This window comes from Oryctolagus cuniculus, chromosome 4, assembly GCF_051225735.1.
Source record: "Oryctolagus cuniculus isolate XC-2025 breed Fujian yellow rabbit chromosome 4, ASM5122573v1, whole genome shotgun sequence".
NCBI lineage: Eukaryota > Metazoa > Chordata > Mammalia > Lagomorpha > Leporidae > Oryctolagus > Oryctolagus cuniculus.
Genome location: NC_142870.1, coordinates 1,430,021 through 1,710,149, shown reverse-complemented (window position 1 = coordinate 1,710,149; position 280,129 = coordinate 1,430,021). Strand labels below are relative to the sequence as shown.

The 280,129-nt window shown below is 57.8% G+C and overlaps 3 protein-coding genes and 1 pseudogene across 24 annotated transcripts in view; 3 read left to right on the top strand and 1 right to left on the bottom strand.

Moving 5' to 3' along the window:
• The window catches only part of ITGB2 (integrin subunit beta 2), a 23,989-nt gene extending 3,961 nt beyond the window's left edge, over positions 1–20,028 (bottom strand). Inside the window, exons 1-11 of one of the 2 annotated variants that reach the window (XM_051839974.3) lie at positions 19,958–20,028; positions 11,931–11,991; positions 11,199–11,287; positions 8,651–8,831; positions 7,607–7,777; positions 6,625–6,866; positions 5,602–5,757; positions 4,774–4,869; positions 3,147–3,236; positions 2,185–2,322; positions 1,178–1,365 (exon numbers count right to left, since the gene is read on the bottom strand). In XM_051839974.3, coding sequence (XP_051695934.2) covers positions 1,178–1,365; positions 2,185–2,322; positions 3,147–3,236; positions 4,774–4,869; positions 5,602–5,757; positions 6,625–6,866; positions 7,607–7,777; positions 8,651–8,831; positions 11,199–11,287; positions 11,931–11,988 — 1,409 coding nt within the window. In that variant the 5' untranslated portion in view covers positions 11,989–11,991; positions 19,958–20,028. Of the gene's footprint in view, positions 1–1,177; positions 1,366–2,184; positions 2,323–3,146; positions 3,237–4,773; positions 4,870–5,601; positions 5,758–6,624; positions 6,867–7,606; positions 7,778–8,650; positions 8,832–11,198; positions 11,288–11,930; positions 11,992–13,960; positions 14,172–19,957 lie in introns of those variants that run through there. The other variant, XM_051839977.3, reaches the window with a different exon arrangement.
• A 14,171-nt stretch (positions 20,029–34,199) lies between these two features.
• On the top strand, positions 34,200–38,587 carry LOC138845450 (developmental pluripotency-associated protein 4 pseudogene; annotated as a pseudogene).
• An 11,771-nt stretch (positions 38,588–50,358) lies between these two features.
• SLX9 (SLX9 ribosome biogenesis factor) lies at positions 50,359–81,601 on the top strand. Its single transcript, XM_051839988.3, has 6 exons — positions 50,359–50,622; positions 51,227–51,335; positions 65,092–65,160; positions 71,871–72,018; positions 77,069–77,137; positions 80,061–81,601. Exons 1-6 carry the CDS (start codon positions 50,485–50,487, stop codon positions 80,182–80,184), a joined length of 657 nt encoding a protein of 218 aa, XP_051695948.1. The 5' UTR covers positions 50,359–50,484; the 3' UTR covers positions 80,185–81,601.
• A 63,324-nt stretch (positions 81,602–144,925) lies between these two features.
• On the top strand, positions 144,926–257,751 carry ADARB1 (adenosine deaminase RNA specific B1). Of its 21 annotated transcripts, XR_011387667.2 has the most exons (12): positions 146,524–146,545; positions 196,837–196,961; positions 215,910–215,984; positions 219,978–220,912; positions 223,374–223,488; positions 225,821–225,989; positions 226,562–226,707; positions 227,976–228,144; positions 234,422–234,603; positions 235,000–235,090; positions 253,930–254,108; positions 254,771–257,751. XR_011387667.2 is itself a non-coding variant. In XM_051839964.3 (11 exons), the coding sequence occupies exons 3-11, from the start codon at positions 215,957–215,959 to the stop codon at positions 255,196–255,198; spliced, it is 2,310 nt and encodes a 769-aa protein (XP_051695924.2). In that variant the 5' UTR covers positions 144,926–145,098; positions 196,837–196,961; positions 215,910–215,956; the 3' UTR covers positions 255,199–257,751. The 21 variants fall into 21 exon arrangements, 16 of the variants coding, with proteins under 16 accessions (XP_051695924.2, XP_051695929.1, XP_051695921.2 ...); XM_051839964.3 differs by lacking the exons at positions 146,524–146,545; positions 235,000–235,090 and adding an exon at positions 144,926–145,098 and having other exon boundaries at positions 226,559–226,707; positions 253,930–254,064; XM_051839969.3 differs by lacking the exons at positions 146,524–146,545; positions 235,000–235,090 and adding an exon at positions 144,926–145,098 and having other exon boundaries at positions 226,559–226,707.
• Positions 257,752–280,129: the final 22,378 nt, after the last annotated feature.

The window sequence follows — 280,129 nt, the reverse complement described above, 5'->3', positions numbered from 1 at the left end:
CTGCCCTGGGGCAGCACTGCAGCCGTGTCACAGCCCCCCCCCCCAGCCCTGACTGCGAGGTTGAGAGGATGTGGGGGCAGGGACGGCAGAGGCAGGCGGCCACTGAGGCAGGCCCAGGGCAGTCTCAGAGACACCACTGCTGCAGCGCTGCTGGGGGGAGGTGTGGGGACGGTGGGGGCCGGGTGAGGGTGAGGGACAGAGCAGCCCAATGGGGCAGAGACCGGGCGAGCAGTCAGAGGGGAGACAGCAGTCGTGCGACAGGGGGTTGGCCCAGCAGCAGGCCCGGCGGCTGTGGCTCTGGCCCCTTCTGCAGGCCTGAGCGGGCGTGAGGGTGCCTGTGTAGCCTGGCAAGGTGCGGTGTGGGCCGAGGGAGAGGTCCTGGGGTGGGCCAGTCCTCCGGGCACGGAGCCGGGCAGGAGGACACTCCCAACCCCTGCACCGAGGATGGCACTCCGCCGCCCTGCTGTCTGCTCCTGGCCTCTCCAGGTGTGGCAGGTGAAGCTGTCCAAGGGGTGTGGGCTCAGCTTGGCCACCCTGGGGGCCCCAGGGGCTGAATGAGACAGGTGTAGCTGGACACGTGCCTCTCGGTCGTCACCGCTGCCGTGGGGATGTGTAGGAGCCCAGCAAACACCCACCCTGGGATGCCTGCAGGCGTGGCCCTGCTCAGGACCCGAGCGTGGAGAGGGAGGAAGAGTGGCCATGGCGACAGAGGGTGTGGCTTTTTGACCCTCAGGGGGTCAAGGCCAGGTGCTCAGCCCACCCATGTAAGCCTGGGCCCACTGTGCCCACCCCCTACCCCCCAAGTGGGGTGTCACGCCCCGTAGTGCCCCAGCACTCTGGCCTGCTACTCCTGGGTTCCCCAAGTCAGAGAGAATGGGTTGTGGGGGAGGGACACAGAGGCTGGATGGAGAAAGTGACCAGTGCAAGGCCACAGCCACCCCTGAGGTTCCTTGTGCCTTGCTATGGGTCCTGCCTATGGTGAAAGGGTGTCCCTGCCGGCCCTGCCTTGGGCCCCCGCGCCCAGAGAATGCGGAGCGTGGTCAGCATTGCCTGCCGACGGCCTGGCTCGGGGGTCAGAGGAGAGGGCGTGGGGGGTGCTGTGCGTGGAAGCCCAAGTTTTCCTTCTGCGGGTGGAGCCGCCAGGCGGGCTGCGTGCCGAGGGTCCCGCTCCCCTCACCTGCAGACGCCGCACTCCATGGAGCCCTTGCCCCCGCACAGGCCACGCTCCTGGCTCTGGTCCCGGCACCGGCACTCACACAGGGGGAGGACCCGCACCGTCACCGTGTCGGTGAAGCCCAGGGCCCGGATGACAAACGACTTCTCCTGGATGCACTCGGAGGCCGTGACCTTCACCTGGAAGGTGACCTGCAGGGGGAGGGGCAGGGCTCAGGCCGGGCATGGGGGGGTGGGGGTGTCCTGACCCTGTTCCCGCCCCCGGCCAAGCTGGGCCCTGGGGGCACAAGCTTGCCCAGGGTGGGGGCGGAAGTGGATCCTGCAGGGAGGAGCAGGGTGAGAGGGCGGGGGCGAGCTGGAGCCAGGCTCTGTGCTGGCAGACACAGCAAGGCCAGCACCAAGGACCTCCGGTGCCTGACTGGGGACGGTGTCTTTGGAACACTCGCCATCACACAGGCAGGGAGAGGCATCTGGAGCCACTGTGTGGGGACAACTTGTCCACAGAGCTCGTCCCTAAGCCCAGCGGGTGAAGACGCTGGACAGGGAGTTAGATTCCGACCCCAAGCGCAGGGGTGAATCGCAGCCTGAGAGCACCGGGGCCCCACCCCCAGGCGGCAGTGCCGGCCCCTCGGCCCCGGGGGTGGCACAGAGAGCAGAAGCAGCCAGAGCAAGTCCGAGAAGTTCTGGGCAGAAACTCGTTTGCGACCCGCGAGTAACACTGTGAGTGTTACTTCACAGCGACAGAGAAACTGAGTGACAAAATTAAACCTAAAATACCGGGGCCATAACTCGAGGCCTGTCGCCGGTCACTGTGTGGTCCACGCCTTTGTGTTTTTCTCAGAAAACAAAATGAAGCAAGCAAAGAAAAACCAGGCAAACCCTGGCAACTGCGGCTGTGAGCGCCCGTGTCTGCCCCACCGCTGTCGGCTCCGAGCCTGGCTGAGGGGCGCGTGCCACACCCTTGCACAAGGAGTGCCTGGCCCGCTCAGCCACAGCCCCTTGCCTGCTCACCGGGACGTTGATCTGCACGTCGTCACAGTCCCCTCTGCGCTGGCCCAGGAGCGTCCCCTTACTGCAGAAGGAGTCGTAGGTGACCCTCAGGGAGTCAGGCAGGGCGCTGTGCTCCAGGAAGACCCGGGACGACAGTTTCTGCGGCAGAGGGCGAGGGCGGCACGCTGGGGTGAGCTGTCCCCTCCCGCCCCCTGCACCAGTGAGCACGCTCTGAGAGCTCTGCAAGGCGCCCTGGGCATGGCCTGGCTGCCCACTCCACCGTCCCGCCCAGCTACAGGAGCCCAACGCGGACCCAGGCCCTGAGCCCCACCAGAGCTCCTCCCTCCCCACAGAGCCCCTAGTGCCCAGCGCAGGACGGGGCTGGATGGCCTGGAGTGATCACCGCACGTGCTGCCGGGGGGGTGAGCTGATGACAGTGGCATCACCCGTGCCCTCCACCTAAAGACCCAACCCCGCCAAGCAGCGCCTGGAGCACAGGGCCCCTGCTCGGGGCTTGGGGGATCCCGAGAGGCCATGAGAAGCAAAGGGGGTCCCCTCAGGGGCCTAAGTTAATGCAGCAGCAGCGGTGTTTAGAGGTGCTCCTGGCTGAGCCCTGCCGAGCCCTCAGGACACCTGGCCTGGCACAGGGCTCCTGGGATGGACTGCAGATCCAGGTGGTCCCGTGTCCACCAGGGACCATGGCCCCCAAAGGGGCAGCCCCGCTGCAGCCGGCCAGGTTGGGGGCGGCAGAGATGAGGCCCAAGGCAGAGGGTCTACAGCCTGTGTTTCTGGGGGCGCCCAGCGGGGGTTTGGGGCAGCACCATCGATGAGTGGGCAGGGAGCTGCCTGTGGGCCGTGGCTGGGCCAGTGCGTGCCGAGGCTGACGGATCCCCGAGGGAGGCCAGGGGCGCTCCCCCCACAACCCCTGTGCTGCCTGCAGGAGAACGGACAGGCTGGCCAGACACCAGGGGCGGCGGACTCACGCTGTAGGCGTCCTTGATGAGCTGTACCACGTTGCTGGAGTCCTCAGACAGCTCCCCGACGGCCGACTTGGGGATGATCTCCGTGAGTTTCTGTCGGGCAAGGAGAGCGGGGGCCGCCGTCAGCACCCCGCCGTGGGAGCCTTGAGCACCCTCAGCTGTTGGCTCCCGGGAAGAAGGAAGTCCACACTGCCTGGCTCTCGGACTTCCTGGGGGGTTTTCAGCTGGGGACGACGCCGGACTGGGCAGCCATGCGTGTCCACCTCCGCTGGAGCCCTCTCACCCCCGGGAGGGAGGACAGGCGGATAGCCCCAGCTCAGGGTGACCATCAGGAAGTGATAAGTTCTGAGGGTTTGTGGGATTCGATTTGAGTGGCGATTGTGTTACCCAGCCCTGTGACAATCAGCTCGCAGGCCAGTCCAGCTGGCCCCACATATGGGCCCCAGGCCAGACCTCTCTCCACACCTGCCGTGCTGCACCAAAGAAGGTATAATTGCTTCGTCTGCCCAAAGCACTGAACTGGTGGTCGGCCACTTCCCAGCCCCGAGTAGGGTGCGCTGCCCTCCACGGAGCTCACGAGGACACAGCCCAACCTCCCCTGGCCTCCACTGCCTACTCCCAATGTCTCGGCCATGGACCCCCTGAACCTTGTCCACAGAGGATAATTTGGCGCTTGGGGCAGCCGCTCTGAACTCAGAGCGGTGAGCTCCGCAGTCCCCTCCATAGGCACCCTGGCCTCACCCTCAGGCAGAGACCAGTGCCCCTCACGGATGAGGACCGGCCTGGGGGAGGGGCGGCTAGCAGTGCTGGCATCCCATATGTGAGTGCTGGTTTAAGTCCTAGCTGCTGTTTCAGGTCCAGCTCCCAGACAACGCACCTGGGAGGCACCAGGTGATGGACCAAGTCCTTGGGCCTCTGCTCCCCATGTGGGAGACCCTAATGGAGCTCCTGGCTCCTGGCTTCAGCCTGGCCCAGCCCTGGCTGCCATTTGAGGAGTGAACCAGAAGATGGAAGACCTCTCTCTCTCTCTCTCTTCCTGCCCGTCCCCCCCATCATTCTGCCTTTCAAGGCCTGGGCTGCTGGTTGTAGCATCAGGGACTTGAGGTGCAGGGCAGGGCCCGCTGACTCGGGGGAAGGGTCACTGGACTTCAAGAAGCAAGAGCTCCACATCGCCCGTGAGTCGCCGTCCGGCCCCGGGACCACGCGCTGCGCCAGCTCCGAGTGCCGCGGGCGCCCTCCGGGCAGGGAGCAGCAGTGCTGCCTTCTCTGTGGGCAGACTTCCGTCATGGGGGTTCTCGCAGCAGGCCTGGGCCGCCCACGGCCTGCACATGGCCAGGAAGGACTCGGCCCTGGGAGGCCACCTCAGAGCTGGGCACGCCTGCGGGCAGCGGGGGAGGAGCGGCGTCCCCTGGAGGAGTCGGCCGCGTGCCCGCTGTCAGCTCACTGCTGGGAGTTGCGAGCTGTCCACACTCCAAGGGGTGGAGCTGGTCTCTCCTGGCCGCCCGCCTGACACAGCCGCTGAGACCACCCAGAGCCGTGAGAGCGGGGCCACTGGCCCGGGAGTGCGGACCCCGGAGACCCTGCCCCCGCAGCCGCGAGCCGGCTCGGCCAGGCCTCCCCGCCCCCGCACCTCGTAGGTCTTCACCATCTTCTTGGTCACAGCGAAGATGGGCTGGATGTTGTTCTCGGCCAGCTTGTGCGCCAGCTGCCCCACCGACGGGTAGTCCTGCGGGAGACCGCAGCTCACGTCGCCGGGGCCTGCGACGAGCCCCTGGCAGGGGGTGGCCCTTGGGCTGGCGGTCACTGCCCTGGACGGGGGACACCGCACCCTCTCGGCCACAGAGCCTCAGCTGGAGTGAGGATTTGCTGCATAACAGGCTCACCCCACCCAGAGTCAGCCCCGTTCCCCTCCCCTGTAGCCCAGTGTAGGGGACCCTGCCTGTCCCTCCCCTGTGACCCTGCCTGGGTGACCCCGCCCCGTCCCCTCCTGTGTGACCCTGCCCTGTCTCCTCTCCTGTGCCCCCCCCCCCACATGGGTGACCCTGCCCCCTCCCCTCCTGTGTGACCCTGCCCTGTCTCCTCTCCTGTGCCCCCCCATGGGTGACCCTGCCTCATCCCCTCCTGTGTGACTCCGCCCCGTCCCCTCCCGTGTGACCCTGCCTGGGTGACCCCGCCCCCTCCCCTCCTGTGTGACCCTGCCCTGTCTCCTCTCCTGTGCCCCCCCACATGGGTGACCCTGCCCCCTCCCCTCCTGTGTGACTCTGCCCTGTCTCCTCTCCTGTGCCCCCCCACATGGGTGACCCTGCCCCCTCCCCTCCTGTGTGACTCCGCCCTGTCCCCTCCCGTGTGACCCTGGCTGGGTGACCCCGCCCCGTCCCCTGCTCTCTGCAGGCCCTGTGCCCCCCTCCCCGTGGCTGGGCTGGGGGAGGGGTGGGGAAGGGAGGGAAGGGGGGCTCACGAATTCGTTGCTGCGCCGGTACATGTTTCCCTCCAGGTGGCATTGGCCGTCATTGGGGGTCAGGATGGCGCCCAGCTTCCCATCACCAGCAAAGTGGAAGCCGTCGTCGGTGGCATACACCAGCAGCCGCGTGACATTGCGCCAGCCGATTTCCTCCTGAGAGGGACAGGGCCTGGGTTACCTGCCTCAGGTTCCCAGCAGGGCAGCTGGGGAGGGGCGGGGCAGCCTCAGGACTGGCTCGGTGCCTGCTCCCCTCCTGGGAGCAGTGGCCAGCGCCAGGAGGAGCCTCGAGAAGCCCCTGGGAGTACTCGAGGCGTGGCAGGGGGCTGGAGGCCAGATTTAAATTGAGACAGAGGCGTTACCGAGCCCAGGCAGCTCAGACCTGGAGCAGATGCTGGGGAGAGGACGGCCGAGAACCTCCAGGCCACACTCACGGCTCCCAAGTACGAAAGCCCGGGCCCGGGAGGCCACGCGTGGAGCCGAGTCCCTGAGGGGACAGACAGCCCTGGAAGGAGTCGCATGGCAGCACGCGTGGGTAGCCGTGACCCTGCACGGGGGTGGACAGCGTGTCCAGGGCACACTGGGGACTGGGAGTGTGTCATGCTAGGAAGTGGGCGGTGCCCCAGGGAAACTGGGCCGGAGAACCATGGCCCTGGGACACAGCGGCAGGGACCTGTGTGCAAAGGCCTGGAAGGGGCTGGGTCTACCCGGGTGACCCCCAGGCCTGGGCTGCCAGCGGCCTGCTCCACGCACGGTCACATTAGGGTTTCAGAAGCTGTGTCCGAGCTCTGAGTGACCACGGAGGCTGCGGTGCTTCTCAGGGCCCTGCCTCCCTCCCTACCCGTCCTGCCCATGGGGCTGGGGGCTGATGGGGCCTGTGGGGGTCGCCCCCCATGCCTAGGCTGGCAGTGCCATGGGCTCAAGGCCCCAGTCGACCCTCCAGCCTGTGCCAGTGGCCCTGCAGCCCCTGGGGGACGCCCAAGTTGGGGGCCTCTGGAGATGGAGCAGGGGCAGCAGCCTCACCGGGCACACGGCGACCTGCATCATGGCGTCCAGCCCGCCCTCGGGGGCGTCCAGGTTCCCGGAGATCAGCTGCTTGCCAACCTCGGTCCGGAACTGCTCGGAGTTGCTGGTCAGCTTCAGCACGTGCCGGAAGGCAAAGGGCGCCTGGCACTCCTTCTCCTTGTTGGGACAGGGGTTCCTCAGCTTCTCGGGGTGCGTGTTGACGAAGGGCAGCACCGTCTTGTCCACGAAGGACCCGAAGCCTGAGGGGGCGGGCACGAGACCGGGAGGCTGCCGGCTAGCCAGTCTGTGGCACCGTGCGGGACGGGCGGGTGCTTGTGGCTGTGTGTGCCACTGTGCACGTGAGTGGGTGTGAGTGTGTGCTGTGCAGATGTGTGGCACGAGTGTGTGCTTGTGGCTGTGTGTGCCACCGTGTACATGAGTGGGTGTGAGTGTGTGAATGTGTCTTGTGTGCACATGTGGTCTTGTACACATAGGACTATGACCGTGCATCCTGACATACAGAGAGCCCAGCAGAGGCAGCACTGTTCCCAGGAGCGGCTGAGGAGGGGTGAGCAGCCCCACCCCTTAACCACCCCGACACCTGGGACTCGCGCTGTGTATACACGTCAGTGCCAGCCAAGCACCAAGACGCCGGCCCGGCAGAGTCTGCCTGGTGCCCTCTGGTGCTGGGATGACGGTGCTGTCCCCACGCCCCTGAACGTGCCTGATCTCACCTGTCTTTAGTTCTTAATAACCAGCACAGTGGGGCTTTGACCTCTTAAATGTGACAAAAATCAGGTGAGAAGGAAGAAGAGGATGAGGGAGTAGGGGCTGGACTGAATCCATAGTCTCGGGGGCTAGTGACCAGCCCCGTCCCTGGGGACACAGACCCAGGCCTGGCTCGGCAGATGCCCCAAGGGGCGCCTGTGCGTGGAGCCTGCTGTCTCCTGCCCTGGGGACCAGAGGGTGCAGGTGCCGTCCGGACTGGGGAGGGCCTCACCGACACGGCCGGACTCGGTGATCTCGTTGAGGGCGCGGAGCAGGTCTCCGCCCAGCTTCTTGACGTTGATGAGGTCGTCGAGCATGGAGTAGGAGAGGTCCATCAGGTAGTACAGGTCAATGGGGTAGCCCTTGGCCCGCCGGAACGTCACGTTGAACGCAGCCGCCTGGCCTGTCCGCGGACGGGGGCGTGAGCGGCACGCCTGGATCCCCCCATCCCCACCCTCCTCACCCTCACCTGTCACTGTGGCCGGGCAGCGGGGCTCACACACACACACACACACACACACACACACGTCTGCTCCAGCACAGCTGCCTCCCCAGGCCAGTCTCTGAGCACCCCAGGGGCTGTGTTCTGAAGCTGTCCATTTGGGCAACTCTGGTTTCAGCGTCACGCGGGACAGCCCTGGACGCGTGCTCCCACGGGGCAGGGGGGTGACGCAGCTGGAGGCCCTGGCCTCCAGGACCGCCCCTTTTCCTTATAAGGAAGGGCCTCAGTGATTCACCAGAGTAACGGGAAGCGGGGTGTGCAGGTGAAGCCCCAGGTCTCACCCCCACAGGCAGGACGACAGAGGCAGAGTGGCTGAGGCATGGCGGTGGGAGGGCAGCCTGTTTGGCCACGAGGAAGCCACTGCTGCCCACCCCAGGCAGCGTCTCACGCAGGGCAGACCCAGGGCCCGAGGGAGGGAGTAGCACTGCCGCACCGTGGAGTGGGCGGGGCTGGGTCCTCTCCAGCTGGCACTCAGATGAGGCCACACCCCCAGGCCACACCCCCAGCAACGGACCCAGCTCAGCTGCCCCTGCCTCAGACCCATGGAGATGGGTGCCAAGAGGCGTCTCATTTCTTAAACAGAAAACAGTCCCTTGGCTTTCTTGGCTGCGCGACTTATCAGAGCCTTGACTCTGCCCAGGGCACCTGCAGCTCAGACTTTGGCCATCGGGTGTTCAGCAGCCTTGGGCCTCACCTGGCCCACCTCCTTGCCCAGCCTGGACACTCCCGGCTGGCTGGCCCTGACACCCGGGGCAGGGTAATCTCCAGACCCACCTGGTCTCAGGAACAGCGTCACTCTCTGTGGGGACAGCTGCTTCCGGCCCCCGTCCAGCTCCTCCTGGGGCTCGGCCAGGCTCCTGGGGTCCACGATGTTGTCCAGCTCACAGCCCTTTGCCCGCAGCTGATCCCGGGTGTCGCAGCGGATGGAGTCGGGCTCCCCCGGCGCTGTGAAGTTCTGGGGAGGGGCAGGCGGGAGGCTGCAGGAGGTTGCTGGTCCTGGGGGCCTAGGCCCCTCCTTGTCAACACCCAAGACCCCGGAGGGAAGAGAGGGTGGGCACCTTTCCCCATAGGAGTCCAGACCAAACCCAGCGGGGAACCCCAGCACACAGCTCCCGCAATTCAGAAACAAGCTTGGGGGTCCCGGGTTCAGGGCACTTTCCTCCTGGCCACGTTGTCCCTGCAGAAGTCCCCTAGACTCTGACCGGCAGGTCCGGGCACCGGGCCCTGGAATGAGCAGATGAACGCCGCCCAGAAGGAGCCATGGGTGAGGGACAGCAGCAGATGGGCCAGGCCGGGATGCCACATCCTAGTACGCTTTTGGTACCCTCGTGGCTTCAGGAGCCACACTCACATGGTCAAGAAATGAAGGAAACCAGCGAGAATATTGGCAAAGACATCTGAAGTGTAGTCCCCACGGGAACACAGGAACCGTCCGTGTGAAAGGCCCAGGGCTGCACGGGGAGGGTCACCAGCCTGGCTAAGGACAGCTGGGCTTGGGCCACCTTCCTCAGTGGCGAGGACAGAGGCACCGCCCATGCACAGCTCCTGCACAGGTTGGTGGTGACTCTCCCCCCACCAACCCCCGAGGGAAGGAGCAGGTGGGCTGGGTGGGGTGGCAGCCTGGCTTCTCTCAGAGAGGAAGCAGACCCTGGGAGATCTCTGGCCCCAGGGCCAGGGCAGAGGGGTACAGGGCCGGCCTGGAGCATCTTGTTATCCCAGAAAACAAGGAAGAGCTAAAAACATGACAGACACCTGTCCACGGGACACAGGCCAGCTCAGGGGATTCCCGATGTCCACGGGACACAGGCCAGCTCAGGGGGGTTCCTGGTATCCAAGGACACAGGGCCAGATCGGGGGGCTGCCAGTGGCCAGAGGGAAGCAGTGAGGGCACCATGATGAAGAATGAGAGGCAGGACTGCAAGCCGCTGGTCACACTCAGCGCTGAGCCTGTGGGCCCACCCAGACGCACGGGACGTGGTCAGGAGGGGGCCAGCGCCTTCTTGACCTGAGAGGCAGTTGAGGAGCCTGTGTCCCCTGGGGCAGGCCGGGCCTGTGGGTGGTGCTGGGTGGGGGAAGCAGGTTTGCAGCCTCGGGGGTCTCCCCAGCGACGTCACCCTCAGAGCCTGGCAGCCCCGTGGGTGCTCCCCATCCCAAGTGTGGGGACAGAGGCTGAGTGTGCCGTCCCAGCGTGGAGCTCCTGCTAGGGTGCAGCCGGACGAGACGCTGGAGGGACAGAGCCAACCAGGGCCACTCGGCAGCACCCACACCGCCAAGGGCGCAGGGGACAGTGGTGACCGAGGAGCCCTCCCGACAGTCGGGAGGTCTGCGTGCACAGTGCGTGACCCGGGGTTACATCAGCCTGGACAAAGCCTGCTGAGGTGGCTGGCGGCCTCCGACCAAGGCAAAATCTCCTGATTTTGATACATGTGGTTATCAAATGTAAACACGCGTGTTTATCAAACCGCATGGGTGAGGTTTGCACCTGAAGTCTTGCTCGCCAGGCCCTGGCCTCATGCCTGCATACCACACTCAGTGGTTGGGAAATGTATGCGTGTGTGCATGTATGTGCATCGCGCACGTGCATGTATATGCATTGTGATCATGTGTGCACGCATACACATGCATGTATGAACATATAGGCCCGCACGTGTGTGCACATGTGTGTGAATGCACGTGTGTGTATATGAGCACGTGCCCGTGTCTCCACATGGGCCTGCACGGTCAGAGCCTTGGCAACCCTGAGGAAGATGGTGTGAGCAGGATCCAGTGCCCCTCCAGGGAGGGGGATACTGTCAGGATCTGGGGTCCCCCCGGGAGGAGCCCTCTGCTCCAGGGGCTGGGTGCACCCGGGGCTGTGGCTCGGGGAGGCCGCCCCCTGCTGTCTTCCCCTGTGCCTGGGTATCTTCTTCAGGGGGAGTCGCCTGAGAAACACAGGAAACGCTGAGGGACGGGGCTAAGGCCCCACGTGGGCACCCTCTGCGATCCCCCGCAGTGTCCTTCCCTCCCTGGGCACTGGGGCTGCCCCCGGAGCTCTCTGGGGTCTCTGGGCGTGGCTCACTCTCTGCAGGTGGCCGCCTGAGTGTCCGGGAGGCCCCTGAGTGGCTCATGCCAGGCTTGGGGGCGGCTGCAGCGCCGTCCGTCTCTGCCTCTCCCAAACAATCCTCGCAGCCCTGGGCTGCTCCTGCTCCCCTGCGGACATGGGTGGGGGGCGCCCTCCTGGAACTCAGGTTTCAGAGGCTGGGGAAGGGCCCTGCCCAGGGGACGGGACGACTGCTCAGCCATGAGGAATCCCCGGTGGCCACGGCAGCCACGCAGCTCTTACCAGCTTCTGGCACCAGGCACAGCCAGGCCCCGACTGGATGCAGTCCCGGCAGTTGCTGACCTTGTACTTGGTGCACTCCTGCGAAAGGACTGAGGGAACAGATAGGCAGTGAGGGTTCGCCGGGGGACAGAGAACACAGGTGAGGGTGACCTGGGGGACAGGCAGGCCGGTGAGGGTGCCCCAGGGGACAGAGAACACAGGTGAGGGTGACCTGGGGGACAGGCAGGCCGGTGAGGGTGCCCCGGGGGACAGAGAACACAGGTGAGGGTGACCTGGGGGACAGGCAGGCCGGTGAGGGTGCCCCGGGGGACAGAGAACACAGGTGAGGGTGACCTGGGGGACAGGCAGGCCGGTGAGGGTGCCCCGGGGGACAGAGAACACAGGTGAGGGTGACCTGGGGGACAGGCAGGCCGGTGAGGGTGCCCCGGGGGACAGAGAACACAGGTGAGGGTGACCTGGGGGACAGGCAGGCTGGTGAGGGTGCCCCGGGGGACAGAGAACACAGGTGAGGGTGACCTGGAGGACAGACAGGCCGGTGAGGGTGCCCAGCCCCACCCTGGCAGAGCCACGTGGAGGCAAGTGGAGGAGGAGGGTCAGAGAGGCCACGAGGGGTGGGGCGAGGCGAGACCAGTGTCTGCAGCCCCAGGGGGTCCGCGTCAGCCCCCAGCCTGAGATGACCGGGAGCGTCCACGCAGGCCAAGGCAAACCCTGGTCTTCCCCGGCAGAACTCACCAGACCCCAGGGAGAGCAGCCCCGCCAGGGCAAGCAGCAGGGGGCGCCAGCCCAGCATGTCCTGTGGGGAGAAGGGGTGCCGGGGTCTTGGTGACAGGGCCTCAGCTCAGACACTGGGGGCTGACCACCCCCAGAGCCCCTCCCTGCTGACCTGGGGCCTGAGAATCAGGTAGGGCACACAGGTGAGTCCCTGTGCAGGGGTGAGACAGTGGGCTGCACCCCTGCTCAGGTGATCAGGGTCCAGGAACAGCCGACAGAGGACCCTATCACTCACCATACACTGTACACACCACACTCAGTACATACATACACATCCACACACTTGTGCAAAAGCACACACATGCATGCATGTCACAAACATATGCATATATGTACACAGTGGGGTGCCCCACTCTGCTGAGGGCAGAGCCGTGCCTGGTGCGCCCCCATCCTTGGTGATGGGCACTGGGTTGGGAACGGGGCTCAGCAGGTGGCAGGGCTGGGTGAGCAAGGCCGGGCAGTGCCTGGGGCAGGACCCTCCCGCCCTCCCCTGGAAGTGCGCAGAGTAGCCTGGGGCAGGCTTCTGCGGGGGTCCCTGGGTGGGGAGGGCCCCCTGGTCCGGCGCCCTGGGAGCGTGGGCCCTGCAGCTGGCTGTGGCTTTGTCTGCCGGCAGCAGGGAGAGGGTGCCCCAGCAGGCAGGAAGAGGCACCCAGCCCAGGACTGAGTGTCATCACACCACCCCCAGCCGCACAAGGTGGGGCTCTGAGGCTGTGGAGCCTGCTCCCCCTTGCTGCCTTCACAGAGGGGCCGGCAGGGTCACAGGGGGCTCAGGGCTCCGTGGGCACAGAGCCCAGCCCAGGCCCATCTGTGCTGTGGCCAGTGGGTCCTGCCATCACCCTCGCTCCCGAATCCCCGTGGGCCCCACAGCTCAGAGGCCCTGCCCAGCCGGTGTTCTGTCTGTCTGGAGGTGGCTGCTCCCACCCCCGCCCCATACATCCAGAAAGATGACCAGCCGGCGCCGCGGCTCACTAGGCTAATCCTCCGCCTGGGGCGCTGGCATCCCGGGTTCTAGTCCTGGTCGGGGCGCCGGATTCTGTCCCGGTTGCCCCTCTTCCAGGCCAGCTCTCTGCTGTGGCCAGGGAGTGCAGTGGAGGATGGCCCAGGTCTTTGTGCCCTGCACCCCATGGGAGACCAGGAGAAGCACCTGGCTCCTGGCTTCAGATCAGCGCGGTGCGCTGGCTGCAATGCACTGGCTGCAGCGGCCACTTGGGGGGGGGGGTGAACCAATGGCAAAAGGAAGACCTTTCTCTCTTTCTCTCTCTCTCTCTCTCTCTCTCTCTCTCTCTCTCTCTCTCACTGTCTAACTCTGCCTGTCAAAAAACAAACAAACAAACAAACAGAAAGATGGCCACCAGGGCCAGAGACGTCAGAACAAATCCCTGATCCTTCCCGCGAGGGCAAATGCAGAACCTGTGCCCTGGCTGGCTTCCCGGGTGCAGCAGTGGGCGGAAGAGGAGGTTTGGGTTCCCATGGAGCCCGCCCGGCCCCGGGAACCCCCCGTGTCTCTCTCTAGCCCTGCGGCAGGGCTCAGGCCGAGGCAGCGGGAGCTGCTCCCGCCCGTCCATCCAGATCCCACGGTCACCCCCTTGGCTGACGTGGAGGCCCCGCATCTCTTCCTGGGACCTGGACGCCGCTCTCCCCCCACCCCCCGGGCACAGGGTCCAGTGGGCCTCAAGACAGCCACTCCTTCCGCGACGGGGGCTGCTCCAGGGGAGGGTAGGGAGCAGCCCCTCCCAGGGGTCCCCATCACGCTCATGGCCCCGCGGGGGGAGCCGACACCACCACCACTTTGCACTATGGATACGGGCTGGGCACCCCCTCCCCCCGCCACCGCACCCCTGAAACTCCGGGAACCCCCTGGAATCTCTGTGTGGGGGAACTGAGGCCTCTGAGCATAGCTGGACGCCGACCTGGGCGCCGGCTGCACCTGTGCACCCCAGGCCAGCCCAGCTGGGTTCCAGCAAGACCCACACAGACCACAGTGCTCTGACCTTGACCACAGGAAGCTGAGCGGTGGGGAGCTGTTCCCTCTCCTCTCGTGCAGCCCCTCACTGGAGCACCAAGTGGGCACCGCCATGCATCACCTGGCCCTGGCCCTGTCCAGGCTCGGGGCTCAGGGGCTGCTGGCAGGCACCGGGCCCCGCCCCTGCTCCCTCAGCGGAGCCCAGACGAACGGTGCCTCGGAGACCTCACAGGGCGATGGACGAGAGCCAGGCTCCGGGAGGGACATGGGGCTTGGGGGTGGGGGAGGGCTGAGCTCCAGCCCTGGCACCAGCCCTCCCGCTGCGTGAGAACACAGAGAGAGGGAAGCAGCACGCCCCTCCCAGCAGCCGGCACCGGCCTCAGAGGCTCGGGCCCCTCTGCCACTCTGCCTTGGTTTCCTCTGTGGCAGGAGGGGACCGCAGGACCGGCGCCTGCTGCGCAGAGAGCACGCATCTGTGGGGCAGCATCAGTGCTGGCACACAGGCCCCCGCTGGGGGATAGGGGTGCAGGAAAACGGGGAGGCCCTGAGCCAGAGGCAGGCCCCAGACTCAGGCACCAAACCCCCAGTGAGGCCCCCCATCTCCCAGCACCTGGGGTCAGAGTCGCTCTTGACCTCGGCTTGCTCACCAGGGAAGTCCCTGCCTGGCACAGACTCAGGACGGGCCGTGTCCCCAGGTCCCCTCGCGGCAGCACCTGGGTCGCCCTTGCCTGGAACAGCATGGGGGCCGAGTGCTGACCCCTCTCACGGCCGGCAAGGACTGTGGTGTTGGAGGGAACACAGAACACATATGTTCACGGGAGAAGCAGGACACATAGAAGAGAGCAAAGAGGAAACACAGAGAGATCGGAAATTGCAGGCCGAGAGCAGCGCAGGGCGTGGGTGCGGGGACGGCTCCCTGTGGGGAGGAGGTTTGCAAAGTTGCAAAACCCTCCGGGGCCTCTTGGGGAACCGAGGCCCCCAGGCGCACCGGAGCTTTGCATCAGAGCTGACCCTGACTGCCCCAGGGCAGAGACGCCAGGGCGCAGCCACTGCGGCAGCGGTGCCTGTGGGGAGGAAGCCAGAGCCCCCACTCACCGGGAGCACAGGGCTCACAGGGCTCAGGGCAGCCTCCGGCCCCCAGAGCAGGCGCTTCCTGGGAGTGGGAGGTGGGCAGCAACTGCAGTCTGAAGCCGGAGTCGGGATGCAGCAGCGTTCCGCCGGTCATGGGTGCTCCAGACAGAGCCGGGGACAAAGGGCAGTGCACAAGCACGCAGAGGCCGGAGGCCTGGGCGCGCTCGGCCGACTGCTCCCGGAACCTCCACCCCCGGGCCCAGGGCGCGCAGTCGTGCTGTTGGCTCTGCTGTCGGGGAAGTCCAGCGGCAGAAGGTACCAGGGCCCCCGTTTCTGGCCAAGTGGGGTAACATGAGACCCCTCCCCTCATTACATAGACCTAATTATACATTTAAAACACTCCACTAGGAGATGCCACGTTCTCCATCCAAGACAGGGAAAAGCTTCGTGCCTGCCGAGGCCCCGGCGCCCCGGCTGTGGCCTGGGAAGCGGGGAGAGGCTGCCATTGTCTCGGGGACCACGCAGAGGAGGGACTGCGAGAGCAGACAGCTCGCACAGAAGCGGTGTAGAGGAACAACTTGTGCCTTGTGCCAAGGGGGCAGTCATCTCTAAGGAGAGCTAAGGCGGCACACACCCACGGGAGAAGCCCAGGGCTTCAAACCAGTGATGGCCCAAAGCAGAAACATAGCCTGTCACTCAGACGTGGAGATGTCAGCTTGCTGAGGCCACGTGTGCCACCTGTGACCAGCCACACAGCCACAGGCCTTGTGTGGCCACCCCATGGAAAAGTCTCACCCAGTGGAATCCTATGCAGGGGTGAACAGTGGCTCAGGCCAGCTCGACCTCATAGTGGCAGGTGAGTGGATGGACACCTGCCTTCCCAGCAGAGAGCAGGCGGGCAGCAGGGCCTGCACGTGCTGGGCCAGCTCAGAGGTGGCCTGGCCATGCCTGGCTCTGCCCTCCAGGGTTGGCTTTTTCACCTCAGGCTCACTCACTGGAGTGGACTGTACCCCGTCCCATCAGCAGCCAGCCCTGCCTCGGGAGAAGGTTTGGAGACTGGGGCTGGCTGTAGGGGGCTCTGGCCTGGCCTGAGCTGCGCTGGCCCCCACACGTGCAGGAAGACGGGACAAGGATCTGGTTCTGGGACATGGGCAGGTGCAGCCAGACGAGAACTCCCTCCAGGCCAGCTGCATGCAAGGCCCACGTGTCAAGACTGGGCCTGGGCCCAGCGACCGCTGTGAGTGACAGCAGTCAGTGAACGGGTCTCCCGGAGCACAGGGCCCGACCAGGACGGGGAGTATACCTCCTGTAAAGCGGGTCTCACCCACAGCCTCCAAGCCTCAGGCCCAGGGTGGGAGAGAGGGCAGCGCTCCCAGTTCAGGACAGCTTGGCCCAGGGAAACAGAGAGTGGATGCAGTTCGCACCCGGGCGTCACCTGAGACCGCCCAGAGCCTGGGAGGGGGCACCCCAAGATGGGGCTCCTCAGTGGTCTGGCTGTGCCCACAGCAGGGACATGTGTGCCACTCAACCCTCTGCAGCGGCTGGCACCCCATCCGCAAGTGGGGGCTGGACACCGGGCCCTGGCCCCGGGCAGAACCGTGGCTCCTGCACAGCCTCAGGGACAGGTGCCCAGGGAGGCAGGGCCCTGTCACCCGGGGCCGCCCGGCTCCAGGCTGCCCACCCAGGCTATCACCTGTGCGTCCCGCCAGGGCCTAGCCAGGTTCCGCCCCGGGAAGTGAGCTCTGAGCTTTGTCTTTGCTTATGGGGCAACTGGGCCATACACAACGGGCCAGCCTGCCCCTCACTCTTCACAGATGGGGACATTGCGTCCCAGGAGGCCTGGCCAACTACGCCTTCCAGATGGGGTGCAGGTAGACCCATGGATGGCACAGCTTCCTGTCCGGGGGTCTCTGCCTCCATGAAATGTCCGGGTGACAACTGCAGTGTGTCCCTCCCCCCAGCCCCGAATGCTGGCGTCTTCCACGTAAACGACACCTGCGAGGTGGGGCCACCAGCCGGGAGAGCCAGGGGTGCTGGTTGTCTGGGCAGGGCCAGCTCAGGCAGGATGAAAGGGGGAGTGGGAGCTAGCCCCAGACTGCAGGGTCCCTGGGATCCTTTCAACCCTCCCCCACCTGCCAGAGACCTTGGGACGGCCCCCAGAGGCCTGGTCATGGGTGAGGTGAGGCGGGGGCGCTGAGCCCGGGCTGTGGGGGGCAGCATCACACGTAGCACCTGCTCACAAAATAGCACCACCCACTGGGCCAGAGCAGTGACGGCTGCCTCCAGGGGACTGCACTGCACACACACCACACAGACACACACATCACACAGCACACACATCACACACACCACACAGGCACACATCACATACACCAGACACACACACATCACACAGACACACACATCACACACACCACACACAGGCACATATCACATACACCAGACACACACACATCACACAGACACACACATCACACACACCACACACAGGCACACATCACATACACCAGACACACACACATCACACAGACAGCACACATCACACACACCACACACAGGCACATATCACATACACCAGACACACGCACATCACACAGACACACACATCACACAGACACACACATCACACACACCACACACAGGCACACATCACATACACCAGACACACACACATCACACAGACACACACACCACACAGATAGGCACACATCACACACACACCACACAGACAGCACACATCACACAGATACACACATCACACACACCACACAGACAGCACACATCACACAGATACACACATCACACACACCACACAGACACACACATCACACAGCACACACATCACACACACCACACAGGCACACATCACATACACCAGACACACACACATCACACAGACAGCACACATCACACAGACACACACACCACACAGATAGGCACACATCACACACACACCACACAGACAGCACACGTCACACAGATACACACATCACACATACCACACAGACAGCACACATCACACAGATACACACATCACACACACCACCCACAAGCACACATCACACACACCATACAGATAGCACACATCACACAGACACACATACATCACACACACCACACACAGGCACACATCACATACACCAGACACACACACATCACACAGACAACACACATCATGCAAACACACACATCACACACACCACACACAGGCACACATCACATACACCAGACACACACACATCACACAGACAGCACACATCACACAGACACACACATCACACACCACACAAGGCACACATCACATACACCAGACACACACACATCACACAGACAGCACACATCACACAGACACACACATCACATACCACACAAGGCACACATCACATACACCAGACACACACACATCACACAGACAACACACATCACACAGACACATACATAACACACACCACACAGCCAGGCACATATTACACACACCACACACAGGCACACAACACATACACCGGAAACACACACATCACACAGACACACACACCACACAGACAGGCACACATCACACACACACCACACAGACAGCACACATCACACAGACACACACATCACACACACCACACAGACAACACAAATCACACACACCACACACAGGCACACATCACATGCACAACACAGACAGCACACATCACACAGACACACACATCACACACACACAGGCACACATCACATACACCAGACACACACACATCACACAGAAACACACACATCACACATACCACACACAGGCACATATCACACACCACACACAGCCAGGCACATATCACACACACCACACACATCACACACACCACACACAGGCACACATCACATACACCAGACACACACACATCACACAGACACACAGCCAGGCACATATCACACACACCACACAGACAGCACACATCTCACAGACACATACACATCGCACACACCACACAGACAGCACACATCACACAGACACACACACATAACACGCACCACATAGACAGTACACATCACATGCACCACACAGCACACATCACATGCACCACACAGACAGGCACACATCACATACACCAGACACACACACATCACATAGACACACAGCCAGGCACATATCACACACACCACACAGATAGCACACATCACACAGACACACACATATAACACGCACCACACAGACAGCACACATCACACAGACACATACACATCACACACACCACACAGACAGCACACATCACACATACCAGACACACACACATCACCCACACCATACATGACACACACATATCACAAGACACACACCATACCACAGACCCCACATATACCACACAGAAATGCACATACGTGCCATAACACACACCACACAGACACACACATCACACACACCACAGACCACACTTACAACACACACACCACACGGACACACACACACGCCACAGCTGGTGGTGGGGACACGCAGACAGCAGGGCGCTGACTCTGGCTGGGAGAGGCGGCGCAGCCGCTAGGGGGAAAGGCCTCAGGCCCCAGTGCTGATGGCCACACCCTTACCCAGCATCCCCCAGCCTGGGGGGCTTGCAAACCCTCTGCCTGAGCCTCCCCCTGGTGTGCTGGGCCTCGGGGCCCCCGTATCCTTGGGGCCCCTGACCTTCACCCTGGAACCGGAGGCCCTGGCACGTGCTCCCATGTGCTCCCCGGCCGGTGCTCCCTGTGGCTCTGCCCCTCCTCTCGCTGGGTCTTGGAGAAAGGGGTGCCCAGAGCAGACGGCTGGGACCCCCTGCTGCTGGTCAGCCCCGGCCAGGGCCACAGACACGGCCGCCGGGGCCACTCCAGGTCCTAGAGGGGCTTCCTTTGGGAAAGAGAGCAGCTGCCCCGGGACGAAGCCAGGGATGGGGTACTCCCCTCTTCCAGCCCCCCTGACACGGAGGGGCCCTGCACTCACCCTCGGCTCCGTGCGTCCCGGCAGGGCTGGAGGTGGCTTCGCCGGCCGTTCAGCAGGCTGGCTCTGTGGTCGGGGCTGGGACACAGCGGCCCCACCGTGAGGTCTGCGCTTCCTGTTCTCAGCCAGTTCCTCCGAGGGGGCGGGGTGACGTGTGGCGGGTTGCCCCACATGGGGCCGACGGGGTGCGCTCCTGTGGGCAGTGGGGACGGGGCCAATGGCGGCACCGGGGGACTCCCAGCCTGTCAAGGAGGGCAGTGGGCAGGAGCTGGGTCCGTGGATTTACACATGAGCCCTGAGCCTGGGAGACTGAGCCACTCGGACAGGAGACCCCAAGCAGGCCCAAGCAAGGTGCCAGGGTCCAGGCAGTGGCTCAGGGGGCCAGGAGAACTGGAAGCAGCAGCGGGCATGTGACGGCATCCACCCAGCATGGAGGCCAAGCAGGGCACAGCGCACAGGCGGGGAGATGTGCCGCAGACAGCCCGCCAGGACCCAGGCTCTGGGAGGGGGAGGGGCAGGGCCCGGCCCAGGTGGAGCAGAGGAGGCCCCAGGCTCTCTGCCGCTGCCAGCAGAGGCAGACGGGAAAGCACCAAGCCCAAGAGAAGTCAAGCGAAGAAGCAGGCAAGAAGCATCACACGTGTCACACGCCTGTCCCGGGGCCTGGTGGGCTGCAGAGCACGGGTCCAGGGTGCCCTCAGGTGGGAAACAGGATGTCAGGGGGTGGGGGCAGTTAACACATCCCCGTGGGAGCACTGGGGTGGGAGTGGGTGCGGCCTGGCTCCGTCGCCTGATTCCAGCTTCCTACCACGCAGATGCTGGGAGGCAGCAGCGATGGTTCAAGCTCTCGGGTCCTGCCTCCCACACAAGGGAGGCCCGGTGGAGATCCCGCTCCCGGCGTCAAGCCTGGCCCGGCCCCAGCTCAGCCCTGGCAGCAGCAGGTATTTAGGGAGTGAACCCATCTCTCTCTGTCTCTCAACAAGTAAAAAAAATAAAACTGTTTTAAAATAATATAAATAGGAAAAATACATCTGAAAATAGAAAAAATAATTTTTTTAAATTCAAGGGATGCAGAACACACAGGAAATGTGAGAAGCACAGTGGGATGCTGGGACAGCGTCAGAGGCTCTGGAGGGGTCACAGGTCCTGTGGGTGGGCTTTGGGCTCCCTCTTCAAATCAGTAAATTCTTGCTCTTTATAAAAATAAAGAGCAAACAAGCTGCAACATCATGTTCTCTGCTGCGACCGTCTCCTCCTCATAGATTATTCTAGAAAATGGCAGAGAAGGGGGACAGGGTGTGGGCGTCACCCTCAGTCCCGCCCACCGACAGCCAGGCCTCCGCTGGACAGCACTGGCTGCTCATCTCGAGACCCTGAGAGCCCACGCCTTGCCACGGGTCGGTCACCTCGATGGAATAACAACACAGGGAGAGCGTGTTAGTACTCTCTCTCTCTCTCTCTCTCTCTTTTTTTTAAAGATTTATTTATTTATTAGAAAGGCAGAGTGACGGAGATCTTCCATCTGCTGGTTCACTCCCCAAGCCAAAGCCCGGAGCCAGAACTCAATCTGGGGTGCCCATGTGGGCGGCAGGGGCCTGAGCACGTGGCCATCGCCTGCTTTCTCCAGATGCATCAGCAGGAGGCTGGATTGGAGCAGCCAGGACTCAGATCGGGATCTGGCGCCACAAGCTGGGCTTGGCCTGCTGTGTGACGATGCTGGCGGCATCACCGTCCTGCACTTGAATCAGATCAGGCCTTCGGACCCAGCTAAGAGCTCGCTGGGCCCAGGATGCGATCAACAAAACCCAGGCTGGAGAACCCCCCACTCCCTCCGAGCCTGCCAAGACTGGAGGCGGAGGGAGGACCCCACCCACTAGGAGATTGAGAGACACATCAACCAATCGCAGTGCGTGGACTGTGGGCGCCATCGGCGAGACTCCTTTTGGGTGTGTGCCTTTGAGAGCCTCCCTGCCTGTGCAGACGACACGGCGTGACGGTCAGGGTCTGCTTCCAGGGCGGGGGCGAGAGGCCAGCGAGACAGCGGACGCTGGTGACGGCTGACACTGGTGGCAGGGACACGTTTATTCTCCACAGCAAACTTTTAAGAAATCTCTTACAGGAAGTGTCAGGTGGCTCAGTGGGTGGAGTTTCAGTCTCGCAAGATGGAAAGTTCTGGAGCCAGATGGCGGTGAAGGTTGCACAACAGCTCGAATCTTGCCGCACCGAGACAAACGCCCTGAGTCACCGTGGCCCGGGCGTCTCGGGTTCTGCACGTTCTGTCGCGATTAGAAGGAAAGCAAGTTCTCTCCCGGGGAAACTGTAAGAGAACAGACCAACGGCTGACGCTGATGGAACGGAGGTGCCGGTTCTGAAGGCTGGCGGACGCCAGCCGGTAAAGCCTGCAGGAGCAGCCCCCCACAGACAGGCTGCCCTGGACAGGGAGAGACGCAGCCCACGAGGACGACAGTGGTCACACATCCGCACAAACACAGTGAGCATCTCTGACTCCGAGCACCGCGCCGATCCGAGCCGTGGCAAGTGTGGGGACCGCCACCTGCCCTCTCTGGCCTGTGCACGCCGATGCTGAGACCCGGGCGACAACCACAAGCAGGTCTGAATATGTTTAATGGTGCAGGCCAAACTCACAGACACAAAGTGACAAAACCAGAGACTGACCGGGTAGCAGTTACAGCAAATGCCCAGCACCTGCGTGGAGCAGCTGGGACTCGAACCGGTGACCACAAGCGCCGAGGCTTACCCCGCTGCAGCAGTGCCGGCCCCAGGAGCTCGAGCTTGCAATGTCCTCTAGCACAGTAGGGTGACAATGGCTGATGACAATGACGTCAGACGTAGCCTGGATTTCCAGGTTCCCATACAGAGCGGCGCTGTGGGAGGCAGTGATGTGCCCGCTCCCCTGACTGACAGTGACCAGCACACACACGCTGGAACGTCACGCTGTCTCAGCAAGATGTGCCGTTGCTGTGTCCAGTTAAAACACACGCCGAGGGCCACAGCACGTGACTCCCAGAGCGGAATCCACAGACTCAGAGCCCCGCGGGCAGCCTGCCGGCACCCCTGAAGACAGAGAAGACGGGGGACCTGGGAGACAGGTGCAGCGGGCTTCAGTGTGCTTCCTGTAAACTTTCATCTGTTAAAAATCAAGGAGAAGGGGCCGGCGCTGTGATGCTGCGTGTTAAAGGCCTGACCTGCAGTGCCAGCATCCCATATGGGTGCAGGTTAGAATCCCGGCTGCTCCGCTTCCAAGGCACTGGTTGAATTTAACACGAAATGTTAGCTGTGGGCACAGTGGGTGACGACCAGTGACCCAGAATTGCTGCAAGGCTGCCGACCCTCCTGCTTCACGGGGCAACGCTGGGGTCAGCTCCCGGGTTCCTGCCCATGGCACGAGGCCACAGGGACATGTGGGGGCAGCCGATATCAGATACTGACCCCAAGCTGGGCGCGGGAGGTGCGCGCCAGGGAGCTGGGCAGCTTTCTAGTCCCATTTCCGTGAAGCCCGCGGCGAGGCGCTGCAGCGGGACGAGGGAGCCGACCCTGGCGAGGACCGTTTCCTGCACATCAGCCAAGCGGTGTCCCTGCCACTTCACCAGCCCCCACAGCACCACGGGCTGGTTCAGGGGATGGCCTGTCAGCCACCGACCATGGTGCAGGGCAGAGGGAGAGGGGATCCCCCGAAGTTCAAGCCAGGCAAGGGGGCCTGGGGTCAGCAGGTGAGAAGGGACTCGAGGCCGGGTAGGGCTGCTCGTGCTCTGCTCCTGTCCTGGACGCTTGTCCTGTGTGCCCCAGCCCCAGTCCACCCCTCACTGCCCCCACAACACACAGCCAGAGAGCACAGGTGATGGGTGGGATTCTGGAATGTTCCACCAAGGAGCCTGCGTACATCAGGGGGTGGAACTTAAAAATCGAGGATTTCAATGAAGAGAAAGTATGAGGGGTGGCGTCCAGGCTCACTTGGCAGGCTGACTGGCGGGGAGCTGGGCTCCGATGCTTAACTCGAGGGAAGGGCAGAGGTGCGGGGGGAGATCTGTGGGTCCAAGCAGCCCCCCGTGGAGAATCAGGAGGCAGAACAAGGCACCAACCCAGGGCCGCACCTGTGCCCCGAGAACCTCGCGGGGAGGCTGCTCTCTGAGCCAGCCCTAGTCTCTGCCCCCCACCCCCGCCCCACTGCCTGCCTGTAGACTCTCCCCTCACCCACCCTTCCTCCCCCGCTCTCCCAGCATGCCTCTCTTCTTCTTAACTTCTTCCTCCAGTGACTTCCCTCTGCAGTCTTGATTCGGCTCCCACCTCCTCTGGGGGCAGGGGGAGGAGGGGACAGAGCAGGAAATGGTGTGGGCACCGTGGTGACTTTCAGAGCTTCCTCACTTGGGCCCCCACAAACCCACATAAACGGGCAGGCAGCGGGGGCCTGGCCGGATACAATGCAGGTTCACGGCGGGGAGGGGGCGGCACGGCCAGGTGTGTGCAGGAGGGAGGCTGTGCCCAACCCCGCCAGTGTCGGGTGGCACCCGGCTGCGTCCTGCCAGCCTGGCTCCCCACGACGCCTATGCCTGCACCAGCTCTTCTCTTCCTCTTGTGGCTCCCTCGCCTTGCAGGAGGGAGCAGAAGAAGTAGCGTCACTGCTTCCGTCACTCGCCCAGAGGGAGAAGTCGGAGCACCCTGGGGGGCTGCCGGACCCCTGCTCTCTGAGGGTCAGCTCAGCAGCAGGCGGCCCCTGCAGGGCTGGAGAGAAAGCAAGCCCGGGCTCTCAGCAGGATCGCCGCAGGAGAAACCCAGAGAGCTGCCCGGGAAGACAGCGCAGGGTGTGGCCCCTGCCCCACAGTGACAGGGGTCACATGGCTCCGGGCGTAGCCCTGTGGGAGTGGCAGCGGGCAGAGCAGGGCTCTCATCAGCCCTGCCAGGAAGGCCACGATGCCCTCCCGGACCACGCAGACCGGATGCCCCACCACAAAGGCCACGCTGACCGCGTCACTCCTCCTCTTGTGGCACTGAACACACTGCTCACTTGTGCTCACGAGTGCCCAGAGCCAGCCGGGGCGTGGTCGGATGAGCGTCCTGCACAGGCCGAGCTGCCTCATCCACGGCCTCCACAGGGAGCAGGCGCGGGGCGTGGAGGCTGCCCAGGGCCAGAGCCGGGGCGCCGTCCTTGTCTGGGCCTCGGTGGGGAGGACCCCACCAGGGGCCGGCACAGCTCGGGGGGCTCAGGAGGACTGCGAATGGAGCTTCCCACACCGCAGCTAAGAGTTTTCATTTTTAACTCGGAGGGCCTACAGCTGACCTTAGGGGGAAGTTTTGTCCCACGCAGCTTTCTGTTTCTGCCTGGCAACTTCTGAGCCTGGAGAACCACTGAGTTTCGCGGCACTGGTCTCATTGCAGGCAATGGCTAAGAGCCAAATTCTTTCCCCTTGACAAGGGGCGTGCACCAGCATTTGGGCTGCTCTGGGCTGAGAGGAGGGAGCTGAGCGAGGCGGAGGCATCGGGCATGGGAGGGTTGGGGTTTGGATGACAACGGGACCCCCCCACCCCTCCCAGGACCCAGGCTATGACCAAGTCTAACGGCTTCCCATGTTGTCCCAAATGCCTCTCATCCACCCACGCATCCCTGCCCCGAGGCATCCAAGCCAGGCACCAACTCCATGCCCCGTTCACACCTGCTGTGTCCCTAACTGGGAGGGGCTGTCCCTGTGGGGGCGCCTGAGTGTCGCTTAACCCACAGTTGTGTCCTGCTGAGGACCAAGGCCGGGGCCATTCCCTGGCTGCGTGGCCGTGGCTCCCTCAGCCTCCATGGGCCGACGTCCCCTCCTCACAGTGAGGATGGCGCTCCCTGTGCTTCGGGTGCTGGGAGCAAGGGACAGGCTGGGGACTGGGATAGGACACCGCAGGGAGCCTGGCACACAGGAAGTGCTCCGTCACTGTCAGCCACGGCGGAAAAGCGGCAGCAGATGGCCCGAGTGTGTGGGTTCCCATGACTAACAAGGAGGACCCGGATGGAGGTCCAGGCTCCTGGTTTCACTCTGGCCCAGCCCACACTGTTGTAGCTATATAGGGAGTGAACCAGCAGATGGAAGATCTCTCTATATAACTCTGCCTTGAAAATAAATAAAATAGATGCCAGTGCTGTGGCACAGCGGGTTAAAGCCCTGGCCTGAAGTGCCGGCATCCCATATGGGCGCTGGTTCTAGTCCCGGCTGCTCCTCTTCCGATCCAGCTCTCTGCTGTGGCCTGGGACAGTGGTGGAGGATGGCCCAGGTCCTTGGGCCCCCGCACCCACGTGGGAGACCTGGAGGAAGCTCCTGGTTCCTGGCTTCAGATCAGCGCAGCTCCAGCCGTTGTGGTCCACTGGGGAGCGAACGAGTAGATGGAAGACCTCTCTCTCTGTCTCTACCTCTCTCTATGTAACTCTGTGTTTCAAATAAATAAAATAAATCTTTTAAAAAAAGAAAATAAATAAAAGAAATATAGACCTTGATTTTTTTAATTTTATTTGAAATGCAGAGTTACAGAGACAGAGAGAGATACAAGAAGGTAGGGAGGGAGGGGGGGGGAGAGAGAGAGAGAGAGTGAGAGAGAGAGAGAGAGACTTTCCACCTGCTGGTTCACTCCCCAAATGGCTGCAACAGCCAGGGCTGGACCAGGCTGAAGCCAGGAGCCTGAAGCTCCACTCAAGTCTCCCATGTGGGTGCAGGGGCCCAAGCATATGGGCCATCCTCCACTGCTTTCCCAGGTCATTAGCAGGGAGCTGGATTGGAAATGGAGCAGCCAGCGTCTTGAATAGGCGCCCATATAGATGCCAGTGTGTCACAGGCAGTGGTTTAACCCACTGTGCCACAACACTGGCCCCAAGACCACTGATTCTCCAGAGAGGAAGGGACTCAGGTTAGTGGGGAAGGTGTATAGGGGAGGGGCTGCACATAGGAACAGGGAGGGGGACAAAAAAGGTGGGAACAGAGGCCGAGGCCCTTCGTGCTGACGCCAAGTCCTCCACGAATGTCTCTCTCTCCACAACCTTCTCTCTCGGCCTCCCCGGCCATCCACAACCTTCTCTCTCGGCCTCCCCGGCCATCCACAACCTTCTCTCTCGGCCTCCCCGGCCATCCACAACCTTCTCTCTCGGCCTCTCCGGCCAGCCTCAGTTCCTCCCCGTCCTGGAAACCTTGCCTCCGCTTCCTGGGGGCCTCCGTGTCTGCTGCCCCATGTGCTGCTCGGTCTGGGTCTCGTGCCGGCCTGTTCTGGGGAAGGAAGTGTCCAGAGTGACCTCACAGGCTCCCGGGAAGCCTTCCTCTGTGTTTCCAAAGGGGCCATGGGAGGGGCTGGGTGGCGAGCTGTGCTGCTTGCATGCAGGCGCGGAAGGCCGGGCTGCTGTCCAGCGCATCCCCTGGGCAGGCAGCTACTCCGCCCGAGGTCAGCTCCCCACGCCGCTTTTTCCCTTGTGAAATGAATGTGACAGATGAAGTGTCACTGTCTCAACCGGAAACATGGGGTGGGGGTGGGAGTTGGGGCTCAGCCCCACTGGTGGAGGAAGTGGAGGTGAGGATTTCCTCCTGGGGCCATGCTGGCCACAGGCTGGCCAAAGAAGGTGAGGCTGAGGTTGAGTGGCTTGAAGGGGGAGAGGGGGCATTTCCTCTAAACGGGGCGTGACCGTTGCTGGAGTGGGCTGGGCCGACGGGGCCCGGTGGGCACGAGGGCCCCCACCGTTTCATGACCTGTTAGCAGCAAAGAAAATCCTCATGCGGAGGCTGCAGGCCCGGGAGAAGCCTGAGCTGAAAGGTGGGCGGGGCACTGCTTAGCGTGTCTGCAGGAAACCCAGAGGGGCCATGCTTCGGTTTTCTGCATTGTCCATGTGGGCTACAGATTTCATAATTAGACAAAGATCTGATTTTAAATTGACTTTATCGGACCTCAAAACCACACAGCAGGGAAGTCGCCAGGAGCCGGCTTCCTGTCCAGCTCAGGCCGGGGTAAGAAGCAGAAGCCAAGAACCAGGTGTGGCTGCAGAGCAGCTGGGAGAGCGTGCCCTGTGGGCTGGCCATGGCTGGGTCTCCCAGCCCAACACCAGGCCCTTGTGCAAACCATGCCTTGTGCAACCTCTTCCCTCACCCCGTCCTTTGCACAGCGCGCGCCACTTCCTGCGACCAGATCACAGCATGAGTCGTGCGCGTTATTTTTGCTCCAGGAGTTTGCAGCAGCGGGGACTTGACAGCCCCGTCGTTTGCATCTGAACTTCTTGCCAGGGGACAGGCGGGGCCGCCCGACCACCCCCAGGTCACTGTGGGCAGAAGTGACAGGTTAGGGGGAATGACTGCTCTGCCTTGCCGAGCGGAAGGCCTGCGTGCCGATTCCGGGAAATTCATTCAATTATGGGGATGCTCAGGTGGCGGCGGCAGCACAAACGCTTGGTTTCTAACTCCAGACTCCTCAGTGCAGGGTCAAAGGCAGGAGTCCCTGGCGCCACCCTCTCGAAGGCATCCTGCCTGGTTCCTGGGACCAGGGTGTGGCCACCGGGGAGGAGCTGATGGATGCAGGTTCAGAGCCAGGCGGACCGCGGGGACTTCTCCAGAGCCTGGCCCAGCCAGCCCGGCGCTGCCCCCAAGATCGCCCCGAAGGAAGTCCTGAGCCCCTGCGGGCACTGCCCCGGCACTGCTCTGAGCGAGGCTGTCAGGACGGCCATGAGCCCGGGCCGCAGCCAGATGCACCTGCTCCTATCGCGTCTGCTCCTTCCGATAACCTCCGGGGTTTGAGATCCGCCGGTGGACCTGGCGCTTCCCGGGGCGGCTGCAGAGCGCACAGGCTCTGCAGGGAAATGCAGAAGCAAAGCGGAGGAAGGGTGATCGCGGAGCACTGGCATCCCAGGATGACCCAGAAGGAGCTAGGGCCGAACACGCGGCCAAGTGGGCCAGGTGGGAGCCAGGAATCATGCTCACGGGGGGTGGGGGGTGGGGAGGGCGCTGGGAATACAGCAGTTACAACTGGCGATGCTTCCCTCCTGCTTCTTCCCGCACAGGGGAGAGAGGAACTCCCACGGGGAAGTGCCCCACCCCTTCCAGGACTGGGCACTATTCTTTGCTGTGAGGAGTTGTGGCTTAGCTGAAATCTGCAACCTGCAACACCAGCATCCAGTAAGGATGCCGGTTCAAGTCCCGGTTTTCCACTTCTGATTCAGCTCCCTGCTAATGCACCTGGGAAAGCAGCAGACGACGGCCCAAGTACTTGGGCCCCTGCACCCATGTGGGAGACCCAGATGATGTTCCTGGTTCCTGGCTCAGGCCTGGACCAGCCCTAGCCTTTGCAGCCACTTGGGTAGTGAACTGGCAGATGGAAGATCTGTGTCTCTCACTCTGCCTTTCAAATAAAGAAATACATACTTCAATTTTTTTTTTTTTTGCTCATCCCTCAGCCTCCCCACGTAATCCACTTTTCCACCAAGGAAAACACTACGCTCTGGATATTTTCTCTGCAAGGAAGCCCCCCCCCCCATCCTCTGTGTGTGCCTTTCTCCTGCTTATCCAGCTCAGGCCAAACCAATGTTCTGGTGGGAAGATGGCAGAGCTGGAGAGTGGGGTCCTCTGCAGTTAGGATGAAAGCGCAGGGAGCCCGTGTGTGGTGGAATGAGAAGGTGAGAAGGTCATGCCAAGATGGCCACTGACAACAGAAACTGCCTGGCAACAGGTCGTGATTGCATGGCTTCGGAAACCACATGACAACAGAGCCTGACTGACAACAGGCTGTGATTGGATGGCTTTGGAAACTGCCTGGCAACAGGCTGTGATTGGTTAGGGCATAGACTGCCCCTTGACCAGATTGGCTGCCTTGGCTATATAAGTATAAGCAGCTGTAGCAACCAAAATAAGCGAGTCTGCAGGATGCTCGCCTCTGGCCTGCTTTCACCCGATTCCCGGGGTCTGTGCGGTGACTCCGCGCCTCTTGCCCCCACCACGCTCCTCCTTTCAGAACGAATCCTCTCAGAAAAAATCAACCTCAACACCCGTGTAGTCTGCAGGGGCACCATGGAGATGTGACCGCGCCCCTGCCATCTGGCTGCACAAGGAGGCGGGTACGGGCAAGCGTTTGGCACAGTGTTCGGAGACCTGCATCCCAGTGCAGGGCCAGGTTCCTCCTGGCTCTGCTGATGCTGACACACACCCTGGGAGCAGCAGTGATGTCTCAAGGATTGTGGCCAACCAGCCTGGAGTTCAAGGCTGCTGGCTTCAGCCTGGCTTGGCCAACCCCCCGTCACTTCACCTGCAAAGTGAACCAAGATGGGAGATCTCCACCAGTGTCTCAGCCTTTCAGAAAATAAAGTACAATTAATACGGTTAAGATCCCTGATATCAAACACAAAGAAAGGAGAGGAAATAGTTTTTCCTGTCTTTCCTTTACAGACACAGTCTGAGTAGGGGAACACTGGGAATTGGCTGTGAGGGCTGTGACTCCTGTGAGGGCTGTGACTCCTGTGAGAGCTGTGACTCCTGTGGGGCTGTTAGGGCTGTGACTCCTGTGAGGCTGTGAGGGCTGTGACTCCTGTGAGGGCTGTTAGAGCTGTGACTCCTGTGAGGCTGTGAGGGCTGTGACTCCTGTGAGGGCTGTTAGAGCTGTGACTCCTGTGAGGCTGTGAGGGCTGTGACTCCTGTGAGGGCTGTGACTCCTGTGAGAGCTGTGACTCCTGTGGGGCTGTGAGGGCTGTGACTCCTGTGGGGCTGTGACTCCTGTGGGGCTGTGAGGGCTGTGACTCCTGTGAGAGCTGTGACTCCTGTGGGGCTGTGACTCCTGTGGGGCTGTGAGGGCTGTGGGGCTGTGAGGGCTGTGACTCCTGTGAGGGCTGTGACTCCTGTGAGAGCTGTGACTCCTGTGAGGGCTGTGAGGGCTGTGACTCCTGTGAGGGCTGTGACTCCTGTGAGGGCTGTGAGGGCTGTGACTCCTGTGAGAGCTGTGACTCCTGTGAGGGCTGTGACTCCTGTGAGGGCTGTGAGAGCTGTGACTCCTGTGGGGCTGTGACTCCTGTGAGAGCTGTGACTCCTGTGGGGCTGTGAGAGCTGTGACTCCTGTGAGGCTGTGAGGGCTGTGACTCCTGTGAGGGCTGTGACTCCTGTGAGAGCTGTGACTCCTGTGGGGCTGTGAGGGCTGTGACTCCTGTGAGGGCTGTGACTCCTGTAAGGCCTGGACTCCTGTGAGGGCTGTGAGAGCTGTGACTCCTGTGGGGCTGTGACTCCTGTGAGAGCTGTGACTCCTGTGGGGCTGTGAGAGCTGTGACTCCTGTGGGGCTGTGAGGGCTGTGAGGGCTGTGACTCCTGTGAGAGCTGTGACTCCTGTGGGGCTGTGAGAGCTGTGACTCCTGTGGGGCTGTGACTCCTGTGAGAGCTGTGACTCCTGTGGGGCTGTGAGAGCTGTGACTCCTGTGGGGCTGTGACTCCTGTGAGGGCTGTGACTCCTGTGAGGTTGTGAGAGCTGTGACTCCTGTGGGGCTGTGAGGGCTGTGACTCCTGTGAGGGCTGTGACTCCTGTGAGGGCTGTGACTCCTGTGAGAGCTGTGACTCCTGTGAGGGCTGCGACTCCTGTGAGGCTGTGAGGGCTGTGACTCCTGTGAGGGCTGTGACTCCTGTGAGGTTGTGAGAGCTGTGACTCCTGTGAGGCTGTGAGGGCTGTGAGGGCTGTGAGAGCTGTGACTCCTGTGAGAGCTGTGACTCCTGTGGGGCTGTGAGAGCTGTGACTCCTGTGGGGCTGTGACTCCTGTGAGAGCTGTGACTCCTGTGGGGCTGTGAGAGCTGTGACTCCTGTGGGGCTGTGACTCCTGTGAGGGCTGTGACTCCTGTGAGGTTGTGAGAGCTGTGACTCCTGTGAGGCTGTGAGGGCTGTGACTCCTGTGAGAGCTGTGAGAGCTGTGACTCCTGTGAGGGCTGTGACTCCTGTGAGAGCTGTGACTCCTGTGGGGCTGTGAGAGCTGTGACTCCTGTGAGGCTGTGAGGGCTGTGAGGGCTGTGAGAGCTGTGACTCCTGTGAGAGCTGTGACTCCTGTGGGGCTGTGAGAGCTGTGACTCCTGTGGGGCTGTGACTCCTGTGAGAGCTGTGACTCCTGTGGGGCTGTGAGAGCTGTGACTCCTGTGGGGCTGTGACTCCTGTGAGGGCTGTGACTCCTGTGAGGTTGTGAGAGCTGTGACTCCTGTGGGGCTGTGAGGGCTGTGACTCCTGTGAGGGCTGTGACTCCTGTGAGGGCTGTGACTCCTGTGAGAGCTGTGACTCCTGTGAGGGCTGCGACTCCTGTGAGGCTGTGAGGGCTGTGACTCCTGTGAGGGCTGTGACTCCTGTGGGGCTGTGACTCCTGTGAGAGCTGTGACTCCTGTGAGGGCTGTGACTCCTGTGAGAGCTGTGACTCCTGTGAGGGCTGTGACTCCTGTGAGAGCTGTGACTCCTGTGAGGGCTGTGAGGGCTGTGACTCCTGTGAGGGCTGTGAGAGCTGTGACTCCTGTGAGGGCTGTGACTCCTGTGAGGGCTGTGACTCCTGTGAGGGCTGTGACTCCTGTGGGGCTGTGAGGGCTGTGACTCCTGTGAGAGCTGTGACTCCTGTGAGGCTGTGACTCCTGTGAGAGCTGTGACTCCTGTGGGGCTGTGAGGGCTGTGACTCCTGTGAGGCTGTGAGGGCTGTGACTCCTGTGGGGCTGTGAGGGCTGTGACTCCTGTGGGGCTGTGACTCCTGTGAGAGCTGTGACTCCTGTGAGGGCTGTGAGGGCTGTGACTCCTGTGAGGGCTGTGACTCCTGTGAGGGCTGTGAGAGCTGTGACTCCTGTGAGGGCTGTGAGGGCTGTGACTCCTCTGAGAGCTGTGACTCCTGTGGGGCTGTGAGGGCTGTGACTCCTGTGGGGCTGTGACTCCTGTGAGAGCTGTGACTCCTGTGAGGGCTGTGACTCCTGTGAGGGCTGTGACTCCTGTGGGGCTGTGAGGGCTGTGACTCCTGTGAGAGCTGTGACTCCTGTGGGGCTGTGAGGGCTGTGACTCCTGTGGGGCTGTGAGGGCTGTGACTCCTGTGGGGCTGTGAGGGCTGTGACTCCTGTGAGGGCTGTGACTCCTGTGGGGCTGTGAGGGCTGTGACTCCTGTGGGGCTGTGAGGGCTGTGACTCCTGTGGGGCTGTGAGGGCTGTGACTTCTGTGAGTCTGTGAGCTCTCACTCCCGTGAGGCTGTGATGGTTGTCACTCCTGTGAGGCTGTCTCTGCAGGTCAATGGGTTCCCCTATAGTCCTTGGGAAAAGCTCCTTTCTCCTTGTTTCCTCTTTTCTATGGTTTGTCACAGGATGAAACCCCTGTGGTTCTTCTTTCTTCTTGTTTCATGCTTAGCTTTGTGAGCAGGGAAAATGCTCATTTCTAAGAGACAGGTGTGGCGTCCAGGTCTAAGGCTTGCAGGAGGTGTCAGGGATGGGATATGTCTTTTTCTGACTGTGACAGATTTCCCAGGTCCCAGTACATGAGAGGCCATCACCCCAGTCCCCTTGTCCTGTTAACAAGGAGGGGCCTTTCTTTCTTAAACTCTCTCTGGGAGAGATGTGGATCTTGAGGGTCCCCAGAGTAATTTTCCTCGTTAAATACAATGTGCATACAACTTCTTCCTGGGTTTACAAGTCAGATATGCTCATGTTTTCTCTACTAGATGCTCAAAGCTATAAAATTATAAATCAACCTAAGAATAAAATGTGCAATAAACTTCATTATGTTTATCAAACACAGCATGAAGAAAAAAAGTGCGGCTAGTGTTGTGGTGTAGCGGGTTAAGCTGCTGCCTGCAATGCCAGCATCCTGTATAAGCTAAGTCTTGGTCGCTCCACTTGCAATCCAGCTCCCGACAAATTGCCTGGGAAAACAGTGGAGAACAGCCTGAGCACTTTGGTCCCCAGCACCCATGTGGGAGACCTGGATGGAGTTCCTAGTTCCTGGCTTCATCCTGGCCTAGCTTTGGCTGTTGCATCTAACTGGGGAAGAACCAGCAGAGAGGAGATTTCTCTTTCTGTCTCTCAAATAAGTATGTTTTAAATAAACAAAAAATTTAGAAATAGACTCCAAAATTTTTTTGGTCCTTGAAATCTTAAAGTTATCTTCAAGTAAAGTTATACTAATTTAAGTTATAGGTATTCACTGAATAAAAAACTGAAAGTAATCATCTTTAAAGAGAATTTTTATTTATTTGAAAGGCAGAGTCACAAAGGAGAGAGAGGGAGAGAGAGGGAGAGGGAGAGGGAGAGGGAGAGGGAGAGGGAGAGGGAGAGGGAGAGGGAGAGGGAGAGGGAGAGGGAGAGGGAGAGAGGGATATCTTCCACCCATGAGTTCATTCTCCAGTTGGCTGCAACAGGTCTGGGCCAGGCTGAAGCCAGGAGTCTGGAATCCATCCAGGTGTCCCACATGGGCGGCAGGGGCCCAAGCCCTTGGGTCATCTTTGCTGATTTCCCAGGCACATCAGCAGAAACTGGATTGGAAGCAGAGAGCTGGGATTTGTACACGTGCCTATATGGAACGCCAGTTTCTGAGGCAGGGGCTAAGCCACTGTGCCACAAGGCTGGCCCCTGAAACAATATTACACCTAAATTTAATTCATCTACTTTGGCTTCTTAATTGTTGCAGAGAAACAAAGAATAATTTTCTATTTCAATAAACATATCAATTAAAATTATATTATGCAAAAGAACGTATGTATATAATTAGAAGATGGTGTATTCATAATATCTTCCAATCTACTGTGGGATGTTGACACATAACAGACAATTCACAATTTTATACTTTCTAGTTTTCTCTGTAAAAGAAGGCTTGCTAATCATTAAAATGTACAATTAATACATACAAATGAAATGACTTTGCATACACAGCATGGGAGAGAAATGGGATGTACTTTGTGCATGAATAGTAGGCAAAGAATGTACTATGTGTGTTATTTTTTAAATTCATTTTAGTTCAGGCCAGCGCTGTGGCGTAGCATGTTAAGCCTCTGCCTGTAGTGCCGGCATCCCATATGGGTTCTGGTTCAAGTCCCAGCTGCTCCAATTCCAATCCAGCTCCCAGCTCCTGGGAAAGCAGCAGCAGATGAGCCAAGTGCTTGGGCCCCTGCACTCACATGGGAGACCCGGAAGAAATTCTTAGCTCTTGGCTTCAACCTGGCCCAGCCCCGGCTGTTGCAGCAATTTGGGGAGTGAACCAGAGGATGGAGGATATCTCTCTGTCTCTCTCCTCTCTCTCTCTGCATTTCTGCCTTTTAAATAAATAAATAAATCCTAAAAAAAACTTCGTTGAAAACATGTATTTAAAATCATTTTAGAGACACACACACAGGGTTGGGGTGGTAGAACACCTCCTATACACTGCTTCACTCCCCCAGTGCCTTCCGAGGGTGGGGGCAGTAGGCCAGGTCTCGTGGGCAGGTGGCAAGAACGCAGTCGCTGCGCCCTCACTGCTGCCTCCCAGGGCCTGCATTGGCAGGAAGGTGGAGCCAGCAGCCAGGAGGGGCCCCACCCACCCTGATGGAGGATGCAGGCATGTAACCAGGAAACGTAATGTCCACTGCCTTGTATTTTTTTTAAGGGAAAACAAGGAATAATTTTACTCTAAAGTAAAATATCTGTTCCAGAATGAAGAAGAGTAGGATAAATCCAAAATGAATTCAAAAGCTTTAGAAGATTTCAGGGAAAGAAATTCTGCATTGCAAGGCCCAAAGTGACTAGAATTATGAGTTTTTAAAATGAGTTCATTAGAAGAGCACCTTTGGTAACAGGAAGTGGGCGGAGACTCTCTGAAGAGCACTCTTAGGCTAGGGACGGACCGTCGTGGAAGTGGAAAGACCTTTCTTTTTATCAACTTCATTTGTCTTCCAAGTATGGAGAATTCTAGAGGCAAGGAGAGAACCGCCACGGGATGGTCGAGGGAAGAACAGTGGGCATTAACTCAACCAAGCACATCTTTACCAAGAACATCAGAAAAGGAGGGGAACAAACGAAAAAGATCTATGAAAGATGATCAAGTTGCTTGTCCTAAGGAAAGGGGACAGTGTGATGGCAACCCAAAACCTCAGAAGAAGGTACCAATTCCTCCATTACCTGTAGATCTGCCACCCATCGACCTGGTTCACAGAGACATTTTGCGGGCCTGGGGTCAAAAGCTGAGGTTAAGCACGAAAGGCCCGAAAATAGATCTGTATAAGCGACTATGTGAATATGCTTACCCACACCAGAAGCCTTGTTTACGGACTATTCCCAACACAGCAAAGGAGGTCAAGATCAAAACATCCTTACAAATAAAATCAAAGGTGGGCAAAGAGGAAACATCCCAGGAAAGTGCTAAGAAAACAGTGTGTTCCGCGGGGACCGACCCCCCTGAAGTGGCTCCTCCACTCCAGGAGGGCGGACCTGTGCTCCTGGAGGACGTGAATACAGTTGAGGTGACAACTTCTGCCCCAGAGGCTGTGCTGGCCTCTTGGGCCAGAATTGTCGCTGGTGCTGGGAAGAGGAAGGCAGTGGAAACACGCCCAGAGGCCTCCGGTGACAGATGGTGTGTGGTCCATGGGAAAAGTCTCCCTGCAAACACACGTGGTTGGGTTCAGCTGCAGCTTCATGCAGGACAAGCCTGGGTTCCTGAGAAGAAAAAAGGAAGAGTGAGTGCACTCTTCTTGCTTCCTGCAAGTAATTCCCCACCCCCATACCTGGAGGACAATATGCTGTGCCCCGAGTGTGTCCACAGGAATAAAATCTTATCAAAAAGCCTTCAATGGGACTAGAATATCAGGATTTAAAGGACATTTACAGCTTCTGCTTCCTTTTTTGACATCATCTAAGGTCTTGAGGAGTAGGGAGCCTGCGGAACCGTAGCCATGACTGATGTTGATGTAAATTCAAGGCCCATCCCCTCACAGACCTACCTCATCAAGAACTACTGGTCACGTCACTACAAGCAACTTTGCAAAGGTACCCCTTGGGCCACCAACACCCTCAACAGGGGCAGCTCTGAGTCCATTGTGATGGTTGTGAGCATCAAGCACCCGGAGATCATCTTGCACTTGCTGCTATCATGGGAAGACAAGACTGTGTCCCTGTGTGTTTGTGTACTCCACACAGGCCTGTGGGGTCTCCCATCTTGTGGTTCTTTTCTCTGTCACCAGCAAAGGAGGGTCATAGCTGAAGCAGTGGTTTCCTGTCCATTCAGCAAATAGTCCACGAGAGCATATAGGCTCTCGAGCTCAACCTGTTGCCTCTTCCGTAATTCTGCCTACTGAGATCGTGCGTCATATGGTCTGGGTTAGCATGCAGCATTACTCACCTGCTTTCCGTTAGAGAACTAAATCCAGCTTGTAGATTCTGTTTTGTTTCACAGGATTGTGTATCCCCTTCAGCCCTGTCACCCTCTCTTTCTGTGAGAAATAGTGCCTAGAACAGACAGGGGCCAAGTGGTGATATCACGCAAAGGCAGGAAGAGCCGAAAGAACCGAGTCAGGATCAGGACAGAGATCTCTTTCTAGCTTTCACCTGCCAACTTCCTACTATGTGTCAGGTATGATGACAGTAAGCAATGGCCACTGTGCGTCCTGGCATTCAGAATTATTTCATACATATTAACATGACTAACGAGTTTCCTTTGCTCTCTGAGGGATTATGCAGCATTCGGGGAGAAAGCTCGTGTTCTGCTACGTTGTCTGGTTATACCCACGGTCATTTACTAATGTTCCCTGCTGCTTGATTCTGCTAATGTGATGTGTTCTTTCTCCAGACCCCTCTCCTCCTCTCCCTCCTGTGCTCCCAGAATACTTTCAGAAGGAAGAGAGACAAATAATTAAATCTATTTTTAAAAAGGATTTATTTATTGTTTGGGTCCCGCACTGTGGCAGAGCTGGTAAAGCTACTATTTACAGCACCAGCATCGCATATGGGCGCTGGTTCGAGTCCTGGCTGCTCCACTTCTGATCCAGCTCCCTGACAATGAACCTGGGAAAACAGTGGATGATGGCTCAAGTACTTGGGCTCCTGCATCCATGTAGGAGACCCAGAAGAAACTCCTGGTTCCTGGCTTCAGGATGCCCCAGCTCTGGCTGTTTTGGCCATCTGGAAAGTGAGCCAGAGGATGGAAGGTCTCTCCCCGCAGTCCTCCTCTCCCCATAACTCTGCCTTCAAATAAATAAATAAAACCAGAAGTTAGGAGCCTCTGTGGGTCTCGTGGTTGCAGCGGCTCAGGCGCTTGGGCTACCTTCTGCTGCTTTTCCAGGCCATTAGCAGGGAGGTGGGTCAGGAGTGAAGCATCCGGGACTCTAGCCAGTGCCTATATGGGATGCTGGCGTCACATGCAGCAGCTTCACCTGCTATGCTACAATGCCCACCCCCAAATAACTGGATTCGATTACTTTTGCCCCAGATGAATTCCATGGCAGAGGGAGGATAGGGTACGATGATTGAGCTGCTGTGGGGGAGCCCAGAGAAGATCTGCATTCATTCCCCATCTGAATGCTAAAGTCACAACCATGCAGATAGGTGTGGGCCCACAGCTATGTGTGGTGTGAACAACATGTGAAATACAATAGGAACAATAGAAATCTGGAGCCAGAACCTCAAATTTTCCTTGGCTCCAGAAAGGAATGGAAGACTCCATGAGCAGATTCTTTTTTTTTTTTTTTTTGACAGGCAGAGTGGATAGTGAGAGAGAGAGACAGAGAGAAAGGTCTTCCTTTTGTCGTTGGTTCACCCTCCAATGGCCGTCATGGCTGGTGCGCTGCGGCCGGCGCACGGCGCTGATCCGATGGCAGGAGCCAGGAGCCAGGTGCTTCTCCTGGTCTCCCATGGGGTGCAGGGCCCAAGCACCTGGGCCATCCTCCACTGCACTCCCTGGCCACAGCAGAGGGCTGGCCTGGAAGAGGGGCAACCGGGACAGAATCCGGCGCCCCGACCAGGACTAGAACCCGGTGTGCCGGCACCGCTAGGTGGAGGATTAGCCTATTGAGCTGCGGCGCCGGCTCATGAGCAGATTCTAAAGTAACTGAGCTGAAGACAGGTTTAGCAAGATATCATTGGTAGAGGCAAATGGGTCTGTAAAAAAGAAAAACAGTGAACTTGACAGGAATCAAAGGTGGATATGACACATCTCCTGAGGAGGGATAAACGGACATTTTTAAGTTCCAATTTATTACAGTGGAGTTAATTTACCAAAAAATGTTCCATATAAATTTCTGTATGTTGACAAGTTAGAGCTTACAGATAAAAGTTGAAATTTGGCATCTTAATTATGTATACCTAGTACCAGAAGGAACGGTAAACACTGAAATGTGTTTGGCATGATGCAATGGGAAATCACACGTCACTGGGCATGTGAGTCTAATCACAGGGAAGCAATAGGTCCTGATGACACTAATTGTCTCTCTACAGTCATTAAGTAACCTGAATACTCAGATGTACTCTTTTCCCCATTCTAATAAGCATATCTTTACAAAATAAATTATGCTTCACCATTAAGACAATTTGTCTACTCCTAATATACTCCCATTATGAAGTGAGCCTTGTTTGGTAGTTTCTTGAGCATATCTATATGTAAAAATCACAGAGCTATGCACTTAAGATGTGTGTATCTTTTAAAGAAGTGGAGCAAGCCAGATCTCAAACCAGAGCCCATTTGGTATGCCAGTACTGCAGGTGGCAGGTTTACCCACTGTGCCACAGCACTGGCCCCTTAGAATCTTCAAACCTAAATGTTGTTACAAATGTGTTTATTTTGTATCTAATTAGCCAGTTTTTTTGTAATATTTTTAATATATACATAGTTCTATTATCATCTAATTATCATAATCAAGAACTTTGTAAAACATTAATTTGAGGGGGGCCGGTTCTGTGGCACAGCAGGTTAAAGCCCTGGCCTGAAGCACCGCATCTCATATGAGCACCAGTTCGAGTCCCAGCTGCTCCACTTCTGATCCAGCTCTCTGCTATGGCCTGGGAAAGCACTAGAAGATGGCCCAAGTCCTTGGGCCCCTGCACCTGCGTGAGAGACCTGGAAGAAGCTCCTGGCTCCAGGCTTTGGATCGTCGCAGCTCCAGCTGTTGCGGCCATCTGGGGAGTGAACCAGCGGATGGAAGACCTCTCTCTCTCTCTCTCTCTACCTATTTCTGTAACTCTGTCTTTCAAATAAATAAAATAAATCTTAATAAAAAAATGAGTTCATTAATATACAAATACAATTTCTCTCTCAATTAAAATAACCATTTCTTGGGCTACCAAGCCCACTGTTAATAGAGATTAGAAACATGTTTTTTTCTTCTTTTTTGATTTATTTATTTGAGAGGCAGAGTTACAGACAGAAAGAGAGAGAGACAGAGAGAGGCCTTCCATCCACTGGTTCATTCCCCAAATGGCTGCAACGGCTGGAGCTGCGCTGATCCGAAGCCAGGAGCCAGGAGCTTCTTTCAGGTCTCCCACGTGGGTGCAGGGGCCTGAGGACTTGGGCCATCTTCCACTGCTTTCCCAGACCACAGCAGAGAGCTGGGTGAGAGTGGAGCAGCCAGGACATGCACCGGCACCCATATGGGATGCTGGCACCATGGGCAGAAGCTTAGCCTACTATGCCACAGCACCGGCCCAAAACGTGTTTTTCTTAACCTTTCAAGTCATTTGCCCAGCAACAAAGTTTTTTTTTTTTTTTTTTTTTATCACAATAGTTTCCTGTGTTTCATTTTATCTGGTATTTGATTACCTAAAAAACCAGGTCCTATTAAAAGAGTCAACAGTTTTCCACAACTGTGCAACTTCCTGCGTTTACCTTTGAGGTTCAAAAGCACCACTCTTGTTAAAGGAGTAACTTGTTGCACAAGAACCTGCAACCTTGTTTCCATTCAGTGTTCAAGCCTTTCCGACAGTTTTCTAAAATGAAGTCTTCTATTTATTTTTAAGTTTTGAGGTCACTTTAGGATTTCCCAGAGGGCTCCTTGAAAGATTTGTTTCTCACCTCGTCGGTGCCAGCATTAACCCATTAATGGGTTAAATCGCCTCCTGTAGAGCTACCTCTTGCAAGGCTGGCACCCCACAGGGGCACTGGTTCGATTCCCAGCTGCTCCATTTCGGACCAAGCTCCCTGTTAATTTGCCTAGGAAGGCAGCAGTAGCTGGTCCAAGTGCTTGTGTCCCTGCACCCACATGGGAGACTTGGAATAAGCTCCTGGCTTCTCACTTTGGCCAGGCCCAGCTATGGCCATTGAGGCCATTAAGGGGGTGAACCAGCAGATGGAAGATACCTTTCTATGTCTCCCTCTCTCTCCTTGTGACTCTGCCTTTCAAATAAATAAAATGAATATTTAAAAAGGGGGGCCTGGCGCTGTGGCTCACTTGGTCAATCCTCCGCCTGTGGCGCCAGCATCCCATATGGGCACCGGGTTCTAGTCTCGGTTGCTCCTCTTCCAGCCCAGCTCTCTGCTGTGGCATGGGAAGGCAGTGGAGGATGGCCCAGGTGCTTGGGCCCTGCACCCCATGGGAGACCAGGAAGAAGCACCTGGCTCCTGGCTTCAGATTGGCGTAGCTCCAGCTGTAGTGGCCATTTTGGGAGTGAACCAATGGAAGGAAGACCTTTCTATCTGTTTCTCTCTCACTGTTTAACTGTCAAATAAAAAAAGAGAAAAAAAGAAGAGCGATGTTATGACAATCAGGCTCACTTGAAATGTTTGGGACACTCTCAAGCAGGAAGTGACCATAAGCCCTCTTAGGATGTGTGTGTGTCAGTGTGAGTGTGTGTGTGTGTGTATGATACATAATCACACATATAATTATGTACATATAATGTATATAATAATGTATATACACCTATATTATTACCATATAGATTATATTGCTGTATATCACACATACTATATGTAATTAATGTAAGTGCTAGATCAATGAGGCCGGCCGGTGCGGCTGGGGTCTGCGGGCCCCTCACACACGGTAGAATGTCCCTCACAAGCAAGCTGTCAGCTGTGGCCGGAAAGCTGTCTCCAGACCGACTGGCATCCCCCCACTAATAGCTTCTTTTTTTTCTTTTTCTTTTGAAATTTATTTCTTTAAGTCACAGACAACTTTAAAAGCAACTCATTTATACTAAGGATACATGCATGAGCAAAAAAAATAAGCATGAGAATACAAAAGTGAACACAGTAAACTTTCAATTACTACAGCATTCTGGATACAAGTAGAATACCACTAGATAAGAACTGAATTTCCTTCTGAGGTCTGTGGTGACATGGGCTGAGATAAGCCAAGGGCCAGGATAGGACGGCCACCTCGCTGTTCACATTTACAAGGGCCAGGACAGGACGGCCACCTCGCCGTTCACATTTACAAGGGCTAGGACAGGACGGCCACCTCACTGTTCACATTTACAAGGGCCAGGATAGGACGGCCACCTCACTGTTCACATTTACAAGGGCCAGGACAGGACGGCCACCTCGCTGTTCACATTTACAAGGGCCAGGACAGGACGGCCACCTCGCTGTTCACATTTACAAGGGCCAGGACAGGACGGCCACCTCGCCGTTCACATTTACAAGGGCTAGGACAGGACGGCCACCTCGCCGTTCACATTTACAAGGGCTAGGACAGGACGGCCACCTCGCCGTTCACATTTACAAGGGCTAGGACAGGACGGCCACCTCGCCGTTCACATTTACAAGGGCTAGGACAGGACGGCCACCTCGCTGTTCACATTTACAAGGGCCAGGATAGGACGGCCACCTCACTGTTCACATTTACAAGGGCCAGGATAGGACGGCCACCTCGCTGTTCACATTTACAAGGGCCAGGACAGGACGGCCACCTCGCTGTTCACATTTACAAGGGCTAGGACAGGACGGCCACCTCGCTGTTCACATTTACAAGGGCCAGGATAGGACGGCCACCTCACTGTTCACATTTACAAGGGCCAGGACAGGACGGCCACCTCGCCGTTCACATTTACAAGGGCTAGGACAGGACGGCCACCTCGCCGTTCACATTTACAAGGGCTAGGACAGGACGGCCACCTCGCCGTTCACATTTACAAGGGCTAGGACAGGACGGCCACCTCGCTGTTCACATTTACAAGGGCCAGGATAGGACGGCCACCTCACTGTTCACATTTACAAGGGCCAGGATAGGACGGCCACCTCGCTGTTCACATTTACAAGGGCTAGGACAGGACGGCCACCTCGCTGTTCACATTTACAAGGGCTAGGACAGGACGGCCACCTCGCTGTTCACATTTACAAGGGCCAGGATAGGACGGCCACCTCGCTGTTCACATTTACAAGGGCTAGGACAGGACGGCCACCTCGCCGTTCACATTTACAAGGGCTAGGACAGGACGGCCACCTCGCCGTTCACATTTACAAGGGCTAGGACAGGACGGCCACCTCGCCGTTCACATTTACAAGGGCTAGGACAGGACGGCCACCTCGCCGTTCACATTTACAAGGGCTAGGACAGGACGGCCACCTCGCCGTTCACATTTACAAGGGCTAGGACAGGACGGCCACCTCGCTGTTCACATTTACAAGGGCTAGGACAGGACGGCCACCTCGCCGTTCACATTTACAAGGGCTAGGACAGGACGGCCACCTCGCTGTTCACATTTACGCAGTGCTGATCAGAAGCCGAAGAATTTCCTCAAGACTGAGACTTGCAATGAAATCACTGAACTAATCTCTCTTGTAAACGAATCAAATTAACATGTTTGAAGGTGATCCTGTTCCCATTTAAAGGTAGTTGGGCCAAGACAACCCATGGAGAGCCCTTATAAAGACTAAGCACCAAATGAGGAATTGTTTGTGGCTTTTGTTTTAGACCACCTTACATTTTATTTTGCTTATATGTGTTTTCCATTAATGTTCACACACAAATTTTTTCAGGCAAAATAAAACTTTTCAGCTTGCAGATCTTGCCAACTGTACACATAATAGTATACAATACTATAATTGTATGTATTATATACAATTGTATATTATAATTGTATAATACTCCATAATAATCCCAAGCTGATACTTAATTAGTTACATTGTAATACGCAGAAGTGTTTCTTTATAGCTTTCTGGTCCCAGAAATTTCAGTAGGGCCAAATGCATTAACTGGAAATAGCATTTGTTTTATTAAAAACAAAACATGAAATAAATCTTAATCAAAGATGATAATGGATAAAATTTAGGCTCTCATACACAATTTTTCTACATTTTCACCCCATGCAAAATGATTACAATGTCCTTCAAGCTTGCTACATGCCCATAAAATAAAAAAGAAACCAACAAGAAATTTAACATTTCAACCAGCTAGGAACTATTTCCTGCAAGCATACATGAGCTTCTGGAAGACATACTACCAAACTTGGAGAAAACACTATTGACAGGTAAGCCTGTACTGAAGGCAGTTTATAAATCAAACATCACAAGCGTATGCTTCTGTGTATGACTTACAGAACAGAGAAAAGGCTGCTACTTCCCCAATAGAACTGCATCACCCCAGCGGTACATGGCGAAGACCGGAGCTCTGCACCCACGCTCACGCCAGCTCCTGAGCAGCGCGTGCCCCAGACGCTCTCGCTTCTCTTTAACAGGTGCCAACCAGCTGCACGGGCTTGCGTCAGTTTGAGCAGGCCAAAACAATCATTCTGCCCTTACTCAAGGACGAGACAACGCTACCAGTTTTACGGAACAAGTCTCATATCAGTAAAAAACATTAATATTAACCCCCACAAGATGTTAAACGCTTCTAAGGACATGATATAATCTTAACAGGAAAATGGACTATGCCCCTAGATATAGTGAATGTGGCGATATTCAGGAGCCTGGGAAAACGCATTAAGATATGTAAGACCTAAACGATCACATCAGTAATAACTATTAAAACTCAATGCAAACTATGGATGTTTCTCTGATGCACCAGCACCCAGTTTACTGCTCAGGACTACGAAAAGCTGTTCTGCCTCTACACGTTGTGGTCAGTGCATATACCAAAATAATAGGGGGCAGTCTGGATCCTGAAATTTCAAAGAATTAGAATGATTGTATAGCTAATCTTATTTTTGTATTCTGAAAATAGTGCTATAAAACTCAATTATTTCCCTAGCTGCTTAGATCGTCTACCACCTTAGACAATTAAACATGGTTGCCTGCCAATTCCTTTCTAGAGGAAGTAAAAGCAAAACGCATTTGGTTAAACTTTGCCGCTGGTCTCCCCATGCGTGTGCCGCACCAGTGAGAGCACTCCTGGGGCATTCCCTGTGCTACTTTAACAGAACCACACCCGAAAGAACCCGGTACAGTTCAAATTCTGACAAACGATTTCGGCAGACCCACTTTTTTAAAAGTGGCAGGCTTACTTTTTTAAATGAAAACAAATCAAAATCTAAAATCATATGGCCACTTTGACAACCTGAATTAGAAACTTAAGTCTGGGCCGGTGCCGTGGCTCACTAGGCTAATCCTCCGCCTGCGGCTCTGGCACCCGGGGTTCTAGTCCCGGTCAGGGCGCCGGATTCTGTCCTGGTTGCCCCTCTTCCAGGCCAGCTCTCTGCTGTGGCCAGGGAGTGCAGTGGAGGATGGCCCAGGTGCTTGGGCCCTGCACCTACATGGGAGTGCAGACTAGAACTGGAGTCCATATAGGACACCAGTGCTTCAGGCCAGGGCTTTAACCCACTGCACCACAGCGCCAGCCCCCAGCCATCACATTTTTTTAAAATATAATTTAGGTTTCTGATGAATATTTAGCTGGGCTAAGCTACTCTGATAATCTCACAACTCAGACAGAGATCATTTCCGGAATGTGGTTGACCTTTAACAGAACTGACTTACGTCCTTACCCAAACAGCTATGCAAGGATACCGCCAGACTGCACTACAAAATCTTATCAGAACTTCTAGGTAATTCTTTACCAGCCATGCTTAAAAACCTTGCACCACCAGAGACAAAACAGGCAAAAATGGATGTAAACTTGTTTCTAATCTACCTACCTAAATAAACCCTTAGAAAATAATTTCCATATGATCTGATTGATCATCGAGAAAGCAGTAATTCTCTGCAAAAAGACACTTGACCATAAATTATCTACCTCATTAAATTAAAATGCCAAAGTCTGTTAAAACTAACACATAAAGGAAAGCTTGCAAATTCAAGATGATGCTCAAAATGAAAATTATGGTTCAAAAATGTGTTCATAGTGAGAGCCTGAAATCTTGTCACTGCAAAATTCCCCATGGCTTTTGGCACGGACATTAGAACAAAGATTGTGGTCTTTTGGTCACTTGAAGCTGCTACTAAATACGTTAAGCATTTAAAAGGGAGTAAAAAGACAGTGGGAACGGGAGGCTACTTACCTAAGGTAACCCCTCATGCACAAACACAATATAGCTAAGACAGAATGATCCTGCTAGGGAGCTGAAGATGAAGAAGTCCCCATCACCCCTTCCTTCCCGAAGGGGAGCCCCCACTCGGAAGTAATTCCTGGAAGTGACTGAGTGGCGTTGCTGGCAGCAGCTTCAATTCCTCCAGTCTCCAACCCAAGGAAGTAGGTAATCGCACAGGAGTGATCACGTACGGCAGCCGGGTCCGACAGCAGGGCCGCTCTTCCACAAACGTTTCAGGAGAAAAGCCATCCATTTTAGAGATAACCATAGGGTTTCAGGACCCTAGCACACGCTAAAACTAAGTTTCACTTTATACCATCAGTGACTAAAATTAACAAGTTTTGCAGTGAGTTTTTCTTTTTTTGCCTGCAACTATATACATATTGCAAGACTATGCTGCATCACATGATTTTAAATGAAATAAGTATAAAAATGGGTCACTAATGGCTGACTTGCGAATGATTCGGAACCACACCGCAAGTGCAGAAGAGCTGTCCTCCGGACTCGCGACCCCATCGGGGAGCCACATACAAAGCAGTCCTAGGGGGTGCTGTTACTACAAATCTTTCCATTTTTGCTTTGAATTCGGTTCGGATTAGCTCCAGTTTTCTTCGTCTTGATACTCAGCAGGGAATGTTCTCCAGCACAAAGCCAGAGACGCATCAAATCCTGGCACTTTCCGTTTGTTCCAACGCGGAGACACCTTCAGGTCAGTTTTTCAACCAGAGGTGGTGGGGCAATCGTTTCTGGGTTTGTACCCCGTTTCCCCTGAGCTGCCAGGAAGTCATGCCTTTACGTAGGATTGGGACCGCTGTTGGGGGAAGCGGACGAGATCTGGCCGGAAAGGAAAGGAGAAAGGCAAAGGGGGCAAGAGGCTGCAGGAGGAGGAAGCCCCACCGTGGCTGCCGCTGCCGCCATTGCCTGACTGAGCCCCGTGACGGCTGCTGTGTCCACTGACAGCTTCCTGCACCGCACGTGTGACCTTGTGGCCTTAAACCACACCTTCAGGGCTGGCAGGGGAGGGCTGAGCCCCTGGGCAGACTCAGACTGGCTCCAGGAGCTCCAGGCTATCTTGTGTGACCTTACGGCTTTAAATCACCTCCAGGGGGCTGCCATCTTCCACCCAGAGCTGGCAGAGGAGGGGGCTGAGCCCCTAGGGAGATGGACAGTCCCCAGGAGGCGCCCCCATCTCCTTGAGCCCCAAGTGAATCAACACACATGTGTGGAACCCTCAGGATAACCCAACGAACAAACAGTAATGCCTGAAAAACCCGGGGCCCTTCCTCGGAGCCAGTGTCCCGCCTGGGCGCTCCGCCTGCTCTCCTCTCGGACCAGACGCCTTCTCTGTCGCCTGCCGACCAAATACAAGTTTCTATTCTTGGCAAATTGCTTCCCAGCTTCTTGTCTTTATACTAAGTTGAGAAAAGGAGCCCACGAGACTCTCCGGCAACCACTCTCCGCTCTGCGACCGGTAACAATAAAGTTATAAAATCCCTGGAAATTGCTCAGGCCCTTACTTTCTGTGCACACTTGATCTTAGCCAAAAGGCCGCGAAGCGATTCTGTGTAATCAGTCGTCATTCTGGTTACAATACTGCACGTCGTTGAATAACCCAGTTTCTGAGGCACTGTCAGGAGGTCTTCAGGCACGGCTGGCCTGGGGTCTTTGTCACTTGCCGACATGACCACTCGGAAGCTTTCTGGGAGCTTACGGTCAGCTCTCGGCACCGGATGGCCTTGGACCAGAACTCAGCACAGGAGACGGACTTCCGGTCACGACACTGACGTGGGCAGAGACTCAGAGCTGCCACACCACCGCTCCCCAAGCCGAGCTGAGCCACGCCACGCCACGCCACGCCACGCCACGCCACACGGGCGGAAGTCCCGTGGACGAGCACATTGTCACGACTGCTTAGGACATCCCCGCCACACTCAGGTTTCGCTCTCCGGATTCACGGGAATTCTCCTCGTCAGCTATGCAGGCTTCCACAGCGATGTGGCGCATCACACCTGGGCTCGCGGACTTGCGCCATCTCTCTTCTTCCCTGCCCCGTGGCTCCAGCACGCAGAAACCTTAGCGAGTGCTCTTCTTGTCATGGCCGGCGTTCTTCTGCATGGGCTCAGTAACAATCTGTTTTCCTTGAAGCAGGATGTAAGTGGAGACCTTGGTTCTGCCCCGAGGCCCTCACTGGAACGTCCTTTTTTCAGACCAAATCAGGCGGCGGGAAGGCACTGGGGTTGACTTTACTGAGAGTGGGGCCCTTGGTACTCGGCCAACAGCGGGCTGACATTCGGGGGGCCCGGAGAAGGGCGGATTTACCCTCGTTTATTTGTGTGGCAGGTGACGTCTGTCTGAAGCGAGTCTTTGGCTTTGAAAGTTCTAGCAAGGCAGATTTAAAAAGAGCCTACGTGGCCAACTACCCTTCCGGCTGCATTTACGTAAATAACCACGCCACATTTAATGAGCAGGGCTACTTCCCAGTAATTCACCTTACTTGATCATCATTGGTAAACAGTGAGGGTGAGTGTAGGGAAGGAATCCTGTATTCTTGCTTGGACCCTTCGTCCTACAGAACCGGCTCCTCCTGCTTCATGCACGCTCTCAATAATTCCTATCTGCATTTTCTCTCCCACCCTTTTGACTTAGAATCACTAAAAATTAAAGCCACGCTGTTGCTGCAGGCCTGGAGCTAAGCTGGATGACTTGGTAGATCCACAGATGGCGCCGGGGCAGAGACGCCACAGCGTCAGCTTGCCAGGCCTTTGGGGCCCGCGGCCTGCTTGCCCCTGCCTGCCGCCCACCCCAGCCTCTGCACTGAGGCTGTCTCAGGTCCAACACCCAGACATCTCAGGAGACTGTTTATACTTTGCTCCACAAACTTTCGCACAAAGCACTGCGGGCTCTGAGGAAGAGCAGCCCGGGGATTACAAGGCAGCTGTCGGGGGGCAGGGGAGCCCCAAATCCAGCTCGATGGAGGGCGCACGACGGGGCAGGCCAGGTGAGAGAAAGGGCACGCGGAGCTCCTCCAGCGTCAGCATGTCACGCCTGTGCACACGTGGCAGCGCGAGGTGGCTGCCGGGCCAGCATCACAGCCGAGTCCCTCTGCGAACGCCAGGCCCCGCTGTGGCTGCAGCTCGTTCCGTCTGCTGCTACTGTGGCCCCCAGAAGCCGGCTCGGCAGATTTTCAGCAAACACAACCATGAGGCAGCAGGCCTCGGAGCCACGGGCAAGTGGATGCGGCTGAGGGCTGTGCGTGGTCAGCAGCGAGGGAAGCTGCTGAGGAGCGAGGCCGGCGGCCAGCTTGACCGTCCAGGGCTTCCCTGGCTCCCTGCTGGGTCATCGCAGGGTGGAGTGAACACGGGCCCGGGCTCAGGAGCTTGCTGTCCTGCGGGCCTGACCGCTTCTTACAGGCCCTGCGGTGGCAGAGACCCCTCACCGCGAGTCCGGGCAGCCCACACATTCAACCCACGGCCAAGACGATGACCACCCAGCCCTCGGCCACATCCGGGACCTGCAAGGCTGCAGGGTCCCCTCACCCCAAGAATCAAGGGGCAGCGGGTGCTGAGGGCCCAGCAAAGACCTCGACCCTCCAGAACTCGACCCGGCCCCGCGCTGTGTTCCTGGGAGCGAGGAAAGTGGCCTGCGGATACTGCGCGGGTGGACACAAGTGTGCGCGGCGTGGCCGCGGGCGAGCCACTATCCCCTGGGGCCGCCGGCAGAGGACGCCCCGCAGGGCCTGACGTCGGCAGCCTCGCTGCCCGTCCCGGCTGTCCGCCGGGCCCGTCCCGCCCCGGCGCCCGTGGCTGCACGCGCTCCCTGCGTCTGGAGGCCGGAACGGGAAGCGGAGGCTCGAGATCGGACGCGGCTGCTCCTGCGTCCCAGGCCGGCCTCCGTCTGCTGGGCGCGCCCCTCACGTCCCGCGACCTCCTTCCTCGCAGGCCTTTTGCAAAGTCCGAGCGTCGTGCGCCCGCCGCACGCGGGCAGCGCAGCGCAGCGCGGGCTGCGACCGGCACTTCCGGCTTCCCGTGCACTTCCGGCTTTCCGGGCGCTTCCGGCAGCCTGCGTGTGCCCGCGCGGAACGCGGACCCCGGCTCCGGCGGCTCCAGTTTCCGCCGGGCGTCGCCAGTGCCGGACCGACTTCCGGCGGCTCCTGGGCTCAGGTGGCCGCGCCGGGGCGTCCCGCGGAAGATGGGGAAAGTGAGGGGGCTGCGGGCGCGGGTGCACCAGGCCGCTGTGCGGCTCGCGGGGGAGGCCGCGGCCGGCCCCGCGCCCCCAGCCCCGGACGCGGCCCTTCCGCAGGCGTCGGCCGGCGGAGCGGCGGGCAAGGTGAGGGCGCGTCCTGGGCCGCCGGGCTGCGTGGCGGCGCGGACCCCCCGGGGGCCCCCGCGCGGGGCGCAGGCCGGAGAGGAGCCGCACGCTTTGGCCCCGGCTCGGGGAGCGCCCCCCGACCTTTGTGAAGGCAGCCACGATGGAGCCTAGTGTTTCCACGGCTCTTCGAACGGCGGGGTCGCCGCCCCCCGCGTGGGCCCCGGCGCGGATTCCTGGGCCGCCCCGCACGCGTTCCCTCGCGCCTGTCACCCAGGGGCCTGCGCGCCCGCCCCCCGGGAAGACGCCGGCTGGGCCTGGAGTGAGCCAGATGGGCGTGTCGGAGCTGCTGGTTGCGGGGCGCGGGGGCCCCGAAGCGGGCCGAGGAGGAGGCTGGTGGGATGAGCCTGGCGCGGCGGCGAGATGGGAGGCTGGAGCGCTGAGGGGTTGGGGCTGCTGCTGGGGCCACGGCCGGATCCCCGGGAGGGGGCCTGGGCCTGGGCCACGCGGGGGGCTGAGGCGCTGTGCCCCCCCTACCCCCCTCTACGGCCACTCGCTACCGGCCTGGCGCTGCCCTCCGAAGCCACGGGGCCGGCCTCACCTCGGCGTGTTTCCCTTTGCTCAGGACTGGGCTTTTGTCCACACCGACATCTTTGCCAAGACCAAGATCGACCCCAGCGCCCTAGTGCAGAGGCTGGAGCTGGACCAGAGGAGCGTCACGTCCATCAGGAGAGGTGGGGGTGGGCCCGGGGTGAGGAGCCTCATGTCCATCAGGAGGGGTGGGGGTGAGGGGTGGGGGTGAGGGGTGAGGAGCCTAATGTCCATCTGGGAGGGCCCGGGGTGAGGAGCTTCAGGTCCATCAGGAGGGGAGAGGGGAGAGGGGTGAGGAGGGGTTGGGGGTGGGCCCGGGTGAGAATCACGTCCATCAGGAGAGGTGGGGTTGGTGAGGGGTGAAGAGAGGTGAGGGGGCCTGGGGTGAGGAGAGTTGAGGTGGGGTCCGGGGTAAGGGGAGGTGAGGGGGGCCTGGGGTTCGCCTGTGCGGGTTGTGCTGAGTGGATTTTAATGATTTTTATTTCTACGGATCGTTTTTTTTAAAGATACACTCAAGTTGAAAACAGGCTGGTGTGGCTGTCACTCCCTGCCACGCTAAGGCAGAGTTAGACACAGCTCCCGGCACATGGCATTCGTCTGAATGTTGGTGTGAGTCCTGAGTGCGGGTGAGAGACACCCTGTGGTAGCCTGCGCAGCTGTGCAAGCGAGCACACGTGCTCACACGCGTGACGGCCCTGGAAGCTGCTCTGCAGGAAGCCAGTGCACGCAGACCACGCTCCCAGGCAGCCTTGCGGCCCTGCCTGCCCTTTGGTTTTTCCTATTGCCTCCTGTTTAGGAGTTTGCTGAGTGTATCCTCCTGGTATCCATTTGTCTGACTCAACCAACATTTTTTTTTTCTTATTTTTGAGAGACAAACAGAGCTCCTATCCGCTGCCTACCCCAGATGCCTGCAGTAGCCCCAGGGAGGGGTCTGAAGCTGGGCACTTGGTCCAGGTCTTCCACGGGGGCAGCAGGGCCTGGCTACAGGAGCCATCATTGCCGCCCCCACCCGAGGTGCACGTTAGCAGGAAGCTGGAGTCAGGAGCCGAGCTGGGCCTTGATCCCAGCACTCCGCCGTGGCACCTTAGCAGTCAGCCAGGCCCTCACCCCGACTGACTGGGCCGAGTGGGAGCGGGCCTGTGGGGTGCACGCCCACCACCTTGTGGCGGGAACCCCTTGGCTGCTGCATTTGCAGCGTTATGAGATAAAAGTGGATGTAATTGGGAACCCCGCCCCCGCCGGGCCCTCTGCCCCATCTCTCTATTGCTGGTGTTCACGCGTTGCTGTGCACACCTCGTACTCTCAGCCATTCCGTCCATGTCAGCTGTCGGTCTGCAGGAGCTGTCACCTTGTCCGGCTGCCTTGACTTTCCTCCTGTCTGGGCTGCTGATGCTGCACCAGTCGATGCACACGTTTTCTGAGCTGTTTCCTTGTGTGGTGATAAAGGAGGGTCTAGATTTTTTTTTAAGATTTATTTATTTGAAAGTCAGAGTTATACAGAATAGAGGCAGAGAGAGAGAGGCCTTCCATCCGCTGGTTCACTCCCCAGATGGCCGCAACGGCTGGAGCTGCACCGATCCGAAGCCAGGAGCCAGGAGCTTCTTCCAGGTCTCCCACGTGGGTGCAGGGGCCCAAGGACTTGAGCCATCTTCTGCTGCCTTCCCAGGCCACAGCAGAGAGCTGGATTGGAAGTGGAGCAGCCGGGTCTCAAACCTGCGCCCATATGGGATGCCGGCACTTCAGGCCAGGGCGTTAACCCACTGTGCCACAGTGCTGGCCCTGGAAGTTCTAGATTTTCCTCACACTTCTTCTGGGTTTCCTGGTACAGTCTGTAAATGGCTCTGAGCTGTGCGAATTCACAGCTAGGATTTTATGTCCGGTGTTTTCCATGGGTCGTGTTGCCTGCCGCTGCTTTGGTTTCCTGTGAGCTCACTGAGAGAGGCATCTGGATTGAGGGGTGGCTCCCACCTGTGACTCACGTGACTCCCTGGAGGCTCTGTCTCTGGGCTGGGTCCTGGAGAACTTCCTGGTTTTGTTGCAGGGATGTGCAGGGCAGGGCTGGGTTCCTTTGGTGACCGATAGGATTGAGCTGTTTGCTGTGTGTTTACTGATTGTCTCAAGGTTTGTGCCTATTTGGGGCAGTTTGGGTCACTTTTTGTAAACCTAGAAGAGTGCTTTATCTGCTGTAGAGAAGACTGGTCGTTTTGTACGGATCATTTGTAGGGTTTCAGAGCTGAGGCCGCCTGTGGGTCACCCAGAGAGCTCAGCCCTCCCTGCAAGAGGCCTGGGCTGTGTGTGGATGACGGGCAGGCCTCATGCAGGGTTCACACGCAGGGAGCCAGGCCTGCTCCTCTCTGCCCCGTGGCGTGAAGAGCCAGTGTGGTGTTCAGAACTTGAGGGAGCCCACTTCCACGGTGTTGCTGTGGATTCGTTCTGAGAGGAGGAGCACAGTGGGGGCAAGAGGTGTGGAGTCACCACACAGACCCCGGGAATCGGGTGAAAGCAGGCCTGAGGCAAGCAGCCTGCAGACTCGTTTATTTCAGTTGCTACAGCTGCTTATATAGCCAAGGCAGCCAATCCGGTCAAGGGGCGGTCTATGCCCTAACCAATCACAGCCTGTTGCCAGGCAGGCTCCAGTTGCCAGGTGGTTTCCCAGGGGGTTTCCGAAGCCATTGCTGAGTAACTGATGCTCGCTTGCCAGTGGCCATCTTGGCATGGGCTTGTCTCTCCACCACATCATGAAGTGATATTGCGGATGCCCCATGGGTGTGGTGTGGGGCTCTCCTGGGTGTGAGGCCCCACGTGCTCTTTGCTGGTTACCAGGGTGTAGAGACCTCCCGGGTCTCCCACGCGCAGCGTCTGGGTCTCCGTTGTGTGCCTCCCTCGCCTCCAGCACCTCTTCCTTGTGTTCTCGGTTGCTTCAGCTGCTGACTGGCAATGCCGTGGATCCCAGCAGGGAAAGTGGGCCTGGGGCGCCCCTGGTTGTTGGGGTGCTGCATCCTGTGGCCTGGCTGTTGCCGCTCCGTGACCTGCCTGGCCGTGGAGGCGCCCATCTGCCTGGTTAGTGCAACATCACCTGTCCTTGCCCTGGGCTGAGTCAGAAAGGGAATCGCGCTCCTCCTCTCTGGCCCAGGAGCTGGGCAGCTGCAGCTGGTGTGGCCCAGGGTAGGCGGAGCCCTGCCTGCCCGTGGCCTGTCATCCAGGACACACGCCAGCCGTTGGTCCCCTGCCATATGCACCTGTGTCCCCAGGTGCTTTCCTGAAGGTGTCTTTCCTGTGTGTACAGAGCCGTGGGCGCTCAGCCAGCCGGAAATCAAGTGCCCCTCCCCGTTTCCCTCTCTTCACCCTCCTGGGCCTGTCCTCCCTGACGGGCAGGCCTCTGTGCATCCTGGGAGGAGCTCCAGGCTCCGCAGTGGTGGTCCATGGGACTCCTTGACATCATGGCTTTGTTCCTGCCTTGGGAGGAGGCGGGTGCAGGTGCAGAGTGGGGGCAGCCCAGCTCCTCACTCCCCACCATTAGCAGGTTCACGGCTGCTCTGTGCTCCGGAGAGCACCCCCATCTTGTGCTCCTCCCCCACATTCAGTGCCACAAGCCAGTGTGTGGCGCACTGTGGCCTGGCAGGTGGCTGCTGGGTGGTGGTGGTGTCCGGTGACCGTCCAGTGACCTCGAACATGATGCTCACGTTAGCATCGTGTTGTCCAGAGGAGGTGGTACGGGGATGGTTTTGGAGTTCCAAGTCTAGTTCTGGATCCCTTCAAACTGGAAAACTGCAGAAAATGCGCCTTCTTTGTTCTCAGACGAGCACCTGGGAGGCGGGCAGGTGGGGTGAGGCCTGGTGGGAGGACAGGCCTGGTGTCCAGTGGGAAGTGCCAGAAGGAAGGCACAGCTGTCAGCTGGTGTTAACCCCAGGGCCGCCAGGAGGTGGCAGTGCAGACACATGTGCGGCGGTGTTGGACTGGGGCACGTGGCCTCCAGGCCTGGCGTCGGGACGTTTTGCAGGGGTGTGTCCATGGCTCTCAGGCAAGACCAGTCCTGGCCAGGACAGACCCTTGCCCAGGTAACTGCTGGTTTAGACCCTGACCTTCCCATGCTCCTCCAGCGTCCTCCCCTGCTCTTCCCGGTAGAGGGCAGCAGCTGCACTCTCTTCATCCCTCTGCCCGGTTTAGGACCAGGGCGCCTGCCTTGCAGGGGGAGACTTGGCCAGTGCGCACCTTGCACATAGATTAGAGGGGGCCGTGGGCTGCCTTTAGGCAGTTTTTAAAAGATAACCATGAAGAACCTTTTCCACAGCTGAGTCGGGTCTGGCAGAAGTCACAGAGCATATTCCCGACATCTCCACCTACCCCAGACTCCTAAGAACACACAGAGCAGGGGACATCAGACTGTACCGTAGAGCAGACGTCAGGAGGAGCTTGCCGGAGCCTTGCTGGCCGCCCTGTGTGTCAGCTGCCTCGGCCGCTGTGGGGCACGGAGGTGCCAGTCCTTACCCGTGGTCCATGGAGGGTGTTGCAGTGCTGGGCGGGCCAGGGAGGTAGAGAGGCCCGTGAATGGCTGTGTCTTCTGTCTGTCTGCTCTGAGCTATACATTGTTGAGACAGCCGGCCAGGGGCTGGCGGGTGGGGCCAGCCAGCCTGGCGCATGCCTGCTGGCTCTCTGGGGTCTCCTGTCACAGCACGTTGTGACCTTGGGCGAGGCCTGTTCCGTTCTAGCTGTGGGCAGGGGCCGAGCAGAACCAGCCTGCTGGGTTCAGTGCCCCCTGCTACTCCCCGTCTCTGATCTGCTTCCTGGGACCCCAGGCGTTCATCGTAAAGCTGTGAGCTCTCAGGCCAGCCCATGAGGGGACAAACCTCGCCTGAGCCATGTCCGGAGCACGTGGTGGTGGCACGCGTGTGCTCCCACCCGCACAGCAGGTGTGGCCTCCATCAAGTTGAAGTCACCTGCTGGACGTCAGGGTCCTGAGGTGAGCAGTGGAAGAGGGTGCGAGAGGTTGGGGCGAGTCAGCTGACTTTGTTTCCGCTGCCCGCTGCCCTGCGTGCTCTGCTGAGCCTTGGCCGCATTCACAGTTTGGGAGGAGACCGGGTCTGGGGATGCCCTGAGTGAGGCAAAATTCCCAGCCTGCCAGTGGCCATCCGAGAGCCCGCATCCACTGTGGCCGGCGTCTGCACAGGGAGGCTGGTGGGCGGGGCTGTGTGCCGCCTGCGGAGTCCTCTTCCCCTCGTGGTGCCCCGCCCGGGCGCCAAGCTGGCCCTGTGGCTCGGTGCCTGTACTGCTCCGTGGCAGGTCCCCTCGCCACATCACCTGTGAGCAGGACTTGAGCTTAGGGCTGGCCGCGCTCTAAACTGCTTGTGTGAAACAACGTTGCGTAACTCAGAAAGCCCTGTGTGTGGCATGGAAGACAAAACCCTGGCTGGCCACAGAAGTGACACTGCACCTGGTCCTGCGTGTGGTCACGTGTGTCCTGCCGGCCTGCTGCCCCTGTTGGCCACTGGCCTGCTTGGGAGTGGACAGCTCCTGCTCCATCTCAGAAGCAGCCCTCCCCTTAGCCAGTGGGGGCCTCGGACCCCTGCCGCTCTTTATCCAGGGTGTGTCCCCGCGGCGTCCGTGCGACGCCTGTGTGCACTCGGCCCGTCCGGGGCTGTATGTGCTGGCTTGTTGGGCCCGCCGTCTCCTGTGAGGCTCACGTCTGCTCTGTTTGCCACACCATGGCCAAATGGCTTCACTGCCCCTAGTAATGATGTTGGACTGACTTCTGGAATCATTTTTCTGGAACTTTCTGTCAGGGAGTTGGGCCTGGTCTCTGAGGATCTGTGCTAGTGCTTCTGCTTTGTGACCAGGGTGGGCCTGAGAGCCTGGCTTCTTTCCTGTGGGTCTGTATCCGGCAGCAGCAGAGCCGTCCTCCTGGGGAAGGGGGCGTCCTGACCCCAGCAAGGTTTTTTCTGGACTGGGTCGGCATTTGGGTCATGCGGCCCCTCCCAGGGCCCCTCCCCCGTCCGAGCGCTGCTGCTCGGGCACGTCTCGGGAGCATGGGGGGGACTCGTCTGAGCGTGTGGGTTGCTGTTTCTAAACCCGGCGCTGTGGATGCAGTGGCTGGAGCTATTTAAGGCTCGCAGCATATTTCTGCTGTTTGTGGAGCCGGCGGGCAGCGTCCTGCTGAGGCTGTCTGCTTGTCATGCGCTTCAGTGGCTGTTGGGGCCGGAGGGCGGCCGGGGGTTTTCAGATAGAAAATGAGGGGGCGGGTCGGAAGGGAACAGGGCTCTGTGTGGGGCTGTGCACAGAGGTGCCACCTGTGTCTGGTCCCAGAGATGCTGTCCTGGGGCTGGTGTCCCCAGCACTTGGGCCCAAGGGCAGTGCTGCTGGCCACAGAGGGGTGATGTGGACTCTTGGTGTTCAGAGCCTCCCTTGTCCCCAGGGCAGGGGCAGCAAGGACCCCCCTCCCTGTGGCTCAGGCCCACCTCCTAGTGAGCCTCGACCTCCCAGCCTTGCTGGTTCACTCCATTTCACAGCTTGTGGCGGTCTGGGGATTTGCTGTACACGTGTCGTGTGTGAGGGCGCTGACGAGGATTCACTACACAAGTGTCACGGTGATGGGGATTTGCTGTACACGTGTCGTGTGTGTGAGGGCGCTGACGAGGATTCACTACACAAGTGTCACGGTGATGGGGGTTTGCTGTACACGTGTCGTGTGTGTGAGGGCGCTAACGAGGATTCGCCTCACGAGTGTCCTGTGTGTGATGTGCTGATGGGGATTTGCTACACATGTCACGTGTGTGATAGTACTGATGGGGATTTGTTATACATACATCATGTGTGTGACGGTGAGGATTTGCTATGCTTGTGTCGTGTGTGACAGTGATGACTATGTCCCCTCCATCTTCATGCCTGGCCCTGAGCTTGTAGCAAGGTGAGAAGTGGCTGGCAGGCGCCCTTGTCCTGAGTGGGTTCTGCTTTCTGAGTTCACACCAGCCGTGAGCGCTTGTCCTGGAGGAGGTAGGCGTGGGGTTTTGAACCTGCATTTCCCATTTGTAGCAGCTCCTGTCTGCAAGGGACTGGCCGTGGGACTCTGGGTCCTGGGGCTGTGCACTGTGGAGAGGGCCCTGCACGCTGTGGGTGGGTGTGGAGACCCCACACAGCCTCCCGCCAAGGGCAAGCGGATGCTGGATTGAGCGTCTGGAGCTGAGTCCACCTCGTGTGGCACTCTGGGGAGCTCTGCCTGTCACTGGCTTCCATCTCCCGTAGAGACTGAGGGCTCTAAGCCCTTGGTCCTCAGAGCAGGGCCCCTGAGTGGGCCAGTTGCCTCCACACTCGGAAGCAGCACACGCGTGCGGGGCGCTGCATTTTTCCAGCCTGCTGTGGACGTGTTGTGCGATGCAGCCGTGCTGCAGGGGCGGCGTGCATGCGTCCCCTGGGTCTGTGTGGGCATGCATCGTGTCAGTAGATGTTGCCACGTTGCCAGCTGCAGACAGAGCCCCGTGGGAGCTCCCGGAGCAGCACACGAGAGGCTGCCCGTCATGCCAACCTGTGGTCGCAAGGTCCAGGTGGGACCTGTGTCAGTGTACGTGGTGAGTGGTGGTGCCTGGCTTGTGTGGGTTCCTCGTGAGCGCCCTGAGGCGCCTGCCTGTGCCCTCCTGCCCTCCCCCAGCTATTGGTGTCTTGCTCACGGGTTTGGGACAGCTGTTTATATGGGAGGAGTGTCATCTCTGTCACCTGCAGACTGCTCTTCCCATTGGAACTCGTGTCATTGCACCCTGCAGAGGTAGTAAGCTTCTCTTTAGGAAAATCTCTGTTTCCTGTGGCTTGTATCGCTTCCAATGTTTTAATGCTTTTATCATTTCGCCTTTGCCTCTATTTTTAGCCAGTCAGGACCTTATTCTCGCTTTGCTTGGCCGTGCGGCTGTGGGGGCGGCCCATAGCTGTGTTTCAGGTGGGCTGAGGGGACCCGTGTCGAGGGCTGCACCTCAGATCTGAGTTACATCAGTCGGACACCTGCAGGCACTGCCCGAGCCTGAGCCACAGTGCACGTCGTCCTCATGAAATGAGAACGAACCAGGTGCGACCGGCTTTCCTGACCGTTCATGTGGGGTCCCTGGGAGCTGTGTCCTCCCGCCGCTCCGCACCACCGCTGTTCTGACATCCAGTAGTGGGGCAGCCCTAAGTGTCGGGGCCTGAGCTGCAGTTCCCTCGAGCCCCGGCCTGGCTCTGCAGTTCTGGGCAGCCGCAGGTGCCTTGGATACAAGGTGCACCTTGCAAGGATGCGCTGGGGGCAGGAGGGGACGATGCCTCCCTCTGGGATTGCCTCTGCTGCCTGGGGTCTTGGGGTCCAAGTCAGCAGGGACTTGCCCTTCACCCCCAGTGCTGTGAGCAGTGAGTGTACTGCTTGGGCCTGGAGAGGGGGCACTGAGTCATCCAAGCAGAGGGTGATCTGGGGTGTGGAAAGGGCGGGGCTCAGGGCCTGGGGGGGTGTCACAGCCCTCCCGCTGTGAGGTGGATGGCTGATCCCATTAAGTCTTGTTTTTGCCATGGTCCTAGACAGTTTTACTCTCCTTATGAAACTGCTGGCTGGGCTGTGGGCTTTCTGGGTTGGGCTGGGCCTGCCCTGGCCTTGGCATTGCTGCCCCCATGCCAAGTCTGGGTCTCTGGTGGGGAAGCTCGGGCTGGGGTCACTGAAAGAGTATGGCCCTTGCTGCTGTCATCTGTCACTCGTCAGAAATGCTTACTGTGTCCCCTCTCTGCCCAGAGCCCCAGGGCCACAGTGCTGACCGTGCTGGTCCGTGGTTGGCCGGGGCTCTGGACAGCGGCCCTTGCTTGAGGCTGAAGAGGCCCCGTGGCCCACCTGACGCCGATGCTCTGAGCGGCTGCCTCTTGCGAGCAGCTTGGCTTGCCTGCTTGGCTGTAGGCCTTGCTCTGAGTTTAGAAACCAGAGCAGCCCAGGCTGACATCACCTCGTCCTCAGCATGGGGGAGGGAGCACCTGCCTTGTCCTTCACAGTTCTGCGCCTCTGTGTCTCCCTCTGCCCGCGGGGCTGGGGATCGGGACGGGCAAGACACACAGCCCGCTCTGAACCCCCGCGCTGAATCAGTCCGTCAGGGGCTGATGGGATCTGGGCAGTCCTCCGTGCCGCTCTGTGGCCCGCGGGGCCTGCTGCCAGCAGTTCCGGGCATTCCAGACCCTGCGCGTCTGACGGGAATGGCCTTGTTTGCTTCCTGTTTCTCTGATGCCATGGAGATGCGTGCTGGGAGCCCCCTGGGGCCGGGACCAGGAAGGGCCCTGCGTTTTCTTCATTCCAGCACAGTCCAGGTTACTGTGGGTCGGTCCCCGTTGGTCTTAGGGTCTTTTTCTTTGAAATAACTCCAGAGTTGCAGGCAGCCACCAGGATTGTCTGGAGAAAGCCCCATCCTGCCCTGTCGGTGCACGGCCAGCGCCATCTGCCTCGCCAGAGCCACACACCTCAGACAGTGCCCGGGCCCCACGCCAGCCAGGACGCTCCCCACCCCCACCCCAGCACCTCACTGGGGGTTGGACAGTGTCCAGCTGCGTGGACGTTTTGTTCTCAACCCAACCTGAGGCAGTGGGGACCAGGCACAGTGTGGGGAGCAGTGTCCAAGCCCTGGGCCGTGCAGTCCCCAGCCTGGGTGCGGCCAAGGCTGCCCGTGAGGGTTCACAGCCCCTCCTTTTCTGTTGGGAGCAAGGGGTGGGGGTGAGGTGAGCAGGTCGGCTCCAGGGTCCTGACTACTGGGAGAGGGGTTAGGCTCCCTCTGGCCTGGGGTCGTCCAGCAGGGCTACTGCCCCTCTGTCCACAGAGCTTGTTTCTGATGCTTCTTCCTTGGACCTCACAGTCCGCTGTGCCAGCTGGGACAGGCCTGTCGTGTGCACATGTCCTGGGGAGAGTGGGTCCCAACCGAAACCACTTAGCCCAGGGAAAATCAGGGCCAAGGAGAGAGCACCGCACTGGAGCCGCCGTCTTCCGGAGCGCATCGAAGGCAGACGGTGTTAGTAGCACACATGCCTGCTTGCCACGACCATGGGGGCCTGCAGGGGCCTGGGCGGGCAGATAAAGATGAGACACACCCGGTGAGTTCATCCTGATCCTCTCCCCACATGCCAGGCCAACTTCCCCTGGGGCACGAGGCTGCCGAAGCGGTGACGCCAGTGTTTCTGGATTTATTCAGTGTGCTCCCGCAGCACGTGGAGACTGCCCTGTTGTCTGCCCAGGACCCGGAGGCCCGGTCCCTGCAAAGGGTGCTGGTCTTGCCCCCGACACCTGCGGCCCAGTTTCTCCTCCCCGTCCTCATCCTCATGTCCTACCTTGGCACCAGTGAGCAGGAAGGCCTGTGCTGGCTGTGCACAGCGTCCCCTGTCTGGCTCCTGCCCGTCCTCACAGGGAGGGAGTCACTGAGGTGCCAGCTGGCACCACGTGGGCCTGTGCAGGACCCGCCAGTTGGGCCTGTGTCTGTGGTGATTTCCACCTGTATTTGCCGCCTGTGAGCTTCCCCTTGGTGTGAAGTGGGCTTCCTGAGGTCGCCATGGCGCATGTGGCTGTGTTTCCGGCCTGGGTACGCAGATCGGCAGGTGGACCTCCAGCTTCGGCCTGCTGTGCCGGCTCAGCCGTGTGTGCGTTTTCTGGGCACTCGGAGAAGCTGTGGCTGCATCCAGGGCTGGGCCCGTGGTTTAGCTCTGGGATTAAAGCTGCAAGCCAGGACCCCTCAGTGCGTGGCCCCTGGGCTGAGGGGATGCGTCACCAGAGTTCTAAGGCCCTGTGGGCCCAGCTGTGCCGTGGCGCTCAGTTCCCAGGACTCTGGGCAAGCTGCTGCCCCTGGGCTTGGTTACACATCTGTAATGTGGGGCCCGGCTGCAGGGTCAGCAGCGCTGCTGAGTGTCTCCAGTGGGCGGTGTGGAGAGGCCGCCTGCTCGCAGGTGCTGGGCCTCTGGTGCCTGGAAGCATACGCCATCGTCCAGCGTCACCTCATGGAGTCTCGGGCGTGGCCTGGAGGCCGTGGCTTTGCCTGCTTGCAGCTGGAAGCGCACCGTCGGTGGCAGTTGTGGGGAGAAGCGTGCGTGGGTAGCACTGTGGCCCTGGCGAAGGACCTCGGCCTGGGGCTCCAGAGGCTGTAGTGCCACCTGCGGGTGTGGCTGGCCGGGTCCTCGCACGCCCACTCCTAGGATGTCGCTCCCCCATTTGCGGAGGAACGACACAGGACCCTGCGCTGTTCTTTTGTCTGCTCGGCCCTTCCCGGGTTTGCTGCTGGTCCTTCCCAGGTTGGCTACCGACCCTTCCACCTCCGTGGAAGGGCGGCTCCCCCTGGCACTTTCCCCACTTCCACGGGGGAGCGGCACACCGCCGGCCAGCTCTCTCGGGGGCTGCTCAGATGTTATCCGGATGTTCCCCTTAGATGTTCCTGGTGCATGTTGTCTCTCTCCTCCTTTATAGTCCTCTTCCACCAATCCCAACTCTGCTACCCACACGCCGAGTATGCTGCTCTCCTCCAATCAGGAGCAGGATCAGCTCCTGCAGGTTACTGGTCTAACTGGAGGCAGCTGTGTAAAAGTTGTTTACTCCTCTCCCAGCGCCATATTGTGGGAGAGCAGATGCATAGAATAAGTCTTAATTCCAGTAACTTAGTCTAGTCCGAGTTGTTCCCCACACTAGGACCTCATTTTCTCTCGTTTATCTCTCAAAAGACGCCGTCACCAGTCACGTTGGAGGTCCTGGGGTTGGGGTTGCACTGTGAACGGGGGGGCAGCATGGTTCAGCCACAGAGGGGACACACGGGGTAAGCTGAGGACAGGCTGGTGAGGGAGGGAAGCCGCAGACAGACCCAGGCAGGTGGGGAGGTCAGCACCAAGTAAGACAGGACAGGGGCCCCAGAGGCCAACCAGCGGCTGGACCTGACTGCAGGCAGTGTTTGGGGGTGCCTCACCCAGACGTGGCAAATCCTGATGCTGGGGAGTGTGGCTGGGGTGTGTGGACAGCTCTCAGATACGCTGCCACTGATGGAAGACACGGGTTTATCCTGATGGTGGATTCACTGAAAAGATGGTGGACCGCTTTTTGCTTAGAATTCAGACTAACCTGAGTCATCCCCTTCTCTCCCTACCCAGCCCTTGTGCAAAGCCTTCCCAGCAGCTGGGACCCCATGAGCCAGGGCTGAGCGTGCCCGCCTCTGGGGTCAGCCTGGGACGCTCGGCACCACGCAGCTCTTTCCTGGGCACCAGAGGCCACGATTGGCATGGGCTCTCCCCCAAGCTGTTCTCTGCGCCGGGCTTACTCTGCCTGACGCTCCACTGGTCTCCTGTGTCCGCAGCGAGCCCAGGCCCTGGGAGGGAACGCAGTACTGGCCTTAGAAACTGGAAGGAGCCTCTGACCGGCAGAGCCAACCTCCCTCTGCCTCCGGGGCTGGGGGTTGGCCATTGCACCTGCAGGCCTAATACCTTGTCTTTGAATGAAGCTGCGGTGGCCAGCCCAGGTCCTGGGCACTGCCAGGTGCTTGGGGAGACCCCAGTCCATGTAGCACCCAGTTCCTCTGCCCTGAGAACCATGGGTGCTCTGTCAGTGTCTGGGGCCAGAGCGTGGATGGCACCCATACAGCAGGAGGCTGCTGTCCCCTGAGCCCAGAGAAGCTCCCTCGGCCCAGCTCCTCCCAGCTGCCCCCTCTGTTGCCATGGAAGCTGGGCTCCCGGGAGGCAAGCAGCTTCCCTGCCCCTGAGTGAGAAGAAACCAGAAAGCCCCACAACCCTGCGCTGCGCTGGGCTGCCCGGTACGGGGAGGCCAGGCCAGGGCAGGCGTGCTGCACGCAGTGCTCTGCTGGCCCTGGGCGGTGGGTGTTCTTGGAGCCAGACTCAGAGAGTGGGCAGTCTATGCGGGCGAGCGGTCATCTTGTGCTGTGGCAGGGACACTCGTGCCACCTCTGCGGGAAGCAGGCTTTTTCACCTTAGCAAGGGGACAGGGAGAGAAGGAGTCGCACAGCAGTAGCCTTGGCGTCCTGGGCGGGCGGAAGAGGGAGGAGGGACCGAGAACTGTCCCCACGAGCAGTGCCACCGCCTCCCCGAGGAGGGAAATGTGGCCTCTGGGAGGAAAGGGTGGAGACGGCGGGGAGGAGGGCCACAGGAGGACTGGAAGAATCGGCAGCACCACAGGGATGAATGTGGAGAGGGCGGCAGGCGAGGTGTAAAGAATTCAGATTCAGGAACTGAGTGAGTGAGTGCTGAGCCACAGGCTTACCCAGCCAGCACGTGCAGAACCAACACGGGGCAGGAGGAACCTGGCCTGCACAGTGGAGAGTCAAGAGGGGAGGCGGGCGCACCCTGCACAGGACACCCGTGAACACCGAGAACACCTGGGCTGTGGGCTGTGCCTGAAAGGAAGGAGGGGCAGAGACACGGGCGCCAGGGGTGCTGCCCTGAGCCACACGCGCGCAAGGCTGGAGGTCCGCTGCCTGAGTGTGTTCCTGGGAAATGTCCCAGGAACCCCCGCTGTGGGGTCCAAGGAAGGGCCTTCCTCTGGCCTCCGCATGTGTCCGTGAAGCTGAGCAGACACGGGGGCCAGGCCCGAGCTCCCGCCCACGCCCAGGAGAAGGTGCAGGCTCTACCAGCCGCATTCCCTCTGAGCTGTCGGCATCTGCTCAGCTGCGTGGCTTGTCGGGTGGGTGTGACGAGGCAAGGGGAGGCCTCCTTGGTGGCAAATGCCTGCCTGGGCTCTTGAGGCAGCCCGGTGGTCAGAGGCCAGACCATGGCCTTGGAGGCACACTGGTGCAGGGGCAGCTTCCCAGTGTCACTGCGAGCGGGCACAGACCAGAGCCTCAGTGGCCCGGGCGGGGGCACAGCGCTGAGGGTCAGAGCTGGTTGGCGCAGTCTCAGGCTGCTGTCGTTTGTACCTCTTCCTCACGGGGTGTTCTCTGTCCACAGGAGCTGAGGTCAAGGCCGTTCTGCCCAAGAAGGAGAAGCTGAGGCTGCGGCGTGAGCGCTGGCTGCAGAGTAAGTGTGGTTGCAGCTCCAGGAAGCAGTGCCGGCCTGCGCCGGGCTGCAGATGGAGGTCCCACCGGGGTGCCCTGCCCTGCTGCCAGCTCGCGGGCCCCTGGGGTGGACGTCCCAGGAGAGGGCTTGGAGCCCTTTGGAGGATGCCCACAGGGCAGAGGGGCAGCTGAGACTCAGAGGGATGGTGGCCAGGAGCATGGCCACGCCACCCGTGTGGGCCTGGTCAGAGCCGGGGCTTCTCGCCTCCGAGGCCGGCTCCAGAGCTGCTGCTTTGAGCTCGTTGTTTGTAAAACATCAAGTCTTGGCTCCCATGATGACATGCTTAGTGACGGCAGCGTGCCCCGTGTCTGTGTGGGTCTGGTTTTAGGTGGGGCCTGTCCTTCGGCTGGCGTGGGAGGCCAGATCCTCACTGCTCCCAGCAGGCCCGGTGCCTCCCTTGCCCTGTCGCTTTGAAGAGGAGTTCTCGTAGGGCTGGATCCTCGCTGCGAGTTTCTAAAGGTTTTCCTTTCAGGATTGTTTGTGTGGTTTCTTTCTTACTGCTCCTGTAGAGTGTGATTCTTTGGCGTTAACTAATTAGGAAATTAATTTGGAATATTTCTGTTTTATGTCCTCCCACGTTTGTATGTGATTTTTTATTTTCTCCTCGAAGGTTTTGAGGAAAGTACTCTTTCCAAACAGGTACTTAGAGAAGCTCGTCCGTTTCTTTCATGATTACCAAGTCCGTTTCCTGTCGTTTTCAGGTGTTCCGTCCGCGGCCTGGACGGGCTGTGTGAGCGTGCAGGGCCCTGGGCGTCTCTGGGTTTTCTCTGCTGCTTGATGTGTTTTCTAAGTCTTGAGTCAATTTTGGCCTCTCTTGTTTTCCCATAGAACAACTTTATCACGTCTCAGCCCGCAGTAGCTTCCTCATCGTTCAGTATCTTTTGTGTCTTTAACCACACCCGCCTTCTTCTCATGGGTGGAGAAGTTCTGGCCCTTCATGCCCAGAATGTGGCGTTTTTTCTGCGTGGTTAACTCCTTGCTCAGGCTTCCACTGGGGTTGAGTTGGTCATTGCTCGTTTCTCTTCCTGTGCTTCCTCTAGCAAGGAAGGGTTGTGGAGCGTCTCTGATGCAGGTGTTGCTGGCTTTCCCGCGTGTGCTCGCCTGATACCGTATCTGGAAAATCTGATTTGGAAAAGTGGGGAGAATTTTACACTGAACACTTTGAAATATTTATTTTTAAGATTTTTTATTATGATTATTTCTATTTATTTGAAAGACAGAGTTAGAGAGGAGGGGAGAGAGAATGAGAGAGAGAGATCTTCCATCTGCAGGTTCACTCCCCAAGTGGCTGCAACAGCCAGGGCTGGACCAGGATGAAGCCAGGAGCCAGGAGCTTCTTCCAGGTCTCCCACATGGGTGCAGGGGCCCAAAGACTTGGGCCATCTTCTACTGCTTTCCCAGGCCATAGCAGAGAGCTGGATGGGAAGTGGAGCAGCCGGGACTTGAACCGGCACCCACATGGGATGCTGGCTCCACAGGTGGATATTCAACCTGCTGTACCACAGCACAGGCCCCGACACTGAACACTCATCACGTAACTAATGGTCCGTTCCTGTCTGTCTGTCTGCACGGTCCTGTGTGTGCATCGGCACTCTCCCCTGAACAGCCGGTTCTGATTATGCTGCTTTGTTCTTTGGAAGCCTGAGTTTCCATACAGTGAGGTGGAGACCGGACATGTGCCAGTTAGCCGTTTCTCACAGATGTGTGCCTGTGCTGCCAAAGTCCTTTTGCTGTAGAGGCTGTCCCTGTAGCCAGAGACCCCACGTCCCGTCCCGTGCCGCAGCTCCTCCGGACAGCCCGCGCTGTCCTGCTCTAGCCTCGTGGGGGAGGGGCCGGGCGGCCTGGCCCCTGCTGCTGCAGCTCCACGTCATGCTTCTGAAATCCTCAGGCTGCGCGTAACGCGGGCGGTGCCTCTTCCTTGGTGAGAAGCTGTCGTCGCGCGGACATCGCGTTTATCACCCGCGCTGCGGGGGCGGACCCCAAGTGGGCCTTTTCCATGTTTAGCTGCTGTGAGCATTCCTCACAAGCCTTCTGTGGCCGTGTTTTCCTTTCTCTCGGGTGAGCGCTTGGGAATGGAACGCTGGGTCACAGGGCAGGTGTATGTTTAGTTTTATAAGGCCTGCCAGACACTTTCTGAAGTGCTTGTCCGCCTGTGCTCCTGCCAGCGGGGGTGGGACCTGGCTGCTCGCATCCCGCAGCACAGGGACGTGCGTCTCCGCGGGCGTCTGGGCATCCGGACGCGGCACTCGTCCTCTGCGCCCCACGGTGTCTCATGTTCTCCCCGTCGCCTCGCCTCGTGTTCGGTGCATTTGCACGAGGATTTTTCCGTTTTTGTTTTTGATTTCTAAGAATCCGTTATACGTCTCGGGGACCAGTGCTTGGTCAGATGCGTGTTCAGTGAATATTCTCTCTCAGACTGTGACTTGCCTGTTCCTTTTCTTAATCTTTTTGATGACAGATTTAAAGACAACAACCTATTTTGTGTGTGTGTGTGTGTGTATGTGTTTTAGAAAGGCAGAGTGACAGGGGGAGACAGAAAGTACGTGGGCCATCTGCTGGTTCACTCCCCAGATGGCTGTGACGGCTGGGGCTGGGCCAGGCCGAAGCCGGGAAGCCGTCTCAGAAGCAGAGCGGCCGGGACTCAAAGCAGCACTCCGATACGGGATGTCAGTCATGCGCTTCACCCGCTGCCACAGCAGTGGCCCTGGAGTTCAACTTTGAGAAATCTGATTTATACCTATTTTCTTTTTTAAGATTTATTTATTTGAGAGGCAGAGGCAGAGAGAGAGAGAGATCCTCCATCTACTGGTTCACTCCCCAGATGGCCTCAACGGCCAGAGCTGGGCCTGTCCGAAGCCAGGAGCCAGGAGCTTTCAGGTCTCCCACGTGGGTGCAGGGACCCAAAGACTTGGGCCATCTTCTACTGCTTTCCCAGGCCATAGCAGAGAGCTGGATTGGAAGAGGAGCAGCCGGGACTAGAACCGGCGCCCATATGTGATACTGGCACTGTAGGCGGTGGCTTTACCTGCTATGCCACAGCACCAGCCTCTACCTGTTTTCTTACACAGTTATTGTGTGTGTGTATCCTGTTGCCTAACCCTAAGTCATAAATATATTTTTCTAAAAGTATTTTTCTTCTCAAAACTATAGTTTTAGCATTTACATTTAGGCTTTTGATCATGGTGAATTAATATTTGTGATCAGAGTTAGGGATGGAGGTCCTATTTTTTATATGTGTTCATTGTTCTGTGTTTATGTTTGTTTTGCATGTTTATTCATTTTTGTTTGGAAGGCAGAGCCAGTGGCAGTGCGGCAGTTGGAGAGCTTCCATCCGCTGGCTCACTCCCCAAAAGCCCACAGCAGCCAGGGCTGGACTAGGCCAGAGCCAGGAGGCAGGAGCTCCATCCAGGTATCCCTTTAGGGGAGGTACCCAAGTGCTTGGGCCGTTACCTCCCATCTCCCAGGGCACCCTAGCAGGAAACTGAGCGGGAGGCAGAGCAGGAACCTGAATCTTCAGCAGTGACGTCACTGCTCTGCCGCAGGCCACCCCTGTTGGTCTTTTTTAAAGCATAATTAATCCTGGATCCTGGACCTGGCTGAAATAATGTATTAGGTCTGAGAGTTGTTTTGTAAATTCTTTAGGATTTCTATAACTGTCCGTTTTCTGTGTCTGTTTCCCATTTGCTCTTGAGTTTCCGTGTGGAAACTTCCCCACGCCCGTCCTGTGCATCTGCCTCCGTTCCTGGGGCAGTCTGCTCCTTCCTGACCTGCGGGCGAGCTCGTGGCCGTGGAGCAGCCCCGCTCCCCTGCTCCCTACCTGATTGTGTTCACCTGTAGAACTGCTGGGCTGGCAGCTGGAAGATTGGCTTCCTGGTTGCTGAAGCTGAGTGGCTCTTGCCGCATTTCCAGCCGGATCCCCCTCGTTGGTGGGTGCCGCCTCCTCGAGATTGTTGTGAGGGCAGCTCCCAGGAGGCTCAGCTTCTCTCCTGGAGGGCGGAGCTGTCTGTGTGCTGCTTCCTCCTGCAGCAGGGCCGAGCCGCTCACCTGCACTTCTCACTTCCACGGGTTCCTAATGCGCTTCGTATCCACCGGGCCTGCTCGCTTGTGGCCCGTTCTTGTAAGACAGTTTGTTATGATTATTCTTAGACATTTTTTTTTTTTAATATTTATTTGAAAGGCAGAGTTAGAGAAGGAGAGATAGATCTTCTATCCACTGATTCATTCCCCAAATGGCCGCAACAGCCGGGACTGGGCCAAGCCAAAGCCAGGAGCCAGGAGCTTCTTCTGGGTCTCCCACGTGAGTGCAGAGACCCAAGCACTTGGGCCACCTTCCACTGCTTTCCCAGGCCAGAGCAGAGAGCTGGATCAGAAGTGGAGCAACCAGGACTCAAAACTGCCCATATGGGATGCCAGCGCATGGCAGATGGCAGCTTAACCCCCTGTGCCACAGTGCCGGCCCCTATTCTTAACGCTTAGTCTTTTTAAAACTGAAATTTAGAATTACCACGGTTGCTGTTAAGATTCCTGTTGAGAGGCAGGTGCTGTGGCACAGCAGATAAAGCCTCTGCCCGCGACACTAGCATCCCATATGGGTGCCAGTTCATGTCTTGGCTGTTCTATTGCTGATCCAGCTCTCTGCTATGGCCTGGGAAAGCAGCAGATGATGGCCGTAGTGCCTGGGCCCCTGCACCCACGTGCAAGACCTGGAAGAGGCTCCTGGCTTTGGCCTGGCCCAGTGCTGGCCATTGTGGCCATCTGGGGAGTGAACCAGCAGATGGAGGATTGCGCTCTCTCCTTTTCTCTCTGTAACTCTGCTTTCATCTTTTAAAAAAAGGATCCTGTTGCAATGTTGATTGGTGTGTGCCGAGGGATGAATGGGGAGGAAGGAAGGAGCCCTTGTGCTGCTCCTCCCCTGCTCTCCCCCACAGGAAGCTGCCTGGCCACCTTGGCCGTGTCGAGCTTGCGGTGTTCACTCTGGGCTGCTGGCAGATGTTCTCTGTGGAGGAGCTCCCGCCTGTGGTCTCGTTGTGCCTGTCACCGTGGGTCGTGAGTTTACTGTCCCCCCCCCCCCGTGGCCTGACTGCTGCATGGACCGCAGGACCCTGTGTCTGGTGCTGAGCATCCTAGCCTGGCCTGGATTGCCGGGCTGGGCCCTCCTGGCCACCATCTGTTGGTGCTTTGGCTTTTCTGCCTCTGCATAGGAGTGGCCATGCCTGGGGCTAAGGACCTAAGCCGGAGCTGGGCCTGTGGCGCCTCCAGGGCACACTGCGGGTTCATAAACTCAGAGAGCAATGCGGTCCGAGCTGGCCACGCCCAGGGCTGAGGACATGCAGGGGAAGCTGGTCTTCGTCAGTGGTTGGTGCAAGATATAAGCCCTTGCTCTCCAGGGCCCCGGGGGTGGGTCAGGGTTGGCCTTTCAGACCCTGCTGTGTGGGTGGCCTGGCCCAGCAGAGGGGTTGCCCAGTGGAATTGGCCAGCGCTTGCCCTGGGAAGCCCTGGGGCAGTGGCTGCTCTGGGTCTCCTGTGGTGGATGTGTGGCCGTCACATGCTGAGGGAAGGGCTAGAACACTCCCCGCTCTGTCTTTCTGGGATGCGTGGGCCTGCACCAGGGTCTCTGCCTTCCCTCGAGCACTACCACAGCTTCACGGTAAATGCTTTTCATTTCTTTCCCTCTTTCTTTCTTTCTTCTTCTTCTTCTTCTTCTTTTTTTTTTTTTAAGAATTATTTATTTATTTGAAAGGCAGATTTCCAGAGAGAGTGAGAGAATCTTCCATGCTCTGGTTCACTCCTCAAATGGCCACAACACCCAGAGGTGGGCCAGTCCAAAGGCAGAGGCAAGGAGTATCTTCTGGGTCTCCCACATGGGTAGCGGGCCCGAGCAGTTGGGCCTTCCTCTCCTGCCTTCCCAGACACATTAGCAGGGAACTGGCTTGGAAGTGGAGCAGCCAGGACTCAAACCAGCACCTGCTATGGCACAAAGGTGCCATGCCACAGTGCAGCCCTCCCTGCGTAACACTTTCAAACTGCTGGAGAGAGAGCCAGCATCTCCCTGGGCTGAGTCGCTCTCCAAAGGCTCTTCCTAGCCGGAGCTGGGCTAGGCTGAAACTGGGAGCCAGGAACTCCAGGTGGGTGTCCCACGTGGGTGGCGAAAACCAAGTACCGGAGTCACCCGCTGCCTCGCAGGGTGCTGGGGTCTGGACTGGAGCCAGCGCTTGGACCAGGCACCCTGATGGGGAACACGGGCGTCCTGACCACTAGGTTAAGCACTCACTGCAAATACTTTTTAAGTAAGGAGCAGGTCCCAAGGCGGTTCCTCCCCAGCCAGGTTCTACCCAAATGCCTTCTCCGGCGTGGAAGCCTCAGCCCCCCCCCCCCCCCCAGCCCCCTGCTCCACACCCTCAGCTGCTCTGGTGACCAGCCTGGGCTCTGCTGCCCTCGCTCTCTTGTTGATGCTGTGTGACCCAGTCTCTCCTGCCCACCTCCTCTGCCCCACACTGTCCCCCCTCCCCACTCCCTGAGTAGCGACCCACCATTTCCCCTGGACTCTGACGGACAGCACAGCCGTCCCTATGGGGGCCGCTGGTGGGCTAGCCTGCGGTGCAGTGCTCCGCGTCCGTCCATCTGCACGTCTGTGATTCAGATTCTGTTTCTGTCTCTGTGCCCTGTCTCAGAGATCGAAGCCATCAAGCTGGCTGAGCAGAAGCGCCGTGAGGAGCGGAGGCGCCGGGCCACCGTGGTGGTGGGGGACCTGCACCCACTGAGGGACGCCCTGCCCACGCTGCAAGAGCTGGGGGCCCCCAGCCAGCCTCACACCAGAGGGTGAGTGCCCAGGGCAGGCTGTCCCCAGAGTGGGGGCAGTGGACCCAGGTCCGGGGGTGGGGGTCGGGGTAGAGACAGGGCCACGTGTAACTGAGAGGCAGAGCTTCAGTCGTGCCGGGCACAAACCCTCAGCCCTTGGGTTGGCCCCGAGGCAGGTGGTAGCTGTGTTGGGGAAGTGTCAGGGCACTGGGACCATGCTGTCAGGTGGCCTGGCCAGCACTGCTGCACACACTCCCCCGCCTCTCTGGACGGGCCCAGCTCCAGCAGCTCCCGTCACCAACCCCTCCCCTCCGTGGACTGCTGTCTCGGAGCTGGAGCCCTGTCCTGGGAGCCCAGGGCCGCCCCCAGGCTCTTCCCAGCCCCCTTGCAGCCGCTGACTCCCATGCCCCTTCTCCCACCTCCCTCCTGGCACAGCTCTTCCCCCTCCCCTGGCTCCCAGTGGAGAGAGAGCTGTGTGAGAGCGTGCGGCCCCCCGCTGTAGCCGCCATGTGCCTGGAGCCCCAGCTTGTGCTGAGGGGTGGCGCCTGCCCCAGGGGATGCCGGGGGGTTGTGGTCAGCAGAGGTGGGGCCCTGGAGCTTTAGGGACAAATGGGACAGACTTCACGGCTTTCTGTGCCCTCATAGTTGCTTGGCCTTTGTCATCTGTTCACGCCACCTCTCATTTTGCCTTAAAGTAATCTTTCTGCTACTGAACTTCGTGGAAAAAGCAGGGGCCACGGGCAGTGTCGCCCAGGCGGCGGCTCCATGGGCCAGAAGCGCCAGAGCACTTGGTGCGGGGAGGAGTGGCTGCCGGGCTGCTGCGGCCGGCGGTGCAGAGTGCATTCCTGGTTCCCAAACAAAAATGTGCCCGGTCAAGGGGCCTTCCCCTTTCTCGGCTTTCTCATCTGAAAAATGTGCTGGGCCCTCAGAAGGGAGAGGCCGCATACACAGCAGCCCCCAGCCCCAGGAGGAGCGAGCTGGGTCCGGGCGGGGCGGGGCGGTCCCTGCCCTGTCTCAGCCCCACCCGCCCCTCAGCTGGGAAGCTGTCGAGGAAACTGGTGTTAGAGCGAGGAAACTGGTGTTAGAGCGGGAGGCAGCGGTGGTGCCTGCAGGGGCCACCCCCCTCGCATCTGGCTCTCCTGCTGAGGACAGCGCCCTCAGCCTGGTGTCTGTCAACCCTGGGAACCGTGCTGATAGGAGAGTCTTGGTGACGGGGTAGTAACCTAAGTCCAAGCATTGATCTGGGTTTTCCCCAACATCCTGCCTCTGCCAGGACGCCACCGGTCTCGAGTCCTCCCGCCCCCGTCCCCCAGGACCCTCCTGGCTGGGAGCGTCTCTCAGACCCCTGTCTCGGGGGGCCTGGGAGTCTGCAGGAGGCTGCCCGCCGTGTGGCAGGAGTGCCTGTGCCCGCCCCGTGTGGCAGGAGCGCATGTGCCTGCCCCGTGCACCTGGAGAGAGGCGGGGGCTGGGGCGGCTGGGAGGAAGCTCCTGACCCAGTGGCCTTCTTCATGGTGTCCTGTAGGGGCCCCGTACTGCTGACCCCGCCCCCGGCTGAGGGGCGTCTGGGTTTCTCACTGTGCAGTGTTTTCCCCTGGGGAGAAGCCGCCAGGCACAGCCCCAGTGATGGGGGAGGGGAGACGCGGCATCCACAGAATTGCGTGGCGCTCGTCCCGTTTATCAGTCGTTTACTTATGCCAGTGGCCTCATGGGTATTTATTTTACACTCCGGGCTAGGATCCAGCACTCCTCCATCTTGTTGCTGGGAGCTCCTCTGGCTGATGCTGGTCCCCTTCCCACGCCCCAGCGCCGTGGGCTGCTGTGTGGCTTCTGAGCCCTCCCCACTCACTGCCCTGGCAGGGGCTCTGGGCATGTGGCGGGCATTTCCTGCCCGTTCTGGAGTCAGCGTCCCTCCAAGGATCCCTTCTGGCCTAGGAGAAGGCTGCGGGTGCCTCCTGCTACAGATGAGATGCCGGCCTGGCTGCACTCGCGTGACTGCTCAGGACCTGCCTTGCGGCTGACATCCGCTGCAGCGTCGGCCCCAACGCATCTTGGGCCTGAGCTCCAGAGTGCTGTGTGTTGGGGTCTTAAGCCTGAGGCTGGCCCCTGACCAGCAGGGGACAGTACAGACACTCCCCGACAAGGCGAACGGGAGAGGTAAGGTCCACGGGTCAAGCACACCGCAGGAAGCACCGTGAGTTCTGTCGAAGCAGGAACTACTTTATTGAGGAAATGTACAGGCTTATAAAGCTTACGAAGGACATGCGCAGTAGGGGAGCCAATCAGTGAAAAGGTCATGCAGGCGTGGGTGGACCACGCACAGGGGCATCTTAAGCAAGGTATAGGGATCACGCACTGTCCATGTGTCCGGAACTAAAGCCGACCTATCCCTGCAGGTGGTCTGATCTTACCTAACTTAACCACGGCAGCCACAGACACGCCCCTCAAACATCCGCCAGGCGCCATATTGTAGTGGAGGTTTTAGGCAATGTGCAATAGCTGTGGTGGTGAAGGGTCATTGCAGCCACAGGACAGGGGCTGACCTTTGGGGGGAAGCACCTGGCGCTCACCTGGGCTGCCCCTCAGCAGACGGGGCTTTGCCTCTGGTCCATCCACTCCTCGCCATTTCCTGTTGGGTCTCTGAGTACCTGGCAGCCCAGACACATTTTGAAAGTTGGGGTCCCCTGTGTCTTCCCTTCGAGATCTCAGCTCCTGGGTCCGGTGTGCCAGTGTTCATTCTGTGTTGTTTGGAACCTCTCCTGTGCCTCAGTGGCTTTTTTTTTTTTTTTAATAAGATTTTATTTTATTTTGAAAGTTACAGAGAGGTTACAGAGAGAAGTAGAGACCAAGACAGAGAGAGAGATAGCCTCCATCCACCAGTCCACTCCCCAAATGGCTGCAACAGCTGGAGCTGGGCCGATCCTAAGCCAGAAGCCAGGAGCCAGGAGCTTCTTCTGGGTGACCCACATGAGTGCAGGGGCCCAAGGACCCTCCCAGGAGCATCAGCAGGGAGCTGGCTCCGAAGTGGAGCAGCTGGGACCTGAACTGGCATCCACATGGGACGCCGGCACTGCAGGCAGTGGCCCCACCTGCTCTGCCGCCCACTGGCCCTGGGCTTTTTCAGTTTTTGGCATTTCTTCAAGCTGGACACGCACATCAGCCTTCTGCAGCCGCTCAGACTCTCGGGACTTTCTTGGCCTTCCCTTTCCTCACAGCTTCGTGGTACATTTGCTTTTAATTCTCTTCTCAATCTCACCGCTGGCCTCATGGGAGGACTGCAGAGCTCGGACTCTGGGTTCACGACCGTGAGAGGCTTTCTGCGCTGGAGTCAGCCGTGGCCGTCCCTGGTCGCTTGTTCTCATGGAGGGGTTCCACCCTCCTCCTCCAGGGGCCCTTCCACAAGCGAGCACGTGTCCAGTGGCAGCCACGCCTGCCAGCTGCTCTCCTGCTGCTGCAGACTGATAGGATGCCGGTTGCAGAAGGCTTGGGAGGTTTTATTGAAAGCCGCCTGTGGCCCCGTTCAACTTCGTTCAGGAATTACGCAGTAGGTGTGCAGTAGGTGTCGGGCTTCTTGCTCTGCGCTTTGCAGTGAATTCCTTCCTCCTCCACCCCAGTGTCAGCTCCTGGCTTTCTGTGAGGTGGGGAGGGGACACACGTTTGAAGTTTCTTTAGCCACACATACAAGTTGCTTGAAGGTCTTCAGTCTTCTGGATGCTGATGTTTGCTCCGTCTCACATGTATCCATGAATCCAGCCAGGTGTGTGTGCGACGTCGTTTGGAATCTGGTTGCTGACTTGGATCAAGCACTGCGTGCCTGTCTTCTGTACCCCTCCCCAGGCTGTGTGCTTGAGGGGAGAGGGGGACATCCCTTAGGATGCAGGGACCTCAATTGATGATATGTAGATTCCAAGCTTTTTTCTAAAGAGAGTTAGAGAGGTAGAGCCAGAGAGAGAGGTCACTCCCCAAATGACTGCAATGGCCAGAGCTGAGCTGATCTGAAGCCAGGAGCCAGGAGCTTCTTCCGGGTCTCCCACGTGGGTCAGGGGCCCAGGCACTTGGGCCATCTTCCACTGCTTTCCCAGGCCATAGCAGCAGCCGGGACACGAACTGGCACGCACATGGGGTGCCGGCGCTGCAGGCCAGGGCTGTGACCCGCTGCGCTGTGCGCCGGCCTCTGATGGAGACCTCTTAGCCAGGGGGCTCAGCATCAGTTGGGCAAAGGCTTCTTTGTCAGCTGGATCAAAAGTCCATTGTTACGCAGAATGTTACTATTCACCAGAGTAATTCAGGCAATTCACAATATCAGTAATTGGTTTTTGCCACCACCAGGAACCAGCCAGGTGGAAGAGCATCTAGGCCAGGAAGCATGGGGTGGGTGGCCCAAAGGCCATGCACCCTGGAGGCACAGGGGCTGTGCAGGCCCTCAATGGCAAGCAGCCAAAGAGGAAAAAACCAGTGGCTTTTTTTTTTTTTTTTTTTTTTTTTTTTGACTGGTAGAGTTATAGACAGTAAGAGAGAGAGACAGAGAGAAAGGTCTTCCTTCCGTTGGTTCACCCCCAAATGGCCGCTATGGCCAGCACACTGCGCTGATCCAAAGCCAGGAGCCAGGTGCTTCCTCCTGCCCAGTCAACACTCAGCTTGGTGTTTGGAAAAGCCCAGGAAGCCAGGGACAGGTGACCACACGCGAGACCCCCCTCTCCACCGTGACGGAGGATCTTGGCTAGAAGCAGGGGTACAGACTGCCCGAGGGCACCCTCCACAGCCACCATGTGTGGCTCAAGTAGTGGCTCCCAGGTCAGCCATCAGCACGGCGTGGCTGCACAGAGAGCAGGTGTCAGTGACCTGTCAGTCATAGCAGAGGTGGCGTGGTCTGGGCAGGGGTGTGCCGTGACACGTCCCTGCTGGCCCAACCATCCGAGGAGCTGAGGCATGAGCACCCAGCTGTAGAGAAGGTGGCCGGCATGGGGCTGGTGCTTGTGTCCTGTGGTGCGTGGTCCTTTTGGGCCAGCACGGGGCCTGCTGCAGGGCAGGTGTGGCAGGAGGGGCACACTGACTGGCTTCTCCTTGTCCACAGGCGGCAGAGCAGCAAGCCCAGGCCAGCGGAACTCAGCCGGATGAGTGCGGCCCAGAGACAGCAGCTCCTGTGAGTAGCTGGTTTTGCCTTGTGGCCCAGTGTGGCAGTTTGAAGCTTTGTGAGTTTGCTTTATTTGAGAGCAGTTGAGGGCAGTATCCTGCATTCGGAGTGTGGGGAGGTGGCCAGGTCCCGGTCACGGCAGACTGTGACCCTGTCTGTCCCCAGAGTGTAGCCAGTGGCATTGAGACCTTGCTCTCTGCCTGGGATGACGTGGATGGGACAGGCTTCTGTGTGGCTCTGCGGCTCAGCCCCGTGAGCGGAGCCAGGACCTGTGGCTAGCGGGAGGTCACGTGGGAGGTCACACGCAGCTGTCACTTGCTGCCCTCCCAGTCTGGTGGACTTGCCTTCAGTTCCCTGCACTGCGGGGAGCTCCGAGAAGCTTGAATTTTACACCCTGGGGAGATTTCCTGGGATGGCTTTGAGACAATCACTCCTTGTCTCCAAGTCACCCCATGCCCCACCAGCGTGCTGACCACAGGTACAGGCTCTGTCAGCTGTCACCCCTGTGCTCTGTCAGGGTGTAGACCACAGGTACAGGCACTGTCAGCTCTCATCCCCGTGAATGTCAGCATGTAGATCACAGGCGCTCACCATCAGCCCTCACCCCGTGCCTGTCAGTGTGCAGACCACCGGTACAGGTGCACACCATCAGCCCTCACCCTGTGCCTGTCAGTGTGCAGACCACAGGTACAGGTGCGCACCATCAGCCCTCACCCCGTGCCTGTCAGTGTGCAGACCACCGGTACAGGTGCACACCATCAGCCCTCACCCCGTGCCTGTCAGTGTATAGGCCACAGGTACAGGTGCACACCGTCAGCCCTCACCCTGTGCCTGTCAGTGTGCAGACCACAGGTACAGGTGCGCACCGTCAGCCCTCACCCTATGCCTGTCAGTGTGTAGACCACCAGTACAGGCGCTCACCATCAGCCCTCACCCTATGCCTGTCAGTGTGCAGACCACAGGTACAGGCGCGCACCGTCAGCCCTCACCCCGTGCCTGTCAGTGTGCAGCCCAGATTCCGTGGGTCTGGAGTCGTGTCAGTCAGCAGCTGCCGTGCTGCGCGGGGCCTGGCTCTCCCTCAGGACATCTGTCTGCGTTTGCACCTTTGGTTTGTCTTCCATGTCCGCCTAAGGTGCTTTTCAGCCCTGAGTTTGAGTCTCCTTTTCGAGCTTTAGCGCTTGCTCCGTCTCTGTTTCTCCTGCGTCGTCTGGAGCTGGGCTCTTCCTCAGCCTGCGTCCAGACAGAAGTTCTCAGGGGAGTCCCGGCCCGTGGCCTCTCCCTCCTTGGAGGTGAGCCCGGCCCCGCAGCGCCCTGCTGCTCTGGGGACGAGCGGGGGTCTGGCCCGGCCGACTCGCTGCCTTTGCGCAGGTCTGCGTTCCGCAGAGCAGCTCTGGGAGGGAGAGGAGGCCGCTCGCTCGCACCCCCGTTGGGAAGCTGAGTAGGTTTCCTGCCACGTCCTGTGTGCTCGCATGTCTGAGTTGGATCCTGTGATTCCCAGACCCCCCTTGGAAGGGTGTGTGTGGTGTATGTGTGCGGGCATGTGCATGCCTGCTGTGTTCAAACGTGTGGCACATGAGTGTGGTATGTGATGTGTTCATGTGTGCACACGTGAACGTGCTATACCCTCTCCCCACCCCCAATCCCTCTGTCGCATGGCACCCTCCGTGCAGTGCGTGTGACCTGTGCCTGTGCTCCCGCGGGCTGTGCCTTGTGTCTGCTCTGTGAGCTCCCAGATGTCCAGTGTCACCGAGCCAGGGAAGGGGCTGGCCCCAGGTGGACAGGCCCTGCCTGTGGGCTTCTCTCCTGTGTGAGTCCAGCGTAACCTGCTGGGTCCAGGAGTTCCTATCCCACGTCCAGGCAGCCTCCACTCTCTCGCAGGCGTGTGGGCTGCACACGCAGCCCCAGCTGGTCTCTGCCTCCCCATCTGGGACCCCAGGACCCTTGCTGAGGGCAGTAGCTTCAGACCCTCAGGGCGCCTCGGTCACTTAATAGCTGTGCTGATGCTCCCAGGTGGGCCCACTTGCCCAAGGCAGGGACTGTGCAGGTCCTGGCAGCCCCAGCGCTCTGAGCTGCACCCAGGCAGGGCTGCAGGCCTATACTGGATTTAGAGAGGCCCAGAGAGTAGGAGCTGGACTGGCCCACAGGGTCAGGGGTAGTGCCAGCAGCTCCGTGACCCTGGCTCACTGTGAACCGCCCCCCAATCCTCGCCATGAGTGAGAGGTCCGTGCACCCACACTCAAGTAAGACCTGAGTTGTGCAGGGCCTGGGGTTTCAGTGGTGGGAAGAGGTGATGACCAGTAAGCAGTAGATGCTGGCAGCCTCGTGCTGGGTGGGGCATCCCGTTAGTGTGCCTTGGACTTGCCTAGGTCCCGTGGATTACAAGCCAGAGCATGTCCTCAGCCCACGGCCAGGGCTGGCCCCACCGAGAGTCCCCATGGATCTGTCCTGGGCCTCTCCTGGAGCTGCTCCCCAGATCTGAGGTCAGCACATGGCCACTGCCATCTTCCGGGGCCCCTGGAGGTGTACCTGGCTGCACTGGGCTTGGGGAGAGGCCCCCAGAGCGAGCCCTGCTGGCCGTGCGGTCGGGGCAGCGCCTGCCAGCCACGGCGCCCATCCGCCACGAGCCGCCTCTGTGGACAGCCTCTTGATTGTCTGGGTTCCTGCTTGGGCCCCGTGTGGTCTGTGTCTGTCTCGCTGTGGAGGGAGCCCCAAACATGTCTGCAGGCGCACAGGCTGCTGCCTCCTTTCCCAGATCCTGGCTTTGGCAACAATCCCCAGGCCCCTCCCAGGCCTGCTAGGAGGGGACTCCCTAAGCCCCAGAGTGGATACAGGAGCCCCAGGGCCTGCATGTGGCCATGGGGAGAGCCCAGGGCAGCACCAGGCCTGGACAGTCGGTCCTGTGGTAACCAACTCTGGTCTCCATTCTTTTCAGCGAGGAAGAAAGGACCCGGTTTCAGGAGCTACTGGCCAGTCCAGCCTACAGAGCCAGCCCCCTGCTGGCCATCGGGCAGCAACTGGCCCACCAGCTACAGCTGGAAAGCAGCAGCCAGCTGTGACCAGCACACCAGTGTGTCCTGAGTTCCGCAGGACACACACGGACCGTGTCTCAAGCCTGGAAGAGGGAAAACACACACCCCTCCTGGGAGCACACACACACACACCCCTCCTGGGAGCGCACACACACACACACACACACCCCTCCTGGGAGCACACACACAGAGAATGCCTCTCCTGGGAGTGCGTGCACACACACACACACACACACACGGGTCTGACAGCTGGGCTGGGGGGCAGGAGGCCTGGCTGTGAGGGGCTGCAGTGCACTGTGGGCTCACTTCCTCATCCCAGAGGCCCCTACACTCACAGCCCTCCCAGGAGAGGGGTGCCGACGTCACGTGTCTGGGAAGGCCGCCTGTGGGTGTAGATATATCATCCGTGAGTGGTCCAGGGACCTGTCGCTGTCACTGATGGAGAGAGCACCTGGGGCGGGGCCTGCTGCTTGGCTGTCTTCCGGTGGCCATGTCTTGGCTTTCAGCTCTACTGCCTGCAGTGGCCCAGTCGGCTCCGGCCCACCCAGTTGCCTCAATCACCAAGTGTCCACCCCATCGTTGGCTCCTCGTGCCCTTTTCTGGACTCCCTCTGGCCTCAGTGGTGCTGAGCCCCAGCTGCCTCTGCTGACCATGGCAGAATGCCCTCCTGGTCCAAGGGGATCGGAGCAGGCCCAGCCTGGCCTTGGACCCTCCTGCTGAGTCTGAGGGGGACAGCGTTCTTTGTGTCCCTGAAGCCTCCGTCAGCCAGGAGACAGTCCACTGCCTGACAGAAGCCCTTAATGAAGCAGCATTGGTGACAAGCCCATGACTGCGGTGAGGTAAGCGTCGGGCCCAGAGCCAGGCCTGGTGCAGAGCCCACAGTGTGCCTGGAGCGGGCTCGTCTGAGCTGTGTCAGCCTGTGCAAACCAGAGTCCACATGGGTCTGTCCTGGGCCTCTCCCGGGGCTGTCTCCAGATCTGGGGTCAGCACCAGGGCCCCTGAAGGCTCGTCCTTGGCTGGGTTAGTGTTCTGAGAAACACCCCCACCCCACTGGCTTCCCAGGCTCCAGGGGACTCCAGTCTGACCGTGGCTTGTGCCCACCTGCTCCTGACACTTGGAACCAGAACTCATGACTCCGGTGTAGAAACTGGTGCCTCCCCTCGGGGGTCCTTCATGGGAGAACAGACCACGTGCGGCCAGGAAGGGGCCTCAGCCAGGGGACATTGCAGCCGGCCCCTGCGGAGTCTGCTGGGCGTCCAGGCCTCGCCACCGGGTGCTGGCCACGCTGTGTGGGATGGCCCTGGAGGAGCAGGATTGCTGGGCAGAGAGGCCTGGGAAGGAGCCCACGCTCGCTCTGCCTGGGCACAGACATCCCAGGACGGCGGGGACACAGGCTGGGGACTGCGGTGTGCGTTTCTAATAAATCCGAGAGAGGCTTTGTGAACCCTGGAGCCCTCAGCTCATTCCCTTACTTGAAGGAGAAACAGCAGATAAAAGCCTCCAGGGACTGGTGGTGCTGGGGCCTGCAGGACCTTGGGATACACAAGGCCACAGATAATGCCTGGACATTGGGCCCTGTGTGGAGGGGTCCCTGACGGCCTCACAGGCAGAGTGGGCAGGCGAGCCCGCCTGCTGTGTGCTCAGTGTGGCAGCTCCAAGGGGCCAAGGGCATGCCACCTGCCCTGCTCTGCACACCTCTCACCACCCGGGCCCGCCTTGCCCACAGCGCACCCGTCTCCCCAGCTGCTGTCCTGCTCTCCCTGCGGGTGCTGTGCTGGCGGCCATGAGCACCGGCTGTCCCAGGTCATGTTGCCACACTCAGCAAGTCCCCAGCCCCGGGGCCCTGGTCCCAAGGAGTCCTGCACTTCATGCCCCCAGGCTGCAGGTGGGCGGATCGCCTGTGCTGTGTGGAGCGTCGACACTGACCGTGGTGGCTAGGGTGACCCTGGCACCACAGTGATGCTGAGAACTCATGAGTCCAGCCCTCGTGAACCCGTGAGCCGCTCCAAGTCCTGGAGGCCGGAAGTTGGGCGTTGCAGCAGGAAGGCCCGCCTGAGCCTCTTGGGGCTGCTGTGTTGCCGGCTGCCCGCGCTGCCTCACCCCTGCTCTGCTGCCCGTTCCTCCTGAGGGGCAGGGGGACGCGCGGCTTTGGAGGTGTGGCCCTGGCGAGAGTGTTTAGGACCTGCCCCCACCCGGGGTGAGCAGATGTGCGGGGCCTGAGAGGGCCACGGGTGCACTCAGCGGAGAGCTGGGCTGGGGCCCACGTCCCTCCTGCCCCATCCGTACCCTGGGCTCCCGGCTCAGGGTCTGACTCCCGGCCCCTTCCGCATGAGGCACCTGGGTGTGGCTGCTCTGCTCGCGGGTTTGCTCCTTGCCGCGAGCGCTGCTACCCTGGCAGCACCTGGAACAGGTGAGTGAGGCAGTGGATGACTTCACCATCGGAGAGGCAGGAAAGCGAAACAGCAGGTCTGGGACGGCCCAGGCTGCAGCCAGCTCCACCCCTCATGGAAGCCAGGGTGGCCCTGGGCGCCTGACTCAGGCATCCCCAGTGGGTCCCTCCCGCTTCTGCTGTCCTGCTGCCCGGGGCTGAGGACACAGAGCATGCTGGAGCTGTGGGTGGGTCAGTGCCTCAAGTGGAGATCAGGCTGCAGTGGGCAGGGGGTGAGCCGGCCAGCAGCCCTCGGCCACACAGTTGCCCTGGCCCTGGTGTTTCAGCTGCTACCCGGGTTGCATGTGGCTGGCTGCCCCACCCCCGGGGCAGTGTCTGGGTCACCCCAGCCTAGGCCCTGGCATCCCCGGCCCTGGCTGTGTTTGTGGACTGAGTTGGGTGCCATGAGGGGTGTCCCAGCAGGAGGAAGCCATGGGCCGGGGACTCAGGTAGACGGCTCCCAGGCCGCACGTTGGTTCAGGTGGCTGCACCCGCAGGGCTCGTGCTGCTTGGGAGCTGCCTGTTCTACAAACACCAGGCGTGTTGCTTCTGGAATGTTCCTCATACGCTGATAATATCGCACGAAACACGGAATTGCTGGCTCCCACCCAGGCCTGGATGTGGCTCCCGCGGCTGGGGACAGGCCTCTCCAGGGCTCCAGCGAGCTCTCAGCCGCCGCCCTGGGACCAAGGCTCTCCGGGGCCGCTATCAGCCCATGCTTCCAGGATGGCGGGCGCCTGGCGGGCGATAGCGGCTGGGCCTCCCCGCCCGCTGCAGCCTGCCGAGGCGCGTCTGGCCCGGCCAGCACCCCAAGCCTTGCGTCAGACGGCAGGTTTTACACTTTGCTCAGAGCTGAGGTAACGCCGTCAGCGGCAGTTAGAGGCCTGCCCCATGCGTGGCTGTGTGTACGTCGTCCTTCAGATTCTTGGCGGGGTGTTCCTCAGAGGAGAGTGGCCACCTGCACTCCTAGGCGCCGGTCTTCCTCCCAGAGCCAGACAGTGGCGCTGGGGACGGCGGTCCCTGGTGGGTCCTCCTGTGCGCCCCGGCCCATGCCACCCGGAGGAGAAGCCCTGGAGCCCGGCAGGAAGCCCGGGTGTTGGGCCAGCCCCTTCCTCTGCACATGGGGAGCCCATGCCTGAGGAGGCGGAGCCTCCTGGGCCAGCCAGCACCTGTGGCCAGAGCTCCCGGGACTGCCCTCTGCCTCGTCACCTCCTCTTACCCCGGGAGGAGCGTGCGCCCGCGTCACGGGGGAGAGAGCAGGACCCGAGAGAGGAGGTGGTCTCGTCAGCCTGTGCAGGTTCAGGGAGAAGATTCAGCCACCACGGACATGTAGAGACACGTCACCTCACACCACACGCATACACCACAGACGTGTAGACACGCCCACCTCACAGGGACGTGTTACCTCACACCACACATACACATATACACCAGAGACGTAGACACACCTCACACCAGACACCACAGACGTGGACATGCCCACCTCACACACAGACATTACTTTTTTTTTTTTTTTTTTTAGATTTTATTTATTTGATAGAGTTAGGCAGTGAGAGAGACAGAAAGGTCTTCCTTCCATTGGTTCACCCCCCCCAAATGGCCGCCACGGCCAGTGCGCTGCACTGATCTGAAGCCAGGAGCCAGGTGCTTCTCCTGGTCTCCCATGCGTGTGCAGGGCCCAAGCACTTGGGTCACAGCAGAGAGCTGGACTGGAAGAGGAGCAGCCAGGACTAGAACCCGGCGCCCATATGGGATGCCAGTGCTGCAGGCAGAGGATTAACCAAGTGAGCCACGGTGCCGGGCCCATAGACACATTACACCACACACATGCATAGATACCACAGACATGTAGAGACATACTATACCACAGACAGAGACACATTACCTCATACCATACACAGACATGTAGACAGACCCACCTCACACACACCAGGCATCATAGACACATAGACATGCCTACCTCATACAGAGACACACCACACACATGCATAGATACCACAGTCATGCAGACATGTTATGCCACAGAGACACATTACCTCATACCACACACATAGACACACCCACCTCACACACACCACAGACATGTAGACATGCCCACCTCACAGGACACATTACCTCACACCACACACACACAGATACCACAGACATGTTACACCACAGACATGCCCACCTCACACATAGACACACATTACCTCATACCACACACATACATGCATAGACACCACATAGAGACATGACTACCTCACACACACCAAACACCAAACACATGAGACCAAAGATACTGAGACACATTACCTCATATACACGCAGACACCAGACATGTAGACGTGCCCACCTCACACACAACACAGACACATAGACATACCTCAGAGGTACCACAGACATGAAGACACATTACCTCACACCACACACATACATGGATAGATACCACATAGACACACCTCGCACACACCGAACCCACAGACATAGAAACACACATTACCTCACACCACACACAGACATGCATAGACACCACAGACATGTAGACACACATATGTTACCTCACACCACACACATAGAGGCATAGATACCACAGGCATGTAGACATATGTCTTACCTCATACCACGCACGTCATGGATGACACATACCTTATGCATACATGTGTAGGTGCCACACACAATTCACATATACCTCACATACCATACACACATCTTACACATACATGTATAGATACCACAGACACATGGACTTCACACACCTCATACACCGCACACATAAATAACACAGACACATAGATACCACATGCACACCACATACCACACATGGGCACCACACACACAACCCTCATGTCTTAACCATACACCTCACCTCACACGTGTCACATACCTCCTCATACACATTTCACACACACCTCACACCCTCGCCATCTCCTGAGAGACTGCCACACAGCGACCCTCAACGGGGGCCTCCCTTCCTGCTCCACCTCATGGGTGACCGCCTGCAGCCAGGAGGAGGGTGAGGGCTGCTCTGGGCCAGGTGTGGCTGGGGTGCCATCCTGGGGGTGCAGCTGTGCCTCCCCTTCACAGGCGGCCCCAAGGGCCTACAGCTCCCAGCGTGACCTTGGGGCCATGTCTGCTTGTGTGGTGTTGGGCTGGGGAGCCTGGCCCAGGCCAGGGACTGGGCCTGCCTGGGGGCCCCGCCCATCCTTCCACTCTACCCCACGCATTCAGGCAACTGCTCTGCTGGGTGCTGCAAGGAGGGCCCCTCCCCACGGGACATGGGCGGGCTGGGCAGCCAGGGTTGTCTTGTGCACCTCAGTCCCCCTGGGGCTCCTGGGGAGGGAGGCCAGCTCAGCTCTGCCCCGAGGCCATGAGCAGCAGCTGGACAGCGACAAGTGGCCTCCCTCCAGGAGGGGTCAGGCACCAGGCTCTGCCTCCCGGCTCTGTTGTCTCAAGACGAAGCCCAGAGCGTGTGAATGGCAGAGCCATGGGCGTGGGCACCGCAGGTGTCATGCATGGACCTGGTTTCCCATGTGCTGTGCCGGAGCGGGAAAGAACCTGTGATTCCTCAACACAGGGGCAGGTGGAACCATGTCAGGCTCCTTGGGGCCTGTGGGGGCATTCGCGCATGTCTTGAGTCTCCCTGCTGGAGGGCAGGCAGTGCTGACGACTGCACGGCTGATTCGGAGTCTGGAGCGTGGCTCCGTGGCTTCCTCGGCTGAGCCGCGTTCCATGTGCTGGGACCACCCCGAGGCGTCTCTGTCTCTGCTCATCAGCAAACTGACCTGCCAGCACCTTGCCTGCCCTGGGGCCGGGCCTGAAGGCCAAGCTTCCCCCTGGCTCGCGGCCCTCCATGGGCCACCCCCGGGTTTCTCCGCCTGGAGGAGCAGGGGCCTTCTTGCCTCCGTGGGACAAGCTTCACTCCCTTCCTGTCTGCAGGCGCAGCCTCTCGTGGCCTGGCTCCCAGCATGAACACCGCGAGAAGCAGCCACCCTGAGCCACCAGGCCTGGGACTGCCTGGTACTGAGTGCAGCCCAGCAGCTGGGACCCCTACGCAGAGGACCACAGCACAGAACAATGCCTGTGTCCTGGCTGAGGTCACAGAGGGGCCCACAGCAAGTCGGGCAAGAGTCCCTGTGGGGACGGGGACTCAGCCCAGCCGTGAGCATCTGTCCCTCCTGCCTGGCTCGGGCCGGGGGTCAGCAGCTGCCACTGGGGCCCCAGGTCTCTCACAGCAGGCCCCATGGGCACCACTGCGCAGAGCGAGCCTGGTGGCGCCCAGCCAGGCCAGGGAGAGAGCTGGAAGGGAAGCAGAGGAGCTGCCCAGAAGACACTGCGCAGGAAAGCGTCCAGCAGCCAACAACGCACTTGGAGGGAAACTCTGGTTGGAGATATTTTCATTATAAACAATTGAAGATGAAAAATAAATGAACTGAGCCCTTGATCCCAGACCATAGCAGAGAAAAGCGAGATGAAGCCAAGGCCAAGCAAGCAGGGAGTGTCTATGGCCACAGACATCACATCGGCCACGTGGCAGGAGGGGGCTCGTGTGGGACTCTGGGGTCCTGGCATCTCCGACACACGGCTGCTGGCCCGGAGGGGTCAGGGCAGCCCCAGGGCCAGCCGGTTGTAGTTCACCAGCCTGGTCTTTCCTGTTCTGCAGCCCCAACCTCTCTGCTACGTGTGGTCCCTCGGACACCAAGGTTGGTGTTGGGCTCCACCCCGAGAGTTGGGAAGGCCAGGATGGTTCACCAATCCCAGCTGCTAGTGTAGTACACCAGTGTCATTCACCAATACTAACTGCTGGTGTAGTACAGCACCATTCACCAATACTAACTGTGGGTGTAGCGTGATGTTTCTCTGGATTCGTTCTGAGAGGAGGAGCACAGTGGGGGCAAGAGGTGCAGATTCACCACACAGACCCCGGGAGTCGGGTGAAAGCAGGCCAGAGGCAAGCAGCCTGCAGACTCGTTTATTTCAGTTGGTACAGCAGCTTATAAGTCAAGGCAGCCAATCCGGTCAAGGGGCGGTTTATGCCCTATCCAATTACAGCCTGTTGCCAGGCAGGCTCCATTGCCATGTGGTTTCCGAAACCATTTTGGCATGGCCTTCTCATTCCACCATAGCGTACAGTGTAACTCACAAACTCTAACTGTGGGTGTAGCATACAGTGTAACTCACCAACACTAACTGTGGGTGTCATATACTGGTGCACTTCACAATCCCAGCTGTGAGCACCCCACTCCAGTTTGTTGCACTGGGCAGCACGCAGTACACCAGCACAATCCCCCAGCACTGCCTGGGGGTGTGGGGCGTTAGTACCACAGCCCCAGCTTCTGGTATCAGACACTGGCGTGTGCTTCCCACGAGCACCCATGGTTATGTAACCTGTTGTTGCCGCCGTGCCAGCCCGGGCGTCTCCCTCAGGAATGCCAGCCCAGCACAGTGGGAGTGATGCCTGGGCCTGACCTGGCGGTGGACACCCGTGTCCCGTGTCCGAGTGCCCGGGCTTGAGTTCCTGCTCTACTCCTGACTCCAGCTGCCTGCTGACGTGCACCCAGGAAGCCGTGGGCGACGGCTCAGGTATGGTCTCTGCCACCGTGTGGGTGACCCAGCTGGGATTCCTGGCTCCCAGCTTCCGCCTGGCCCCACCCCAGCTGTTGCAGCTTTTGCAGGGCCAGCCAGTGTCTGGAAGCTTGGTCTGTCTGCCTCTAGTGAATTTTAAAATACATGAGTAGCTTGGATTCTCTGCTGCATGCCGTTCCTGGGGGATCAGTGTGCACCTGTGGGCCCTGCTCACAGCAAGGCTGGGGTGGGTGGGTGCCCAGAGAACAGGCCGCATTTCCTGCCTTGTTCTGCGCCTCCTTCCAGGAAGAGCAGCCCTGGCCCAGGGCTCAGGGACGGCTGCTCCTGCACCGGGCTGCCCAGGGGTGTTTACTGTGGTCCAGGGACAGCCTGGACGCCACCGTATGAATGACAGGGGCCATGGAGCTGTGGGCCAAGAAGGTATCCCTCAAACCCTGTGCAAGGCCGACTGGGGACAGAGGCCAGGAGCTGCTGTCCAGGAGCACCCCGACAGCCATGCCAGGCTGAGTCCGGGAACCTCACTCCTTTGTATTGTTAGGGGGAGCTGACCACAGCAGCCCAGTGTCTGGGGGCCAGCCACAGGCCACACAGCAGCCATGAGAACACAGGGACCCCAAGCCTAGTGAACATCCCCTCTCCCACAAAGGAAACTGCCCCCTTCTGCTGACCCAGCCCCAACCTGGGGCCTGCTCTGCAGAGCCCAGCAGCCAGCAGGGACCCGGAGCCTCCCTGTTGTTGGAGCGCCCCCGCTGCTGGGCCCCCGCCGCCGCTGTCCACGCGCCTGACCCTGGCCTCAGCTGCTGCAGGCCCCACCGAGCAGGAAGCCAGCTCCGCCTCGTGATGACATCACGGCTTTGTCTTGCACACCTAGGAAATGTGGGCGTGGTCTTGGCCTCACCCTGGGCAGCGTCCCTCTTCTAGGGTCTCTGCAGCGACTCAGCCTAGCAAAGGTGTCGAGTGTGCAGCTGGGCCCAGCAAGGGGGTGCCAGTCCACGGTGGTCACGGGCAGGCAGTCTTGGTCCCTGCTGGGGGCCAGGCCCTGGGCTGAGCGCCTCATAAATCATCTCACATCACCCCCCTCCCCCCAAGTCTGGGTCCACGGCTGCCCGCACCATGTGCGGAAGCAGGCACTGACAGCCCATCTCCCATGGCCAAGAGGTGTGTTCCCATGTGTGTGCCTGTGCACGTGTGTGCCTGTGCCCGTGTGTGGGGGCATAAAGCAGGCTTTCTTCTTGAACCTGACCTCTGGTCCAGGTGTCCCTTTGCTTAGGAGGGGTGGTGGGCCGTGGGTGGACCCGCGAGTCAGTGCCGTGGAAGCCACGCGTGCACTCGCTCTCAGAATTCCCCATCTCCAGACTCCAGCCTGCAGGGTGCGGCTGGCGAGGCCTCTGCCTCCCGCCTCGTGGTGGGGCCCCCGGCCGCCACGGCCTTGGAGGGCAGGCCGGCCGCAGAGCCTGCCAGATGGGATGGCTCTCGGGGAGCCGAACGAGAGGGCTCCTGGAAACAGCTGGCAGGGGGAGGCCGACTGGCAGGACAGCAAGGAAAAGCAGAAGGTGCAGGCACAGGGCAGGGCGGCTCCGCCCATGCAAAGGCCCCGGCACTGCAGCCCACAGACGCTGCAGTCCGCGCTGCCCAGGCGCCTGGGGGCCTGGGCCCTGGGCTTGGCCAGCCCCTCTGCTGGGGCCACACGGGTCCTTTAGCGGCCCCGGGGGCAGTTAGCCCCGGCTGGGGTGATGTGGGCTGTGTGGGGCCTCAGAGGGGGCCCCATCTCCCCCACCCCAAGCCCAAGCCGCTCACCCCTAGAGAAGCCCGCCCTGCACCCCCACACACACCCTGGGAGGAAGACAGCAGCCCCCAGACCCGGTCAGGACTCATGGGGGACGTCTATAGAACTCCGTAGAAGATTGGATTTTCTCATCTTCAGCAGAGACGGGAGAGAAGCCCACGCCACACTTCTCCCAGCCCTGCTCGGCTGCAGGAGCGGAGGCCCCTCCCCCACAGTACCAGGGCGGGGCCGGCGGGGTCTGCCGGCGGGGGCTGTGCTCGCCGAGGGACATGCTGGGGGAGTTCACGGCCGCCCCGACGTGGGAAGGCGCAGGCTGGGGGTGGGGTGTCACCGCAGGCCAGGAGACACACCTGGTATTTTTAGCCTGCACTTGCGGCTCTGCCTGCGCTCGGGGATGAGGTGCCGCGGCTGCTTCCATTTTAAAGCTCCCTGGCGGAGGCTGAGGGGCAGGGCGAGCTCACCTCACAGCCCTGGGCCCAGGTCCCCGCCGAGCCCTCCCAGGGCCACCCCTGCCCGGGGTGGCTCTGTGACCATCTGGGCCCCACATGCTGTGTGGTGGGAGGCAGGGGCTATGGGGCGGGTCAGGATGGTCGGCAGCACACAGAGGAGACCCCAGAGGAGAGCCTCGGCCCGGCCCGGGCTGGTGGCTGTGGCTCTTAGGGGAGGCCTGGCTATGAGGCGCGGTACACTTGCATCTCCGCGGCCCACGGCTCAGTGAGCTGGGGAGCGCGGGCCACAGCTCGGCTCCGCCACTCACCCGCAGGCTCAAGCCGTGTGCCCTCAGAGCAGCCCCCATGGTAGCCGCGGCAGCAGCAGGGCCCCGGCCTCCCTCCCTCCCTTCCGGCCTGCTCTGGCCTAGGGGCTGCAGAACAGAAGAGTGTCGCTTCCCGGCCTGGGGACGCCATTCCGTGGACTGAGCCGCCCGTCAGCAGGTGCGCAGAGGACCCCTGCCTGGCTCTAAGTGACAGAGCAGGCCCAGCAGGCTGCACCCTGCAATCCCACGTGCACGGCCCTCTGGGAAGGGCCAGCCCCGCGGTGTCCAGTGTGACAGCCTACGCTTCCACAACTGCCCTTTCGGGCCTGCAGCTTCCTGCGCCTCCGCCGTGGGCCGTAGGAGTGTCCCCTGGACGCCCGGGGTTCGTCCACCAGCGGCGGGCCAGCAGGCCCTGTCCCCTGAAGTCATCCAAACGGCTCCGTTCTGGGGCCGAGGCCCGAGGCCCGAGGCCCAGCGCTGCCCATGGTCTCCGCGACATGCTCCTCTCCTGTGTGGCCGGCTCCCGCAGACCCGATGGCGGCTAGGCTGGGCGGCCCAGGCCAGGGCAGTGGCCGCGCCTCCGTGACGAGCAGCTGCAGAGCCCGGGGCCCCGCCATCAGTGGGGAGAGGCAGCGGCAGGCGGTGACATGGGACTTGGCTGCTGGGCCCGGCCGGCAGTGAGGGTGGGGGGCGGGAAGCCAGCAGCTGGCGACTGGGACTGGCCAGCCTCTGACACCGGCCCGTCTGGACCTCAGAGCTCCTGACTTCCTGAGTGGCGGCCCCCACTCCTGCCCCAGTGCCAGCCAGGGCAGCCAGGGCGCCCTGCGGTGTGGAGTGGGGCTGAGCCACCCTGACTGCCTGGGCTCAGGACGGGCGACCCTCGGGCCCTGAGCTGCTGCATCAGGCCGAGGCCTCTGCCATGCTCCCGCACCCCCTGCCATGTAGCTGGGAACCCAGGCCAGTGCAGGTGCCGAGGAGGCACAGCCGGGCTGGGGCACCCCGGAGGCTGGCGCCTCCCCCAGCGCCGGGCAGCCTCGGCCCGCAGCCCCGGAGTCAGGTGTCTGCTCCGGGGAATCCCGTGTGCAGCCGCACGCTGTCAACACGGCACACAGGGCATCCTCAGACCTGGAGATCAATGGCAGCCTGGAGGGCGCAGCCGGGGCTGGGAGCCGGCCAAGGGCAGCCGCCTCGGGCGCTCCCCCTGCAAGGGCGTCCCGGGGCTGGGGCAGGGCCAGGCTGTGGCTGGAGGGAGTCCCCACGCAGGCGCAGTGCCCACGGCAGGACCTTGGTGCGTCCTGTTGATCACGGGTACCCTGTCCCTGGAGACACTGACCTCTCGCGGTATTCTGGAATTCAGGTGTAATTCACGTACCTTGCACTTTCTTTAAAAAGCCTGGGGGGGGGGGCTGGGGGGGGCTGGCGGGGCTGCAGGAAACCGGGAGGTGAACCCGGGTTCATGTCCCAGGGCCGATGACGACCTCCGACACTGGGCACACGCTGAGGGTGGAAGAAGTGGAGTCTTGTTTTTTGTTTGTTTGTTTGTTTTTTGACAGGCAGAGTGGACAGTGAGAGAGACAGAGAGAGAAAGGTCTTCCTTTGCCATTGGTTCACCCTCCAATGGCCGCCACGGCTGGCGTGCTGCAGCCAGCGCACCGCGCTGATCTGATGGCAGGAGCCAGGTGCTTCTCCTGGTCTCCCATGGGGTGCAGGGCCCAAGGATTTGGGCCATCCTCCACTGCACTCCCTGGCCACAGCAGAGAGCTGGCCTGGAAGAGGGGCAACCGGGACAGAATCCGGCGCCCCGACTGGGACTAGAACCCGGGGTGCCGGCGCCACAAGGTGGAGGATTAGCCTAGTGAGCCGCGGCGCCGGCCTGGAGTCTTGTTGTAAGAAGCCGGGGGACCTGTGCTGTGGTGCAGTAGCTTAAACCTCCGCCTGCGACACCGGCACCCCGTATGGGCACGGGTTCGAGTCCCAGCTGCTCCACTTCTGATCTAGCTCCCTGCTGATGCACCTGGGAAAGCAGCGGAAATGGTCCAAGTGCCTGGGTCCCTGCTACCCACATGGAAGACTCGGAAGAAAGTCGTGGCTCCTGGCTTTGGATTGGCTCAGCACAGCTCTGGCCGTGGCAGCCATCTGGGGAGTGAACCAGCGGATGGAAGACCTCTCTCTCTCTTTCTCCTCCTTCTGTCTCTAACTCTGGTTCTCAAATAAATAAATAAGTAAATCCATTAAAAAAAAAAAAAAAGGAACCGAGGAGTTCCCCACAAAGGGGAGGGGCTGTGGGGGAGAGAGAGTGAGGCCGCGGTGGGCTCGCGGTCGGGGGTGTCTGTGTCGTTACCGCGTCGTCTCCAGAGAGCAGGTGCAGTGGTCACTCACCGGCCGCTGTGAAGCCAGGGCAGCCTCAGAGCAGCCTTTTCTAACCTGGTTCTGTCGAAACCTGGGTCTTGCTGTCCACTGGCACATCTTGGTCCGAGGGGCTTCCATCCTGTTCTGTCCGGCGTCTGCACACCGGACAGGAGCTGTGGGGTGGTGTGGGCTGGGCTGCTTCCAGTCCCGGCTCTCTCATTGCGGTGCGGCACGTTAAGCCGAGCTTGGGGATCCCACATCCGGGGTCAGGGCCTGGCTTGGTGTCCTGCCTCCGCTTCTGATCCAGCTCCCGGACAATGCCCACCTGGAGGCAGCTGTGACGGCCCAAGGCCTCGGTCCCTGCCGCTCACGTGGGAGACGCGGAGGGGCCTGGCTCTGTTTGGCCTGGTCCAGCCCTGGCCAATGCAGGGCTGAGGGGAGTGGCCCAGGGGATAGAAAACCCTCTGTCTCTGTCTCTGTCTCTGTCTCTGTCTCTGTCTCTCTCCCTCTCGCTCTGTCATTCTGCCTTTCAAATGTAACAGCTAGATAAACATTCAGCCGTAACAAGACAACCTTCTGTGCCTGCACTCTGTGTGGCCGGCACCACCACCACCGTCTACTCACAGAACATTCATCGCCCCAAACACAGTCGGCGGTCCCACTCCAGCCCCCAGTCCTGCCCGGCCTGCCTCTGCCCCCGCGGCTCTCCCAGCCTGGATGTCTGTGGGAACGGATGCTCGCAGGGCATGTCTTCGGGGTCTGGCTGCTCTCACTGGCGTCCTGCTTTGCAGACCTGGGGGTAGCATGTGTCAACGCCCCTGCCTTGTTCACGACTGGGTAATATTCTGCTGTGAGCTGTCATTACCCCTGAGTGTGGCGGCCACTGCTGTGGGGAGCACCCAGGTACGAGTGTCTGTGGCCACGTCTTCGGTTCTTGTGGCCTGCGAGGCTGCGCATTCACCTGTGCGGCCACCTCCACGTGTGCTTTATCCCCGCACTGGAGTCCAGTCCCGGCCCAGTGCCCTCTCCGCGCAGCCTCAGGGCCCCTTGGTATCCCCGGCAGGGTAGGCTGGTTCATGGTAACTCTTCCTAGATTTGTGTCAAATCTTTAAATCATTTTCTATGTTCTTGTCCCTTTGTCTTGATATTTATTTTGTCTTAGTCTTACTTTTTTTTTTTTTTTTAAGATTTATTTATTTGAGAGGCAAAGTTACAGACAGAGAGAGGGGGAGGTCTTCCATTCACTGGTTCACTCCCCAGATGGCTGCAATGGTTGGGGCTGGACCAGGCTGACACCCGGAGCCTGGAACTCTGGGTCTCCCATGCGTGTGCAGGGGCCCAAGCACTCGGGCCATCTTCCACTGCTTTCCCAGGCCACAGCAGAGAGCTGGATCAGAAGTGGAGCAGCCGGGTCTCGAACCGGTGCCCATATGGGATGCCGGCACTACAGGCAGCGGCTTTACCTGCTACGCCACAGCGCTGGCCTCTCTCTTAGTTCTTATTCATGGTTTCCTGCAAAGTCAGGGCCGGGGAACCTTCCCTCTGCCAAGGGCGGCTGGGTATTTACATCACCTTCAGGCCATGCGAAGCCGACAACCTGGGAGTCAGCCTGCTGGGCCTCACGGGACTCCGAGTCCCGGCTGCAGGTGCCCGGCAGGGCCGGCGCAGCGACTTGCCCCCTCGGGCCGGGCGCGCCTCCCTGCTGGTCCGGGGCTCGCTCCTTGTTGCAGGAGCTGAGCTGCCATCCGGGCCTCGCAAGGCCACCGTTTGGGGTTCCTCACGCAGGGTCTGCTGACCGCCTGGCTGCCTTGCTTCTTCGCACCTGGCCTCAAGACTGGCTTTGAACGTGGCATTCAGCGTGACCCAGGCCGCAGCTCTGAAGTCGGGTCCTCCCGCCAGGCTCTGCTGTTTCTATTTTGTTGTTGTTGCGTTAGTGACTTCCTGAACTAGTTCTGTGTCCCACGCGGCCACGGGGGTGTCTGCTTCATGGTCTCAGCGGTCAGCTGACTGGACTGGGGTTGCCCTAAGCCTGGAGCTGACCAGCCCCTAGATCTGTGCTGTGGGGCTCTGTGGGGCTCTGTGGGGCAGGCCGCAGCCCCGCCATAGCCTTCGACCTGCCCGCAGACTTGCAGGAGGCGAGAACACAGGCTTCCCGGGGCTTCCCCAACGTGTGCACTGCCCCCCGGATGCCCAGGAACCCACCGGCGCTGCCGTCGACATCTCCTCCCCCGTCTTCTCCTTGGGAGCTTGCCGTTAGTCTATGGCTTCTGCCCTGTTACCTATTTCCCGAGGCACCTCAGAGTTGAACAGCTGCCGCTGCGTTTTTTGTTTTTTGTTTTTTTTCTCTGACCAAGCCTCCTGAGGAAATGCTGTTCCCGGCAGCTGAGCTCCAAGTCGGTCAGACAAGGGCAGCCCTGCAGGTGCCGTCTACCCGACGGGCGGTGCCGGCTCTCCCCGGGAGCTTCCCTCGGCTCTGTCGCCTGCACTGGCTGCCGGGCTGCTGCCCTCCACTGGGATTCAGCTTGCGGGTCTCCCAGCCGCGGAGGCAACGAAGCAAACAGGAACGGTGCAAGCCAAAAATGCCACAAAGCGCCCCGTGGTCCCCACCACTGCCTGCTTGTCCTGGACGAGCCTCTCGCGGTGCCGCGTCTGGTCTGGAGCCGGCGCTCGGCTGTCTCATCGCAGGCCCTGCCCGCAGGCCCTGCCTTCCAGCGTGTTGCTGTTTGCACTCTCCTGGAAGTTGCTTTTGCAAAGCAGAGGTGTGCAGGAGGAAGTCCAGTCCGCCAGCGATGTGGATGCTGAATTTGAGAACTCTGCCCAGCTCAGGGTCACTCGGGTCTTCTCTGGCTGCAGGCCCTGCATTTACATCCGTGTGTGTTTTTCCTTCATGTGTGTGGCACGAGGTACAGACCATGTTCATGTCCAGTTGTTCAACGCTGCTCGTTGAAAAGGCTTTTCCCGGCTGAACTGCCTTTGTGCTGTTGTTACAACCCGGTCGTCCGCGGTGTGTGCGGGCTTTCTCTCCAGACTCCAGGCGCGCCCTCTGTCTGGTTACTGCCGCTTTGCAAAGCCTGGCGCTCCGGAGAACCTGTCCTCCACCTGGCTCCTCTCTGTCAAAGCCGCGCCGGCTCTTACCAATCTGCATTTCCATGCGTGTTAGTGTGAGTTCGTCAAATTCTACTTAAGAGGGCTTTCAGGGAGTTTAACTGCAATATTGTTGAATGTGTATGGCGTTTGGGGACAATTTACAGAATACGGAGTCTTTCCATTTCTTTAGACTCCCTGCAACTTTTCTCAGCGATTTTCTTGTTTGATATTTACAAGGCTTATAATCTTTTGTCAGATTTATTCCTAAGTATTTAGCATTTTTATGTTATTATAAATGGTGTTTCCTTTTCACTTCAGTTTCTTGTGGTTCATTAATAGTCTGCAGAGAGAGAGAATATTGATTCTTGCGCACTGATCTTTTTTGATACATTAAAAAGCGACTTATTTATTCGGAAGGCAGCATTACAGAGAGAGGAGAGACAGAGGTTTTCCATCTGCTGGTTCACTCCCCAGATGGCCACAACGGCCAGCCTGGAACTCCATCCAGGTCTCCCTTGTGGGAGTGGGGTTCCACGCACTCGGGCCATCTCCCGCTGCTTTCCCGGGTGCATCAGCAGGGAGTGGATGGGAAGTGCAGCCGCCGGGATTCGAGCCAACGCTCATGCGGGATGCTGCGCTGCCAGTGCCCTGGCCCTGTCCCGCAGTGGTGCCCGGGCAGTGTGGGAGGGCGGACAGAGCCTGCGCACTGGTCCCGTCCGGAAGCTCTCTTCAGCTCACACGTTTGTTCCGCCAGCTTCTCCTTTGTTGTCGATTCCGTCAGATTTTCTGCCTGGATGAGCCTGTCATCTGCAACAAAAGACAGCTCTGTCCCTCCCTTTCTTCTCCTGATGCTCCCGTTTTCCTCCCTAATTGCCCTACTTCGCCACAATAGCGGACTGAGAGAGGACGCTCTGCCGCGCTCCCGGGCGCGGGAGCTCCGTCCATCGCTGGGACGCCGTGTGTGCCAGGCGCCGCACTGGGCTGGAGGGCATATTATGAAAAAGCTCCCCATGGACGCCAACTTTTCCGAGCCCAAATAAATCTATCTTTTAATTCTGTTTTTCTGGGAACTACCCTCATCTTATCTTCCTCATATGTTGTTGGGTTCAACTTGAAACTTTATGCAGAATTGTTTTAAAGACTTATTTATTTTGAAAAGCAGAGTTACAAAGTAAAAGGGAGAAAGACAGAGACAGAGAGAAATCGAGATCTTCCATCCGCTGGTTCATTCCCCAGAGAGCCACAATAGCACTGGGCCAGGCCAAGGCCAGGCGCCAGGAGCTCCATCCGGGTCTCCCGCGTGGGTGCAGGGGCCCAGGCACTTGAGCCGTCTTCCCCTGCTCTCCCCAGGCTGTTAGAGGGAGCCGGATGGGAAAGGGGGCAGCCAGGACAGGAAATGGTACCCCTGTGGGATGCCAGCACTGGCAGCTTTGCCTGCTACACCACAGGGCCGGCCCCAGAAGGCTTTTGTCTACGTCCCTGAGGGACACTGGTGTGCATTTTCTCTTCTCGTGATAGCCCCGTTTCTGTGCAGAGTAACACCGGCCCCATGATGACAGGAACAACGCCCTGCTTTCCGCTTCCTGGACGAGTTTTCCGTGGACTTGCTGTTAGTTCTTCCTTAAACGTGCGGCAGAATTCCCCAGGGCAGCTGTCAGCGCCCCAGGGAGGCGGGGGTCCAGCGGGGAAGGTTTTTAACTATGAATTCTATTTGCTCTGCCTCTTCCTGGGGTCCCTCTCGGCAGCTCTCTCCTCTCTGCATCCTGCAACCTGGAGCAGCCTTGTTCTTACCAGGTGCCCAGCGCCCTGGACTCGGGACCCTTGGGTCCACCCGTACCCCTCCCGGCGCTGAGGCGTGGGACCGCTCTGCGGGCAGCTGGCCGGAGCCGCAGGTCTCACTTGTTCCTGTTTCGTGGGGTCACAGCTCTTTGCTGCCTGGTACCCAGCACCTTGGGAGCCCTGGTTGTGCGTGTGGTCAGTGGTTTATTTGCTTCGGGCAGGGAGGGAGGGCAAGCCAGCCCCTGCCAGTCCATCTTGTCTGGGGCAGGGCGGGGTCCCCGTTTTCCCTTTTTCATTGCCGGTGGAAGGGAGAGGTGCGTGTCGCTTGCACTCAGCAAGGTCAGCGCTCCACGCCCCACAGCAGCTGCCTGCAGAGACCTGCGAGGTCCAGGTGTGCGGCCGGCGCGGGCTGGGCGCCGCGAGCAGCCCCTCCCAGCCTCGCCAGCCGCTCTCCGCGGCCTCTGGAGAGTGGCCTGGGCAGGAGGTGAGAGGGGCGGGCCTGGCGCAGAGGCTCCCGAGCAGTGTCCTCAGGGCTGGGGCACGGCCCCTCCAGTGTGGGGGCGTGGGTCTCCATGCTCACCTTACCAGGGGGCCACAGTGTGGGGGCGCCGGGCTTCTGCCGGGCAGGCAGCTCCACCAGCGACGATTCAACGGCAGCCAAGCTGCTTGTGACTGTGCAACCCCACACAGGACGAGTAGCCACCAGCTCCCGCCCCCACTCCCTGTGGGGAATCAGTCCCGGGCAGGCTCCCCTTGGTAGCTCTGCCCCTGCCCCAGCCCCTGCCCTCCTGGTGACTTGCAGCAGTCATCGGCGGGACAACCGCCTGGCCACTTGACAAGAACGCTGGCCACTCGTGCTCTGGCAGTGAGAGGGACCTTTTAGGGCCAGCTGTCCGGAGAGCACGCGGCTCCCAGATGCGGGGCTAAGGATTTGTTCCTGTCAGGGCCACCAAGATAAGGCTCAGCAGTCCACGACCCCGGGATGCCTGAAACTGGGCGGCACGGAGCCCTGTAGCTGCTGGGTTTTTCCTGTGCAGTGCACGTAGCATATGTTTACCTTAGAAATTAGGCAGGAAGAGATGAGCGGTGACCAATAAAATGCAGCAGCTGTAACAGCACTGTAGCAGAAGCCACCTGAGTGTGGGCTCCTGTCACTCAGAATCCAACTGTGCGGTACTCCCCTTATTATGGTGATGTTAGGAGACCCATACCCCTGTGGTGGTGGGGGAGACCCATGCCCGTGTGGTGATGGTGGGGGGAGACCCATGCCCCTGTGGTGGTGGGGGAGACCCATGCCCGTGTGGTGATGGTGGGGGGAGACCCATGCCCCTGTGGTGGTGGGGGAGACCCATGCCCGTGTGGTGATGGTGGGGGGAGACCCATACCCCTGTGGTGGTGGTGGGGGGAGACCCATGCCCGTGTGGTGATGGTGGGGGGAGACCCATACCCCTGTGGTGATGGTGGGGGGAGACCCATGCCCCTGTGGTGGTGGGGGAGACCCATGCCCATGTGATGGTGGGGGGAGACCCATACCCCTGTGGTGGTGGGGGAGACCCATGCCCGTGTGGTGATGGTGGGGGAGACCCATACCCCTGTGGTGATGGTGGGGGAGACCCATGCCCGTGTGGTGATGGTGGGGGGAGACCCATACCCCTGTGGTGATGGTGGGGGAGACCCATGCCCCTGTGGTGGTGGGGGAGACCCATGCCCGTGTGGTGATGGTGGGGGGAGACCCATACCCCTGTGGTGGTGGTGGGGGGAGACCCATGCCCGTGTGGTGATGGTGGGGGGAGACCCATACCCCTGTGGTGATGGTGGGGGGAGACCCATGCCCCTGTGGTGGTGGGGGAGACCCATGCCCATGTGATGGTGGGGGGAGACCCATACCCCTGTGGTGGTGGGGGAGACCCATGCCCGTGTGGTGATGGTGGGGGAGACCCATACCCCTGTGGTGATGGTGGGGGAGACCCATGCCCGTGTGGTGATGGTGGGGGGAGACCCATACCCCTGTGGTGATGGTGGGGGAGACCCATACCCCTGTGGTGGTGGGGGAGACCCATGCCCGTGTGGTGATGGTGGGGGGAGACCCATGCCCGTGTGGTGGTGGGGGAGACCCATGTCCGTGTGGTGATAGGGGAGACCCATGTCTGTGTGGTGATAGGTGAGACCCATGTCTGTGTGGTGAGGGGGGAGACCCACGTCTGTGTGGTGGTGGTGGTGGGGGGAGACCCATGCCCCTGTGGTGGTGGTGGTGGGGGAGACCCATGTCTGTGTGGTGAAGGGGGAGACCCATGTCTGTGTGGTGGTGGCGGGGGGGGAGACCCATGCCCCTGTGGTGGGGGGAGACCCATGTCTGTGTGGTGAGGGGGGAGACCCACGTCTGTGTGGTGGTGGCGGGGGGGAGACCCATGCCCCTGTGGTGGTGGTGGTGGGGGAGACCCATGCCCCTGTGGTGGGGGGAGACCCATGTCTGTGTGATGATGGGGGAGACCCATGTCTGTGTGGTGAGGGGGGAGACCCATGTCTGTGTGGTGAACGGGCAGACCCACGCCCCTGTGGTGGTGGTGGGAGGAGACCCATGCCCCTGTGGTGGGGGGAGACCCCTGTCCGTGGCGAGGGGAGTCTGGCAGTCCTTGCAGGCTCTGTGTGGAGCCTCAGGCTGCCCTGTCGGGGTGCTGAACATCAGAACCTAACTGGCCCTGTTTGTCGTGACTGACGGGCAGGAATGCACAGAGCGTGAACCCAGTGGGTGAAGGGGTGAGTCTTGCCCCTGGCAGGATGGTGTGGGACCTGTGTGACTTAAAACTTGCACATTGCTTACTTCTAGAATTTTCTGTGACTCAGGGTCACTGATAGGGTGGAAAGTGAAACCACAGATGGGGGAAGCTACTGAACTGATTTTTTTTAAAGATATATTTTTATTTATTTGAAAGACAGATTTATAGAGAGAGGTAGAGACAGAGAGAGGTCTTCCATTTGCTGGTTCACTCCCCAGATGGCTGCAACGGCCAGAGCTGAGCTGATCCGAAGTCAGGAGCCAGGAGCTTCTTCTGGGTCTCCCACGCAGGTGCAGGGGCCCAAGGACTTGGGTCATCCTCTCCTGCTTTCCCAGGCCACAGCAGAGAGCTGGATGGGAAGTGGAGCAGCCAGGACCAGAACTGGCGCCCATGTGGGATGCAGGTGCTTCAGGCCAGGGCTTTAACCCGCTGTGCCACAGCGCCGGCCCCTGCACTGATTTCAAGTGTGCAGGAGAGAATGGGGCAGGAGGAGCCCTCCCACGTCAGGGATGAAGCCACGGTCCCACCCGCAGGTGCACAACCCCCTGCTGAGACTTCGCAGGCCCCCATGGCCAGTGTGTGGGGTCCACTACCGTCCTGCTCCCTCCTGGAGAGGAAGGCCAGACTGTTCCGCAGCCGGGGCACTGGCCATTAGGCACCTGTGTCCAAGCCGGGCGCTCAGCCCGTGAACACTCGCCGGGTCTCCTGCTGCTCTGTGAAGCCAGGCGGGGAGTTCGCCTCGTGGAAGCTTTGGACGCAGGACCTAGCACCCCCAACAAGGCGCCCCCAGCTCGGGGCTGTGTCTCCCCACAGCACGGCTGTGACTCAGGCCTGGGCGCCACACGCACGTCCGCCCGGTCTTTCTGTCAGCAGCCCCACAAATGCAGCCTGTCTTCCAGGGGTCAGCAAAACCCGGGCTGCCCCCCAGGCTGCCCCCCAGGCTGCCCCCCAGGCTTCCAAGGAGCCAGACGTTCAGGAACACCCCAGAGACGTGGCCTAGTTCACACAGCAGCTTTCCACGCCCCAGGGGGCTGCTGGTGGGGGAAGCCCCTTGGCAGGAGTCCCGCGGGCATGGGGGTGGGGCGGCTCCACTCCGGCAGATTAAACCTTTCTGTCCATTTGCCTGCTGCATGCGAGTGGAGGAATCTGTAACACGAACGCGGGTGAATTATTCATCAGGAAGCAGGCAAAACAAACCAGCAGATCAATACTGGCTTCCGAGTTTGATTTTCCTAAAAGGATCGCTAAACGCCAGCCCAGGAGCAGCCGGAGGCATCTGAGATGTGGCTGAGGGGCGTCTGGCAGGGTGATGCCCCGGGACCAGCTCGCTTCTGGCTGCGGGGTCTGCGGGGAGTGACCCGGGCAGGGCAGTGATCCATGGGCGGTGCCCTTGACTTAGGTGGTGGGGAGGGGCAGCCTGTGGTCGCCCAGCAGGTCTAAGCGGCCAGGCCTCGTGCGCCCGGGAGGCTGCCCACGGGAGCCCGCCAGGGGCAGCTGTGCGCGCTCCACCAGGGCAGGGCCACAGTGGCCAGGGCGCCGGACAAGGCCGCGTTTCTGTTGTATCACAAACTGATGGCTCTTCTCAGGAACCTGCAAAGTACAGGCGGAGAGACGCACTCGCCGCCCAGGCGCCGGGGCAGGGGAGCCGCCGCTGGCCCTGAGGTTGCGGGGACCTCTCCCGCTCTGCCGCGTCCCCAGGGCCGCCCAGTCCCCTGGCGTCTCTCCTGCGTCCATGTTTGCACAGGAGCCGCCTGTGGGGGCGGAAGGGGACGCTGCGCTCCCAGCTGCAGGGGTCGGGGCCTGGGGTGCCGTGGCCAGTCGGCCTCCCTCCAGGCCTCAGAGACGGGAACACACAGGGCAAGAGGCGCCGGGACCCTGCTGCCCACGGGGCCACCGTGGGGACAAAGCCACCACAATGGAACAGCGCCCCAAAAACTCCAGACATCTCCTCAAGAAGATGCAAACGGCCGTCAGCTCGGAAAGGCGCAGCGTCTCTGAGTAAGTGCCGCACCCACGCGTGGGCCGTCACTCGGCACCACAGGCCCGGCGCTCTGAGGAGGGGGCGTCTGTGGCCGGGTTCTGTCCTCTGCTGGGGGCACTCTGTGCGGTCCTGGGGCGGCAAGGCCGTGCCCCCCGCCCCTACGACTCCGCAGTCGGCCGGCCTGGCACCCCCTACGCGAGGGCTCCCTCCCCATCCCACAGAGGTCTAATTCCAAACGCATGTTGGCGAGGGTGTGGACACTGGGACTCCCTTGTTGGCAGGAATTTGACATGGAGCCTTCTCAGAAAGCTAAAAACAGAGTGACCACGCGACCCAGCAGTCGGCCTGCCCTCGAGGCCCCACCTATTGCAGTGGAGTAGGGGTCTCAAGGAGGTATCTCAAGACCCAGGTTCGTAGCTGTGCCGGCCACGGTGGCTGCAGCATGGAAGCCACTCAGAGGGCGGGTGGATACAGGGTGTGAACACGCAGAGCGGGCGCACCTTGCAAAGGAGGGGCTGCGCCAGCGCCATGGTGCCCTGAGAGCACCCAGCCTGACAAAGCAGGGACTGGATGGGTCGGCCGGGCTCGCCCTGTCCTGTGTCCACGCAGGAGGCCCAGAGGACGAGGACAGCCCATCTGAGACAGCGCCCTGTCCGCTGGCATTTGCCACTGTCACCTGCAAAGGGGGCTTCTCTGAGCTGCTTCCCCAGCTCCTGACGGAATGGAATCGCCCGGCACCACACAGCCCCCCTGAGCTGCTCCCCAGCACCAGGCTCAGAACCCCGGTCCCGGAGATGGGACAGCACAATGACCGCCACCCAGGCCGAAGTCAGCGCCGAGTTTATACCCCAGGAGCGAAGACGTGCTCTCGGGACGGAGGCAGGACAAGCGCTGCTAGGGCTAGGACCTGAAGAAGGAACTAAGGATGTTGGTGTGACGAAAACGCCCCACGGACACCGCAGGATGGCAAAGGAATTCAGGATGGGGCTGGACTCGCCAGCTTTCCAGACACGTCCCTTGTTGGTACACTCGGAACTACAAGGCCAAAGAAAGGACGCACCCCACGTGCCCGACACAGGCAGGCGCCACCCACAGCAGCCTCTACGGCCCTCGAGGAGCTGATGGGCGACCAGTGTTCTTGCCCAGGAGGGGTGCCCGCGAGGCGCGTGCCCGGCTTCCCGCGGGTCCCGGCACCACCACAGTCAAATCCGGGTTGCAGGACCTGGTGCTGGGGGATGTTCCCGATTACAGGCGGCAAAACGTCCCCACGCCACCAAGCGCCGCGTGGGGAATGCCCAGGCATTAGGAATGCAAATTCTAGCGGGAGACCACTTTCCACCCACGACGCCGGTACCCTTCTGACGGCAGGAGCCAGCCGGGCACAGGCAATGGTGGGCGGAGAGGGGCCTCGGAGCTTGGCCTCCCGCAGCCGTCGGGGGATGGGAGCTGGTCGCTAAACACACCCCGCCTTCGTCGTCTGCACCCAGGAAGCAGCGGGGTAGGCGTGCAGAGCGCCTGTGTGCAGGCGAGCAGAGGTGAGAGGGAGCGAGGCGCACTGACCGTGGGCTGTTTCCTCGACGCCTGCTGAGCGCCACAGTGGGATGCCACAGCCTCTCCCAGTGCCCGCTCCGCTGCCTGCTGCCGCACCCGAAAGGCTGCAGGACCCCGAGCTGAGAACAGCGGGGTGGCAGCCCCTTGCAAGGAGCAAACCTCGATCCCGCTGCCTCCCTCACGCAGGGAGCCCGGCTCCACGGCTGCTCCCGCGGAGGGAACCCTGTTCCACAAGGCATGGATGCCGATGAGCCGATGTCTGAGTGACGCACGCTCGCCTGTCGGGTCTCACTCTCTGCAGCACGTGTGTCTCCATCCTGTGAGATGAGAACCCCTGGCCCCTGCTCCCCCAGAGCTCGGAGCTGCCCTCCCAGCTTTGCAGCTTTCCGGAAGGGGCGCGACCCGGGATTCAGAGGAGCGGTCCCTGCGCCACCGCTCCGACTGCCGAGTGCAAGCCTCGGGCGCAGCGCTGGACCTGGGTCAGGCCCACACCCACACTCCTCCTGCTGCCCTCAAGAGGCCCTGGCCAAGGCAGGAGGGAGGTTGTGGGCAGCCACGTCCAGTGCCCCGGCTGAAGTCAGACCGTGTTGGGGGAGGGAGGTCCTGCTGATGCCCAGACACTGAGGTCAAGGGACAACGCTGGGACAGGGGGACACCGGGCAGAGGAGTCCCTGTTCCCCAGCCCCGCCCAGCTGGCCAGCCCAGGAATCTGCCTCCCACCCCCACCCCAGCCCCACCACTGGGATAGCAGGAGGTGCTGAGAAGCCGAAGTCCCAACCAGAGATCACCCCCACCCGGGGACCCCGGGCACTGGCACGCTGACTGGGCAGGCGAGGGCAGCCGTGCCAGGGCAGCGAAGACACTTGGCTTCTTTGGTCTGATCCCAGCCCCTGAGCATCCTCCTGGGGACTCCGGGGACAGCCAGAGGTACACACTTTGCGAGGACTGAGCACTGCCTGGGGGCAGAGGCACCACCTGGGGCTGGCCAGGCTGCCCCACCGGGAGCAAGGCCTTCGGGGACCGTGTGAGGCGGGCAGGAGGAGAACTCGTCCCCAGAGCGCCACGCGGGGCAGACGCTGCTGCCTGTGCCAGCTCTGTGTGTGCAGGATTGGGGTTATTTTTATCACTGCGTGTCCTGCAGTGCCGATCAGCTGATGGCACTGTGACTGCGCCTTTCCCGTCCCTCAGGTGGGGGCCTCCCGCCTCCCAGCCCCTGCCCACCCCTCTCCTCTGCGACAGTCACCGCCCCCCCTCCGTGGTGTGGCCGCCCGTGGGTTTGGATGTCTTTGCCGGTGAGACAAGGTCCTGAGCTTTGTGCACAGCGTTGCCGTGGGAACATGGGGCCAGGGCCGGGCGACCATCTGTCCCCGCCGAGTGGGATCCTTGTGAGGGCGGAGCCTGTCAGGGACTGAGCCAGGTCCCAGGTGCTGTGAGGAGGGAACAGGGACAGAGGGGGCACAGCCACAGAGAAGAGCAACTGCAGTCCACGGCTTCACAGAGCAAATGCGCCCGGGCACGCTGTGCCCCGCGATGGCAGACCATAGGTGCTTCCCCGTCTTTGCTGTGCAGCACAGCTGGCCCACACAGACACACACATGTGCACACACACACACACACACACAGCTCCCACATTATGTGGGGAAAGTCTAACAGAGACCCTTCCCCACAAAAAGGACCCTCCTTAGGGTGAGCCTGTGGCCCCAGAGGCTCCTGCGCTGGAAGCCGGGTCCCTGCCCAGCGATGTCCAGAGGGGATGGGAAGTTTCAGTGTGAGACGAGGGGTCACAGGGCGCCGCCCTCATGAGCAGGTTCACACTGGCTGGGGGAGTGCCCGGGCCTGGCAGGAGTCAGGGCCTGGAGGATGGGTCGTTCGGAAAACAGCCTGTGCGTCCCCAGGCTCCTGCCGGCTCCTGGGCTGCCACGGAGTCTCCCCGCTGCGCCGTGGCCAGGGGGCTGGCCCCAGAGCTGAGTGGACATTCTCCAGCTGCGAGCCGAATGGACTTGCTTTCTGCACAGGCACCCAGCCTGCTAAGAGCTACAGCAGCTGCAGGATTTCAGGGCCCGTGTGCAAGCCAGGTGTGCATAAGGAGACAGACGGGGCTTAAACAGGAATAACGCATGGGAATAAAACGGGGCTCAGAGCAAACTGGAAGAGACCCAGTAGCGTTTCTAGGAATGAACACTACAGCAAATGGGATAAATGCACAACGGGTTAAAAATAACCAAGTGGAGGCCGGCGCCGTGGCTCACTAGGCTAATCCTCCGCCTTGCGGCGCCGGCACACCGGGTTCTAGTCCCCGTTGGGGCGCCGGATTCTGTCCCAGTTGCCCCTCTTCCAGGCCAGCTCTCTGCTGTGGCCAGGGAGTGCAGTGGAGGATGGCCCAGCTGCTTGGGCCCTGCACCCCATGGGAGACCAGGAAAAGCACCTGGCTCCTGGCTCCTGCCATCGGATCAGCGCGGTGCGCCGGCCGCAGTGCGCTGGCCACGGCGGCCATTGGAGGGTGAACCAACAGCAAAGGAAGACCTTTCTCTCTGTCTCTCTCTCTCACTGTCCACTCTGCCTGTTAAAAAAAAAAATAACCAAGTGGCAACTCCACAGAACCTGAGCGGTTTGATAACTGCAGTGAGACGGAGCTAAAGAAAGACTCAGTGAGATGGAAGCCAGGTCCGGGAAAGTCGCCTCTAGGGCATCAGAGAGGCAAGAAGGTGACAGCAGGAGGAGCCCGCTGCTAGGAGCAGAGGAGGCGGCACAGCCGGGCGCCGTGAGTCCTACAGAGCAGAGTCTGAGCCACTCCTGCTAATGCAGACCCTGGGAGGCAGCATGGTGGTCCCCACCCCCACCACGAGACTGGGATGGAGCTTCCGCATTTGAGGAGTGAATCAGTGGGTGGGAGCTCTATTTATGCCTGTCTCTCTATCCCAGATAAATACATGCTCAGAGCGCCGCAGCCATGACCACAGTGACAGCTCGAGAGCTTGAGGACACACAGCTTCGGAGCCCAGGTACTGGTGGCACGGCCGCCCCACCCTGTCCACACAGCCGCCCCCGGGAGGCCCGCAGCCCACAGCCCTGAGAGGAGTGCACCCTGCCCAGGGCAGGCCCGCATTGTGGGGATGGAGGGCAGCTCTCTCAGCCGGAGACAGAGGTCCCGCCCACCAGACGTGGAGCACCTGGGCTTGAAGTCCCGTTAAGATGCAGTCAGGCCACGGTCAGGGCAGGGACTGAGGCCAGAAGCCCCAGGTCTGGGGCCTCGCTCCCTCCTGCCCATTCTGGCTTTCAAAGGCTCCTGGGCCCTGTGCTTGTGGCTGCCTCGCTCCAGTGTCCACCACCACAGCGTCCTGTGACTGCTCCTTCACTTTGTCTTGTAGTAGTCTTTTTTTTTAAAGATCTATTTATTTGAAAGGCAGAGTTACAGAGAGGGAGAGGCGGGACACACCCAGAGAGGGGTCTTCCATTCGCTGGTTCACTCCCTAAAAGGCCACAAATGCCAGAGCAGGGCCCATCTGAGGCCAGGAGCCAGGAGCTTCTTCTGGGCCCCCTACGTGGGTGCAGAGGCCCAAGGACTCGAGCCATCTTCCACTGCTTTCCTAGACCGTAGCAGAGAGCTGGATGGGAAGTGCAGCAGATGCCGGTGTTGCAGGTGGTGGCTTTACCCGCTACGCTGCAGTGCCAACCCATTGCCTTAGTCTTTTAAAGGACTTGCAGCCAGTGCTGTGGTGTAACGGGTGAAGCCGCCGTCTGCAGTGCCGGCATCCCATGTGGGCGCCAGTTCAAGACGCAGCTGCTCCACTTCCGATCCAGCTCCCTGCTACTGCACTTGGGAGAGCACTGGGAGGCGGCCCAAGTCCTTGGACCTGCACTCACGTGGAGACCCAGAGGAGGTTTCAGGCTCCCGGCTTCGGCCTGGCCCAGCCCTGGTCATTGTGGCCACTTGGGGAGTGAACCAGTGAATGGAAGATCTCTCTTTCTCCCTACCTCCCTCCCTCTCTCTCTTTCTTTCTCTCTCTCTCTGTCTCTGCCTCTGTAACTCCACCTTTCAAATAAATAAATAAACCTTTAAAAAATATGGAAAACAAGGCCGGCGTCGTGGCTCACTAGGCTAATCCTCCACCTTGCGGCACCGGCACACCAGGTTCTAGTCCCGGTCGGGGCGCCGGATACTGTCCCGGTTGCCCCTCTTCCAGGCCAGCTCTCTGCTGTGGCCAGAGAGTGCAGTGGAGGATGGCCTAGGTGCTTGGGCCCTGCACCCCATGGGAGACCAGGAGAAGCACCTGGCTCCTGCCATCGGATCAGCGCGGTGCGCCGGCTGCAGTGCGCCAGCCGTGGTGGCCATTGGAGGGTGAACCAACGGCAAAGGAAGACCTTTCTCTCTGTCTCTCTCTCTCACTGTCCACTCTGCCTGTCAAAAAAAAATAATATATATATATATATATGGAAAACAATTCATTCACTCATTCACTTAAAAAAAAAAAAAAAACTATTGGATTGCTGTTAAAAAAAAAAAAAAAAAAAGGACTTCCGTGGTTGGATTCAGGACTCCCTCGTCCCAGAGTCCTTAACTTGATACCTGCAAAGACCTGCCACTCAGGATGCGTCCTCTGCCACCGCCCAGCCCCCCGAGCCTGCCCCCCGCCTCATCACCTACCAAGGGCTGAGGCCCGGACCCCAAACAGCAGTGTCACTTTGCTCTGATTTCTCGGGTGGTGGCCTTGTCCCTTCCTGCCCCTCCAAGATGAGACTCACATCCACCAGGAACCGGTGCCAGGGAGAGTGCCACCCTCCCCTGTGGCGTCCCTGGCGATTGCTGCCTGCACCCCTCCCTGAGGACCCCTCCAAGAGCTGTGTCCTGGAGCAGGGGGCTGGTCTCCCCAGGGCCTCTGGCCAGCCCCGGGCAGTGCAGAACACAACAGCTCAGCTTGGAGCACTGTCGGCGGCCTGTGTCCCCGGCCCCAGCGCCTGCACCGCCCGTGGAGCAGATCCTGCGCTCCGCAGCCCAGCTCTGCTCAGCCTGCGCGTCCCCTCCCAGCACGCACCCCCGCCTGACCCAGTTTCGATGGAGGAAGGAGGAGGTGGCAGCCGGGTCCCCGCGCCTGCTCTTCTACTCCTCGTCCCCGGCTCGGCTGGCGGGCGGCGGGTGCCGCGGGCCAGTATCCTCGCAGCGTCCGCACAGCTGGAACGAGCTGAGCCCGCTGTGCAGTGAACCGTGGCGAGGCCACCAGCGGTGCGGATCCTGGGGCGCGCGGCAGGGGAGATGCGGGCGGCGCAGCGCCGGAGCGGGGGAGACATGGCGCGAGGACCCCAAGGGGTCCCCCGGAAGCCTCCCCACAGCACGTCTCTGTGGTCTGACACTGTCCGCGAGTCGCTGGCGCAAGCTTCTCGGGCCCACGGGAGCCCGCGCCCCCGTCAGCTGCTCATAGCGGCGGGAGCGCGCGCGCCCCGCATCTGTTGGCTTCTGAAGCCTGCGGGATCGCGCCCTGCATCTGTTAAAGCAGGGATTCTGACTGTCCTGGGGACCCCGTATGTCTGAGCAGGAGTGGCCCAGCCCTGCCAGGAAGTGGCTCTGGCCCTGTGCAGGTGCATCCAAGGGACAGCGTGGGGACTGGGTGTCCCCCAGCCCTGAGCCAGGTCCTCTCCTGTCCTTTGTGTCTGCGGAAGCGCGTTATGCACCGGCAGCTTCCTGCTGCCGACTCTGCGGGTTGTGGGGTCTGAGAACCAGGCTCCGCAGAGGTCGGGGTCTCCTGGGCAGCATCCCCTGGCCACTCCCAGCCACAGCCAAGGTGGGGCCCAGCTGCCCCCGGGGCTCCCTGCCAGCCTGCAGGCTCACAGGTGCCCCTTCCCCCAGCTCCGGGAGTCAGCGGAGAAAGCGGAATCCAGATACTCTCTCCTGGTTCCTCCCTTCCCCTGGACCCTTGATCTTGGCTGGGAAAGTAGGCCCCGGGCACGGAGGGCCTGGGCCCCACGCCGCGCTCAGAGCTGCTGGCTACGGCCGGTCACCGCTGGTTGTGTTTGATTTTCTGACTCAAAGTCTATTTAGAGCAGAGGAGAGTGACCAGGACAGCGGGAGCCACAAGGGGCACCATGGGCTGATTTTTGCTCTTCCCCAGCCGAGAGCGGTGGCTGAGCTGGCCCTTCCCTCCCTGAGGGTGAGGGGGCCCCAGGCCACCCAGAGGAGGCAAGCAGAAGAGTCAGGGATGCAGCTGCCTAGACAAGATGGTGGGGCGGGTGGGCCCTCACCAGTGGGTACCCAGGGCCCCCTCTTTCTCCAGGCGCCCTTGCCTGCCCCCTGCATGTGCCCAGAAGGCAGTGTCTGTGTGGGGGCAGGAGCCCCTGGGGGAGAGCCCAGGCCTTCATCACTCGGGGGCCTGACTGTGCCAGAGAACGGAGGGGCAGGGAGCAGTGGCCAAGGAGGACTGGTCTGGGCTTGGCGCTGTGCCCTCATCCACCCCCAGGCACCTCACTGCCATCCCTGCTCACCCACAGGGTCCAGCCAAGGAGGGCAGGGGGAGGAAGGGACGACTGGCCGCAGTGGACAGAGTGGGGGACACTAGGCCCCAGGTTTGCTGAGACACCGGGGCAGAGGGGTCTTGGCTCCTCCCCAACCCCAGTTTCTGGGCCAGTTGTGGGAGGAGAGTGGCCCCCGTGAGGCCCCATGGGGTGCAGGAGGCAGCCTGGAGAGCAGAGGTTCCCTGGCCCTGGCCCCACTGACCCCAGGGACAGAGCAGCACCCTGAGCACCCCCATCCCTGCCACAGCCCCGGCCCCACGAGCAGCCACGGTGCAGAAACGGGGCGGGGTCCTGTCTCCGCCATGGCACCAGCCCCACTAAAGACAGTCCCAATCCTGGCCCTGCCGGCTCCTCCATGCCCGCCTGTGCCTCTTCCTCCTGTCCCAAGGATGCCCACACACTGCCCCGCATGGTCTCAGGGAAGTGAGAAACGGTGTGGAAGTGTCACCAAGCGCCCACAGGTGTCCCTGACCCCGCCCCCGGGGTTCCCATGGAGAAGCAGTGCCGAAACAGGGGAATGGGATCCAGGTTTTGGAGGGCTGAAGTCCAGGCCCTGTGACGTCCACCTCTCAGCAGAGGCCCAGGGCTCAGGGGTCAGCGCTGGCAGGACCCCCAGGTGACCCAGGCTCCACACCCCAGTACAGAGTAAAAGGTTTCAGAAGTACAGTTGCACGAGATCATCGGGCTAGGGCACATGGTGACAGCCTCGCCCGGGACCCTAACCCGGGGCTGGGTGTGGGGCACGTGGTGACAGCCTCGCCCGGGACGCTAACCCGGGGCTGGGTGTGGGGCACGTGGTGACAGCCTCGCCCGGGACGCTAACCCGGGGCTGGGTGTGGGGCACGTGGTGACAGCCTCGCCCGGGACCCTAACCCGGGGCTGGGTGTGGGGCACGTGGTGACAGCCTCGCCCGGGACCCTAACCCGGGGCTGGGTGTGGGGCACGTGGTGACAGCCTCGCCCGGGACGCTAACTCAGGGCTGGGTGTGGGGCACGTGGTGACAGCCTCGCCCGGGACGCTAACCCAGGGCTGGGTGTGGGGCACGTGGTGACAGCCTCGCCCGGGACGCTAACTCAGGGCTGGGTGTGGGGCACGTGGTGACAGCCTCGCCTGGGACCCTAACCCAGGGCTGAGCCAGGACACATGGTGACAGCCTCGCCCGGGACCCTCACGCTCAGGGCTGGGTGTGGGGCATTTGCTGGGCCCTGCATCTTGCTGGGGAGGGGTCTCCAGCACCCCCTCCCATCTGCACAGAGGTTCACCTCCAGGGACTGGGTCTTGTCTGGGTGAGGACAGGTGGGGTCCTGGGTCACCCCTCGTCCCTCTCGTCCAGGCTGCAGACGGATCTGTATCGCCCTGGGCAGCAAGCTTCTGGGGGCTGAGTTTGCATTCCTGTCCCTCTGTGTCTGTCTTCCGCTCTGTCCCTGATCTTGTCTCTGTCTCTCTGTCTGCTCTCTCTCTGTCCCTGTCCTTGTCCCCCAGGCGCCCTGCCGAGTGCCCAGCTGACCTGCTCTGGCCCCGGCCTCTTGCTTTTCACACTTTCTGTTTCCCGTCCAGTCCGGGGAGGATTGCGCAACATCGCGTGGGGTTCCCGGGTCCCCGGCGTGACCCCGAGGCCCCATAGTGCTCTGGCTGCAGCCTCCATCACCCCGCAGGCCTTGCCCGTGGTGCCGGAACATCTTCCTTCCCAGGGCCTGGCTGGCACCGGGCCTCGCCACGAAGGGGATCCCAGGCTGAGAGCCACGCCCAGGCTCGCCGGCAGCCAGGGCCTCGGTGAAGCCACCGAGGTCGAGGTTACGAGAGGTCGCGGCGGCCGCGGCCGTTCCCAGAAGCCCCCGTCTGGGAGAGGACGTGTTTTCCTGTCTGCGCTGTGCGGAGCGCTGGGATTTGCAGCCACAAAAGTTCTTGGCTGGGACGCGCACCAGGAAGCGTCGCCTTGCGCGGTTATTTTTAGCTTCAGGAATGCGACGCTCAATGTTACTCAGGTTTTTAAGCGGGTCCAGCTTTAAGACAACCTCGACCGCCCGCCTGTCTCGGGGCGCCCTTATCTCGGGGTGAGGGTGGCAGCTTCACGCTGGCAGACGCGCGCTGTCCCCCGTCACTGCCGGGAAGGTCCCGCCTGGGCCGCCAGTGCCGGAAACAGACCGTGCCCAGGCTGGGGGAGGGGTGGGACAGGCTTCCAGGGCTGCAGGGCTCCCACGGCAGGGGCTGCTCTGTGAGCGGAGACCCAGGGCAGTGGCTGCAGACCCTGGGGAGCCGCCCACGGTGCTGCCCGCCGGACCCAGCAGGCCTCCATGGCCACTGAGCCTCACAGGGTCACAAACAGTCAAACACTGCAGGTTCAAGCCCTGGCCGTTCCCCTTCAGGTCCAGCTCCCTGCTGATGCGTCTGGGAGGCCACAGAGGATGGTCTGGGTCCTTGGGCCTCTGCCACCCAAATGGGAGACCAGGGTAGAGTCGTGGCTCCTGGCTTCTGCCTGGCCCAGCCCGGCTGTTGGAAGAATCTCTCTCTCTCTCTCGCTCTCACTCTCTCTCTCTCTCCCTCTCTCTTTCAAACAAATAAGCCAATCTTTAAAAGATTCCATGCACTGAGGAGTGTGCAGTCTTAGGGTCAGGCTTGGAGCCCTGGGGGACCGACAGGGGTGGGCTCGGCCTCAGCAGGTGCCTTCCAGTCCCGGTGACACCAGGGCCTTGCCAATGTGGTGCAGCAGGGAGGTCATGTCCACTCGGGCAGGAGGACCCCCAGCCTTCAGCTGCTGCCTTGGCTGCCCCTCCGGGAGCGGCGCAGCTGGCCTCCACTCACCGAAGTGCATGGCTTGCGTTTCAGAGGTGGTGGAGTGCCTGGCCCCTGACCTGCCGCAGGCCCGAGGGAGCCTCAAGGGACAGGCTGGGCCTGGCTGGGGCCCAGGCCTGGGGCGGGTGTCATGATCGCTGGGCAGGATGTGCCTGGGGGTGGGGGGAAGGGCCCGGAGCTGGTGGGAAGATGCCCAATGGTGAGAGGAGAGGCCAGCGAGGGTACACAAAAGTGCGGGTGACCGGCCAGCCCAGGGCAGCCTGGGGCAGGCAGTGGGGAGATGCGGGCCCCAGGCCTCTGAAGGTAGACACACGAGGAGCTGGCGCGTGAGCGGGCAGAGGTGGCAGAGCTCTGCGGCTGGCCTGGGCTGCGGGGAGGGTGGAGCGGCCAGGGGACAGGAGGGGCAGGGTTCCCTGGTGCCCACTCCTGCGTGTGCCCCACGCCCCACACAGGCCGTCGGCACTGCGTGCGGCTGAAGTTCTCCCTTTCTTCTTTCTTTCTTTCTTTCTTTCTTTCTTTCTTTCTTTCTTTCTTTCTTTCTTTCTTTCTTTCTTTCTTTCTTTCTTTCTTTCTTGACAGAGTGGACAGTGAGAGAGAGGGAGACAGAGAGAAAGGTCTTCCTTCCGTTGGTTCACTCCCCAAATGGCCGCTACGGCCGGCGCTGCACCGATCCAAAGCCAGGAGCCAGGTGCTTCCTCCTGCTCTCCCATGCAGGTGCAGGGGTCCAAGCACTTGGGCCATCCTCCACTGACTTCTCGGGCCACAGCAGAGAGCTGGCCTGGAAGAGGAGCAACCGGGACTAGAACCCACTGGGCGCCGCCGCGGGGAAGGCGGACCCGGCTCTCGTGGGCGCCGAATGTTTGTGTTACTACAGGAATTTGTGGTGGAGATGGTGCAGCTACAGAGGAAGAATTGGGGAGACGGAGCGACCGGACAGCAAGAAGGAGTCCTGGGAAGTGGGGACAAGGTTTTCTCCTGGGGAAGGCTGGAAGGGAGGAGGAGAGGAGTTGCTACAAATGCAGGGGAAACAGACACAGAGGCTTACCCCCCCACCCCCACCCCGCACAGACAGGTCCCGGAAGAGACAGAAAGCAGGCGTGGGGGCTGCCACAGGACCACCAGGAAAGCTTCCCGGCCTGGGGGATGGCAGTTGGCCAGAGAGACCCAGGGCGTGCTCAGAGTGACGGGAAGACCCCCAGAGCCGAGAAAGAGGAAGCCGCAGTGGGGCAGGGGGCCGCGCCGGCTAGGGACTGTGAGCCTGCGCGCCTGGGCTGGGTCTCCAGGCTTCTGAGAACCAGGGGTGCAGAGCCAAGAACTGCACACCCAGCCGACAGCCCCTGGAGCCGGGCACCGTCATGGGTACAGGCCAGGCCGGGGATTGGGGCGGGCCCTGCCGCGCGCCCTGAATTGAAGTGTGGAAGAGGCCGACGTTGGAGCCGATGGACAGTGGCCCCACCCCGGGAATGCTAAGGGAGCAGTGGAGGTTGGCAGGTGCAAGTCCCAGCCTGCAGAGCCTCTGCTCCCCGGGGACTCTGCTCCTGTCCAGGCTGGAAGCAGAGGGCGGCGGGCAGCTCCCTCGTGCCTGTGGGTTAGCGGCGGTGAGCTCACGCAGGCCATGGAGGCGGAGCAGCAGCCTCACCCTCAGGAGCCCAGCGAGCTGGGAGGAGCTGCTTGGTGGGTCAGGCGGGGACCTCAGGTGAGTGCGGCTGTGCCCCAGGCTCGGCGGTCGCCAGGGGCTCCTGGCTACAGCGGCTGTGGCCGTCCACTTCCTGTGACGGCCGCCCTTCCGCGTAAAACAAGCAGTCTCCAGGGCTGGAGGCCCGAAGCTGTCCAGTGCCCAGGCCTGGCCTTGCCCCCACCTCCCTGTGAACTTGGGGCTGCGTGTTGCCCACTGGGGTACAGAACAGGGAGGACGCCCTGGGCCTGGATGGACCACGGGGGGCTCTGACGCCCGCAGTGCAGGGTGGACCCTGTGACCCTGAGAGGTGGACGTAGCAACCCCATAGAGGAGAGGGCGGGGCCTCCTCCCAGCGCCAGTTCGAGTCCGGCTCTGTCACTTCTGATCCAGCTCCCAGCTCCAGTCCCTGCCACTTGGGTGGGAGACTCCTTGCTCCTGTGGCCCTGCCCTGGGCGGCACAGCCATGTGGGGAGTGAACCAGCAGATGGAAGACCCCTCTCTTGCAGTCTGTCCCTCTCTGTGTGTCATTCTGCCTTTCAACTAAACAGACAAATGACTCTTGTTTAAAAAATTGAACATCCTTTAAAACTTCATGATGGGAAAAAGGCTTTTAAATCAATGACAGAATCTGTAAATGGCCAGGAGCCAGGCGCTTCTTCTGGGTCTCCCGGGCAGGTGCAGGGGCCCAAGCACTTGGGCCATCGTCACTGCCTTCCCAGGCCGTTGGCAGGGAGCTGGATCGGAAGGGGAGCAGCCGGGACTCGACCTGGCACTCTGATCTGGGATTCCATCTTAACCTGCTGCACCAAAATGCTGGCACCTAATAAATGTTGGCAGCAGGAAAAAACGATTTATGTGTGGCCAAATCTATCGTGACCCAAGTTGAAAGACAAATGGGGCTACGCACCTCGCCTCACCTCAGCAGTGCCAGGTCCCCCTGTCTGCATGCATCTCCCCGCCCCCAGTGGCCCCCAGCACCTAGGCCAAACTCTAAGAAAGCTGGGCTGGTGCCTCTGTCCTCGTCTGTGTCTGTGTCTTCCGCAGGGGACAGGGCCAACCCAGCCCTGGATCCGCCTGCCCACGGCCTCAGGGCTATCCAGGGCCACACCTCCCAGGAGCCTTCAGCCCTCGGGACAGGCCCCTGGGGCGTCCTCCTGGCTGGTGACAGCTCCACCTCGCGTTCCACCCTTGCCTGGTCCGAGCCGGGTTAGGGTCTTATTTTGGGAAGAAGTCAAGTTTCTGAGGCTGGGTAGCATGAGAAACCCAGGTTGGGCCAGGACCCTCGCCCAGCCAACATGGCCAGGGCCTGGGCAGACAGTGCACTGGCCCCACGGCGGGCCTGGTGCTGCGGCCTCCAGGGCTGGGTGTGAAAGTGCCGCCTGAGCAGGGGGCAGCCCTGGGCGGACAGTGCACTGGCCCCGCGGCGGGCGGCCGCCAGGGCTGGGTGTGAAAGTGCCGCCTGAGCAGGGAGCAGCCCTGGGCAGACGGTGCACTGGCCCCGCGGCAGGCGGCCGCCAGGGCTGGGTGTGAAAGTGCCGCCTGAGCGGGGAGCAGCCCTCTCTGCAGCCGCTGTTGTTGACTTTCAGGCTGCAGCTCCCGTCTGAGCGTGCGTTCACGGTCTCGCCGACTCCCTTTCATTCATCTCAGATGCACGCCGGGCGCTTGGGCACTTGCTGCCGCTGTGAGAGCTTCTCCAGGCGTTTTGCTGCTTTGTCCACAGACAAATCAAAAACAGCCGGGGCCGGGAGGCCCAGCTTCTCCAGTTCTCTGAGTCCCCCTGGGTGCTTCTGGGAAGAGAGAGAAACAACAAAACCGTAAGTCATCTTACTGCACTTACAGCACTGCCTGGCGAGGCGGGCTGGGGCTCTGGGCAGTGCGCAGCGTCTGCGCCTTCCTGGGGGTCACAGGGCTCCGGGCGCGGCTCCCGGAGCACAGAGGACGTGGCGGGGCCTCTGCCCCCACACGGGGTGGACACAGCCCGGGCGCCGGCCCAGCCCAGGCCCCCGCCGCCCTGGGGACCCTCCCCAGGACCCCGGGACCCCCACGGGTAGGAGCAGCAAAGCCGAGGGCAGGGTCCTGCCGAGACCCCAGCACTCACAGGTTTGCTCCTCGTGGGGTTTTTGCACTCAATTCGATTTCCCGAAAACATTGCATCAAAATTTTTACCTTGATTCCTGAGTGTTACTGCTGCGTTTTGAATCTGATGAGAGTGTCATGTTTGCCTGACCCTAGACCAGGCCCTCATGGGCCAGCAGCTGAACTTGTGTGTATGTGTGTGTTGTTTTGTGCATATGTGTGGGGTTTGTGTGTGATGTCTGTGTCTGTCTCTGTATGTGTGCAGGAGGGGTTTATATGGTGTGTTTATATGTGTGTGGGGTTTGTGTGTGATGTCTGTGTCTGTCTGTCTCTGTATGTGTGCAGGAGGGGTTTATATGGTGTGTTTATATGTGTGTGGTGTTTGTGTGTGATGTCTGTGTCTGTCTGTCTCTGTATGTGTGCAGGAGGGGTTTATATGGTGTGTTTATATGTGTGTGGGGTTTGTGTGTGATGTCTGTGTCTGTCTGTATGTGTGCAGGAGGGGTTTATATGGTGTGTTTATATGTGTGTGGGGTTTGTGTGTGATGTCTGTGTCTGTCTGTCTGTATGTGTGCAGGAGGGGTTTATATGGCATGTTTATATGTGTGGGGTTTGTGTGTGCGATGTGCGCGTGTATGGGTGTGTGTATGGTGTGTGTGACAGCTGTGAGATTTGCTGTGTGCCTGTGTGTATGCGTGTGGTGACTGCAGCCTGAAGCTGGGAGAAGACAGAACAAGGGACTCACTCTGGGTTCCGTGTGTTTCCAGGTCACCCTCAGTCCCCAGGGCCCACAGCATGGGCACCCTGGGGTGTGGGGACCAACAGGGTGTGTGTGGCCCCAGGCATTCACTTCCCCACCCCCTTCTTAGACCGCCAGGGTTCGAGAGAGGGGATGATCTAAGGATGTCTCCTCCAGGCAGGCCTCCAGCTGGGGACAGAGCGGGCAGGGGAGCTGCACCTGTCAGCTTTTTGATGTCACAGGTTCCACAGAGGAGAGGGTGGTTTCGTTCGGCTCGGGTTTGGGAGGTTCATAGGCACACGTGTGTATCTGAAATGTTTGTATGTACAGTGCTGAACACTCAAGTTCTATTATTACCAGGATTTTCACAGATCCACCCTCAGGTGAGGGCCACGTGCTTGGGTCCCTGCACCCAGTGGGAGACCCGGGGGAGGTCCCAGCTCCTGGCTTCAGCTGGGTCCAGTGGCCATTGAGGGAGTGAAACAGCAGAAGGAAGACCTTTCCTCTTCTCTCTGCCTTTCAAATGCATAAATAAATCCTTAAAAAGGGAAGAAAGAAAACCCTGACTGTGTTGAGTGAACTCAACCTGGGGGAGCTAGGCAGAGTGGGTGAGACCTGGGGGAGCTACAGTCGGAGTGGATGAGACCTGGGGGGAGCTACAGCCAGAGTGGGTGAGACCTGGGGGGGAGGCTACACCCAGAGTGGGTGAGACCTGGGGGGAGGCTACCGTCAGAGTGGGTGAGACCTGGGGGGGAGCTACAGTCAGAGTGGTTGAGACCTGGGGGGGAGGCTACCGTCAGAGTGGGTGAGACCTGGGGGGGCTACACTCAGAGTGGGTGAGACCTGGGGGGGAGCTACTGTCCAAGTGGGTGAGACCTGGGGGAGAGCTACAGTCAGAGTGGGTGAGACCTGGGGGGAGGCTACAGTCAGAGTGGGTGAGACCTGAGGGGAGGCTACAGTCAGAGTGGGTGAGACCTGGGGGGAGGCTACAGTCAGAGTGGGTGAGACCTGGGGGGAGAGCTACAGTCAGAGTGGGTGAGACCTGGGGGGAGCTACAGCCAGAGTGGGTGAGACCTGGGGGGAGGCTACCGTCAGAGTGGGTGAGACCTGGGGGGCTACACTCAGAGTGGGTGAGACCTGGGGGGGAGCTACTGTCCAAGTGGGTGAGACCTGGGGGTGCTACAGTCAGAGTGGGTGAGACCTGGGGGGGAGCTACAGTCAGAGTGGTTGAGACCTGGGGGGGAGGCTACAGTCAGAGTGGGTGAGACCTGAGGGGAGGCTACAGTCAGAGTGGGTGAGACCTGGGGGGAGGCTACAGTCAGAGTGGGTGAGACCTGGGGGGAGGCTACAGTCAGAGTGGGTGAGACCTGGGGGGAGGCTACAGTAGAGTGGGTGAACCTGGGGGTGAGGCTACCATCAGAGTGGACGAGACCTGGGGGGGAGACTACACTCAGAGTGGATGAGACTTTGGGGAAGCTACAGTCACAATGGATGAGACCTGGGGGGGAGGCTGCACTCAGAGTGGATGAGACCTGGGGGGGAGGCTACAGTCAGAGTGGGTGAGACCTGGGGGGAGGCTACAGTCAGAGTGGACGAGACCTGGGGGGGAGACTACACTCAGAGTGGATGAGACTTTGGGGAAGCTACAGTCACAATGGATGAGACCTGGGGGGGAGGCTGCACTCAGAGTGGATGAGACCTGGGGGGGAGGCTACAGTCAGAGTGGGTGAGATCTGGGGGGAGCTACAGTCAGAGTGGATGAGACCTGGGGGAGAGCTACAGCCAGAGTCAGTGAGACCTGGGGGAGACTACAGTCAGAGTGGGTAAGACCTGGGGGGAGGCTACAGTCAGAGTGGGTGAGACCTGGGGGGGAGCTACAGTCAGAGTGGATGAGACCTGAGAGGAGGCTACACTCAGAGTGGATGAGACCTGGGGGGGAGGCTACACTCAGAGTGAATGAGACCTGGGGGGGAGGCTACACTCAGAGTGGGTGAGACCTGGGGGGTGGCTACAGTCAGAGTGGGTGAGACCTGGGGGGAGGCTACAGTCAGAGTGGGTGAGACCTAGGGGGGAGCTTGGTAGGTAGGAAGTTAGGTAGTTGTTAGGTAGGAAGGCAGATATGAGCTTATGGGTGTGTGACAAAGGCCTAGAGAAAAGACATCTATGTCCAGCATCTGCATCTACATCTCAAAGTCATCCCGATGATGTTTCAGGGGCAGCCCGGTATTCGCGTCCTGCCCTGCCCCCTTCTACCTGATAACCTGCCAGGTGGGGGCCCCGCCCGTTCTGCCTGACAAATCTTCCACAGTCTCCCAGATGCACCCCAGTATCTGCATTTCAAACACCCTGCTCCGGAGCCCCATTCTCCAGGGGGTCCTGCTCACCCTTCCTCTGAACCCAGGATGGCGCCAGCTAGGCTTCCTCCTGTCTGATACCTTCAGGGGAAAACTCAGATAGAAGTTTTTCTATTTATATCCAAAAGTACTTTGTTCCAAGAGGAGCAGAGGTGGGGAAGCAAGACCCATCTCCTTAAAAACCCCCGGCCTCAACCGGACTGCGTGCTCAGCCCTCTGCCTCTCTGCTGAGCTGCCCGCCTGCCTGCCCAGGTGTGTTCTCTCCACTCAACCATGTAACCTTGCTGCTTCCCCCCGCCCGAGCGACTGGGCACTCTCTCAGGTTCTGTCTGGAGAGGTGCCCATCCGTCCTTACGGATGTCCCTTCCCTAATAAACCTTGCTATTTTACCTTCCACTACTTTCTGTCTCATGCCTGAATTCTTTATTGTGCGAAGACAAGAACCCTGCCATTCACCAGTAACACAGTAAGAGTGGACGAGACCTGGATGGGGAGGCTGCAGTCAGAGTGTACGAGACCTGGCGGGGGGTGGGGGGCTACAGCCAGAGTGGGCAACACCTGGGTGGGATGGCTACAGCCAGAGTGGACAAGATCTGGGGGAGCTACAGTCAGAGTGTACGAGACCTGGGCGGGGAGGCTGCAGCCAGAGTGGACGAGACCTGGGGGGGAGCTACAGTCAGAGTGTATGAGACCTGGGCGGGGAGGCTGCAGCCAGAATGGGCAACACCTGGGTGGGGTAGCTACAGCCAGAGTGGACAAGATCTGGGGGGGCTGTAGTCAGAGTGGACGAGACCTGGGGGGGAGCTACAGCCAGAGTGGACGAGACCTGGGGGGAGACGGGAGCTGGCTCCCCAGTCTGATAGCACCGAATGGTTTCACCTTGGGAGGAATCTCACCTAAGTCACACTCGGCGCACCATCTGCCCAGCAGAAGAGGAGGGGGGCAAAGAGACGGGCTGAGAAGAACTGACCCAGTTCTCCCTCAGACCCGGCCCTGCCACTCCGAGCTGCCCTGCTGACCACTCCCGTCTCACGTGTGAATTCTTTCCCAAGTGAAGATGAGAACCTGCTCCACGCGTCACCACTGAGCGAGCTCATCGGTTGATCCACTGTGGGTGTTTTCCATGCAGCCCCCTTCGCAGCTGGGGTCTGGGCCCTGCCGTCGTGGCTGGACTCAGGCCAAACTGAGTTCTTGCGGAAACTAACGGACCTCACCGATGTGAAGCACCCCAGGGTGGGCATGGGCCCGGCGGTGAAGACCCTGCGTCCCACATCGGGAAACCTGGGTTTATACCCAGCGCTGCTCCCACGGCAGTGTCCTGTTGGGGCAGACCCCGGGGATTCCGGGGGTGGCTCCAGTAGCTGACTTCCTGCCCACCGCGTGGGAGCCCCGCAGGGAGCTCCTGGGTCCTGGCTTCAGGCTGGCGCAGCCCGGTTGTCGCTGCGGGCACTGGGGGTTGAAGGCTGCGTTTCTCAGGCCAGCGGGAGGCGGGCCGGGGAGCTGTTGAGATTTTTCTGCAGGGCGCTCTGAGCCCTGTGTACGTCCCAATACCGAGGGGTTGGCCCTCGGCTATGCCAGAGCCAGGCCCGGCGCTGTGGGGTCTGTTGGGGTCTCTGGGCCTCTTCTCTAACCCAAACGGGACCCCGTTGGCAGAGGGCAGGCTCACAGACAAGAGATGACTTGCAAGGAGAACTCCTTACCCGAAGGCTGTGGTTTTCCGACTCGCTTTGGGTCCCCGTGTAGAAGCAAACGGCTGAGTAACAAGTAGTTGTGAGCTCACAGGCGAATGGACCCTGGTGGGGACGGAGCTGTCCTGCAGCCCCTCAGGGACTCGGGTCCGAGCGAAGGGGCCCTCCCCTACCTCCGACCTCTGCCGTTCCCAAGAGAGGAGCGCGAGGCAGATGGTCCACCCGGACGCCAGCGCCAGCCCATCTGGCGAGGGTTAGCCTGCGGCCGTCTCGGTCGAGGTAACCTCCACCTCATTTTTGGTACAAGCTGAAAAGAAAGTATTGGATTACAAAAGAATGTAGAAAAATACGTGTGGTCAGAGCAAAGTTGTACAGGGATCAAAAAATAATAAAAAAAATATTGGTAGGAAAATGTGTTTAAAAAAATTAAAAGCTATTCGAAGGCCTGAAGTGTTTGCCGCAAGAGTTCTCTCTGGAAAGCGATCCTTCACCGCGGCATTTTTGTGGCACTCGCACTGATGTGACTGAGAGGAGCCACGTAAACACCCCCGGTAACCGTGAATCCCAAACGGGCTCTGCCTGCCCGGAAAACCGCTTTGCTTCCTCCATTTGCTCCTTACGAAGGGGGGAGATGCAGGTGCTAAATGCCAGAACCGTGGCCCGGGGCTCCCTGGCTTCCGAGGTGTCGGAGCGACACCCCCCAGGACGTGTGCCCCCCCCCCAAGACGCGACTCTTCCTCGTCGTCTTATTCCAGGTGCCGGGATCTCCACCTTCCCCGGGGACACCTGGGGCCGGGGCCGTGGGACCTGTGTCTTCTCCTCCCAGGCCCAGCGGGGGCTGTGGCGGGGCTGTGGGGGGTCCCGGCCAGCTGCAGGTGGGACGCACCCTGGGAGGGGCCCACACCCTCCCTGGAGCTGCTGTGGCCCAGGCCCCGCCTTCCCACCCGCCTGCGTGGGGCCCCCAGCTGTCAGTCTCGGCTCCTGCTGGGGCTGCCGCTGGCGTCCGAGTCGCCACGCCAGCCGGATGTCGGCATCTCCTCGCACTCCGTTCTCTTGACAGCTCCTGCCCTGTCCCTGGCAGACCCTGAGTTTCGTGTGGCTTTTGTCACAAACGCCACGTCCTGATTGCTCTCCTGGCGACGAGGGAGTGACGGTGTCACTCAGGCCCGCCTGGCGCTGGCCATGTTTCGGATCCATTCTTTGGTCTGGACCGGGATCCGGAGGCTGCCGCGCTGAGCTCCTGTCCTGACCTCTTGCTTCGCTTCCAGAACATTCCGTCCCGGGCGTCCGCACACATCGCGAGGGCTCAACTGGGCCAAATGAGCAACTCCAATTCGAGTCAGAAGCAGTTGGAAAAAGCCTCTTATTAACTGCAGCCTCTCCCAGGCAGGGGCTCCAGGCCCTCTCCTCTGGAGCCATGAGCAGGTGGGGGAGGCAGGAACCAGGTTCTAGAAGGTCAGTGCCTCCCACTCGCCTCCCAGCTACCTGGGCTCCGGGAGGGGTACAGAGTCTGCTCCTACTGTGGGGAACACTGGCACTATTTTTGCTGCACATATCCGTTGTGGGAAAACAGAAAAGAAGCAAGCAAAAGTCACTCACAGTCCCACTACAAAAGAACAAGGACTCACACGGACATCGCACTCGTCACGGGACACGTCACACGTGTTCCACACGGCAGTCACACGTAAGCAGGCCTCAGGGTCGGTGAAGTACAACAGCCAAGGCAAGTTAAGACGTGCATGCATTTATCTCTGCCTCTGTCTCTCCTTCTCTGTAAGTCTGCCTTTCAAATAAATAAACCAATCTTTTGTTTTTAAAGATTTGTTAAAGGCTGAGTTACAGAGAAAGGAGAGAGAGAGGGAGAGAGAGAGACTGACTCCATTTGCTGATTCACTTCCCCAAATGGTCGCAATGGCCGGGGTTGAGCCAGGCTGAAGCCAGGAGCCAGGAGTTTCTTCCAGGTCTCCCACATGGGTGCAGGGGCCCAAGCAGTTGGGCCATCCTCCGCTGCATTCCCAGGTTTGTTAGCAGGGAGCTGGATTGGAAGTGGAGCAGCCGGGTCTTGAACCAGTGTCCGTACGGGAGCTTCTACCTCTCTCTAGCCCCAAGGGTTTCACTGGCCCCTCGTTTGCTGCTCACATCGCCAAGTTCTCCCCAGTCCCTGAGCCTGCGTTTGCTGTGGTTTTGCTTCAACCCTCAGTTTTGTCGGGGAGGGGGCTGCCACTCGTGCCCACATTCAGCTTTATGCTTTGCTGCCATGGAGGCCCTACGCAGGGCTGGGATGACTGGGGTGGGGCTCGGAGATGAGGCAGGCTCCAGGGAGACCCCTGACCCCTGACCTTTCAGCCTGCTGGTGCCATGGGTGGAGCCGGAGCCCAGCTCAGCATCGCCTGTCTCGAGACCCGCGCTCACCTGTGAGTGGGGCTGTGTGAGCACCGACCTCGGAGGGCAGCTTGTCAGGACGGAGGAGGCAGCAGGAAGCATGGCTGGGCCGGTGTATTCAGAAGCAGCAGCCCGAGAGGGGCTCACGCCAGAGAGCCCCCCCCCCCCCCACACACACAGCAGAGGCTTACGCCATACAAAGCTACAGCTGGGCTGCTGAGACTGAGCGAGAGCCTGGGTTAGACCTACAGGTCCTTTGAGAGAGCAGTGTGAGCTGGGAGGGGTTTGGGCTGGGGCTGAGGCTGGACCCAGGCATAGCTGCTGAGCCGGGGAGGGCTGATGGCTGGACTCTTCCGATGGCGGAGTGTCCAGCAGGCCGGGCGGGTGGGGCTGTGTTGGCAGGCAGAAAAACGGGGGCCTGCTTGCTGTTGTGTGGGGGAGGTCGACACGTACCTAAGGCTTTCTGTCCTCGCTCCATCAGCTGTGCACGGGAAATACATATTACGAGAAACACTGCAGATTTCAGCTTTGCACCGAAAACAGACATCTTAAGATTCCACCTTCCCCACGAACGTCACGAAGTCTGCGGCAAACAGTCAGCCCGATCCAGATGCTGGTTCTACAGGATTTGATGCTGATTTTCTGTAGCTTTGGGATCATTTCCTACAGTCAAAGGCCAACACTGAAATGTTAACTGATTACTTCATCTGAGTGCCAGGGACAGCCCAGCAGAACTGCCAGCAGGTGGGTCACTCCCTAAAGTCCCACAGCACTGGGCCTGGGCCAGGCCTCCTGTGCGGGTGGCAGGAACCCAGGCCTTGAGTCTCCACAGCTGCCTCTCAGGGGCGCAGCAGCAGGAAGCTGGAGCAGAGGCCGAGCCGGTGCTCACCCCGTCCCAGGCAGGGTGTTGGCATTGACTGCCCCCGAAACCAACATTCCCTGAGTTCTCCTTGAAGCTGCTCTGAGCCAGCCCAGCAAGCTCCTGGACACAGCTGTACCCAGCAGGACACCTGGTGCGTGACAAACCTTCCTTCCAGGTGAGACCTGGGCACAAGACAGCAGCGGCCGCAGCTGCAGACCAGTGGAGGGGGCCAGGACTCGGTGGTGCCAGGAAAGAGGGCAGCAGAGACCCCCCGCCCCCGGCAGAGTATCCTGAGGAGGGCGAAGCAGGGAGGGAATCGCAGCCCTCCGGTCACTGTGCATTAAATGGAGCAGCTGGCCCCCCAGCCCAGGGTGGCCACAGGCCAAAAAGCCTCCAGCAACCACGCAGGGCCACGTCCCGGGTCAGTGCAGGCCCCTGCAGAGCTGGAGGGTTGTGAGACGGTGTTAATGCGGCGTCCAACCATGAGGGGCCCAGCTCTCACCCACCTCTACCTCGGGCTGGGTGGCTGGAGTCAGCGCCCCACCTGGCAGGACGAGGCCGCCATGCTCTGTGCAGTCCACGCAGGAATGCTCATGGCATCCGGAAACAGCCTGCTGGGGTCCGCGGGGGCAGGGACCCCGGTTCTCCACATGGCCCCCATGGCCTCCCAGCTCAGAACCGACTCATGGACCCCTTCTCCTGATGAACCCCCCGTGTGACTGCCGCACCCCATGGAAGTACCTGGAATCACGCGTGAGCAGAGCACTGCACACCCTGTGGCCCGGCGCAGCTGGCACCCAGTGTTGACCATCATGACGCCCAGCTGCCCGCCAGAACCCCCAGGTGAACAGAGCAAGGCAGCCGTGTCCTCCCAGAGGACGGAACGCCTAGCTCCGCTGTCTCCCGGGCTCGCACCCCATTGGTTGCAGCTGGGAGCACACCAGGATCCAGCCTCCCAGCTCTGGGGCTGCCACGTTGCTCCAGCGGCCGCAGCAACCCCGGCTGGAGCCCTGCTTCCCAGGCCCCTGCGCCGCGGGCCTCCCCTCTCCCACCAGTGAGCCCAGCACTGGCCACGGATCAAACCGCTCCTTTCTCACGCCCTGTGTCTTTCCCTGCAGTCCGTCAGAGTCCAGGTCCCGACCTTGGCACTTGACCCCTGTCAAGGCCTCAAGACAGGCCCCAGTGGCCCCACCTCTGGCTCCACTGGAGTCCCACTGTCCCCCCCCACCCCAGCCCCGCCACTCCCCTCCCCCACTCCCGGATTTCTGCCTGGGTTGCTGGCCCCGCCCCCTGCCCAGCCCACGTAGCACCCCGTCCCCTCCTCTGAGGCGTGCCTGCCTGCTCTGTGCTTCCGGTTGGCCTGGGTACCCAGGGTGTGTTTGGAATCGGACGCCAGGCTGTTCTCACCTGACTGTGCGGCCTGGGTGTCTTCCTTCCTGCACAGTCAGTGCACGCTAGTTGAAAGAAGCCCTGGGGGCCAGCGCTGTGATGCACTGGGTTAAAGTCGCCGCCTGCAGTGCCGGCGTCCCATTTGTGTGCTGGTTCGAGTCTTGGCTATTCCACTTCCCATCCAGCTCTCTGCTGTGGCCTGGGAAAGCAGTAAAAGATGGCCCAAGTGCTTGGGCCCCTGTACCTGCACGGGAGACCCGGAGGAAGCTCCTGGCTCCTGGCTTCGGATCGGCACAGCTCTGGCAGTTGCAGCCATCTCGGGGAGTGAACCAGTGTCTGGAAGACCTCTGTCTTGGTCTTGGAAAATGGAATTAAAGGATAAGTTTATTGAAAAAAGAAAGTAAGGAAGAAGCTGTGGCGGGTCCTCAGGGCAGCCGCTGCGTGTGGTGGAAGGAGACGGCCACAGCTGTGGGACTGGGCAGAGGGCCCGGGGTCAGGGGTCAGGGTGAGCGGGACGCTTGTCGCTCTGCACCTCTTCATGCTTCCTAAAAAATATTTATTTATTTGCTCGAAAGGCTGAGTGACAGAGATATCCTCCAACAGCTGGGGCCGGGCCAGGTCTCTTGCGTGGGTGGCAGGGGCCCAGGCACTTGGGCCAGCGTCCGCTGCTTCCCAGGGTGCTGGGAAGCAGAGCAGCCTGGACACGACCTGACGCCAGCGCTCCAGCTGGGGCTTGACCCCTGCACCATGCGTGGCCCCTCTCGGCTTTTGGATCAGTCTTCCCAGAAAATTAAATTAAAATATTTTATTATAAAGAAAAACGAGTGTGCACTCCAAGTGTTTAGAGCTCCGTTTATTTACCCCAGCCCCGTTTACCCAGGGAGGTTCAGCTCTGAAAACTGACCAGAGGCCCTCCCTGAAGCTGGGGGAGCAGTCAGACCAGCCGCTGTGCACACAGCTCCCGGGTGAGGGGGATGGAGGGCCTGGGGCGGGGGGCGTCCTCCCAGCAGGCCGGAAGCTCAGAGCCCAGTCTGTCTGCCCCGACTGGCCCAGACCCACGCCGTCAGCAGAAGAGGCCCATCTCAGCAGAGGCTGAGTGTGGTGTCTGGTCAGTCTCCACTGTGACGTGTCCATGGCCCTGGCCTGGCCCCGTCCCTGCGACTCCGCCCTGAGCCAGCAGCCGCAATCCGCTCACTCGTTCATCCATTCATGCGGTCCTTCACTCCACAGGCGGGCGTTCCGGCTGCTCCTCCTCCTGGGCTTCCTCGTCACCCTGAGCACCCTCCTCTGCCCGTCCCCAGCACCCTGGGGTGGGCAGTGTAGGGGCCGTTAGCGAGGCCTCGCCTAAGCCGGGAGCAGCCTGGGGTCTCAGAGCACAAAGGGCCCATCCAGGGGCGCTGCCTTCCACAGGAGGACGCCTCCGCCAAGCTCGGGGCAGCCAGCGGGGGTCAGAGGTTGCCTCAGCAGAGCACGCCACTCTGCGCCAGGACGGGGCCCAGGGCCCATCCCTCCCGCCTGCCGGAAACATCCCAGACGCCCGTTCCCAAGCCAGGCCCCAGACCAGGGGGAGGGGCAGCCCGGGGCTGCCCCAGAGCAGGCAGGGATGCTGGTAGGCCCTCGGCCGGCCAGCCTGAGACCCCGTTGGACAAGGGAGCTTCTGGAACTCTCTGTGGGTTCCTCTGCTGGGCCCCGCTGCCTGCCACGCATGGGATGCAGCAAGTCTCCCATCTGAGGGGCTTCGCCAGCTGCCTGCCTGTGCCTGCCCCGCTTTGGGAGGCTCTGGGACCTCGGGGGAGATGACCTGCCCATGGGGACAGGCTGAAGCCCCCCAGTCCTGCCGGCTGCTATCCACTGGGACAAGGCCTCTTTCTCCCAGGAGCAAGGCGGCACAGGGGACTGCGGTGAGCTCGGGGCTGTGGGTGAGAGCAGAGCCTCTGGTTTCCACGGAGAGTGTGGCCCGGGACACGGACAGAGAGGCCTGGGTGCGTGGGCAGTTCCACAGCCGGACTTGACAGGTGGGAGCCGGGCAGGAGGCAGCAGTGGGGAGGGGACGTGACAGTGCCTGCCTTCACGTCCCACAGCCGTCGGTCAGCACGAGGGCCGCGCAGAAGGGCCTTGCTCCCCGCGGGCACAGAGAGGAGGCCCAGGGTACAGACGTCAGCCGGCACGGCGGGGCCGCCAGCCCAGAGGAGTTTGCTGTGGAGCTGTCGGCAGTGGGCGGCGCGGGCTGCAGGTTCTGATCCGCGGGCACAGGACACGTCCCTGCCTGGCTCTGCCCGGCCCCGCCCAGCCTGCAGCGCCGAGGAGCCTAGGCCCACTCAGCGTGTCCGCAGCACGGGAACCACTATGCCAGGACCTTCTCAGGAGACTCCCGGGCCCCAGAGTGGCAGTGTCGGCTCTGCCTCCGTGCGCTGTGAGTGAGCAGAATCTCCAATTAGCCACCAGGAACAATCCCAGGGACACTTGCACGTCGCAGAGGAGGACAACCCTGAGGCTGACATGGAGGCAGACCCTGCCGCCTTTGTGGGCATTTCTTTTTTTCTCTTTTTCTTTTTGACAGGCAGAGTTAGACAGTGAGAGAGAGAGAGAGAGAGAGAGAGAGAGAGAGAGAAACGTCTTCCTTTTTCCATTGGTTCACCCCCCAAATGGTCGCTACACCCAGCACACTGCGCGGATCTGAAGCCAGGAGCTAGGTACTTATCCTGGTCTCCCATGGGGTGCAGGGCCCAAGCACTTGGGCCATCCTCCACTGCACTCCCGGGCCACAGCAGAGAGCTGGCCTGGAAGAGGGGCAACCAGGACAGAATCCGGCGCCCCGACCGGGACTAGAACCCAGTGTGCCGGTGCCGCAAGGCGGAGGATTAGCCTAGTGAGCCACAGCGCCGGCCTTTTTCTTTTTTTTTCGTGGACATTTCTTTCCCTCCTTCTCCTTCCAGGGTCTTTTGCTCCTGGAGGTGGGAACCGAGCCAGAGCATGGGGGGAGGCAGCCCAGGGCACTGGGCAGCACGGGCAGCGTGGGCACCAGGAACCGAGTCGGGAACGCCTTTCCCACGGGACACCAAGGGGCTGTGGACTGGACCTTGCGGCCCAAGCCCTGATCTGCAGACTGCGGCTTCTCCCACCCCCACCCCCACCCCAAGCTGTCTGAGGGCAGGGCTCCTCCCTGCTTCAGGGGGCACAGGTGCCTCCGTGGTCAGACACGAGAGACGGCAGTGGCAAACCGCCCGGCCAGAGGGCCCCCATCCAGTGAGTGGACAGGCAGAGGGAGGGGTAGGGGTTTCCTTTGCTTCTAGCAGGAGGAGAGGGGGCAGAATCGCGTAGGGGGGCTGCTAAGTGTCACCCAGGGACTCTGGGTCACAGTGCTGCTTTCTGCAGGCTCCCCCGGACTGAGCCTCTGCTGGGGACACCCACGTCCCAGACCAGAGTGCCAGTGCAAGTCCAGGCCCCTCCACTCCCCGTCCAGCCTCCTGCAGAGGCACCTGGAAGCAGCAGAGGGCGGCCCCTGCCGCCCACATGGGAGGCCCAAATGGAGCTCCAGGCTCTGGGCTTCAGGCTGGCCCAGCCCTGGCTGTTGTAGACACTTGGGGAGTGAACCAGTGGGTGGGAGGTTCCTCTCTCTTTCGCTCACCACTCCCCCACTGGCCCCCCTAACCCCCAGTCACTCTGCCTTTCAAGTAGATTTAAAAAAATGAATAGGGCCAGTGCCACGGCTCACTAGGCTAATCCTCTGCCTTGCGGCACCGGTACACTGGGTTCTAGTCCCGGTTGGGGCGCCGGATTCTGTCCCGGTTGCCCCTCTTCCAGGCCAGCTCTCTGCTGTGGCCCGGGAGTGCAGTGGAGGATGGCCCAAGTGCTTGGGCCCTGCACCCCATGGGAGACCAGGATAAGTACCTGGCTCCTGCCATCGGATCAGTGCGGTGCGCCGGCCGCAGCGCGCCGGCCGCAGCGCACCGGCCGCGGCGGCCATTGGAGGGTGAACCAACGGCAAAGGAAGACCTTTCTCTCTGTCTCTCTCTCTCACTGTCCACTCTGCCTGTCAAAAAAATTTAAAAAATCAAAAAAATGAATAAACATTTTAAAAAAAAGATGTGGACCAGCACCAGGCTGGCACCAGGTGGGCCAGCACCATGGACAGCACCACGGACAGGTGTCTGTTGGGCTTTCTCTGGACCATCTGGGCCCTGACCCTCCAAGTTCCCAGCACAGACTGCACGCCTGCCCCTTGCAGTGCTGTCTCACAGGCCTGGTGAGTGAGCACCTGTGAGCTAAGATGCAGCTGCAGTGTCTTTTCCTCCAGGAAGTCCTCCCTGACCTGACCAGGCAGAAGCCCACAGCACCGCACACCCTGCTGCAGGCCTCACCCGGGCTGGGCCATCAGGCAGGGGGATGTGGCGGTCAAGGTGGCCTTGTGGCCGGCCAGGAGCAGGCCCGGAGCTCCCTGGCCCAGTGTCCCCATGTGGCTGGAGTGCAGGGAGCAGGCAGATGGCAGTGAGTCACCTCTGCTTCAGTAAAGTGATGTGCACAGTGGCCCTCGGGAAATTCTCCCTGGAGTGACTTAGTCGGTTCCGATTTGCGTCCTCTAGGAGGGCACAGCAGCACAAAGGGCACAAAAGCCCCTTTACGTGCACACCCAGCACCCGTGCACACCCAGCACCCGTGCACACCCAGCAACATGCATGCCCAGTACACGGACATGTGGGGCCAACCCCCTCAAGTTGACTCCTGGGCCAAGAGCCCAGCGCCTCTGCTCCAAAACGCTTCACCACCTCATGCCAGGCTACGTCCTCAGAGTCTGGGCTTCATGGCCTTAATCTGGGAGGGTGTTTAGGGTGGGGTGGGGTCTTTGCGTTCCATCAGGTGCTTCGGGTGTGAGTGGCCCTCCCCAGCCTGAGCCACGCTGTGTGGGCTTCTGGGAAGCCAGTCGTCCCAGGTGTTTCCCTACAGTGGTGACAAAGTGGGCAGCACAGGCTCCTGTCCAGACAGTTGCTAACAAGCTGGAGGCTTCCTGCTAGTTCCACGCAGGCCCTAATGGAGGCCGATGTGCCCAGGGGTGGGGGGAGCAGGGCTGGGCACATCCACACCCACACTCAGGGCTGAGCCCAGCCTCCTTCCACACCAGGAGCAGCCAGTGGCTCTGCACCTGTCCTCACAGCTCCCCAGCTGCCCAGGGCCCAGCCTGTGACCCCAGTCCTCAGGTACAGGATGTGGCCATGTCAGATGCCCCTATTCAAACCCACCTGTGAGATTAGGCATCAAATGTTGACGCCTTAACAAGTACAGTGCGGTTGGCCTTGTGGTGCAGAGGGCTAAGCCGCTCCCTGGGATGCCGGCATCCCATAGGACTGCTGGTTTGGGTCCCAGCTGCTCCACTTCTGAGCCAGCTTCTGGCTAAAGCACGTGGGAAAGGAGCAGAAGATGCCCAAGTGCTTGGGCTGCACCCACATGGGAGACTTGGATGGAGCTCCAGGCTCCTGGCTTTGGCTTGAACCAGCCCCACCATTAGGGCTGTTTGGTAGAACATCTCTCCCCCCCCACCCCCACTTACCCTGTGTGTGCCTCTCCGGCTGTCTCTGTAACTCTGCATTCCAGATACATAGATACATAACGAAAACTTAAAAGTTACAGCAGAGCAGTGTTGAGGCCTGCTCCTGGCCCCATCAGACCAAAGGCCAAGCCGCTGTTTAATGAGCAATGCAGAACTCACTGGCCAGTAGGGGAGAAATGTGTTTTTCCACCTTGGGAAATAGTCAAATAGCTTTCATATTCCTCTAGAAAGCAAAAATGCATGCGATTCCAGCAAATCCGCACAAACTCTCAATGCTCTCATCTCTGCGGAATGTGGGCCTGTGTTTCAACGAGGTGGGGGAGGAGCTGGGCAGTGGGGGGAGCTGGGACCTGCTCCTGGGCCTGACCCAACCCCACTCCCCATTCCCTCCCCCTTGACATGAGGCATGGGAGTGTGCTCCCCCACCTCGACAGTGCCACCAGGCCCCCCAGCTCCTACCAGGGTCTCCGCCTGAGGCCCCCAGGGCGGCCAGCACTGTGGGGCAGAGATGTTCCAGCACTGGGGCCTGACTGCGGGCATGTCAGTGACTTGCACTGGAAGGCGTGGTTTGTGGGACACCTGATTCCTTCAGCTGACGTGACTTTACATCCTCCATCTGGATCCGTGGTTTCACAGGTGGCCTCTCCAGGAGCACACGGAGGCCATGGGTGGCCCACGTCCAGCTGGGGCCAGAGCAGCCCCATGCATTCCATGGCAAGGGGTCCAAGTGCACCCGCAGGTGCAGCCATGGTGGCGTCAGAACCCAGAAACCATGCGGGCAGGGTGTGGGGAAGCAGCCCGCCGCTAGGGCGGACCACAGTGGGGCCAGCGGGGGCCACCCAGCACCATGCACGTTCTCTGGGCTCCTTGCACCTGCCCCTGCTGCTGTACCACCCCGGGTGAGGACAGGGCAGAGAGGAACAGTGACGGGCAGCACCCTTGGGTGTCTCCAGGCTGTTCCCTGCTTGGCTTTTTCCAGAAATGCAAGCCTGGCTTAGCAGTCACCCTTGCATCAGCAGGGTTCACCATACTCGTAGAACAAAGCAGAAAAATTGTCTGTCTGTCGTCTCCACAGGTGCAGAAGAAAAGCCGACACATTTCAGCTCCTGTTCAGAAGACAAAGTAGGAGCGGCAGGGAACTTCCCTGATGTCACAGGTGTCTGGAATACACCCCCACCTCAGGTCCTACTCTCACTGCCCACTGACGGGGCGGGCGGGGGAGACAAGGACGCCAGCGGGCCCGTGGCACAGTGGGTCAAGGACATCCATTCAGAGAGCCTCCATCAAGTCCCGGTCCCACTTCCGTGATGAGTCAAGTGTCTGTGCCCCTGCCACCCACACAGGAGATCTGGATGGGGCTCCAGGCTCCTGGCTTCTGCCTGGCCCAGCCTCAGCTGTTGCAGGCATTTGGAGAAAGGACCAGCAGATGGAAGATCTCTCTCTGTCTCTGTCTCTCTCGCTCGCTTGCTCTGCCTCTAATAATAATAATAATAATAATAATAATAATAAAAATACTAGAGAAGGACACTCATTAACATTGTATTCCTCATGCCTCTGCGAAGCAGGCAAATAAAGCAGCAATAAAGGGGAAAGTGATGGGAAAGAAAGGAATAAAGTCGTTATTCACAGATAAGATGACCTGCGTGCAGAGAATGCGACAGAATCTACAGAGAAGGATCAAACTTATCAAGCGGATCTGAGAAGATTGCTGAATGCAAGGTCAGCGGACAAAAATCTGCATTCCATATAAACTAGAAATTATTACAAAATAATAAAGAGTGAGAACAGCTCCAGTTATCATCCCAGGCACCAAATCCCCAGGGATAAATCCACGGATTGAGTGAGACGCCCCCAGAGGGCCGGGAGATGATGGGAGCAGTGACGCAAGTGTGAATGGATGTGGTACAGGCCGGCAGACAGGATTAAATCAGTGAGACCACGGCCCCTCCTGCCCCCTGTGGGCTCGCCCTAACACCCACCTGTTGGGTAGATCACGTGACCACTCCCCTTTTGGAAGCAGATGAGGGTGTGGAGCAAGGTGGGCCCCGCCCTTGTCCTGTGCCCCTGGCTCTGCCCTGTTCAGCTCCGGGCCTGCTCTCTGCCTGCTGTGGAACCAGCTCAGGCTTCTGGACCCTTTCGCCCTCAAACAGAGCTCTCACTTCCCAGTGTACCTCGCCCGAATAAGTGCTAGAACCTTACCGTGTCGCCTGTTGTATGTGAGCCGATATTCAGAATTCTTACCTGAAGAGACGGCAAGAACCCTGGGAATACTAGTATTAGAATTATTCATAAAGCTAGCCCATAGCAGGTGGAGGGGTACACAGGAGCTAGAGCTTTCTACACGTAGAGAATATTCACTCTCACCAATCCGTCATTGCTTCAATACCTGTCTAAGAAAACTCACAGCAGAGTTTTTGGGGAAATTAATTAGCCACTTCAGAAAGTTCTGTGGAAATGAAAAAAAAAAAAAAACCTAAGTATAGCCAAGAAAATGTTGAATAGGAGCAAAACTGGCAGATAATCCAGTAGCATCAGGACAAGATTTACTATAAAGCTTTTATTTTTAAAGATTTATTCGTTGACTTGAAAGGCGGAGTTAAGCAGGAAAAAGGAGACGGAGAGGGAGCTGGAGGGCTTCCTGCCACTGGTTTGCTCTCTAAATGACCGCGACGGCCAGGGCTGGGCCAAGCTGAAGCAGGAGTCAGGAGCTGCATCCGAGTCTCTCACGCAGGATCAGGGGCCCGAGCACGTGGGCCGTCTTCCACTGCTTTCCCAGGTGCATTAGCAGGGAGCTGGACCCCAAGTGGAGCAGCCGGGACTCGAACCAGAGCCCACAAGGCCACTTGCTTAACCTGCTGCACCACAACCCCAGCCCCAAAGCTGTGATACTTCAAATAGTTTATTTATTTGTTTATTTATTGACAGGCAGAGTGGACAGTGAGAGAGAGAGAGACAGAGAGAAAGGTCTTCCTTTGCCGTTGGTTCACCCTCCAATGGCTGCCGCGGCTGGCACACCGCGCTGATCCGAAGGCAGGAGCCAGGTGCTTCTCCTGGTCTCCCATGGGGTGCAGGGCCCAAGTACCTGGGCCATCCTCCACTGCACTCCCTGGCCACAGCAGAGAGCTGGCCTGGAAGAGGGGCAACCAGGACAGAATCCGGCACCCCGACTGGGACTAGAACCCGGTGTGCTGGCGCCGCAAGGCGGAGGATTAGCCCAGTGAGCCGCGGCGCTGGCCTTGATACTTCAAATAGTGACTACTGGTGCTAGGGTGGACTACAGCTCCTAACAAAATCATCCAGAAAAAAAACCTTGGCACTTGGCTCCTGACAAGGGTACCACGTGGATCAGCAGGGAGAAAGGCGCTTGTTTCAAAAAATGATGCTGAGTCGCGTGGAGGCTGAACCCAGATGGCAGGCTGAGCCTGGACACTTGCCTCAGCCCCAGGACCACGGGAGCGGATCCTCCCCACCCCACCCCGCGCACCCAAGGGCTCCCAAACAGGACACAGACGGCCGACTGCACCTCGGTGAAGAGGACTCCTGTCTGTCACAAGTGCCAGGGGAAGGCAAGGGTGGGGGCAGGGATGAGTGCAGCACGTGTGACTGCAGCACATATGACTTCAACATGTGTGACTCCAACATGCGTGACTTCAATATGTCTGACTTCAACATATGTGACTATAGTGTGTGGCTGCAGCACGTGTGACTGTAGCATGTGTAACTGCAACATGAATGACTTTGACGTGTGTGACTGCAACATGTGACTGTAGCATGTGTGACTGCAACATGCATGCCTTCAGCATGTGTGACTGCAACACGTGCCACTGCAGCATGTGTGCCCACAGCACATGTGACTAGAGCACATGTCACCACAGCATGCGTTTCTGCAGCACCTGTGACTAGCACATGTGACTGTAACACATGTGACTGCACATGTGTGGCTGTAGCATGTGTGACTGCAGCATGTGACGGTAGCATGTGCGACTGCACATGTGTGGCTGTAGCATGTGTGACTGCAGCACGTGACTGTGGCATGTGCGACTGCACGTGTGTGGCTGCAGCATGTGTGACTGCAGCACGTGACTGTAGCATGTGTGACTGCACATGTGTGGCTGTAGCATGTGTGACTGCAGCACGTGACTGTGGCATGTGCGACTGCACGCGTGTGGCTGCAGCATGTGTGACTGCAGCACATGACTGTAGCATGTGTGACTGCACGTGTGTGGCTGCAGCATGTGTGACTGCAGCATGTGACTGTAGCATGTGTGACTGCACATGTGTGGCTGTAGCATGTGTGACTGCAGCACGTGACTGTGGCATGTGTGACTGCACGTGTGTGGCTGTAGCATGTGTGACTGCACGTGTGTGGCTGCAGCATGTGTGGCTGTAGCATGTGTGACTGCAGCATATGTGGCCCCAGCATGTGTCCCTGCAGCACATGTCACTGCTCCACTTTGTGCACACAGTGTGTGAGCTCAGCCTCACGGCCCCTGGTGAACAGAGATTGAGCCTGGGCCAGGTGCCCCACAGGCCCTGCAGAGCGGCCGACAGAGAGAGACCGGATGGACGGCAGCCCCGGTGTGGACGAGCAGCGCCTGGGCCTCCCGCGTAACTGCTGGTGGCAGCCAGGGGTTCGGCACCTTGGGAAACTGGCACTGCCCACGGGAGCGGAACAGGCGCACACACCCCAGAAACAGGTACACGCGGACGTGGGAGGCCTGCCTGCCCAGAGGCCATCATCACGTAGTGCGTGGTCTCTCAGGAAGACATGCAGGCCGTATCCCACACGAGGTGAGGGACCCACGCACTCCACGCAGGGGACCTCAGACACAGCGGTGTGGGTCTACCCGCGTGCTCACAGACAGCACGGGGAACCTCTGCGGGAGGAGAGGGTGGGGCCCCGCGGGGACCCTCAGGCAAGTTCGTGTGGGTGGGGCGCTTTCTGCGAGCACACGGGTAGCCCGTGGCCGCTGCCCGCCGCCGCGCCCCCAGGAGGCTCCGGAGACTGCTGTGAAGCTGCGAACCACGCGAGTTCCCCAGAGAGAAGGCTTCAAATAGCGCCGTGAGCCATCGCCTGTCACGGGGGAACTTTTGCGAGGCAGGCTCAGCCCCCAGTCCCCGCTGGGATAGCTCCTGGAGGAGGCGCCGCCCGCGCCCCGCCGCCCGCCTGGCTGTGGTGCTAATTACCTTTCAGCTTCTCGAGAAAGCCTGCTCACGTAGTAATTAAGGGACAACTTAAACAGGAAAGCAGGAAGCGCCCTTCCCAGCTCCAGGCCCTCCTGGGGAGTGGCAGGTGCCAGGAGCCGCCCTGCCTTCGCATCTGGTTTGAGGAACACATCTGTGCTGTCCTGCGTCGATTCACTGAGCACATCCGATCCCACAGAGCCCGGGGTGCCCGCTTCCCCGTGCACCCGTCCTGTGGAACCCTTACAGTCACGCGTGAGTCTCTCTCCTGGTCTCACCACCCAGGCCGCAGGCCCCTTCTGCCCTCCCAGGGGGTCCTCACGGTGACCAGGGGCTCCGTGGAGAACGCACCACAGAGGCCGCCGACCCAGCCCCAGAGCTCCTGTGTGGCTGTGTCAGCGCCCAGCCTGGCGTGGTGGTGTTGGTGGGAGCTGTTGAGGAGGCCTGCCCTCCCCGACCCTGGTACAGCCACAGTAGACAGGTGCTGTCCGGCCCCAGCCAGGCCTGGAGCCTGCTGGAGCCCTGATGGTGGACTGCCAGCTTCCAGGACTGCGGGCGGTGGGTGTCTGCGATGCCAGTCCCCTGCCCTGGGGTTCTGTTGCTGTGCTGTATAAAACAGCACAGTGTGCAGCCACATTCCTTCCCAAGATTCTGGGTGTCGGTGTAGCTGCGGTTGACGCACTGAGCAGTGTGTGGATTGGCCACGGCATGGCGCTGTGACCTGGCCACAAGGACATCCTCACCACGCGTGTAATGATGTTTCCTGTGTATATTCTGAGCGTGATCACCGGAGAGTGGGGTCTGCGAGCATTTAATTTTATGAGATGATAAAGTTATTGTCCAAAGCAGTCACACCCCCACTAGCAGTTGTTGTCAGTCACACCCCCACTTGGGAATCCTGGGAGCAGGCATTTGGCTCAGTGGCTGAGGTCTGCGTCCCTGACCGAGCAGCTGGGCTCAAGTCCGGGCTCTATGTCTAATTCCAGCTCCCTGCTGATGCGCACCCTGGGAGGCAGTGGTGATGCCTCAAGTATTTGGGTTCCTGCCACCCACGTGGGAGACCTAGGTGGAGGTCTGGGTTACTGGCCTGGGCCTGGCCCAGCCCTGGTTGTTGTAGACATTTAGGGAGAAAGCCAGCAGGTGGGAAACCCCTCTTCTCTCGCTCTGCTCGTCAAATAATTTGTTTTAAACGTGAATTGCGGTGCTCCACGTCCTCCCTGGAACTTGATTTTGTCATCTTTTTAATTTTTGTGACTCTGATAATAGCAGCTACTTTAAACACACCAGAGCCACAAAATTTAAAACATTTTTTTTTATTTGAAAGGCAGAGTGACAGAGAGAGAGAGAGAGAGAGAGAGAGAGAGAGAGGGAGAGAGAGAGAGAGAGATCTTCCATCCACTGTTTCACTCTGCAGATGCCTGCGGCAGCCAGGGCTGGGTCGATCTTGCTACTATAGACAGTACCATTTTTCTAAATTATGTGTCATTTGTCACTGATGCATGGAAATCTATTTGGGGTGTGTGTGGTGAGCCTTGTACTCAGTCATCTTGCTCCACTTTTGCTGAATCTAAGGCTTAGCAGGTATTTTTGATCATAACCATCTTCCTCCATGATCGCTACACGTTTTGTCCCAGTTCAATGTCTCGCTGGCTGGTCGGCTCCGTGGCCCCAGTGCTGGACCGGGCGAGCCCCTGGGGAGGGTCCTGGTCTCTGAAATCCTCCACACTCCCGGCTGCCGTGTGTGTCAGGCGCGTTTGTGGAGTCCTCGGCAGACTCAGGAAGGCCCCCCTCGTCCCAGCCTTCCACGAGTCTGCTTGATGCTGGACTTCACAGAAAGCTGCTCTGCCTCTCTCGGGATGGTCGTCCGTCTTCTGGTGCAGGGATTTCTATTAATAGACTTGAAAACGCTAACTCTAAGCTATGTTCTTGGGTCAGCCCAATTCGGTCATCATATTCCTGTCACTCTATACACTGCTGACTGAGCTGTGCTGAAGGTTCCACTGGGACGCTCCCATCATCAGTTTCGCGTCTGCTCTCTGCTGGGCCCTGCGTTTCCTCCCTGTGCATTCTCAGGTCTGCTGGGGTGGGGCCGCCGGTGCTTCCTCCTTCCGGGCATTCTGTCCCCAACGCCCCGCCGAGCTTTCCTCGGTCCCTGTGCCCTCGGCGTCAGCAAACCCGCGGTACCTCCCGTCCTTGCCCTGTTCTGATCCGCAGTTCCCTGCTGCCCTGCCTCTCGGGGCCACCACCCCTCTGCTGATCGTAGGTCTCCTGAGCTCCCGGCTCGATGCCTGAAGCTCCTCAGGGCTCGGTGTGTGGTTCCCTTGTCTCGCTCTCTCTCGCTCTGCAGGGCACGTTCGGTCCCCGGCCCATGTGCGGCCCGCAGAATCCTTTGTTCTGGCCCTGCCAAGGCAACTGCGAATGGGACTCGAGGTTGGACAAATCTGCAACAGGCTGATTTCCAAGCTGATCGCGTTGGATGGCCGTCTTTGCAAATGTGGCGACGGCCCTGGGGTGACTTTGCGAATGTGGTGACGGCCCTGGTGCCCTGTGTCCTTGTCTCTGGACCCCAGCTTTCCTGTGCAGCCACACGGACGCCCCCCGGGCATGGCCCGCTCCACGCAGCCCAAAGGAACTGCTGGCTTCTCCCCCAGTCATTCCTTTCACTCTGCCTACCCAAGTCATCCTCCCCATGTCTGTCACTCAGTCTTAGTCTTTCCCCAAAACCTCTTAGCTCACTTCACTTCCACTGTTGTCACCCGAGCTAGGCCCTCTGTCTAACCTGGCCACCTGCTTAGCCTTGGCCAGAGCCACCGCCACCCTTCACGCATGTGCCCGTCCCCTCGCCGGGGGGGGGGGGGCTCACCCTCTCGTGAAGGGGCTGGGCAGGAGACGTTTCAGGCCTGTGCCACGTTTCCCGTTGTGTATCCCCTTGCCCCCAGTACTCTGCCAACATGAGATCTGCTTAGCTTGTGAGCTGCTCGGAACACGGGACACTGGCTGGCTGCCATCTGGTGCAGCCACCGTGCACCACCCTCCTGACGGATCCCTTGCAGAAGTCTCCGAATTCCAGGAGCCTCGCTTCCCTCTGCCTTGGGCATCCTCCATGGGGACACTCAGCTCCAGCACCGCCGGCCCCCTGCAGCGGCCCAGCCTCCGCTCTCAGATCCCATTCCTTGTTCATTCCTGGGGCCTCCCTGTGAGGCAGGCACCGCGTCCCAGCGAGGCCAAGCTGCCCACCTGGTCCCATGGCTGCTCCGTGGCACAGCAGACGCCAACACCTGCCCACGGGCCCTCTCCCATTACCCCGTGACACTGGAATCCATGCCCTAGAGACCACAAGCCAGTGCAGGCATCTCCGCTGTGCACCCACCTGCGTACCCGCCACAGCCCAGGGCACCGAAGGCTCTCAGAACATCCTCCGCGCACCTGCCCCTCGCTCTCCCTCCAGGCTGATGTCCCAGCAGGGGTCGTCCCAGCGGGGGTGTAGAGCAAGGGGAAAACACTTTCTGACCCTTTTTGGCTTGAACCTTTTGGTTCAGGTGCACAGAGAGACGGGAGACTGTCTCAACACCAGACCCAAGTTCCCGGTGCTATCCGGGAGTCGGAATACCATGTGTGGTTCTGGAGCTGGGGGTGGGGCAAGCGCACGTCACATGGCCCACACAAGCTCCTCCCGGCCCCTCCTGGCCACGTGGACTCTCTGGGGGAGGTGGAGGTGCATAGACAAGGTGGCACATCATGAGCCGGGCAGGCTCCACACGCAGTGTCCACCACCACAACAGTCAGGGTGTACCACCTGGGTTTTGCCACTCCCATATCATATTTCTCTCTCTCTCTCTTTTTTAAGATACAGAACAAAAAACATTATGTTTCAAATAAATGCATCACAGGGCAGGTGTTGTGGGGCAGCCTGTGAAGCTGCCACTCAGGATGCCCGTATTCCACATCAGAGTACCTGACTGGGGTCCTGCTACTCCTCGCTTCTGCTCCAGCGCCCTGCTAACACACGTGGGAGGCAGAGGAGGATGGCCCAAGTTCTTGGGCTCTGCACCCATGTGGGACACCTGGATGGAGTTCCTGGCTCCTGGCTTCAGCCTGGCCCAGCCCCATCAGTGTCGGGCACTTGGGGAGTGAAACAGTGGATGGAAGACCCCTCTGGCTCTGGTCTGGCTCTGTCTCTGTGCATTACAGTAGATAGCTGCACCTCTTACGAGCAGTTTTCCCTTCTGTTTTTAGAAATAAGGAAATCAACAATGCACTTCAGACTATAATCTCAAAGTAGCTTTGAGTGCCCCTTTTCAGAGCCGGGCAGAACAAAGTACAACCCAGCGCCGACCTTTTCTAGACTCACTCTGGATGTGCACGGACGCTGAGTGACAAGGGCTTCCAGGGAGCAAGGCTGCCCTCGGAGCCATGGGACCGGAAGGGTGTGAGCAGTCGTCGGTCTGAGTGCGTGCGCAGCACAGAACCAGCACCACAGGCTGGGATGTGCACTGTCACCAGCAGGCCGGCGTCTCTGTGTGGCAGAGGGAAAGGCCAGACAGGTGGGCTGACGGCCACCGCGGCTCAGGAGCTCCTGGAGCAGAGGCAGGGGGCTGCAGGTCAGTGGTGTTTACACCTGTGAGCCCCAACTCTCTCCAGCAGAACCACCTTCTGCCCAAGCCTGGTACGTGAACAACGGCGCAGCTGCTGGGTGCCTTCTCCTCCCTTCTGGTAGGTTCCAGAAAGCTCCAGAGTAGTCTGAGGGGTGTCTCCATCCTAGGATTAGCAACCGGTTTGTACCACTGCCTCTGCAGATGCCGGGAGCGCCTGACTTGGGGCAGAATGACATGGTCAGGGCATTTCGTTGCCCTGATGACAGGAAGTGGCCCGTTGGTTTCCTGGTGTCGTGCAGGCGATTTTCCAGCCACTGAAGTGTGGTTTGCACATGCGTGTGAAGGAAACACGCCATGGGGCAGACAGGGATCGTAGCTGGGTTTCTGTATGTGAGCGTTCGTGCAGCGAGTGGGTCCCCAGGACACCAAAGCGGGATTTCAGCTCAGAGTCTGCCCAGGTGCGCAGGGGAACGGCCCAAGTGCCGGGAGCACAGGCCTGGATGCCAGCTCCCCACTTCCTGGGAGGAGATGGCCATGCCCACCGGCGCTGCTGGCACCCCGGGGGACACCAGGGCCTGCTCTGAGCACCGGGATGCGAGCACTGACAGTGGACGGCTGAGGTGTCCTCGCTGTTCCTCGGCCTTTCCTAGGATACCGGGACTCCTCCTCTAAGCACTGACCTCACAGGCGCCAGAGCGGGACCCTCATGCTCCGCACACATCCCTGCCCCGGTGAGGGGAAGCCACTCTCCCGATGCCAGCATCAACAAGAACGTGCCCTTGGCTAGTTCCAGGTCAGGAGAATGCCACGGTAACGGCAGTCTCTGTGGCAAGGATGGCGTGGGAGGCAGTGTGGCAGGAGGGGACAGTCCCAGGCTCCTCACCGCCCTCACAGGAGCCACACCAGGGTGTTGGTCACTGCTGCCACCTGCTCTCCATGGCTACCAGGGGAGCCGGGGTGACTTTGTTAGGTAGGAAGTCAGATATGAGCTTATGTGTGTGTGACAAAGGCCTAGAGAAAAGACATCTATGTCCAGCATCTGCATCTGCATCTCAAAGTCATCCCGATGATGTTTCAGGGGCAGCCCGGCCTTCGCATCCTGCCCTGCCCCCTCCTACCTGATAACCTGCCAGGTGGGCCCCCCCCCGCCCCTTCTACCTGACAAATCTTCCACAGTCTCCCAGGTGCACCCCAGTATCTGCATTTCAAACACCCTGCTCCAGATCCCCATTCTCTAGGGGGTCCTGCTCACCCTTCCTCTGAACCCAGGATGGCGCCAGCTAGGCTTCCTCCTGTCTGATACCTTCAGGGGAAACTCAGATAGGAGCTTCTTAATATTTACAGCCACAAAATCCTTTGTTTCAGGAGGAGGTGTGAGAAGACAAAGACCCATCCCCTTAAAAACCCCCGGCCTCAACCCGACTGTGCGCTCAGCCCTCTGCCTCTGCTGAGCCGCCCACCTGCCTGCCCAGGTGTACTCTCTCCACTCAGCCATGTAACCTCGCTCTCCCCGCCAGTCTGAGTTACTGGGCACTGTCTCTCAGGTTCTGTCTGGAGAGGTGCCCATCTGTTCTTACGGATGTCCCTGCCCTAATAAACTTTGCTATTTTACCTTCCACTACTCTGTCTCATGCCTGAATTCTTTATCGTGTGAAGACAAGAACCCTGCCATTCACCGGTAACAACTTGACTAAATGCTGCCGGTTTCCCCCAGTCAAACCCAAACCCACTAAGGCCGTGCACGGGTGTGGTGGGGACGCACCCACGAATCTCACAGCCGTTTGCCCATGCAGAGCGACTCACGCGCAGCCTGGCCGGGGCGTCCCATGCACCTTAGCCAAGGAGAGCCGCGGAGACATCAGCAGGGGCCGGAAGCAGGGGTTCATGTTTGCTGTGCTGCTGAGGGGCCGGACGGCCTGACCCTCTTGCAGTATGGCCCAGAAGCAGGGCCTGGCCCAGCCTGACCTGCCCAAGCTGCTGCCCACGGGGTCACAGCGATTGAACAGCTGTGCCACGGCCACAGACACAAAATCCCTGCACACGTGCTTGTCCTCCACGGACGAATCCCTAGGAGGCAGCCCTGCAGTCCCGACGCTGACTCAGCAGTCACCAGGCCCCTCTCGCCACTCCCTGGCAAGGTGAGTGCTTCCTTCACCCGGCTGGCCCCAAAGACAGCCTTTTGTTTTTGTTTTTCCCCTTTTCGCCAGTGGCTGAAGCAGACAAGGGCCCTGGCAGCACTGCCCGGGGGCTGCAGACCGCTGACCTCCCTGGAGGCCACTCTGAAACAAGACCCTGGGTAAGGCCGGCAGCCGGGGGCCTGGTACCAGGCTGGACTGAGCGCTCGCCCTTTGCCCCTGGTTAACAAGCGGGGACGGGGTCGGTGCCCCCCTAGGGTCCCTGCAGCCTGAACTGGAGCCGGGGCCTCGCCGCGGCTCGCCAGCAAGCCGGGGAGGGCGCTCACTGCGCACAGCGCCTGACTGTCGAGCTAAGGCAACCCCGCGCAGCCAGCCGCCATTCAACGGGGTCCCGGGACGCGCCCCGCACTCACAGCCGCCTCGCTCCATTGCGGGCCTGCAGTGCAGGTGCGCCCAGGTGCTGCCCCGCGCCCCGCCCCGGGCACGTGCTCCAGGCCCGGGGGCCCTGGCACCTGACGCGAGCAGACCTAACTCAGGGGCCGCGCGGGCCTCCTCCAACCCCGGGGTCGCCCCGCAGGCCGCGGCACGACACCTGCCCGCCGGCCCCTCGGACCCCCACGCAGCGCCGGCGCACGGGCACTACCGGAGCGCCCGCAGCCGCAGCCCTCACCACGGCGACCGGCGGTGGCGCGCACGTCGGCGTCACGGCGCCGGCCCCGCCCACGGCGCGCGCGCGCCCGCCCGCCCGCGCGGGGGCGGTGGCGAGGGCGGAGCCGCGGCCAGCGTTGGCGCTGAGGCGGCTGAGGGGCCGTGGCGGCGGCGGCGGCGGCGGCGGCGGCCGAGCGGCCAGGTCGGCGGCCGGGCTCTGGCGGCGCGAGCCACCGGCGCGCCGTGCCGCAGCGCTCGGGGCCGGGCCGGGTCGCAGCTGCGGCGTCGGGCGTCCCGAGCAGGCCGCGTGAGGTGAGGCGGGAGGGCGGGAGGGCGGGCGGGCTGGCCGGGCACGGCGCCGGGGGCGGCGGGCGCGGCGGGCACCCGGGCCCCGTTTATGTAAGCCGGGAGGACAGGTGCGGAGGCCGACGGCGCTCGCTCGGGGCGGACGCCGCGCGCCGGCCCGGCGCTGTGCACGGGGCTGCGGGGCCGCGGGGCTGCGGGCGGGTCCCGGCGCCCGGGAGTGCAGGCTGCGCCCGGGGCTGGGGTCGCTGCGCCGGGGCTGAGGAGCCTGCGTCCCGGGAGGGCGGGAGGCTGCGGCCCGAGATGGAGAGGGTGCGCCCCAAGGTGGGGAGGCTGCGCCCCAGGGTGGGCGGGCTGCGCCCGCGGTGGAGACGCTGCGCCCCGACACGGGGAGGCTGCGTCCTGGACGGGCGGCGCGTCCCCTCCTGAGGGCACCGTGTCCGCGTGGGAAGCTCCGCGCCGCGGGGCAGGGGGCGTGCACCCGGCGTGGGGCTGCACCCTGCGTTCGGGGGGCGTCCGGCGGGAGGCTCTGCGCCGCGGGCAGCCCGGGGCGGGGAAGTTCCCGCGGCGCTGGCAGCTGCGGGGTCGGGTAGGAGGATGGCCGCGTGGTGGGTGGGTGGGCGGTGCGGAGTCCCGGCCGCGGGCTGCCCGGGGTTTGCGCCGGGTGCTGGGTTCGCAGTTAGCATTTTTAGCCAGCAGGGTTGGCTGCTGCTTCTGATGAAGGCATTGTGGTCGCCGCGAAGCCCGGGGCGCTGTGCCTGCGCCCCGAGTGTCTGAGAGGGTCCTGCTGTGGCACCTGCTGCTGCACTCCGCCTGCGGTGCGGAGCGGTGGAGAACCAGGTTTGCACTTGGTCCTCTTTGTTCTCTCCCACCTTCGCCCGAACCTTTCATTTCTTTGAAAGGTGCGGCCCGCCGGGTGGTCCCGGGAGCCGGCCGGGCCCTGGGAAGGTCCTCTGATGACTGCCTTTCCCCTGGGGAGAGACCGCCCGGCCCCTTTGCCTGCCCAGGGTTTTCTGGGGCGAGGAGGAGAGAGGCAGAGGTGGCTGCTGCGGTGCCTGGGAGGGTGCGGGACCCACCGCAGGCGCTTGATAAATATGGGATGAGACGGCCGGGCTGGGCGCAGAGGCTTTGAGAGGGGCCCGCTGTCTGTGGGCCGTGCCCGTCGGTTCCCGAGCTGGGGCTGTTCAGCCACGTCCAGGTCAGGTTGGCAGGGAAGGAGGAGGCCTTTCTGCGGGGGCAGTGGTAGCGGACGGGCCCCCGGGGCGTTGGGCGCTCACTCCCGGGGCCCTCAGCCTTTGCCTGTTTACGGGTCATAAAGCGTTGCTTGCAGATGTTTGCAGTAAGAGAGTTCTTCGGACTTGAGGCCTGTCTGGTGCATGACTGAAGCGCTCCTAATTCATCTCCCACATGCTGACCGTGGCCTGCCGGGCAGCAGGCTCTCCCGGTGCCGGACAAGGTGGGCAGCGCTGAGAGATGCTGCTGGCAGTTTGTTAGTCACTCACGTAGCGTTACGTCCTAAAAATAAAATTTATAATTTTAGTTGTGAAATTGCACGGTTTTATTTATGGATGTGAAAGTGCCAGTGTGTGCCCCGGGAGGTGTGAACTCCTCGCTCCCAGCCGCAGCCCCTCGCCTGCCTGCCCCTGCTGCTGCGATGGTCGTGGGTTGTCCCTGCCCTAGTCCCTGCCGGCAGTTGTAATGCGGTTTTTAATATTTCCTCTGACAGACAGTGCTACAGTGGCGATTCTTATTCGTGACTGCAAGCAAGACCTACTGATTGTTTTGTGTTAATTATCAAAATTCCTTCACTGTAAGATGTATTAAAGCACTGGGTTTATTCCCTTGAATGCTGTGATTAACTCTGTAAGCACACAGGAACAAAGTGTGTTATTTAATTAGGAGGTGGTTAGAAAGTACATTTAAGAGATTAATAGATGAAGTTATCCACTTACCAGCCTACAAAAAACTTAAGCAAAACGATCAAGCTTATGATCAAACTTAAAGCTGATATCTGGCTTTTTAAAAAGGTTTATTCTTTTATTTGAAAGACAGTGTAATAGAGCGAGGTCTTCCATCCAGTTGTTTACTTCCCAGATGGTCGAGGCTGGGCCAGGCTGGTTCCACCTGGGTCTCCCACGTGGATGGCAGGACCCAGGCACTCAGGCCGTCTCCTGCTGCCCTCCCAGGCACATTAGCAGGGAGCTGGATTGGAAGTGGAACAGCCAGGACTTGAACCAGCGCTTTGATAGGGGTGACAGGGGATGCCGGCGTTGCAGGCGGCAGCGTGATGCACTGTGCCACAGCACTGGCCAGGAGACAGAATTTTAATGGAAAACGTGCTGATTTTCTTTGTAACTTTCTAAAACGTGCTGTGCTACGCTCATTTTCTCTCTGTCTCACTCTGTCTCTCTCTCCCAATCCACCCCAGAAAGCATTTATCAGGCTCCTCTTGCAGCCGGCACAGGACTTAGTTGGGGGCACGTTTTGCCGTAGGTTCAGTTCTGAAGCCAGTGGGGGTTGCCGGTCAGCGTGGCCGAGTTCCTGATGGCCAAGGCCTTAGGGAGGGTGGAGAGTGGCCGCAGGCCTGGGATGTCCCTAGGCCTGGACTAGTGCAGGGACTGACCTCGCCCAGAGCCCTCCTCGGGAGAATGTTCTTGGATCCCTGGGGACCTGGCCCTGCACACAGGACCCCACTGCCGCAGTCAGAGCTAAAATGTGCATTTCGGTTATTGGACAGGGTGGAAATGGTTGTGATTAAAAGAAAGTTTTAGTTAATATGTTTATAGTGTGTGAGGTAGGAAAATCAAATGGCAAAAATGTCATTTAAAGAAAGTACACGTTGAAGTCATTGAGATGTCTTCCCTACTCTTGGAGAGACTTGCCTTCCCAGAGTCACAGCTTTTTATGTGCAGTGTGGACAAGGAAAATTTGCAGCTTTGCTTTGTCTTGTGACAGCTGTGGGCCGAGGGCCACCAGTACCACGTTATTATCACATCCTCTGAAGCTTGGCTAGTAGCTGGCTGCTCCGTTTATATGCTTCGGAGGTGTGCTAGGAGTACACAGAGCAAGGTCCTTAACGCCGTGCTGATGGATTCAAAGTTAAGGTGCAGTGGGGAGGGGATAAAAATAGTGTGGCCGTGCCTCCCGCTTGTGCTGGAGTAGCGGGGCGAAGCTCGGCCTGCCCAGGCAGGGAGTCTGCAGACGGGTTTTGTTCTGTTCGCAGCAGATGCCATCCTAGGCGCCAGAGACGTGGCGGGCGCTGCAGAAAGACAGTCCCTGCCCTTGTGGGGTTTCCGTGGTGAGGGGCTAGCGTCCTCAGTGCCAGGAAGGACACACGGCAGGGCGGGCTCCCGGCTGGGAGCTCAGGGATGGAGTGATCTGGGCAGTGGCCCTGGCGGCGGCAGCCCGTCGGGCAGAGGGAGCTCTGGAACCGAGGCCTGGACGTGTGCTGGTGACGTCAGGGTGGCCACATGGCCTGAGAGGGTGGGGAAGTGTGGGAGGGGACTGGAGAGACGCAGCACACAGGCCTCGGGAGGAATCCAGACTTTAATCCAGGCGGAATGGGAAGCCTCACCGCGGCAGGCGGGCGGGCTCACGGGCGCCGAGGGAAAGGTGCCTGGGATTCAGCTCTACGGAGAGGAGCTGCTGTGTCGCAGGCGCTGGTGGTAGGCCAGGCTGTCCCAAAGACTCAGGTGTGGCAGTTCTCGTAAATCGTGGGGCGGCCCGGTGGGCCTGCGGTGTTGCCGTGACTCCTGGGGGAGACCTGGGTGCGATGCAGCCAGCACAGAGATTCCCCAGCTCACGGGCGTGGGAGAGGCAGGCTGCTGCAGCGCCTGCCCGGGGGTGGCCGGCACCAGCGTGGCCCGGCCGACACGACGTGGGTGTCGCTGTTTTCGTACCTCATGTGTGATGGAGGGATGGTGCTTCTGCTCCTTGGTGTTCTCTGCACTCACTGGAGGAGTCACTCGTCAAACAGTGCTGCTGGCGTTGCTTCTTCAGAACGTGGCTCTTTCCCTTGAGGTTTGGAGTTGGCGTTGACACCGTCTTGGTGCCCCGTCGGTGTCCTGTGTGAGGTGGGAAGCTGGGGAAGAGCCAGGGTTTGGAAGAAATCAGGAGCTGGGATTCGGACGCCTTTGTGAGAGGCAGCTTCGCTGTGGATCTGAGCACGTGAACGTGGCTGTGGCGCAGCCACTTACTGGATGTGTGGTCTTGAGCAAGCTCTGTCATCTTTCTGTGCTTGTTGGTGATGTATTTATTTTGAGAAGGAGAGAGAGAGGCAGAGGGAGGGAGAGAGGGAGAGATGGAGAGAGGGAGGGAGGGAGAGGGAGATACCCCATCTGTTGGTCCACTACCCAAATGCCTGCAACGGCTGGGACCAAAGCCAGGAGCTAGGAACTCAATCTGTGTCTCCCACGTGGGCTGCAGGGACCCAATCCCTTGAGCTGTCCCTGCTGCGTCCCAGGATGTGCATTCACAGGGCACTGGTTTGAGACGTGGGAGTCTTAACCAGTCGGCTACACGTCTGCACCGAGTGCGCCAAGTTTTTTTCATCCATAAATTAGGAAGACTGACAGCAGCTCATCTCTCAGGGTTGTTGAACCAGCACACTGAGCTCACGCAGAGCCTGAAGCAGCAGTGCTTGGCTAGCAGTGTGTGAGAGGGCACCTCTGCTTGTTGCTTTTATGATGAGTCATCTGGGTGGACAGGATGGGTTTGGGTGGACAGTCAAGGTCAGGCTTGAGAAGGGCAATGGCCAACTCTCAGTCGTGGCTCCTGTGCCCATCACTGGAGCCTGAGACCTGAGTCTGGGCAGTAGGTGTGAGTCCGGAAGGCAAGGACTGACCCGGGGGCCCCTGGCAAGGAGTCCATGGGGGCGGGGGGCTCCCGGTGCCATTGGAAAGGGCTCTGCTGAAGAAGGAAGAAGCCAGGAGGCTCCAGCAGCCTGGAGTCCAAGCCACTGGTGGAGATTGGGGGTTTCCTCCCTTCTTACTCTCAGGGCTGGAGAAGAGGTGGCCGCCAGGGACCTGCTCGTTAAGAGTGGGGGAAGACCTGTCCAGTGTGAGGCTGAAGGTGTCCTTGCAGAAATGTGTGGGGACAGGTGATGCAGGAGGGCAGGAATGCAGAATGAAGGCCTGGCAGAGCTGGAGAAGGGGAGCAGGCGTGAGCTCCTCCTGGGGGAGGAGGGACGAGGAAGGCTCCAGAGACTCCTGCGTGAGGGAGCAGTGGTGCTGGCCAGAGGAGCTGGGGTGCAGCAGTCTCCACGTGAAGACATCACAGGGACTTGGTTTCGCTTGTCTCCTGCCTGCGATGTACAGCATTTGTATATCTTACCCAGGGTCCCGGGACGCACCTGCGCTCTGTGAAGCACACACAGAACACGGATGTCAGCTTTCACTGCACACACCTGCACTCCACACAGGAACACACATGTCAGCTTTCACTGCGCACACCTGCACATCCCAGATTTACTGGGCGCTGTCTGTGATGGACACACAGGAACACACATGTCAGCTTTCACTGTGCCACCTGCACATCCCAGATGCTCTGGGCGCTGTCTGTGATGGACACACAGGAACACACATGTCAGCTTTCACTGCGCACACCTGCACATCCCAGATATACTGGGCGCTGTCTGTGATGGACACACAGGAACACACATGTCAGCTTTCACTGTGCCACCTGCATGTCCCAGATGCTCTGGGCGCTGTCTGTGACGCACACGCAGGAACACACATGTCAGCTTTCACTGTGCCACCTGCATGTCCCAGATATACTGGGTGCTGTCTGTGATGGACACACAGGAACACACATGTCAGCTTTCACTGCGCACACCTGCATGTCCCAAATGCACTGGGCGCTGTGACTCACACGCAAGAACACAAATGTCAGCTTTCACTGCACACACTTGCACATCCCAGATTTACTGGGCACTGTGTGATGCACACACAGGAACACACATGTCAGCTTTCACTGCGCACACCTACACATCCACACAGGAGCACACATGTCAGCTTTCACTGCTCACACCTGCACATCCCAGATATACTGGGCGCTGTCTGTGACGCACACGCAGGAACACACATGTCAGCTTTCACTGTGCCACCTGCATGTCCCAGATGCACTGGGGACTCTTTGTGAAGCACACGAAGGAACACACATGTCAGCTTTCAGTGCATACACCTGCATGTCCCAAATGCACTGGGCGCTGTGACTCACACGCAAGAACACACATGTCAGCTTTCACTGCGCACACCTGCACATCCCAGATATATTGGGTGCTGTCTGTGACGCACACGCAGGAACACACATGTCAGCTTTCACTGTGCCACCTACACATCCCAGATATACTGGGCGCTGTCTGTGACACACACGCAGGAACACACATGTCAGCTTTCACTGCGCACACCTGCACGTCCTGGGGCTCTTGTTCTCAGGTCGGTTACTCCTCACTACTCTTTCATAGGCCTCATTACCTCCATTTCTCCAATCAGGAAACTGATAGTGAGGAGCTAGCTCAGTGGCGTCAGGGAAGCTGGGTCACATTTAGCTCACGGTTCGTCAGCTCTTACTCTGTGTCAGGCATGGGTAGCTGAGTGTAATCCAGTGTAATCCTCATGACGATCCTAGGAGGGTACTGTGACTGCCCCCTTCCCTGGCTGTGGGCTCCTGCTCCTGGTCTCCTCTGTCCGTTCTTGACCAGTGCTCTCAGCTGAGCACTAACCTAAGACAGACTGGGTCACAGCACTGCCCAGAGCCCCTGCCACTCCTGTCTCAGTGCTCCCAGCGGCTGCTGCCGCCGCCTCTCAGCCTCAGGGCCTTGGTGCCATGTCGGGCTCGCTGCTTGCACACGCATGGGATGCACGTTCAAGGGCCCTGGTTACCTTTACCGTGTGTACCCATCAGGAGTGGAAGCCTCAGGAAGGCAGGGTGGTTGCTCCAAATCCGTCCCAAGGGCTCAGAGCCGTGCCCGGCACAGAGAGGGCGCCCGGCCCAGCACGCAGCGCGAGTGTTCACTGAGCGGGTGAACCGCTTTTTGTTACGTTTCCTATAGGTAGGGAGGATGGGACTGAGTTGAGTGAGTGCATCTGCCCGTGGGAACGAATGCTTTTCCTGCCTCCCCACGCTGCACCCCCATGTCCTATTGTACTTGGTGAATCAGTCATAGATTTATGCCCCATATGTCGGTGTTATCTCCAGATTTCCATGCTTTTCTTTGTAGAATGGAAACATTTACAAAACATTCAAAATTGTTATAAAACCATAAAGTGCAATATAGTAAATTAATCTGTTCAGAACAGGGAGCCCACGTCCTGAAAATACAGTTCTGGTCACCCCTTTTGGACGCCGTAGAGTGGAAACGCATTCTCCGTGGTCGTCAGAGGAGGGATGGTTGTAACGGCGCCTTGACAAAGATGAGCGTGCTTTGAATAATCTGGGAGGTTTAGGGAAGCAGCAGCCAAATCAAGTGACGAATACATTTGATTGAACCACAGAGGCTTCCAGAAGCTAGAGATCGGAGACAGTATGGCTTATAAATTGCTTGGTAGAAGAACAAACAGGAAAATGTCCCAGGATTTGGGAAACTGGAGGTTGGATCCTGCCTGAGTGCACATGGGGGCTGCAGCGTGAAGTCCCAAAGGCTCAGTGTTTCAGGGTGGTTCCCTCGGCTCTCCTGCTTCCTCCTGGCTCAGTGAGTGTTGAAAGAGGTGGGGGACTGGAGGGGCTGGGGTCTTAGAGGTGAGCAGGTTTAGGAGGCAGAGTCTGGGGAGGGGAGGTCACAGGGTCTGGTTCCAAGGAAGTGCCCAGCCCCGTCACTGCTCCCTGCACTGCCTTTGCCTGAGAGGACTTGGGTTGAGCAGTGCTGCAGTCCGGTGTTCAGCATCAGCGCCCGAGATGGCTCAGTGGCACTCACGGACGGTGAACACCAGAAGTCACAGGTCGTTGGCATGCACGAGGCTGAGCCTCACGTAGGGGCAGCGTGCCACAGCCCTGCGTCCTGTCTTTTGTTTGTTTGGTGACAGTGGGACAGAAATGCAGAGCCCACTGTGAGGCGGCCCCTCTAGGAGGGGCTGCTCCCAGGATGGGGGGCTGTGGAGACAGCACAGCAGTGCTCACTCGCCGGCATGGGGTGTTCCTGGCGGGCCCCCTGCCAGCTGCCTCCCAAGCCGCGCGCTCTCGGCCCTGGGATAGTCTCAGATTTCTCTCCCTGAGGTGAGGTTTCGTGGCAGTGGGGGCAGTTGACAGAGTCGTCTCTTGTGCAGGCCTTGGCTGTGTGAGATCAGGAAATGGAATTCTGGCTTCTGCTCTCAGGAGCGGGTGCTCCTCCTCAGGCACCCTCACATAGAGGAGGGGGCTTCCACGGCATGACCCCAGCTGCCGCAGGAAGAGCGATGGGAACCCCAGCGTAGAAGACCGGATCTGACGGCGTGCCTGCGCCCTGCCCTGGATGTGAGGGCACGCTTGTTGGTCTGAATCGTGAGGCTGACACGCTTCGGGACAGGTGTGTGCTGGCGCTGGCCAGGTGGAGGGACTGCTTTTGAGCTGGCCTCACCATCTTTGTGTCGCTTACAGTGGCTTCTGTTGCGCTGCAGTGTGCTTTGTGGAGTACTCGCCAGGATTATCTTTCTTCCTCTTATTTTTTAATTAAAGATTTATTTATTTATTTTAATGGCAAAGTTGCAGAGAGGCAGAGGCAGAGAGAGAGGTCGTCCATCTGCTGGTTCACTCCCCGGATTGCTGCAACTGCCGGAGCTGCACCAATCCGAAGCCAGGAGCCAGAAGCTTATTCCGGGTCTCTCATGTGGGTGCAGGGGCCCAAGGACTTGGGCTGTTTCCTACTGCTTTCCCAGGCCACAGCAGAGAGCTGGATCTGAAGGGGAGCAGCTGGGACTCGAGCTGGTGCCCGTATGGGATGCCAACACTGCAGGCAGCAGCTTTACCCGCTACGCTACAGCGCTGGCCCCCAAGATTATCTTTCCTTTCTTAATATGTTATAAATTTATTTTCATTAAAAAGCTTTCTGAGCTTTCAAAGAGCTTCATGTGATAGTTTTCCATCCCAAGTAACAAGTCCAAGAAAGTTGTAGCACAAACAACAAGCGGGAACGGGTGAATGATTATTTGTTGCAGAGAGAAGCCGGCTTGGAGATGAGGTGAGCGAGACACAGGGTCGGGGGAAGCAACACTTTGGGAGCACGGAGTTCAGGCTGGGTTTTGCCATCCCTGGAACACTGGAAAGAAACCACTTGCGTAACATTTCTGCCGGTTTGGGAAGTGACCAGAGGACAGTCTGCCTGGAGCCTGCTGACCGGTCACGTCGGAGCCAGCAGGGTTAGGACTGGCAGCTCTGACTTGTGCTCTTGAGCTGCTTGCCTGCTGTGGTTCTCGGTGTCTGTAGTAGGCGCTCGTCTCCCCTGCAGCCGAGTGATCTTTCACACGCCAGCTTGCTGTGCCTCAGCCTCGCCCTCTCGTGAGCCATGGGAGGGAGCTGATCGCGTTCCCATGGACGCAGCCGCAGGCCTGACTCTCGGCCTGCTCCGCTCTCCTTCACATCTGGGCGGTGAGTCAGCTGCAGCACCCGCGGCCCAGGTGTGAGAAGAGCTCCTGGATGTGAGCTGTTTACTGCCGAGAGCCCTCGCCGTGGGAAAGGGAGGGGCTGCTTCTTCCAAGGCAGCGACGTTACGATGGGCTGCGGGCGGGAACAGGCACGCTGGGATCTGTGGGTGCTGCAGGCCGGCGCCGGCCGCCTCTTCACTTCACATCCTGTTGCTTATAGAAGGAAGTGGTGACACTGAGTGCTTTTTAGAGTGCTCTGGGCAGGTGCGAGCAGAAAGTAAGAGGTAGAAAAGGAATCCCAAGATTGGCCATGAAAGTCACTCTCCGTAAGTGTTTTTTTAAAAAATTACCTGTTTGAAAAGCAGAGTGACAGAGAGCGAGCGAGCGAGCGCTTCTGTCTGCTGGTTCACTCCCCAAATAGTGACAATACCTGGGAATGGGCCATGATCAAGCCAGGAGCCAGGAACTCTGTCTGGATCTCCCACCTGGGTGCGGAGCCCAAGCACTCGGGTCGTCACCTGCTGCTTCCCAGGTGCATCAGCAGGGAGCTGGATCAGAAGCGGGAGCAAGGGGGACTTGGAACAGTGCTCTGATGTAGGAGGTCGGAGTCCCAAGTGCTGGCTTCACCCACTGCACCCACTGACGTCCCTGAATGTCTGAGTTGTGCGGCCATTGCCAGGGTCATTGTTAGGACAGTTCCCTCTCCTGGGAACATTCCTTGTGCTCAATTGCTTCTGGCTGCCCAGACATCCTGTGTGCATCTTGTAGACGTCGTGTGGTGGCATTCTGCCCTGTGTCATGGCCCTCACAGGAGGCTGGCACCGCCCCCAGGTGCAACCTGCTCTGTTCTCCTGGTGTGGGGAAGCCATTGTTGTGGGGTAGATGCCGCCTCCCCAGAGATGGGCTTTGTGTCACTGCCCCTTTCTGGTTGTCGTGACAGCGCTACTCTGAGCATTGGCACATGCATCTCTGTGTGGACACGTGTTTTCATTTTTCTTATGTATTCCCAGTTCATGGGAGCTCGAAATGAGGTTTGTGGTGCAGTGGGTTAAGCTTCCATCGTCTGTGACGCCAGCATCCCTTTTGAGTGCTGGTTTGAGTCCCAGCTGCTCCACTTCTTATCCAGCTTCCTGCTGAAGCACCTGGGAAACCAGCAGAAGATGGCTAAGGTGCTTAGGCCCTTACCATCCATGTGGGAGTCCAGGCTCTCAGTTTCTGCCTGGCCCAGCCCCGACCATTGCTGCCATTTGGGCAGTGAACTAAATGAACGCATCATCCAGCAGATGGAAGATCTCTGTCTCTCCTCTCTCTAACTCTGCCTTTCAAATAAATACATCTTTAAAAAAGAAATGAGGTTTGAGCCACAGTGTGTCTTTAGTAAGGACATTGCTCTGTGTCGGGCTTGCCTTGGAGGTCCCCATGCTGTGTGCACCTGTACCTTCTAGGGTGAGAGCCATGACCACATGTAGGGCAGGGCTGTCAGGGTTTTTGGTGACTGCCCTGTCAGCAGGTGGTGCCTTCCCAGGGTTCTATTCTTCCGTCATCAGAATAGGAAATCGGCAGAGCAGCTTAATATTGGGCATACTGAAAACCACATTCAGTCTAAAAACCACACAGGTGCAGGCCTTCAGACCCAGCAGTGCCACTTCCAGGACGCGTCCCCGAGGGTCCTCGCGAAGTGGACCAGCCCACTGTGGGCGGGCAGAACAGGGCTCCATGGCTGCAAGGCCTCTCACCGCAGAGTCCCCTGCAGAGGGAACTGTGGCCCGGCCTGCGGTCTATTCTAGGACACACTGGACATGAGCCAGGTGAGGCCAGGGAACTCCTAGGGGAGCTGTCTTCATGTGGGAAGAGGGGGTCCAAGGTAGTTCGTATCAGCTAGGATGGGGAGCTCTTGGGAGCGCAGAGCAGAGCAGAGCCCCTGCTAGGGTGGTGGGAAGACAAACATGTTTTAGGAGACAGTGGGTTGGCTGGGTTCCCTAAGGCCAGTGATGCAGACTGACACAGAATACCCCACTCTAGCAAGCAGTGAGTTTGTTTCTCAGGGGTGAAGGGCAAGCAACAAAGCTAAGAGTCTGTGGAGGCAGGACAAGCACACAGATGCCTGGTGGATGAGCCCTGGAAGTTAGAAATGAGAACAGCAGGACAGCTGGGAGGCTCGGCAGCGTGGCTGTGACTGTGGTCCTGACCATGTGCGGGTGCGACAGGCACAGACGTTGACACATGTGTAGATTGTGTGCTCGGGCAACAATATCGCGGTGAGCCCTGTCTTCTGAGGTCCTGACCCCCTGCAGCAGGGGGCAGACCTGATGTAACTCACCAGTAAGACAAGCAGGCTCCCTGGAGGAGGCGCACCTGGAAGGCATGCGGGTGTGGACAGCAAGGAAGCACTGTGACCGGACATGCTGACAGGGCCCAGGAGCCTGCCTGGCCAAAGCCGGACTGTAAGCTGAGGGCTACCACAGATGTCCACCGCTTCCTCCCAATAGGCGTAAACAAGGGAGAAGGGGCGGCCCTTCCTGACGAGTTCCAGTCAGTCTGCGGGGAAGGGATGAGGAGCGAGGCAGTCGCCGTTGGTCTCCAGGTGACTTGCGACAGGTGCATTGAGGGGAAACAGGATATTTGCCTCCACTCAGAGTATCTCTTTCCCAGCTTATTTATTAAAAAGGGAAAAGTGCTAACTTTAGAGTAGAGAAAGCTGCAGATAGCACCTCGCCCAGGCCGCTGTGCTGAGACGAGCCCGTCGGGGACTCCCGGGGGCACCAGCCCGAGTGCACGCCCAGCCCCGTCACCGGCGTGCCCGATGCACACCTGGCCAGTGCCTGTGCGTCAGCAGGGTCCAGGTCAGGAAAACCCAGGAAGGACTGAGGCTCGGCGTCGGACGTGTAGGGAGTGGTTGGGGTCCCGAGCAGGAGGCTGGAGGGCAGGGCCCAGCTGACAGCGCTGTGCCGGGGCTCACCTCCTGGTTCTGGTGTTGCCGCAGGACCTGTGATTTAAGGAGGGTTTCCGTGGAGGACGGATGGGAGTTTACTTAGCGGTCTGCCCGTAAGTCCAAGATCGCAGATGGCTGAGGGAAGCAGCGACAGAAGCTGGTGAGCTGGCTGCTGAGCTGGCGGCGCGGAGAGGCCGGAGGCAGCGGCCTCGTCTCTGTGTGGGAAGCCTCTGCCGGCTGGGCGAGGGGAGCGAGGCCTCTGCTCACCAGGAGGTCTGCCTGCCCCGCGAGCACCCCGGGAGGGCTCCCGCCCCCTAGCGTGGTCCTGTGGGGCAGGGGTGCTGTTCCCAGGGGAATGAGGTGTTCATAGTCCAAGGGTTTTACTACTGTATCATCAGTTTTTGGATTTTATTTCTTTTTCCCAAAGATGTTTTGATTTTTTATATAGTCGGACTCAGCAGGCTTTTCCTTGATGGCTTCTGGGTTTTGAGTCCATCTAAGAACATTTTCCCTACCTCAGTGGTCTTACAAGGGGCTTCAAAATTTGGTGGAAAATGGAATTAGAAGATAAGGTTATTGTGGTACAAAAAATTTGAAATTCATGCACAGCTTTTTCGTAATAAGCATTTTTCCATGAACTTTAAGAAACTCTAACTTTCTTGCAGTCGTTTGTGTTTGGCGTTGACATTTGGCTCACTGGTGGCAGGGGTCAGCGCCGCTGCCTGGACCACGCACTCAGCGCCGTTGCAGGCGCTCGTTCCTGCTCAGCAGGAAGCTGCTGCTGTCCTGTCCGCTCCTCGCGCCTCGTGCCTCGCGCCTGGGGGTCTAGGTGGAGGGCTGTCTTGGGAGCCTGGTCCCTCTGCCTCTCTCACCGCTGACTGACGGCCGCTTCCCGCTTCTGCAGCTCGTGCGTCCCCACTGCCTGGGGCACCTCTGGCGCTGTCCAGGTTAGCTGCAGCCTGCTCCTGCTAGGCTGTTGCGAGTTCTTTCTGAAGCAGCCCTCGCGCCTGACAGCAGAATGTTACCGAGTGCTGCTTCTGCATCTGCTGATGATTTGCCACAGGGCCCCCCTCGCTCTGTCGTCTCGTAAATGTCATTTATAGTTTTCCTGATGTCACCAAACATTTTTTTGCATTCTGAGGAAATTCCCACTTTTAAGACAATAAAAAAGTTAGATTTGCTGTTTATTTCCGCATCTTCCATTTTCCCCAGAGAGGCCTCCTCTGGCGTTGTGGATGTTCAGGGATGCCCTCAACTGCCGGAAGGTGTGCACGGTGGTGGAAATGTCGAACAGCTGGCGTTTGGGGCGGGGCCTGTGGAAAGCTCTCCCAGTTGCTGTGGTGTCAGTATTCCACCGCGGCCTCTTCCAAGCCACCAGTAAGCTCTCTCCCAGTTCACGGCATTCCTGGAAACGTGGCAGTCTTCTCTGTGAGTGGGTGGGAGTGGGTGCTAGCTGCCCCGGGGCCTGGCTGTGCAGCCCGATGGCCTTGATGTCTGTGTGCATCCGTGTGGCCAGCACCAAGGTCAGCCCCTTTCCCATCCAGGTCAGCGCTCCCACTGCGACCCTGCTCTGACCTCGGCTTGAATACTTGACGCAACTTATTTTCGGGTCATTGCTGTTTTTGGTTAATTCACAGCTGAGCGTCCCCCTCCCCCCCAAGGCCACTAACAGATAAAAACATGTGGAGTTGATAACGACCTCTGCGATGATCAGGCATCTGTTGGAAACGTGTCGGCTTTGTGACGTGTCCTTGAACGTGAGGAGTTGCTGTCACCTCACATCCAGGCAGCCTTCTTCCTTTGTATCAACTACGCTATTTCTCATGTATTCATTTGTGTGATAACTGGATGATGTTTTTCAAGCACCTACTCTGTGTTGTACACTTTGGATGCCAGAGTGAAGCAGGGTGACGCAGGGGCCTGGTCCTGCCCCTCCCCTCGCCGGTGCTGATGTGGCCAGGTCCTATGTTTCCTGCCCGACTGGCTCCTCTTCTCCCAACCAGGCATCCATCGTCTTTGCCCCGGTATTAAGTCAACCCTAAGTCAATCTGATTTCTTCCGCTGCTTTAATTTTGAAATTCCCTTCTTTGATAGCACTTGGTGTTTCGCTTAACTACTTACAGAATTATTTCTGTGTTTACTCCATTCTAGTGATGAAGAGGCGAAGGGTAGAGTCTGGCGGGTTTGTGTTAAGGTCAGTTTGGAAAGGCCTGTGACGGTGCAGAATTGGGACATGATGGTGACAGAATGCTGGTGTTCATGGTGCTCGCGCTGTTGTCTGGCAAGGAGCTGGGGATGAGCTTAGGGTTTCCCGTTGTGGCCCTGGCTGTCAGACCGCATTCCTGGCCAGTGTGGACTCTGTCTGTAGCCTGGAGGCAGGGCGGGAGGGTGTGTGGGGTGCTGCTTACGTCTCACCCTTCGTCTGTGCTGCCGCGTCCTCTGGCAGCTGGGCGGCTGCGCCGGGGCAGGAGCCTGGTCACAGACCTGCCCGTGGCGTCCTTGCTGCCAGCCCTGAGCGTCAGTGTCTTGGGGGTGGAGGAGATCTGCTCCTTCTGCGGGCTGCAGTCTGGGGAGAGTGGTGGTCTCCGGGAGAAGGGGCTCGAAGACCCCAGCTGGGTTTGACCATCTGGGTGGACTGGGCGAGGAGTCTGGGTGCTGGCCAGCCTGCCTCAGAAATCCATCTGCTAGCTTCTCCACTGAACCGATTTGGATTTCTGCCTTTTCAGTCCCTTGCAAAACTAATTTGTCTTTAATTTAAAATCAGAATTTTATTTAACAAGAGAAAATAGGTCTATTTTATTTATTTGGAGCAACGTAAAAACCCCAGAGGTCAGCTTTCCTTTGCTTGAGTTCCCTGGAGGGTGGTGTGGGGGTCAGAGTGTGACGTGCACAATTTGGGTGCCTCACGTCTGTCTGCAGAGGGTCCCTGCTGAGGAAGACAGTCGCCCAGCCCCAGAGCAGTGGGCCCAGAAGGCGTAGGCTGGCGTGAGCTGAGGTCTGGCACAGTCCCTTCCTGCCTGCATCCTGTGCCTGCTCCATTGCTCTGGGCACCGGCTGGGGTCTCTGTTGGGGAGAGGGAAACCGCTTGGTCTCCCCTGCTTGGCCCTGCATTGCAGCTGGTTGATGCAAGATTCTGGAAGTGAACGGAAAAGCAAGGATGAGTTCCTGGAAGTCCATATTGTCTGCTGTTGTGTACAGTTCTCCCTTGGGATTTAATCTTGGAAAGTTACTGAGCAGATCGGGTCTTAATCTGAAAGTTGATTACCGTTAAGTCGTAGACCCAAGAGAGTGTCAGAGGCATTTTCCCACTGTCAGGCCCCTGTTGAATTTTTAAAAGCAGCCACATCTCACTTGTCTGTACTTCAGTGTGTGTCACCTGACCAGGACCGATGCTGTCAGTATCGGGACACGGGAGAAGCAAGGCACGTCTGCAGTTACTGAACAAGCAAACCCAGGGCTGCAGCTTAGCACAGGGCAGCCGAGGCGGTCAGTGAGGCTCCCACACCCACTTCTGTCCGTTCACCTGGACAGTTGCTTTAAAGCCGCCTCCCATTCCCAGAAAGGAGGATAGTGGCATTTGTACTTCTTGAGGGTGGCGCCGGGGTCCTGAAAGCCATCAGAACAAGTATCACTGGTCACTTGCCATGTCCTGAGCCAAGGGAATCTCGGTCTCCTTCCCTGTGGCCAGCAGGGTGCTGTGCTGGCCACCGAGACCTTCCGCCCTGTGTTTACACAATGGGCACGGTGAAAACCAGGAAATCAGGGCTCTAAAATAAGCTCTGGTCTCCCGAGGAAGGAAGCCGTGCGGCCACAGCCCACACCGCACTGGACCCTGTGGCAGCCTGCGGGGCTGGGAGTCACGGCCGTGGTGGCCCTAAGGTGCCAAGTGGGGCTGGGGGTGCTGTGGCTGTTTTCTGAGGTGCCCAGGGTGACTCCTGTGTCTCAGGGAGGGAGGGTTGTGGGACCCAGGTCTGGTTTCTGGTTTTCTGGCAGGCTTTGGGAAGCATCCATCCGGCATCCCTTATATTAAGGAGAGAAGCTGGGTGTTGGATGGGTGCCAAGCGCTTCTCTGGCAGGTCCGCATTTCTGTGTGGTCAGGAGCTCCTGGGCCATGTTGGTACTGTAGGTGGGTAGTGTTGAGAAGCGCTGGGTCCGACTGTCCCTGGGCCTGGCCTTGCTGTCTGCTCCCCCTGCCCTTGTCTCTGCACCTGCTGGTTGCTGGGCTGGGCCTCCGCGGCCACCCACGAAAGCCTCTTTGGGCTAGGCCCGTGGCCCTGCGCAGTACAGAGTGGTGGCCAGAGAACGCCTGGAGGTGAGTGAATCCAGACACCGCCTGCACTGCTTGTTCTCTGGTCACCTCTCGGTCTGAGGCAAACCTGTGATCATCTCATCATCAGCAGGGCCACACCGGGCTGTCACTCTCACTCATGGCATTTTCAAAGGCAGCCCTTGATTTTCATGGTATACGCAGTGTTCTCTAAGGTGGTTTCCTAATGATTTTGTGTTTAGAAGTTGAAGCCCCGTGAGAAGTCAGATACTTACTAAGGACCGTCCGGGAGCATTTTCACAGGCCTGGAGCAGCTGGGAGAAGCTGCAGCATCAGCAGTGTTCTGAGCCGCCGGCTCTCGGCTGCCGCCAGGGCCGTTCTGCCGAGCGTGGCGTCACGTCCCAGGTCCCGGGGCCTCTCCTCTGTGCCCAGCACGAGATTGCTGTTTGGGATTACCTTCAAGTGACAGATGTGAAAGTGTATTTTTTCCTGCGATGCTGTTAAGCCACGCATTGGGGGATTCTGGATGCCTGTCACTCGTGTGCCCTGGGGTGGGTCCTGTGCGTGCAGGCAGCCTGGGGCCATGTCGCTTCTCAGATTCCACAGTGCCCGGCTGAGCCTGGCCTCCCACCCTCCTGCCCAGTCTTTCCGAGTGCTCCTGACACGTGAGCATGGAATGAACAGCAGATGAGACGCAGGCTGCGCCCTCACGGAAACATCTCGTGATGCTGGTGATGTCGCCGCATGTGTCACGTCACGGCTCAGACACACGTGGGATCACACGCGGGAGACAGGCAGGACGGCTGGGGGAGGGGTGAGGCTGGAAGCCTGCGGTCCTGCTGCTGTCACTCCCTTCGCCGCTGTCCCCGCTCATCCTCATCAGCTTTTACCCTTCCTGACTTGTCCTTGTCAAGGTCAGTGGCTAGTGTTCTGTCCCTGTCTTATTCTGGGTCCCTTCTTTGGCATCCGAGGGACTGATCAGTCACGCGTCCTGACTCGGACTCTGCCAGCTTTTCCTGTCCTCAGCGCAGGGTCGCTCCCCTCCTGTGTTGCGCGCACACCCTGAGCTGAGCCGTGGACTCAGCATGATGCCCGCATTCTGGGTCCCCTTCCAGTCTCCTGTGCCTCCAGCCCCTGCCCCCACAGCTGGTCACCACCCCAGGCCCCCTGAGGCTGCTGACTCTGCAGGGTCAGAGGCCCCGGTACCTACCTTCCATGGTCACTGCAGTGATCTCTGCAGTGGGGTGTGAACCCCACCCCGTGACCCCAGCTTGACCCCTTCTCCTGGATTGCTCCGCAGGGAGAAAGGTCACAGTCCTGCCTGTGTCTGGCCCCTCTGTCTTCGGATTCGAGGGTGGCCCAGGGCTTTTTGAGGCTGCTGTCTGCTTGCCATTCCTTGGAGCGGCCATCTCACCCCCACCCCCATGACGTTCTCTCTGGCATCCCCTACCTGAGGAGCGCCTGAGACCATGTACGTGTGTCCTTTACCCCTGTCCAGGACAAGCTTCATGGAGGCTGGGTGATCCCAGGGATGTGGTGGCCCCGTCCTGTGGTCCTGTGGGCCTGTCTGTTGACCATGCTTCTTTGCATCTCTGGGTCTCAGGTGGGGCACAGCTGGTTGGCAGCCCATAGCTATCAGCTCTCGGTCAGGTGGGGCTGGGACAGTGGTCTCACGCTGCCAGCGCTTTCCAAACCCTTCCTCTACACTCTGCTGTTCCCGGGCTGTCTGTCCTCAGGCTTGGCCTTGTGAACCCTGTTCCTGGGGGTGTCTGTCCTCAGGCTTGGCCTTGTGGACCCTGTTCCTGGGGGTGTCTGTCCTCGGGCTTGGCCTTGTGGACCCTGTTCCTGGGGGTGTCTGTCCTCGGGCTTGGCCTTGTGGACCCTGTTCCTGGGGGTGTCTGTCCTCGGGCTTGGCCTTGTGGACCCTGTTCCTGGGGGTGTCTGTCCTCGGGCTTGGCCTTGTGGACCCTGTTCCTGGGGGTGTCTGTCCTCGGGCTTGGCCTTAGGCTGAGGGAGGGCTGCCGTCACCTGCGGTCTGGCAGGGAGCGGGGAGCAGGCAGGCCTGGCTATGCACTGGGAGAGCAACGAGCACTTTCAGAAGCCGGAGCTTCCACGTGATCTGCTCTGAGGATGGTCTGCGGCCTCCTCCAGGGACCCGCGGGCCTGGGGTAGGGTCTGTCCCATACGGCAGGCCCTGCGCGTGAGGGTCCCCCAGGGCCGGGTCCGCAGGGAGCCCCAGGCTGTAGGTCCTGTTCCAGACTGAGAGAGGCTTCAACGGGGCCTTGGGGTTCTCCACCAGGCGTCCATTCTGCCATCTCGAGGCCTGTGCCAGACAGGCATTTAGAAAGATCACCTTCTACTTGTCAGAAGGGTTCCCCAGGCACACAAGATGGTTCCAGCTAAAATTTTAAGAGAGCAGGGCTGGCTGTGCGATTGGAATCCTTGTCCGTTTCTGCAGGGGGTTGACTGCGGACTGGCCACTTTCTTGGACAGCAGAGATGTGCAGAAGTGCCGCTGTGGCCAGGCCTGGTCAGAGCAGAGGCCAGGCGAGGAGGACCACTAGGAAGGTGGGCGAGGCCCTTCTCCTCCGCCACCACCGACCAGACCCCTCCTCTCAGGCTCTCCTCCCAGACTCCCCTCCGCTTCCCAGATACCCCCTTCCTCCTAGGCTCCCCCAAGGTGTCTCCCTCACCCTCCCAGAGGCAGGCCTCTCCCTACCCCCAGACTGACACCTGCCTGGCCATCCTGCTGCTGCCACAGAGAAGCGTGAGTGAGGGACCAGGATTGTCTGGGGGTGGGGGGAGTAATGGGCAAGAGTAAGTGCCCCCTCCAAGGAGTGCAGGGGTTTGAACATTTGTCCCCCAAATTCCTGCAGGAAGCTGGATGTTAAGGTACCTTTGTTGTGGCCCCTGGCTAGGCTGGTCCGGGCTATGTTGCATGAAGGAATCCAGGATGTCTGTGAGGTGAGCAGAGAGCGAATTTGTCTTCAGGCGGTGGAAGCCCATGCGCAGACTGCCTCAGTCTTGAGGCCCAGTCCCAGGGTCTGAAAACGCGACTTGTACTGAAGGAAGCCGTCCAGAGGATACAAACTGCGTCCCTCCATTCTGAATACTCAGTCTACCCGCCCCCACGGGGTTAACAGATTTGGAAATACACCTGAGTGTTAGATCACCTTCAGCTTGCAAGGAGGGGTCACCAGGCCCCCGGGGCAGCATTTGGCGAGTGTTGGGTGGGGCTGTGTGCAGAGCCCACGCCCTGACAAGGCTGGGGCTGGCCTCAGTGCCTGCCCCGTGGCAGATGAAGCCTGGAGCTGCAGTGGCTCGGAGAGAAAGCACCTATCAGAGGTGCTGCAGAGAGGGGACCCCGAGCCCCCCTCTCCCACCCCACTCTGAGAGGCCTGCACACCTCTTCTGACTTTATACGTTTAATGAGCCAACAGGAATGATCAGATGTCTTCTTTTTTTCTTTCCCAAAGTAGTCTTGGGGGTACCCACGATCCTGAGCCCTATCTCCAACCCGGTAGGATGTCACATGGTCTTTGAGTCTCTCCTTGGAATCCCAGCAAGGTGGCACCCTGAAGGGCTCCAAGCCCATTTCCGGAGGGCAGGCAGCGGCTGGCAGGTGCGCCGTCGCCCCTTGGCGCAGGCCAGCCTGGGACCTGGACATGGCTGCTGAGCGCCCTAGTGGAGGATCGGCCCTGGGACTAGCGCGGCCAGCGGGGCCAGCAGCATGAATGGGCCTGGCACGGGCCGCGGAACACAGGCGCGGAAGTTGACGCTGGGCAGGGGCCGGCTCAGCGACACGTTGCTGCCCAGGGTTGGAGTCGGGGTGGGCGCGGTTGCTTCGGGCTCTGAGTGGATCTGCGCGGGCAGGAGCAGGGCCAGCAGCAGCAGCAGAGGCAGCAGCAGCAGTGCCGGCGCAGGCTGGACGGCCATGGCCATGTGCTTCGCGTGTCCGCTCGCCGGTGCCGCGGTCGCAGGCCTGCTTGGAGCGTCTGTTCCGCTGGGTCCTCTCAGGGTCCTGTCCAGCGAGGTCCAGTAGCCTCACCCTGGCCTAACCCCTGTTGTGGCTGTTAACCGTCAGCCCTGGCTGGGCGCGCGCCCTTGCGTTCTGGAGCGACCCTGCACCCCTCCTTGCTCCGCCGGCGTCTGTGCTTGGCTTGGAGCCTCGTTGTGTTGCATACGCGCTGCTCTTGGTTCTGGACCTCATTGCGCCGCGTACTTGTTTGGCCCAAGTCCTTGCTGCGCCCAGAGGGCTGCACCTGGGCAGCACCGGCAAACCTCACGCCGCACTTCTTGTGCCCTGCGCTGCGCATGCCCCGCCTCCCCTTCGCGGGGGTCCTCACTGTGCTCTGCGCATGGGCGGACTGCTCTGCGGTCTGGTCGCGTGGCGGTCCTTGCAGCACCCTGTGGTCTCTGCCCTGTTCTCAGGGCACCGTGTCTGCACCGTGCCTCGCCCTCGCTGCATCGTGCTCTGCTATTCCTTGCCCCACCTGGGTGCTGCCCTTCTCCCGTTCTAGCTGAGCCCTGTTCTCCGGCGCCATGTGCCCTGGCCTCGCTCTGCCCAGGTCCTCCTTGTGCCGCGTCCTCCGCCTCCTCTCCGCGTAGCGTTCTCACTGAGCTCTCTGTGTGCCTGTGAGCGTGGGCCTCGCTGGCTGGCCGCGGGCTCACTTTGGCTAGTGGTCTCCAAGGAAAACCTTGATTATAGTGATGTTGTTACTGTGTGTCCAAGATGTGGTGAAAACATCCTCTTAATGCTTTTCTGAAGATGTGTGATGTAAAACATTCACTTCCCGCCCTGGAATCTAAGGAGTTCGCGAGAAAGCATCGACTGTTTTGCACTTGGAAATTGTGATGAAATTCACCCTCTTTAGAACTTCGAAGATTTTAGCTTGGCTAATTCTCTCCGTGTGCAGGGAGCGTGTGTGTGCGTCACGCACAGATATTTGGTGTTTTGGAGTGCTGTGTGGTTGCCAGAGCTGGGGCTCGTGGGGGATGTGCATGCTAGCCTTAACTTCCTTACTTTGACTTCTTCTCTACTTGGAAATAGTAACACAGCAGTTTGGACTTCCTGTCGGCTGTGCTCACCTCAGCCAGCACTGTCCATGCTTGCAGGGTCTCCGCCCCTAGAGGAGGAGAGGCCGTTTCCCCAGAGTGTGCCTGGGCTGTTGCTGTCAGAGAGGGATGGATCCAGGGTGGTAACACTAACTGCCTCGTGTGTGTGTGTGTGTGAGCTATTTGTATGCTGCATATTAGAGAGACAGAAGACAGAAGCAGAGAGTACTCCCATCTGCTGGTGCACTTCCCAAATGCCGACAGCAGCCGGGACCAGGTCAGGCCAAAGCCAGGAGCTGGGAACTCACTCCAGGTCCCACCTGGGTGGCAGAAGCCCAGTCACCTGAGCCATCACCTGCTGCCTCCCAGGGCCCACACTGGCAGGAAGCTGGAGCCAGAGCAGGAGTCAGGGATTGAACCCGGGTGCTTGGTGTGGACTGTGGGCATCTTTAAATTGCCCTCCTCACGGGTGTGTTGTTCTTAGATGTAACTGCTGTTCCGTAGAGGAGCATGTGAGAGAGAGACTGAGGCTCCTTAGAGAAACTCAGGCTGACTCTAGGACTAGGTGCAGAAATGCCCGCCACATGCCCAGAGCCCCTGCCAGGGTGGTGAGTGGGGAGGGCTCAGAAAACACATAGCGCCCCACGGCGGTGGGGCGTGGGAAAGGGACCTGGGCGCCAACTGGAGGAGCTCCCGGCGGCCAGTGCCAGAGCCATCCCAGCAACAAGATGGAGGAGTGCTGGATCCTAGCCCGGAGTGTAAAATAAATACCCATGAGGCCACTGGCATAAGTAAACGACTGGTAAACGGGACGAGCGCCACACAATTCTGTGGATGCCGTGTCTCCCCTCCCCCATCACTGGGGCTGTGCGTGGCGGCTTCTCCCCAGGGGAAAACACTGTGCAGTGAGAAACCCAGACGCCCCTCAGCTGGGGGCGGGGTCAGCAGCACTGGGACCCTACAGGACACCATGAAGAAGGCCACTGGGTCAGGAGCTTCCTCCCAGCCACCCCAGCTCCCGCCTCTCCCCAGGTGCATGGGGCGGGCACACGCGCTCCTGAAACACGGCGGGCAGCCTCCTGCAGACTCTCAGGCCCCCTGAAACAGGGGTCTGAGAGACGCTCCCAGCCAGGAGGGTCCTGGGGTATGGGGGCGGGAGGACTCAAAGCCGCATGGCATCCTGGGGGGATCCTGGCAGAGAGGGGCCGTCAAGGAGACCGAGGAGATCTGACTCAGGCTCGGGCTGCAGTGTGCGGCCGCGTGTGGATCCGTATCGATCGGTGGAACTGTCGTCAGAATGCAGACGGGGCGACGGGAGGCTGGGCGGGAGGTGTGGAATCTTTCTGCACTGTCTGCTCAGTTTGTCTTTAAATCTAAAATGGTTTTAAAAATAAAAGGTGTTTTAAAACCCCTGAGAATTCTGTAGCCACTCCTGTGGTGTGCTCCTCTTGCTGCCCTGCCTCTGGCTAAGTTGTGCCTTCGCTTCTTCCCGGCTGCAGCACCTTCCTTGTCACTGCACAGTGTGTCCTTCAGTTAGGAGAGCAGGAGGCGGCATGGTCTCAGCCAGCGCAGGGCAGGATGGCAGACCGGGCCTCGGGTAGGGTCCCACGTGACCTCCAGAGCAGCACGGTCACTTTCTGAAAAGTGAAGCCTGCTCACCGTGGTCAGTGAGGTCATCACGGTCAGTAAGATCACCTCAGTGAGGTCAGTGAGAGGGCCCCACGGTCAGTGAGGTCACCATGGTCAGCGAGGCCACTCAGTGAGGTCCCCGTGGTCAGCAAGGCCACTGAGTGAGGTCCCCGTGGTCAGTGAGGTCCCCACGGTCAGTGAGGTCACTCAGTGAGGTCCCTGTGGTCAGTGAGGTCACTCAGGTCCCTGTGGTCAGTGAGGTCCCCACGGTCAGTGAGGTCACTCAGTGAGGTCCCTGTGGTCAGTGAGGTCACTCAGGTCCCTGTGGTCAGTGAGGTCCCCACGGTCAGTGAGGTCACTCAGTGAGGTCCCTGTGGTCAGTGAGGTCACTCAGGTCCCTGTGGTCAGTGAGGTCCCCGTGGTCAGTGAGGTCACTGCACTGCCATCTCCTTCCGCTTGGGCTTTCCCCTCACCTGGCTCACGTGTGGGGTCTTGCACAGCCTTGGCTCTCAGGGTGTTTGACTGAGAGGAGGCTGGGCTGGGGATGAAGTGAGCTGGGTTTACTGGGGTACATGATGTGGGTTGTACTCACTCCCGTGCCAGAGGAGAGGCACCTATAACTAGAGAGCCCTTCCAGGAAAGGAGGGCGGGGCCGGGCAGGGCGGGCGCTCCTGCGGCCTGGAGCCACAAGGAGTCTGGGTGGAGCAGGCCGAGCCAGAGTGCCTCTCAAAGTGAGGGCCTGGAGGTGTTGGCTTTGCTGACGGGACCCCCTCGCAAAGTTGAGGTGGCCTGTGTTGGCAGAGTCAGATACACATGTGTTGGGGGCACACTGAGGGGCTGGAAGCAGAGATGCGCCAGCATTGGCAACGGGGTTTTGAGGAGTGGGCTTTACTGGCAGCTAGGGGCTGCGTATGCTGTGGTGGTTCTGGTGGGGTGACTGCTGGCTGCGAGGGCTCTAGGCTCTTTGGCCGTGCTCAGAAAGTCTGTGTTTTTCCCTCAGGGGAAGACTCTCAACGTATATAGACTTGCAGGTGAGGCGGTGTCGTTGGCAGGGCTGGCCTGGAGATGAGTGATGCCAGGTAGGGCTGGGTTTCCTTCCCAAGTGGCTTTCTGTTATTATTTCTTAAATTTATTTTCATCTACTTGAAAGGCAGGGAGAGAGAGAGCGAGCGAGTGAGAGAGTGTGCACTTGAGAGAGCACCTCCATCTGCTGTTCACTCTTCAAATGCCTGCAACATCGAGGGCTGGGCCAGGCTGGAGCCAGGAGCCTGGAGCTTCATCCTGGTCTCATGGGCGGTAGGGACCCAACTATGGACCATCACCTGCGGCCTTCCCAGGTGTGTGAGCAAGAAGCTGGATTGGAAGCAGAGTAGCCGATCTGACCACGCTCCCCTGTGGAACGTGGGCATTGTAAGTGGTGGTTTAACCCACTTTGCCACGACACCCACCCCTCTTACGCTTTAATGCATCATTGATCCTTCGCATTTCAGCATTTGGCAGTGTCATTTATGGTCTTTAGAGGGCTTTGGTTTGATTTTGGCCTTTTAAATGTGATGAAAGAGATGAAGACTGGGCTGTTCCTTCTGCTCCTCACTGGGCCCCATCTGTTCCCTCCCAGTTACAGGGTTCTCAGATCAGCGTTAATTGCTTATGTCTTTAAGTGGGACAGCCCCTAAGAGTTAGCCCTGAGGACATCGCAAGTGGTTGAGAACACTGTAAGATGAAAGCATCCTTATCCACAGGCACTTGTGCCACGACCCCCGGGATGCCTGAAACTGGGCGGCACGGAGCCCTGTAGCTGCTGGGTTTTTCCTGTGCAGTGCACGTAGCATATGTTTACCTTAGAAATTAGGCAGGAAGAGATGAGCGGTGACCAATAAAATGCAGCAGCTGTAACAGCACTGTAGCAGAAGCCACCTGAGTGTGGGCTCCTGTCACTCAGAATCCAACTGTGCGGTACTCCCCTTATTATGGTGATGTTAGGAGACCCATGCCCCTGTGGTGGTGGGGGAGACCCATGCCCGTGTGGTGATGGTGGGGGGAGACCCATGCCCCTGTGGTGGTGGGGGAGACCCATGCCCGTGTGGTGATGGTGGGGGGAGACCCACGTCTGTGTGATGGTGGGGGAGACCCATGTCTGTGTGGTGGTAGGGGAGACCCATACCTGGGTGGTGAGGTGGGAGACCCATGTCTCTCTGTTGAGGTTACGAGGGCTTCATTGTGGTGAGTTGAGGTGAAGTGGATGATGCAGGCTTTTTGACACAGCCTCAGGCTGCCACACCAGGGGTGCCTGAACACAGATCCTACCATGCAGCCTGTCTGAAAACCTAGACAGGGCCAGGTGGCTGATAGGCCACAGCATCCAGAGCATGGACCCAGTGGCAGGACAGCAGGACAGTGCAGATTTCCTCATGCTATTCAGAAGGGTGTGAAATTATGAATTTATGAATGGGTTACTTCTGGAATCTTCTATTTAATATTTTTGGACCGTGGTTGACCTGGGGTGACTGAAGCTGTGCAAAGTCAGACTGGATGAGTGGGGCGGCCATGTGAGTGAGCGAGTTTGAAGGTGTAGGTGGTTTCACAAGCAGACTTCTGATTTGGACATGGGTTTGGGGTGTGGGAGGAGAGGGACCGTGATGGGTGCCGGGAAGCCTACCTCTGCCCAGTCGTGAGTTTTCCGTCTAGGGATTTTGGCTGAAGTCGCTCTCTATGCTTTCAGTCTGTTTTGCCAGTGACACTGTTGTTCTTACTCCATGTTCTGTACCGGAAACCAGCAGGGAAGTGTTTCTGTGAGAACAGCAGCTGCCCCGGCGTGGCTTCCTGTCTCATTGTTTCTGTCCCACACGCTCACGGGATTGTCCCTCGACTCTCAAGTGCTGTCAGTAGGATTTGCACTCACACAGCCATTTTCTGTTTTCCACAGCATGACCTGTTCCTCTCCTCGCCCTGCAACAGCTGTGAAGCTGTGCGGGAGGGTGCCTGCAGGTGTCTCTCAGGGTGCCCGTGCTCCCTGTCACGTGTGACGCCCTTCCTTCCCCGGTGTCTGCCGAGCTCTCTGCTCGGCACGGGTTGTGCTGCAACTCCGACGGCTATGCAGCAGAGACCCAGGCTGCCTGTTCACTTGTCATTGTTCTCAGTGTCCATCTTACTTCTTCAGAGTCAGCCTAAAGACCTCAGACCAGAGGAGGCACACACCCCAGGAGGTTTCACCGCAGTCTGCCGGGGCGAGGCTCCACTGGTAAAATGCCCAGAGCTTCCAGGCATTCATGGGCTTTGCTGCATTTACTGCCCTCCTTTTCTCTTATTCTAATAGCTAATGATTGGGACATTACTGAGAACAGCAAATTAATGAAGGTGCGTTTTCCCAGCAGCCTCACTTGTAGCCTCCCCCTACAGGGCGTGTGCGGAGCTCTGCGGTAGGTTGGAGCACTGCGGTTGGGGTGAGACCCGTGGTGAGAGCACCCAGTCACCTGTACGGAATGCCAAGGGAGTGAGACGGGGCGCGCAGGTGCATGTTCCTTTTCACTTCAGGTTCCAGTGGCAAGTGTCTAGAAGCCTTGCTCTGCAGCGTGGGACCCGCAGTGTCTGGGGAGCAGTCTTCCTGGCAGGGCTTCCGTTCCTGAAATGAGGCCCCAAGAGGCAACGAGGATGCAGCTGAGAATGAGTGTGGCGGGACACACCCAGGGTGCTCGCCCAGCTCCTCTGTCTGCCTGGGTCACTGTTCCAGCGCAGGCAGCAGCACTGGACCCGAGGGCCCCACGGTGTGGTGGCCAGGCGGGAAGAAGCTGCACAGGCACATGTGTGCAGTTTCACTGTAAGGGGGTCTTCAGGTACCCGCTGGCCAGTGAAGGTATAAAATGTACACAAGAAGCAGAGCTCGCTATCACCAGTGTGCCCGGAACGCAGCGCTGGAACCTTGCCCGGCGTGTCTGGCTCCTGCACTGCCCAGCACGGAGCTGTGGCCACCACACTGAGTGCCTAGTCCTGGAAAGTCAGCGGCAAAAATAACTCAAATCCTAAAAAAATTAACCAAGGAAGCAGAAACACAAAACTAACATGCAGTCACCAATGATAATCCTAGTATATGGGAGAAGTTACCAACTGTTCACAATAGCAACAATAGAGACAGTGTTAAAAAATGCGATAGGAGCTGTTCAGAACCCAAGAGAAAAAAACAGTGCAGCACTTTAGAAAGAGGAGGGTAGCCTGCAGCAGTGGAGAGACACGCCTTGTTCATGGAAGCTACCCGCCCTGGCGTCCTCTGGAGGTCAGCCTTGCTAAGTTAATTGGCCAGTTTCATATGATGCAGTAAAAACACAGAAGCGGCAGTCAGTTGTTTTTTTAAAAAAACTTGTTCTACATTCTTTTATTCTAAAAATTGAACTAGAAAGAGGAAGAGAAAGGAGACCGGCCCTCCCAGGTGCCAGCACCATGCACAGCCCCGGTGCTGGCTGGGGAGGGCACAGACGAGGAGTTAGCCCAGATATACGTGGAAGTCAAATGTATCCCAGATTGCTGGGTCAAAGATGGGCTTTTAAAAACTTTACTTTTATTATTTGAAAGGCTGTGTGTGTGTGTGTGTGTGTGTGGAGGGAGGATCTTCCATCTGTTGGTTCGCTCCCCAGATGCCAGCAACAGCTGGGCCTGGGTCAGACTGAAGCTGTAAGCCAGCTCCCTCTGGTTCTCCTGCATTAGTGGTAGGGACCCAAGTACTTGAGCCATCACCTGCTGCTTCCCAGGCTGTGCACAGCAGGAGTGAGGCAGGACTGTCTCCCAGGTCCACCAGTGTGGGATGTGGGCATCCCAGGCAGCGACTTAACCCATTGCACCACTATGCCTCTCCCAGAGACGGGCATGGGACGGGTGGACACTTTTGTAAGACGTCTTTAGATCTCTACTTTGTGCCACGTATAGGAGTAGGCTGCAGTAAGAGGCCTGAGGGATGAAACGACCCTAGTGTTGAACACTCGGGCACTGTAGAAAGCTCATGGGAAAAGGGGTTCAAAGGTGTTTATTCTGGCACAGAAAACACTTGAAATCCACACATAGTTTTTTCGTAATAACACATTTTCCGTGAACTTTATGAAGATCCCTTGTGTAAACTGTTGGGAAAGGCTTTTTAAAAAGCATAACTCAGAACGTGCAGCCATGTTGGATCAGGGCAGAAGGAGACAGGGTTTGGACAGTGCACTTGTGCGGGCAGGCCTGGTGCTGGCAGTCCTCAACTCCTCATTCCATTCTTGTCTACATCATTATGAACTATAGTTAGTTACCAGTCACAGAATATGAAATAGTGCGGCCAGCGTTGTGGCACAGTGGGTTAGGCTGACGCCTGCAATGCTGGCATCCCATGTGAGCCCCGGTTCAGGTCCTGGTTGCTCCACTTCTGATCTAGCTCCCTGCTAATGCACCTGGGAAGACAACAGAAAATGGCCCAAGTGCTTGGGCCTCTGCCACCCATGTGGGAGACCTGGATGGAGTTACCGGCTTCTCGCTTCAGCCTAGCACAGGCCTGGCTGTTTCATAATGAACCGTTGCATGGAAGTGCTGCCTCCATTTCTCACATCCCTAATAAAAATACATCTTTAAAAATTTTAAAACCCAAAGGTATCTGAAAAAAAGGGGTAACTCAAAATTCAGATTCAATAAATGAAAAGTTGGATGAATTTGGCTAGTAGGTGAAAAGCCACTACTGCAAAAACTCTTGCCTGATAGGACAACAAAACACTAAGATCAAAAGACAAAAGTATCAATTGTGAGAAAATCTTTGTAACATGTAACTAATATTTTAAAAATTGAAGTAAAAAAGACCAAAATCCTCTGAGGAAGTGACCAAAAGACAAACAGGTTATGTCCACCACACACATGTTCATAAAAATGGCCGCAAACTGAATGCCATTCTTCACATGTCAGACTGGCAAAAATCCAACATCTTTTTGATAGAAGCCACTCACAGTGGCCCGTCCCCGCCGTGCCGACCCTCTGGCGGGGCAAGGCAAGCGCAGCGGCTGTTTCTGCTCCACAAAGAGCGTTTGAATGCACACTGTTTCCTTGCAGGGTACTTTGAGATGGGCTCCACCAGGAAGCCAGGGTCGCTGTGTCCCCAGAGGCCTTGGGCATGGATGCTCACCGTGTCTAGGCTGAGCTCTGACCCTGCACCCCAGTGCCTCATCGCCAGCTCACAGGCTCGTCTCGGCTCTGAGTTTGGTAGGGATTCCAGAATGCACTTGGTTGGAAGGCCGCTGACGGCGATTAAACAGAGAAGCGCTGGGAGGCTCGGCCTCTGTGGGAAGGCTGCGTGGTGCGGTGGCCTGAGCAGGCGCCGACACACACTCAAAGGAGGCCAGTATTGCTGCACCTCGACTCTTGCTGACCACACGTAAATTGAAGTGGGAAGATTGAGTAAGGTGTTGGTGCTCTCACAGCCCTGCCTGCAGAGCTGGGGCCACTGTGTGAACCCTGGATCTCCGTTTGTCACCTGGGTGCAGGCATGTGTGCCCGCTGGCCTGGTGCCTGTGTGTGCTTTGTCAATGAGCGGTTTCTCGTTCGGTAAGCTGTTCCTCTGTGACCCGGACGTTAAAGGTTCTGCAGTGGCCACCTCCTTGGGGCACGAGCCCCACACTGGCCCTGTGTCCTCAGCACAGGCATGCCCGTCCCTGTTCCCACCCCCAAGGTGGGGGTCCTGGGGGATGGAGACTTTTGTGTTTGTGTTAACCTCCAGGCAGGTGCAAGACCTGGATCTCTCCAGGCTCACTGTCAAAGCCAGTGCTTTGTCCTTCCCACGGGGTCTACTGTGTGCCTGCTGCTGGTAGAAAGGCAAACTCCAGCCGGTTTTAAGAAAAAAGAGTTTACTTGCTCTTGGAATTCTCCTTTGGAATTCTGCAACAGAGAGCGTCCTGTGTGAACTTGAGAAGTTGTGTGTCTGCGTGCGACGGGTGTGCTTCTCTCCCTTCCCTGTTGTCACATGCGTGCCTAGCTGAGGGTCACACCGGACTCTGGGGGTCCAGCTGGGGGTCAGGTGTGAGTGCCTGATTTCTGCTTAAGGCCATCTCTGAAAGGCTCTGAAAGTTTCAGCTTCTGCCTTCTGCTGTGCTTGCTGTGCGGGGAGGAGAGAAGTTCCAATTAGTTTGCTTTTTATTTATTTTTACTTGACCTTTTCCTTTCCAAATTTTGAGAAGACAATGTGAGATTCTTACCCCTGCACGCTTTCCTCCCTGATGAGAGCCATTTTATCGTTGACTCTGAGAGTCGTGAAGTTAACCTCGGGTGGCATGTGAAGCCTTTTCCCTTCACGAAGCAAACCTTAAAATGTTAATCTGTTTATTCCGTGAAATAGTTATTCCTCACTTCCCAAAATTTGGAGAATAGGACATTTCTCTGCCCGGCATGGCTGTGCCCTCCCACGGTTCAGCCGGTCTCTGATGCGGTGTTGCGGCCGTGCCCAGGGGATGGTGGCAGGGGAAGCAGGGTGGGGCGCTGGTTGGCTCCATGTTTGCTTCTCCCTCAGTAGTTATGCTAAGTAATGGCTGCCGCCAGAGGCTGCCTCACTCCCTGGGACGCTAAGCATCTCACCGTATTTAAGTGCACATCCGCCGCTTTGGGGATTCTGGTCCTGCAGGAGTTCACAGCACTGCCTGCTGATTTCACTGCTCTCAGTGTTTCGGGTGCCTTGCTGGCAGGATTCATTTTATTTTGACCAGATCATTAGTCTTTTAGGAAGCATAAGTGTGCAAATTAACTCCCAGACTCCCACATGGCTGCAGAAAGACCACCAGCCCCTCTCTGGAGGACGTCCCTGTGAGCCGTGTGGCACTCCCTGCTCCTCTGTCAGCTGTCCTCCCTCAGGCCACGGCTACCACGGTCATCTCCTGGGACCCCCGCCAGCTCTTCCTCGCTCAGCCCCCAGTTCCTCAGCCTGGACTCTGAACAAGGAATGTCCCTCCCGCCTCAGTGGTTCACACGTGGCATGCACACAGCAGCAAGTGCAGTCCGGTGCGGAGCCACGGGACACGTGTGGACACCTTTGTCCCGGCCTTCCTCAGGGTCCTCCGCCTTAGCCTGGCCCTGCCCAGGATGACGCTGGCCTCATGGGCCTGCACGTGTGAGAGAGAAGTCTTCCATTCACTGGTTCACTCCCCAAATGGCTGCAATGACCTGAGCTGGGCTGATCTGAAGCCAGGAGCCAGGAGCTTCTTCTGGGTCTTCCATGTGGGTGCAGGGGCCCAAGGACTTGGGCCATCTTTTACTGCTTTGTCAGGCCATGGCAGAGAGCTGCATCAGAAGTGGAGCAGCCAGGACTCGAACCAGTGCCCATATGGAATGCCAGGACTGCAGGCGGCGGCTTTACCCCTACGCCACAGCGCTGGCCCTGATTGTTCTGTTGCTGTGGGACGTGTCTGGGTGTACACACACACACAGTATGACGGCCCCTCCTTCACGGCGTCCTGCAGAGCTGTTTCCCCACTGCACAGAGCCCTGCGCTCTGCCCAGCATGAGCATAGTCAGAGGCTTGTCATTGGCGCCTCTCCCTCTCGCCTGGCGTTGTGTTTTCCCCTGTGTTGCCGCATGCTGTGTGTTTATTGCTGTGTACAGTGTTCCCCTGGTTCTCTCGTGGATATTGAGGTGGTGTCTGTTTTTGGCAGCTGTGGGTGAAACTGCTGTGACTGTTGTGCCTGTGACTTGACGAGGGCTGCTGGCGACTGTCCCGCAGAGTGGCTCCCGGGCTCCTAGCCTGTTCCCTCCATACCCCACCCACCATGGGTTCTCCTGGGGAGTTCTTTTTTTTTTTTTTTTTTTTTTTGAGAAGCAGAGGAAATATATACACACACTCACACTCACACTCACACTCACACTCACACATGCTCCCCTTCTGCTGGTTCACTTCCCAAATGCCTGCAATGGCCAGGGCTGGGCCAGGCTAGAGCCAAAAGAGCCAGGAATTCCATCCAGGTCTCCCACGTGGGTGGGATCAGGAACTGTGCTGGGAGTTGAACCCAGGCAACTCAGTCTGGGCCGGGGCATCTGGGCTGGCACCTTACATGTCGGCCTGTCTTGTTCCTGCCTTCCCGGTAGGTGCCTGCGCCGGGCGTTCCTAGCTCCCGCTGAGCTCCCTTGCTGCGTGTGTCCAGTGGTGGGATGGCTTTCTCTGTCACAGTGCCACATCGCACGTCATTCCCACATCTCTTCTTTAAAAATGCTTTTTCCTCCTTGAAAACTGGAGAAACTGCTTTGCGTTCTCCCTCAGTCTTTTCTGAAATTGCCTGTCACATGTAGCTTTATGGCAGCACAGACTCGCGCCATCTGTGCCAGCACGGTGTGGGCGTTCCTGGAGATGCACCCAGGCCCAGGCACGGTCTCTGCCCTGGGCTCTGTCACCCTTTCGCTCCTCTCCACCTCCTTGGCCTCTCTGGAGCAGCCCCCTGGGGTCTTGTGCAGGGTTGCGCAAGGAGGTCCTGACTCTGGCCTCAGTGTGGGGGGCAGGGGGTAGAAAGCCTGTGGAAGGGACGTGGGTCACATGGCATGTTCCTGTGGTCAGGCTGCTCTGCTGGGAGAGCTACAGCCCCCACAGACTTTTGCTCTGGTCTCCCTTTTGGGGACAGGCTGGTGGTGTGGGTGGGCGGCCATGCCATCTACAGTTGGAATGTGAATGTGCCAGTGGGGAGTCTTAGAAGGCGGAGAGTGTCACTGGGAGGACGAGGACGCATTGTGAGTTACAGGGGCACCGGCTGTGTACCTGTGGCCACTGCAGGGTGGGCTGGGGTTGCAGGGACAGGATATGTGTCTGGGCGCCAGCTAAACTGTTGAGTTTGGGCCATGAAAGGGGGAATGAGAGTGCCCTGCCTGAATGTCTCCTGTGAGTTATCTGGGAAATAAAGTAGGGTAGCACATTTAAACGTGTCATACATTCGTTAGCCTTCCACCTTCCTTCTAACTCTTCCCGTGTCTGTTTAAGGGGTCCTGAGAGCAGCGCACCTGCCGTGGGGAAGCCCCCCTGTGCTGGGGGTGCCCGGCAATGGTGGGGAGGGCCTGCACCTCCTGGGGGTTCCTCAGTGTGCATCATGGCAACAAAGGTCAGTTTTGGCTTAGCTGCTTTCACCTTTTTCAAATTGCAAGTCACAGTTGGCTTTTCCTTTTGTCAGCAGCCTACAGTTAGGAATGTCATGTGTCAGATTAATCTTCAGTTACAAATATTTTTAGCACCTGCTGAAGTGCCAGGAGGAATTGTTTCGTAGGCCATGGAGAACCATGCAATCTGCCGGGTTTTAGTGGCCACAGCCCATGGAGCAGCTGCAGGTCGCCATCCATGTCGGATGCAGCTGAGACCAGTGGTGGCGTGGACCTGAGATCTCTTGGCTTTTTGGGTCCCACCCCAGGAAGGCTCGCAGTGGGCTGCACGTGGGCAGCTGCAGGAAGGCTGCTCCAGAGGCAGGATGGGCGTGCCTGTGGTGTGGTCTTCCTTGGAACCACAGGTGCCTAGGGTCCGTGTCAGGAGCCTCTGTGCAGTTCCCAAGGCCCAGGATGAGGCCTGGCGCTGGGCAGGGCTTAGCAGGCCACCTGGGCGCTCTGCTTTCCACCTCCACCGAAGGCGCCCCTGATGGTTGCTCTCTGAGCCCGCCTGGTTCTCTTGCTAGCTAGTAAGCTGGCTGTGGTCTTGGTCACCCTGGTAGCATCCAAGTGCCCTGCGAGTCCCCAGCACCTCCTTGCCTGGGTGGCTCCACTCGGCATTGCAGCAGCCCCCACGGTGTACACTTTGCTGACCCTGTGCAGGTGCGAGGCTCCGGGCTCCACAGGTTTGAGTGCAGCTCCGGAGCCAGGGCCAGGTAGCTGGATTTCCAGGCAGGCAGACTTCCAACTCTGTTCATAATCCCAGCACGTGAGTCCCACGGGATGGGACAGAGGCCAGTGGGGGCTCAGTGAGCTGTGCTTCAGAACCACATCAGAGCAATGAGATCTTGGGGGAGGGTCTGCATGCTCAAAGAAGTATTGGAGGGCCTGGGAAGGAGGCTGTGGGATGACAGTGTTTGCCTTGGTCTGTCCTTCGTCCTGGCTGTGCACGGGACCTGGCTTTGGACAGTTGATGTCATCTGCTGGGGAGACGTTCCCACCTTCATATGGATGACTGGCGGGGTCACAGAGAGGTGGCTGGACCTGTTGTGTTGTGCATGTTTTCCAAATCTCTCTGCGCCAGGTCAGCAGCACTGGCTTCCCTGTTGCATTGGACAGTCAGGGTGCTTGACCACTTCTGAAGTCTCTGGAACACCCAGTTCCCCAACAGAGCTGAGAACTGGAGCCCCGGTTAGATTCAAAGTGTAACTGTCCATCACAGCTCCCAGGGGAGTGACTGTCCATCACATCTCCCAGGGGATTTTCTGTCCATCACAGCTCACAGGGGAGTGACTGTCCATCACAGCTCCCAGGGGAGTGACTGTCCATCACAGCTCCCAGGGGAGTGACTGTCCATCACAGCTCCCAGGGGAGTGACTGTGCATCACAGCTCCCAGGGGAGTGACTGTCCATCACGGCTCTCATGGGAGTGACTGTCCATCACAGCTCACAGGGGAGTGACTGTCCATCACAGCTCCCAGGGGAGTGACTGTCCATCACAGCTCACAGGGGAGTTTCTGTCCATCACAGCTCACAGGGGAGTGACTGTCCATCACAGCTCCCAGGGGAATGACTGTCCATCACAGCTCCCAGGGGAGTGACTGTCCTTCACGGCTCACAGAGGAGTGACTGTCCATCACGGCTCACAGGGGAGTGACTGTCCATCACAGCTCTCAGGGGAGTGACTGTCCATCACGGCTCCCAGGGGAGTGACTGTCCATCACGGCTCCCAGGGGAGTGACTGTCCATCACGGCTCCCAGGGGAGTGACTGTCCATCACGGCTCCCAGGGGAGTGACTGTCCATCACGGCTCTCAGGGGAGTGACTGTCCATCACAGCTCACAGGGGAGTGACTGTCCATCACAGCTCTCAGGGGAGTGACTCCATCACGGCTCCCAGGGGAGTGACTGTCCATCACGGCTCCCAGGGGAGTGACTGTCCATCACGGCTCACAGGGGAGTGACTGTCCATCACAGCTCCCAGGGGAGTGACTGTCCATCACGGCTCCCAGGGGAGTGACTGTCCATCACAGCTCACAGGGGAGTTTCTGTCCATCACGGCTCCCAGGGGAGTGACTGTCCATCACGGCTCCCAGGGGAGTGACTGTCCATCACGGCTCTCAGGGGAGTGACTGTCCATCACAGCTCACAGGGGAGTGTCTGTCCATCACAGCTCCCAGGGGAGTGACTGTCCATCACAGCTCCCAGGGGAGTGACTCCATCACGGCTCCCAGGGGAGTGACTGTCCATCACGGCTCCCAGGGGAGTGACTGTCCATCACGGCTCCCAGGGGAGTGACTGTCCATCACGGCTCTCATGGGAGTGACTGTCCATCACAGCTCACAGGGGAGTGACTGTCCATCACAGCTCTCAGGGGAGTGACTGTCCATCACGGCTCTCAGGGGAGTGACTCCATCACGGCTCCCAGGGGAGTGACTGTCCATCACGGCTCCCAGGGGAGTGACTGTCCATCACGGCTCCCAGGGGAGTGACTGTCCATCACGGCTCCCAGGGGAGTGACTGTCCTTCACGGCTCCCAGGGGAGTGACTGTCCATCACGGCTCACAGGGGAGTGACTGTCCATCACGGCTCCCAGGGGAGTGACTGTCCATCACGGCTCACAGGGGAGTTTCTGTCCATCACGGCTCACAGGGGAGTGACTGTCCATCACAGCTCTCAGGGGAGTGACTGTCCATCACGGCTCCCAGGGGAGTTTCTGTCCATCACGGCTCCCAGGGGAGTGACTGTCCATCACGGCTCCCAGGGGAGTGACTGTCCATCACGGCTCTCAGGGGAGTGACTGTCCATCACGGCTCTCATGGGAGTGACTGTCCATCACAGCTCACAGGGGAGTGACTGTCCATCACAGCTCTCAGGGGAGTGACTGTCCATCACGGCTCCCAGGGGAGTGACTCCATCACGGCTCCCAGGGGAGTGACTGTCCATCACGGCTCCCAGGGGAGTGACTGTCCATCACAGCTCTCAGGGGAGTGACTGTCCATCACAGCTCTCAGGGGAGTGACTGTCCATCACGGCTCCCAGGGGAGTGACTGTCCATCACGGCTCCCAGGGGAGTGACTGTCCATCACTGCTCCCAGGGGAGTGACTGTCCATCACAGCTCCCAGGGGAGTGACTGTCCATCACGGCTCCCAGGGGAGTGACTGTCCATCACGGCTCTCAGGGGAGTGACTGTCCATCACAGCTCACAGGGGAGTGACTGTCCATCACAGCTCTCAGGGGAGTGACTCCATCACGGCTCCCAGGGGAGTGACTGTCCATCACAGCTCACAGGGGAGTTTCTGTCCATCACGGCTCTCAGGGGAGTGACTGTCCATCACGGCTCCCAGGGGAGTGACTGTCCATCACAGTTCACAGGGGAGTGACTGTCCATCACAGCTCTCAGGCGAGCCTCCATCGCAGCTCACAGGGTGTCCTCATAGCATACTGGGGGAGTGTCCACAGTAGTTGTGTACAGTAGCCAGCAGTGGGAGTGTGCACCGACCACGCCTGTCAAGGCTTGATCCCTATAGTTATATTGCTGGCTTCCTGTAGACACCCTCAGTTCGGCCTCGGTTGGTTCCCGTTTACATTTAATAGTGGAGACACACTGGTTCTGTGTCTGTTCAGCCCTGGGGCCCTCGGAGACTCTGTGTGGTCCCAGCATGCATAGGGAGCTGCCCGTCTGCAGTCCAGATGCACCATTCCACAACTCTGCCCCTCTCCTGTGTTGTTGTGCGTGAGACCCCGAGCCCATGTCCTGGAGGGTTCAGGTCCCACCTGAAGTCAGCAGCTAGGGTGTTGGTTGGCGTGAGGACCAGGGACACTGCTCATCTGGTGGCATGTTTTCACACAAAGCCACATGCTAACGATGGCATATTTGTCAATGAGCAGGTGTCACCGTTAGCACCCCCTTACCTGAGGAGCCGCATGTCGCACTTCCATAGGGCTCTCATGTGAGGTGAGGACATGCGGGATGAGAAGATCAGTGCTTTCTGGGGTGCTGGCCAGGATATCGCTCACCGCACTCTTGGTGACCCCGGGGCAGAGTCCTGCAGGGTCAGGGACTGGAGCAGCTGCTGTGAGCTCCCTCCGATTGTGGACAGGATCTGTTTTGGGGTTGGCTTTGTGTTATCTTTGGTCCAGGAATGGCCAGCCTGGGCAGTGCCTGTGCTCTGTGGACAGCTCCGTCCCCACAGTGGCTGCCCTTGGCCTCAACTGCTAGGTCTCTGGAGGAAACTCTGCATTTCTGAGTTCCTTCTAAGAGACTTTATATTTTATTCAAACCAAAATCTGCCCGCTGTGGATTTTGTGTACTTCACAGAGATGCAAAACTGGGACAGAGCAGCCCTTTGCCTCACTGCTTTGTCCATTTCCTTCTTGCTCTTTCCTGTTTCTTCTCTTCCTTTTAAAATATTTATTTATTTGAAAAGCAGAGTGACAACACGGGCAGGGGGAGAGAGAGAGAGAGAGGGAGGGAGGGAGGGAGGGAGGAAGGAGGGAGGAAGGAGGGGAGAGAGAGAGAGGGAGATCTTCTAGCCACTGATTCATTGCCCAAATGGCTGCAACAGCCAGTGCTGGGCTGGGTCTCCCACCTAGGTGCAGGGGCCTAAGGCCTTGGCCATCTTCTGCTGCTCTCCCAGGCCACAGCAGAGAGCTGGATCAGAGTAGAGCAGCCGGGACTCGAACTGGTGCCCCTATGGGATGCTGGTGCCGCAGGCAGTGGTTTAACTCAATGCATCACCATGTAAACCCCAAGCTGGACACTTAATAAGGTAATGATTTTTGTAGCTAGAGGGTCCAGGAGGCATGGCGTGACCCCAGGTGTCACAGTGTGACATAGAAATGGAAGGGGAGAAGGGGCTGTTTGTGTGTAGACAGAGGTGACCTCACTTTGTAACAAGGACTCTCTGGGGAGAGTGGTTCCCCTGTGACCTCATCACCTTGCACTGGGCCCACCTCTTAAAGGTCCCACTGCCTCCCAGATCCTGTGCACAGAAAGCACAGCCAAACCATAGGGCACGTTCCTGCCCGGAATGGCCAGAGTGGAGGTGAGAGGAGGAGCTTGCACACTCCCCTCGTGCGCTGAGTTCTTCCTGGGCTGCCCTCCTGATTCCTGGTGTCTGCTCTCTGTGCTGGCTCTCTGAGAACAGTCCACAGCGGTCTGCCCAGCTCCTGGTTTGTATGAGCCAGGTTTATATGTGGTCTGTTCTGTCATGGTGATGTCTGTGCTTTTCCTGCCCGCAGAGAGAAAGCAACCTTTGCAATATTACGGCAATATAAACACATTTCGTCTACGAGCCGGGCACGTGAGATGCAGGCCTGTCTCAGAACCCTTGCCGCGACAGGACAGACGTGCAAACGGACACGCTTGGTGTCTGGGTTGCTGTGCCTTCCCGCTGCGTCCCGGTCGTGGCCTCTCACGTTCCGTGATGTGGTTCTCAGCTTCTCCCTTTGTTTTCCTGGAGCACCTCCTTGCTGAGTTCCTCGTGGAGTGCGTGGCTGACCGACTTCTTGGGTTTGTTGCAGTTATTCCCTCATTGTGGGTGAGGAGTCGGCTGGGTCTAGAATTCTATGTTCTTACGCTTTCCCTTCAACGTAGAAAGTTTTCTGGAGTCTGGTGGTGTTAGTGAGAAGCTGGGTGTCGCTTTGATCCTCGCCCTTTCGTGGGTGAGCCGCTCCCTCCCCCAGTAGCCTATACTTCTCCTGAGGCCTGGCCAGGTCCGTGTACTAGGGTCCCCTTGTGGGAGACCTGGGACCTTCCTCAGAAGTGACCTCCGTTCCAGCCTGGAGGGCAGAGCACAGCCGTGCTGGCTGAACCTGGGGCGGCCCTTGGCGCTGTGCTTGCGGCTCCTCTGCCAGCTGCCTTCGCCAGACCACGGAGGCAGGCCTTCTCCATCCCTCAGCCCTGCTGAGAAACCCTTTCTGACGTTTTGACAGGGCCTTGGGAAGAGCGGAAAGGTGTGGTTTTATCACCGTTTCAACCGAAAGCCTTTCTAGGTCACTCTTGGGGAGGGGACAGTTTCTGGACCTTGGGCGCCTTTCACAGTGGAAACTGTTCAGCGTTATCACAGCTCTGGGAAGAAATTAAATGAGCTAGTTGCAGTGAGTTTGTCAGCAGCGTGGATAAATCCTTTATGAGACGTGTACTCTTACGTGTCATTCCGTTTTATGTAAGAGTGCTCCATAACCTTAAAATAGCCCTGTAGCCTTGTTACACTCGCCTTGGTGGTGTGTTGCAAGTTCACTGTCGGGTGTACTCCTAAACAGCACGGTGAATAGAGTCCCCACCTCGTCAGAGTGTGGGGAGGCCTTGTGCGCCTGTTTTGCAGTAAGGATGGGAGTGAGTTACAATGCCTCTAAGTCACTGGAAATTATGGTTCAGGAAGACCTGTGATGGATTGTCATCACCGTACGCACAAACAACCCGTAGTAAAGTAGTGGGAAGATAATAAAGCAAAACTAACATCCTATAAAAGCAAGAGTGGTAGCAATTGAAACCTGTGACCCATTAAAGCTGTCCTTGGTAATGACAAACTCTGAGACCAGAGCTCGGCGCCTGCTCCCTGTGCTACTTCTCGGGCGTGAGTCAGACATACGTGAACTCCAGGCGCAGCCCTATATTTGGCTGTGAGTTCCAGATTACCAAGCTTACTTCATGGGTTACCGCTGGCCCTTGGTTGTAGTGAAGTTTGTGGGTTAGGTGCCCAAGACAGGACTGGGTTTGGGTCATCCCACAGCTCCCAGGAGCCACGTGGGTCAGCCTGAAGGTCAGCGGCTTGCTCTCCTCTGGGGTTGGGTTCCTTTCAGCATCTGGTGAAAGCCATGACCATGACACGCTGGCAGGTGCACCTGGTGTGTGGACGTAGTGTCTGCGTCTGGTGCTGCAGTTGGCAGGGGCTTCCTGAAGCCAGTGAGGGCGCTGGACTGAGCGCCAGTGCCCCATGGAGCTCTGAGAGACCACGGAGGCCAGGTGTCTGCCTCGTGCCCTCTCCAGGGCCCATTCCTGGTGACTGCGGGGCCCTCCGAGGGCTCTGCGCCCAGCCCTCCCCCTGCTCTCTGAGCAAGGCCAGGAGCAGCAGGAAGGGGAGAGGCTCGTGTGTGCCCAGCTTGTTCACACTATTGGCAGAGCACTTACTCTCATTTATCTGCTGCTGTATTTCTTTCCCCTGTTTCCCTCTGTTATTTTCCACAGAGGGTATTTTTTGAGAAAATTGTCAGGTTTATTGTACTAATGGAAATTTATGAAAACACTAATTTGATTTATTGGAGAACGCATGCTGAACTCGGGTAGAAATGCCACTTTGTGTGGCGCGTTGACTCATGCATACGAGGCCAGCTGCCTTCTGGCTCTTGCTGTGTGTGTGTTCAGCTTGGTTGTGACGTGCTTCCTTTACATATACTGGATTTAAGCTTGCTCAGTTTTGGTTGTTATTTTTGTGACTGTTCGAAAGAGAAGTTGGCCGCTAATTTTTTATTTCGGAACATCCTCGCCAGATTTTCACTATCAAGGTTATACTGGTCCCATAAGAAGAGCTGGGAAATTCCTTCTTTGGTGTTCCCCGAGAGGTGTGCGCGCTGGGGTCCGTGTCCCATGCACCCTTCCTCTTCGTTCCCCCGGGCACAGCTTCCCTCTCCCAGGGCTGCCACCCCTCCCTCAGCTGCCATGTCTTCCGTGGCGGCCCTGGCCGGGGAACTCCCAGGTGGGGTGGGTCTGAGGCAGTGTGGGCCCCAGTGGGGGTCGTGCTGGGCCCAGTTTCCGTCTCTGCCTTGCCCTCTGCCGCCTCTCTCCTGCTGTGTGCTCGCCTCCTCTCTCTGACCAGTCTCAGCACAGGGGTGGGGGGATCTGTTTCTGGGGACCCTCCCAGCCCCTGTTTTCTGTTTCTGCATTGTTGCGCTTCCCAGATTTCTCCTAGCCGTGTGCACGTACAACCTATCCGTTGGGGTTTTCGTGTTAGTCATTATGTTTATTTCTGGAAGGTCTCTCTGTTGTTTTGAAGTCCACTGGCTGTCAGTGTTCGTCCTGTCTCCAGCCTGTCTCTCCTTGAACAGCCACTGCCTGTGTGTTGTGTGTGGCAGTTCAGCCCTCACCAGGCCACCTCTGTGTCATCTGTGCTGGTTCCTCCTCACGTCCTTGTTTCCCTGTGGGATGATTCTCTTGTTTTTTGTTTTTTAATTTTCTTCCTTTTTGTTCATTTTATTTGAAAGACAGAGGAACTTCTATGTGCTCACTTCCCAAATGCCTGCAAAAGCCAGAGGTGGACCAGGCTGAAGCCAGGAGCCTGGAGCTTGAACCAGCTCTCCTTTATGGGTGGCAGGAACCAGCACCTTCATCTGCCGCCTCCCAGGAGTGAATCTGCAGGAAGCTGGAAGTGGAAGCAGAGCGGGACTTAAACCCGGGTGCCCTGGGAGATGGGTATGCTAGAGGCGTCCCCACCGCTACCCATGTGCCCAGCCCTGGAGGGCCCTTTATGGCCTTCAGCTGTCTTGCTCTGGATTGTGCTTTCTGGAGAGGTTGCTTCTGCTTCTGCCAAGCGTGTGTGCACCACCAGCCGGGCAGACCTGATGCTGGGGTGCCGCTGGACACTGCAGAGCCCCGGTGCAATGGGAGCTGGGCTTCGGTCTGTGGGATGTGGCCCTCATAGCCCCTCCCTGTACGTTTCCCCTGCTTTGCCCATCATCAGGGTTGCTTTCCTTGGAGACCCTGGGCCTGATGCTGGGAGAGGTTCACGTTTGGTTGACCTCTTGTGGTCCTCAGCTGGTCCTGGCTTCTGTCCTTTGTGCCTACTCAACCTTGAGTTTCTACAGATGCCCGTGGGGTGGACACAGCCGGCCCCTTCATGTGGTGGGCAAGGCAGTCTTGATTCGCTCAATCCCCACAGCTGCCCTGGAGGAAGAGAGAAAGGAGGAGTATGCGCAGGGACTCGAGCGCCGGCCCAGGCCCTGGACGCCAGGCCCCCTCCCAGCTCTGCTCGGATGCTTCACGGGGCCCGGGCCGCTGCCTGGTGGGTCATGGGGTACGCGGCCGGCACTGTGCTTCCTTCAGGAAGCTGGCAAAGACAAGCAGGGCGTTTCCTGGTTAAAATTTCACACTGCATCTCCCTTATTAGGAGAACAAGGAAACGCATTTGAGACACTTCCATCAAAAATGGTGACAGCTGTTTCCTGTGTGACCCCTTTCTGCACTGGGGTCAGTGCCTGATGGATGGTGGGGTAGGATGGGAGTCATGCCAGTCACTGTGGCGGCCCCACCCCAGCCGCGACCGCCACGTCACTCGTCCTGCGTGAGTTCATCTTCTGGGACCACAATCCAGTAGGTGGTCTGTAGGTAGCAAAAATATGATGTGGTGTGTGATTGGATGATATTTTCACTTACAAAGTTTTATATTAATTCTTAACTTTTGATAGATAACCTTACGGAACGTTTTAAAGTTGTAACGTTACTGATGGGAGTGTAGAGATTACATTGGCTGTGTTGAGGGAATGTGGGTCTGATCGCAGCTGGTGGGTCGCAGGCTCTGGTGACAGGTGTCCAGGATGGAAGAAGTCGGTGGCTGTTTTGTTTAGCTGCCTAGTTCGAGTAAGTTCAGGAACCATCGGTCCTTGCTGTCCCTCTTCATCACCCTCTGTCCCCGCTTGGTTTCTGGCGCCGTCCTGGCCTCCGCTGGGTTTTCAGCGACTCTCCCTTACTACACCCAACAGAAGCACGTGATGTCAACTAAATATTGGATGCTCTCATTTTGTCCCTTTAAGTTACAGAAAAGTCCCTTAAATTTGTGTTTAACTTGTGTTCTTTAATTCTTCCTTTCACTCTCCTTGTACTACTTGGCTTTTGTGTCCTACTCTGTGTAGAAACGTTTTGTTTTCTGTGTTTGTTCCTTTTACGGCCTACTCTGGGTTGGGTTTAGGAGAGAGTGAGCCAAGAACCTCGTTCCTCACCTGTGTCCCCTGGGTGTGCCAGTCTGGCTTGAGAGAGGGGGCTTCTTGAAGTTTATGAAGATAGAATTAAAAGGTACATTTTTGTAAACATTTTAAAATCTGTGCACGTGAGGGATTTTCATAACGTTTATGAAAAACTTATGGATTTCAGAAAACTTTTCATCAAAATGAACTTTTAACCTTTCATTCCATTTCTCTACGAACATGCTGAGGTCCCCTTGCAGCTCTGCGTCTGATTGTGTGGGTCTGTCTGATTCGGTGTGTGTGTGTCTCTGAGTGTGTGTGTCTGTGTGTCTGAGTCTGATTCTGGTGTCTCTCTGTGTCGGAATCTGTGTGTCTGTCTGATTTCGGGTGTCTGTCTCTAGAGAGAGGTATGAGTGCTGTGGGGCTGGACTGTGAAGCCTGCGATAGTGGGTGCTGCTGTTCAGCGTGGGTCTGAACACCTGGGAGCAGGAGTTGGCGGTGGGACTGCCGTCGGGAGTGGGGGTGAGCCAGGCTCTCCCAGCCTGATCCCCGCTCCTCCTGCTGGAGTTCTGCTCAGTTTTCTGTGGTCTGGGTGATAGCCCCCCACACCCGGAGGGCCACGTGGCACTGAGCTGCACCGGAGCCCTGGTGTCGGCCAGTGCGGGCCGGGAGCCTCCCTGCGGCTCCAGCACAAGGTGGGCGTCTGTGCTGCTCTTTGCCCTGGCCATCTGCCCGGGTCAGGGTCTTGGTGGACTCTTCTTTTGGCCTTGTTTGCCGGCTGTAACTGGATGACAGTGGCCTAACTTTTCAGGCCAGAAAAGTCACCTCCTAAAAGCAGTAAAAAATTGAGCGAAAATAATTCAACTGATCATTGTCTTGGTGTAAGTAGCTGAGGCTGACTGACACCTGCTGGCTTCCATGCCCACGACCCAGGCAGGCCGGCCGTGCTGTGGGTGAGGGCAGCAGAGGACGCCTGCCCTCCACGCCTCCCGGCGCCTGGAGGTCTGAAGCTGCACGTCGCACAGCTCGTACAAAAATGGAATTAAAAGGTAAGTTTATTTTGCTGTAAATGTTTTTATGAGGTCTATGCATAGTGTCTTCACAGTGGGCCTTTTTAAGGAAATTTTTGAAGACCCTCTTTTGTGCATGGATTTAAAGAATTTTTTTTGCAGCAAAATTAACTTACCTTTACTTCTGTTTTTCCAAGCATTTTTGAAGTACAATGCATGTCTGGAAGGGAATGGGAACAGAGAGGGGAGAAGGTGAGACGTGCGCACACTTCCACGTGGGTGGGGATCCTGGCCCTCGCCGCTGGTGCCCCGTTGTGCTCCGGGCCAAGGGGCTCTTCTTGTCGCATGGGTGGTGCGGGTCCTGGGGGCTGGCACTCAGGCCCCTGTGTCTCTGCCTCTCCCCCCTCTTGCTGGAAACGCAGAACCTGCCGTGGTGCTGAGTACGCGTTCCTCTGGAAGTGAGGGTGAGCTGCGCGCTGTGGCCAGGGAGGGAAAGCCCATCCTGTTTCACAGCTGCTGTGATGGTTGCAGAAAGCTATAGTTTGCCCTGCAGCATCAGGCCGCCGCAAGCTTGAAAGAAACATTTCTGTCAGGTCATAAAATGTTTCCAATAATGTTCACTAATCCACTTCAGAAAACTGATATGAGAGGGTTTTCAGTATAAGCCAGAGCAGTCTTTAAAAACGTCCTGTGGAGGCATAATTGACCAAACCACGCGTTCTCAGGTGGACGTGGCGCTGGTGGAATCTGCTGTGAGAGTCGGGCCACAGCAGGGGTGGAAGGTGCATTACTGCCCCTGCCCTCCTGCCCAGCTGGGGTCTCACTGTCAGTCCTCTTCCACGTTCTGTGTCAGTGGGGTCAAGCGTGTGGGCGGTTCTGGAGGAGGTCTGGGGTCTTTGACTCAGCACAGTGACCTGGCCAGGGTCTGGCGTCTGACTCAGTGTGGTGGCTCTGAGACTCCACCACGCTCTGTCTGGTCGCAGAGCTAATCCGTGGCAGTGTCTCTGACCAGCAGGAAAAATGTCAGTTTTGTTTGCTGCAACATTTAATTCAGCAAGCAGAACAGTTCATTGAGACCAGATGTAGGGGAGAAAAGACAAGCAAACCCATGCTCAATGAGATGTACATGGCCACGCCAAGGCTGTGCAGGAAGTGTTCCCACAGGTGTGTCCCTACATCCTGGTGCATGAGGTCCCCCGCCCGCACTGCGGCCCAGCGAGTGACTCTCACAGCACAGCACGTGCAGCACACAATTCTGCCGTGAGTCCAGATGGCACCGCTGGTGCTCTGCCTTCTCTTCCTCCGTGAGAGTGGCACCTGAAGGCCGGCCCCACCACCTCCCCTGTCGCCGAGCGCTGGTCACGTGACACAGTGTCCGTGTGGTTTGGTATTCATTATGTTCCCCTGGGAGGAACCTGTGTCTGTTTCATTCCTGGGAGCTTCTCTGCCAGCCCAGGGGAGCGTCTGCCCTTGTTGGGGTCAGCCAACGACAGCCCGTGCTGGAGGCCTGTGGTGCCCGAGAGCTGGAGCTTGGACTTCTAAAGTGCTCTTGCCAGGGCGGGCGTGTGGAGCGCTGGCTGGCCGCTGCTTGGGGCACCCACATCCCGCACAGAGCATGTGGGCTCGAGTCCTGGGTTTGCTTCTGATTCCAGCTCCCCCGCTAATGTGCCTGGGAAGCAGCAGCTGATGGCTCAAGTGCTTGGGTGCCTGCCACCCGTGTGGGTGACCTGGATGGAGCTCCTGGCTCCTGGGCAGCCTGGCTAGCCTTGCCTGTTGTGGGCGTTGGGGCTTGAGCCAGTGGGTGGACGCTCTCTCTGTCTCTCTGCCTTTCAGATAAGCAGAAACGAATTCCTCTCTTCTGTGGCCCTTTCCATGCTGCCTCCTGAAAATCCCTCCTGCCCTGTTGACGGGGCTGGAACCCTAGAGCCGCCCCTGGCTTCGTGTTCTCTCCTCTGACGGGGCGTGGTCTCGGAGCCCTCTGGTTTCCTGTCCCCTCTGCCACCCTGCTGCCTTCCCAGCCTCTGCCTCCCACCCTTGCAGCCCCCGCTGTCGAAAGCAGTTCTTTGGAGTCCCCACTGGCGCCTGCTGCTCTCGCTGGCCCGATGGCCTCCTCACACACAGATCCCACCTGGCGTTTCTGCCACTCTGGGTCCCTTCCTGGCCACCAGGGTGCAGTGGCCCCGACCCCAGCTGCATCCCTGCTCAGCGCCCATCAGCTCCTGGTCCCGCTTGGGGGCTGCTGGTTCCCAGCCCCTGCAGAGCTGCCTTGTGGTCCTGGGCCCCCGGCAGTGATGGTCCTGGTCACCGTGGGCGTCCAGGCCCTTGTGCTTCCTAGAGGCAGGACTGTTGCAGTGCAGCGACTCTGGCCAGGGCGCGTGTTGGTGGAGCTGCCCACTCACCGGACGGAGCTGATCTCATGCCCCTACAAGGTAGGCCGTGAGCGTGCCCAGTGCTTGGCAGAGCAAAGCTCTCATTCCCACAGTCTAATTAAATCATAACAATAAATATCACTTTAAAAGGAAACACAATTGCTTCATTTCATCAATACGATTATTACTGGCAGAGCAAATCCATCCAGTGCAGCCTGTTCTGTGCTTCTGGGAGCAGGCATGTTCGGTCTGAAGTGGTCCCTGGCTCGCAGCGCTGCTTGGCACTCGGGTACAAACCCCCTGCGGGAGCTCCCCTCACCTGCACCTGGCTAGTGTCGGGTCACTGTCTTCAGAAGAGAATTTCCCGAGAAGGTTCTGGAAGGCCAGTGGTGCCAGGTCATAGCAGAGCTGTTGGTCTTGGGCAGGCCAGCGGGCAGAGGCCAGGGTAGCATGGAGCTGTTGTCCACTGTGCTGTCCATTCTTCCCTTTTAACCCTGCCAGTCAGTCCTACGTGTCTGCTCCAGGCAAACAGAAGAGGCGGGCGGGGGGCAGGGGTGTAGCTCTTGGCCTGGCTCGCTCCCTGCCTATTGGGATCTTAGGCCGAGCTGCTATGGGTTCTGTTCTCCCTCCTCTGCACCTGCCTTGTCCTTTGCAGAGAACATGAAGCCTATGGCCACCTCACCAACTGTCACAGGCTTGTGCATGGTGGTCACCATTGGTGGGGTACAGTGGCCAGGGGCCGTTCCCTCGCCATGGTGATGCCCTGGGGAGCCGTTGTCCTTGTGGGCTGTGTACATGTGTGCACCGCCCTGCTGCTTGCCTGTTTCACGAGGAAGAGGCCGTGTGCATGTGTTGTGTGTGCACCTGACCGTGGAACTTGCCTACGTCAGGGCTCCTGGAGAGCAGCCTCCTCCCCATGGTCACAGCCCAGTCCCAGCTCTCGTCTGCCTGCACTGTGTTGGCACGCACGCCCAGGCAGTGTGGTTCCCGTGCGCTTGGTCAAACTTTGTGTCAGCGGAGCCACCCGTGGGTTCCTCCGTGTCTCTCTTGGGTTTCGTGAGTTGCTGGTCACCCCCGCGTGTGATTGCCCTGAGCTGGCTTGTGTTTTGCATCTGTGTGTGTGAGGCTGGCCTGCCTTTCCCTCCTCGCCGCCCTGACACCCAGCATCGTCCTGGCTGTCACAGGAGCTTGGGGGGGGGGGCACCAGGGGTGCAGTGCTCTCTGAGGATGACTTCTGCTTCCTCACACCAGTTCTTTGATGTCAACAGCACTGGAGCCTAGTGGGTCAGGGGCAGGTACTCTGGTGACCGGGACCTCAGCCGGACCTCCGCACGCCGAGTCTGCAGCCGTGGTTCTGACTGTTCTGGATTCCCGCATCTTCCCAGTGTTCTGTCCACGAAGGTTCTTCAGGGGCATGGCTGGGCGCCCTTGTGTCTACAGTCTCCTCACAGTGTGCAGCTGCCTTCCCCAGAGGGCGCAGGCCAAGAGATAGGCAGTGGGAGGAAGCTGGCTGTGCCGTGGGTGCTGTATCAGTGCAGCCAGCACGGTCCCCGCCCACAGGGCTCAAGGGTGACAGCTGCCTGCTTCGCGCACAGCAAGAATCAAGGCCCTGTGGCCACTGGTTCTCCCTGCCAGTTCTCTCCCAGCTCCGGGCGGGTGTTCCCTCTCACCACCAAGCCCCAGGCCCAGTGCTTGTTGTGTGCCTGCTCTTTGGTGTAATTCATACAGGTTTCACTTCTTGCTGTGCCTTCCTGCTCTGTTTTGGGGCCTATTTTGTCCTGTCCTGGGCTTGCTCGGGCAACTGTGCGTCCATGTTCTCACCCGAGCTGTAGCTGTCGGCCTCCCTCTGGCTGCTTTACCTGCATCCCGCACAATTTGATCTTTAATCTTCTTTGGCATTAGGTTCCAAATGCTTTCTGTTTTCTACCATGATTTTTTTCTATGAATTATTCAAATATTTAAATTTGAGAGCTAAGGAGACAGGGACACACACACACACACACACACAGAGAGAGCTCCCGTCTGTTGGTTTGCTTCCCAGATTTCTGTGATGGCCTAGGATGGGCCAGGGCTGAAGCCGGGAGCCGGTTGCCCACATGGGTGGTGAAAACCCAATTACTTAGGCTACCATGGCTGCCTGCCAGGGTTTGTATCAGCTGGAAGCTGGAGTCAGGAGCCAGAGGCAGGAGTGGTGTCCAGGGACTCTGATGTGGTGCAGGGGACCTTGGCCAGCGTCTTAGCTGCTAGGCCGAGTGCCTGCCCGGGGGGATCCTTTGAAAGTGTGTTGGTTGGGGGCCGGCACCATGGCTTACTTGGTTAATCCTCTGCCTGCGGTACTGGCATCCCGTATGGGCGCCAGGTTCTAGTCCCCGGTTGCTCCTTTTCCAGTCCAGCTCTCTGCTGTGGCCCAGGAAGGCAGTGGAGGATGGCCCAGGTGCTTGGGTGCCTGCACTTGCGTCGGAGACCAGGAAGAAGTACTTGACTCCTGGCTTCGGATCAGCATAGCTCCGAACGTGCTGGCCATTTGGAGACTGAACCAACGGAGGGAATACCTTTCTCTCTGTCTCTCTCTCTCAGTCTAACTCTATCTGTCAGATAAATACATAAATTTAAAAAAAATGTGTGTTGCTTGACCATTTTCTTCTGGGGTTACCACTTCCTGCGTCCATTGTGTTGACCTGTGCTGCTCAGACCTCACCCCTCTGGATTCAGGTCTGTTCCGCCACCTGCTCTCTTGTGTCCCCGGCAGCTTCCGCCCCGTGCTCCCCTGGCTTCCTCTGCGGTGGGTGTGAGCAGAGCACCACACCCTGGCTGGGCTGAGCCTCTCCACCGCATAGCTGCGGAGCTGGGCCTGCCCTGTCCCGCCGCAGCTCCCCTGGACAGCGCAGTGGCTGCAGCCCGCCCGGTCAGTGTGAACGCACTCAGTCAGAGCTCCTGATCCTTCCAGGTGGATTTGGAGCTCACAGAGCCCATGCTCGCACGGCACCTGCTCCCATCCAGAGCGGCAGGGCTCCAGGCTTCCTCCCAGGCCTGCAGACCTGGTGGCCTTTGAGGTCACTGGAACTGCAGCAGGGGCCAGGCCCTGGGCGCTGGTGGTGGTGGTGGCTGAGGGTCACCTCGTGGTGTGGCCTTTGCCAGGTGGACGTGGGCAGTCCCGGAGCTGCAATGCTGATGGGGTGAGGACAGTACTGACCTGACTTCCTGGGCCCTTCTGACAGGCGTGGTGATGAGGACGGCAGGCAGATCCCTTGGGAGCATTAGTCTGCTGTGGTGACAGTGGGGACTGTCAGGGGTGGACAGGATGACCGTGGCCAGTGCACACACACTGTGTTGGGGTCAGGTGGGCCAGCCCACTGCCGTGCCTAAGGCCTGCCCAGCAGAGGCCGTTGCAGGCCCCAGGCCAGGTGTGTGGCAGGCGTGCTCAGTCCTCGGAGGGCCTGAAACAGTCACTGGTGTGGCAGGGAGCTCGCGGCAGCTCGGCCACGTCCATGATTACAGAATCACGTGGGTGGGAGCCCCTTGGCCTCACACGGGCCCTCCTGCTGGCTGCACCGGAGCCCTCTCCCTGAGGGGCTCACCACTGCACCTGCCCTCCCTCTGGGCATCCGTTTGCTTTTCAAAGAGAAACACCCACATCGTGTTCAGGGCTGTGCAAAGGTCATGGAAAATGGAATTAAAGATAAATTCATTTTGCTGAAGACATTTTTGGAAGCCTCTCTTTTGTGTGGATTTCTGGTTTGTTTGTTTTTTTTTTGCCCCCAGATCAACGAATTGTATGATTCTATTTTGATACCGGCATTTGAAGTCGTCCCTTTGTGGTTTGCCGAGGCGGCCTGGAAGTGGGGCTGTGGTTCCCAGTCCTGGCTGCCAGGGCCTGGGCGCTGCAGTGTCTCACCTGCAGGGTGGGGGCAAGGAGCACGTAGGGTCCGTGGCTGTGCTTGGGCTGGGTGTTGGGTTTTGTTCTGAGGAAGACAGGAGATCCTGCTGGGCTTGCTCCTTAGCGTGTCTCCCCCTGGTGTTGGTGGAGGGGATGTGCATGTGTACGTTGTGGGAGGGCAGAGTGTGGCGTGACTGCTCGCTGCACGTTCCCTGTGTGGAATGGCTTAAAGTCACTTAAGCTTGTGTTCAGGAAGAGGATTGCTTTTCAAAGATTTATTTGTTTACTTGAGAGGCAGAATTACAGAGAGGGAGAGACAGAGATCTTCATCTGCTGGTTCATGACTCAAATGGCTGCAGTTGCCAGGGCCGGGCTACATGAAGGCAGGAGCCTGGAACTCCATCCTGGTCTCCACGTGAGTGCAGGGTCATCCCAGGCACCTTTAAAAAGCTATTTTATTTATTTGAGAAGCAGAGTTATAGAGGGAGAGACAGAGAGAGAAGGCTACCATCTGCTGGTTCACTCCCCAAATGGTTCAACAGCTGGGGCTGGGCTGATCCGAAGCCGGGAGCCAGGAGCTTCCTCTGGATGTCCCACACGGGTGCAGGGGCCCAAGCACGTGGGCCATCTTCTACTGCTTTCCCAGGCCACAGCAGAGAGCTGGATCAGAAGTAGAGCAGCCAGGACTTGAACCTGCACTCATGTGGAATGCCGGCATCATAGGCAGTGACTTGACCTGCTGTGCCACAGTGCCAGTCCCAGGAAGAACTCTTTTTTTTTTTTATTTTAAAGAATTTGTTTTTCTACTTGCAGAGTGACATTATTATAAAATCCACAATTATTGCAATATCTGCATTGCTTCAAAGAACTCCTAAGAGTTTTGTTAAAACATATTTTTAAAAAATGGAACCAGCATAATGTATATTTTAGCTCTAAACATTGTGTCATTAAAGTCCACCTACATGACTAGCAGTTTAATTAAGGGTGTGTATTGTTAGAGAGCTCAAAACCTCTGATGGAGCACGGAGTAACAGGGTCTTTGTTACAGAGTGACGGCGTTGGAGTGGGCACCACCCAGCTTCGGTCCTGCTGGGACTTTGTCTCCGGCCGCTCGTGTTGAAGGAAGCATTGCCTGGGGACCAGAACCAAAATAAAAACTAAGCAAAGGGCCAGGTAAGTGACGACCTGTAGACCCTGCTGGGACTGGCGGCTCTGGCCCGCTCCTCTCGGGTGTGAGCCTCTGGCTGATGAGCACGGGCCCCGGGAGCTGGTAGTTCATCTCCAGCTTGCAGTGGCTTGGGCCGTCCACGGGCGCCCCCAGCCTGGCTGTGGTTCTGGGCACCAGGGATTGTGTCCATGCTTTGTGCCGGGCGCCAGGCCAGACCTGTTCAAAGCCTTTGCTGGCAATTATTATTTTGTTTGAGTGATTAAAAGAAAGTTCCTTCAGTACTCTGGGTTTGGTGACTGCGACGTGAGCCGACTTCCTCTTTTGAGAGGAAAATGCGTGTTTGTTAAATTTATTCATTTACTTATTCATCTATCAATTCATGTATTTGAAGGAGAGATATCCTGACTGCTTTACTCCCCAAATGTCCACAACTGGGCCTAGACCAGGGCAAAGCTGAGATCCAGGAACTTGGCCCTGGTTGCCCACGTGGGTGGCTGGGACCCAGGTACTTGGCGATTACCTGCTGCCTGCGGGTGTGCCCCCACAGGAGGCTGGGGTCAGGAGTAGAGCCGGGACCCCAGCCCAGACACTCCAATGAGGGATGCCTGTGTCCCAAGCAGCGTCTCAGGCGCAGTGACAGACACTCACCCAGAGACAAATGCTGGGGTCCCAGGAAGCGAGTGGGATGTGTGAGGGTTTCATGTGGCTTCTGTGGATTGACTGACTTGAGAGGGTTCACGCTGAAGTTTGTCTCGTGGGTTCAGACCAGGGGAGAGGAAGAAGGAAGTGGCCTCCAGCGGGCCGTGGCCAGGGGATGCCGGCGTGCTCCTGTGTTCTGTTGACGCGGGGCAGCACCTGGAGCCGTTGGGACCACAGAGGTCACCAGGGAGTGAGTGTGGATGGAGGCGGCGGCTGGGGTTTGCTGTGTTTGGGGACTGGGGATGTGGCCATATCTGACCGCTGGAGTACGAGCAGAGAATGGGCAGGCCAATGTCAGGGCTACTCTCTCCATGGCTGTCCTGTGGGGTGAGGGTTACTCTCCATGTTGTCCTGTGGGGTGAGGGTTACTCTCTCCGTGGCTGTGCTGTAGGGTCAGGGTTACTCTCTCCATGGCTGTGCCCTGTGGGGTCAGGGTTACTCTCTCCATGGCTGTGCCCTGTGTGGTGAGGGTTACTCTCTCTGTGGCTGCCCTGTGGGGTCAGGGCTACTCTCTCCATGGCTGTGCCCTGTGGGGTCAGGGTTACTCTCTCCATGGCTGTGCCCTGTGGGGTCAGGGCTACTCTCTCCATGGCTGCCCTGTGGGGTCAGGGTTACTCTCTCCATGGCTGTGCCCTGTGGGGTCAGGGTTACTCTGTGGCTGCCGTGTGGGGTCAGGGCTACTCTCCATAGCTGTGCCCTGTGGGGTGAGGGTTACTCTCTCCGTGGCTGCCCTGTGGGGTGGCATTTCATTTGCTCCCACAGCCTTTCTCTCAGTTCGATCAGTGACATGAAATCAGTTCCTCTGTAACCAGTTTCTTGGAAGACAGTGAGAATGCCAGCGTGGAGCGAGGCGGAGAGAGACGTGGGGTTTCGTATTGCTAAGTTAGGTGTAATTTATGGCTGCCTATTTTTAACATGCCGTGGAGCTAAAGCACTGCATTAATTATGCTGTGTAGTGAAAGGCAAGTATTTTTATACAATGTAAGCATGCACTGGAGGAATGAATTATTTATAATCCTTTGCACAAATAAATTGTTCTTAAAGGCATAGAGCAAGTCACAGGCCAGAAGGAGCTGGCTGGTGCGTGTGCCGAGAAAGCACTGGGAGCTATAAAACATCGCAGCAGCGTGGAGCAGGCCCCTCCTGTTAATAAGTGGCTGCCACCAGGACTTTGTGTTTCTGTGCTTCCCGAAGACGAGAACTAGTTCTGGCAGCAGAGTGTGAGGTGTTGCTCTCTCCTTTTCCGGCTGGTGTGGAATGAAACAGGAATAGATGTAGAGTAGTAACTACAACATGTCCCTTCCTGGAAGCCCTGCTTGTCACCTCCTCGGCGCCAGAGGGAGGCTCTCTCCAGGGGCCCTCTGGGCCCTGACCCCCGCTGGGGGGCTTGGTTTTCAGTTTCAGGCAGAATCCTGCTTATGCCACTGCCTCCCCCTCGTCTTAACACACGGGGGTCTTCTGAGGATAGATATTGGGGTCACCCTGAGCATGCGAGATGGGGAGGTCGGGGGCCGCCTGAGCACACGGGGGTCTTCTGAGGGGGGAGGTTGGGGCCACCCGAGCACACGGGGGTCTTCTGAGGGGGGAGGTCAGGGGTCGCTCGAGTACACAGGGGTCTTCTGAGGGGGGAGGTCAGGGGTCGCCTGAGCACACGGGGGTCTTCTGAGGCGAGGTCAGGGGTCGCCTGAGTACACGGGGGTCTTCTGAGGGGGGAGGTCAGGGGCTGCCTGAGCACACGGGGGTCTTCTGAGGGGGGAGGTCAGGGGTCGCCTGAGCACACGGGGGTCTTCTGAGGCGAGGTCAGGGGTCGCCTGAGTACACGGGGGTCTTCTGAGGGGGGAGGTCAGGGGCTGCCTGAGCACACGGGGGTCTTCTGAGGGGGGAGGTCAGGGGTCGCCTGAGCACACGGGGGTCTTCTGAGGTGAGGTCAGGGGTCGCCTGAGTACACGGGGGTCTTCTGAGGGGGGAGGTCAGGGGTCGCCTGAGCACACGGGGGTCTTCTGAGGGGGGAGGTCGGGGGTCGCCTGAGCACACCAGGGGTCTTCTGAGGTGAGTAGGTCAGAGGTTGCCCGAGCACACAGGGGTCTTCTGAGAGGGGGAGGTCAGCGGTCGCCTGAGTACACGGGGGTCTTCTGAGGGGGTTGGTCGGGGTCACCTGAGCATGCCGGGGTCTTCTGAGGGGGCTGGTCGGGGTTGCCTGAGCGCACGGGGGTCTTCTGAGGGGGGAGGTCAGGGGTCGCCTGAGTACACGGGGGTCTTCTGAGGGGGGAGGTCAGGGGCTGCCTGAGCACATGGGGGTCTTCTGAGGGGAGAGGTCGGGGGTCGCCTGAGCACACGGGGGTCTTCTGAAGCGAGGTCAGGGGTCATCTGAGTACACGGGGGTCTTCTGAGGGGGGAGGTCAGGGGCCTCCTGAGCACATGGGGGTCTTCTGAGGGGGGAGGTCGGGGTCACCTGAGCATGCAGGGGTCTTCTGAGGGGCTGGTGGGGTTGCCTGAGCGCACGGGGGTCTTCTGAGGTGGTGGGGGGAGTGCCACCCTGTTGAGTTCCCGCAGACGGTGCCTGCTCAGAGGTTGGGAGGGGCTGAGGAAGGTGGTCTCGTGCAGAAACTCGGACGCGGTTTGTGAGCATCCTCGCTGCCTCTGCCGCCAGTGTTCCTTCTGTAACAAGTGCTCATTCGTTCCCCTTTTTAATTCTAAAAGGAAGTTCATAGAACATGTCAGCTGACGTAATTAAGCTGTATGATTTTGAGAGCATTATCATGGCACAGTGTAGCGTGAAGGGTGCACACACCCCCACTTGCATCACTGTGTATACAGCAGGCGCTGCTGCCTTCCCCACAACCACTGGCGTGCAGTGCAGCACCGGAGTGCCCCGTAGGTCAGTGCTCAGCTACGCTGGCTGCTCTGCCCTGCATGTGCAATGAGAGTTAACGTTGCTTGAGCATTCGGTGTGTGATTAAGGCATGGACAAACACACGGTGCTTTTTTGTCTTTTAAGATTTATTTATTTATTTGAAAGTCAGGGTTACAGAGAGAGACAGATCATCCATCTGCTGGTTCATTCTGCAAATGGCCACAATGGCTGGGGCTGGTCCAGGCCTAAGCCAGGAGCCAGGAGCTTCTTCCAGGTCTCCCATGTGGGTTCAAAGGCCCGAGCACTTGGGCCATCTTCTGCTGCTTTCCCAGGTGCATCAGCAGAGAGCTGGACCGGAAGTGGACAACCAGGGCACTAACTGGCACCATGTGGGATACCAGCGTTACAGGCGGTGGCTTTCTCTGCTGCACCACAGTGGCGACCCCTACCCAGCTTCTGTGTGAACCAGTCAGGCCCGGCTTCAGCCGTGCTGCGTGGCCTTCTGTTGCCAGGGTGGTCCTGCTGTCGCACAAGGTCCTAGAGTTGTGGCCGGGATGACCTGGCTGCCAGGAACAGTCCCAGTGTCCCACGTGCTGCGGGGACCAGCCACGTGAGTCGTGGCCAAGGCCGTCAGTCTGTGTTAGCAGGAAGCGGGATTTGAGCACGAGCTGGGACTCAAACCCAGGCGCTCCTGGGTGGGGGTGGGCATGCCAGGCGGCTTCCTCACTGTGCCCCACGCCTGCCCGGGCACGGGGCAGTGGAGGCCCCCGCTGTCCTGTGCTGCCCTGGGTGGGGGAGCAGGGCGGGGGGGTCCTGGCAGGTGAGCTGCCGGGCACTCAGCGGTGTGGCATTGCCCGTGTGGAGGTTGGCAGGTGACCAGTCCCGGCACCGCGACGGCCTTTTGGGTCGCGTGAGCATTGCTGCTGCGCTGCATTCTGGATCCTTACACGTTGGCCCGAAACCTTGATGTGTTCTCCCCTTTTTGACTAGAGGAGCCCCTGAGCGCAGCTATGGCAGAAGGTCACGGGAGCAAAATACGGCCTGGCCGAGAGCGAGGCTCAGCGCCGGGAAGGGTCTGTGGGGCCAGAGCCGAGCCTGCAGGCTGTTTGCCCGAGCCCTGTCGTGTCCGTCTGGAGATGAAGCGTGTCCCCACCAGGGTTTGCTCACGCGCCAAGCAGAGGATGAATTTCTGTATCTTGAGGCCCATGGAACGTGACTTTGCTGACGGCTGGTCGGGCAGAGAGCCGGAGCAGACCCTCCTCCTGGCCAGTGTGGAGGCCCCTGCTTATGGGCAGCTGCACCTGCCAGGAGGTTGGTTCCACACATGGTGCTCCACTTCCTGTCCAAGTGAACAGACCGAGGGGCTGTTTGGTGCAGCGGGTTAAGTGGCTACTTGTGACAGCGGCAGTGCCATTTGGAGTCCTTGCTAGCCTGCTTCCAGTCCAGCTTCCTGCTGGTGCACGTGGGAGGGCAGCAGGCATGGCCCCTGCCACCCAGGCAGAGCCCTGGAGTTCCTGGCTTCAACCTGACTCAACCCTGACTGTTGTGTGCATCTGGGGAGTGAACCAGCAAGTGGGAAAATCAATCTGTCAGTCTGTCTGTCTCCCCCTCCCCTTTCTCCCTCTCTGTCACTCTCCCTTTCAGAGAAGTGCGTAAGTAAATACGTCTTTAAAAACGGAAAGCAGGGCCGATTCTCACTGACCTTACGTAGTGAGCCGCAGTGCGGGGCAAGCGAGGTCTTCGTGCTGGCGTTTGTTTCTGAGTCCGGAAGGTTCTGGACAGGCAGCTGTCACTCTGTTCGTTACGACTCTGAAAGCGGGGGCTGGAGACCGGGGGAGAAGGGCTCCTGCGTGTGCTCGCGAGGCAACACTGCGTTGCGGGCGGCGCCGGCTGCTCCAGGCGGTGGGCAGTGCTTCGGGTCAGGTGCAGACACTCTCTCCAGTCTTGGGGCTCCCGGCCCCGGGGACCCCCACCTCATTTCCTGCAGAGTCAGCACAGAGTGTCTGCTGTGGGGGAGCAGCCTGGCTGAGAACCTGGAGGAGGTGGCCCTTGATGAGGACCCAGCAGGGCTCCCAGCTGGTGAGGGGGGCGTCCTGTTCAGGGGATTGTTCTCTGTCTCACAGAACTAAAAACGTCTGAGGAAAGCTGGAATCGAATGTGAAAGGTTCTGAAATGTGCTTGAACCCCCAGTTTGCATGTGTGCTGGCATTAAGCTTCTGAGAGTGAAGAATGAGCCCCCCAGTGCGACCCCAAGAGATAAAACTCAGTGGCCTGCACCTTGGCGGTCTGAGACATGGGTGGGCCACCCTCTGGTTCCCTCGTGTTCTGGGGGTGACGGAATCCTCAGGACCACTGTGCAGAGAAGGAAACCCGACCGCGCGGCCCTGCCACTTGCGTCCCTGAGCAAGGACTGGGAGTGCATCAGCGCCCTCTTGTGGACAGATCGTTCCGTGTCTGCTGTGGAGGCCACCAGGGCTCCTGTGCAGAACAAAGTTCTGGAAGACTGTGACCCCCCACTGCCTTCTGACCCCCCAGGGGGCCAGGCCCTAGGAGCTGTTGACCCCTGTGGCCACAAGCTGGCTTTCGTATTTTTTTTTTTTTGACAGGCAGGGTGGACAGTGAGAGAGAGAGACAGAGAGAAAGGTCCTCCCCCGCCGTTGGTTCACCCTCCAATGGCCGCTGCGGCGCTGGTGCATTGCGCTGATCCAAAGCCAGAGCCAGGTGCTTCTCCTGGTCTCCCATGCGGGTGCAGGGCCCAAGGACCTGGGCCATCCTCCACTGCACTCCCGGGCCACAGCAGAGAGCTGGCCTGGAAGAGGGGCAACTGGGACAGAATCTGGCGCCCCGACCGGGACCAGAACCCAGGGTGCTGGCGCCACAGGCGCAGGATTAGCCTATTGAGCCGTGGCGCCGGCCTGGCTTTCGTATTACAGCTGGGGAGGGTCCATAGGCCTGGCCTTGGGCTGCGTGTGGTGAGGGTGGTGGTCTGACTAGAGTAGCCACAAGAGGGAGGGCCAGAAAGCCCCAGTCTGGGGTGCGAGGGTGACTGCAGTGTGACAGGCAGAGTCTGCACAGCCAGCCTGGATGTCCAGTGGATGGCTCTGGGGAAGCGGACAGGGCCTTGGGTGGGGGCACCTGGCTGGGGGAGGACCCCAGACCTGAGTGACGCCTTCAGAGTTCCATGCCCCAGAAGAATTCAGACTCCCACCCTGAGGTTTCATGGACTTTAATGTGGGTTGAAGGTCTTTTTATATCCAGGGACAAACACAGCAGGGGTTGGGGCTGTGGCCCGAGGCCCTGGGCTCATGCCGTGTCCCTCTTGCCTGTGCGAGCCAGCCAGCTGGCGGGCCTGGGCTGGGGGAAGCAGGACCAGGGCGCAGGCGCCGATGCTCGTGGAAGGTTCTGGCAAGCTGCCGCAGGCGGCCACAGCTTGTCCGGCGACCCTGGCTTGTGGCTGGGGCTTGGGGCTTCCTCCTCTGGATTCCTCTGCTTGGCCCCGCCCGCCGCCTGCCACACCTGCCGCGGGTGGCTGTGTCCGAGCTGTCGCTGTGGCGTGTGGTCTGTCCTGTGGTTCTGCCTCTTGCCTGGCACTCCCGTGGGCAGTGTGGATCACATGCAGAAGGCAGCTGCTACTACTGAGTTCCCAGTGCGTGGTAGTGGCTGACAACACTCGCACGTTCGCATGATCCGCAGGAAAGACTTGACAATAGGAAGGAATAACAAATACTTTCGTTTTAAAGATTTACTTATTTATTTGAAAGGCAGAGTGGCAGAGAGACAGATATCTTCATCCGCTGGTTCACTCCCCAAATACCATGGCAGCCAGGTTGGTCCAGGCTGAAGCCAGGAGCTAGGAGTGCCTCTGGGAGGTGGTGCTTCCAAGGGGTCGGGGCAGCCACAGTGGGCACTTTCCTGGCTGGGTCCCCTGTGGGCCCAGGAGTATGCGCTGGGACTGTCTGCTGCCCGACACACACGGCATCTGAGGGCAGGAGGTGAGGACCTGCCTGGGGCCCTGGCTGGTAGGAGGGGGCACCTTTAACCAAGTGACTAGTTCTGGACACTGTGCTGGTTACCCCATCTGTCACTGTGGCTGCTGTGGACAGCAGTGCAGGTTGTAGACTGCACAATTCTGCTCACAAAGACCAAGGCTTGAGGGGTGTCCCTGATGCCTGAGAAACAACCTTGGCCTTGCGCAGGCTACCCCTCACACACCACTGCAGTCTCCTGTCCCAGGGCATGGTGAGGTTCCTGTGAGCCAGGGTGGGCAGTGGTCAGCAGGGTGGCAGTCACCATGGGAACTCCCGAGAAGGCCTCCCCTACCAGCAGCCCTGTGCCTGCCCCCCCTGGCACATCCCCCTCCCCTCCCAGCAGCCCTGTGCCTGCCCCCCCGGCACATCCCCCTCCCCTCCCAGCAGCCCTGTGCCTGGCCCCCCCGGCACATCCCCCTCCCCTCCCAGCAGCCCTGTGCCTGCCCCCCCTGGCACATCCCCCTCCCCTCCCAGCAGCCCTGTGCCTGGCCCCCCTGGCACATCCCCCTCCCCTCCCAGCAGCCCTGTGCCTGGCCCCCCTGGCACATCCCCCTCCCCTCCCAGCAGCCCTGTGCCTGGCCCCCCCGGCACATCCCCCTCCCCTCCCAGCAGCCCTGTGCCTGCCCCCCCCCGGCACATCCCCCTCCCCTCCCAGCAGCCCTGTGCCTGCCCCCCCGGCACATCCCCCTCCCCTCCCAGCAGCCCTGTGCCTGCCCCCCCGGCACATCCCCCTCCCCAGCCCTGCAGGTGCAGCCACCCATGTCCAGTGGCAACTTCTGAGGATCTGTGGAAATCTGCAAATGCAGATGTCTAAACCGAGACCTGTCCCACCCTCAGCAGCTCCTGCTCTGCTGGCCAGGGCCTGGCCCCTTGTCCTGGGTCCCAGCCACATGCTGGCTGCCCACAGAGGCTGGCTGTCTCGTGCCCAGGCTCTGTGGCCCTCCCCTGAGCCTCTGGGTGGCCTTGCTGCTCTCTTGCTGTCTCCTTGGCCCTTGCTAGTGGCTGGTGGCCTCCTAAACCTAGGGCACAACTGAATCAAACTCCCAGTCCAAACCCACCGTAGAGTGGCCCAGGAGGCCCAGGGTGCTGTCTTCCATCTCACTGCTCTGCACCGCCATGGCTGCCTGGCTCTGTGCCCTTCCCTTGCAGCCCGTGGCCAGCTCCCTGCTGCCCGGCTGTGTCTCCCTGGCAGTCCCCCTGGAGCTGACAAGCAGGGCTGGCTCCCAGCGTCTGCCGGTTGGTGTCGGTGACTCGTGCTCTGGGCCCTCCCATGGCGCCTCGGCGCTGAGGCGCGTGTGGGCACGCTCACGGGGCGGCCTGGCATGGCCGGCGGCGCGCGCTCCGAGCTGGTCTGAGCCTGTGCTAAGCAAGGCTGCCGTTTTCTGTGACTACCCGAGGGATAGCCAGCTCGGTCAGAGTTCAGGACACGAGTAGAATGAAACCCCCTTTTTTCCCTTCTTAGAAGGGTAGAAATCCCATCTTAAGAGTTTTGTCCCCAATTAATATTGCAGGAATGTTAAGTTTGGAGTCTTCGTACTGAGAACACAGATGAAAGTAAAATTAGAACAGGGCTGTGTGTGGCTGTTCCTGACGTCTGGAGTTAGGTAGCCGTTAACTCGCAAGGACGCGCCCTGAGCTGGGGACGCGGGCACTTCTGCAGCTGGGAGAGCTCCAGAGCGCTTCCAAAATTCTTGGCGACCAGCACGGTCTCGCAGAAAACCGAGCCTGGCGCAGAGAGCCACGGCCTCGCCGCCACGTGTGTCTCGACGTCAGCACACGCATCGGGATTCTGCAGATGAAGGAAGACGTGGACAGGTGGTGGTGGACACAGCGGCAGGACAGTGCTGCCCTGCCCCTCCATGGTGGGAGGCACGGCACACAGGTGACCACACTTGGGGCACTTTGGCCTCGTCGTGGGCCGCAGTCGACATGACTTGGGCTTCCATGAAAGCAGAGGTCGCGGCACTGATGGTACCGCATGGTACACCGCATGCTGGGTGGCATCATTCGGTGACGAAAGGCCAGGCGGTGCCTGTGTGGGATGGAGGCAGCCGTTTGGTCTTTTTGTGTGACTTTGGCTTGAACAACTTGGGGCTCGGGGCTTGGGACCCTGGCACATCCCTGTGTTTCATAGGCTCGAGGATAAACAAAGTAGTCTTGGCATTGAGGGCTGCCAGGCCACATATGGCCACTGGAGGGCACCAGTCAGGAGGCAGAGTGGAGCAAGGGGAGGCAGGCCAGAGCCTTTCGTGGGTTCCACGGGCAAGTCTGGGAGGCATTGTGGGCGTGTCCAGTTTGATGGACTCCTGGGGGTGTCCAGGAGGTCTCTCACTGCCTGCCGACTGACTGACCTGAAGGTTCTGGCAGGGCTGAGGCCTGGCATGACAGGAACTGCTTGGTTTGCATGTGAAAGCGCAAACCTCCCCCCCCCCCCCCGCGCCCAGTGTGGAGCAGCAAGGATCAGAAAATGAGCAACAAAGCCCTCACCCACAGGGGCGCGGGTGGTGCTGTGAGACTCCTGGTCTTTCACAATGCTGGCTGCCACCCCACGTGAGTTTAAGTGGCCTGTGGAGGTGGTGGCCTCCTGTGGTTTCAGTTTGCAGAGTCCTGCAGTTACTGCCGAGCTGGGTCCGAGGCCCTGGAGGGCCACGGCCATGGCCCCCAGACCTCAGCCTGTGGTCCGCCGTCCCTGACCCCACCGCTGGGGGTCCTGAATAGGGACACTTGTTTCTGAGCTGTTCTTTTGTAAGCTGTGTGGCTGGCGTGAATGTTTTCAGGGGTTACCATGGAGATGGGGAGGTGATTTCCTCATTTCCAGAAAGGGACAGTCACGGATTATTGGAAAGTTGCCAACACAGCCTGGCCCCTGCTGGTCCTGGGCTCGCCCAAGACTGTGTCCCGCCAGAGCCAGCAGGGCACACAGAGGCCTCCCGCCTCCCTGGAGTGGCTGCTGCCCGCCCCTGCCCCTGTTGTCCCCGGGTGCAGTGGCAGTGGAGGTGCCCACACTGGTGAGAGCCCCCACACTGGGACAGGCAGCGTAGACTTAGCTCACCACCAAGTGTTCTGGCATCCACCTGACTTTTTTTTTTTTTTAAGATTGTATTTATTTATTTGAAAGTCAGAGTTACACAGAGAGAGGAGAGGCAGAGAGAAAGGGAGGCAGAGAGCGAGAGAGAGAGAGAGAGAGAGGTCTTCCATCTGCTGGTTCACTCCCCAGTTGGCCGCAACGGCTGGAGCTGCGCAGATCCGAAGCCAGGAGCCAGGAGCTTCTTCTGGGTCTCCCACGTGGGTGCAGGGGCCCAAGGACTTGGGCCATCTTCTACTGCCCTCCCAGGCCATAGCAGAGAGCTGGATTGGAAGAGGAGCAGCGGGGACTAGAACCAGCGCCCATATGGGATGCCGGTGCTTCAGGCCAGGACTGTAACCTGCTGCTCCACAGCGCCGGCCCCACTGACTTCTTCAAACACATCCTTTTCTCCAGAGGAATTAACCGTGAAGGCTCCAGAAGCCAGACCGCTTTTGTCTGCGTTTCCTGTCCTCGCCTGTGACTGGTCCTGCTGTAGTGCTCAGGACCGTGCTGGCCCCAGGTGCTTTCTCTTGGTCTGAGTCCTGGAGTTGCTGCTCCGAGCCCTGTGCTGTGGGGAGACCGCTGCCTGTGCCAGCAGCCATCGTGCCTGGCCTGTGCCGGCATTGCCTCTAGGGCTGGGACACTGGCAAAGGGTGGCTGCCTCTTCCCAGCCAGCCCAGTTCACGAGCTCTGGCACGTCCGAGCTCCTGTCCGTCCTCCACCCCGGGACCAGCGTGTGATCATCTCTCACGGCGGTCTGCCTCGCAGGTGCGGTGCGTGGTGAAGGAATCCCCGCATACAACAGTTCTCAGTGCAGCGCTCGACTCGGATGGTGAAATAGGTGCAGAGAGCTTTTCTGTTCCTCATGGAAATGCCGGAGGAGCACGCGTGTCTTCCTGTGCGCGGCCATCTGGTGGCCAGGGGACTGACCCAGCCAGGGTGACCTGTGCTATGCAAGTGAAAGCGTGCTGCCGCGCCCTGGAGAAGGGGACTGATGCTTCCTAAACACCTTCTTTGCCAAGCCGGGTCACCTTTTCCACCTTGGGCAGGGGTCCGGCGGGTGGCGTGAGGACACGGCCACCGTGAGAGGGGCTTCTGCAGCCCCAGGGTTGTGACTGGGCCACACAAGTTGCTCAGTGCCTCCCGTGGTCCCTGGAGCATCGGTCCCATGTGCTCACCGTGACAGCTGGAGGCAACACTGGGGATGTCCAGGACGGGGCCTGTGTGGCGCCCGTGGCGCCCCTCCAGGTGCGTCTTTCTCCATTCCTGCTCCCAGCCTCTGTGGTGCTGCCGCAGCTCCGGCTCCCATCTCGCAGGGGGGCCCAGGATCAGTTGTGCCTGGTGAGGCTTCGCAGTGTGGTGTGCAGGGCCTCGTGCACAGCCCTCCTGGACCGCTGAGCCCCCATCCCAAGCTTAGCTCAGGTGGCTCAGCCCTGGAATGAAGCCGAGGGGGTAGTCCCGGAAACGGACACCACGTCCGTCCTCCCTGCAGCATCCTAGACATACTCCTCAGCCCAAGTTCATTGTCGCTGCAGCACTTGCTCCCCGCAGGCCGCGCCCCATCCCTCTCCTCCCCTCCCTGCCTGCTCTCCTGTCCACACCACTGCCAAGACACCAGGCCCTTCCCGTCCCAGCCTCTGTCCTCGTCTTCTTGCTCCTTCCCTGGCAAACACACCTTCAGGAGAGAAGCGGTGGCTGAAGCTGCGGCTTTGACATGACTGGAAGTCAGCAAAGTAGCAGATACCCGAGGGCACCACTACGCGTGCCTGGGTATTCTGTGGAGAAGCCACTTGTGTTTGGAAGCCAAATAAAGACACAGTTAACCAGTGAGCATATTTGTCCCACAGCATCTGTGCTTTGTTCCCATTTCAGCAAAATCACCAATTACCTCTCGGGTAACACGTTTCCAGACCCTGCTTTTCTGTGGCCAGTGGCGACATGGAGCAGGGTGGCCCCGAGCGGAGTCTGTGTCCATTCAGAGCAGTGGAGAAGAGCGAGCCAGGGTGTCGCCCAGGTGAGGGCCATGTCCAGTCTCCCATCTGCCCCTTGGGAAGTCCATAGGATTGGAAAATACAAGAGGGAATTGAATTTAGACGGGTACAAGATTTGAATGTGCTTCTGTGGACATGTGAACAAAGCAAAAAGTCATGACAATTTTTCATGTTTTCAGGACATTGTTATTAATTTATTAAGAGTCATAAAATGGAAATAACATTGAAATGTCTAAGTCAAAATTATTTAAAGAAAGCTGAATTTTTAACTTAACACTTTGAAGAACTAGTGAAGTTATGTTAGTAACTTTGTAAAAGCAGTAAAACCGCTGGCATCCATGTAGGGAAGGAGCGTGGCGCGGGAGGGTGGCGGCTGCCACGTGCACCTCTGGACACGGGAGCCCGAATCACTCATTAAGGAGCAGGGGGTCGTGCTCGCTGTGAGACGGCGCCTTGGCTCCGAGTGCGGCCTCCAGGAGGCGCTGTTGCGCCTGCGCCTGTGGGCGCCTGGAGAAGCTGCAGCCGGCAGAGGCGGCCCGATTGGTGTCCTCAGTCATCTGTAGCCGAGCACAACTGTCCCGCCCCGTGAGAGCCTCCGCGGGCAGCGCGGTCTGCGGCAGCAATGCCGGGGGCGGGCTGAGCCGTATCCCTCCTGCACTCCAGCCTGCAGGGGCACGTTGCGCCGGAGCTATGCTGTGTGTGCGTGCATGTGCACGTGCTGCGTGGGGCCCTGCTTGCCCCTGGCTGGAGGCTGGGCTGTTCTGTGCTGGCCGGTCTCCTGGCATGGAGGAAAACCCAAAGGGGCTGGTGAGTACCCTGGGCTTGTCTGCTTATGGTTCAGCCAGAGTGCGGGCTGCACACCCCCCCCCCCCCACCTCCCCGCAGTGCCTGCTGAGCCCCAGACACCAGCGTAGGGCAGGAGGAAGAGTGGTCACTGGCAGGGGTGGGAGGGCCAGGGCCCCATGTACACGCTGGCCGCTTGTTGCCAGGCGCCCCACCCACTACCCCGGCCATGTGCAGTCGTGGTCCAGGGTGTTGAGCCGCTGTTGCCCATCCATTTTTTGAGGCTTTGTTTCCTAAACTCCCTCTTGGTGCTTCGGTTTGCTTATCCCAGCCTCTGCCTCACTGGCATGGGAGAGGTCTGGCTCCCTGGGAAGAGGGGCGGCATCACCCTCCTCTCTCCCTGTGGTGTTGTGTGTGAATGCATCCAAGGGTTAACCCTCACACGTCACGTTCCAGGTGCTGTGTGAGGAGTGTGTGGGCTTTGGGCACCGTTCTACCTGGTCTGGTTCTGCTTGGTTCTGCCTGGCTCAGCCCGCCCGATTCAGCCTGGTTCTGCCTGGTTCAGCCTGATTCTGCTGTGTGATGAATGAGCCTTGTGAGGAGGCACCGCAGCTTGCTCCTGGCAGGCAGGTAGCTGTGGGATGCGGGGACCGGCAGGGCTGGCGCTGGCTTGTCTGGACGGCACCGCTGGCACAGCACATGGAAGCGGGGACCTCCGTCAGCATCCTGGGGCGTCGCCACACAAGGAGGCGCAGGAGGCGCTCGGAGAGGAGAGGTAACGCATTCGGGTCTTGTTGCACCAGCACAGGTCGGGCTCCCCGGCCCCGCGGTGGTGTTTCTGGGGTGCTGCCTGTGCGAGAACCGTGTTGATGCCGCCTGCTCGCCCCTTTGCGGCCCGAGGGCCTCTGCGTTCTGTTGCAGCTGGCAGAGCTGTGGGTGTTCGTGTGTGTAGGGCGCCTGGCTTCTGGGTCTGGAGCAGATCTTGAGAAACGTTTATGCCAGCGTGGAAGTTCGCAGCCGGGGGTGTGAACGGTTTTCTCTGGCAGCGACGGGCGCTGCCTGACGCTTCAGCCTTTGCTGCCGCTGCTCATTCCCGACGTTCCTGCGGGAACACTTCTCCATGCCGTGGAAGTGCGGCCGTAGCCACCGGCGTGAAAGTACTTCCAGTTTAAAGGAATGAAAGCGAACTGGTGCCTGACACTTAACACTCCAGGTTAATTTCAGTTTTTAGTTCAACTTAACTGTCTGAGGCTTTTTAAAAAAAATTTGTCTATTTATTTGAGATGCAGAATTAGAGAGAGAGAGAGAGAGAGAGAGAGAGGTCTTCCATCTGCTGGTTCACTCCCCAAAAGACCACAGTGGCCAGAGTGGGGCCCATCTGAAGCCAGGAACCTGGAGCTTCTTCCAGGTCTCCCATGTGGGTGCAGGGTTCCAAGCACTTGGGCCATCTTCCACTGCTTTCCCAATCCCAGAGCTGGGTTGGAAGAGGAGCACCTGGGACTAGAACCAGTGCCCATATGGGATTCTGGCACCCCAGGAGTAGGCTTAACCTACTACGCCATAGCGCTGTCCCCAACAACTGTTTTAAGACATTAAAATCTATATACTTTATTTCTTAAAATGAGATTCAAAAGTTGCCTGTGATTAAAAATGCTTTTGTGCCAGTTGGTTTACATGGTGTACTTTGAAATAATGAATAGAAATGGCTTAGTGGAAGCCGCCAGGCACCCAGCATGGTCCGAGGCCTCTGCCCTGGCTCGTCTGTCACCTTGGTTCCTACACCTCCCTGACGGGATCCTTGGGGTTATGGTGGCAGGAGACAGATTCCTCCAGGAAATACAAGCAGCCACAGTGTGTTAGCGTGGCTTCGAGGTGATGTTGGAGTCACAACCCTACAATCCCAGCACTTGGCTGCATGCAACAAGGACGATGTGACTGATGCCAGTCTGGCTGGCGGTGAGGGACGGACTTGTGGTCACTGTGCCTGCCAATGGGCTCTTCCCCAGGGACACAGGGCAAGCTCCTGGCAGCTGTCAGACTGACAAGTGGCCTTGCAAGAGCTGATCTCTGTTACGTGTCTGGGTCTGTGTCCCAAGCCCCGCTCCCTCCCGCTGTGATCCGTGTATCCACCTTGGTGGTACTGAGTGTGGCTGCACCACACACGAAGCCTTGGGCAGTCACTGATCCTGCCTACCTCCATCCGTGAAGCTGCTCCAAGGTCATGCTCGGGCAGCCCGCCATCTCTGCCCTCTCTCTGTGGGTCCCTGCCGCCATCTCTACCCTCTCTCTGTGGGTCCCTGCCGCCATCTCTGCCATCTCTCTGTGGGTCCCTGCCGCCATCTCTACCCTCTCTCTGTGGGTCCCTGCCGCCATCTCTGCCATCTCTCTGTGGGTCCCTGCCACCATCTCTGCCATCTCTCTGTGGGTCCCTGCTGCGGCCTTTCTTCGTTGTTTGAGATCTTCTGGTTCTTGGTGTGACAGGCGCCTGCTCTTATAGGGCGCTGTGACGGGGAATCTCACGCCTCTGTTGTGGCTGTCTCCCCACCCACGCTGCAGGGTCCAGGTTTCTGTTGGACCCTCTGTCCACCCTTCCTGCTGAGGGGTCTCCCGCTGCTCCTTGGTGGCCCTATCACAGCCTGGTGGAGAGAGGAGAGCCGAGGCCCCACGGCATCTCGTGTGACTCATGTAGCATTGTAGGAAGGAAAGGGGTGACCCAGTCTTGTCTGGCACGACCCTGCCGGGGCCCCAGGGCCCTCCCGACAGGCCAGTGTGGGGTTTGGCTGGAGCAGATCCTTGTCTGACCTTTGCATCCAGGCTACCCGGGAGAGCCGCCTTCACAGCGCCGTGGCCGTCTGATGTCCATGGCCTTTGACACCAAGCACGGGTTTAGAGGCAGCGCGGGGCCCAGAGCTCCCACCATGGTGCCCCCAGGTGCGCACTCCTCCACCTTCGTCCCTCCACCTTTCAGTGCCGCCTTATGTGTTGTGGGTGGGTGGGGAGTGTGGTCCTGGGATCCTGATTGTACTGCACGAGAGAGAGCAGAGGGGCAGGAATCTCTGCCCCAGGATGTCCCTGCTGCCTGCCACGAGCCAGTTCTCACGTGGTGAGAGCAGGGTGCCCACACACCTCCCTCTGACATGCTGCATCTGCCTCTCATGACCCGAGGGGCTGTGGGAGCACCCAGCCCCACCTGAGGCATCTCCCCTCCAGCAGGGGCTGGCCTTGCCTCTCACCTCAGCCCCCACCCCTTTTTATTAAAGTCCCACATCATGGAAACGTAGATAAGTATGAATCGCAGGAGTGTGTCGTGAGTCTCATGTGTCCATCAGCTAGCACCACCAGCCGCTTGCTGGGGTCCCCCAGACAGCTCTGTCCCCACTACGCAGAAGGACTGCCAAGTAACCCCAGGTGCTGTCATTTCACCTGGGAACAGTGTGGTGTGGATCAAGAAAAGACGAGAGTCATCGCACCCCTCCATCGTGAACAGCAACACAGCTGTGCGGCAGCGTGCACACGGATTCCTCGGCTGCAGAACCTGTCAGAGCGGCTGCGGTTCTCGCCCAGCACCATGCTTTGCACACAGCAGATCCTCAGAAAACACATCTTGAAGTTATTAATCGCTACAAAATAATGTGCTTGTTAAACTCTCTGGAAAGCTTTCTTGAATAAAGGATTCCACGTAGACTCTCATTTAACTTTAGCAACAAGCCTGCCAGAAATGCAATGAGATTAAAAGTTATTGGGGTTGGCCGGCGCCGCGGCTCACTAGGCTAATCCTCCGCCTAGCGGCGCCGGCACACCGGGTTCTAGTCCCGGTTGGGGCGCCGGATTCTATCCCGGTTGCCCCTCTTCCAGGCCAGCTCTCTGCTGTGGCCAGGGAGTGCAGTGGAGGATGGCCCAGGTGCTTGGGCCCTGCACCCCATGGGAGACCAGGATAAGCACCTGGCTCCTGGCTCCTGCCATCGGATCAGTGCGGTGCGCCGGCCGCAGCGCGCCGGCCGCGGCGGCCATTGGAGGGTGAACCAACGGCAAAGGAAGACCTTTCTCTCTGCCTCTCTCTCTCTCTCACTGTCAACTCTGCCTGTCCAAAAAAAAAAAAAAAAAAAAAGTTATTGGGGCTGGCGCTGTGGCATAGTGGGCCAAGTCTGCACTGCCGGAACCCCGTATGGGTGCCAGTTCGTGTCCTTGCTGCTCCTCTTCCGATCCAGCTCTCTGCTGTGGGCTGGGAAAGCAGCAGAAGATGGCCCAGTTTTGGGGCCCCTGCACCTGCGTGGGAGACCTGGAGAAAGCTCCTGGCTCCTGACTTGGGTTGGCTCAGCTCTGGCCATTGAGGCCATCTGGGAGTGAACCAACAGATGAAAACTTCTCTCTCTGTCTCTGCCTCTGCCTCTCTCTGTAACTCTACCTCTCAAAAAAAAGTTATCAGCAAGTAGTTGTCAATTGAGCCACATATTAGGTCCGTGATGTGTGAAATACAACACAAATGCACATTTTAGCAGTTTTAGTCATTATTTTCTTAAAAGCAGATTTGCCTTTTAGTGATGTATAATATAAATTTTATTTGTGCCGGCTCACTAGGCTAATCCTCCGCCTGTGGCACTGGCACTCCGAGTTCTAGTCCTGGTTGCTCCTCTTCCAGTCCAGCTCTCTGCTGTGGCCCGGGAAGGCAGTGGAGGATGGCCCAAGTGCTTGGGCCCTGCACCCGCATGGGAGACCAGGAGGAAGCATCTGGCTCCTGGCTTCAGATCGACGCAGCGCACCGGCTACAGCACGCTGGCCTTGGCGGCCATTTGGGGGTTGAACCAATGGATAAAGGAAGACCTTTCTCTCTGTCTCTCTCTCATACTAACTCTGCCTGTCAAAAAAATTTTTTTTTATTTTTATGAAAAAAATTTGTGGTTACCCGAATGGGCACCTGTCTTCCTTGCGACAGTCTGATGGGACTCTTGTGATGTGCCGTGTGTCAGAACAGCTGTGCAGTGTGTGACTGAAACACTGGGGAAGAGGCAGCTTTGAAGTTTGTTAGCAACTGGGTAATTAGAGTAGTCGTTCTGTGAGTCTGTTAATAATTAGGTAATTCACACGATGTTTCCCTGACCACGTCCTGTGCTTTCTCTTGCCAACCAAGTGCTGAGTTACCCGAGCTCACAAATTAGATTGGGTTTTAACTGCCACGCGTGTCAGTGTCTCCCCAAGATGCTTCCGGGGAGGTAGGAAGTGTCATGGGCTTGCGGGGGACGGATTCTTGCTGTGACCCCAAACCACACGCTGGGGTCCTCAGGAGTCACCACCGTGTCCGGCTCTCTGTGACCCTGCACTCCAGGGACTGGGCCCACCCACCCCAGAGGGCACCAGCCCACACCTGCCTCGCCTGCCTGCTCTCCACCCCGGCCTCCCGCACCACCAGAGCCCAGAGCCAGCTGGGGACGAGGGAGACGCCGCACTCCCTTCCCTGCTTCTCTTCTGTGGGAGCCGGGGCGCGGGCTCACCTCGGGTTGTGCGCTCAGTGCTGCTTTCTTGCTGTCTTTCAGACAGAAACCATCTGCGCCCGTCAAGACACCCTCAGACGTGCTCTGCCATGGACGCAGAAGACGAGGAGAACATGAGTAAGACCCAGGCCTATTCAGTGTCGAGTAGCTAACTGTCCATTAAAGTTGCAGTGTGTGTGAACTTGGCTCGTGAGACCGACTTGGGAAGGCTGACTTTCCTCGTGCCGTGGGCTGTTGGCAGTGTGTGTCTTTAATTCTCACCCATTCTCTGCAGAAGGTGTCAGTACCGCCGTAGACGCCATCCCTTCAGCCCTCTGTCTAGGTCCCGTCACTCTGCATCGACGAGGGGTCGTCGTTTTCACACGGGAAAGATGGCCTAGGTGTGTGTCCACCGAGAGGCGTGGTTTCCCGTGACGTGCGCTCAGACCTGCACCTGTGCATGTCGGAGCTCATCTGTAGGAGTGCTGTGAAGCCTGCTCTGGGGAGATTGTAGTCAGAAACGCTTTGCTGGGGGCTGCATCTCCACTGGTGAGGGAGACAGTGACGTGGGTGTTGAGGGTGCTCCAACCTTCCCTCTTCTCTCCAGGAGTTTGTGAATGCTTGTGTTTTATCTCTGATCCAGACAACAGTGTGTCTGAGTTAAGGCAAAGACTTCCACCGAAGCTTCCAGGGAGTGGTAGGGAAATCGGGATGAGACGTCACCTCCCATGCCAGGGGGTGGTGGGGAAATCAGGCTGAGACCCTGCCTCCCACGCCAGGGGGTGGTGGGGAAATCGGGATGAGACCCTGCCTCCCACACCAGGGGGTGGTGGGGAAGTCGGGATGAGACGTCACCTTCTACGCCAGGGGGTGGAAGGGAAATCAGGCTGAGACGTCACCTTCTACGCCAGGGGGTGGTAGGGAAATCGGGATGCGACGTCGCCTCCCACACCAGTGGGTGGTGGGGAAATCGGGATGCGACGTCGCCTCCTGCACCAGTGGGTGGTGGGGAAATCGGGATGCGACGTCGCCTCCCACACCAGTGGGTGGTGGGGAAATCAGGATGAGACATCGCCTCCCACACCAGGGGGTGGTAGAGAAATCGGGATGAGACATCGCCTCCCACACCAGTGGGTGGTGGGGAAATCGGGATGCGACGTCGCCTTCCACACCAGTGGGTGGTGGGGAAATCGGGATGCGACGTCGCCTCCCACACCAGTGGGTGGTGGGGAAATCGGGATGTGACGTCGCCTCCTGCACCAGGGGGTGATAGGGAAATCAGACTGACGTTGCCTTCTACATCATCGACACATGTCTTTGCACGCTCACTGGTCTCAGGGAAGACTGTGTGGCTCCCAGCGAGCTGTATTGGTGTGGTTGTTGATGCTAGAACTCAGTTATGTGCGTCTCACCTGGTGACGATCTCATCTGGGTCCCTGCCAGAGTTTATGGAGGGCCCTGGGCAGTGGGGCTGGGCTGATGTGCTGCGTGCTACGCAGTGACCACTGTCCATGCCTGCAGGGTGGCTCCTGGACAGCAGTGCGGTGCTGTCGGAGCCATGTGGCCAGTGTGTCCTTCTCCTGCAGATGCGTGCACTGCCCAGGACTGCTGGAGCCCCTGTCTTCCCTGCTTTCCCCCTCACTCCTATTTAGGATCGTTTTAAACCCAGCCCTAGGATTTTCCTGGGCAGTTCCATTCAGCATGTCCAGCTGTGCCCGAGTTCTTCAGGGAGAGAGATTAAACTCTGCGTCTTGCTTTAGAGCCGGCCACCTGCACTTGGGTACAGGCGTCCACTGGGCCACGCGTGGGGACCGTGGCCCTGGCCCGTCACCTGCAGCCTGAGTTTTGTGACCTCATGAGTGATGTTTCTGCTGGTTCAGGTGCCACCACATTGCAGCACCTGGTCCTTTGACAGCACCAGTGTCCGGTCATGACTCGTCACACTTCCAGGAAGACAGCGTGGGTCTTGGCAGGCACGTGATGGCCTCCTCGGGCTCAGTGCCTTATCCCCCTTCCCCCAGCAGCGTTTCCAACAGACGGAATGGGAGCAGGACCGCGGTGCTTCCCGAGTGGTTAAGAGGTCACAGTCCATCTGAACCATCTTATGTAAAGTATCTCTCATGATCTCAGGATTGTCTCTCATTTTTATTTCTGAAAAGAGCCGAGATTGTTTCAGAGATTAAGTGCATGTCGGAATACACTGTGATGATTTGCTTCTCTTTACGGATTATTCTGTTAAGCCAGGAAAGCAGTCACCCAGGATGTGATGTTCTCGCTCACTTAATAACCTCTCCATTCCGCCTGCTCTACTCTTCCTAACCTTTTGTTCCCTTTGAGCACCGAAAGGAGTAACCTATTGAGCTTTTGCTGGAGGATGTTATAAATGAAAATTTAGTGTCCAGTCCATCAGCTTTGTCACCTGGGGGAAGTGAGGTGTGTGTCAGAGGTGCTGTCTGTAGGGACAGTTCGCAAAGCCCTCATCTGCCCAGGAAGCATCACTTTGCCCACGGATGGTGTTGAAACCATCTCTGGTGACTGATGGTGGCCCTGGGAGTTGGTGATCTCTGCCTTCAGAGGTCGCCACTCACAGGCCGTCTCCCACCGTAAACCCTCCTGTGGGCTGGAGTGATGAACACTCACGATGTCTTAGCATGATCAGAATCCACGTCTCGTTGTGTGGAACAGAGACCCCAGGCCTCCATCCTGTAATTGGTTCACGATTTTAAAACATTTCGGTGACTTAGAAGGTGTGAATTTCTGGAAGCCATGCACATGAGCAACCTTGCCAAGCCCCGAGACCACGGCCTGTGCTTCCTGCAGTGCCTGCGGAACTAGCTCTGATGAAAACCCAGTGTTTCTTTTCCTTTGCAAAAAGGCTTGCTAAACTTAGCAGCAGTGTACACTTTTTTATTTCTGTTTTTCAAAATTAGTCATGTTTGTTGTGCCATGCACTTTTAGAATTCTAAAATTATGTTCCTTTGTTAATTTTAAATATAAAATATTGGGGCTGGCATTGTAGCACAATGGGTTAAGCCCCTGGCATCTTGTGGGCACCGGTTTGATCTGGCTGCTCCAGTTCTGATCCAGCTCCCTCTAATGTGCCCGGGAAAGCAGTGGAAGGTGGTCCAAGTGCTTGGGCCCCTGCACCCTTGGGGGAGACCTGGAAGAAGCTCCTGGCTCCTGGCTTTGGCCTGGCCCAACCCTGGCCATTGCAGCCATTTGGGGAGTGAACCAGTGGATGGAGGATCTCTTCTCTTACTCTGTAACTGTACCTTTTAAATAAATAAAAAGTCTTTAAAAAAAGATAGATATAAAATACCTTAAAAGGCAGGATAAGCAAATTATTCTAGAAATATACCAAATAATTATCATCCTCCAAAAAAATCTACTGAAAAATTACCAGATGTATTTATGTAGTTATCAAGTTGCAGCCTGCTTGCAGCTTCAGTTTTGTACCTTATTTTTTTCTATCATGGAATGTATTTATGGATTCAGAGATAAATCAGACCCCATGTAATAATGAAAAATTTTAAATCGATACCATAAAAGCATATCCCCAAAAATAATTTATAAAACAAAACTAATACTTTTCTAAAATGATTCACTAGTGAAATCAGCTAAATACACATTGACTGGATATTTCAAACCTGAAGAATCAGGAAGTTGTGCACATACAGTCTTAAATAGCGCTGTCTCTGACTGCTGAGCGTTTAGTGGGAAGTGAGAGGGTAAGAGACTGAGAAGGAAAGGCCGGACCAAATGTGTCTGCCAGCTTAGCGCAGCGCCACTCCGTGGACTTGCTAACGAGGCCTGTCCAGACCAGCTTTTCACTAAGCATCTGGATAGCTAAATAAATATCTCTGGATGCCCCAGAACATTCTCAGTAGAAAAAAAAAGCTGTTTAAAAAGGTCGCCTTCCATGCGAAAGCAGCTGGAGAAGTGAATAGGAGAGGCCTCAGCCACGTTCAGCTGCCAGGCCAGTGGGCTGGGAGCTGTCGGGCGCACACAGGCGCGAGGTCTGAGCACGCTTCACTTGCCCGGTGACAAAGGGAGATGACGGAGTCTATAAATTTTGCATTTACAAGATCCTGCAACGAAGGCGTTGTAAGCTACTCTTTCTGGGCACCGCAGGTTCCAGCAGCGCAGACGTTAAGGAAAACCGCCACCTGGACAGCGTGCCCCCCAGGGATGGCGGTGCGCCTGGGCCCAGCGAGGGGACCCGGCTCTCCAACGGGGGCGGCGGGGGCGCCAGCAGGAAGCGGCCCCTGGAGGATGGCAGCAACGGCCACTCCAAGTACCGCCTGAAGAAGCGGAGGAAAATGCCGGGGCCCGTCTTGCCCAAGAACGCCCTGATGCAGCTGAACGAGATTAAGCCCGGCCTGCAGTACACGCTGCTGTCGCAGACGGGGCCTGTGCACGCGCCGCTCTTTGTCATGTCCGTGGAGGTGAACGGGCAGGCGTTCGAGGGCTCCGGCCCCACCAAGAAAAAGGCAAAGCTGCATGCTGCCGAGAAGGCCCTGCGCTCTTTCGTCCAGTTTCCCAACGCCTCCGAAGCCCACCTGGCCATGGGGAGGACCCTGTCTGTGAACACAGATTTCACATCCGACCAGGCCGACTTTCCCGACACGCTCTTCAACGGCTTTGAGACGTCCGACAGGGTGGAGCCGCCCTTCTATGTGGGATCCAACGGTGACGACTCCTTCAGCTCCAGCGGGGACCTCAGCCTGTCGGCCTCCCCGGTGCCCGCAGGCCTGGCCCAGCCCCCACTCCCTGTCCTGCCGCCGTTCCCACCACCGAGCGGGAAGAACCCCGTGATGATCCTGAATGAGCTGCGCCCGGGTCTGAAGTATGACTTCCTGTCGGAGAGCGGGGAGAGCCACGCCAAGAGCTTCGTCATGTCTGTGGTCGTGGATGGCCAGTTCTTTGAAGGCTCGGGAAGGAACAAGAAGCTGGCCAAGGCCCGGGCGGCACAGTCTGCCCTGGCCACTGTCTTCAATCTGCACTTGGATCAGACGCCATCTCGCCAGCCTATCCCCAGCGAGGGTCTGCAGTTGCACCTGCCACAGGTGAGCACGGGTCGCTGCTGGAGCCACAGCTCAGCAGTGCTTCCTCTTCCTGCGACTCTCAACTTCCCTCCTCACATCACTCTGTCCTCACCACGGGCAGCCGCGGCCACCACTGGCTGGGGGTGGGGTAGCCCTCCTGGATCTCAGGACCACGGGCTCACTGAGAAGCCTGGCCAGCCTCGGTGCATGCTGGGGCTGTCGGCCAGGCAGAGTGGACATCGTGCCCCACAGCTCCCTCCCATCAGCCCACAGCAAGCCCTTGTCGGGATGAGCGGACAGTGATTGCCCCTCAAAGGGCCCGTCCAGGGCTCATGGTCAGGGTCAGTGGTGATGGCCACGGCATCCTCAGTGGGAAGCCCAGGCGGAAGTGAGCTCGCATCACAGGACATGGGACTGCATGGGCCAGAGCCTGAAAGCACTCAGGCTGGGTCCCGGCCCCTCCCCAGTAAGACCAGGGTAGAGAAGGGGAAGGCTCTGGGGTGGCGGGAAGGGGGCGCGGTGTCTCGTTCCTGCCCCCAGTGCCCCAGCTCTCCCCTTCTTGGGAACCCAAATCCTGCTGGTCCGCTGGAAAAAGTGCTCCGTGACCGTCCTGCTGTGCGGTGCTTGTTCCCAAGCGCGCTGCAGTTTGCTGACGCAGTGGGGCCCGTGTCCGCAGCTCTGGGGCTTCCTGGGCCTCTGGAGCTGGGTCCTGGCCGCCTGGCGGTGTTCACAGTGTCCATGTTGAGGAGCGGCCCACGGTCTCTCCTGGGGCCTTTGTGAGTCAGATGCCCGCTTCCCTCACTGACCTCCTCAGCCTCGCTCCTAAGACCTGAGTCCGTTTGTAATCGGCGCCTCCTCGGCCGTGGGTCCCCGTGCAGCAGGGATGTCTCAGAGGGCCGGTGGGCCCAAGTTCACATGTGTGTGAGTGGGCGCCAGCCCTGCCTCAGGGCTGCCAGTGTGGAGCCTGCCCGGACCCTACCATGGGCAGGGCTGCGGGTGCCGCCTCTCTCCTGGCCCTGCAGGTGCCAAGTGTCAGTGTGTGGGCTGTGCCGTCTGCCACCACACCACCACAGGCTCTTCCCCAGCTCTCGGGTGGTTCCGGAGCATGATCTCATGTCCCCCGAGGACCTGAGGGTCCCTTCCCAGAGTTACTTCTGATGTCTTTGTTGCTGGCTTCTGCTGCTGTTTGGTTGGAGATTTCAAAATGCATCTTCCCAGGGCCCTGCTGAGCAGCCCGGCTGGACCGGGGCCCGGCGTCCCCCTGGGCTGCAGACTTCTGCCTTCCCGACCTTCTGAGCGGCTTGAGGGGGTTACATAGGCAGCGCGGTGCAGTCTGACGTGCCCATTTTGTTAAAATTGTGAAACCGAGCAGCCACCACTCGGGGTGGGGCGGGCCGAGCTGCGGCGGGTCTGCCTGGGGCAGAGTGGTGTGAGGGCTTGCGTTCTGTGACTGTGCTGCCTGCAGCTGGCGGGCCGTGTCTGCCTGAGTTCCACACCTTTGCCTGGAACGGCCGCTTTTCTTTCTTCCAGCTCATCGGAGCCTCGCGTTATTTTTCCTTCTGCGTAAGATTAAATGCATTATCCTTTACCCATGATGTCCTGGCCACAGGTGGTCCGCACGCCCTGTGCTTTGACCAGACACGTGGGTGTGAGACTGGTGAGGTAGGGGTCAAACTTGGCTCTTCCCCCACCTCTAGCAGCAGTTCCCAAAGCACTGTGGGCTCATTGTATCCTGGGTCGGTCGTGAGCTGTAAGACAGACCCTGCCTGCAACTTCATGGCTGTGTTTGCTCTGAGAAGCCCTCCCATAGCAGGAGTGGCAGCTGCTCCGCTGGACACGGTCGGAGCATTCTAGATGCTGGGAGCAGTCTGCTTCCCACAAGCCCCCGGATGGCAAGGCTGTGCTGAGACCCAGAGACCTGTGTCCGATGCCTGCAGCAGAGGGAGGCTACGCCAGGCTGTGTGGTTCTTGGATCTTGTCTTCAAGCTGCCCCCTTCTCCTGCCTGTGGTTTTCACATCACGTGTGGGTGCGTGCTCCCAGCCTCAGGCAGCCTGAGCCGGCTGAGGTGCGCCACACGCGGGTATGAGAAGGCAGAAGAGAAGTGGTTACTGCCTCCAGAGTCCGGCCCTTGAGGGAAGCACAACTGGGGGAGCGGGGAGACTCCAGCAGGTGGCAGCACAGCCCAGGTGGGCGGAGGGCGCGGGCAGGGGCCCTGAGCAGCACTCGCCCGCCCTGAGTCTCCGTTTCCGTGTGTGAGGGCGGGCTGGTTTGGGCCTCGCTCATGCTCCACAAGGGCTGCTCCGTGAGGCCTGTTGTACTCAGCTGGAGCCTGGCCCGGCTCCTGGGCAGCTGTTTCCAAGGAATGTGCTGGAGGGAACACCTTTGCCCGTTCACTTGTGTGCTCTGCCAGCATCAATGCCGTCGGTGAGCGCTGCCCTCCCAGGGGTGCTGGCCTAACCTGCCCTCTGTGCCCTCTCCCAGGTGTTAGCGGACGCCGTCTCCCGCCTGGTCCTGGGTAAGTTTGGTGACCTGACCGACAGCTTCTCCTCCCCTCATGCCCGCAGGAAGGTGCTCGCTGGGGTCGTCATGACGACAGGTAACTGCCCTGGCGTGTGTGCTGCGGGTCTCACATTTGACCCACCTGAGATGCTCTGGCTCTCACTCCCACGGCCCCTCCCACGCTGGCAGGGAGCCCTTCTTGTCCTCAGATGCTGGCCCCGTGCAAATAGGAGGACTGCCTCTCTCTCCCCAGTGTTCGTCCCCTGCACCCAAGGCTGTTGTCTTTCGGAGGAGGCGTCTGCTGTCCTCCTCTCTCTGGGGTGATCGGGTCACTGACTGGTTCTGCCAAGGCCTCGGGCCTGTCAGGTCCAGTGGCCACTGCGAGTGCCCTGACAGGGGAGGGAGGTGCTCCAGCAAGAACAGGATGTCTGAGAAAGCACCTCTTAGGGTGGCACAGGAGACCCTCTTAGCGCATCTGCAGTTCCCCGGGGGCGGGAGGGGTCCTGGAATCCTCTTCCTTGTGGGGCTGTGAAGTATCCACGCCTCTCACGGGGCTGCAGCGTCCCTGACACGGCCTCCACCACGTGGTTCACACGCCTCTCACGGGGCTGCAGCGTCCCTGACACGGCCTCCACCGCGTGGTTCACACGCCACTCTCACGGGGCTGCAGCGTCCCTGACACGGCCTCCACCGCGTGGTTCACACGCCACTCAACACGGGGCTGCAGCGTCCCTGACACGGCCTCCACCACGTGGTTCACACGCCACTCTCACGGGGCTGCAGCCTCCCTGACACGGCCTCCACCACGTGGTTCACACGCCACTCTCACGGGGCTGCAGCGTCCCTGACACGGGCTCCACCACGTGGTTCACACGCCACTCTCACGGGGCTGCAGCGTCCCTGACACGGCCTCCACCGCGTGGTTCACATGCCTCTCACGGGGCTGCAGCGTCCCTGACACGGCCTCCACCGCGTGGTTCACACGCCTCTCACGGGGCTGCAGCGTCCCTGACACGGCCTCCACCACGTGGTTCACACGCCTCTCACGGGGCTGCAGCGTCCCTGACACGGCCTCCACCGCGTGGTTCACACGCCTCTCACGGGGCTGCAGCCTCCCTGACACGGCCTCCACCACGTGGTTCACATGCCTCTCACGGGGCTGCAGCGTCCCTACACGGCCTCCACCACGTGGTTCACACGCCACTCTCACGGGGCTGCAGCGTCGCTGACACGGCCTCCACCACGTGGTTCACACGCCACTCACGGGGCTGCAGCGTCCCTGACACGGCCTCCACCACGTGGTTCACACGCCACTCTCACGGGGCTGCAGCGTCCCTGACACGGCCTCCACCGCGTGGTTCACACGCCACTCAACACGGGGCTGCAGCGTCCCTGACACGGCCTCCACCACGTGGTTCACACGCCACTCTCACGGGGCTGCAGCGTCCCTGACACGGCCTCCACCACGTGGTTCACACGCCACTCTCACGGGGCTGCAGCGTCCCTGACACGGCCTCCACCGCGTGGTTCACACGCCACTCAACACGGGGCTGCAGCGTCCCTGACACGGCCTCCACCACGTGGTTCACACGCCACTCTCACGGGGCTGCAGCGTCCCTGACACGGCCTCCACCACGTGGTTCACACGCCACTCTCACGGGGCTGCAGCGTCCCTGACACGGCCTCCACCACGTGGTTCACACGCCACTCTCACGGGGCTGCAGCGTCCCTGACACGGCCTCCACCGCGTGGTTCACACGCCACTCTCACGGGGCTGCAGCGTCCCTGACACGGCCTCCACCACGTGGTTCACACGCCACTCTCACGGGGCTGCAGTGTCCCTGACACAGCCTCCACGTGGTTCACACGCCACTCAACACGGGGCTGCAGCATCCCTGACACGGCCTCCACTGCGTGGTTCACACGCCTCTCACGGGGCTGCAGCGTCCCTGACACGGCTTCCACCACGTGGTTCACACGCCACTCTCACGGGGTCTCACGTGCACGTGCAGCTCACACACAGCTGCGGGATCCAGGCAGGCCCGGCACCATGGCTGTGGCCGGGGTCTGCTTCCCAGGGACGGGACAGCCTGGGCCCTCTGTGGAAGGTGACTTTGCGTCTCTAAGGCCCTCCTTGCCACTCTGGGCTTTGCTGCTGCAACCAGCGGTGACTGTTCAGGACTTGAGTGGAGTGTGTGCACCACACAGGGAGGGAGCTGCCCAGGTGTGCTGCAGGGCGAGTCCTCGGTAGCAGGTTATCTGCAGGGCTCGAGTCTGTGCAGGGGAATTAGTTGGTGACGTGTGTGTACAAGAGCTCACGTGGTCCAGCGACTCCTGAGGTTGGAACCCTGGCCGTGTCTGGCGGGCCCTCGCACACTGCAGGCCTGCCTCATCGTGAGTTGTGGAGAATGACTTCTTTCGTTTTCCAGGAACAGACGTCAAAGATGCCAAGGTGATAAGCGTGTCTACAGGAACGAAGTGCATCAACGGTGAATACATGAGCGACCGCGGCCTGGCGCTCAACGACTGCCACGCCGAGATAATATCGCGGAGGTCCCTGCTCCGATTCCTCTACACGCAGCTGGAGCTCTACCTACAGTGAGTGCCGGAACGAGCGCGGTCTGCTCAGCACTGCAGCTCTCCAACACTCCTCCCCACGCAGCCAGGCGGGCCCTGTTCTGCAGTGCCCAGGGTGTGGGGTAGAGCTGACTCATCCTCGCGCACACAGCCAGGCGGGCCCTGTTCTGCAGTGCCCAGGGTGTGGGGTAGAGCTGACTCAATCCTCGCACACACAGGCATGGACACACACATGTGTACGTGCGCGTGCCTGACAGGACCACAAACTTCAAGTCTGTGTTCCAGATCACGTGGCTCTGAGGACATCTGTAGCACCCTGAGCCGCCTGAGGGAACTGGGTGTTGCTGTCTGCGGGCTGAGGTCGTGCCCCCACGCCAGCTCTGTTTGGAGGGTGTGCGTGAGAAGTCCTGTCATGTTTCTGACTGGCCGTTATTGAGGGGACACAGACACGGAAATACACATAAATATTCTAGTCTAGACTTGCCTTCCCCTGTTGAAAATGCCAGCCCTGGAACCCACTCCAAACCCTGGTGGCCTGAGTTTGACCGCTGTGGCCTTCCAGGTCACTCTGGCAACGTTTTGCTTTTCAGCAGCAAAGACGATCAGAAGAAGTCCATCTTCCAGAAGTCGGAGCGGGGCGGGCTGAGGCTCAAGGAGAACGTGCAGTTCCACCTGTACATCAGCACCTCCCCCTGTGGCGACGCCAGAATCTTCTCACCCCACGAGCCAATCCTGGAGGGTAGGGCTGGCTGCGCAGCACCGGGTGCACAGGAGCGCTGGGCCGATGCCATGGCGGGTGACAGCACACCTATGTTAACGCTCCCTTTCTTTTAAAATTTCAGTCTTTGCTGTGGACTAATTGGAGTCTCTGTAAAAGCATGGATGTTTTTCTTTGTAATTAGTAATTAATGAGACTATTTTAATGGATGAAAATGTCAGTTCTAATGAACCAAGTAATTTGAGTGGAGCAAGGGTCTCAGTGTTCACATTTGGATAACGTATCTGGCCACGTGCATGTGTGACTGGCTGTATCTCTGAGTTACAGTTTAGCAACTGCTTACTAAGCACTGATGCAAAGTGAGATCCTTGTTACAGCCACACAGTCAGACTCATACCCCTAATCCACTCTGTTACAGACACACCAGGAGCCACATTTCAGCCACGCCACCACAGCCATAGGACCGCAATGGCATGCAACAGCTGTACCGCTACCGCCATATTACAGTCATGCCACTACAGCCGAACTGCTACAGCCGTATTACAGTCGTGCCACTATAGCCACACTGCTACAGCCATATTACAGTCACGCCACACAGCCACACTACTACAGCCATGTCACTACAGCTACACTGCTACTCGTATTACAGCCACACCTTTACAGCCATATTACAGCCACAGCGCTACAGCCACTACAGCCACACTGCTACAGCTGCATTTTGTTCCATCCTTCCTTGCATGCAAGCTCAGTACTTTCATTTTATAGTAATTTATGTCCACATCCTTTCTCCACACATTAAGCATTATTTATTACAAATAGAACGTTGTTACATTATGTGTGTTGCCACATATTCACTGTGCAAAACAGCTAAATATTTTTAAGGAAAAAAAAAAAGACTGAGCCCAGGGCTGAGCACTGTGGGATCTTGGCCGAGTCTCCCATGCATTTATTTCTGCATCCATCTAGGTTTATTTTTAAAATTTTAAAGTACAGGGAAAGTAAATACAGCAAACACCCAAATAGCACATATTAGTGTTTAGTCCTGTTTTAAGGAATCTTTTCGGTTAAATTGCAAAGCCCCATTGTCCCTAAACTCACTGCCGTGAGACCATTATCTTCCTGCCTGGTGCTGTACGCTTGCAGTGTGTGTGTGTACGTTGTGTAGACAGCACAGATCTGTGTGCACTGCACCAACTGTCTTAGGTTGTAGGGTCTCATTAGTTGTGCTTCTCGGTAAGTGAAGCGGATGGTTTGCTGCCTGTGTGTTCTTAATCCTGTTTCTCTCTCAGAACCAGCAGACAGGCATCCAAACCGCAAGGCAAGAGGACAGCTGCGGACGAAGATCGAGTCTGGCGAGGGGACCATCCCCGTGCGCTCGAACGCGAGCATCCAGACGTGGGACGGCGTGCTGCAGGGCGAGCGGCTGCTCACCATGTCCTGCAGCGACAAGATAGCGCGGTGAGCCACCCACAGCGGCTGCTCCTGAACTGCCACTGGCTGTCCCCATTGCCCTGTGCCCCGCACTCTCCCTCAGGACCAAGGTGGCGGGCCCTCCGCGCTGCCTGCCCTCGTCCATGCATGCCTGTGGGTTTCTGGTCAAGGGGATGTATTCCACGTGTGCAGGCTGGAGCAGTTTAAATCCGCTTGCTCCCGGACAAAAATAGTGTCATTTAGTGGTTGTTATAGCTTTAATGGTCATACGTCAGTTTGCATTCTGGGCAGTTAGCACATGCATTTTATTTATATATGCATTGTAAGATTTATTTATATAAAGGCAGAGTTAGTGGGGAGGGAGGCTGGGAAAGGAGGAGATCTTCCATCCACTGGTTCACTCCCCAGATGGCTGGGTCAGGCCAAAGCCAGGAGCCAGGAGCTGCTTTCCGGTCTCCCACGTGGGTGGCAGAACTCAAGCACTTGGGCCATGTGCTGCTGCTTTGCCAAGCATGATAGCAGAGAGCTGGGGTGGAAGTGGAGCAGCCGGGACACACAACAGCGCTCCTATGGAATGCTAGTGTTGCATGTGGCAGCTTGAACTGCCGTGCCAGGACTGACCCCACGGCAGGTTTTTTTTTTTTTTTTTTTTTTTTTTTTTTTTTTTTTAAGACTTTAAAGATTTGTCTATTTTGAAAGTCAGAGGGAAAGACAGAGAGAGCTTCATCTTTTGGTTCACCCCCCTAGATGGCCACAATGGCCAGGGCTCCAATTTTGTTCTTTCTTTCTCAGAATTGTTTTGGTTGTCTGAATTTTGGATGAATTTTTCTGCTTATTCAAAAAATGCCGCTGTTATTTTGCTGTGGATTTAACAGGCACTCTTTGACAACCTGCTGTCACTTTGAGAGGGACTGTGTTGACTGCAGATTGCTCTGGGCTAGTGGACATCTTAACCAAAGTCAGTCTTCTGGTTCCTGCTCGCGGCCTGCACTTCCGCCCACGGTGTCATCTTTCATTTCTGTCAGCTGTGCTTTCTGCACGTCTGTCACCTCCTCGGTTATGTTTGTTCCTACGTGTTACACTCTTTCTGGTGCTGTTCAAGTGGAGCTGTTTTCTGAATGTCTTTCCACTGTGTTCATTGTCACACAGAGAAATGCAACTGAATTTGTATGTTGACATTGTATACTACAGCTTTGCTGAATTCATTGTTAGCTTTAACACATTATTGTGGACTTTCTAGGGTTTCCTACGTATAAAATCATACCATTTATAAACATGTAATTTTACTTCTTCCTTTGCAATCTGGATGCCTTTCATTTCTTTGAATAGAAGTGGCGCACGCAGGCATCGTGCCTGACTGCTCATCTCGGAAGGACAGTGCTCAGTCTCTCCCTGCTAACTGCCATGTTGCGTGTGTTGACCTGGTTTCTTCTATTCCTAGTTTTTGGAGTATATTTACAAGAAAGGGCGTTGAGTTTTATCAGCACTTTGAAGACCTCCACTGAGATGATCATGGGATTTTTGTCTTTTGTTACGTTAATGTGATTACATTGGTTTATTTTTTTTTAAGTGTTGAATCATTTTTGCATTCCAGGAATAAATCCCACCTGCTTGTGGTATATAATTCCTTTAATGTGCTGCTGCATTTGGTTTGCTGGTATTCTTTTGAGGTTTTTAGCATCTGTATTCATCCGAGATGGAAGTCTGTATTCTTTTCCTGGTACCTTGAATTATCAAGTTTGGTTGTACCCTCCCCTTGATGCTGCTTGTGCCGTAGGCCATGCTTCTGATGTGTTGTGGTTTTATTTTCATTTGTCTCAGTGTAGTTTCTCATTTCCCTTTAACTTTTTTTTGACTCACTGGTGTTTAAAAGTGTGTTGCTTAATTTCCACATATTTGTGCATTTTCTACTTCTGTTGGTTTCTAGTTTCACTACAGTGTGATTCAAAAAGGTACTTTGTATGATTTTAATTTTCTTGAATTTATTAAGACTTCCAATGGCCAAAGTAGAGTCTACCCTTGAGAATGTTCTGTGGCAGGTGGCAAAGTATATGCCTCTCTGCTGTTGGCTGCTGTGTTGTGTGTCCTCTGGCCCAGAGTCTCTGTGCTGTCTGATCTCTGTGTGGCTTTGAAGTTTCATTTCTCTCTTTCCTTCCTCTGTTCAAAGCTTGCTTCCAGGAGCTTGAAGGCTCAGTGTCTGTTTATAATGCTCTATCTTCCTGGTGAATTGACCCTTTTATCTTTAGATGAATATAATGTCCTTCTGTGTTTCTCTGGCAGAGTGCAGAATGAGGCAGAGATAGTCCACCTGCTGGTTCGCTCCCCAAATAGCCACAACAGGTGCGGCTGGGCTTACGAATGTGGAATTCTATCCTGGTCTCCTCTGTGGATGGCAGGGATCAAAGTGCTCAGGCCTCTGTCCCCTGCTTTCCCAGGTGAATGAACGGGAGCCGCATCAGAAGCAGAGCAGCTGGGACTCAAACAGGACCCCCTTCTTTTTCTGTTAGAACAGGTTTTTACTTAAGGTGTGACACTCGTATAGCTACTGTCATTTGGTTATCTGCACACTCAGCCTATGTATGTTGTTGGATATAATAAAGCAAATCTCTTGGGTCAGGCTCCTGTTGGAGATCCCCATATCCCATTTGGAATGCCCAGGATGGAGTATGCCTCTGTTCTGATCTAGCTTCCTGCTAATGTGCAGATGACGGCTCAAGTACTTGAGTCCCTGTCACCCACATGAGAGACTTGGATGGAGTTCCTGGTTTCTGGCCTCAGCTTGGATCAACCTTTGCTTTGTAGGCATTGGGGAGTGAACCTGTAGATAGATGCTCTCTTTCTCTTTCTCCCCTCCCCTCATTACTCTACCTTTTAAATAAATGAGAATGAGTGAACATTAAATAAATGAATCTCTTACAGACACTATATAATTGAATCCTGGTTTTTAAAATCCACTCAGCCAATCTATGTCTTTTAATTGGAGCATTTAATCCATTGCAAGATAAAGTAATTATCGTTAGATAATACTATTGGTATTTTGTTTTATGTTTTATTCCTGCTTTGTTCTGAGTTTTTTGTGTCTTCTTTTTTATAATGATGGGATTCTCTTCTGTGTGTATTCTACAGATATTTTTCTGTGGTTACCATTAAAGTACCTTTAAGTCAGGGTGTTTTATTTTACACGCACAACCTCAGTGACATGGAAATCCTGCTCCGTCACAGCCCTTGCTCCCCTCCCCAGGTGGATGTCACAGAGCATGTCTTCACACGCCGGCACATGGTGTGGAGTGCATGTGTAGGCTACTGTGTCTCACACGGCTTTGTGCTGCCACTCCTGTTCTCCTGTGCAACCTGTAGACCCCTGTAGCATCTCTTGTAAAGCAGGGCTGGTTTTAGTCAACTTCTCTGCTTTTGCTTATCTCCAGACGTCCTGATTTCTCTTTCAATTTTATAGGACAAAAGAAAATATTCATGACTGATGGGTTTTTTCTTCAACTCTTGAAATATATTATTCCACTCCTTCTTGGCTTCCAAAGTTTCTGCTGAAGAACGTGCTGGTAATCTTACAGATAATCTTGTGTCTGACAGCGCCATCCACCGTTGCCTTTGAAGTTCATCCTCAGTGCCGGCAGTCTGACCAGAGCGCATCCCTGTGGTTCCCCTGGGACTCGCATGGTCTCTTCGAGCTTGGATCTGCGTGGCTTACTTCTTTACTCAGATTAATGACCTCTCGGGCCTTTCTCGTTTCTCCTAACACATGCATCTGTCTGCTGGAGGGGGTTCCGTTTTCCTGTATTTTCTTTTTGGTCCTCTGACTCAGCAATTTCAAGATTACTGATTTTTTATTCTTTCTGTTCAAGTCTAATATACGCCTCCAGGAAGTTTCAGTTTTGTTGTATTTTTTCAGTTCCAGAGTTTCTATTTGGGTCTTGATTTATAGCATTTTGTTTATGCACTCTTCCTGATTTTGTTTCATTATTTGTATGAACCGTATTTAGCTCACCTAGCATCTTTATGATACACAAAGGAATTTAAAATTCCTTGTTTGCAGGTCTAGAAATGTACAAGGCAGAAAGCAGGTCCATGGGTGCCTAGGAGTTGGGCCTGGAGCAAAGAGGGATGGTCTGGAAGGACCAGAACCAGACATAGCCAAGTAGCCAAGCCCGTCCTCTGCATGTCGGCCACACCCACCACCCACCACCCACCACAGCAGAGACAGAAATCCTGGGGAGATTCAAACGCTTCTGCGCTGCTGCAGCTGACCAGGCGTGGACAGACAGACAGGTCCAACACCAGGAAGGAGGGAGCTGCAGAGTGAGATAAGTCAGTTTAAGGCAGAGACAGAATCGTGAGCAGGAGCAGCCCAGCGTTGGTTCTTGGGAAGCCTATGCAGCCAACCATGCTTGGGATAGAGGCGAGGATATCCTCTGGGGTCCACGGACACCAGCAGAACAGCAGCAGCGGAGACGAGGCGGCCTCACCACTGATGGCTTTCTTCCTTTCTTCCTCTTTAGATTTACTTACGTAAGGCAGAAAGACAGAGACAGATCTCCCGTCTGCTGGTTCACTTCCCAAATGCCCAAACAGCAGAGCTGGGGCACGCTTGAGCCAGGGACTCGGTCTCCCACACAGGAGACGTCTGCTGTCTCCCAGAATGCACATTAACAGGAAGCTGGAATGAGAACCAGGGCAAGGACTGAACCCAGACACTCCTGAGATGCGAGGCGGGCATCTCCATCACTAGGCCTCATGCCTACCGTGTTTTAAAACTGAAATGAGCTAGAGTATTTTCTGGGAAAGCAGGTATTGCTAAAACAACTGTCTCAGGCATAGGTAGAAAATTCGGATAGAATGATTGCCATTAAAGAACTTAAACCACACACACGCAAAGAAACACAGGGAAATGGAGGGAGGGGCAAACACGATCACTCGGTATTTATGAGTGCTTTCTACATCCTTAGGGAGACGACGACCTCTACTTTATGTGCTATAGACAAAGAATCTGCAGTTCATCTTGGGGAATTACTGCACACCAGACAGGGAGGGTAAAGGGAAACAGAACTGTCCTCATTTACAATTACAAAGGCATCTGCTGTACATGGATTTCTAAATATTTTTGCACTAAAATAAATTTATCTTCCACGAACGTTTTAAAGTTCCTTTCTACACATAAACAATTACCTTTTAAAATCTAGTAAACAAATACAGTTGTATATTTTTATGGCCTTCATCAGTTTCTTCCAAATCTAACTTCAGTGTAATTTTAATCAAATCAAACCCAGCTTTTTTTTTTTTTTTCTGGGACAGGCAGAGTTAGACAGTGAGAGAGAGAGAGAGAGAGAGAGAGAGAGAGAAAGGTCTTCCTTTCCGTTGGTTCACCCCCTCAAATGGCCACTACAGCCGGCGCTGCACCGATCCGAAGCTGGGAGCCAGGTGCTTCCTCCTGGTCTCCCATGCAGGTGCAGGGCCCAAGCACTTGGCCCATCCTCCACTGCCTTCCCAGGCCACAGCAGAGAGCTAGACTGGAAGAGGAACAACTGGGATGGGACTGGCGCCCCAACCGGGACTAGAACCCGGGGTGCCAGCGCCGCAAGCGGAGGATTAGCCTAGTGAGCCGTGGCACTGGCCCCAGCATTTCTTAACACACCTGCAAGCCTGTGCCCATCTGAAACGGAAAGGTAACAATCTGAAGTGAGACAGGCTGAGGCTGAGAGGGGCTGTGCAGGGCAGTGACAGGGACACAGACCTGGAAGGGCAAGACACTGACACATTCACAGGATGTGTACACAGGCAGAAGGCAGAGTCGACAATAGGTAGTCAGGGGCCAGCGCTGGGGCGCAGCAGGTTAAGCTATTGCAGTTCCTGGCTGTTGGCTTCAGCCTGGGCCAGCCCTGGCTGTTGTGGACATTTGCAGAGTGAACCAGCAGATAGAGGGTCTCTCTTCTCTCCCCTCACTCTGCTTTTCTGGTCTGTTAACAACAAACACAAGGCCACACTCTTTGGACTTCCCCACTGCTCCCTCCCAGGAAACAAGCAGCTCATGGGCCCCTTCCTAGGAGAAGCCCTCAATGTCATCTAGAACAAAGAAACGCCCTCATGATTCGCAACGACTTCTAAGAATTTCCTCTTTCAGCCTGTAGGTGGCAGCACAGCTGGTTGTCTTCCATCTGCCTGCGGACCCTTTCTCCATGGGTCAGATTCCTGCAGGGAGCCCCCACCCATGCAGCCGCACCAGGGTCGGGGTGGAGGGAGGGAAGAGGCCTGCCCTGGCCGCCCCTGACGCTGTGTCCTCCTCCTCCCGCAGCTGGAACGTGGTGGGCATCCAGGGGGCACTGCTCAGCATCTTCGTGGAGCCCATCTACTTCTCGAGCATCATCCTGGGCAGCCTGTACCACGGGGACCACCTCTCCCGAGCCATGTACCAGCGGCTGTCCAACATCGAGGACCTGCCCCCGCTCTACACCCTCAACAAGCCCCTGCTCAGCGGCAAGTACCTCCCAGGCACCATTCCATGGCTCTCAGGGCAGCGGCAGGAGCGCCTAACATGACGACCTGGGAGGAGAAGTCCTGGGCCTCTCAGGCTTTGTCCCGGGGGCCTTCTGAGTGAGCCCCTCCGCGAGGCTAATCCCTTTACCAGTCACAGAGAAGTTTCAACAGGTCTGGCACCTCTGTGCTCTCTCACGTCAGTCATTCCTGCCACGGTGCGGACTGCATTCCTGGGCATCCGCGGAGCCACCAGGGAGGGCTGCTGCCCACAGGTGCTGTCTCCCTGGGAGGTTGTGGCACACGGACTGGGCCCTGCGGCCACAGGAAGGGAGGTCTGAGCGGGGTCATGAGCCTGCCCTGTCCACCCTTTGTTACTGGTTTCTTTTCTCTGTTTAGAATTCTGTGGCTAGCGGTAAAGTGAACAGGAGCTTTTGATTCAAGGCTCCTAACTTCTAAGCACACCTTTATTTAAAAGGACACAGCTAAGGTATTTTGATCCTTCTAAAAATACCATCTTTCTCACTTAAGTTCAAAACTAAAACCGTAACCCTGAACTAAACCACGTTTCCTTTGGTGTGTGTGCCGTCTGCCTTCATAGCCTGGCTACTAGCATGGCTTTAACTTGAGAAAAGGCGGGGTGGCATTTTATTTGAAAGCGTGTCTGTCACAGCGTAAGCAGGCAGAGATGGGGAAAAGCAGAAGCTGTGCTAGTTTGTGGCTCCCTTACCTTAACCGCAGTTCTGTAAGCAGCAGCCTGGTAAAACGATGCGGGTGAGCTGAGCTTGTAACGTTTGCATCAGAGAATGATTTTTCCACCTTGTTCACTGTGAGCTACGTCTGAAGGAAAACAGCTTTAAGCCTGTTTTCTGTTGTATAATGAAGACCTGGAGGCTGGGTGCTCTGTCAAGAGAAGAGGTTGGCTGCACTCACAGTCCAAGGTCAGGGAGTCCCATCCGTGACGATGCCTGTCCAGGGACGTCAGGACTTGCTGCCCCAAAACTCACGCAGGTGTTCTGTCTTAATTGTCAGCGGTGGATGGGCGAAGGGTGGAGGTGTCTGAGGTGGGGTTGGTGGCCGGTCTTTGGGTCATTGGGGGTGTGTCCTCAGAGGCACAGGAGGTTTGCTTATTGGAGTTCAAGTTCAGCCTAGGTTCTCTCTCTGCTTCCTGCCCCACCACAAGGTCGTGCTTCTACACCTGCCAGGAGCCACCTGGTCCTGTAACCACGTGCTCAATCAGCCTTTTCTTCCCCAAATGAGGTCCTCTTGGGTGTTTGTTACAGTAATGGAAAGAGACCGATACGGCACCCTGATGGCAGGAATGAACCAGGGAGCAATCGCACAGCCAGCCAGGAGCTCAGAGCCACCAGGGACCGGACATGAAGTCCGAGAGAACAGGATCAGATTTGCCCTCGTATAGCATCCTGCACTCACAGGCGCCCACTGTGGTCCCTGGAGACAGCGCTTCTTCCCACCCCACATCACCTGGCGCTAGGCCTGCCTTAAGATCCCATCACCTCCCACATTGTCACTCTGGGAGTACGCCCACACCACCCTGTCCCTGACGTCCGGGGACAGTGAGGACGTTGTGTGTGGTGTATCAGCCCAGAGGGTAGCAGAACCACTTTTAATGGTGCTGTCTGTGCAGTGCCATCTCGTGAATGAAACCTGAGAAGGCAGGATTATTTTACTAAAAAAATACTCTAAAATGTGTAGACCACAACTCACTGAGGAAAGTCAAGCTTTTTTTAATATCTTAAATGACTGTCTCCACAAAAAGATAGTAAGAAAATAATTTCACCACATGCAGTGTACCGTAGCAGAATTTACTCTTCACCCTCCCCTCCCCGGTTCACCCCTAATCCTCCAGGTCCTAAAGCATGCCACTGGCCAGTGTGGCCACAGTCCCTCCACTTGTCTGCCTCCACTGTGTGGGGCCTCCACTGTGTGGGGCTGCCGCCAGGTGGCACAGGGGGCCTGGGTCAGAGCCAGGAGGCGGTGCCCTGCAGTGAGGCAGGTCATGTGCCACAGCGTCTGCACTTGCAGTGGCAGGATGGCCCAGGTGCCCGTCACGATCCTATGGACAGCTGTTCAGTTCTGGGAAAGTGAAGGTGCCGGGCAGGCTCCAGGAAGCAGAGTGCTACCCAAAGGCTGGGTCAGCGGACCGTGTCCCCCTCGAGGACTTTGGATCAGCAGGGCAGGCGGCTCTGGAGCAGGAGCCTCCGGGGGTCAGCAGGCTTCGGAGGGTGGGGACCCAAGTGAAGTCGGAACACTGGGGGCGCGCGTCACGGAGGACGGGTCAAATGAGCAGTCTGGAGGGCAGTGTGGACTCGCTGACACGTGTCAGCCGCGGAAACAGCTCCAGAACATGCCCAAAACAGACCCTGCACAAGTGACCTGCGTGAGGAAGCAGCCAGGACGCCAGGCTGTGCCGGCGCCGCGTCTGTGGTTCCCTGTCGGCGTGCATCTCGGCACACAGGTGCTTCTGGCCCAAGTGGGCTGTGGTGTCTTTAGGGCAGAATGATTGCCAGGAGTGGAAGGAAATCAAGATGAAATCTGGTGCTAGGTGGTGTGTATTGTTCGTGCTGTTAAGGTTGAGATGAGAACCTGGTGTTACTTCACCATAGAAACTGTTTCGGCTGTGAGTCTCGGCAGTGGGCGGAAATGCTTGCCTGGTGCTCTTTTTCTAGGTGCTTTGAAGTGGGAGCCCCTGGAGCTTCCTCGTGTCCTTTGAAGTTCGTTTCAGTTAGGCTTTCATGGGTTTCAGGACCCTTCGGCTTTGAATTTGCTTCATGGGTCCCCTGAGTCCCGGCTCCTGCATTGGCCCAGTTTGTCGTCCAAGGCTTGCAGAGGACTCAGGAGAAGGCAGTGGTACATGACCATCCCAGCGAGGAGGCTCTGGGAGCTGGGGCCGGACAGGCTGCTCTGCGTGGGGGAGCTGGGGCCGGACAGGCTGCTCTGCGTGGGGGAGCTGGGGCCGGACAGGCTGCTCTGCGTGGGGGAGCTGGGGCCGGACAGGCTGCTCTGTGTGGGTCACTGAGGCCCCGCTAGCGCTGTGTACGGGCAAATGTTGTCAAAAGTTAACAAATTCGGGAAAGAACCATAGTGAATCTGGTCAGAATTTGGAGGAGCCCTGGGAAGATGGCACAGGGACTGGGTTAGACTGAGGCCGGTGGGGCAGGAAGGCCTCTGGTGCCCCCTACAGGGGAGCAGCAGGGCTATGTGTGGTGGGAAGAAAGCTGCGTGAGCTGATTTAATGACTTCAGCACCCCAGAGGAGAGGGCAGAGGAGAGAGAGGCACATCTGTGCTGGCGAGAGGGTAGTGGAAGAGGTCAGGGTCCTACTACTGCACAATGTAGAAGAGGGAGGGGCCGTGCAACAAAGCATTCCAGAACAGAATGGAGGCCGGCGCCGCGGCTCACTAGGCTAATCCTCCACCTAGTGGCGCTGGCACACTGGGTTCTAGTCCCGGTCAGGGCGCCGGATTCTGTCCCGGTTGCCCCTCTTCCAGGCCAGCCCTCTGCTGTGGCCAGGGAGTGCAGTGGAGGATGGCCCAAGTGCTTGGGCCCTGCACCCCATGGGAGACCAGGAGGAAGCACCTGGCTCCTGCCTTCAGATAGGCGCGGTGCACCAGACGCAGTGCGCCAGCCTTGGTGGCCGTTGGAGGGTGAACCAACGGCAAAAGGAAGACCTTTCTCTGTCTCTCACTGTCCACTCTGCCTGTAAAAACAAACAAACAAACAAACAAAACAATGACACCCTGAGAGCGGTGCGCGGGGCTGGTTGGGCTCTGGGTGCACATCATGTGTCTTACACGTGCTCTGCCCATTACCTGTCCCTTTGTTCCTTCCCCTTTTGCTGGACTCAATTGTTTATTTTCCTTTGTTCCCACCAGTGGTTTGGAAGTTATGAGTCTTACTTCTTACCCTTATTTATTTAGACAGGCAGTTAGTGAGAGAGAAAGGTCTTCCTTTCCATTGGTTCACCCCCCAAATGGCCACTGTGGCTGGCGCACTGCACCGATCCGAAGCCAGGAGCCAGGTGCTTCTCCTGGTCTCCCATGGGGTGCAGGGCCCAAGCACTTGGGCCATCCTCCACTGCCTTCCCGGGCCGCAGCAGAGAACTGGCCTGGAAGAGGAGCAACCGGGACTAGAACCCCGGGGTGCTGGCACCGCAGGCAGATGATTAGCCAAGTGAGCCACGGCGCTGGCCTCTTACCCTTATTTTTAAAGTACATGCATGTTGAGCCTTAACGAGTGAAGCTGTTGCCTTCAATGCCAGCATCATGAGTGGGCACCAGTTGATTCCGGCCGCTCCACTTCTGATCCAGTTCCCTGCTGATGGCCTGGAAAAGCAGTGGAAGATGGCTGAAGTGCTTGGGCCCCTGTACCCATGTGGGAGACCCTGATGACGCTCCCAGCCCTGGCAGTTGTGGCCATTTTGGGGAGTGAACCAGTAGAAGGAAGCTTTCACTGTCTCTCCCTTTTTCAAATACATAATATTTTTAAAATAAAATACATGTATGTAAGTTACTTTAAATGTTTACTTCATTTATTTGAAAGGCAGAGACACAGACCAAGAGAGAGCTTCCTTCTGCTGGTTTATTCCCCAAATGCTCCAACAGCCAGGAACTCAATGCAGGTCTCCCGTGTGGGTAGCAGGGACCTGAATACTTCAGCCATGACCTCCTCCCTCCTACAGGGTCTGCACTAGCAGCACACTGGCACTGGGAGCAGAGCTGGCTCCGACATTGGATGTGGTGCCCTGAGTAGCACCTGAATTGCACCCAACGCTCACTCCTTGAAATCACTCTTAAAGGGTATGCTGGGGGCAGGCAGCACTGTGGCGTGGTGGCTCAGGCTGCCACCTACAGAGCCGGCATCCCATATGGGTGCTGGTTTGACCCCCAGCTGCTTCACTTCTGATCCAGCTCTCTGCTTATGTGCCCGGGAAGGCAGCAGAAGATGGCCCACATCCTTGGGCCCCTGCACCCATGTGGGAGACCTGGAAGAGGCTCCTGGCTTTGGATTGGCTCAGCTCTAGCTGTTGCCGCCATTTAGGGAGTGAACCAGTGGATGGAGGACCTCTGTAACTCTGCCTTTCAGTTAAATAAATCTTTAAAAACAAAACAAAAAAAGGTACGTCGGGGCCTGCATTGTGGCGTAACAGGTTAAGCCTCCTGTGATGCCTACATCCCATATGGGCACTGGATTGAGTCCCAGCTGCTGCACTCTGAGCCAGCTCACTGCTGTGGCCTGGGAAAGTGGCAGAATATTATCCAAGTCCTTGGACTTCTGCACCATGTGGGGATGTGGATGAAGCGCGGATCCTGGCTGTGGCCTGGCTCCACCCCGGCTGTTGTGGCCATTTGGGGAGTGAGCCAGTGACTAGAGCAGGGCTCCTCCAGGAGCTGATGCTGAGGTCTAGTAAGACATGTGGGTTGCTCTCAGCTCTGCCCTCAGCAGGGGACTTCTGGGAGATGGGCTGCATTTGGTCTTTTGGTCTTCTTTCTGGGATTTCTGACCCAGTATCATCCCAGAAGAACTTCTTGAAAGGACCTGGGCATTTTGTGGACGTGGGAGCAGAGGACTCTGATCTGGAGGGTTGGCCCACATGACCTCAGTGGCTTCTAATGGTTAAGACTTAGGAACCACTTTTTTGTTTGTTTGTTTGTTTGTTTTTTCTTATTTGAAAGGCAGTGTTACATAGAGGCAGAGACAGGCAGACACAGAGAGGTCCTCCATCCACTGGTTCACTCCCCAGATGGCTGCAATGGCTGGAGCTGGGCCAGTCTGAAGCCAGGAGCTTCTTTTGGGTCTCCCATGCGAGTGCAGGGGCCCAAGGACTTGGGCCATCTTTTTCTGCTTTCCCAGGCCATAGCAGCAGCTGGGACCCGAACTGACACCCATTTGGGATGAGGCTGCAGCCCTACCCACCACACCCAGCGCCAGCCTCTGCTTCTCAATTTTTCAGTTGCCTGTGAATTATTGCAATGGCGAAGTATTATTTCATTGCTGAAACCTTTAAAGGTATGTGACTGAATGCTGTCTTCAGGCCATCTCCCGGGGCCTATATGTACTCTTCTCACATCACTGAGCCAATCTACATGTGTCCTCAATGCCTCCCCATAGTCCAGTGAAGACAAGGTGGAAGCTGAAGTAGGCACAGCACTGTCCACTAGCCTGGCACACTTAACCCAGGTCTGACCTTTGGCCACCATGTACCCTGCCTCCTTCCAAGGACAGCACACATGTGGAGCTGTGTCTCCTGGGAGCTGCTGCCAAGGATGAGCAGGGCCCAGCAGGAAATGTCAGTCCTACCTTTCACCCACATCTGGGATTTCTTCTGTTTCGCAGGGTTGGTGGCTGGGGGCAGGTCGGGGGCACCCTGGTTATGTGCCGTCTTCCAGAAATGGTGCCTGGGTGAAACCCTGCCTAATTCCCAGGTCCCAGCGCCCCTCCCTAGCAACCAAGAGTCCTTCCAAAGCAGGTATTTCACAAGACTCTGGCCAGAGGTGCTGCATTTGCAGGTGCTAGTGCCTGGGATTGGTGGGCAGACAGGACAAGGCATGTCCAAGCTGTCCAGGAACGACTGACAGAAATCTCAACACAGGAAATCCAACTATCTCACTCTTCATGGACTCTGTTGCAGCTTCATCCACTGTGTTTTTCCTCTTTAAAGGAAAAAGCACAATCTCATCTCAAAGGTGCTCCACTCTCAGCTTAAGCAGGTTGTGAGTGGGCCCTGAGATGCAGAGGCTCCTCACCAGAGGCCTGGGTCCCAGCCCCATTGGGCTGGGCACAGCTTCCCACACACTCCAACCCCTTCCCAGGCCTTCCCAATTTGTCACCTGCAGAACGAAGGCCACTGTCAGCAGAACGTTCTCTTTGATTCGTTATGAAGTGATCATTTCCACGCATGAACCATGGTAACCCTGAGTGTCTGCTGAGTGCCGTTCCACAGCGTGTGTCTGACTGCCTCACATACGAGGGGCCAGAAATTGTTAGCAGTCCTTGTGAGTTTTCAGTCCTGGCAGTTACTAGGCCAGTGCAGTTTCGAGTTCAGCACAGTCAATTCATAGCAGCAGGGGGCTGTTGTTAGCATCCAGTTGTCCTGCATTTGCTGGCTCCTACGTAAGGCCTGCGAGTCACTCATTACCCTAGTTCTCGCTCTGCAGCCTGCAAAGATCGGTGCCTCCTCCCTACCATTCCCCATCGTTTGCTGCCCCAGGGACTCATGGAAGGAAACGCTCTTGTGGCCACCTAGGGGTTTTTCTGCCCAAAAAAATCACATAGTTATTAGCACTGGTACCTCAGGTTAGCTGTTCTCTTCATGCCTCATTTACTCCATTTTCACTAAAGCTGGCACTTTATTTAGCTTGCAATATCCATGTGCACTACAAGGACCTTAACTCTGACCACCTGGTTAAGCCATCACTCAGCTGGACTCTGCGATCCTGTTGTGCAGCAGTAATGGGGTGCAGAGGGCAACGTGCCGACTCAGTGTCATCTGTTCATCAAAGAATCAGCTCCATGCTGCTCAGGGATTCGGCAGTGGGGACCCCTGAGCGGACCCCTACTCCTCAACTACCCTGAGAGAAGCTCTCCTGACCATCAGCCCAGCAGGTGCATGACGCAGCAGTGGACCCAAGGAATAATTTCTATTCAACAGAAGGCTCCTATCAGAGACCATTAGAGAGGAGGTGCCTGACCAACACACTGAATGTGACACGGTGGGGCAGACACTTGATCCTGTCTTGAAAGGAGGTTGCCACCCTCCACACAGAGCACAGGGCGCTGATGCACTGTTCACAGCCACCGAAGACGTAGACACTGCAGACAGAACAGTGCCAATGGAAAAACCCTAATCCCAAGGCAGCGATTCAATCAGGGTCTGGCAGCGATTAGTAAAGTGAGAGAATGGTGTCAGGAGCACGTTAGACCCCTGATGACACACGTCTCTCACCACCTAGTGACAGGAACAGGAGCCGTCCCTGTGGTGAGGCCAACCCAGCCTGTGTAGCTGGGAGCCTGCCTGGCCATTCCATAACCCGGCCAGGGCTGTGCTGTCCCTCAGGCTTGGCTTCCTTCAGACTTCAAATGAGAAGCACCTCAGAGAAGCAGGTGGCAGAACCCATTTCTGTATCAATTACAGGTTTGCATAAACAAGAATTATCAAATGTTTGAGGCAAACAGCACAAAAGAGTGATCTATATGAGAAAACAGGACCCAGAGAATAACCCTTCTGTGTGTGCGCGAGGTAAGTGCCTAAGGCAAGGGTTAATCTGCAGGCTCAGGAAACAGAACATGCTGTTGTGGGAGTGGTGGGCCAGGTGCTGGGGACAGAACCAGTACCCTCCTCCAGGGGCTGGCGCTCGGGCCCAGAGAGAAGGGCACGAAGCAGAAGGCTGCTGAGGGGTGTGTGGAGCACTGCACGGAACAAAGTAGGGAGGGGGCAGCAGCAGTCTGTCAGCACTGAGAAAGTGAGGGGAAGCCCTGAGCTGGCAGCAGGACTCACAGTGGGACTCACCAAGGCACAGCGGGATCCCCGAGTCCTGAGCACAAGTCAACAAGGCTGACAGTCCCCCCAATATGGAACAGACCTTACCAGGGCCAGGTAGGGGTACCAAGCCCTGAGTGAAGTCACTGAGGCCAACAGAGGCGCCAAGCTCCAAGTGGAAGTTGTGGTGGGTGGGCGTTCTCCCAGTATGGAACGGACCTCACTGAGGCCAGGGTGGGAGGAAGCAGGGTTGGAGCCCCGGGCAAAACTCACCAAAGCCACCAAAGAGTAGAGGCACCAAGTCCTGAGCCGAAGTCACCAGGGCAGGGCAGGGCAGGGCACTGAGCAGTAGTCAGGAAGCTGTGCCCAGTTCACCCTGCATCTCGAGAGCAGCAAAGGCGCAAGGAGCTCATCAGTGCCCGAGTTCACCGTGAGAGACGTGGGGCGCCCCCCTCGTCCACGTGCTGGAGCCACAACCAAGTGACGAGATGCCCTCCCTGTCCTGAAAAGAAAGTATTTTTATAGTAGGAGTTTCCATCCTACCAAGTACTAACCAAGCTTTGGGTCAGTGATCATATTTAGCTATTCAAGGATTCTATATGTAGTTTTAGAGTAAGAACAACTAGGAACCTCCCGCAAAATGACGAAGATGTCTTAAGGAAAATATGGGGTTCAAGAAACTACTTTAGGGCTGGCACTGTGGCATAGTGGGTTAATCCTCCACCTGGGATGCCGGCATCCCATATGGGTGTCGGTTCGAGTCCCAGCTGCTCCTCTTCCGATCCAGCTCTCTGCTATGGCCTGGGAAAGCAGTAGAAGATGGCCCAAGTCCTTGGGCCCCTGCATCCACGTGGGAGACCTGAAAGAAGCTCCTGGCTCCTGGCTTTGAATCGGCTCAGCTCTGGCTGTTGCGGCCATCTGGGAAGTGAACCAGCAGATGGAAGACCTCTCTGTCTCTACCTCTCTGTAACTCTTTCAAATAATTAAATATTTTTTAAAAGTTTAAATAAAAAAGCAAAAATTCAGGCACCGTTAAGACTTCAATAATAACTGGAGAAACATGCAGAACTTTGGCTGCTGACCATTGGGTATTGCCAGGCCTTGGAGAATTTTGATGATGGACTCGATTTTGCCAGAGGTCAAAGGTGATTCAGCAGGAGGGGGAGGAACGTTTCACCAAATGGTGCAGGGTCAGCAGCACATCTTCTGAGTTCAAGAATTTCAGTTTGGGGGCCAGCGCTGTGGCATAGCAGGTTACCATCTCATATGGGTGCCAGTTCATGTCCCAGCTGCTCCACTTCTAATCCAGCTCCCTGTGAATGGCCTGGGAAAGCAGCAGAGGGTGGCCAAGTGCTTGGGTCCCTGCACCCCTGTGGGAGACCCGGAAGAAGCTATTGGCTCGTGGCTTCAGACTGGCCCAGCCCTGGCCATTGTAGCCATTTGGGGAGTGAATCAGTGAATGGAAGATCTTTCTGTCTCTCCATCTTTCTAACTCAGCCTTTGAAGTAAATAAATAAATCTTAAAAAAAAAAATTTAAGCTCACACTACACACCTCACATAAACCAACTGCAATGGGACCTGGTCCTGCTATAAATGCTTCAACTCTGGAATTTCTAAGGATACAGCATGTGAGAAGCTCTTTGGGTCACTTACCTTAGAGAAACACTTCTTCAAACATCAAAGCATGATTCAAAGAAAAAAATTAGTTTATCAAAATTCAAACTATTTGGTCTCCATAAGATACTACCAAGAGCTGTCTGCAGTGCCATCATCCCATGTGGGTGCCAGTTCAAGTCCCAGATGCTCCATTTCTGATTCCACTCCCTGCTGTGGCCTGGGAAAGCAGTTGAGGATGGCTCAAGTGCTTGGGCCCCTGCACTCTTGTGGGAGACCCGGAAGAAGCTCCTGGCTCCTGGCTTCAGATCGCCACTGCTCTGGCCATTGGGACCATTTGGGGAGTGAACCAGTGGATGGAAGACACACACCCACCCCCGCCTCTGCCTTTTATTTACTTATTCAAATAAATAAAAAATAAATCTTTAAAAAAAAAAAAGATACTGCCAAGAGAGCCAAAAGGCAAACCACAGAATGAAAGAAGGCATTTTCAAATCAAACATCTGACAAAGGACTTGATCTCAAGACTCAGTGCGAAGTTAAACTGGTTAAAAACAAACGAAGTCCTGAACAATTTTCTGATGACGCATGAGGATGATAAATTGGCCTGTGAAAAGAAATCCAACTGCAGCCAGTGTGGTGCCAGCACACCGCTGGAATGCTGCAGTGAGTGCCTTCTCAGCACGGGAAAGGGCTGCCAACTCTCGTGAGTCTGAGTGAAGTGAGCTGCACAGAACAGCTCACGCCCCACGGTGCCGTTCTGTAGACCAGTCTGTACTGGGGCAGTGGTGGGGAGGGAGAAGAGGTCAGGTTGGCACAGGTGCTGTGAACCTGATGAAGTGGCAGATGCATTCAGTCTAGGTTACAGTGACCTTTGCACAGCCCCACTTCTGCACTTGAGTGTTTCCCACTATCTTTTGGTCTCTCTTGAAGCCAATACCACTGTTGTGACAACTGCATATTTTAGAGTCATCCTTTGAATTCCTTGTCAGGCAGTTCATCGATTTTTTCGCTTGTGTTCTGTTGCTCGAGTCACTGTTCCTTTGGAGATGCTGTTACCTTTATGCTTCTGGGTCCCTACATGAATGTTTGTCCTGGTAGGTCAGTCGCCTCTGCCGGTCTTGTAGCGTGGCTTTTGTGGTGACGGAGACACTGTGGGACTATGTCCTCAGATGGGGTGGGGCAAGCTGTGTGGGTTCTGGTCCCAGGTGGGTGCTTTGGTGCTGTGTCCGTGCAGCTTCCTCACCCGTAGCTAGCGCTGGCAATGTCTGTGCGTATCACAGTCCCCCAGGCTGCAGGCACCATGAGATGGCACTACCAGCCGGGAGGTGGTGTAGCTCTGTGGGCACAGGTGTCATGCCACATGCCCAGGAGCGGAATGGGAGCTTGTCAGTGTCTGTGGGCCATGTAGGGGCACTTGTCAGAACCAGGTGCTGCACAGGTAGCTCCATGGGCCTGTGGGGCTGACTCCTTCAGGGAGGTGCCTACTTTTCAGGTCCTCAATGGGCAGAGCTTCTGAGAACTGGCTGCTCAGCTGCCTCCTGGGACCACAGGATGATAAGCAAAGCTACCCTGTTGCTTCCTAGGGTCTCAGCAGGCTGGGTCACTCAGGGCTGACTGCCCAGCTACTTCCTAGAGCCAAGGGCAGGAATCGGCTACCCGGCTGCTTCTCAGGTGATGGGGGGGGGGGGTGCAGAGCAACCCAGCTGTTCTCCGAGGGTCTCTGCAGGGTAAGTGGCTCAGGGTGTGCCACCCAGGTATTTCCAGGGCCTCCAAACTGATCTGCAAGACCACCTTGGGATGGCTGCCTGGAACCACTGCTTCTTGGGACCCCACGGCAGGGTCTCCAGATGGCTCTGTGCAGCAAGAGCCTGGATGCAGGATGGCTGAGGTGAACGGAGGTCTTTCTCGAGAGCAGGGTGGCTGTGTGGTGCCCCAGAGCTCCCACACCAGACTCAGTCTTCGCTGCAGTCAGCACCTCAGGTGTCCATGGCGTGAGTGGGGCTACTGGGCACCTCCTGCTCTGCCTTCCCCAGAGAAGAACAGCAGGTGCTGTGTGCTCACTGCCTTCTCTTCAGGCCATCGTGGGGTCTCCGTGCTCTCCAGGTCTCTGCCAGACCCTCTGTGCTCTGTGAAGTCACTGCTGTTTCCTCTGGCATGCTCCTTGTGGAGGGGGCTGTGCCAGGCACGCGCACCAGCCCCCGTCACGGCTGCAGTTTCCAGTTTCAGGGTCAGGCAGCTGTCCCTTCAGTGCTCTGCTCTTCCAGAGCTGAAGTGGCCGCTTAGGCCCTCCTGGTGTTTCCATAGCAGGTTTAAGCGAGTTCCATGCTTGAGCCTCCTGGGACTTTGGCTGGGACTGAACTGTGCAGCTCTGGGGAGACTGGAGTCTTCCGTCGGTAAGCAGCCTCTGCGCTTCTCAGCACCACGCCAGAGCTTCTCATGTACACGGCTTCCCTCAGGTTTCTGAGTATTTCATATTTTGATGCCATTTTAAAGGTTATGTAGAAATGCTCATTCTAGTAACTGATAGGCTTCATTGGCTTTTCATTATGCTTGGTTTTTCTTTGTGGATGGGGAGAGGCAGACTTCCACTATTAAATGCGACATTAGTGGCAGGTTTCATCGGCTGCAGGAGTTTTTAATCAGGCACGGATATGGATTTTGTCAAATGCTTCCTTCTGCCCTAAGATAATCAGGCATTTTTGTTTGTTTAATGTGATGACATTGATGGTTTTGAAAATATTAAACCAACCTTACATTCCTGGAGTAAACCCTGCATGGTCATTTATATGAAGGGCTTTAAAAAGACTGTGGGGGAAAGAGAGTTAAAAGGGAAGTTCATTTTGGTACCATGAATGTTTTTGAAATCTGTGCATTTTTTTTTCATGACATGTTTTTCTTGAACCTTTGTGAAGACTCCTTGTAAGTATGGATTTTTTTTTTTTTTTGCACGAGAATGTGATCTTCTATGTGTTTGTCTGAAAGACACACCCACACAGCTCCCATCACTGGTTATCTTCCTAAATGCTCACAAGGCTGGGGTTGGGCCAGGCCAGAGTCAGGGGCCAGGATCTCCATTCAGGGCTCCCGTGTGGGTGGCAAAATCCCAGTTACTTGAACCATCACCTGCTGCCTCCAAGGGTGCACATTAGGTGCACACAGGAGTCAGGAGGCAGAGCCACAAAAGATGAAACCCAGGTGCTCCGATGTGGTGACCTAGCTGGCACCCTTACTCCTAGACAGGATGCCCCCTTAGACCTCGTTTTAATTCCAGTTTCCAGGAATATCCTGAAGTACTCTCATCTATTCTTGGGTTCAGTTGCTAAGATTTTCTGTAGACTTTTTACATTTGTGGCATCCTGATCTAGTTTCCTTTTTTATGTCTGTGTCAAGGGCAAGCATTTAGCCTGCTCATGAAGATGCTTCTTAGGATCTCCACATCCCGTATCAGAGTGGCTGGGTCTGAGTCCTGGCTCTGCTTCCAGTTCCAGCCTCTTGTTAATGCAGACCTGGGAGGCAGCAGGTGATGGGTCAAATACTTGGGCCCCTGCCATCCATATGGGAAACCTGGATGAAGCTCCTGGCTCCCAGTTTCGGCATGACCCAGCCTAGGCTGTTTCAAGTATTTGGGAGTGAACCAGCAGATGGGAGAATCAATCTTTCTCTGCTTTTCCAATAAAATTTGATAAATCAAATAAGTTAACAAAATTGATACATGTTTGAATTCAGATACATCTCTTCCTCTTCAGTTTGAGGAGTCACTTCTGGTTTGGGATTAGTGTTCCCTTAACTGGCTGCTAGAACTTACCGGTGAAGTCACTGGGGCCTGACCTGACTACAGATTCATATTGTATGATAGAGGACAGACTGTTCATGTGGTTGGGTTTCCCTTGGGTAAGCTTCGGTAACTGACGCCTTTCAGGGAGATTTGTCCATTGCACCTAATTTGCCAAGCATCTTGGTCTACAGTGTTTCTGACGCCCCCTTAGTACCTGTAGCGTCTGGTGACAGCACCTGTGATTTGCATCTCCTCTTGTCTTCCTGGTGAGTTCAGCCAGAGGCTGCTCAGCACTGTGGATCGTCCCCAAGGAACTACTTTAGGTTTCATTGATTTTTTTTTTTTTTGCCATATATTTTTTTCTGCTCTGATCTCATTTTCTTTTTCTTCTTTACTATTTCAGTTGCTCTTTGTACAATTTTTTAAAGTGCTGAGGCCTTTTTTGAGAACTTTACTTCAAAAATTTCATTACATCACATTTTAATTTTCACCGATTTCAAAATACTTTGTCCCATGAGTTATTTAGAAGTCATTTCAAAATATTAGGGGGTTTTACAATGATTTTTATTGCCAATTAAGCTTTTTAAAAATCTTAAATATTTATTCCTTTGAGAGGCAGAGATACAAAGAGCAGCACGAACCATGTCATTTTAATTTATTATTTTATAGACTAGAATATGATCACTTTAATAAGTATACCATGAAAACCTGAAAAAACTGCACATCTGCTGTCTTTGTGCAGACTGATCCATAAATGTTGGGTCAACTTGTGTTGTTCACGTCCTTACTGATCTTCTACTCGGTCTATCAATTATGAAAGAATATCAACATCTTAACTATAATTGCATGTTGTCTACATCCCCTTCTGACCCTTTTTTAGTTTGTACTTCATATACTTGACAGTTCTGTGTATAAAAACTTAGAGGCAGGTCTTGTGCTGCAAGCAGGTTAAGCTGCTGCCTGAGACACCACATCCTGGATCAGTGGTGGAGCTTGAGTCCCGGCTCCACTGCCAGCCCAACTCGCTGATGAAGCACGCCTGCTAATGCTCAAGTACTTGGGTCCCTGCCACACATGTGGGAGACCTGGAGGTCCTGACTCCTGGCTTCAGCCTGGCCCAGTCCTGGTTCTCAGCATCTGAGCACTAAGCCAGCAGATGGAGGTGCCTTCTGTCACTCTTTCAAATAAATGAAAATAAAATGTTCTGAAATGAACAGGAAGCCGATTTGCAGACAGTGTAGTGCTGTTGCCCCTCCTCGTAGGTGACCTTGTCCCCGAGTGGCCGCCTGGACTGTGCTTTCTGCATCACCCGGTGTCACAGCTTTGCTTTGGTTACTGACGTCTCTCTCCACCACTGCTCGACTTCTTTATGTTAAAGGTGGTTCTCGGAGGCAGTGTGTTTGGAGTTTGCTCCCCAACTCCAGTTGACAGTCCCTGACTTTTCGTGGAGGTACTTAGGTCATGCACATTTATTCTGATTAATGTGGGGAGCAATCCGGACTGGACTAAGTTACTGGAATTAAGACTTATTCTATGCATCTGCTCTCCCACAATATGGCGCTGGGAGAGAAGAAAACAGCTTCTACACAGCTGCCTCCAGTTCAGCCAATTAACTGTAGGACTTGCTCCTGATTGGAGGAGAGCAGCGTACTCGGCGTGTGGGCAGCCGAGTTAGGATTGGCGGAGGAGGACTATAAAGGAGGAGAGAGACGGCATGCACCGGGAACATCTAAGGGGAACATCTAAGGGGAACATCTAAGGGAACATCTGTGCAGCCCCCGAGAGAGCCGGCCGGCGGTGTGCCGCTCCCCTGCGGAAGTGGGGAATGTGGCAGGGGGAACCGCCCTTCCACGGAAGTGGAAGGGATAGTAGCCAACCCGGGAAGAACCAGCAGCAAACCCGGGGAGGGCCGAGCAGACAAAAGAACAGCACAGGGTCCTGTGTCGTTCCTCCGCGAAGAGGGGGAGCGACAGATTAATATTGATAGGCTGAAATCTGTCATTTGCTACTTGTTTGTTCCATATGTTTTTGTTCCCTTTTTCTCCTTCAAAAAAAATGCTTTTCATTTTATTTAAAAGGAAGAGAGCACCAGATAGATGGCAGAGAGGGCTTCCATCTTATCTCTAAATGCCCACTACAGCAAGAGCTGGGTAAGTCCGGGGCCAGAAGCCCAGACCTCCATCCAGGTCTCTCACACGGTGGCAGGAGCCAAGTATTGAGCCATCAACCTGCTGACTCCCAGGTGTGCCTAAGCAGGAAGCCGGGGTAGCAGCAGAGTGGCTGGATAGTAGGTGTGATGGGACACACCAGGCCCTCTTTTCCATTTGCCTTGTGTTTTCTGATTCTGTTGTAACTCCTTGATTTCTTAGCTGCTAACTAGTGGTTGTTTTAGGGTGTATAGCGTACATCCTTAGCTTTCCACACTCTGCCTTTGCGGTTTAAGAACATGAAGAACATTGCCAGTCTCCATCGACTCCTCCTCTGCAGCAGTGTTGTCTTCCTTTTCCCTCTTGCGTGTTACAAACGCCACACTCAGCATTTGGAAGGGATTCAGACACTAAGACAGGAAGGCTTCTTGTGGAAGGGATGCGGGTCTCCATAGGCTCCTGTTGGTTCTGGTGATCATGAATTGGGTCCACTTTTGTGCGTCTGGAAAATTTTTTTTTTTTTTTTTTGACAGGCAGAGTGGACAGTGAGAGACAGATAGAAAGGTCTTCCTTTTGCCGTTGGTTCACCCTCCAATGGCCGCCGCGGCCGGCGCACCGCGCCTATCTGAAGCCAGGAGCTTCTCCTGGTCTCCCATGGGGTGCAGGGCCCAAGCACCTGGGCCATCCTCCACTGCACTCCCTGGCCACAGCAGAGAGCTGGCCTGGAAGAGGGGCAACCGGGACAGAATCCGGTGCCCCGACTGGGACTAGAACCCGGTGTGCCAGCGCCGCAAGGCGGAGGATTAGCCTACTGAGCCGTGGGCACCGGCCCTGGAAAAGTCTTTGTTTTGCCCCTGCTGTAATGCGCCTTTGCTGGGTGCAGGTCTCCTCTTTGTTCCCAGCTGAGGATGGGGCCCCGCGCCCATCATCTGCTCTGTGTCGTCCCGGCAGGCAGTCTGCAGGAGTGCCCTGATGCGGTGTGCCTTCCTCTCTGGCCAGACTCAGCACTGCTGGGCTGAGCTACGGTCATGTGGGATCCAAGCCCAGCTGTGTGGGACTGGAGTCTGGAAGAACACCCTAGAGAATGGGAGATTCTTTATTCAGCCGGCATGGTGGCACCAGCCCCACAACAGCTTGAGTTGGCTTTTATAGGAGTCTCCATAGTGGCGGCCCCTAGCCAAGGGGTCACTCAGCAGAAAATGCATCAGCTGGGGGACCTGCCCGGCTGTCACTCAGCATGCATCACTCACCTCGTTTACCTGGACTTCTTGCGTCCCAACGGGTCAGCACCATGGTTTTGTGCCCGGGCTTTGCTGAGATTCTCACATCTCTATTTGGTTTCATCTCATTTAGAATCCCCCCCCCCCCCCCAGTTTTCTTTCAAATACAGAAACTGCTCCCCTTCTTCCTCTCCTCCGGGAACTCCAGGGGCACAGACTTGGGCCACTCCATTTCCCCTCCCGGTCTGTTTCATTCCGGCTGGTGTTCTGGAACGCCGGGCTCTTGCTCCACCATGAAAGAAGGCACGGGCTGAGGTGTGAAGGGGCATGGGAGATCAGCGTTGATTGAGCAAAGTGAAGGTGCAAACTCTGGAAATGGATCAGGCCAGCGAGAGAGAACGAGCAAACCACCAAAGCCCTCACCAGGAAAAGCAAAGCCCCTCCCAGGGAAATGCAATCACCACCAATAGAAAAGCCGCCCGCCTCTCACCCCAGCCAGGTTGGGCCTTCCTGTGGCAGCATCCAGAGGCACAGGGACTGCTTCCGGGGTGGAGCTCCAGCCAGCGCTGTCTGGCCAGGACCCAGCACCACCCATTCCCATGCCTTTCTCTGGAACTATTAGTGTCATGGTGTCAGGGGCATGATGGGAGTGGGGGAGGGAACTCTTTCCAGCTAGTGCTGGTTCCACGTGTGCAAATTTGCAGAACTTTCCATTCCTGCTACACAGATGGGGACAGTGCACAGAAAAGGAGGGAGCTGTCACGTGGGCCAGGCCAGACTGCCTGTGGTGGACACCACAGCGGCAAACTGTGGATTGCCTGGAGCTGTCAGCTGTGTGTGCAGGCCAGCTCAGCTGTCACTCAGCAAGCCCACACTGGCGGGGAGCTGTCCGGCATGGGTTTGGCTGGGGCTCAGACCGCAGCTCCTGTCCCAGGTACCTGTGGCCAGCACACTGGTGATGCCGCTCATACTCTCAGTGTCTGCTCAGACGAGTCCTGTCAAGTGTGCCTTTCGCTGCAGATGTGGTCTCGGTCTCCAGAGGCCTGGCTGGGGTCCATTATGTTCCAGGTGCGGCTGTCAGCACCCCTCCCTCTGCTCCTCCCAGGACGGTCTTTGCTGGCATCCAGGACAGCTCTGCGGTTCCCAGGCTCACTCTGCACTGCTCTTCCCTCTGGTGCTGTTCTGCCAACTCGGGCTGCTTGGTTTGCTGGCCTCTTACTGCAGGGCACGTGCCAGGCGCACCTGGGCTCCTCGCTCAGAATGCAGGTCCCGTGGTTTTGATGCTGCTTGGGGAGCAGCAGGTAAGGGGTGGTGACTGGGGGAGCAGTCGCCGGAGTGTGAGCTTAGCTGTCCTGCCCAGTGCCTGGCCACCTGCTGCTGGGCCAGATGTGGGCCAACTCCCGTCCCAGACTTGTCTGAAAACCCCCAGGCTGACTCTATGCGACTCGGGTGGTTTGCAGCATCCACGTGGTCTGAACTGTGTTCAGCTCCAGTGACCCAGGAGGCTCCCAGGCCTGGAGAGGAGCCCGTGGCTGGCCAGCACAGGGCTGAGGGAGCATCCGAGGAAAACACAGGGCTTCCTGTTTGCCTCTGGCGTTGTGCACGTGAAGCTGTGTGGCCTGAATGGCTGGCTTTGGTGCTGGGAGCGTGTGCAGGATCTGAGCCCCAGAGCTGCCTGGGACAACGATGGGAACCCAGCTCGACCGCTGCAGGGCCGACTCTGCTGGGTGCAGTTTGCCAGGGCTCTCGGCCCTATGAGGAGACTGCGAGAGTCCAGGCAATCTGCACGTTATGGAGAAACCATCCAGGAACACAAAAGGTTTTGCACCCCAGGAAACTCAATCTTTTAATCCCATTTTTGTGTGAACTGCTGCGATTCCCCTGTGTCATCCCCAGTGTGAGCAGAGCCTCGTGCCATCAGGTTTCTGCGAGTCCCGGGCTGCCTGCCGTTCGCAGACAGCATGTGGCTGAGTCCTGGGCAGGGACCGTGTCTGTGTCTCCCTGAGTGGACGGTGCTCTCCACGGACCACAGCCCAGGCTCGCTCACCTCCTCCCGTGTCTGTTCTTCAGGCATCAGCAATGCGGAAGCGCGGCAGCCGGGGAAGGCACCCAACTTCAGCGTCAACTGGACAGTGGGCGATTCGGCCATCGAGGTCATCAATGCCACGACGGGCAAGGACGAGCTGGGCCGTGCGTCGCGCCTGTGTAAGCGCGCGTTGTTCTGTCGCTGGACGCGCGTGCATGGCAAGGTACTGAGGGCCTTGCGGCCACGCCTCCACCTCCCCGCAGTGTCCACCCTTCTCGAACCTGCACGCTCCTGCCACCATGTGTGGCTCCCTGAAATGAGACTCAGAAGTCTGGGGTTCTCTCTGGCGTCCCTGACTCAAAGGGTGGCCTTGGTCCTTGCAGTCCCACTGCTGTCACACAGGCGGCAACGTCCCTTCCCTCTGCCCTGGGGCTGCTGCTGGCACCCAGACGTGGCCGGTCCCTAGGAGGGAGGAGGGTCGGGCCCTGCGTGCTCCCTTCCCTCTCGGCAGCCCGGTGCTGCCGTGGTCTCCAGCTGCACACCTCCCACGTGGTCGGTGAGTATGTTGCCAGTTTGCGTTGACTCCGCAGCCAGGTCCATGGCATCCGTCTGCTACAGGGCTAGCCTGAGACTGGCGAGGGAGGTGCAGGCAGATGCTCCAGTGCTGGCCCACGCTGGCTGCCTGTGAGTCTCGGTCCCCAGAGACTGGAGCCAGGCAGCGTGGCCCAGCGCACACCACACCAGCAGCGCTTTTCCTCTGCGAGTGCTGAGAATGCTATCTTCGTCAGCCGGGGTTCGCTGGGTGTGTGTGTGTGTGTGTGTGTGGCGGTGCTGTCCTCGCCTGTCACTCGCTCAGCACCTGCCCTTGTTTCTGCTCTTCTGCAGGCACCACCCCACCTATTGCGCGCCAAGATCACCAAGCCCAACATGTACCACGAGTCCAAGCTGGCGGCGAGGGAGTACCAGGCCGCCAAGGCGCGTCTCTTCACCGCCTTCATCAAGGCGGGGCTAGGCGCCTGGGTGGAGAAGCCCACGGAGCAGGACCAGTTCTCACTCACGCCCTGAGTGAGGAGCAGCCGGTGCCCAGCCCGCCCCCCACAGCCTCCCGTCTGGACTGGGGGCAGGCGCTCAGCTCGGGGAGGGTGTGGGGGGCACGGGGATCCCCGGGGTCTCCGGCATCCTCCCCTGCATCCCACACCCTGTCCAGGAAGGGCACGGGCTCGTGGGGGTGCCGGGCGTCCCCGGGCCCCTCTCAGCCACGCATTCCTCCCCCAAGGACCCGGCGCCCGCACCTGATCCCGGTTTACGTTTAGAAACTGAGTTCTACTGAGTAGGGCTTCCGTAAGTTTAGGAAAATAGAAATTACTTTGTGTGAAATTCTGGAATAAATAATTTATTCAGAGCTAGGAATGTGGTTTATAAAATAAGAAGTAATTATGTCAGATCACTTTATGCCACATAATTTTAACTGCAAATCTGCAACCTGCGTGGAGGAGGGTGAGGTGATGGAGGGCGAGACAGCGAGCGGCGCACACAGCCACACACACAGCCCCTGGGTCTCCCCTCAGTGCTTCCGCAGGGGCTGCCGTCAGTCCCAGCAAGCTGTCCCGGAGGCCACCCCGGCCTCCCCTGGAAGCTCCGCAAACAGAGTATTTGTGTTCCCGGGTTGACCTCCAGTCCTCAGAGAGAAAACGGGCGCAGCAACCTGAGGTTTGGCAGCGTTCAGCCTGCGCACCAGGAGCAGCCAGCAGTGGCCCTGCCCCAAGTCTTGTGGACGTGACGGCTGCCCAGGGACCAGCTGGATGGAAGGAAGCAGGCGCTCAGTCTGCGGGCCTGCACTCCCTCAGCCAGGCTGAGCCAGGCTGGACCAGGTCTGACGGAACAGCAGGGGTGGGGGGGAGCCCAAGGAGGTTGCTCAGCTCCGCTCGGCGCACAGGACAGCCCCATGGCAGGGGGAGCCAGCCAGGAGGTCAGGACCCTGTGGCCTGTGCTCGGAGATTGCCCCAGGTGCCTTGTTCTCACTCAGGACCAGAGAGGAGCCAGCAACAAGCGCCCTCCACCCCCAGTGCCATCCTTGTGGTTCTGGGGGTCTCTCTGAGGGGATCTCAGGGGGCTATGGGCCGGGATGGGTCCACAGCACACACGCGCACAGCAGAGACCAGGGCGCCTGTCCCCAGGTGTACATCCAGGTATCAGAGACAGGACAAAGCAGAGGAGACATGCGGCCACTGTCACCCATCAGGTCCTGGGGGTGCACGCAGTGACAGTGAGCAGGTTGCTTCCCTGGTGGGGCCTGAGGCCCAGTCTGCACATCTTCATGTGGCAGGAAGGGCCCTGTAGACCCGTCCGTGGGACTGGGTGACAGTCAGCGTCTGTCTCCTGTGCCTGGAGAAGGGAGGGGTCTGCCGGTGTTGCTGTCCACTCCCAGGCCCCTGCACACTCGAGGAGCATCTGTGGCTCTGGGCTGTGTTGTTCTTGTCTCTATAAATTGTATTTTTTCTAATGGGGATTGGGAGAGACTTAGTTTTTAAAAATATGTGGATTTTGGTTACAAAGTCCTGTGGAAACACATTGCTGCACATGCAAATTGCGCCACGGCCATCTCCGGAGCAAGGGTGTCCCTGGTGCAGCGCCCACACAGCCACGAGACCTGGCAGGCAGGCTTCTGAGCAGGAAGAGGGTGGCGCGGGCAGAGCCGCGGCCTATGTGTGTGGTCACAGCTCCACTCAGGACGGGTCAGGACACCCGGGGAGGGCCGCAGCTCACTCACCCTCCTGGGCACCGGCTGCCGCTGCGGTCACCCAGCGCCCCGCCACTCTGAGACCCCTCACAGGGAACCTGACACAAGCAGGGGATCGAGTAAAATCTTAAACCAGGGGACATGCTGACAAGCAGGGATGGGAGGGTGTCTGTCAGAGGCGCGCTGGACCACAGCGCCCCCTGGGGGCCAGTGCAGGGAGGGCTCTGTCGTGTGCTCTGCATGGGAGGCAGGTGCGCGGCTCCTCCATGCTCCCTGCCCTGCTCAGAGCCTGGCGGGCCCACCCCTTCCCACAGGGGCTGCCAGGGACTGGCTCTGAGTGCCAGTGCTGATGCCCAGTCCGCCTCTGACTTCCCTTGTGCCCAGTCCCTCTGGATTGTTCTAACAGTTGAAATGACTGCTTTATTTTGAAGCGGACAAGCCAACATCTGATAAAGCACTGGTTCTCTGGGATTCCTTTCATTCCCATCCTCTCTCCGCGGGCCTGTGGAATGGCTGCATTCCGTGGGGGTCCAGGCAGCTGTGCGGCCAGCTTGGGCGTGAGGCCCCGCCGCCCTGGCCGCCTCGGCTGTGCTTCCAGGGTGTTTCGCTCCAGAGCCCTCGGGGCTGCCCGGTCACAACTCCAGTCCGGCGAGAGGCGCGAGGCGCGGACTCCCCACCTCTGAACTTCTAGGAAACTCCGGACTCTCTTCCTTCCTGTCAGCCCCACACTGTACACGGAGGGGCCCAGTGTCGTCTTCAGTGTATGTCCTTGTCCCCTGCTGTGTCACATGACTGTCCCTGAGCATGGGGACATGCAGTTCCGGTGTCTGCAGAACAGGGTCGGGACACAGAGCGGCCCGCGCGGGCAGGCTGAGCGGTGCCGCGAGGGGTCCACGCACAGGCTGTCCTGCTGGCAGCACCGGCAACCCTGGCTCAGGGCCTGCAGGAGCCCCAGCAGCTGACGGCCCGGGCGCCGGATTCCACGCTGCCCGGCCCTGGTGCCCTGCGTGTCTGTACATACCACCCCTCCTGCATGACCTCACGCCAGGCCACTGGCCGCGCATGAGACGCTGTCACTGTAGACAAAGGACTGGAGATGCTGTACAAATAAAACGCCTCATGACCACTGCGTGGCTCAGGTCTTCCTTCCGCCCACGGTGTTCTGCCACTGGGGGCTCAGCACCCCCCCCCCAATTCTTGGATCCTTCACCATCTTCCACGCCCAAGCATTAGGGGTTTCACAAAGTGTGTCAGGAGTTCGTTTGGGTACGAGCAGTTTCAATCCGCTGTGCTCCCTGCACTTGCTCAGGCGGGGTGGAGGGAAGGCACACTGCCACCCGCCAGGTCCCCACCTGTGAAGAGTGGCACGTGTCCCCATAGCCGGGGCTCACGCAAAGGGGCCAGATGCTGATGAGTGGCAACCGGACAGCCGGGTCCCCGGGTGCTGAGACAGCAGGACACAGTCACCATTCATGTGTCAACCTGGCTGTGCCCGAAGGTCACGTGGATTTGGTGGGATACAGAAGCGGTGCAGGGAAGCACGCATGCTAAGTGTGCACAGCAGGTGCGGGGGGAAGGGGTGGTGTCCCCACAGTCTGTGCAGGAAGGGATTTGGGGTTGAAGTAGACAGGCTAAAACCGATTAGGTTTGTGAGCTGCAAGACCACGCCTTCGCCACACCCCTGTGTGACCTCACACCCTACCTGATACCCTCACCACGCCCCCGTGTGACATCATGCTCTACCTGACCATACCTGAGTGCCCACCTGCCCACAAGCCACTCCCCTGTGTGGGGAATATATAAAGGCAGGGAGCATCCCAAAAGGCTCTCCGCCTCTGCTTTGCTGCCGGTGATAAGCAGTGGATAGCAGCTCAAAGCGCTTGGTGCACGTGGCTTTGCCCTACTCTCTGCTTGGTGTGGACGCTCCCCTCGTTTCCAGACTTTCCCTTCTCTTAAAACTGAACTAAAGCTCTCACTTTCCTATGCACCTTTTGCACTAAAGAAAAGCCTAAAACGTACCATGCTGCCTCGTTTATTGATGCTGGTATTTAGAATTCTTCTGTAAATATTAGGCAGGCTTATTAATATTGGGGATTTACTAATAAGCGTACGGTGACATTGTATGGCACCCCAAATTCCAGTAGCATATGTGGCATCCCAGATGGTGCTTCAGGGGAACTTAAAGGGACCACGTTTCTGTATAGATTTTAGGGGTCATCTCCGACAGGGCGATCGGCTTTCCTGCTGTTAAGCTCATCTCTGTCTAGCGTTTCTAGAGTTTGGGAAACGCTCTGAACGAGCAGCAGAGAGAGCAGCGCTGTTCACAGAGCCATGACCCTTTGGCATCACCTCCGAGACCATTTCATTTTGTCCCCACAAGAGAAACCACACAAAATGCAAATGTGCTGCTTACAGAAGAAAACCTTCTGAGGAAAGAGGGTGTGGCCACCACACGGCACACACGGCAGCACGTGGGGAGGCGGCCTCCGGCGGACGTCAGACGCTGCAGCGCTAAGGCCCAAAAACCCAGTGACACTGAGATGGCGCTCGCATTAGAACACGCCCCTAGAAGTCAGAACCCAGGACTTAAAACCAGTGACCAGGAGCGGGAAGGACGCGAGAGCCAGGCGCACACTGATGAGCTGTGGGGTGGCATGAACTTAACCCTGGGAGACCATGTCCCAGAAGGGACCAAGATGGAACACAAAACCCCGAGACACATGGTGACAGCGGCAGTGCCCACCCCCTGGGCATGGTGGGACTCACACACCGGACCCCCCAGGTGGATGGCCTCCGAGGCCCCCAGGCAGGGCGAGCCCAGTGCAGGAGGAGGAGCAGGATTTGGCTGAACCGGGACTGCCAAGGGTCGAGAGGAGCTGGAGCTGGCACCTGTGGCTCAGCTCACTTTCACACTTGAGGTTCTTTTTGTAAGATTTTTAGTTTTTTTGTTTTTTAACTTTTTGCCTAGTTTCACTTTGGGAAGCAAACACACAGATCTTCCATCCACTGGTTCACTCCCCGAATGCCTGCAATACCAGGGCCAGGGAGTCGACTGCTTTCCATTGTGGGTGGCAGAACCCCAGTACTCGAGCCATCGCCTGGCTGCACACCAGCAAGAAGCTGGCTCGGACCTGGAACCCAGGCACTCCGGCAGGGCACACGGGGGTCCCCACCCCCGGCTGGCTGCCCAGTCCACGCCCCTCTTAGGGTACTCGCTCCTCTGCTCCTGTATCCTCCACAGGTGAACGGAGACGTAAACACTGCGAGCACAGCCCAAGCCGTCGGCCACAGGCGCCCTGCCCTTTCCTGTGACACAAAGCTTGACAGCCCGATGGGAGAGGGTTTTACAGGATTTCAGCCTTGATTCTGCTTTAGGGGCCAGCTCCTGAGCAGTGCTGAGTAAACGTGAGACACGTCCCACGGTCCCCTCACGCGCACACACCCAGACACTCCCAGCACACACACAACCACGGTTCCCTCACGCACACACCCAGACACTCCCAGCACACACACAACCACGGTTCCCTCACGCGCACACACCCAGACACTCCCAGCACACACACAACCACGGTCCCCTCACGCGCACACACCCAGACACTCCCAGCACACACACAACCACGGTTCCCTCACGCGCACACACCCAGACACTCCCAGCACAACACAACCACGGTCCCCTCACACGCACACACCCAGACACTCCCAGCACACACACAACCACGGTCCCCTCACGCGCACACACCCAGACACTCCCAGCACACACACAACCACGGTCCCCTCACGCGCACACACCCAGACACTCCCAGCACACACACAACCACGGTTCCCTCACGCGCACACACCCAGACACTCCCAGCACACACACAACCACGGTTCCCTCATGCGCACACACCCAGACACACTCCAGAACACACGCATTCCCTCATGTGGCACACACCGACACTGCTCCAGAACACACACATGCCCACCGTTCCCTCATGTGGCATAGCCCTAGACACGGCTCCAGGACACGTCTCACTGCTCCCTCACATGGCACACACGTGTCCACGGCTCCCACATGGCACACACCTTTCTGCCTCCTCCATGACACTGCTTCTGACTCACAAAGCCGGTACACAGAACCTTTTAATGGCACACTGTTAACTGGGTCAGTTAATTATGTTAGATCCACATATTTAAAACCCTGATTTTATTGTCTTCAGTAATCTATCTCACAAGGTGTGTTCTACAATTCCTCAATAGTTTTTAACGTCCCTGGAAAAGCACGCTAAGACTTTGATCTCAACTGAAAAAGCAGATCCGATTTTTCTGACAGAAAAGCAGGCCCAGCGTGGGCCACTGGCTCGCCAAGCAGAAACAGGGCAGAGGACACTGCTGCCAACGGAGCCAGCGGCCGCACGGCCGGGCTCCCAGGGATGCACGTCTGAAGCAACACATGTTCTACTGGCAAAAAAGTACAAGCAACGAAACCAACATTTCAAAGAAGCATATTAAGTGAGGTGGGCACAGGAGGACCAGAGACGCCAGTCCCTGGGAGTTCGATGACGGCCCCAGGCTGAGGCCAGGCAGGCGAGTCCTGCCGTCCGAGTGGTGTCCAGCCCTGGCCGCCACACGCGAATCAAATCCCGAGTTGACAGCTGGAAAAAGATTAAACTGCTTCCTGTGTTGTGCTGTGAATCCCTGCTGCTTTGGGCGTGCTACCGCAGACTCCACCTCCTCATCAGCACCCTCGTGCCAGCAAAATTCCTGACACCAACGTCTGGAGCAGTGGAACCAGAACCCGAACTTGCACTGAGCCCTGGCTGGCACGCCTCAAGACAAGCAGGTGTGGCACAATTTCACTTTCATTCGGGACAATGCCCCACCAGCTCGCACCGCATCTGTGCTGTGGACAAAGCGGGAGTGGTTAGTGCCCGTGCAGATGACTGGATCGGGGACACCACAGACAGCAGGAGCCTTTGGGTCACTAAGCAGATGCCACGGTGCGGCCTCGGGCCGGCGCTGCCCCGCGGAGCCGACACCGCCTGCGATGCTGGCCACCCCGCTCATCAGCTCCCTGCTGACGCGCCTGGGAAGGCAGCAGGTGACGGGCCGAGTGCTTGGGCCCCGCACCCACAGGGGAGACCTGAATGGAGTTGCAGTCTCCTGGCTGGGCCTGGCCCAGCCCCAACTGTTAGACCCCATTTAGGGAGCAGACGGAAGTCTCCCTGTGTCACTCTGCTGTCAAATGAATAAATCGATCCTTTCTGTAAAACGCATCTACAGTGTTTTGCTGCCGAGAAGGGGCACAAGCAGGGCTGGCTCGGGGACCCGCAGTGGCCCCAGACAGTTCATGGAAGTGCAGGAAAGATGGGTCACTCTGGGGCAAGAAACACCGCGAAATCCTTGCACATATGAGATCTTTCCGAGGTCACGAAAACACGCGTCATGGTCAAACTACGCATGGATTTCACAACTTCTTTGTACCAAAACGTTGTTTCCAGCTTCCCCGAACTTTTAATTTTTTAAAAATTTATTTGAAAGGCAGAGCTGTGGGGGGTGGGGTGGAGAGATCTTCCATCCGCTGGTTTCTCCTCAAATGGTTGCAACGACCAGAGCTGGGCTGATCCAAAGCCAGGAGCTTCTTCTAGGTTTACCACTTGGATGGCAGGGGCCCGGGTACTCGGCCATCTTCCACTGCTCCCCAGGTACATCGGCAGGGATGGGAAGCAGAGCAGCTGGGACTCAAACCAGTGTTCTGGTATGCAATGCCAGTGTCGCAGGCGGCGGCACTGGCCCCTTCTCACCAATGGTTTGAAACACTCGTTCAGTGGGGCGGTTCTGTGGCAAGTGGGGTCAAGCTGAGAGAGGGGGAAGGCAGAGGGCCAAGCTGGTCTTTATGTGGGGGAGGGCCGGGGGCAGTGTCCCTCCTCCATCCTTCAGAGCCCCCTGAGTCCTGCCAGGCCTGGGCCCAGCGATGCCTGGAGAGGTAGCTGCCTTGGGGGTCACGCTCACTGCTGCGAGTGCGGCGGTGGAGGGGAGTTGCACAGTAACTGTGGCCCCAGGTGACACAGTGGAGGGCCGGCCCAGGAGGCTGGGGGAGGGGGAGGGATGGAGCGGTTGTCACAGAACACCAGTGTTCACACGGAAGCCCATACCTAACACCAGTGGCGACACGGGAGTGGATGCAGACTTCCACAGCTCTCAGGGATCAACCAGGAATGGGCGCAACCTCCATGCCCACTGCTCCCCGGTGCCCCCGGAGCACTCGCTCAGGTTCTGGCCGCGGGGAGGACGTGGGTCCCCCCACCCACAACCCAGGGCTGGGAGCACCCCGCCTATGTGCACCGGCAGCCCCTCCCCAGTACCCTCGTCTGCCCCCATCCCAGCGGCCTCTGAGCAAAGCAAACCCAAAGCTAAGCCAGGAAGGGGCTGGGAAATTTCTCAGTGAAGTCGTCACCCCACACCTATCCGGAGTGGTCTCTGCCCAGCTCCTGCCGCCGGCCCCTGTGGTTGGGTGCTATCCGGAGTGGTCTCTGCCCAGCTCCTGCCGCCGGCCCCTGTGGTTGGGTGCTATCCGGAGTGGTCTCTGCCCAGCTCCTGCCGCCGGCCCCTGTGGTTGGGAGGCAGCCTTGTCTTTGTGCAGAAGCTGGCTGCAGGGATGCGCAGGCTCGCACGGGGACTTCAAGGGACAAGACTGGTTCTACTGCACATCCCTTCCAGCAGTGCAGGCTCTCTAGGCCAGAGTCTGTGACGGGAGCCCGCCCCCTAGGTGCCAGTGTGGCCCCAGGGGTGCCCCTGCTGAATAAGCTGCCACCTGTGCCCAGAGTCCTGGAACCTACAGGACACTGTGTGCCACCAAGGGTCACAGCAGGTGCCTGACTTCTCCCCCACCCCTGCTCCAGGGCCCTCGGGAGGGCCGGGTGCTTCCAGGCACTAGGACAGTTCGGTGGGAGAGGGGCCGTCCACAGAGAGCAGCACAGGTGCCCCCTCCCAAGGAAGCAGGTGACAGCACAGGGCCTGCTCAGGGGCCAGGGCTGCCTCCCTCCGTGGCAGATCCTGGGGTCTCGTTAAAGGGCAAACCACAGCCCTTCAGAGGGTCAGTCAGCAAACATGCCTCCACTGGGTCTGGGTCTGAGATCCAGGGTCCAGGGAGTTGGGCAGATGCTCTCCTGGGCAGGGAGAGCATGTCCTAGTGCCGGGGCACGTGAGGCAGGTTCTGTTTCCTGTGTTCCGAGGCCCCCGAGCACGGGAACATAACTGGAGAGAGTCAGGAGAGACAGGGTGACCCCAGTGCAGGCAGACCCGGGCCCTGAGCTTCTCACACCCCACCCAGGCCTGAAGGGAGCTGCCCCGGGCACAGAAGCAGCACGCACTCAGCCCTGAGTTCTGAGCTGTGCAGCTCGCCTGTCTCAGGACAGCAGAGGGGCCAGCTGGGCGGCCCCACCCCTGCTTAGCAGCTAAGCCAATGTACAGTGCCCTGGGCTGAACACACCTGTGCAGTCTGCAGCAGCCCCTCCCCAGGCTGCAGTGCCCCCTTCTCCCAGGCCACGTGACCTTGGGGTCAGGCTGTTGTTGGCAGGCATACAGGATGAAATTGATTAGGCTTGTGAGCTGGCGGGCCACCCCTTTGCCATGCCCCCCTGTGTGACCTCATGCCCCTACCTGTCCATGCCTCTGTGCCCACCTGCCAATCAGACTGATTAGCCACTCCCCCTTGGAAATGGATTAAAGGCCCGGAACATGGTGGACCTGGTCCTTTTTTCCTTTTGCCCTGGGCCAGCTTGCTGCCCCCCACCTTCGGGCCACCTGCCTCACGCTGCCCAGCCTGCATGCTCCTCCACGGGGCTGGCTCTGCTGCTCGGTGTGAACCCAGGTTTCCCTCTTAGACAGGCCCTCACTCTCCTATGCGTTTCTCTCACTGAATAAGAAGCCTGAACTTATCATGCTGCCTCGCTCATTTATGCCTGTATTCAAATTTTTCTCTATTAGGCAAGAACACATAGCTTATTAATCGGGTTAATTAAATTAACCCGAATTTATTAATAGGCACCCGTAACAAGGCGAGATGGGTTCCTTAGCCAGGGCCAGCCCCACTTCTACTGACCAGCAGGAAGATCACACGTCCAATCCACTAACCCTCCCTCACTGGGGGCAGGAGTGGCCAGCCACTGCCGCCAACCTCCTCTTGCCCACGTGAGGGGCACCTACCGTGAATGGAGCCCCCAGGAGAAAGCAGAGAAGGCGCACATACAGCCAGCAGCCCAGCCAGAGCCTGGACCAGCAGTGCCTGAGGCTGTGCCTGGGTTGGGGGACCCGGCCTGGCTGGACTGCAGCTCAGAAAAGAGCTGAGGAGGTAAACCCTGCAACCATACAAGCCCTAACTGCGGCCATTAACAAACTGAGCACAAGGAAGTCTAACGACCCTCCAGTTTGCTGGGGACGTCAGGGGACGCGACACCTACAGCGAAACTGCCCAAACGCTGCCAGACGGGGCAAGCCCAAACGGCTGTGTCCCAGATGTACAAAAGGCTTTCACTGGGCAAAGGATTGCAAGATGAAGCCTTTAAACTCCCAGCGGGGCGGCCCTCAGCCCAGCAAGGAAGAGGGAGTCCCAGCACTATGAACTGGTCCATGCCTATCTTCAATCTGAGGCCAAAATGGACCCTCTACTTAGATGGCATTGCCTTTGTGGGTTTAATTGATATAGGGGCAGATGCCACTGTCTTAAAAGCTAGCAACACAAGAAAAAATCCAACATTGGAAGAAAAAAATGCAACACTGGAAGATAGCGCCCGGGCCTGACCTCCAAGGCGTTGGAGGATTAAAATCGGCTGATCAGGTCATCACGCCTGTAACGTGGCGAGATGACAATGGAGATATGGGAACCATCTTTCCACTAATTGCTGAGGTTTCAACGACCTTATGGGGGAGAGATGTGCTCTCACAAATGCAAGCAGTCCTTACTACAGATCACAAATCTCCACAAGCCAACAGCTTTAATGGAGAACCTACAAGTAAGATTCACCCCCAATTCTAGGGGCCACTGCTCACCTCAAACAAAAGCCAGGCCCAATCCCCATTGAATGGGAAACAACAGGAAACATCTGGGTAGAGCAGTGGCCAATGTTACAACCCAAACTTCCTTAGAGAATTGGTACAGGAACAATTGGAAAAGGGACACAAAGCGCCCTCCACTAGCCCTCACAACACGCCCATTTTTGTAACACCAGAGAAACGGGAAATATAGGCTTCTGCAGGATTTGAGAGCCATCAACAAAATCATAAAACGGCCTACTTCGCCTTTACAGTATGGGAGCCCAATTTCCAGCTCCCGCAAAAAGATTCCAGTGGACAGTATCCCACAAGGCACGAAAAACAGCCCAGCCATTCGCCAAAGATACGTTTCTCATGCAATCAGCACACTTAAAGATCAGTGCTTGGTCCTACATTATGTGGATGACATCTGACTTGCTCATGAGAATGCAGCAACTCTGAAGGCCTAAGTGAGACGGTAAGAAATTACAATTCCTGGGTTTGTCTATTGCCACAGAAAAGGTACAACATTTTCCTCCCTTTCAATTCTTGGATTATCAAATCTCCTCCCATATATCTCCAATGGGCCCAAACCTAAACGTCAAGAATGAATACTCACTTAATGAACTTCAGCAACTATGCGGCCAAATCAATTGGCTGAAGCCCTTCCTTCCCCTAACACCTGCAGAGCTTAGACCGCTATACGATTTACTAAGGGGAACAGCCCTTCTTCAAAAATCACACTGACAGCAGCAGCCAAATCCACTATAGAGAAGATCAACACCCAGCTGTCAAATTTAAAAACCTTTAGATATGACCCTCAGATGCCTCTATTTACCATAACCATATCTACCCTCAAGGCCCCCTTAGGAGTTATTTGGCAACAACACGGACCACTTTTTTGGGTGCACATAGCCTGGAGCGAGTGTCGTAAAATAGTTAACAAAGTAGATGCCATCCTTATGATGGGACTTAAATTAAGATAGTATGCCAATAAGATATTTAACACAGAGCCGGACACAGCGGTCCTACCCCTATCACAGTTAGAACTGTCCACATTGATGCAGAACAGCACGCTCTTTCATACTTTAATGATAAATTTCCCAGGACAGGTTGTCAATCACCTGCCAGGGAAAGGCTACTCCAGACATTACAAAGCTTAGAAATAGACTACCCAAAACATGCTTTCCCTGCTAATCAACCTATACCCGTGGCACCATGTGCGTTTACGGATGCCAAAAAGTCACTGTTTGGGATAGTGATTAAATCCTCAACAGAAAAAGATAAGATCCATGTAGAACCCCATGGGGGATCAGTACAGTTGGGAGAAATAAGGGCAATAATCAAGGTTCTACTCCTTAGCCAGGATGGGCCGGTAAATATATTTTTGGACAGCAAATACTCAGTACAAGTAGCAAAGGTGATCCCTTTTGCAGTCTTTAACCCAACCAATAAGCCAACTGACCAGATGTTCACAACACTTAAAGAGCTAACTGAGAACAGAAAACACCCATGGTATATCTCTACGTAAGATCACATACTGGGTTACCTGGCTTTATTTTTCAAGGCAACAAAAAGGTTGATCATCTTATCTCCTGCAACATGGCTTCCATTGGACAGCTAGAACAAGCCCATATTCTACACCAAAAATTTCATGTCAGCAAGCAACAGAGAATTGCTTTTCCCAGAGCTAACAATGAGCCAATGCAAACACCTAGTGCACTCTTGCAAGAAATGTGCACCCCTCACCCCGTTAGGCCCACTGCAGCAAGCAGGAGTGAACCCGCGAGGCCTTGCTCCTAATAAGCTCTGGCAAGTGGACATCACCCACATTAACTCCTTTGGTAAACTTAAGTTTGTCCATGTGGTGGTAGATACTTATTCAAAGGCTGTATTTGCAAAAGCCCAATCCAGAGAAAAGACTACTAATGCGATAAAGGCAGTTAAATCAGCCATGCTGGTCCTTAGTGTCCCCTGGACCATAAAGACTGATAACGGGCCAGCGTATACATCACAGGGATTTAATTCCTTCCTGAAATCCTGGAACATACAGTCTGCCACAGGTATCTCATACAACCCACAGGGACAGGCAATCATTGAAAGAATTCATAGGATGATTAAAAATCTCTTACAAAGACAGAATAACAATCATATGCCCCCAGACCCAGAGCTTGCTTTGACTGAGGTCCTTTTCACTATCAATTTTCTTACTTTTGATTCCCAAGGGATCAGCCCAGCTTATAAACACTGGGGATCCTTTCCATCCCAGACCCCAGCCCCTATGGTTAGGTGGAAAGATCCCCTGACAGGAGAATGGAAGGGACCACACCCTCTGCTAACCAAAGGCCAAGGATATGCTTGTGTCTTTCCAGAGAATGCGGGACAGCCCATTTGGGTACCAGCCAGAAACATCAAGCCTGCAACTGACAGCCAACCAGAACCAGCTGAACAAGACTGAGAGTCCACCTTGTTAGCAGATGCACCTGCCCTATCATCCTACCCTGAGAAACTGCCCATAGCCACATCCATTACTGCTTTATACCCCGCTAGCTCCAGTCAGCACTCAAATGGCCCACAGCCTGCATGTGGTCATGCCATTCCTGATAACCATTGTTCCTCATTCCTACCCCCATCTGAGCAAGCACTCCTGTGGTCTCCCGTTTTGAGCGCTGGTTAGTCAATGACGGGTAAGATCCCCTGGGGGACAACCTAAGACAGGCATAGCCGCGTATGGAGGGGGTCAACAATGGTATGGCCAAGAATCATGCCTCCTGTTGCTCAAAAATAAATGAAAAGGGGGGAATGTGGTGGAATGAGAAGGTCATGCCAAGATGGCCACTGGCAACAAAAACTGCCCGGCAACAGGTCATGACTGGATGGCTTCAGAAACCACACGACAACAGAGCCTGACTGACAACAGGTCGTGATTGGATGGTTTCAGAAACTGCCTGGCAACAGAGCCTGACTGAAAACAGGCTGTGATTTGATGCCTTTGGAAACTGCCTGGCAACAGGCTGTGATTGGTTAGGGCATAGACCGCCCCTTGACCGGACTGGATGCCTTGGCTATATTAGCAGCTGTAGCAACTGAAATAAATGAGTCTGTGGGCTGCTTGCCTCAGGCCTGCTTTCACCCGATTCCCGGGGTCTATGTGGTGACTCCGCGCCTCTTGCCCCCACCATGCTCCTCCTCTCAGAAACAAAGACAAAAGCAACGAGACAAAAATAAGCAGCGATGTCTCAAAAATAACTGAACAAGTGGCCAAAATGATGGTGGCTCCACCACCACAAATAAAAGAAAAGCCACCACCTAAACTCATAGGTACACGGGGACAGCATGGCCAGAACAAATCAGCCTTGGTAGACGACCGGAAGCTATGCTGGGAAGTTGCCCCCTACAGACCCGCGGACAGAACGATCCTGACAAATGAGCAGGTGGATATTGGGCATTGCCTAAAATAGTTCCTGACAACATGGCGCCTGGTGGATGTTCAGGGGGTGTGTTTGTGGCCGCTGCGGCTATTGGACCACCGGCAGGGATAGGTCCGCTTTAGTTCCGGACACGTGGACAGTGCGTGATCCCTATACCTTGCTTAAGGTGCCCCTGTGTGTGGTCCACCCACGCCTGCATGACCTTTTCACTGATTGGCTCCCCTACTGCGCATGTCCTTCGTAAGCTTTATAAGCCTGTACATTTCCTCAATAAAGTAGTTCCTGCTTCGACAGAACTCATGGTGCTTCCTGCGGTGTGCTTGACCCGTGGACCTTACCTCTCCCGTTCGCCTTGTCGGGGAGTGCTTGTACTGTCCCCTGCTGGTCAGGGGCCAGCCTCAGGCTTAAGACCCCAACAAGGCCGGTGCCGTGGCTCACTAGGCTAATCCTCCGCCTTGCGGCACCGGCACACCGGGTTCTAGTCCCAGTCGGGACGCCGGATTCTGTCCCAGTTGCCCCTCTTCCAGGCCAGCTCTCTGCTGTGGCCCGGGAGTGCAGTGGAGGATGGCCCAAGTGCTTGGGTCCTGCACCCCATGGGAGACCAGGAGAAGCACCTGGCTCCTGCTTTTGGATCAGCGTGGTGCGCCGGGCGCGGTGCACCGGCCGCGGCGGCCACTGGAGGGTGAATCAACGGCAAAAGGAAAACCTCTCTCTCTCTCTCACTGTCCACTCTGCCTGTCAAAAAAATAAATAAATAAAATAAAACACCCCAACAAGTGGCGCCCAATGTGGGGCTTGATGGACTTGAACGAGCCCTAAAGAAGGACTGACTCCGGCCCGAGAGGACTGACTCTGGCCAAAGTGAAGGTACCAGCGGACATGGCTAAGCGAGGCTCTTGAGGTAAGGTATCCCCGAAAGGATGAGGCAATCTCATGCTAAGTTTGATGACCCAGAGCCTAAGGCGCTGAGATACATACTAAAGGCTCAAGGTTTAGAAATTTCTGGCTCTCAGGCCGAGGAGGTTCGGGAAGCCCTTACTGAAGCGGTGCCATGGCTCGCTGCTGCCCATCTTTCTGACGGGTCCACATGGGACCAGGTGGAACAGCTGGTTCAAAAACAGGAGCTCAATCTCGGGACTGTTCCGCCATTGGGGACCTACCCTACCCTGTCTGCCCTGAAGGCTTGCTTTCCACTGACCCCGGCCGAAGGAAAGCCGCACAAAAAATCGTGCACACCTAAGCAGGCTGACAGGACACAGACGAGCTGGGGGCCTTCGGTGAGGAACGTCAGGAGGCTCAGAAATCCGCAGGGGCAGCTGAAACTCAGGTAGAGCCTTCAGGTGTGGCGGGAACCCCTAAAGGCCCAGCGCGGCCTCGACCCACCGTGCCTCCAATTACAGAGGGGATGTCCGGCCTTGTGCCGTCCATGTGGCCACCCCCTTATGGGCATTCCCCTCCCTTGGATCACCTGCCACCATCTTGTCCTTCTGACTGAGATGACCTGCAGCCGCCATTCTATGGACCGGGTGGAGTCTCATCTTCACCCTGCATGGCTTTTCCAGTAAATGTCATCAGGGAGGCAACCGGCTTGCACTGTGGTATCTTTGGGAAGCCCAAGAGCCAAAACAATTAGAAAACGCTGTTTCTGAAGATGGGCCACATTCTCCATGGGCCGAGACTATTCTCCAGGGTCTCGCTCATCAACAATGTGCCACCCAAGACTGGAAAAATTTGGCTAAAGCTGTACTCCCTGGTCCTCTATACATCAAGTGGTGTGCGGGGCATGAGGGTGGCAAGAGGGCGCCGAGAGGAAATCAGACAGGCGGAGTCCGAGTTGTTTACAAGAAAACTTGATTGGGCACAGGCATCAGCAGAGATGATGTCAGTGCGTGAACCTTATGGAAACCAAGTGCGTGATAGGGTAACCTGTAAAACAATTGGCTGGCTTGTCTTCCCCTCCCCTATAGCTCTGTGGTTTTTCACTTTAAAAGAGACTTACTGCGCAATAATAAATGAGTTCCTGCTTGACTTGACTCCCACGGCGTCTGATTGTCTCTGGGATCAAGAGGCTGGGGAACAGGCGAGTGGCACACTTACCTTTCCTTGGACCCAGTCCACACTCGTTTGGGTGGGCTAAGACTCTGCATCTGGCGCCCAATGTGGGAATGTGGGGCCCAAACAGTAACTTTTCGGCCGAGGCTAAGTGGTCTCTCAGGGTAAGTGAAACCCTTAGTATGGGTAATTCTATCTTTCCCAAAGAGGAAAAGGCGGCAGCCTGGGGTATGGAAGGGACAGAGGATAACACCGACAGTAGGGAAGAAAAGGAATGGGTTAAATTCGATGAAGAACGTGTGGACTAGGTTGAGGCATGCAGAATGGAAGTTAGGATGAAAGTAAAATTTCTTCTCCTCAAAGCCTGCATTCCGAATGATTCCATATGTGCCTGGGACTGAGGAGGGAGCACTGCCCTATGCGACCCCGCGGAGGGACCTGTGTGACCTGGATGCCACTGAAAGGCAGGGGCTGGGGGAGGTAACTTAGGAAAGCTTATCCAGCCAGTAGGGGACCACGAGGGGACTTGGATCTTGGACCATGGGGTTCGCCCCTTCAAGCCTACCCAGTCAATCTGGCCCCGGGTGCTAATAGGCCCTTGGAATGGTACCCTTGGGAGGCCAAGGACCTCAAAGAACTCCGCAAGGCAGTAGCCAAGGATGGCCCAAACTCCCCTTGGGCCCAGACCTTACTACAGGATATTGCTTACCATCCCTGTGTCCCTAAGGACTGGCTGGATGTGGCCAAGGCTGTCTTGACTAGCTCTCAGTTCATCAAATGGTGTGCCTTCTTTAAAGAAGAGTGACAGGTGTGGGCTGAAGCCAATCGGCAAGCCCCTCCTGCGATACCAATTACTTAAGCTATGCTGTCGGGAACAGGAGAGGGTATTCCACTGGGGTACAACAGGCAGCGGTACCTGGCCCGTCCTGTGGTCAGGTGAGACAGGTGGGGCTTAATGCCTGGTACAAACTTGACGAGGGGCCCACGGAGTCTCCCATAGCTGGGGTGCGACAAAAACTGGGTGAGCCATTGCCAGATTTTATAGACACAGTCCAACAGAGCGTTCATCGCAAGCTACTGGTGGGAGACCTCCAAGATCAGTTTGTAAAATTGCTAGTTTGGGAAAGAATGGCTTGCGCAGGACTAAGGGACGCTTCCCTAAGCAGGTGGGTGGGGGCCTCCCAGGATGTGGGTACACAACTGCATCAGTTAGCCCTAGCTTTACAAGCTCAAACAACCGCGATGACTGAGGCTATTACTCAGGCATTGGCAGCCCAGGGCCAGGGAGTTTCAAAGACTGCAGGGAAGGGGACCTGTTTTAAATGTGGACAAGAGGGAATGTCCGCAGCTTCTCCCCGCCAGTCAACCAGGAGGGTCACAGCCGCCCCCACACCCTGCCCTAGGTGCAGGAAGGGACACCATTGGAAAAAGGACTGCAGGTCCAAACTGATCTAGAAGGGAAGCCCTTAAACTGGGGGGGGGGGGTGTCCTCCATCCCCGTTACTCAAGAGGAACCCCGTCCAAGGGGAAACTGGGGGCAACCCATACTAGAACGACCCAAGCCCACTGGACTGCCCCCCTCATGGAGGGGTTCTGTCCCAAGATGAGTGTCGTCATAGGCAGAAAAAGGTTTCACTGCCTGATCAACACTGGGGTGGACAGGATGGTACTCTGAGAAGAGGAGGTGCCGCCCACCTGGGAGCTAGCAGATGGACCATCAATACTGGGAGTGGGGGACAATTCTCAATCTAAGGAAACAGTCGCCCTCATGAAATGGACCAGTCCTGATGGGGAACAGGGTAAAATACATCCCCTGGTAGCAAAAAATCCCACAGCACATATAGGAGAAAAAGGCTAAACGTTCACAATCACATTTCCTTCAATGTTTTGCCACTCTAGGCCTTCCAGCACAGGTTGAAACTGATAACGGACCTTCCTTTATTAGTAAAGCAATGTTGGACTTTTTTAACAGATGGCATATTGAACACATTATAGGAATACCTTATAACCCTCAGGGCCAAGCAATTGTGGAAAGAAATCATCAATGCCTAAAAGAACAACTTTTGAAACGAAAAGGGGGAATTAGCCCCCATATCCAATTACAAATGGTTTTGTTCACTATCAATATTTTCAATTTTTCCAAGGGGTCAATTGAATCAAAATTCCAAAAACACTAGGGCAAATTAAACCCCAGGCCCCAGGTTCAGGTTAAATGGAAGGACCCTCTAACGCAACAATGGAGGGGACCAGACCCCTTAATTACACAGGCAGAGGGTCTGGATGCATCTTCCCCACAGGGAAGACAGCCCCAGTCTGGCTTCCACCTTAAGTTCCTGCCCATTTCCTCCATACAGGAAGATGTCCAAACAGAATGACCACAAGGAGAGGAAACGCTTGTGGTGGTCACAGCTCATTTTCAAAGGAAAAAGGACCAAAAAAGTAACTACTAATCATCCCCAAGGGCTCCCAGCCCTTGACAAGCTCTTATGTTCTTTAACCATTTCAGATGGAGGTGCCTTGACTGATGGTCATTCTAACCCTCTTGGCTCAGACGGTGGCCCAGAGAAACCCACACCAACCTCAGCGGGTGACCTGGCTAGTGACTAGCACTGGCAATGGAGAGATCCTTAACAGCACCACGCATAATGTCCCCCAAACCTGGTGGCCTGACCTCTACTTCAACCTCTGTGACCTGGCCAGAGGCTCCCGGGATGTCGGAGACTGGACCCATATTCACAAAGGATGGCCAGAGTGTGGGGGCCCACGAGGATGCAACTTGCCACACGCGTCAGATCCCCAATGGCCAGGCTGTTCTCACGTGTTAAAAATAGCAGCCTTAACAGACTTTTATGTATGCCCCGAATTATATACTTGGCTTTTCAGAAATCAGACACGGCTGGATCTTATAGCCTCATGTTGGCATGTTTGTTACATAAACCCCCCTTCTACGAGGCCCTCGGTGTTAAAGGAAAGTACCAGGTTGTAAATTCCCCAGCTCAGTGCAGATGAGGAGACCCAGCTGAAACCCAACTGGCCGGATTGACTCTTCCATTGGATACAACTAACATGACTTGTTTACCCTTATCTGTACCCTTGGGCCCTGCATATTAAACAAACTAATCCAACTCATAAATGCTAAAACACAAGAAATTCAACTTATGACGCTCCGTGTCCACTACGATAAGCTGGGCCCCAAGGATTCCCCTATACTCTAAGTGAACCTCAAAAAGAAAAGAAGTGCCAAATGGGTGTAAGGCAATAAAACGGCAGATCAATTGGCTACACATGGTTTTTTGTTGTTGTTGTTGTTTTTGACGGAGTGGACAGTGTGAGAGAGACAGAGAAAGGTCTTCCTTTGCTGTTGGTTCACCCTCCAATGGCTGCCGCGGCCTGTGCACCGCGCTGATCCGATGGCAGGAGCCAGGTACTTCTCCTGGTCTCCCATGGGGTGCAGGGCCCAAGGATTTGGGCCATCCTCCACTGCACTCCCTGGCCACAGCAGATTGCTGGCATGGAAGAGGGGCAACCGGGACAGAATCCGGCGCCCTGACTGGGACTAGAACCTGGTGTGCCAGCGCCGCAAGGCGGAGGATTAGCCTAGTGAGCCGCGGCACCGGCAACGCATGGGGTCTTGACGGCCCCAACTGAAACCATTCCTGATTGACAGCTTACTCAAGGTCTTCACGACCTTACACATCTAAATTGGAGAGAGTTACATCATAGATTTCCTTCCGTTACCATTAAAGACCTTAAACGGATAAGAACCTACAAATCATGTCTTCCCCTGTTACAAGTCCCACCTCTCCAAACACCTGGAGTAAATCTTAGAGGACTAAAGCCCAACATACTATGGCAAACTGATGTTACACACTATGCACAATTTGGCAAGCTTAGATATATGTTTACGTCCACTGACACATACTGCCATGCCTGTAGGGCCACTGCTCACTCAGGTGAAAAGGCCAAACATGCTGTTAGTCATTTTCTACAATGTTTTGCTATTTTGGGGCTACCAGTAAAAGTTAAGACTGATAACGGCCCCTGCTTCATTAGTAAGACAACAGAATAATTCTTCAACAGATGGCATATTCAATACTCCACTGGAATTCCTCACAACCCACAAGGACAAGCAATCAACAAAAGACAAAATAAGATTTTAAAAGAACAACTTATAAAACAAACAGGAGGAATCATACCCCCACAAGACCAGCTACGAATGGCCATGCGCACCTTAAATATTTTAAATTTTCCAAAACATCAGCCCTTGTCAGCCTTTCACAAACACTGGCCCCTCCAAGTACGCTACCTTTCGGTTAGGGGGAAATGGAAGGACCCACTGACGGGAGCTGGGGGGACCAGACCCACTGATGAGGGCTGGTAGAGGATTTGGGTGTGTCTTCCCTCAGGGGGATTCCAATCCCTTATGGAACCTGCGAGAAACCTCTCCTCTCTGCCTAAGAAGGTCACAGGAGGACCCCTCCCGAGGAGGGATTTTTCTGTTCTCTTACAGGGATGAAAAGACCACACTGGTCTCTGCCTCACTGTGACTGGAGCATCACGGTACATCAGGAGTGCTGCTTTTATGCCAATCGCTCCGGCATCGTCAGGGACAAGATCAAGACCTTCCAAGACCCTGACCTGTGGTTAGGCCTTGGGGGATGGCTTCCTTATCTCCTCCCCCTTGTGGGCCCCTTGGTCTCCATTATCCTTGTAAATTTGTTTAATATCGCATCGCTATGGTCCAGTTAATGGTGGTCCAACAACAATATGCCACTCTGCAAGAACGGGGCTATGCCGCTCTTTAAGTGCCAGATTGGGAACCCTATACGTCCGCCCACGGCCACTGCCAAGATGCAGAGGTATAACACATCATACCCTGAGTAGCTGAGGTGGTAGCCAATGATGGGTAAGATCCCCTGGGGCAGCCCCTAATAGCTGGAGTAGCAGTCAAAGACAGGTAAGATCTTCAGAGGGGGACAACCTAAGACAGGCACACTCTCCGCTCAGTTCCTCTTTCTCTCTTTAATATAAAACAAAAGGGGGAAATATTGGGCATTGCCTAAAATAGTTCCTGACAACATGGCGCCTGGTGGATGTTCAGGGGGTGTGTTTGTGGCCGCTGCGGCTATTGGACCACCAGCAAGGATAGGTCCGCTTTAGTTCCGGACACGTGGACAGTGCGTGATCCCTATACCTTGCTTAAGATGCCCCTGTGTGTGGTCCACCCACACCTGCATGACCTTTTCACTGATTGGCTCCTCTACTGCGCATGTCCTTCGTAAGCTTTATAAGCCTGTACATTTCCTCAATAAAGCAGTTCCTGCTTCGACAGAACTCACGGGTGCTTCCTGCGGTGTGCTTGACCCGTGGACCTTACCTCTCCCGTTCGCCTTGTCGGGGAGTGCTTGTACTGTCCCCTGCTGGTCAGGGGCCAGCCTCAGGCTTAAGACCCCAACAGGTGGACAACTGCACAACACGCAGAGGTTCTTGAAATCTGGCTAGCGAGAGAGAGGACGATCCAGGAGGGCCAAACACTTATTTACATCTTTAGTGATTCATGGTGTGCATGCAATGGAATCCCAATCAGGTCTGGTAAATGGAAACAATTGGCAAATTAATGGCAAAGACATATGGTCCAAGGAGACCTGGACTAAAACAGCAAAATCAAACCTTGGAATAATGATTACCCACGTAGATGCCCACACTAACAAAGCTGGCCTTGAAACAAAATAGAATGAGGTAGCAGACAAACTTAGCAAAATATCCAAACAGCAACCATTAAAATTTAAAGGAGCCCTAGTAATTGGAAAATTGATATACCTAAGTTAAAAATAACTAAGAAAAAGGGAGAATATAAAACCAGCATACCTAAATTAAAATTAAAAAGAGAACTTAAACAGAAAATAGTCAACACAGACTCACTAAAAATAACAGGAGGAGAAATTATTCAGTTATATCAATGGTTAGATACACTGGAATATATGGAATTGTATACAAATGGCTCACAAACAGAAACTCAGTTATTGGCAACAGTGCAAAAATGCTATTAAGCAATGTAAAGTTTGTCCAAATTTAAAACCTAGATTCAGACATAGAGAACCACCATCAAACTATAAAATTAGAATATGTAATTACCTGTTACAAACTGACTTTATAGGACCATTACCTAAATTTCAAAAAAAATATGCATGCACAATAGTGGATACAGGGACAGGACTAAGAATCGTGGGAGAACGCACACACCCAAATCAGGGTGCCACCATTAATATTTTATGGACGTAGATCTCACATTTCAGCATCCCCAGTTACTGAAAGTGACCAAGGAACTTATTTTCTCTGATCTAAAGTAAAACGATGGGCAGAAAACTTTGATACAATATGGAACTACCACAGGGCATACAACCCACATGGTAATACAGAAAGACTCAACAGGTTAATCAAATATAAAAACCCTAACAATAAAAAATTTAAAATGCCATAGATACTGCAGTCTATGAATTAAATTCAAGACCTAGGATAAACAGGGAAAGTCCACACAGGGAAAGTATAATACAAAATGCTAGTAATTTTTCAGAAAGTATACCATAAGATTCAGAACCTAAAGTAAAACCATATAAGTTGATAAAAAAGCATTTTAAAGATCATACATTACATCCACAGGAAATTCTAGCTGCAAGCTCAGGGAATACATACTGGACCACCGGCAATCCAGGACAGTTAGAACTTTTGAGAGGGGACCAGGTTTCGTTTATTTAACCTATCAACCTGGATCCTTCACCAGCAGATGAACTACTAATTTTCTGGATTGTATTATCACCAGCTCCTAACTATCCTTACAGACATCCTGGAAAACACCCTCAACAACTCAGACTCGGACTCTGACGATTACGTCCAACTCAGATTGTACCAAGTAACGCTTCCTATTGACTCCCAAGTGCCTACATTTAGGATCAATCCCTGCAAACCAACCTCAAATCTTCTCAGATTTGTGATCTTTACAACCTATGTATTTGTCTAATCTTTACAGCCACTGTCCTGGCAGGACACTACGCCTTTTGCGGAGAACGTGAATACAAGCAAACAGTACAAACTGGCGAACAAAGCTGGCTACCCACTATACCCTCCATCCCAACAGAACAGCCTATACCAACTCACATATACCACAGATACAACCAAGACTCGAGCCACTTACTGAACCAATACCATTCCCATACAGATTACACTGCCCAGCAGACCTTACAGATGAACACAGACACAACTACACTGTGTGCAGCTGACTTCCCTAAACCGCCACACTTCAACAACTACAAACACAAAACCCTAAGAATTCCTAGACCCAACAGTAAGAAACACCTCACAACCAAGTGTGGAAGACTCACGGAAAATCAGCGCACTAGGAACCCACTTGTATTAACAGAAATCATTCCCCAAGTATTTAAATAATAAGAGTATACTACGGACTCAACGATAAACATGCCCTCCAGTGCAAACACATAGCTACCGCTTGCCTGTTTGGACGAGATATACATGGAATTAAGAATACACAAGATAACAAAGACCAAACATGATGGAAAGCTGAAATGGCCATCATCTGCTTCCCACAAATCAACATGAAATTATCACAAACTTTCCAGCAGGAATTCCATTTTGGGAATGAAGCACATGACTGGATTAACAGAACCAACAACAAAAAATGAAACCAACATGCAAAAAAAATAATTAAAGATGGAAATACAACAATAATATATACAAGCAATGAAGAAAATCTTAAATTCACCTTTAACACAACCAGACTCTGGAGAGCCCATCTTATCCATGTTACCTGACTAAAAATGACGGAATTTCCAGTTTTCTGGCTCAACATACAAAAAGACCAATTTTTTTAAAAGATTTATTTATTCATTTGAAAGTTGGAGTTACACAGAGAGAGGAGAGGCAGAGAGCGGGGGTGGGGGGTGTCTTCCATCCACTGGTTCACTCCCGAATGAGCCACAATGGCCGGAACTGTGCTGATCTGAAGCCAGGAGCTTCTTCTGGGTCTCCCACGTGGGTGCAGGGGCCCAAGCACTTGGGCCATCTTCTACTGCTTTCCCAGGCCATAGCAGAGAGCTGGACTGGAAGTGGAGCAGCCGGGACTCAAACAAGTACACATACGGGATGCTGGCACTGCAGGCGGTGAGCCTTACTGCTACGACACAGCACCAGCCCCAAGACCAATTCATTAATGCCACCAAACTACTCGAAAAAAATAGACAATCAATCAAAAGGTGACAGCATCTTAGTAAGGACACTTCTAAGACTGCCTCACTATCCCTTCCACGGCACCAGGTCAACCTACAAAGCTAAGAACGCATCCCTAGTCTGCAACAGCCCACAAAACCAGAACCTCCCAATCCTCGACCTCCACGTACCACTGATGTAAAAATAATAAATGCCACTTATAATCGCTGCAAGAACCACACTCACTCAGTACAACACTACATGTAATACTAACATCATCGATTACTCCATTCCAAAAATCCAAACAAAATAACGACCATATGATATTACCTCTCCCAGGCAGGCAACAAATCAGCCCACTTTTGGACAACATATGGACAAGGATTCCAGAACACCCGACCACAGCAACTATCAACTCTACTTTATTCCTTTCAATTACTAATAACCCATTACAGGAAATGAACATTAATGGACATGATGATTAAAGAACCTATTCTTTTTTTTTTTTTTTTTTTTTTTGACAGAGTGGACAGTGAGAGAGAGAGACAGAGAGAAAGGTCTTCCTTTACCATTGGTTCACCCTGTAATGGCTGCTGCGGCCAGCGCACCACACTGATCCGAAGCCAGGAGCCAGGTGCTTCTGGTCTCCCATGGGGTGCAGGGCCCAAGCACCTGGGCCATCCTCCACTGCACTCCCGGGCCACAGCAGAGAGCTGGCCTGGAAGAGGGGCAACCGGGACAGAATCCGGCGCCCCGACCAGGACTAGAACCCGGGGTGCCGGAGCCGCA

What these genes read in the sequence shown, in the direction of transcription:
- SLX9 (XM_051839988.3), top strand. Translation starts at nt 50,485, where the DNA reads ATGGGGAAAGTGAGGGGGCTGCGGGCGCGGGTGCACCAGGCCGCTGTG. An exon ending in CCGGCGGAGCGGCGGGCAAG is followed by an intron (nt 50,623 to 51,226) that starts GTGAGGGCGCGT and finishes CCCTTTGCTCAG; the next exon opens with GACTGGGCTTTTGTCCACAC. An exon ending in GCGTGAGCGCTGGCTGCAGA is followed by an intron (nt 65,161 to 71,870) that starts GTAAGTGTGGTT and finishes GCCCTGTCTCAG; the next exon opens with AGATCGAAGCCATCAAGCTG.
- ADARB1 (XM_089330458.1), top strand. Translation starts at nt 210,303, where the DNA reads ATGTGCACGTGCTGCGTGGGGCCCTGCTTGCCCCTGGCTGGAGGCTGG. An exon ending in CAGCTGGAGCTCTACCTACA is followed by an intron (nt 225,990 to 226,558) that starts GTGAGTGCCGGA and finishes TTTGCTTTTCAG; the next exon opens with CAGCAAAGACGATCAGAAGA. An exon ending in CAACAAGCCCCTGCTCAGCG is followed by an intron (nt 234,604 to 253,929) that starts GCAAGTACCTCC and finishes TCTGTTCTTCAG; the next exon opens with GCATCAGCAATGCGGAAGCG.